The sequence below is a fragment of the Myxine glutinosa genome, chromosome 12, assembly GCF_964187855.1.
Source record: "Myxine glutinosa chromosome 12, kmMyxGlut1.1, whole genome shotgun sequence".
In the NCBI taxonomy this organism is placed as follows: Eukaryota; Metazoa; Chordata; class Myxini; order Myxiniformes; family Myxinidae; genus Myxine; species Myxine glutinosa.
The window spans coordinates 32,749,294-32,995,542 of NC_136272.1; the positions used below are offsets into that span (position 1 = coordinate 32,749,294).

General features: G+C 44.8%; 2 protein-coding genes across 8 annotated transcripts; both read left to right on the forward strand.

Moving 5' to 3' along the window:
• The first annotated feature begins 33,657 nt into the window (after positions 1-33,657).
• Positions 33,658-141,053, forward strand: LOC137437989 (leucine-rich repeat flightless-interacting protein 2). 6 transcript variants are annotated; one of them, XM_068132813.2, is made up of 19 exons: positions 33,658-34,036; positions 61,425-61,511; positions 63,694-63,771; positions 79,530-79,559; positions 81,612-81,671; positions 81,902-81,973; positions 85,801-85,842; positions 86,223-86,363; positions 88,306-88,395; positions 90,559-90,639; positions 90,741-90,833; positions 96,453-96,545; positions 125,906-125,971; positions 126,126-126,249; positions 126,527-126,576; positions 128,899-129,001; positions 132,490-132,569; positions 132,854-132,958; positions 138,278-141,053. In XM_068132813.2, the coding sequence occupies exons 1-19, from the start codon at positions 33,977-33,979 to the stop codon at positions 138,386-138,388; spliced, it is 1,566 nt and encodes a 521-aa protein (XP_067988914.1). In that variant the 5' UTR covers positions 33,658-33,976; the 3' UTR covers positions 138,389-141,053. The 6 variants fall into 6 exon arrangements, with proteins under 6 accessions (XP_067988914.1, XP_067988916.1, XP_067988915.1 ...); XM_068132815.2 differs by lacking the exon at positions 81,902-81,973; XM_068132814.2 differs by lacking the exon at positions 79,530-79,559.
• A 13,040-nt stretch (positions 141,054-154,093) lies between these two features.
• On the forward strand, positions 154,094-243,268 carry LOC137437995 (integrin alpha-9). 2 transcript variants are annotated; one of them, XM_068132834.2, is made up of 28 exons: positions 154,094-154,585; positions 173,437-173,555; positions 177,191-177,309; positions 177,467-177,623; positions 189,615-189,682; positions 196,192-196,315; positions 198,724-198,809; positions 199,536-199,598; positions 203,183-203,320; positions 203,731-203,839; positions 205,533-205,627; positions 205,730-205,820; positions 217,740-217,785; positions 217,939-218,126; positions 218,264-218,421; positions 218,585-218,743; positions 221,816-221,892; positions 222,203-222,359; positions 222,553-222,639; positions 225,218-225,297; positions 225,381-225,470; positions 231,459-231,567; positions 233,388-233,495; positions 235,946-236,071; positions 237,188-237,307; positions 237,516-237,617; positions 237,748-237,867; positions 241,994-243,268. In XM_068132834.2, the coding sequence occupies exons 1-28, from the start codon at positions 154,362-154,364 to the stop codon at positions 242,078-242,080; spliced, it is 3,207 nt and encodes a 1,068-aa protein (XP_067988935.2). In that variant the 5' UTR covers positions 154,094-154,361; the 3' UTR covers positions 242,081-243,268. The 2 variants fall into 2 exon arrangements, with proteins under 2 accessions (XP_067988935.2, XP_067988936.2); XM_068132835.2 differs by lacking the exons at positions 154,094-154,585; positions 173,437-173,555; positions 177,191-177,309; positions 177,467-177,623 and adding an exon at positions 185,725-185,834.
• The last annotated feature ends 2,981 nt before the right edge of the window (positions 243,269-246,249 follow it).

The following is a 246,249-nucleotide window of genomic DNA, read 5'->3' on the forward strand; positions in this document are numbered from 1 at the left end:
GCTTTGGATATGTGGATCAATGCTTGGACATCATGGCGACAGGTGGCAGCTCGAATATCTACAATTTATTAATTGTGTGAAAATAACTGTTTTAAACCTCTATTTAGGTGCAGGGTGGTAAAATATGTCATCCGATGAACTTTTGTGGCGATTAACCTTGGGAACTCAGAGGAGTAGGTTCACAAACAAACAAACAAACGGACATTTCGCTTTTATATATAGATACATCAGGTATATATAAATATATTTCTCAGGTGAGGTCAGCCTCTTGACTGCCACTGGTAACATGAAACCCAGTGCTACCTGCCGCATGGTCAGGTATTCACGACTAAACTGACTAGCCTCACTGGCTTGCCCTCAGTGGGGAGGGTTACTGTGACACCCTGCAGGACTAAAAACAATACCTGTTAAAGGGTGGATGAGCCCCCTTCTGGAGCCAACGGCCATCCAGTGTCCATCCAGGATGGTGTCTCTTCAAAACCACCCATCCGGTTGGAATACTTTTTTTAGGTAGTAGGTTGTAGACAGCAACCTCTCAGGATAGTACTACCGTTCGGACTTAGGAGCGTTAAAGTGGTGCTCAAAACAATCTTATACTCTCCATGTCAGGATTGCTGGTCTTACTTTCTGTCTCACTCAAACTAGCTACCGGGCTAGCTTTAATCTTTCTTTCTTGCAAAAAAGTTCATCCCTCATTTGAGCGACGAGTTAGCTCCACTCCGAGAGCTGTTGAAATCGGACGTTGAATATCAATGGCAACCAGCTCATGCGAGAGCATTTGAGAGACTGAAGGAACTTTGCTGTCATCCGCCTGTTCTTGCATACTACGATGTCAACAAACCAGTTGAGATCCACTGTGATGCTAGCAGAAGTGGACTTGGTGCAGTTCTCATCCAGGACAACCGACCCATTGCATATAGTTCCAGGACTCTCACAGAGATGGAGACACGGTATGCACAAATAGAGAAGGAGATGCTATCCATCGTCCATGCCTGCAAGATGTTTCACTGTTATATATTTGGGAAAACGCTCACCGTCTACAATGACCATAAGCCTCTGGAAATGATCACCAGGGAGCCATTGCTGTCTGCTCCGATGAGACTACAGAGCATGCTACTACGATTGCAATGGTATGATCTCAACATTCGGTACAGAAGAGGGGAGGATATGCAGCTTCCAGACACCTTTTCTAGACCCTATCTGCCAGATACTCGTTCGGAACTGGACAACTTGGAGCATATTTCAATGTTGGACTTTCTATATATCTCTGACGAGTGGTATGCAGATCTTCAAAAAGCTACTCAGTCAGAACTCACTCAGTTACAGTGCATGATTCTTGACGGATGGCCAGACACCAGGCAAGGTGTATCACCCTGTCTTTGACCATACTGGGATTCCCGGAGTGAACTTTCAGTTATGGATGGCATCCTATACAAAGGCATGTGAATTGTCGTCCCACCTACTCTGAGACCCCGCATGCTGAGCCTGATTCGTGAATCACATCTCGGGAATAGTCAAGTGTAAGCAACGAGCTCGGGAGGTTCTATACTGGCCCTCCATGAATGCGGACATAGAGCAAACTGTTCAGAACTGTTCCAAGTGTGCAGACTATCAAAATTGCCTGCCTGCTAAGCCCATGAAACCGACTCCTACACCAGATCTACCTTGGAGTGAAATTGGGACAGATCTGTTCCAGTTTGATGCGAAGACATATAATACCTGATAACGGTTGACTATTACTCCAGATTCATTGAGGTGGATGAAGAAGGATTTACACTGTAGTACAACTCTTGAGCGACTGAAAGCACAGTTCAGTCGACATGGTCTACCGGAGACTCTACGGAGTGATAATGGGACTATGTACAACTCACAACTTGTGAGAAAATTCTGCAAAGATCACGGAATCATTCTTAGAACTTCTAGTCCCAGATATCCACGTTCAAATGGAGAAGTCGAGAGGGCTGTACAAACTGTTAAACGACTCAGGCAAAAATCTACAGACAAGCACCTGGCCTTGCTGGATTATCGGACAACACCATTGGAAGGCATTCACCTATCGCCGACTCAACTACTGATGGAAAGACGTCCAAGGAATACCCTTCCCATTGCCCGAGGTCTTCTGGTGCCCACGGCTTACGACCGTGATGCTGTGAAAAGACACTTCGACATAGAAAAAGCGAAACTGAAGTTCTACCATGATCGTCACATGCTCAAAGATCTTCCACCATTACATCCGAATGATGAAGTTAGAATGGAGCCTCCTACGGGTTCCAAACGGTAGATACCAGGTGTGATTGTGAAGCAGCATTCTGAGCCACGTTCGTACATTGTTTGGTTCAGAGAAACGGGTGATGCATATCGCCGTAACCGTCGACATTTACTTAAGAGCACTAGTGTAGCCAATGAGGGTAGTGCCCTCTTTCGGTCTTTCATTGATACTGATAACGCCACCAGTGAGGTCCATGATGGCTCAAGTTGTTCATCAGACTTTACGCCTCCAGCTTGTGATACTGCACCTTCTGTAGATCTGGATGAGCCTGGCAGAGCAGTCTACGGAGTGATAATGGGACTATGTACAACTCGCAACTTGTGAGAAAATTCTGCAAAGATCACGGAATCATTCTTAGAACTTCTAGTCCCAGATATCCCAGCCAGTGTCTACATCTCGCTCAGTTACCCCGTGCGTAACTCGGACACGGAGTGGTCGTATCAGTTGTCGACCAAACAGACTTGACTGGTAGTGAACTGTAAATATTGTCCTTACCAATAATGGATGTTTGCTAACACTGAGTTGGATTTGATTTGTTGCAATGTAATGTGCATTTACGCGTTTGATCTGTTGTTTATGGTTTTGTACTAAGTTGGACTTTGCAAGCGATCTATGCTTCTACTTTTCTTACTGCATTGGTTTGCATCTGTACTATTTGCTTGTGTAACAATAACTTGGTCACTGCACTTTTCCATCTTGAGGGGAAAGATGTAATGTATGTTTGAAGTGCCTGCAATTGAGAAGCAACTACATGGTTGTTGTTGTTGGTTGTCCCGGGGGACCCAGCAAAAATAAACAGACTTCCGGTGCGGACCGGATGGCCTAACATTGGAGTCCTGCTTATGTTACACAAGCCATGGCGTTACAGTAGACAGAGCTGCCTTTTTGTTTTCACGTACCCATTTTTTCATTCTCTAACATTTTTGTGTGATATAGTCACTCTACCCCCCCTTCCCTTCTCTCTCTCCTCCCTCCTCGCTCCCCCACCCCTCCTCGGCCCCCTCTCTCCCCCTTTTCCCCTCCACCCTCCCTTCTTCTCTCCTCCCTTATATCTCTCTCTCCCCTCCACCCTCCCTCCCATCTCTCCCCCTCCCCCTTCTCCCCCCCCCCTCTTCTCACTCCTTCCCTTTTCCTCCCTCTCCCCACCCTTTTCTTTCTCCACCCATCCTCTTCCTCCCCCCCCCCCTTCCCCACCCTTTTCCTCAGCAGCATGGAGGCAAAATCTGGACTCATCGCTGAACAAGACTGCACTCCACTGTTGCTGTGTCCTGCGGCAATGCTGCAGACACCATCTTAGTCTGTTCCACCGATGCACTGCGTTCAACACTGGACCTCTGCAAGGACGTCTTGCCACCAAGCCCCGACTTCTCAAGCACCTTCACACAGTAGAAACACTGATGCGGTTGTTGTGGCGACCTTTTGTCACTGCAGCTGTTTGCGTCGCAGGGCGGAAACGATCACAAAGATGCTGCAGCACAATCCAGCGGTCTTGGTTTGGGGTGGTTACCCGTGGTCTTCCTCTTCGTGGACCATCATTCACAGTTCCAGTTTCACCGTAACGCCTGGCCAGCTTGAAAATTGCAGGCTGTGAGCAACCAAGATGTTGGGCAATTGTTCGCTGGCTTACACCAGCCTCAAGCATCCCAATTAAGCATCCCTTACACCAGCCTCAAGCAGCCCTTAAACGTTGTTCAGATGTCAAGTGTGACATCTGAATTTTCTTGTTTTCCCTGTCAGAAGCCTCTAGTGACTATAGACAGCAGTAAATGAATGTTTAACCACGAGAACTGAAGGATTTCATTATGAGCGTCATTATTTAAAGGGAAAGATCCCTATACAGAACCACTCAAGCATGCCATTGTTGATCAACCAGGTGATTGAAGTGAAGTTCCCGTTACATAATTGGTTCACGAGTTATCAAGTGACCACTATATTCGTCATGTGTGTGCGTCTGTTTGTGTGTGTGTCTGTCTCTGTCCGCAGCATAACTACCCGATGATATCATCTGATCTTGATGAAACTTGGGTGGGAGGTTGATATCATGATCTAGTTGTGTCCTGCCTAGAGTGGGCGTATTGCGCCCATTGTGGACGGAGCCACGCCCAAAAAAGATGTCTTTTTAGGTGGTAATCGAGTTCAAGCTACATCTTCTCCGAGGGAGTTGGTGGAATCTGACAGGGGTTTCGATATTTGGTTAGGCCAATGTCATGTGTCTAGCCCCACGGAGCTCGATTTTTCATTTTCGCCCCAAGGTCAAGGTCACAAGGTCACGAAATTTAGAAAAGTCGATTTTTGATGGTTTTATTACATTGTTCGCTTCCTGATAGGGTGAAATGTCGTACATGATCTTATATTATCACATACATAATGAAATACAAGTTTTCCAACAAATTGCAGAATCCTCGACCTTTGACCTTTGAAGGTCACAAAGGTCAAAGTTTCAAAGTTGTCGGAATCGAACCGAATTTTCGGTATTGTGTAGCTAACTAACCTCATAACTGATTATACATTATTTTCTATCTCATTTCAAGGTCAGTAACCTTCGTTTTGACATTTCAAGGTCACAAAGGTCAAATTTTCAAAGTTGTCGGAATCGAACCGAATTTTCGGTATTGTGTAGCTAACTAGTCTCATAACAGATAATACATTCCTATATATATTTTTTCAATGTCGGTTTTGACCTTTGTCATTGAATACCGCTCGCTCGTGAACCATCGTCGTCTCCTGACTTGTCAGCTATTGCAATTGAAGAAACGTGTTTGTGAAGCTGTACATTTCAAAAAATGAAAGTGATAAGTTTATTTTGATGTTCAGTTTATATATATATTGGAAAAGTGCTTAACAGCCTGAAATTGCTTAACCAGCTTGAAAAGGAACAATTGTGCTTAACCAGCCTGAAATTGCCACTCCATCTAAATACACATTTCGTGCTAGCAACGGCAGGTTATAAAAATTCTCGGCGAGCAGAACCGAGTCAATGAAAACGCACACACACAGCGCATGCCCAATAGGCCTCATTTAGCATTCGTACTTCATATTGAAAGTCCATATTGAAATTCACAGATGACATCGTTTTAATTTCAGATAAATACAGAAGAAGTGAAAATCATGCTAGTCTAGTAGGAAGACTAGGTCCCCCTGCACCCCCCGGAGATATACTTCTAATCAGTGTTTCTAGATTGGAAAAAATGTGTAGAAAATGACTAGCTATGGCCCCAAGCTGAAATAATGTCCCACATACCATTTTTATGCAAATTACTGCTGCCATTATCAAAAAAAGACTAGGTCCCCCTGCACCCCCCGGAGATATACTTCTAATCAGTGTTTCTAGATTGGAAAAAATGTGTAGAAAATGACTATCTATGGCCCCAAGCTGACAAAATGTCCCACATACCATTTTTATGCAAATTACTGCTGCCATTATCAAAAAAAGACTAGGTCCCCCTGCACCCCCCGGAGATATACTTCTAATCAGTGTTTCTAGATTGGAAAAAATGTGTAGAAAATGACTAGCTATGGCCCCAAGCTGAAAAAATGTCCCACATACCATTTTTATGCAAATTACTGCTGCCATTATCAAAAAAAGACTAGGTCCCCCTGCACCCCCCGGAGATATACTGAAACTGGCAGTGACTGGTGATTGAAATGCGGTGCCTTTTTGTGTTTCAGGTCGAGGTACGTGAACTCCCCACGATCTACAGCAACCAGGAAGAGACTGATACCAGGGTGGTTCTGTACCTCCATCATGCTGCTACCATCGGATACAAGAACGCTGTAGTCAGAACACCGGACACAGACATCCTCCTGATCCTGCTCCACCATGCCCACAACATCAAGCTGACGGTGTACCTGGATACAGGGTCAGGGAAGCATCGCCAACTTGTCAACGTCTCTGAGCTGGCAGAATCCCTGGGAGAGGACTACTGTGCCACTCTCCTGGGGTACTATGTGTTCAGCGGAGAAGACTGCACCAGTGCCTTCAAAGGGAAGGGAAAAGTCGGGCCCTTGAAAAAGCTGGAGAAGAATCCCAGGTTTCACAGGGCATTCGGTGAATTTCACAGGGTATTTAGAAAAATAAAACTTTGTGTTAACGTCTGTGTAGACGGACCTTAATATGAGTCTATTATTTCGTAAAACTGTGATTATTTTGTAAATAAAGCACTAATTAGCATACTAGTATACCATAGACACATGTAATCATGTTATGAATAGTTCTATCATGATCTATGCCCTTCAAAACATGGGTCTAGACACCTTCATTTTTCAATTATCTGCAATATTGGCTGAGATATGTCAAAAATCGTTTTTTTGATAATGGCAGCAGTAATTTGCATAAAAATGGTATGTGGGACATTGTTTCAGCTTGGGGCCATAGCTAGTCATTTTCTACACATTTTTTCCAATCTAGAAACACTGATTAGAAGTATATCTCCGGGGGGGTGCAGGGGGACCTAGTCTTTTTTTGATAATGGCAGCAGTAATTTGCATAAAAATGGTATGTGGGACATTTTTTCAGCTTGGGGCCATAGCTAGTCATTTTCTACACATTGTTTCCAATCTAGAAACACTGATTAGAAGTATATCTCCGGGGGGTGCAGGGGGACCTAGTCTTCCTACTAGACTATGCTGGAAGACCTCAATTTGGAGACTCAAAGGAACGGACTAAAAATGAATATGAGAAAGGTTAAAAAAAAGAAAAATATTGAACTGTGATGCACAAGATGAAGATATTCCAATTGATCATTGTGCAATTGAGAAGCCTTTATAATTACTCGTACATTTACTTCGGACGACTCATTCAAATAGATAGGCATCACTTTGCAGAGCAGCATTTGGAAAATTAAACATGTCATGAAAACAAACTGCCCTTGTGTAAGGAAAGGAAAGTTTACATCCGGTGTGTTTTACCAACAACGACAAAGGGCAATGAAACATGGTCTCGAACAAAGAGGATGGAGCAAACATTGATCACCACGTAAAGAGCCGTTGAAGTAGGACAGGAAGTCGGTGGACAACGAGACTTACAAACTGGCAATTTAGAGAAGAACCAGGAAGAAGCAGAGGTAGACCAAATTTCAGATGAAAAGATAAAATTGAAACATTTACTGGAGCACAATGGCCTCAAATCAATCATGAAATCTCCCATCCAAAAGCATGATCTTTTGTACTCCCATTAACTCTCCACAAGTACTTCTCTTTCCAACTTACCTGTTCGAGTAGGGGTAGGTTTGAAAGGGATAGGAATAGGGTAAAGGAAGGAAAAAGAGCGTGTGGGTCCTACTGGGCAGATGGGGTGCATGCAGGGAGGGGGGAGGGGATCAAAAGACCACCATTTTCGTATCTAATATGTGAATGAAACAAATATAACAACACGTCGCTATTGGTACAAAAACAGCAGTGAGGATATAACATCATTATGATAAAGTCGTTTTCTTCAGCTAATTGCAAAATTCCAGCCAAATTGGTGCGCTCTCGTCATGTGTTTTGTGTGACGTCATTCTTTTAATAAACCAACTTAATCATTCGGCAACCTATTCCTATTTACTGCATCGACCACAGTGACAGCTTTATTGTGCTTTGACTGGTCAATTTGCCTTCCGGATTGCAAAACGCACAGTATAGGCTTGGAGAGAGAGAGAGAGAGAGAGAGAGAGAGAGAGAGAGAGAGAGAGAGAGAGAGAGAGAGAGAGAGAGAGACAGAGACAGAGACAGAGACAGAGACAGAGACAGAGAGGTGGGGGAGGGGAGTTGGAGGGAGAGATGAGGGTGAGGTATGGAGGAGAGAGGGGATGGAGGGAGAGAGGGGAGTTGGAGGGAGAGATGGGGGTGAGGTATGAAGAAGAGAGGAGCTGGAGGGAGAGAGGGGTTGGAGGGAGAGATGAGGAAGGCTTAGGCAGTTGGAAGGAGAGGGATCTGGGAGGAAAAATAGCTGGACCTGAATGGGCCGGTGAAACATAAACATCTTAAACCATCAATCCATCTTGTTTTCTGCGTTCCACCCCAATGCTCGTTTTTCTCTCCAACTTCACAGTGCTTTAAGACATGGTGCAAACGAAACACTGGCTTTCATGGCATTTCGCTTAGTGGAATGGGGTGAACGATCCTTAAGCCACGTTTTATTCCATACAGCAGAGCCAATGTTTCCATCTGCTCATCCTCTCACCCAGCCTCCACCCCGCCTTTGTGTCCACATCATTGAACTGTTTACCGATGTGCCTTTTCTGCTGCCTTTTTCACACCTTCCTCCTCGTTCTCATCTCTGTTATCTTATTCCTTGCTCTAAACCGGTTTAATTGTGTCTTTCTGAGGTCAAGACAAATGTACGAGTGAGACAAGGAAGGTGAGAGATCAATACATGAACAATAACAAGGAATAATAACAAGAAAATTAGGCGCAGAAAGCGGCCATTCAGTCCGGCATGCCTGTGCCACACCATTAGCAGATCATCATAGTAAAATGTGCAATTCGGTGTTTGTCTGTCTGTCCGACTATGATACATTTGATCGCTACTTATCCAAGCTCAACCAAACTTGCCAGGAGAACTAAGGGTTAAACATCGGATGTTTCAGCCACTTCATTTGCCCCCTTCTCAAGGGGGGTTTCCGCCTTATAGTCCAGTCAATCTAAATAAAATTTGACAAAACCCACCACAAATTGCAACAGAAATGAAACCTCTTCTATTTGTCTAAGTAAGGTCTACTTGATAACGTATCAAAAGTATAATGACATATTTGCGGTGGAAAATAGTGAATTTTGATAATTAAAATTATCTGTTTTTAACCCATTTTCATTATAAAACGCCGAAATAGCAGAATTTTCAGATAGGCATAACTTTGTCAATTTTCAAGATAAAACAATAAAAACAACACCATACGCATAATTTAATGGTCTATTAATAATATGGATGTGTTTAAAGTATTATATTGGGTAACTAGGGGAGAGTGGGGATAGTTGAGCCGGAGGTAAGTTGAGCCACCCCCTCTAATTCGCGCTGGCATATATTTGGGGCAAATTTGGTGGTCACGGTCACTTTCTTATCGATTCTGTGCTTCATACACTTTTGCTGTGTGATATTTTCCAAACAAAGCTGCCAATATCACCCCAAGACATCAATTCTGAGGAACTTGAAGCAATCGGAAACCTCTACGATGATCTCGTTTCTGGTAAAACCACAGTGGAGGAAGTGAAATCATCTTCAGAGCTGAACTCTCTGCAAAGGAAACTTGAAGCAAGCACAAAAAGTCCACTGGAGGCAAAATACATCACTGCCAAACTGTGGCTGCAGTATATGGAAATGGTTAATATCATGATGACATTTATCAGATCTGAACGAACAGGCGATTAGTCTCTCCACCTAGGGACATTGCAAGCCATGTTACCATACCTTGCAGCATCTGGTCATAACCTCTACACAAAGTCCTTACACTTGTACCTGCAGAAGATGACGCAGTTGGCAACCACACATCCCGATGTTCACAGGCAGTTCACCCAGGGACTACACGTTGTCAGGAGGAGTGATCGTTTTTGGGGAGGGTTGTCCCCGGACCTTGTTATTGAGCAGGTACTAATGAGAAGCCTTAAGACGTGTGGTGGTCTTACGAGAGGGAGGGGCATGACAGAAATCCAACGACTCGTTTGGTGTCTGTCAAGACCTGCTTGCGCAGAAGTGAACATTGCCATGCAGCAGCTGACGTCAGTCACATATGAGACAAGTGAACAACACAAGGACCAATCAAGATCTAGGCAAACAAGGGACACTGCGGATTCAGAAAAGCTCATGTCATTCATTGAATGGAGGTCCCCATTTGAGGCAAAGCTCTCACTTCGGAACGTAGTTAGTGGCATCACAGCTGGACCAAAGGTTAATGTTGATTGTGCAAAACAGATCGGAGAGGCCATTCTAAATTAAATGGATGGAAAAACTGTGCTTCAGTATTCTTTCAAGAGAAAGAACCAAGCTGTAACGTTTGATTCTAAGGCAGCAGTCAAGATAGGTAATGACGTGGTCCAAATAGACCCTCTACTCCTATTCCAAAGGCTAATCATCACCGGATCTCAAGCTAATGATCTTGCGAATGCCCTGACCTATGAACTCTGTAACTACCCCCCTGCATTGTTTGAAGGGAAGGACAGACTCTTAGAAGCCGTGAAAGCGGACTTGCTAAAGCCATCTGGACTGTTGTACCATCACAACCACCACCAAGTCAGAATTTCAAGTATGTTCTTGATGGAGGGGCTCTCCTGCATCGTATTGCTTGGCAAGTGGGTGACACATATGGCAAGATATTGGAGGATTATAGCAAATATGTGACAAAACACTATGGTCAGGCAGTGGTCATATTTGACGGGTATAAGGCAGGGCCTTCAACAAAGGACAGCACACATCAGCGCCGAGGGGGGTTTGAAGGGCAGAAAGTGATGTTCAATCCATCCATGAAGTTGCAGTTAAAAAAGAATGAGTTCCTCTCAAATCAAGAAAACAAGGTACGGTTCCTTGACCTTTTGGGGGAAAGTCTAGTCAGGTGTGGCTGTGAAATAGCATTTGCTGCAGGGGACGCTGACTTACTTATTGTCCAAACAGCAGTGGACATCTCAGAAACATGCGAAGCAGTACTAGTGGGTGATGACACTGACCTGCTTGTTCTGCTAATTCATCTTGCTGGCAGAAACAAGCACAATATCTACTTTCGACCCGAACCAAAGAAAGGAGCAGGTGTCAAATGTATGGGGGTCAATGTCATCAGGGACACACTAGGGCAGAACATCTGTGAGAATATTCTTTTTGTGCATGCTTTCCTGGGGTGTGACACGACATCGAGGATATTCGGGGTTGGAAAAGCAGTTGCTTTGAAACTGGTCAATGACAACACAGAATTCTGTGAACAGGCTGAACTATTCGGAAATAGACAGTCATCAAAGGATCAGGTCATCAAAGCTGGAGAGAAGGCCATGGTCACTTTATACAAAGGGAAGGAGAATGACCACCTTAATGCCATGAGATATCTACGGTTTCAGGAGCTGGTCACTACACGCAAAAAAGCCATCCACCCCAACATGTTGCCGCCAACAGCTGCGGCAACAAAGTATCACAGCCTCCGAGTGTTCCATCAGATCCAACAATGGAAGGGTAACACATTGGATGCTGAAGAGTGGGGATGGAAGGTTTTGGATGGGCGCTTGACACCCGTGACCTCAGACTTGGATCCTGCCCCTCAGTCATTGCTGAGATTGGTCAGTTGCACCTGCACGTCAGGCTGTGGTACACTACGCTGTGGGTGCCGCCGACAGGGACTGGAATGTTCATCGGCTTGTTCGGGATGCAGAGGCATTTGCCAAAACATGTCAAATGATAACGTAGATGATAATGAGGACAGTGACAGTTAAATGTAACTTGCCAAACATGTTGACCATACATGATGTTCCTCATATAATGTTCGACTATATGCTATGTTGACTCGGCGGTTGTTTGCATGTATTCCGTATATAAGAATGAAGCTTGAAACCATATATGGGTACTTAGGGCCACGTTACGGCCTAAATGGTGTTTTCATTTGAAAGATTGACCCTGAAAACATGGGTAAAGACACCAGATTTGTCCATTTCTGATGAATGGTTGAGGAGTTATGTAATTTTGTGAATTTTTTATATAGCGGTCAAGGCTACTGGACGGGTCATATGTTGAACCCTAAAAAAAAACAAGTTCCACTCCAAATAGTTTCTTATACTTTTAGTATGTCATTAAGATACCTTCAAGCAACAAAATACACCAGGTTTCATTTCTGTTGCAATTTGTGGTGGGTGTTTCTGCAGTTTGACTGGACTAACTCCATGTTAAGGTGTATATAAGTAGCTTATTGGGGAATTTCGTGGGGCACACCTACAGGAAGAAAAATTATTTTAGCCACAAACTATTCATTCAATGCTGTCCAACATATGATAACCTTTTTAAACAGTCACGATAGTGTTGTTTAACACTAAACTGAAAGATATTTGGAGGAAACCTGATGTGCCTTGATGCATTCTGTGTTATTCGCCTCCACCACAGACTAGTGATGGGCGATTATGGGAATTTTGGAATCGATTAAATTCCGAGTACTTTTTTTCGAGGAATTGATGGAATCGAGTACTTTTTTCGTTTTCCTTTTTGGGGGGCTTTGAGGTGTGGGAACTATTACATATGGACTGATGCTGAGAAGAAACTGAGGAAGGTGGGTGGTTTTCTTTGAATCATCAATCTTTGTTTTTAATTGGAAAGAGCAGTAAAAAGTCGGGTTTAGGCTCAAGAAGCATCTCTATTTTTACAGAAAACACTAATTCAAAAAATAAAAAACAATGAAAAAAATAATATTGTATCTAAATGACAAATTTAAATTGCAACGAGAATGGTTTGTAAACAATTAATCAATCATTCTTGTTCAAAAATGACATCATGTTCACAGTTTTGTCCACATTTGGATCAAAATGACAAATTTTAATTGCAACGAGAGTGGTTTGCAAACAATTATAAACCATTATTCTTGTTCAAGAACAACATCATGTCCACATGTTTGGGTTTTATCCTGTTCCTTTTCGCTGATGTGAACTCTCCTGCTTTGGAAAACACACACTCAGCAGGAACAGAAGTTGCAGGAGCACAAAGGTATTTTCTGGCCATTTTGTGAAGCTTGGGAAATGATTCATTCTCTCTCCACCAGAGCAGAGGATCTTTAGCCCTCGGGATGTTGTCATCAAAATGGCCCCAAAGGTTCATCCTCACCCGGGCTCGGCTTCTTGTCAGTGGTTGTTGTTGGATCTCTTCAAAGTGAGGTTCTTCACTTATGTGTTTCCTCTGTGCCATTTCATTGATTAGTCTGTCCTTTGTCTTATCAATGGCATCGGCAACTGAGAATCCACCGTGCTTCTTGAATCTGGGGTCAAGCAGTGTAGCTGCGGCAATTATAAAATTGTCCTCCAGTGAAGTGAAACGTCTCCTCATTTTCTTCTGAAGGTCCGCAGCAAACGGATTCTTGTTCGACTGACTGTGGGACATGATTTCGTGAATTGCCTTTGTCAAAGGCATCATCTTTGATAGAGTTTGTGCTTTTCTGTTGACATTTCCACTGTTGCAGCCTCAAATGGCTCCAGAACTTTAATGACATCCTTCAAAATTTCCACATCTTCATCACTCAAGGCCAAATGCGTTTTACCGAGTAGACCAAGTGTTGTTGAAACAGGGACATGTTGTTCGATGATACGTCTGAACATGTAATAGGCCTATGTGGAATTCCATAGAGTTTCAACGTCTTGGATCAGCTTTGTTGAAGCCATCGACTTTTGACTTTGGATCTCAGTCTGTCCATGGTGTTCACGCTGTGGTGGAAGTAGCTTACCAGAATTCTGACTTTTATCTACAGATTTTTGAGAGTTCCGCATCCTTCATTGCATCCTTGGCAATTAAGTTCAGAGTATGAGCATAACAAGGGAAATGATGCCATTTGAGGAGAGCAACAGCAGCTACCATATTTGCAGCATTGTCTGTCACAAAAAAAGATATTCTTCTGGTAATATTTCAATCCTCAGCTACTTTTAAGAGTTCCTTTGCTGTTGTCTGCTGTGTGCTCTTGAGTCATTTGCAATGTGCCAAGAACAACAGCATGCACATTCCAATCACTGTCAAGGAAGTGGGTCGTGATAGTGATAGATGTCTGAGTTTGACAAGATGTCCAGAAGTCTGTTGTGAGGGCAATGGAAGTAGCAGCAATCATCCTGGCAAGCTTTGTCCTGGTTTCTTGATACATTTTAGGAAGCACAGTTCGCATGATTGTGCGGTGACTTGAGAGGTCATAGTTACAGTCCAAAGCCCTCACAAAGTCTTTGAAGCCCAAGTCTTCAACAACAGATACAGGCTACACGTCTCCAACGATCATATCTCTCAGCATCCGGTCAATGTGATTTTATCTTGTGGAATCAGCACCATACTTAGACCTTTTATAAAAAGTGCTTTCAATTGTCGATTGCGAAAGGGAACTTGCTGCTGTTGCAGACTTTGGTTTCTTTGAATCCGCAATCTCGACCGTCACCAATAGATAATCTCTCTGGTGTTTGGTTTTCAAATGTTTTAGCATATTGGACGTATTACAGTGATGAGCAATGTCTATTGAACAATGTGAGCATGTAACCTTTGAACTGTCTTCTTTAACCTTCCCGACATCGTTCCAAACTGCACTTCTGGACCTTTTGAACGCCATGTTATCAAAACTTTAACACGCAAATCGACAAATACTTATCATCAATCGATGTATTCTATTGCCTACCCGTCCATCAGCAAAGAAATCGGCACACTTTACTAGGCCAATTGTAAGTGCCTTGTGGTTCATTGAAAATAAACACGCCCTTGAGGCATATGTAGTGTGCAAGTAACTCGCTTTTGCGCATTATATTTCAAACGGGATGCCCCAAGGGCGTGTTCATTTTCAATTAACTAGTCGGCCCGTTTGTTCATTGGACCAAATTTTCATTGGTCTTTACGGTCTTGTAGCGTACCAGCCGGTTGCAGTGCTTAAAGTATTAGGATGTCTTTCAGTTTCACCAGGCCCAGATGTGCAGGGGGGGGAGGGGAGGAAGGATTATACGATCATTGTTATTTTTGACAAATTACGCAAATATTATTATTGTTGTTAATAGTATTAGTATTAATAAATAGAGTACTGTATATGCTTTGTTACAATGTTATGATTGTTTTTATTATTTATATTGTAAATGGAATGCCACTCCATGGAAGGACATAAAAACTGCCTTATACACCTTAATGTGGCATACGTTTAAAACATGGGAATTATTCCGTATTGTAAGTATTTAATTAGCCTATTCAATTCAGGAGATCATAACGATCATTTCAGTGCATCACATTCCATACGAAAAAAAAATTCCCGCCAAAAAACGCTTATTTCACGGAAGTACTCGGAATCGACATCGATTCTGCTTCACTATTCGATTCCTTTCGATTCCATGGTTGGAATCGAGAATCGAGTATTTTGAAATCGATTCTGCTCACCACTACCACAGATTAACCTAATGGATCTGAGCTGTCTTGACTTTCTAGGCCTTTAGTTAGGCCATTCGATGATCTTTAGTGAACAAAGGTGCTTAAGTGAGTCTTTTCGCATAAATTATGGTATCCCATATAGTGGAGGAAGATTAGCTAGACATTGGCATAATGAGGGAAAATTTGGGGACAGAAATGAAAATTGGCTGAAATGACCTAAATACCCCATAAAAGCTTTGCAGAAAGTTTCCCATAATTCCTGGGGGTGGAAGATACCTAATTTGCATATTTCCAAGATGGCCGATACCGGTGAAGGTAAAATTTATAACTTTTGAACCGAAGAGGATAGAAGCATATTTAACATGTCTAGTTCCACTAATTTTAGGGTGGAGAACTCATTTCAGAGATTTTTGGGTGGCTACAGGGTCATTTAGAGGTCATTTTGGGTGGTAATGGGGTCATTTAGAGGTAATAATATGCAATTTATGGTAAAAAGTGGGTTACGAAGTCACCTCTGGCAATATCATGGTAATGAAGGAGCTGCGCTCCAACGCGAGTCGAAAGAATTGACGCGACCAAAGACGGAATTCGTCCGAGTTGCTTTATTGAAACAAAACAGCTCAGGTATTCTGACCAAAAGCCCGTTTATCGGGCAGCAATATATATACACATTTATGTCGGGAAGTTTGCCCGGCAAAAGCTATACCGGGCATGCCCGGGTGTCAAGGGCGAGCCTTGGAAAGGCGAGTCTGGACCTGCCCGGGCGTGTTTGGCTGCGGCCTGGCAAGTCGAGGCTGAGCGTGCCCGGGCGCTCTGGACGAGCACTGGAAAGGTGAGAGCGGGCATGCCCGGACGCTCTGGGCGAGCCCTGGAAAGGCGATAGCGGGCATGCCCGGACGCTCTGGGCGAGCCCGGGAAAGACGAGACCGGGCGTGCCCGGGAGGTTCGGGCGTGCCCGGGAACAGTGAGTCCGGGCATGCCCGGGAGAGGCGCGTCTGGCCGTGTTCTGGCCGGTGCAAGGCGATTGTGTGCATCCAGCGGTAACCGCTACACACGCCCCTCCAGAATCGACCTGCACCGGCAGGGTCAATTTAAGGGGGGTCCGGATGACCCGGCCGAAGCGACCCCTGGAGGGTCGTGGGGAGGGGTCCGACGTGGTGGTGGGTGGTCGAGCGGGGGGAACTGTGGACGGGGGGCGGCCTCGCCGTGGAGGAAGGGCCAACCGTGGTGGTCGGTCGACGTCCATGTGCGCCGGTTTGAGGCGGTCCACAGAGATCCGGTCCGACCGGCCGCCGACGTCGACGACAAAGGACTTGTCGCCCCGTCGCAGGTCCCGGAAGGGCCCGTCGTACGGCGGCCGGAGTGGCCCCCCGTGCACGTCATGACGCACAAAGACGTACTCCGCTGTGCGAAGCGCCGGGGGGACGTAGGACTGGGGGCCACCGTGGCGGGACGTTGGCACGGGGGCAAATTGGCGGGTGGCCTCCTGGAGGTCCGAGCGCTGGTGTGCGGCGGACCAGGGACTGGTAGCGTCGGGCCCGAACTCGCCCGGGACGCGGAGCGGCTGGCCGTAGACGAGCTCAGCGGCGGACGCCCGGAGGTCCTCCTTGGGGGCCGTGCGGAGGCCCAAAAGGACCCACGGCAGCGGGTCGGTCCAACCGTCGTCCTGAAGGCCGGCCATGAGTGCGGCCTTCATGGAGCGGTGAAACCGCTCGCACAACCCGTTGGCTTGGGGGTGGTAGGCCGTGGTGCGGTGCAGCGTGACCCCCAACGAGCGGGCGACCGCACCCCAAAGTTCGGACGTGAACTGTGGGCCGCAGTCGGACGAGATGTCCGCCGGTGCGCCGAAGCGCGCGACCCAGGTGGCGATGAACGCCTGCGCCACGTCGGCGGTGGTGGTGGAGGTGAGGGGCACGGCCTCCGGCCACCTGGTGGTCCTGTCGACCATGGTGAGCAGGTGGGTGAACCCCCGCGATGGGGGCAGGGGACCCACCAGGTCCACGTGGACGTGGTCGAAACGCCGTGCAGGCACGGTGAAAGGTGCCAGCGGGGCCTGGGTGTGGCGGTGGACCTTGGCCCGCTGGCAGGCCGTGCAGGCGTTGGCCCAGTCGCGGATGTTCCGTCGAAGGCCGTTCCAGACGAAACGCGCCGACACCAGCTTCTGAGAAGCTTTCCGGCCCGGGTGAGAAAGGTCGTGGCTGGAGGCGAAGATGCGGCGCTACCAGGAAACGGGCACGATGGGGCGAGGCTGGCCCTGGGAGACGTCGCAGAGCAGGACGGTGCCCGCGAAGGGGATGTCGGCCAGGCGGAGGCCCGTGTCCGCCGCCCGGAGGGCCTGCACCGAGGTGTCGGTGGTCTGGTCGGCCGCCATGAGCGCGAAGTCCACGCCGAGGTGGACCGCGTTCGCGCTGGCCCGAGAAAGACAGTCGGCCACAGCGTTGTCTTTGCCGGCGACGTGCCGGATGTCCGTGGTGAATTCCGACACGGCGGAGAGGTGGCGCTGCTGGCGGGCCGACCACGGCTCCGTGACTTTGGCCATTGCGTAGACCAATGGCTTGTGGTCGACGAAAGCCGTGAACGGGCGGCCCTCCAGGAGGTGTCGGAAATGGCGAACGGCCAGGAATAGACCGAGCAGCTCGCGGTCGAACATGCTGTATTTTAACTCGTTCGGCCGGAGCTGCCGGCTGAAAAAAGCGAGTGGCTGCCAAATCCTGTCCACCCATTGTTCATGGACGGCGCCCACCGCGTAGTTGGAGGCGTCCGTAGTGAGGGCGATGGGTGTGTTGAGCACCGGGTGAGCCAGCAGCGTTGTGTCGGCGAGGGCCCGTTTTGCGCTCGCGAAGGCCGCGTCCATGGCCGCGGACCAAACGATGTCATGCTTGGCCGGCTTGCCCCGGAGGGCCTCGTAAAGGGGCCGCATGAGCTGAGCAGCGCGGGGCACGAATCGGTGATAAAAATTCACCATGCCGAGGACCTCTTGTAGGGCCTTGATGGAACGGGGACGCGGGAACGTGGTGATGGCCTCGACCTTGGTCGGCAGCGGCACGGCCCCGGTCTTGGTGATGCGGTGGCCCAAAAAGTCAACGGTCGTCGTGCCGAAGTGGCATTTGGCCAGGTTGACAATTAAGCCGTGCTCGCTGAGGCGACCGAACAGTGTTCGGAGGTGGAGGAGGTGCTCGGCGCGGGACGTGCTGGCGACGAGGATGTCGTCCAGATAGACGAAAAGAAATGGCAGGTCGCGCAGCATGCCGTCCATTAAGCGCTGGAACGCCTGGGCCGCGTTCTTGAGGCCAAACGGCATCCTCAAAAATTCGAACAGGCCGAACGGCGTGATGACGGCCGTCTTCGGGACGTCGGCCGCCCGGACAGGTACCTGGTGGTATCCCCGTATCAGGTCAATTTTGGAAAATATGACCCGTCCCGCCAAACGGGTGGAAAAGTCCTGGATGTGCGGGATCGGGTACCTGTCGGGGGTGGTAGCATCGTTGAGGCGGCGGTAGTCGCCACACGGGCGCCATCCGCCCCCCGGCTTTGGCACGATGTGCAGTGGTGAGGCCCACGCGCTATTGGAGCGCCGCACGATGCCGAGGTGCTCCAACGCGTCGAACTCGGCCTTTGCCACGGCGAGCTTGGCCGGGTCGAGGCGGCGGGCCCTGGCGTAGACCGGCGGGCCCGTAGTGGGTATGTGGTGCTCGATCCCATGCCGCACTGCGACGGCCGAAAACGTCGGCCGTGTGAGGGCCGGGAATTCCGCGAGCAGGCGAGCGAACTCGTTCGCCGTCGGGAGGGCGCACGCCAGTTCGGTCGGCGTGGAGCTGCTCATCGTGCACGCCAGGGAGCTGAAGGTCTCGGCGTTGACAAGGCGACGACGTTTGACGTCGACCAGCAGCCCGTGCGCGCAGAGGAAGTCGGCGCCCAGCACAGCCATGGGGACGCAGGCGGTCACAAAGGTCCACTGAAAGCGCTGGCTGCCGAAGCAGAGGGTGACGTTGCGCGGGCCGAAAGTGCGTATGGCCGAGCCATTAGCAGCGACCAAAGAGGGGCCGCAAACGGCGTCACGCCTGTCCTGCTCGGAGGCGGGTATGACGCTCAGTTGGGCGCCGGTGGCACAAAGGAAACGCCGCCCAGACGCTTTGTCCCGAATAAAAAGCAAGTTGCCCGAGTGGCCGGCGCTCATGGCTGGGAATGAACGCCGGCCCGGCCATTTCCCGACTTGCCGAAAGTGCACGGGGGTCGGCACGTCCGAGCCTTGTGTCCGAACCTGGCGTGGTAATAACACCACGCCTGGTCAGGTGGAGGCCCCGGCCGTCGTGTCGGAAGCGGTCGGTGCGGCGTGGCGGCCGCCAGCTTCACCGGCAGTTCGGCCTCCAACCGCGCAGGGCGCTCGGGTGTCGTGGTCGTCGCCTCGGACGGCGGCAGGCTCCAGGTAGCCGCGCCGATGTGTTGGCCCGCCGAGGAGATCTTATCGGCTTCCCTGGCGAGGGCGCGGGGATCGGTGATCGACGTGCCAGCCAGGGCGAGGCGTACCGGGTGAGGCAGCTGGCGAAGGAACAACTTGCGGAAGAGAAAATCCGGAGAGTGCTCACCGAGCAACGAGAGCATATAGTCCATGCGCTCGGACGGGCGCGTGTCGCCGAGCTCGGGCAGGTCGAGCAGGCGCCGTGCGCGTGCCGCCAGTGAGAGGGCGAAAGCGTCGAGGAGGAGTGTCTTCAGCGCGTCATACTTGTCGGCAGCCGGCGGGTGCTCGAGGAGGCTCAGGGCGCGGGCCGCGGTGGCGGAACCGAGCGCTGCCACGACGTGGTGGAAGCGGGTGTCGTCCGCGGTGATGCCTCGCAGGGCGAACTGGAAGTCCGCCTGGGCGAACCAAACAGCCGCGTGAGCCTCCCAGAAGGTAGGCAGTTTAAGAGTCACTGCCGTGTCCATGTCGGTAGGTCACCAGTGAAGGAGCTGCGCTCCAACGCGAGTCGAAAGAATTGACGCGACCAAAGACGGAATTCGTCCGAGTTGCTTTATTGAAACAAAACAGCTCAGGTATTCTGACCAAAAGCCCGTTTATCGGGCAGCAATATATATACACATTTATGTCAGGAAGTTTGCCCGGCAAAAGCTATACCGGGCATGCCCGGGTGTCACGGGCGAGCCTTGGAAAGGCGAGTCTGGACCTGCCCGGGCGTGTTTGGCTGCGGCCTGGCAAGTCGAGGCTGGGCGTGCCCAGGCACTCTGGACGAGCACTGGAAAGGCGAGAGCGGGCATGCCCGGACGCTCTGGGCGAGCCCTGGAAAGGCGATAGCGGGCATGCCCGGACGCTCTGGGCGAGCCCTGGAAAGGCGATAGCGGGCATGCCCGGACGCTCTGGGCGAGCCCTGGAAAGGCGAGAGCGGGCATGCCCGGGAAAGACGAGACCGGGCGTGCCCGGGAGGTTCGGGCGTGCCCGGGAACAGTGAGTCCGGGCATGCCCGGGAGAGGCGCGTCTGGCCGTGTTCTGGCCGGTGCAAGGCGATTGTGTGCATCGAGCGGTAACCGCTACAGTAATATCATTACACTATATCATATTATTAACATTGGGTAATTTGGATTTATTTGGTTATCAGTTCTAACATTATGTTTTCTTATGTTGCAGGTCATGGAGGCATGCTGTCTACTCTGCTCCCAGTCACTGGAGGATGGGCGAAATATCAACCGCGTCGCTGAGCTCGGATGACCTGCAATCATAGCCGCTAGCATTCGCAGAAATGATGGTGTAGCTGCAGCAATTGAACTTACCAATCTATTGGTTGTGCACAGTGACTGCCGTAAAAGCGATACCCGTGAAACTAGTATTAAATCATATCTAAACAAACAGTGTGAAGAGACTGAAACTCCTATAGCAGCAACCCAACATTTACGTTCACAATCTGCTGAGTCCTTTGACTTCAAAAAACATTGTCTGTTCTGTGGTCTCGAGGCTAAGGCTCCTAAGAAGTCATTGGGGCATAAACGTGAACACAATGCCATCTATCACTGTCGGACATTATCATTTGGTGAACGGAATTAAAACCGTGCAAAGGAGCTTGGTGATGGTGATGAAAATGCGAAACAGATTCTGATCAGACTAAAGCCTCAGTCACACTGGATCGTACGTTTTCTGGATCGTGCGATTGGTGGCAATTTGGCCGAGGTACGACCAATCGGTAATGTTTGCTACGATCTCCATTTGCGATCGCATACTGCGATTGCTCTTAAGACTGGTGGTAGGTCATCGTATGATTGGTGGTACGCGTGGTCGTGCAATCACCAACGATTGGAGAAGATCGATCGCATGATCAATCGTAGGTAATCGTGCGACTAGTGGTGGCGATCAGCGACCGATCGTATGATCAATCGTGGCGACCTGCAACCACTCGCACGATCGATCGCAGCCAATTGCAGCCAGTCGCAGCCATGGTGAGATGGGTCGCTCGATCAGATCTAAAGGCTCGCGATTGTGCATCAGTAGTCACCTACCTCTCAAGGAGTACACTTCGTCGAACTTTTCAACTGAAACTATAATTCGCTATGCCTCCCAATAAGGGAGCTGTGGCCTGGCAGCTTAGTTCTGCACATTACTTTATTGTGTTAAAGATTTTACTTTGACAAATAACTTTGTTTGTGTATACATGTATTGATTTAATTTGTATTTAAAATAACGATTTTTCCATTGTAACATAAACCAGTCATTTATTACTCAGACCATACACACACAATAAAGACAACTAATTATTACTTTTTCTCCTGACACACCATGAAATAGCATGTTTATTGTACAAGGTCATTGCAAAATAAATATGCAAAAATAGATCATACACATAGCATATAATATATGATACACATATCTCAAAAAAAATATCAAAATTCCAACATTCACACAACAGTTCCTAGATCATGTTATCCTGCCATGGGACACTGCCGACGTTGTTGTAGTAGTGCTTGAGGTAAACGCGCACAGCCTTGGCAAGCTAAAGACTGCAAGCTGCGAGCTAAAGACTGGTGGTACCACCAATCGTAAGGTCGTGCAACCAGTCGGGACAGGTCGTGACTGGTCGCACTACCGATTGTGAGGTCGTACGACAGGTGGCACCAAAAATCGTCAGGTGGGAGGACCAGTAGCACGACCAATCGTGCGACTACTTGACCCGCGATCATACACGACTGGTGGTGCATCCATGCGCGACTGGTGGTAAGACCATGCAAGACCTGTCTGCGACCTCTTACGATTTGGAATCAAGGGGTCAGAAGTTTTGAACATGAACATCGACCTTGCTGCGACTGATTTTGCTCTGGCGATCACCCACGACCTCTGCGACCAGTCGTGCGCTCTTTCCACGATTTGCCCGCGATTCCAACATTTTTCGGTCGCATCGAGGTCGTAACCTGGTCGCAGGCCCGGTGTGACTGGGGCCTAAAGGAAATGATGTGAGGGTTTCAACTCGTGACATTCGCCGATTCGCCATATGCAGTTTCACCATTGACTGGGTATAGAAACATTCAGCTGCAGAACGGTAAGTTTTTTTTTGCCCAAGTCTTTGACAAACCTGCTGTCCATGCCTGACGTTTGACTGAAGGTGGCACAGAAATGTGGAAATTATTTGTTCATCGTTTAGCTTTCACTGTTTCCACTATGTCTGTTTGAAAGTGGCCTCCCATACGTTCGTAGCACGGATACCTCGCCAGTTGTTGGATACCATATTTTGTACTCGACTGAACACTTATTTCCCCACATATCCTTAACATTACCGAGTGATGTAAAATTTGAGACATGATGTATCTGGCCACATGATGTATCTGGCCAGTCCAAAGGCTGGCTCCTGCTAAAGTTCCATGAGTCATGAGACCATTTTTGTCCACATGATTGGAGAAGTAACATCTGACTTGATGTTCTGTCTCAGTCACATGCTCTTTCGTACAGCACTTTCGTACAGTTACAAAATGACCAAGTAATGGCCGCAAAAATGCAGCAAACAGACGAGTAAACAATACCAGGTGGGAAGGTACTTTAGCATCCACGTGAGTATCATTAAAATTGAAAGGCATTCAATGACGTTTGCAGCTGGATAAATCCCATCCTTCAGCCTTGTCTTCAGTTCAAGGACAATGTTTCCTTCGCTTCGTCTCTCCACTCATCTCTTATATTTCCTTCTCTTCATCTCTCCACTCATCTCTTATGTTTCCTTCGCTTCGTCTCTCCACTCATCTCTTATATTTCCTTCTCTTCGTCTCTCCACTCATCTCTTATATTTCCTTCTCTTCATCTCTCCACTCATCTCTTATATTTCCTTCTCTTAATCTCTCCACTCATCTCTTATATTTCCTTCTCTTCATCTCTCCACTCATCTCTTATATTTCCTTCTCTTCGTCTCTCCACTCATCTCTTATGTTTCCTTCTCTTCATCTCTCCACTCATTTCTTATATTTCCTTCTCTTCATCTCTCCACTAATCTCTCATGTTTCCTTCTCTTCATCTCTCCACTAATCTCTCATGTTTCCTTCTCTTCATCTCTCCACTCATCTCTTATATTTCCTTCTATTCATCTCTCCACTCATCTCTTATGTTTCCTTCTCTTCATCTCTCCACTCATCTCTTATATTTCCTTCTCTTCATCTCTCCACTCATCTCTTATGTTTCCTCCTCTTCATCTCTCCACTCATCTCTTATATTTCCTTCTCTTCATCTCTCCACTCATCTCTTATATTTCCTTCTCTTCATCTCTCCACTCATCTCTTATATTTCCTTCTCTTCATCTCTCCACTCATCTCTTATGTTTCCTTCTCTTCATCTCTCCACTCATCTCTTATGTTTCCTTCTCTTCATCTCTCCACTCATCTCTTATATTTCCTTCTCTTCATCTCTCCACTCATCTCTTATGTTTCCTTCTCTTCATCTCTCCACTCATCTCTTATGTTTCCTTCTCTTCAACTCTCCACTCATCTATTATATTTCCTTCTCTTCGTCTCTCCACTCATCTCTTATATTTCCTTCTCTTCATCTCTCCACTCATCTCTTATATTTCCTTCTCTTCATCTCTCCACTCATCTGTTATATTTCCTTCTCTTCATCTCTCCACTCATCTCTTATGTTTCCTTCTCTTCAACTCTCCACTCATCTATTATATTTCCTTCTCTTCGTCTCTCCACTCATCTCTTATGTTTCCTTCTCTTCATCTCTCCACTCATCTCTTATGTTTCCTTCTCTTCATCTCTCCACTAATCTCTCATGTTTCCTTCTCTTCATCTCTCCACTCATCTCTTATATTTCCTTCTCTTCATCTCTCCACTCATCTCTTATATTTCCTTCTCTTCATCTCTCCACTCATCTCTTATATTTCCTTCTCTTCATCTCTCCACTCATCTCTTATGTTTCCTTCTCTTCATCTCTCCACTCATCTCTTATGTTTCCTTCTCTTCATCTCTCCACTCATCTCTTATATTTCCTTCTCTTCATCTCTCCACTCACCTGTTATATTTCCTTCTCTTCATCTCTCCACTCATCTATTATATTTCCTTCTCTTCGTCTCTCCACTCATCTCTTATGTTTCCTTCTCTTCGTCTCTCCACTCATCTCTTATGTTTCCTTCTCTTCATCTCTCCACTCATCTCTTATGTTTCCTTCTCTTCGTCTCTCCACTCATCTCTTATATTTCCTTCTCTTCATCTCTCCACTCATCTCTTATGTTTCCTTCTCTTCGTCTCTCCACTCATCTCTTATATTTCCTTCTCTTCATCTCTCCACTCATCTCTTATGTTTCCTTCTCTTCGACTCTCCACTCATCTCTTATATTTCCTTCTCTTCATCTCTCCACTCATCTCTTATATTTCCTTCTCTTCATCTCTCCACTCATCTCTTATATTTCCTTCTCTTCATCTCTCCACTCATCTCTTATGTTTCCTTCTCTTCGACTCTCCACTCATCTCTTATATTTCCTTCTCTTCATCTCTCCACTCATCTCTTATATTTCCTTCTCTTCATCTCTCCACTCATCTCTTATATTTCCTTCTCTTCATCTCTCCACTAATCTCTCATGTTTCCTTCTCTTCATCTCTCCACTCATCTCTTATATTTCCTTCTCTTCATCTCTCCACTCATCTCTTATATTTCCTTCTCTTCATCTCTCCACTCATCTCTTATATTTCCTTCTCTTCATCTCTCCACTCATCTCTTATATTTCCTTCTCTTCATCTCTCCACTCATCTCTTATGTTTCCTTCTCTTCGTCTCTCCACTCATCTCTTATGTTTCCTTCTCTTCATCTCTCCACTCATCTCTTATATTTCCTTATCTTCATCTCTCCACTCATCTCTTATGTTTCCTTCTCTTCGACTCTCCACTCATCTCTTATATTTCCTTCTCTTCATCTCTCCACTCATCTCTTATGTTTCCTTCTCTTCATCTCTCCACTCATCTCTTATATTTCCTTCTCTTCATCTCTCCACTCATCTCTTATATTTCCTTCTCTTCATCTCTCCACTCATCTCTTATATTTCCTTCTCTTCGTCTCTCCACTCATCTCTTATATTTCCTTCTCTTCGTCTCTCCACTCATCTCTTCTATTTCCTTCTCTTCATCTCTCCACTCATCTCTTATTTTCCTTCTCTTCGTCTCTCCACTCATCTCTTATATTTCCTTCTCTTCATCTCTCCACTCATCTGTTATGTTTCCTTCTCTTCGTCTCTCCACTCATCTCTTATATTTCCTTCTCTTCATCTCTCCACTCATCTCTTATTTTCCTTCTCTTCGTCTCTCCACTCATCTCTTATATTTCCTTCTCTTCATCTCTCCACTCATCTCTTATATTTCCTTCTCTTCATCTCTCCACTCATCTCTTATATTTCCTTCTCTTCGTCTCTCCACTCATCTCTTATGTTTCCTTCTCTTCGTCTCTCCACTCATCTCTTATATTTCCTTCTCTTCGTCTCTCCACTCATCTCTTATATTTCCTTCTCTTCGTCTCTCCACTCATCTCTTATATTTCCTTCTCTTCATCTCTCCACTCATCTCTTATTTTCCTTCTCTTCGTCTCTCCACTCATCTCTTATATTTCCTTCTCTTCATCTCTCCACTCATCTCTTATATTTCCTTCTCTTCATCTCTCCACTCATCTCTTATATTTCCTTCTCTTCATCTCTCCACTCATCTCTTATGTTTCCTTCTCTTCATCTCTCCACTCATCTCTTATATTTCCTTCTCTTCATCTCTCCACTCATCTCTTATGTTTCCTTCTCTTCGTCTCTCCACTCATCTCTTATATTTCCTTCTCTTCATCTCTCCACTCATCTCTTATTTATTTTCTTCTCTTCATCTCTCCACTCATCTCTTATGTTTCCTTCTCTTCATCTCTCCACTCATCTCTTATATTTCCTTCTCTTCATCTCTCCACTCATCTCTTATATTTCCTTCTCTTCATCTCTCCACTCATCTCTTATATTTCCTTCTCTTCATCTCTCCACTCATCTCTTATATTTCCTTCTCTTCATCTCTCCACTCATCTCTTATGTTTCCTTCTCTTCGTCTCTCCACTCATCTCTTATATTTCCTTCTCTTCATCTCTCCACTCATCTCTTATTTATTTTCTTCTCTTCATCTCTCCACTCATCTCTTATGTTTCCTTCTCTTCATCTCTCCACTCATCTCTTATGTTTCCTTCTCTTCGTCTCTCCACTCATCTCTTATATTTCCTTCTCTTCATCTCTCCACTCATCTCTTATTTATTTTCTTCTCTTCATCTCTCCACTCATCTCTTATGTTTCCTTCTCTTCATCTCTCCACTCATCTCTTATATTTCCTTCTCTTCATCTCTCCACTCATCTCTTATATTTCCTTCTCTTCATCTCTCCACTCATCTCTTATATTTCCTTCTCTTCATCTCTCCACTCATCTCTTATGTTTCCTTCTCTTCGTCTCTCCACTCATCTCTTATATTTCCTTCTCTTCATCTCTCCACTCATCTCTTATTTATTTTCTTCTCTTCATCTCTCCACTCATCTCTTATGTTTCCTTCTCTTCATCTCTCCACTCATCTCTTATGTTTCCTTCTCTTCGTCTCTCCACTCATCTCTTATATTTCCTTCTCTTCATCTCTCCACTCATCTCTTATTTATTTTCTTCTCTTCATCTCTCCACTCATCTCTTATGTTTCCTTCTCTTCATCTCTCCACTCATCTCTTATTTATTTTCTTCATAACTTCCACTTTTTTGAGCTTTACATTTGATTTCGAAATGAACTCAATTGTGGTAGGTTGTGGTAGGTGGGCCCACATTGTGGTAGGTGGGCCCACATTGTGGTAGGTGGGCCCACATTGTGGTAGGTTGTGGTAGGTTGTCTGTTCCAGATCGACCGAGCAAGGAACCTTAGCGTTTTGTGCAAACCTCGTCCACTCATGTTGCTCCTGGCAAAGGCAGGAGTTTATCTATGTAAGCCGCCATTTGGGTCAAGTGGGCGTTTGTGAGTGTGACGTCACTGGCCAAAATCGACACTTGAGGGCTTTCTTTCGGCAATTTGTGATTGGCAAGAGAAAATCAAAAAGTTTTTCAAACCTTCAAATTAGACAGTAATTAATGGTTTTCAATGTTTTTCAAAAAATATATATTTGCGTTTGGGTTCTCTTTTAAGCGCGATTTTACCTTTTTTACCCACCAATCTACGTTCTCCTTTTTTGGGTTATTTTTCTCTTTGGCTTTTGGAAGGAGAAATGGCGATTTATTTTATTTCTCGGCCGATCTTCATCGAGGGAAAAAGACGTCACTTGGAACAAGGGAAAGGTCGGTACGAAGAGGACGGACGGACTCGAGGCCTTGCGGGGAGCTCAATTCTAGTTCCCGCCGAAATTGGAGTTACACCCAGCGAAGTACCACTTTTTCCGAGACGACGTCTCTTACCTGACCTGGTTGTGGATCCTACTTTATCACCATACCTGTGCTCACCAGAAGTGTTCATCTTTTACTCACGGGCATTCCATGTGAATTGCATTTGAATTTATTGTATTGTAGTTAATCAATTGTATCATGGTGAGTAGGGATTGGATTTATCATCTTCATAATTTATACAACACCTGTATTCCTCACTTACCTCGTCTGTGGGCCCACCTACCACAACCTCTTCCATCTCGCTATTCTGTCCCTTTGCTTCAATGCTGGCAGTGAGTGCATCGCCATCTTTTGTCATCCCAAATCGTAACCCATGATCTTTATTCCCCCGATTAACCTTTCCTAAGCCAACCATCTGAATTGCTACTTTCAGTTTACTCCCCTCCTCCTCTCTTCCTGTTCATTCATTCCTATGTTTGTTCCACTGTCAGTTCTACCTTGTGCTACCATAAGCCTCACTCCTGCAAAAAAGGAAATAAATAAACAATGAGGATGTCGTGCATAGCACGATACTTGCAAAATCCAAATAAACAATGGTTGCCATAGAAACATCAATTTGGTAAGTTCAAAAATATGACCGATCAAGAGCTTTACATGATTGAATGTTATGCATAATAAATTTGGTGGATATACTTTTTTATTGAAGACACGAGTGGAAGAAGTCCTCTTGGCCTTTTTTTTTTTTTGTGTACAAGATCGAGGCTCGTGTAAGAGCTAACATTGATCACAAAAAAGACAAACTGACACATAAAACATATGATAAAGGGAGCGCGAGACAAGATGGGGGGAGAGAGGGAGGCACACAAGTACAACATTTGAGAGCAAGGACATCGGGAGATCTGTGGAAGGGAGAGGGCTTGCAGGGAGCAGGCATGGGAAGGGGGGGGGGGGGGGGGGGATTGGGAGAGGTTAAAAAAAAAAAAAAACACATGGACACTGCTAGGACTTCCAGGAAAGAAGTCGGTATTTAAAAAAAGTGGATCTGGGGTGAATTAACGAGGGTAGAAAAGATAAAGGTTTTGGATGGGGGAAGATAAGAGATGTTGGTGAACAGCTGTTTTAAACACATGGAGGAAGGAGTGGGATTGAAGGGAGTGGGGGAGTTTGTTCCAGAGATGGGAGTAAAGAGGAATGAAAGAGTGAAGGTGAATAGAGACTCTTGATTTTGGCAGTTTAACCATAAGAGGGTTGCTGGCAGATCTTGTGCGACCTGTAGGAATATTTGGGGGACAGAGCACAGACAGAGCTGGGGGAGCAAGGCCGGAGAGGAGTCGGTGGAAGACAGAAAGACCACCAACCTGCCTGTGGTGAGTGAGTGAACGGCCCTCAGAGTTAACTTCCTCACGGGAGATTCCAATTGTTCTGAATGCTTTGGTTTCAACAGCGTGAAGACGAGCTAGGTGTGAGGAAGGAGCACCGGCCCAGAGTGGAGAACAGTATTCCATTGAGCTGCCGATGAAAGCCTTGTATGTGGTGAGGAGCTCAGGTGTGCCGAGGAAGGACTTCGCATGACGGAGGATGCCCAGTCAGCAACGCTTTGGAGGCCAGCTTGGAAATGTGGTTTTCCCAGGAAAGATCATGGCAGATAGTGAGACCCAAAAGCTTGAGTGACAGAACTTCTTGGAGAGGATTGTTGAGAAAGTAGATGGGAGGGTTGTCCAGTCGGTCTTTTCAGAGAGACATCGTAAGAGAGTGAGATTTGTCAGGATTGAAAGACATGTTCCACTTTTTTGACTAGTCTGATTTTGTCTAGGTCTGCAGAGAGTGAGGAGGCTGCAGACTGCCAATCTGAGGGATGAGGTGTGGAGCGGCAGAGAGTGGAGTCATCAGGAGAGAGATAGAGAAGATTTTCCAGAGAGTCAGAGAGATCATTGATGAAGACCAGAAAAAGCACAGGGCCCAGAACACTACCTTTGAGAACTCCAGCCTGAACAGGAAGGGGAGATGAGAGAAAACCATCCAGGGCCACATGTTGACTTGACTATGACCAGAGAGGAAGTCCGCAAGCCATGCGTGGAGATTTCCATGGATACCATAGGAGGAGAGTTTGGTGAGCAGAGCGGGGTGCCAGACTGTATCGAAGGCACGTGATATGTCGAGGGAGACAGCTCTGATTTAGGTCCTCTGCTTTTAGGACCTCTGGATCTTTTGGGTTATCTGGTTCTTTTAGATCATCGGGGTGTTTTGCATCATTGGGGTCTTTTGGTTCCTTGGGGTATTTTGGGTTATTGAGGTATTTTGGGTCATCCGGGTCTTTGGTGTCCCTTGGGTCTTTTGGGTCCTCAGGATCTTTTAGGTCCTTTGGGTCATCTGGGTCTTTTGGGAGGAGAGTTTGGGATACCATAGGAGGAGAGTTTGGTGAGCAGAGCGGGGTGCCAGACTGTATCGAAGGCACGTGATATGTCGAGGGAGACAGCTCTGATTTAGGTCCTCTGCTTTTAGGACCTCTGGATCTTTTGGGTTATCTGGTTCTTTTAGATCATCGGGGTGTTTTGCATCATTGGGGTCTTTTGGTTCCTTGGGGTATTTTGGGTTATTGAGGTATTTTGGGTCATCCGGGTCTTTGGTGTCCCTTGGGTCTTTTGGGTCCTCAGGATCTTTTAGGTCCTTTGGGTCTTTTGGGTCATCTGGGTCTTTTGGATCCTCGGGGTCTTTTGGGTCATTGGGGTCTATAGTCATCAATCGAGTCAAAATTGACGATTTATGTGATCTTTGACCTATTGACCTCAAAAACAATATAATAGGCTTCTTGCTTGTGACTATGTCTACCAGGTGGTTAGGTTTCATGAAGATCAGTGGAAAATGCGATTTTGCGGCGATTGACATACAACCAAACAGACAGATAAACAGAATAACAGAAAAAAACAAGAAAAAAAAACAGACCAGACCAAACAATATATATAGTATATATATATATATACATACAGTGTTGAGGAAGGATGAAAGTGACTGGTTGAGAAGAGTGATGGAAATGAATGTAGAAGGAAGTAGAGGACGGGGAAGACCGAGAAAGACTTGGCTAAAGGTGGTGGAAGAAGAAATGCGGGCAAGGGGGTTAACAAGGGGAGATGCAGAAAATAGGGCAAAATGGAGAAGATTGTCATAGGGTCCGCAAGGCTAACCCCCGCTCTAGCAGGGAACATGGCCTTAAAATGCATGTTGTTGTTGCTGTATATATGTATATACACATACATGGGCTAAGGCTCATCATAGAGCTGACACACACACACACACACACACACACACACACACACACACACACACACACACACACACACACACACACACACACACACACACACACACACACACACTGTCACAAATACTTTTCACAGCCACTGAGCTTGGGGGAAATGCTGTCACTACCATCACTTCCTGGGATACTCTGGGTACCAGCGACGTCATAACAATGGCGCCATCTTTCTCACTGTTCACAGCGGGGCATTTCCTGAAGAGCAATTTCCTCCTCCCCATGGAAGCCAACCAAAGGGGACTGTCCATGCTCTACCCTTTCAAGCAAGGAAGCAGCACGTACCATTTTAAAGTTTTTGGTACGACTTGAACCGGTCCAAACTGGATGGATGTTTTTTAGGAGACACCATCTCCTTATAGGATGGCCGTTGGCTCCCTGTGGGAGATCATCCTCCCTTTGGCAGGTGTTGCTTTTGGTCCTGACAGAGTGTCGCAGTCACCTTCCAGATTAGCAAAGCCAGTGAGGGGTGTCGGTTTTGTTGCCGACTACCCCAGCATGCGACAGGTAGCACTCAGCACAGAGTTACATGTTACCAGTGGCAATCCCAAAAGACTGATCTGACCTGGAATCCTCGATTTCGCAAGTTATAAATAAAAAAAGAAAGAGGAAAGAAATAAAGAGAAAACAAGGATTTCCTTTTGTTAATGTAGAAAAAAAGAACAATCAAATTGATGTTATCAGAAGAGACTCGTGGAATGCACCTGGGTGCTTTCAGAGAAAGGTGTATTGAACACTATGTTGTTAATGGATGTATATTGAGCTGGAATGGATTCTGAACCCAACCTGCTGATTGTATCATTGCCGAGGTGCGGACGGATGTGCCAATGATCCACATTTGAGCAGGAATTATTTGTAATTTGTTCAAGAAGCCTTCGTTAACTCACCAACTCCTCCGCAGAGGTTACCACAGTTTTCACTCGACCATTAACACCACTTTTCCTTTCCTCATTTACACCACACTACCCGGATTACCCCTCATTTACACCACACTACCCAGATTGCCTCTTATTTACAACACTCTACCTGGGTTACTTCTCATTTACACCACACCACCCGCATTACCCCTCATTTACACCACACTACCCAGGTTGCCTCTTATTTACAACACTCTACCCGGGTTACTTCTCATTTACACCACACCACCCGCATTACCCCTCATTTACACCACACTACCCAGATTGCCTCTTATTTACAACACTCTACCTGGGTTACTTCTCATTTACACCACACCACCCGCATTACCCCTCATTTACACCACACTACCCAGATTGCCTCTTATTTACAACACTCTACCTGGGTTACCCCTCATTTACACCACACCACCCGCATTACCCCTCATTTACACCACACTACCCAGGTTGCCTCTTATTTACAACACTCTACCCGGGTTACTTCTCATTTACACCACCCTACCTGGGTTACCTCTCATTTAAACCATGCTACCCGGGTTACCCCTCATTTACACCACACTACCTGGGTTACCTTTCATTTAAACCATGCTACCAATACTTCCTTATTTACACCACACTACCTGGGTTACCCCTCATTTTAACCACACTGCCCGCATTACCCCTCATTTACACCACACTACCCAGGTTGCCTCTCATTTACACCACACTACCTGGGTTACCCCTCATTTACACCACGCTACCCCTCATTTACACCACACTACCCAGGTTACCCCTCATTTACACCACACTACCTGGGTTACCCCTCATTTACACCACGCTACCCCTCATTTACACCACACTACCCGGGTTACCTCATTGACCCCACATTACCCGGGTTACCTCATTTACACCACATTACCATGGTTCCTTCATTTAATTACACGACACTACCCGGGTTACCTCATTTGCACCACCCTACCTCCGGGTTACCCAATTTCACCAAACTACCCGTGTTACCTCAAACAATATCAATAAATATCTCAACCTCTTTTCACTTCTTCGCCCTCATCGACGCGCAAGATGCGGAACTGACACGACGATGGTTGATTTCTCCTCATCGCAATCCATCTCACATCTTCCCGATCGACCCCCTCAGATCCCACAACCAAGCCGAATCTCACAGGTTCTCCCACGGGAGTTTCCCCCAAATCCCTCTATCTTCTAATCTTGCTGCACATATCACATACTTTCCCTCACACACAGCCGGTTCGACCCGGTTCTGGGAGGGATTTTACTCTTCCATGGGATTTTTCCCCATGGCAGGGTAAACGAAGAGAACGATTCCCCAACGGGCCGGACCGGCCATCGAACCGGAATCGTCCGCGTTCTCAACACAAAGACCGTTTTTGTGATTTCGAGGCCACGGACGGACATGTAAAGCTTCAGCTGAGGAGCGAACGGCGCCAATCTGTGCGGACAAACCCCCGGCACGCGGAATGGCCACCCCGATCACCCACTCCACTTAAATCTGCGTCGCTCCTTCCACCATCACCCGGAGATCTCGGAACGTTTAATATACCGGTACCTCTTCTTCTTCTTCACAAACGCCTCCACCCCTTTCTCGCCGCCGTGCATCGCACACCCCCGGGTCTCGCGCGCGCGCCATGAGGCGAAGGGAGCGCGCGCTGCACGAGGATGCCGCGCTCAGTCACATCGCACGTGAGGCGAGTCCTCGAGTCCGAGCCGTCGGGTGTCTGTGACGCGAGTCAGCGTGTGTTTGGGTCTGTCTGTGCCCTGGGTGGTTGGCCAACCCAGTGCTGTCAAACGTATTCCGGTGATTTTCTTGTCTATAGCGAGCGGTGCGTCGGTCTGTCGCGTCCTTTCACCTTGTCTATCACGTCTTTTCACCTTTATCGCGTCTTTTCACCTTGTCTATCGCGTCTTTTCACCTTGTCTATCGCGTCTTTTCACTTTGTCTGTCGATCGTCACAACGTTGTCTCCTCAAATGTATCTCTCCTTCCTCTATTTGCTCTCCCTCCCATGCACGTCGTGGCTCGATCTGCACATTACAGATCAGAGAGTCGTTGTGAGCGATGATGGATATTTTCGGGCGGTGTATGTTCAAGGGACGTTTGCTCGACTAGCACTAATATTGCGACAGTTGTGAACGCCATCGTTTCACTGTACAGATCGCTCGATGTTGCCTGGTTACCCCTGCAAGGAAATATTCTCAATCCATTATTCAATTCGGTCTCTTTCTTATTCATTTTATTCAAGAGATTTTGAGGTGGAAATAAATAATTTTGTTTGTTTGCGTGTTTTATATCTGAATGGGGTAACGGCGGCAGGACATTTGGACCACCCTGTGTGCGTGGCCACGTCATGTATTCCAGCATTGAAATAGATCCTGGATTTCTCAACTGTGCTCTGTGCTTCTATTCATGTCGACGTCATACAAACAATATTGTCATTGTGTAAGCAAGAAACCTTATGTGCAGGCACTGATGCAGAGTTTCTCTCACAACACACAAACACGCACACTGACACTCACACAGACACACACTAACATACACACACACACTGACACTCACACAAACACACACTAACATACACACACACACACACACACACTAACATACACACACACAGTGACACACACAGACACACACTCACACAAACACACACAGTGACACTCACACAAACACACACTAACATACACACACACACACACACACACACACACACACACACACACACACACACACACACACACACACACACACACACACACACACACACACATAAACACACATATAAACACATATATACATACACACACACACACACACACACACACACACACACAGTGACACTCACACAGACACACACACAGTGACACTCACACAGACACACACACTAACACATATAAACACACATATAAACACACATATAAACACATATATATATACATACATACACACACACACACACACACACACACACACACACACACACACACACACACAGTGACACACACACAGTGACACACACAAACACACACATACCCTGATGACACACACACAGGGACACACAAACACTAACACACACTAACACACATATATACACACACATAAACATACATATATATAAACACACACACACACACACACACACACACACACATATATATATATATATATATATATATATATATATATATATATATATATATATAGATATATATATAGATATAACACACATATGCACACATATAAACACACTAACACATATTTATTTTATTTTATTTTATTTTATTTTTTTTTGTATACAATATCGAGGCTCGTGAAAGAGCGAACATTAATCACACAGAAAGACAAACCGACACATAAAACATATAACATAGGGAGCGGTAGACAAGATGGGGAGAGAGGGGGAAGGACACAAACACAACATTTGAGAGCAGGGACCGAGAGACATGGAGACATCGAGAGATCTGAGAGAGGGCGAGGGCTTTGGGGGGGGGGGCGTGGGAAGGGGGCAGTGGGAGAGGTATAAAACATATGGACACTGCCAGGACTTCCAGGAAAGAAGTTGGAATTTCAAACAAGGTGGATCTGGGGTGAATTAGCGGGGGTAGAAAAGATCAAGGTTTTGGATGGGGGAAGATAAGAGATGGTGGTGAACAGCTGTTTTAAAGACCTGGAGGGAGGAGTGGGATTGAAGGGAGTGAGGGAGTTTGTTCCAGAGGCGGGAGAAAAGAGGAATGAAAGAGTGAAGGTGAGCGGAGAGCCGAGATTTCGGCAGTTTAACCATCAGAGGGTTGCTGGCAGATCTTGTGCGACCTGTAGGAATATTTGGGGGACAGAGCACAGAGAGAGCTGGGGGTGCAAGGCCGGAGAGGAGTCGGTAGAAGACAGAAAGACCACCTACCTGCCTGCGGTGAGTGAGTGAAAGGCCCTCAGAGATAGCTTCATCGCGGGAGATTCCAATAATTCTGAAAGCTTTGGTTTCAACAGCGTGAAGCCGAGCTAGGTGTGAGGCAGGAGCACCGGCCCATAGGGGAGAACAGTATTCCATTGAGCTGCGGATGAAAGCCTTGTATGTGGTGAGGAGCTCAGGTGTGCCGAGGAAGGACTTCGCACGACGGAGGATGCCCAGTCGGCGACTGGCTTTGGAGGCCAGCTTGGAAATGTGGTTTTCCCAAGAAAGATCATGGCAGATAGTGAGACCCAAAATCTTGAGCGACAGAACTTCTTGGAGAGGATTGTTGAGAAAGTAGATGGGAGGGTTGTCCAGTCGATCTTTTCGGAGAGACATAGTAAGAGTGTGAGATTTGTCAGGATTGAAAGACATGTTCCACTTGTTTGACCAGTCTGTGATTTTGTCCAGGTCTTCAGAGAGTGAGGAGGCAGCAGACTGCCGATCTGAGGGAAGAGGAATGGAGCGGCAGAGAGTGGAGTCATCAGCAAAGAGATAGAGAGGATTTTCGAGAGAGTCAGAGAGATCATTGATGAAGACCAGAAAAAGCACGGGGCCCAGAACACTGCCTTGGGGAACTCCAGCCTGAACAGGAAGAGGAGATGAGAGAAACCCATTCAGGGCCACACGTTGACGACGACTAGAGAGGAAGTCCGCCAGCCATGCGTGGAGATTTCCATGGATACCAAAAGAGGAGAGTTTGGTGAGCAGAGCGGGGTGCCAGACCGTGTCGAAGGCACGTGATATGTCGAGGGAGACAGCTCTAATTTCCTGTTTGGCATTGAGGACCTCCATCCATTGTTGAGACAGCAGAAGCAGCATGTCCAGAGTAGAGTGACCTGGTCTGAAACCAAATTGATGATCAGAGATCAAGCCATTGGAGAAGAGGAAAGATTTCATATCAGAAGCAATGATGGATTCCATGACTTTGCTGATAATTGGGAGAAGGCTGATTGGTCTGTAGTTGCTAGGATCTGTTTTTGCACCTTTTTTGTGCAAAGCGGTGATGTTGGCTGATTTCCAAGCAGATGGCAGTTGACCTTGAGCAAAAGAGAGGGTGAAGAGAACAGAGAGAGGGTGAGATAGAGCAGCAGAGCAGGATTTTAGGACCCGTGGGCTGATGCCGTCGGGTCCAGTTGCAGAATCAGAGTCGAGGGTTGACAGAAACTTTTCCACCTTGTCAGGAGGAAAGGACACGGAGTCCAGGAGCAGCAGGGTACGACTGGGTATGGTGGGTACAGAGAGGGATGGGTTTGGGACACAAGATTTAGAGGCAAACACAGAGTTGAGGCATTCAGCTTTTTCACGTGCGGAGTCAGCTGTGTAGCCGTTTGAGGTAAGGGAGGGGATGGAGGGGGAACAAACACCAGAAACGGATTTGACCAGACGCCACCAGGATTTGGAAGAGGGAGACAGATAAGAGAGTTCGGTCTTGAGAACGGAGAGATATTGTTTCCTGGCTCTCCTGAGGGTGGACACACACTTGTTTCGGGCTTTGTGAAAGGAAATGAGATTTCCTTCCGTTGGATTTGCTTTCCAGGAGACGAAGGCAAGTTGTTTCTGGGCAACAGCCTCACCACAAGATTCCGTGTACCATGGACGGGAGGAAGGGTATGACAACTGAAGACGAGATGGGATAAATCTGTGCATGAGAGAGAGCAATTTACTTTGGAAGAATTCCCAGGATGAGTTGATGTCAGAGGTGGTAGAGATGGGAGACCAGTCCAGATGATTGATGGCTGCTTGAAGACCGTGCCAGTTGGCCTGAGTGAAATGCCAGACTCGTCGACGCTGAGCAGGCTCCCTGAGGATGGTCAGAGAGATGTCCACTTTAACAAGGACATGATCAGATGTTCCGATCGGAGCAGAAGAAGAGCAGCAGACATTTTCAGGGAAGTTAGTCAAAACCAAGTCCAGAAGAGAAGATGTTCCGTTGACTGAGATCCGGGTCGGGAAATTGACAGATTGTGTCAGTCCCAGTGAGTCGCAGAAGTCCTTTGCTGAGGAGCCATGGCTGGTGAGAGAGGTACCCACACCCAGCCAACTGGCATGATGACAGTTGAAATCACCACATATGAGGAAGAGAGAGTTGGGATGAGTAGATAGAAGTTGGTCCATATCATCAGACAGCGAGATGTAGATGGAGTCATCATTGTTTGGTGGACGGTACAACACACATATGAACAAGAGGTGGGAGCGAAGGGGAAGCCGTAGCCAGAGGTATTCCTGGGGGTGAGGTGGAGAGAGTGCAGTGCAGGGCGAGTGAGGAAGAGAGTTTTTGATAAAGATAGCAACCCCGCCTCCAGGACGAGGCTCAGGTCTATCATACCGGAGGAGGGAGTAGCCCGGGAGAGATACTATGGAATCAGAGACATCATAAAGGAGGAAAGTTTCTGTTAAGCAGATCACGTCTGGTTTGACAGAAGCAACCTGTATGGAGAGATCGGTTAAGTTTGAACGAAGGCCCCGGATGTTTGAGGTCCATACCGTTAATGAAGAGGAAGGGGGAGCATCAGATACAGAACAGGGGGGAGGAGGGTAGGGTAAGATGTGGAAGAGGTGGAAGAGGTAGGGAGAGCTGTTGAAGGTGTGTCAGAGATTTCAGAATAGCTCGGAGAAAGGGAAGGATGGGGCGGACAAAAGGTTTGATGGTGATTGGGTGAGCCACAATGAGGTGTTATTTGAGGAGGGGGAAGAGCGAGGCAGAAGGTTGGGGGAGATGGAGGTGAGAGTTTGAAGGGGGAAGAAGCGGGGAGGACGCTTTGAGGAGGGGGAGTGAGCGGGGGGAAATTGAGAAGCAATGAGGGTGGGGAGATTTGAAGGGGAGGGGTGAGGGGGGAGTTTGGGAGGGAAGGGACAAGGGGAGGGATTTGAAAGGGATGGGATATGGGGGAGATTTGGAGGGGAGGGGTGAGGCAGGATTCTAGGAGGGGAGGGGCGAGGGGGCGTCTTGGCGGGGAGGGGTGAGGGGGTAGTTTAGGAGGGAGGGGGCAAGGGGGGAGATTTGAAAGGGATGGGTGATGGGGAAGATTTGGAGGGGAGGGGTGATGGGGAAGATTTGGAGGGGAGGGGTTATGGGGAAGATTTGGAGGGGAGGGGTGAGATTGGATTTTTGAAAGTGTACGATTTATGGGAAACGAACATTTATTGCAAAATGAGTTTCTTGTGACCTTCGAGTTAAAAATACGTTTAAGGACGCTGGATGGAGGATGGAGTGCAGGAGAGTTTAGGGAATGTAGAACAAAAATTCTAGTCAAAAAGGTAGAGTCAAAGGTAAAAGGTAGAGTCAAAGCCCGAATTCTTCATATACACACTAACACACACACAAACATTAACACATTAAAACACACATATAAACACACATATACACACGAACACAGACACATATACACACACTAACACACATATACACATATATATATATACAGTCACGTGAAAAAGTAAGTACACACCATGTAAAGTTTTGACTTTTTCAACATATTTCAACATACAGCTATTTGATCTTCATTTCAACAATATTGATAGATAAAGGTGATATAATATAACAAATATCATGAAACATTTACATTTTAGTCCATTGTATAATTTAAATAAACATAAATGCAAATTTCGGATGTGGAAAAAGTAAGTACACCCCTACATTTATCACGACTTCAAATACCGAAAATTAGAATCAGGTGCACCAGCTCAGGTGCAAATGATTAGAACATCGTTAGAGAGGATCTTGGAGGAACCTGTCTTATTTAAACCTCAGACATTTAGTTTGGTTTGCTCTTTGTTGTTTGTTGTTGAAGTGTGCGGCGTCACCATGCCTAGATCAAAAGAGCTCTCTGAGGCCTTCAGAAAAAAGGTTATAGATGACAACGATTCTGCGAACTGATTTAAAAAGATCTCCAAACAATTTGAAATCAATCATTCGACTGTCCAGAAGATCATCTACAAGTGGAGAAGATTCCAAACAACTGCCAACTTGTTCAGGCCAGGCCGCCCCAGCAAGGTCAGCCCGAGAGCAGACCGCAAGATGCTGAAAGAAGTCTCTAAGAACCCCAGAATGTCATCATGGGACCTACAGGTAGCTCTTGCCACTTTTGATGTCAAAGTGCACGAGTCTACCATTAGAAAAAGGATGCACAAATTTGATCTACATGGGAGGTGTGCCAGGAGGAAACCTTTGCTGTCCAGAAAGAACATCAGGGCAAGACTAAAGTTTGCCAATGAACACCTGGGCAAAGACCAGCACTTCTGGAACAATGTGCTCTGGACAGATGAGTCAAAGGTAGAGCTATTTGGCCACAGTACCAGAAGACATGTTTGGCGAAAACCAAAGACAGCATTTGACCACAAGAACCTGATACCAACTGTAAAGCATGGTGGTGGAAATATTATGGTTTGGGGCAGCTTTGCTGCATCAGGGCCTGGGCAGCTCACCATCATAGAATCCACTATGAATTCTTCATTGTACCAGAGGGTGCTTGAGGATAATGTGAGGCCATCTGTCGGAAAGTTGAAGCTCAACCGAAGGTGGACCTTGCAACATGACAATGACCCTAAACATACCAGTAAATCCACCAAGGAATGGCTGAAAAGAAAGAAATGGAGGGTTCTGGAAAGGCCAAGTCAAAGCCCGGATCTAAATCCCATCGAGATGTTGTGGGGGGATTTGAAACGAGCTGTGCATGCAAGAAACCCCTCAAACATCGCACAGCTGAAAGAATTCTGCATGGAGGAGTGGGCAAAAATTTCTCCCAGTCGATGTCAGAGACTGGTAGACAATTATAAGAAACGCCTACATCAGGTTGTTTCTGCCAAAGGGGGCAATACCACCTATTAGAGCCAAGGGTGTACTTACTTTTTCCACATGCAAAATTTGCATTTATGTTTATTTAAATTATACAATGGACTACAAAATGGAAATGTTTCATGATATTTGTTATATTATATCACCTTTATCTATCAATATTGTTGAAATGAAGATAAAATAGCTGTATGTTGAAATATGTTGAAAAAGTCAAAACTTTATATGGGGTGTACTTACTTTTTCACGTGACTGTATATATGTATATATATATATATATATATATATATATATATATATATATATATATATATATATATATATATATATATATATATATATATATATATATATATATATTGATTGATTGTTACGGATACGGGGGACGGCTCTCCCGTTAGCAAGGGGTGATTAGCCCCTTGTCCTGTTAAGCTGGCCGTCTCCCCGGTCCTGGTACTTGTAACGCTCTCCCGTGGGATGGAACGGATCAGGGTTATGGGTCCAGGGTTTATCCCGAATACCTTTATCCGTCCCTCCGCAGACCAGGGAGACAAGTACCGCTCGAACCCCGGTTTTAGATGGACTAGTTGCCGAGCGGTTTTAGCAACCCGAAGTTCGAGCCATTAACAGTACTAAACCCGATCCTAAACGTTGGCCGAATCGTGCCACAGGTATTCAATGAAGGAAACCACTAAAGCGACCGAATGTGAAGAAGAGAAGAAGAAGAAGTAGGAAGAACAAATATGATTTATTGCGAACTATTAACAAGACCAAAAATAACCAAGGAGAATGGGAAGGATAAGAAAATAACAACAGAAAGGAGCAAGGAGACACAGTGCAATATTATTAGCTTATCTATGAACAGTCTTACTTGTAACCCCAAGACAACATGAAAGACGGACAAACGGGCACACTTACACGGGGGAAATGGCCGATTGGATTGAATGCCAGCAGGACGGGGCACGGTCCAGGGAGGTCGCTTTGAGAAGGTGTCGGGGCCGGTGGCGTGATGCTGGTTTTTCTCGTGTCGAATCCGCAGTCAGCAGGGCCCAAGAAGACACGAGGCGGCGCAAGCTTCAGCGCAAGGGGGCAGCAAGTTGAGGCAGTCCGCGCACGTAACCATTCGTGTCCGCTTCTGTCCTATAAAACCCCGCGCTTGCCCTTTTATGACGTGCTTTTAGGATCAACCCGCGTGCGTTGGATCCGCCACTCAGTGAGCTCGCCTCGGCCTTGATTGGTGCGAGAGCTCACCGATCCCGCCCCTCTTGATGAGGCGTTGGCAAAGCCACGCCTTGTTCCTCGCGCTTGGCTGACTCCTCCCCCCAGATGACGAGGTGGAGACACGCCTTTCTTCTCCGAGGTTACCTCGTGCGTAATGGAGTCAAATGCAGCAAAGTGGACGGGAGGTGAAAATGCAGCAAAGTGGACGGGAGATGAAAATGCAGCAAAGTGGCTAAAGGAGTCAATTGCAGCAAACCTGGCAAACCTGGCACTTGGAAGATGCCATGGGGCGTCGGAGGGACCTGTCTTATTTAATTGATGCAACGTAATGAACTAGTGGATCACAGAACCTTCAACTACATTTACTAAGGACATAACTAATGAGGGAAATCATAGATTTGCTACGTGTGTGCGATGGCCTAACTACAGACGACATTTTATCTTTGACACTACAATTGGAGGGTGATATTTACAGGGAATATTTACAGGGAATATTTACAGCATACAAAGGGGAAAATTTACATCAAATTACACACACAATTCCCAAATCCCCAACAATATATATATATATATATACACACAGTATGCACACGAGCACACATATATATACACACTATCACACACATATATACACACACACTAACACACACATATATACACACACACTAACACACACATATATACACACACACTAACACACACACTAACACACACAAATATACACACTAACACACACTAACACACCCCCACACCCACTGAATGGAACCTTCATTTTATATTTGTATATTTGGTACAAATCTCTGCAAGGCTCCTTGGAGATGGTGAATGGTAGTGGAAAGTTGGCGGCCCATGAGCGAGGCTTTGGGAATGTGCAGAAGGGGTTATTGCTGTGTGCTTTCGCTCATAAGATAAATGATCGTGGATGGGAGAGAAGAAACCACTCTTATTCATTCTCTAAACTCCAGAGAAACCTTGCTGGTTGGAAGGGCGTGTCTATAGTCTATAATGTTCGTGCAATCCCATGTGGACCCTCAGATCATGTTTAGCTTTCCACCACCACCGGTTCCCTCAGATTTCCTGGGATTTCCTGGGAGTCTGTTGGTGTTATGTTTGAGCAACGTATCTAATAATTATTTACACAGTTACAATTGGATGGAGAATTTGAATTGGTGACAAAGTTATAGTCACTTAGAGTTCTGATTAGTTGGTTATTTTTTGTATAGTACTCATCACGTTGTGAAAGTTGCCAATTTGTGGTTGTGAGTGGGCTGTGAAAGTTGCCTGTTTGTGGTTGTAAGTTGGCTGTGAAAGTTGCCTGTTTGCGGTTGTGAAAGTTTCCTCTTTTGGTTGTGAGTTGGCTGTGAAAGTTGCTTGTTTGGTTGTGAGTTGGCTGTGAAAGTTACCTGTTTGCGGTTGTGAAAGTTTCCTCTTTTGGTTCTGAGTGGGCTGTGAAAGTTTCCTCTTTTGGTTGTGAGTGAGCTGTGAAAGTTTCCTCTTTTGGTTGTGAGTGAGCTGTGAAAGTTTCCTCTTTTGGTTCTGAGTGAGCTGTGAAAGTTTCCTCTTTTGGTTGTGAGTGAGCTGTGAAAGTTTCCTCTTTTGGTTCTGAGTGAGCTGTGAAAGTTTCCTCTTTTGGTTGTGAGTGAGCTGTGAAAGTTTCCTCTTTTGGTTCTGAGTGAGCTGTGAAAGTTTCCTCTTTTGGTTGTGAGTGAGCTGTGAAAGTTTCCTCTTTTGGTTGTGAGTGAGCTGTGAAAGTTTCCTCTTTTGGTTGTGAGTGAGCTGTGAAAGTTTCCTCTTTTGGTTGTGAGTGAGCTGTGAAAGTTTCCTCTTTTGGTTGTGTGAGCTGTGAAAGTTTCCTCTTTTGGTTCTGAGTGAGCTGTGAAAGTTTCCTCTTTTGGTTGTGAGTGAGCTGTGAAAGTTTCCTCTTTTGGTTCTGAGTGGGCTGTGAAAGTTTCCTCTTTTGGTTCTGAGTGAGCTGTGAAAGTTTCCTCTTTTGGTTCTGAGTGAGCTGTGAAAGTTTCCTCTTTTGGTTGTGAGTGAGCTGTGAAAGTTTCCTCTTTTGGTTCTGAGTGAGCTGTGAAAGTTTCCTCTTTTCGTTGTGAGTGAGCTGTGAAAGTTTCCTCTTTTGGTTCTGAGTGGGCTGTGAAAGTTTCCTCTTTTGGTTGTGAGTGGGCTGTGAAAGTTGCTTGTTTATGGTTGTGAGTTGGCTGTGAAATTTGCCTATTTGTGGTTGTGAGTTGGCTGTGAAAGTTGCATGTTTGTGGTTGTGAAAGTTTCTCTTTTGGTTGTGAGATGGCTGTGAAAGTTGCCTGTTTGTGGTTGTGAAAGTTTCCTCTTTTGGTTGTGAGTGAGCTTTGAAAGTTTCCTCTTTTGGTTGTGAGTGGGCTGTGAAAATTTCCTCTTTTGGTTGTGAGTTGGCTGTGAAAGTTGCCTGTTTGTGGTTGTGAAAGTTTCCTCATTTGGTTGTGAGTTGGCTGTGAAAGTTGCCTGTTTATGGTTGTGAGTTGGCTGTGAAATTTGCCTATTTGTGGTTGTGAGTTGGCTGTGAAATTTGCCTATTTGTGGTTGTGAGTTGGCTGTGAAAGTTGCCTGTTTGTGGTTGTGAAAGTTTCCTCATTTGGTTGTGAGTGGGCTGTGAAAGTTGCCTGTTTGTGGTTGTGAGTTGACTGTGAAAGTTGCCTGTTTGTGGTTGTGAAAGTTTCTCTTTTGGTTGTGAGAGGGCTGTGAAAGTTTCCTCGTTTGGTTGTGAGATGACTTTGAAAGTTGCCTGTTTGTGGTTGTCAGTTGTCTGTGAAGTGAAATTTGCCTATTTGTGGTTGTTGGCTGTGAAAGTTGTCTGTTTGTGGTTATGAAAGTTTCCTCGTTTGGTTGTGAGTGGGCTGTGAAAGTTTCCTCGTTTGGTTGTGAGATGGCTGTGAAAATTGCCTGTTTGTGGTTGTGAAAGTTTCCTCTTTTGGTTGTGAGTGGGCTGTGAAAGTTTCCTCGTTTGGTTGTGAGATGGCTGTGAAAATTGCCTGTTTGTGGTTGTGAAAGTTTCCTCTTTTGGTTCTGAGTGGGCTGTGAAAGTTGCCTGATTGTGGTTGTGAGTTGGCTGTGAAAGGTGCCAGTTTGTGGTTGTGAGTGGGCTGTGAAAGTTGCCTGTTTGTGGTTGTGAAAGTTTCCTCATTTGGTTGTGAGTTGGCTGTGAAAGTTGCCTGTTTATGGTTGTGAGTTGGCTGTGAAATTTGCCTATTTGTGGTTGTGAGTTGGCTGTGAAAGTTGCCTGTTTGTAGTTGTGAAAGTTTCCTCATTTGGTTGTGAGTGGGCTGTGAAAGTTGCCTGTTTGTGGTTGTGAGTTGACTGTGAAAGTTGCCTGTTTGTGGTTGTGAAAGTTTCTCTTTTGGTTGTGAGAGGGCTGTGAAAGTTTCCTCGTTTGGTTGTGAGTTGTCTGTGAAATTTGCCTATTTGTGGTTGTGAGTTGGCTGTGAAAGTTGCCTGTTTGTGGTTGTGAAAGTTTCCTCTTTTGGTTGTGAGTGGGCTGTGAAAGTTGCCTGTTTGTGGTTGTGAAAGTTTCCTCTTTTGGTTGTGTGTGGGCTGTGAAAGTTTCCTCTTTTGGTTCTGAGTGGGCTGTGAAAGTTTCCTCTTTGTGGTTGTGAATGGTTGTGAAAGTTGCTTGTTTAGGGTTGTGAAAGCTGCCTCTTTGTGGTTGTGGTTGGTTGCTGTTTAAATTTGAATCGATTCATTTATGGAGTGTTCTGCACTGTGTGGAAGTGAAGACAAAGTTTTCTCTCTTTGAAGTGAATGTGATAACTTGTTAACAATACCATTGTATCTACAGATATACAATTCTTGTAGTGTTGTGTGCTACACGCTCTCAGGATGACCTTTACAGCTGCAGTCGTGTTGAGCTATGACATCACTCTTACCCGATGCATCGTGCTGAAATGCAAGTCGTTTTCTTCAGCCATGATGTCAGCCTTGTTTGCCTTTTCTTAATAACGGTTGCACCGGATTGCAAAACGCATCACACATTTACAAGTGCTCTCTGATGACATCGCAGCAAACCCGCCAATAGGCCGAGCGGTTTTAAAAGTGGTCACTGGAATGGCATTTTTATTTTCAAGGTGTGTGGTGCGGCTTATTAGTTTTTACATAGTGTATTCTCCTCCATAAGGCAAACCCACTGGCATTGTTCATGTCGCAAGGATTCTTCAGCAACATCATCTTAATATCATGAAATCTTTGAAGAATATGGCGAGAATAGAAGATGTCACATATGAAAGTGAAACAGCAACTAATGCAGCCACAGTGATTGCAAAAAGGGTATGCGGGTGTCTTCTGATACCTCAGGGAGATGGAGGCCCCTGCCTTGCATAATCCCAGGTCACCTATGGGCAAGGTGTAGTACCGCATCCTCCTTACCAGGGTAACGGTCCGCAGCCATGCGGTTTAAATGGCAAATGGCTCTGCACATCTGGTGGATGAGAGTCCAGTCGACTCCAACAGCATGGGCGGAAGAGGGTAAATTCCTCAATGGCCAGTAGAGAGATGGAGAGGAGTTGAGACCCCCCCGTATATGCCACACACTTACTCGTGTGTACCAGCCATAGAAAGGCAATATGATGGCAAACACGCCATCATTGCCCGAGGAGACTCCACATCATCATCTTCATCATGCCCGAGGAGACTCGAATGCAAAAAAGACAAAATAAAAAACATAAAGCAAAATATCGAGAGATGTACTCCGACAACTTGGAGAATGATAAAAGAGCAGGGAGATATAAACAAAGAAAGCACATTGGAATGGCTAAGAAGAAGTCAGCTCAACTGGGATGGAGAATTAATCATAACTAGCCGAAACCCGTGGAACATCCACGGAAGGGAGGATGTGGTGTATGGATAGAGTGTACCATTATGGATGGCATAGGGGAGCGCTCATGGGATCTTCTTCTTCCGTTAAGCTCCAATTTTTTCTCTTTAAGTTAAGTCCAATCAGTCCTCTCTGCTCGAAGTGCTCAGGCCATGCCTTCCCGCTCTCATACTTTTATTTCCGTTCGGTGTAGAAAGAGATTGACATATCGTTCGTCTGTTTCAGCTCGTTATCTTTAAGCTTCCTTACGTCTCGCCACCTGCTACACCTCTCTGAGTTACGAGGATTTATGCAACGCACCCCGAGTATCGCAACGTCACGCCATTTAACTTTATTAAAATGACGATAAAGACGTTTCCTTATATATCCTAATTTAAAATGTTCAAGGGAATAAAAAGACCATTTGGTTCACACCACCCATGTTCACACCACTCGACTGTCCAATCAGCGGACGGCTCGCTTCGCCTTCGCCCAGCAGACGCCAATACGATGGCGTCGTAAGATGGAGTCGTATCGGCAGTTAATCGGATGCTTTTGGGCCCCAACGTCGGCTAATTCAGATTTTTCGAGTATGTCTGTACGTGATAAACAAAGAGCGCGGTTCGTAGATCGTAAATCCATTAGTGCCGTGGGCATCGGGTCACTGGGTGCGGCGTAAAAGGGATAACCAAGTCGAGTCCTTACGCTATTATTATATAGATAAATATCAAAGGCCAAGGATACTATGCCAACGGCTTCAAGAAGATGGCAGCACTGAGTCAATTTGACAAGTGTAGATTCTTCAAGGTTGAAATGGAATGCACGAGTCATCTCCTATCCCTATCAGGATGTAACCAACTCATATCAGAACAGCTGCACACACAAAGGTGTAACAAAGTATTGTTGCGGATCTCAATGTCGGCCTTTCCCCTTACCAAGGGGGGATTAGTCCCCTTGTATTTTTGCTAGCCGACGCGATCCGGGGCTATGACGTTCCTTCCGGTCAGCGTTGAATAGGGTGGTAGGCCGAATTATTCCTATTACCTAATTACCAACGCCTCCCAGGAAGCAAGGAAATAACCCCGCCCGAACCACAGTTTTAGTGGAAACGCCGAGCGATAGCGAGTTAACAAGAACTAACCCGATTTGAGCGGTTCCGAATCGTGCCACGCTTACCCAATGGAGGAAAAGACTGATACGGTCGAATTAGGAAGAAACAGGGAGAACAGATTGGTTTATTACAATTTGTACAGGAAGGAGGAGTAGTACACACAGTGAAGCTTATACAGTCTTAACTTATCCCTGGACAAACGGGCCCGTCACACACAGACACACTCACACGGGGATGTAGGTGGTCGGGTTGATGGTCCCGGGTTGATGGCGTCCAGGCAGCTCACTCCGGTCCCCGACTCGTACAGCGAAGCAGATGGTCAGGCGGCAGCGGCCAGGAACTCTCCTCGTGTCGTTTACGTGGAGCGGACAATTACAGGGCGGAATGCGGGCGAAAGGTAGGCTGGCTTGGCGGTTACACTCGCGGCTCAACCGCGTACGTAATAATCGGCAGCTCGAACGCGCTTCTTAATGCGTTTCCCTCACGAGGCCTCTTTGCACAATCCAGTCCTCTTTACCAAGCGCGATTCCTTCAATCCTCTTCACAATGCGCAAGCCCAAACATGTGAGTCCTCTCCGCACAGTCCTCAATAAACCAACCTTTCAACGAGTCCTCATATATTCCTTCTGGCCAGTCCTCTCGAAGGGCTTTGTGTGCGCGTTTTTATAGCGCCGCCCAGCGAACCCTCTGGAATTTGCCAGCCGCGCTCTTACCACGCCCCTTAAGCCATGCCCACCGAGCCCTGGTTGGTTGTTGGCTCTTACCGGCTCCGCCTTTGATGTGCTGCTTGACGTGGCCACACCCCGACCTCGCGCTCCTTCCCCTTTCCAGGCCTACCTCGTGGCATTTGGCTGGTTTCGAGCAAAAACCCAAGAGCAGCGAATGCTGCTGGCAAAGGAGGTGGATTAGCCGAATCAGGGCGCGGGATGGATGCCGCCCAACGAGGTCGGTTTGGAGGGTGGGCCGCAAAATGAACGGGACCTACTCTTATTTATTTTACACAACGCAGGTATCACTATTGGAAATGGCCTTATTCTCACATATACTATGACATAACTAATGTTCTAAGGTGGCCTACGTGTTGCCTGTGGACTAACTATGGGGGCAAACCTTTAACCTTTAATGATCATATATGTACATTCTCAGAACCGCAACAGTATGTTTAGTAATCCACTGGCACATCTGCAAAAAAATTCAATACCTAGTACCAAAAACCCCAGAGAAAAATGAACCAAAAGCAATCACTGAAAACAAGGAAGTAACACTCACGTATGACCTAAAGATCCCATTGAGCGTGAACATAGAAAAAAAGCATTGCAACCGGATATAGTACTTACGTACATATAATAAAATCCAACATTGTTAATTGAGGTTTCAGTACCCACCAATTTTAGCCTAAACAACACAGAAATCAAGAATATGACCAAATACCAGGATCTTAAAAATGAAGTGAAAAGATCCTGGAAGCTGAAGAACGCCAAAATTGTACTAGTGATAACAGAAGCAATGGGAACGATAAAGAAGTACCATATAGAGATATTAAAACCATCCTTGGGAATATTACAACAAATGGAAGCTGTCCAGGGCTCAGTGACGATCCTGAAAAGAGCCCTCGGAACAAAACTTTGAGACCAAGAAAACTTCACAACCCGGTCCCTGAATCGTGACCCCTTAAGCGAAATGGAGGTGGACTTCTAGACCTGGGAGGATTCCATTGCACCTTCTGAAACCCGTCCATGGAGATACAATCAACGACACACACACACACACACACACACACACACACACACACACACACACACACACACACACACACACACACACACACACACACACACACGGACGGACGCTTCTCCTTTTAGCAAGAGATGCAAAATATAGTATAATTTCTCTTGGACTGGCCCCAGAACTTGCTTAAACTTGGTTAAAGTTCCTTCTAACTTGGTTAAATATGGTAGTTTTGGGTGGACTGTTATGATGTGCATTGACATCTCGTTGTATGGCTTTTGTGTGAAAGTTATTTGTTTGTACGAATGAACACAATTTAGAAACCCCCCAATTGTATTGTCCACCGCTCCTTCGCTCCTTTCTTATCCCATCTCCAGGCGCTGCATGACATCATTTCTGGGCACCGAAGGGGGCAGAAAAAGTACGGGGGCAGAAAAAGCAGAGCATGAAAGTTATAAGGCAGCCAAAAAGGCTGCAAAGAAAGAGGTAGCAAAGGCGCAGGAGGCATGTAGGAAAATGTTTGGAGAACGCTTGGATTTGGAAGAGAGTCAGAGAGCGGTATTCAGGATTGCAAAGCAGATAGCGAAAGAGAGGTGTGATGTGATGGGGGTGAGTTGCTTGAAGGATGAAGTGGGACAAATCGTTGTGGACCCAGATGGAATTAAAGGAAGATGGAAGAGATATATGGAAATGCTGTTGAATGCAGAGAATGAATGGGATGGCAACATAGAGAGTAACCCAGTTTTAGGACCGGCAGAGAAGATAACTGAGAAGGAAGTTGAGGAAGCGATAAAAGCAATGAAGAGTAGAAAAGCGGGAGGGCCGACGGGAGTTGTGGGAGATATGTTGAAGGCAGCAGGAAGTTGGGGTGTGAAGAGAATGACAGAGATCTGTAATCTGGTGGTGAAAGAAGGCCGCATTCCAGTGGATTGGGAACTGAGTACCCTCGTCCCTCTATACAACAGGAAAGGTGACCCTCTGGACTGTGGCTCGTATCGAGCGATAAAGTTATTGGAGCATGGAATTGAAGGTATTGGAAAGGGTGTTGGAGAGGAGGATAAGGAAGAAAGTGAAGATTGATGAAATGCAGTTTGGGTTTATGCCAGGAAGAGGAACGACAGACGCGCTTTTTATTGTAAGGCAGTTGCAGGAGAAGTACATGGAGAAGAGGAAGAAGTTGTTTCTTGGGTTTGTTGATCTGGAGAAAGCATTCGATAGGGTTCCACGCGAAGTAGTGACATGGGCATTGAGGAAGTTAGGAGTGGAGGAATGGTTGATCAGAGTAGTGATGGCAATGTACAAAAGAGCGTGCACAGCTGTAAGGACGAAGGACGGGAACAGTGGTGAGTTTGAGGTGAAGGTGGGAGTGCATCAGGGGTCGGTGCTAAGTCCACTACTATTTGTAGCTGTGATGGAGGTGCTGGCTCAGAATCTAAAGGAGCGTTTACCGTGGGAGTTGTATGCAGATGATCTGGTGTTGATTGCGGAAAATATGGATGGACTGAAGGAAAAGATGAACAAGTGGAAGGAATGTATGGAGACAAAAGGTCTGAAGGTGAATATCGGAAAGACGAAGGTGATGACAAGTGGCAAAGCATGTGGTGAGGTGGAAAGAACTGGGAAGTGGCCGTGTGCTGCGTGCAGGAAGGGTGTCGGAGTGAACTCCATTCAATGTACAATGTGCGCTGAGTGGGTTAATCAAAAATGTAGTGGTCTGAGAGGGTCATTAACCAGTATGGCAGCTACATTCAAATGTAAGTTGTGCACAGAGGGAGCTGCAGATGGAGGAAATGTTGAGTTGGATCTTGGAGACGGCTTGAAGCTGGAAGGTGTGAAAACATTTTGCTACCTCGGAGACGTGCTGAATGGAGAAGGTGGATCAGACTCGGCAACGATTGCTCGAGTGAGATGTACATGGAAGAAGTTTCGGGAACTGAGTGGCGCGCTGATGAGGAGGGGAGTGTCGTTGAAGCTGAAGGGAAAGGTGTATGCTGCATGTGTGAGAAGTGTTATGATTTATGGGAGCGAGACATGGGTAATGAACGTAGAGCAGCAACGAAGGCTGGAAAGGGTGGAAATGCGAATGGTTCGGTGGATGTGTGGAGTATCGTTGAGAGAGAGGAAGATAAATGATGAATTGCAAAAGATGATGGGAATAGAGCCTGTGATGGATGCTGTGAAGAGAATCAGTTTGAGATGGTTTGCTCATGTGTTGAGGAAGGATGGAAGTGACTGGTTGAGAAGAGTGATGGGAATGAATGTAGAAGGATGTAGAGGATGGGGAAGACCGAGAAAGACTTGGCTAAAGATGGTGGAAGAAGAAATGCGGGCAAGGGTTTAACAAGGGGATATGTAGAAAATAGGGCAAAATGTAGAAGATTGTCATGGGGACCGCAAGGCGAGAAAAATGGCCTTAAAACAACCATTCTCCCCTGAACAACTATTTTCTCTCATATATTATAACACCCTTTTCTTCTTTTCCTACAAAAGGATGCTTTCGTCTTGCTCACCAAATCTATTCATTCCAAAATATATATATAATACCATCTCTTACAGTTCCTCCTTTCTACATTCCCTAAACTATCCAGAACTCAACCCCTCCTTCAGTGTCCTCAAATGTATTTTTGACTCGAAGGTCTCAAACTCATTTTGCAAAAAATGTTCGTTTCCCATGAATCGTACATTTTTCAAAATCCAATCTCACCCCTCCCCTCCAAATCCTCCCCATCACCCATCCCTTTCAAATCTCCCCCCTTGCCCCTTCCCTCCCCTCCCTCCTAAACTCCCCCCACACCCCTCCCCTCCGAGACTCTCCCTCGCTCCTCCCCTCCTCGACTCCCCTCTCACCCCTCCTCCTCAAAGCATCCTCCCTGCTTCTTCCCCCTTCCAACTTTCACCTTCATCTCCCCCAACCTTCTGCCTCGCTCTTCCCCCTCCTCAAATAACACCTCACTGTGCCTCACCCAATCTCCAGCAAACCTTTTGTCCGCCCCATTCTTCCCTTTCTCCAAGCTATTCTGAAATCTCTGAAATCTCTGACGCACCTTCAACAGCTCTCCCTACCTCTTCCTCCTCTTCCACATCTTACCCTACCCCTCCCCCCCCATGTTCTGGACCCGATGCTCCCCCTTCCTCTTCATTAACGGTATGGACCTCAAACATCCGGGGCCTTCGCTCAAACTTGACTCATCTCTCCATACAGGTTGCTTCTGACAAACCAGATGTGATCTGCTTAACAGAAACTTTCCTCCTTCATGATGTCTCTGATGCCTTGGTATCTCTCCCAGGTTACTCTCTCCTCCGGTATGATAGACCTGAGCCTCGTCCTGGAGGTGGGGTTGCTATCTTTATAAAAAACTCTCTTCCTCACTCGCCCTCCACTGCCCTCTCTCCACCTCACCCCCAGGAATACCTTTGGCTACGGCTTCCCCTTCGCTCCCACCTTTTGTTCATATGTGTGTCGTACCGTCCACCAAACAGCGATGACTCCATCTACATCTCGCTGTCTGATAATATGGACCAACTTCTATCTACCCATCCCAACTCTCTCTTCCTCATATGTGGTGATTTCAATTGTCACCATGCCAGTTGGCTGGGTGTGGGTACCCCTCTCACCAGCCATGGCTCTTCAGCAAAGGACTTCTGCGACTCACTGGGACTGACACAATCTGTCAATTTCCCGACCCGGATCTCAGTCAACGGAGCATCTTCTCTTCTGGATTTGGTTATGACAAACTTCCCTGAAAATGTCTGCTGCTCTTCTTCTGCTCCAATCGGCTCATCTGATCATGTGCTTGTCAAAGTGGACATCTCTCTGACCATTCTCAGAGAGCCTCCTCAGCGTCGACGAGTCTGGCATTTCACTCAGGCCAACTGGCACGGTCTTCAAGCAGCCATCAATCATCTGGACTGGTCTCCCATCTCTACCGCCTCTGACATCAACTCATCCTGGGAATTCTTTCAAAGTAAATTGCTCTCTCTCATGCACAGATTTATCCCATCTCGTCTTCAGTTGTCATACCCTTCCTCCCGTCCATGGTACACGGAATCTTGTGGTGAGGCTGTTGTCCTGAAACAACTTGCTTTCGTCTCCTGGAAAGCAAATCCAATGGAAGGAAATCTCATTTCCTTTCACAAAGCCCGAAACAAGTGTGTGTCCACCCTCAGGAGAGCCAGGAAACAATATCTCACCGTTCTCAAGACCGAACTCTCTTATCTGTCTCCCTCTTCCAAATCCTGGTGGCGTCTGGTCAAATCTGTTTCTGGTGTTTGTTACCCCTCCATCCCCTCCCTCACCTCAAACGGCTTAACGGCTGACTCCGCACGTGAAAAAGCTGAATGTCTCAACTCTATGTTTGCCTCCAAATCTTGTGTCCCAAACCCATCCCTCTCTGTACCCACCGTACCCAGTCGTACCCAGCTGCTCCTGGACTCTGTGTCCTTTCCTCCTGACAAGGTGGAAAAGTTTCTGTCAACCCTCGACTCTGATTCTGCAACTGGTCCTGACGGCATCAGCCCACGGGTCCTAAAATCATGTTCTTCCGCTCTTTCACTCCCTCTTTCTGTTCTCTTCACCCTCTCTTTTGCTCAAGGTCATCTGCCATCTGCTTGGAAATCAGCCAACATCACCGCTTTGCACAAAAAAGGTGCAAAAACAGATCCCAGCAACTACAGACCAATCAGCCTTCTCCCAATTATCAGCAAAGTCATGGAATCCATCATTGCTTCAGATATGAAATCTTTCCTCTTCTCCAATGGCTTGATCTCTGATCATCAATTTGGTTTCAGACCTGGTCACTCTACTCTGGACATGCTGCTTCTGCTTTCTCAACAATGGATGGAGGTCCTCAACGCCAAACAGGAAATTAGAGCTGTCTCCCTTGACATTTCACGTGCCTTCAATACGGTCTGGCACCCTGCTCTTCTCACAAAACTCTCCTCCTTTGGTATCCATGGAAATCTCCATGCATGGCTGGCGGACTTCCTCTCTGGTCGTAGTCAACGTGTGGCCCTGAATGGGTTTCTCTCATCTCCTCTTCCTGTTCAGGCTGGAGTTCCCCAAGGTAGTGTTCTGGGCCCTGTGCTTTTTCTGGTCTTCATCAATGATCTCTCTGACTCTCTTGAAAATCCTCTCTATCTCTTTGCTGACGACTCTACTCTCTGTCGCTCCATTCCTCATCCCTCAGATCGGCAGTCTGCAGCCTCCTCACTCTTTGCAGACCTGGACAAAATCACAGACTGGGCAAACAAATGGAACATGTCTTTCAATCCTGATAAATCTCTCACTCTTACGATGTCTCTCCAAAAAGACCGACTGGAAAACCCTCCCACCCACTTTCTGAATAATCTTCTCCAAGAAGTTCTGTCACTCAAGCTTTTGGGTCTCACTATTTGCCATGATCTTTCCTGGGAAAACCACTTTTCAAATCTGGCCTCCAAAGCCAGTCGCCGACTGGGCATCCTCCGTCGTGCGAAGTCCTTCCTTGGCACACCTGAGCTCCTCACCACATACAAGGCTTTCATCCGCAGCTCTATGGAATACTGCTCTCCCCTCTGGTCTGGTGCTCCTGCCTCACACCTAGCCCGTCTTCACGCTGTTGAAACCAAAGCGTTCAGAATCATTGGAATCTCCCACGACGAAGCTAACTCCAAGGGCCTTTCACTCACTCACCGCAGGCAGGTTGGTGGTCTTTCCGTCTTCTACCGACTCCTCTCTGGCCTTGCCCCCCCAGCCCTCTCTGGGCTCTGTCCCCCAAATATTCCTACAGGTCGCACAAGATCTGCCTGCAACCCTCTTATGGTTAAACTTGCAAAATCAAGACTTTCTGCTCACCTTCACTCCTTCATTCCTCTTTTCTCCCGCCTCTGGAACAAACTCCCTCACTCTCTTCAATCCCACTCCACCCTCCAGGTCTTTAAAACAGCTGTTCACCACCATCTCTTATCCTCCCCCATCCAAAACCTTGATCTTTTCTACCCCCGCTAATTTCGGTCCCCTTGTGTTTTATACCTCTCCCCCCCCCCCCTACCCTTCCCACGCCTCCTGCCCCCAAGCCCTCTCCCTCCCACACTTCTCCCTGATCTCAAATGTTGTAGTTGTGTGCTTCCCCTTCTCTCCCTATCTTGTCTTCCGCTCCCTCTTTTTGTATATTTTGTTTGTCTGGTTGATTTGTTTGTGAAATAAATGTTAGCTCTTTCACGAGCCTCGATTCAGTATCCAAAAAAAAAAAAAAATTCATATTTCATATATTCATCACCATTGAATAATATGGCTAAAACCTATATTGTATATAGCACGATATCTCAAAAAGTTATGGATGGATTTGGAAGAAACTTGGTTGGCAGGTTGGGTGTGTGGCAAGGATGAATCAATTCGATTTTGGTGAAGATCTGAATATGGATCCGGATACGAGAGTTTTTTTTATTTTCTAAGTAATTCTTCACCATTGAGTTATCGGGCCAAAAACAATATGTAGCATGATATTTCAAAAAGTTGTGGGTGACTTATTCCAAAACTAGGAGGATGATTTGGTTAGGCGACAAGAAATGCCGATTAGATTTTGGTTCAGGTCTGCATCCTGATCTGGCCTATCAGTACAAAACGTAAACTGTTCAGCCTGGCAGAGGTATGCACTATACCGAGTGCCATTCTAGTTGCCTCTGTTTTCTCCACTCCTTTTCCTCCCTGTTCTCCTTCCTCCTTATTTTCCCATATAATTTGACATTTGTTTTATTATCATTTTTGCCTCGGCATTTTTGTATCGTCAGCAGAGCAGAGGCTGTGTGCATGCACTTCCACAACTGCTGATTCCATTTATTTGTTTTGGATACGACGTCGAGGATTGTGGACGAACTAGAACATAGAACGGATGAGGATGTAACAGAATAAAAGGAACAGTGGAAAAAGAGAGGGGAAACACACCAACAGCATGGTTGTGGGACAAATTATAGGAAGACTTTGGGAAATAATAATAAGAAGCACTCCTTTCACATCTTCAGGCGCATAAGGCTGCCGAGACTGTTTTCCATGGCTAGGGGGCACAATCCTGGACGGGTCGCCACTCCGACGCAGGATACTCGCATGGCTCATTTGGTGTTATGGTCAATCCACTTGGTGTTAGGTTAACAGCACAACAGGGCTCAAACTCAGGACCCTAAAATCTTAAGCCAGCCACCTTAACCATTAAGCCATCACAAGGCTGGAGAAATAAGGGATGCGGAGAAAACCGAGGGCTAGGAGAGGACTCGTGGGATGTGGACGAGATGGATTACAGCCACAAACTCTCAGGAAGGAAAAACTGGAAACGTAAATTTGCTCGTTTCTTTCTTCTTTTTTCTCGTTCATTCCTCCAGGAGCCTCGTTCTTCCAATAAAAGTGGGCTAATTTCAGAATTGGTTTTAGCTGAAGAGGTGTGCCTGCATGAGTCGTTGTTTATGAAATGTTTTCTCATAATAACCAGATTCCATGAAATCTGTGGATTTTAGACCTGACTCCTGAGCGATTGAGGTTTTCTTTATTCAGTGTTTTGCTTTGTTCTGCTCTGACCTCAAGCCCAATGGAGGAACTTGTATCACATGCAGTGAAAATATGTCAAGTGAGATGGAGGGGCTTTTTGCAGGCAATGGACAAATGAACACTGTATCTGAGAACCTGGAATCCCAGCACAACCCAGGATGATGAGCTAATATTCAGATGGGAATGCTAGTCTCAGGCTTTTATTTATTTATCCTTGTGTAGGTCACTATTGGTTAGGGCTGTTTGTGCTCTTAAGTCATGTCCTTTTAGCAGACATTTTATGTAATGGCTTCAAAATTATGTAATGGTTTCAAAATATTTTTTCCGTGTCACATGTGTGTGTACCTGTATAATTAATTAATAAATCATCCAGCCCCCTCCCACCCTTCCCCTCTTCCTTCAACTTTCCACCCTACTAGCTTGACTCGAAAGCCTGTTAAGAAAAGCAGAATGAATTCTTTTAGCGTAACCGCATTTGTTGTTTTTTATTTTATATATATATTTTTTGTATTTTTATGTTGGATCTCCACTGCAGTTATCAGTTATCATTCTGTTGAAGATATTGAGTTGAGTTGAGTACCAGTTCACTGGTAATTCCCTGTTTGTCGTTAAAGGCGGCAAAAAGGGTTGGCGTCAGGAAGGGCATCCGGCCGTAAAACATTGCTTCAAATAGGGGACCGAAAAACAACAACAACCACGGTTCCCGAAAAAGGCCAACCCCCGCTTTGCGGGGAAAAATGGCCTCTAAAGGTGGTTTTTTTATTTTATTTATTCTGTTGAAGCTTTTTATTCACCTTTCACAACTATTTATGCACCTGGTACCTGTCTTGTGAATGTAGTTCCTTTTTTGAATGGTTTGTTTTACCACGTGTACTAATGTTTACTTAGCCGTTGTGATATAATAAGATGAAATAATTTGTGTTTTGACTTTTGAAATCAAGGAAGTCCCTAATGAAGGGAACCCCATGTGGGTTGAAAATCTTTCCGCCCGAAGATTTATCATTTGATTTTATTAACTGAGACATTTCTGTGGCAAAGTTTTTGTAAGTACAGTAGAAATACGAACACCTCCCACTCATCCCACCTCCTTCCAAATTTCCAGATTTTCCTTTCTAAGACTGTTTCTGTGTCCTGCCATACCCCTCATTTCCTATGGGTCCTCCCATACCCCTCATTTCTCCCCACACCCATTGTTTGTCCAAGTGTCCCTCTGTTTCGTCCTTCAACCCTGCTGTTGGTGTTCCCCCCTCTCTCGAATGTTGCTTTTGTTCTGTTGTGTCCTGACCCATTCAATGCTCCAGCTTTTCCACGAGCCTTGACCTTGTATACAAAATATGCCTTTAAGGAAAGAACACAAAGCTGGCCCATTGTTGAGGACCCTGGATTGGATTCTCTCTGAGGAGGATGGGTTGGAGGGGAGGGGAAGGTTGTGTGTTCAGATCGAGCTGAACAGCCGCAATATTAAGGATTTGGATTTGAAGCTTCTCAAAGGAATTACCATGTCACTATTGGATTATCGATTAAACCCAGCTGGCTCAATGCCCTTCAGGAAGTGGGTGGGGAGGCGTGAGTGATGTGCCTGCCCCACCTGATCCGATCTGCACGTGATGTAATTTAACACACTGCGGTTAATTCAAATACTTCCTTTTGCCATTTTGAGGTCCGAATAACTGAATAATGTAAAAGCAAATTAATGCATTGCTCAGAGGTGTGAAGCGATGCTCTGGCAATGTCACAAGTCTTCTGTCCGCACATCATCTGCGTTAATGAGGAGTTATCATGAGTCAGCAGGAGTGTTTATCCAATAATTTAAAACAGTTGGTTTTGTGAATTGTATAAAAATGTATAACATAGGCAGGTGCAGTGCCCTCCATAAGTATTGGAACAGTGAAATTGAAATTGTTATTATTGCTATATATATATATATATATATTATACTCAAGAAATTTGGATTTGAAATTAAAAGATGAATATGAGACAAGAGTACAGAAGGTCAGCTTTTATTTCTTGGTATTTCGATGTATATATGTTTTACCATCGTAGAACAATATCACTCTTGCTATTGTATGAACAGTAAGTTCAGTTCCCCCCCCCCCCCCCCCCCCATTTTAGGTCAGCATAAGTATTGGAACAGATTAACTTAAAGTAAATTTAAGTAGTATAATAGTTAGTATTTGGTTGCACATCACTTGCATGTAGTAACTGCATTGAGCATGTGACCCAATTATATCACCAAACTCTTGGTATCTCCCTTTGAGATGTTTTGCCAAGTCTTCACTGCAGCCTTGTTCAGTTGTTGTTTGTTTTGGGGGTTTCTGACTTTAGTCTCCTCTTCATCAAGTGAAATGCTGCTCCATTGGATTTCAATCAGGAGATTGACTTTGCCAATCTAAATCCTTCCACTTTTCCCCTCAAATGAACTCCTTGGTTGTATTGGTAGTGTGTTTTGGGTCATTGTCTTGCTGCATGGTGAAGTGCCACCCAATGAGTTTGCAGGCAGCTTCTTGTACATAGGCAGACAAAATGTTTCTGTACACTTCGAAATTCATTCTGCTCCTGCCATCATTAGTTACATCATCAATAAAGATGAGTGAGCCAGTTCCAGAGGCAGCCATGCAAGCCCAAGCCATGACACTACCTCCACCATGCTTCACAGATGAGGTGGTATGCTTTGGATCATATGCAATTCCTTCCTTTCTCCACACTTTCACCTTTACATATCTTTGGTAAAGGTTTATCTTGGTCTCATCTCTCCAGAAAACTTTGTTCCAGAACTCAACGGCTCACCTAGCTGTACTTCTTGGCAAATTATAATCTGGCCTTTCTATTTTTGGTGCTGACGTGAGGTTTAATTGTGCGGTGTAGCCTTTGTAATTCTGCTGTGAAAGTCTTCTGCGAAAGGTAAATTGTGAGACTTTCACCCCTATACTCTGGAGGTTGGTGGTGATGTCACTGACAGTTGTTTTAGGGTTTTCTTCACAGCTCTGATGGTTTTTCTGTCATCAACTGCAGTTATTTTCCTTGGCCGACCTAGCCATTGTCTGTTAATAAGTACACTAGTGGTTTCCTTTTTTGTTTTTTCAAGATATTCAAAATTGTTGGATTTGGTATTCCCAATTTTTGTGCTATGGTTCTAATTGAATTCATCTGTTTGTTCAGCTTTTCCAAATTGCTTGCTTTTCTTCTATAGACATTTCTCTGTTCTTCATGTTGGTTTATGCCTACTGACTCCAAAGGCAGACTCTTAGGGAAAAATCAAAGGCTTAAACCAAGACTAGACATTCACAGCTCTTATGTGTGAACAATCAATGCAAGAAGAAACACCTGAGCAATAAGAAACACCTGTCAGTCATCTATCTGTTCCAATACTAATGCTTACCTAAAATGGGGGGACAGAACATAAAAAGTGTTATTGTTATACAATGGTAAAACGTATATGTAGAGAAATATCAATAAACAAGCATTCTGAGTATTGCACTGCAATACATGTCCCCTACCGGCAGTCTGTCACCCGGAAAACTGTTGGGGAAATTACCAAAGTTCAAAGTGCCATAACTTTGTCAAAAATGATCGAAACGTCGTGAAGTTCGAACTTGATCTGTAACTTATCATGAGGAAACCATGTACCAAGTTTGAAAGCATTAGCATTAAGAGTTTAGAAAAAAAGTCCGGAAAACTGTTCTTTGTGGGACGGACTGACAGACGGAGGGACGGAGTGCAAACCTATAGTCCCCTCCGGTGTGCACCGGTAGGGGACTAATAAAAGCTGACCTTCTTTACTCTTGCCTCGTATTCATATTTTGATCTCAAATCCAAATTTATTCAGTGCATAGCAACAACAACAAATTTGATTTCACTGTTCCAATACTTATGGAGGGGACTGTATGTCATGACATAGCATGGTTGTTGATCTCATCATTCTGACTGTGCACAATAGGCCGAGGCACGTTTGGCAGCAAGGAGGGCGGCCCGAGCTGAGGCTAGAGAGATCCGCCTGCGGGAGCTGGAGAGACAGCAGCGCGAGGTGAAAAATCAACAATCATCTTGCTTCGAGCTTCACAAATGAGATCTTCTCTTCTGTATCTTGCATCCTTAATCACTCTTGTTCTTTTATTTATTTCTACTGAGGAGCTTTTCACCTCTTCAGAGATTACTAAGAGAAGAGCCCAGTATCGGTGAAGTAATTGTTGCTGACTGAATGTACTGTAGTCATGTTTATGCAATCCCATGCACATATTACCCTGAATAGCTTTTCCTTCCACTCTTCATTCATTAGCACATACCCTGCATGGCGGGAGACAGGGTTTTGCAAACGTGTGTGTGTATGTGTTAGTTATGTATTATAAATGACAGTTTAGTATTTGAATAACAGTTTGACCCATATGTGAAGGATGTGTATGTGCTGTTTGGTGGACATGTTATATTGAATGTAAAATGTGCATTATTAAATGTATTGTATCATACAGGGTGCTTCAAAAAGATGGACCCGATTTGAAATCGCTATATCTCTGCAACCACGAACCGCCCATAAATGAACCTCTTACCACTTGAAAGGGCGGGGCATAGAGTTTCAAATGACCACCACTAGATGGCTCTCCCAGCGCATCAACAGCCTCTAGCCTCAGTCGTTCGCAAGATGGCGACCCCGCAACACAAGGCGTTTTGCATTCTGCATTTCAGCAAGACTGAATCCGTAATTGCGGTGCAGCGTGCGTTTCAACGGCGTTTTGGCATTGATCCGCCATTGGAAAAGAGCATTCGTCGTTGGTACCGATAATTTGAGAAAACAGGCTGTTTATGTAAGGGGAAGAGCCCAGGGCGACCATGCACTTCAGAGGAAAACGTGAGAAGAATTCAAGAGAGTTTTCTGCGTAGCCCGTGCAAGTCCACTCGTCGTGCCAGCCGAGAAATTGCGATCCCTCATACGACTGTCTGGCGTATGTTAAGGCGACGTTTAATCCTGAGGCCATACCGGTTGCAACTGGTACAGGCTCTTCGTACAGGTGACAAAGGAAAGCGTGTAGAATTTAGTGATGCGATGTTACAGAACATGGAAGACGACAGCTTCTTACCACGTTTGATTTTTAGTGATGAAGCAACGTTTCATCTAAGCGGTAAAGTTAACCATCACAATGTGCGCATATGGGGACTAGAGAATCCACACGAAACTGTAGAGCATGAGCATGATTCCCTGAAAGTGAACGTATTTTGTGCCGTTTCTCAAATAAAGGTTTATGGCCCTTTCTTTTTCGAGGGAAAACAGTTACGGGGCAAACCTATCTCGAAATGCTGCAGAACTGGCTCTTTCCACAACTTAATGAAGATTCCGATGACTTCATTTTTCTGCAAGATGGAGCACCGCCACATTGGCACCTGCAGGTTCGACGTTTTCTAAATGACACACTGCCTCAACGTTGGTAGGTCGCACGGGACCCCAAGACTTGGCGCTACACTCTTGGCCCCCAAGATCCCCAGACATTACACCCTGCGACTTTTTCTTGTGGGGATACGTCAAAGACCATGTTTTTGTGCCACCATTAGCGACTAATCTGGATGACCTCAAAAACAGAATCACGGCAGCGGTGACTTCAGTGAAAGAAGACACTCTGAGAGACGTTTGGGATGAATTCAACTATCGTCTCGATGTTGTCCTTGCAGCAGGTGGAGGGCACATAGAGCATTTATATAATGGTTAGTAAAACTTGATAACTCATTAAACCGTTTGTAACTTTCTGTGTAATTGTAACATGTTGCCATCGTGAAATATACTGCTTTGAAATTGGGTCCAACTTTTTGAAACACCCTGTATAATGGAATGTGTGATGGGAGTTGTAACTATACAATAACACATTAAATCCTCTAGCGAGTAGAGTTTGAATAGCGATGTTGCATTGATGGGTTGACTGACTGCCTAGACGCAACTGGGGTTGTGGATCTATTGATGTCGGTAATCTACTGATATTGGTCCATGACCGAGGTTGTTGATGTGCCGTTTGGAGAGGTTCTGGGCTGAATGGATCCAATTATCTCGAGGAAGAATGGTGTTCAGCTGATGATCCATGCGGTCGGGAAACCAGTCAATTTCTTACAGTGTGTATATATGTATATATGTGTATATATGTGTATATACAACTTATAATACAAATATTATGTTTTAGAAAATTGTGCAGAACGGACATTACAAAAACGAGGTGTGTGTGTTTCAGGCTGCGATTGATGACCGGACAGATTCTGGTTCGTACACATCATTGTCAAAACCTGTCTCGCCTCTGTCAACACCACGGGTCTGTCAATACAAGCCTTCTACTTATTTCTTTATACTGTACCTTGCTGTGCTGTGTGCTTTTATCTTCTTTATCCTCTTATTATTCCTTTCCTTGATTTCCTGATTGGGCCAACTACTAATATAATTTTCACTAATTTATAATCCTGTGTTTTCTTTTGTTGTGCCTTTCCTGACTCTTAACCTCCTAATTCGTAGCCATCTGCCTTTTATCCTGAACTTTTCTCCTCTTCCCGCACTGCGCGGGTGAGTCTCTGTCTGTTTGACCACAATCTCTTTTTATAATGCTAACATCCCACTTGCAAGTTGTGCCACCAGAAGCTGCTTTTCACATCCACGACATATTTTGCTGCCGAAAGGGGGCCTATCCACTTAAGGCAATTGATAAAGGTCGTGAGATGATACTGATGTCCATCTATTGTTTTAACAAGCTCATGTCAAATCTGTGAGGGTGGCATAAGGCTTTCAAGGCCACTGTTTCACCTTCTTGGGCAAGGCGGGGCAGAGTTTGGGGCATGCTCGATAAGTTAACCCACTAATCTGTAAGCTTTCAAAGAGCTCTTAGCAATCCTTTCAGGTGGGCATGTAGCATAATATACCCATCAACATACGAATTCATTTCTCGAAAAGGGGGCCATCTGCATAATGCTTATGCAAAGTTGCGGAAAGGGAGTTGAGAAATTGAAAATTGAGAGAAGAATAGGTAAGGAGGAGGGTCTGGGAGAAAAATAAGTTTTATTGGGGAGAAGAGGAAACTTGGGAAAGCTGGTTGGGAAGAGATACATACATAAATACTGAGGTTAATTTTTCAAATTCATCAAAATTGTGTTAAATAAAGAACTATCAGTTGCATTTTGTATACGAACCTAGAAAACGATGCCAACTCATCCACCTCCGGTGACTTTACATCAGACAGATGGCCAAATATTCTGCTATTTGTGTATGTAATATGTAGATGGCCCCTAAATCATGCATCTTAAACTGGATAAAAAAAAAAATCTGTTAGAATGCATACTTGCAGATGGCAAACAAGATTGAGACCAAGCTGGGGAAAGAGGTTATACGGGCGGTTCCCAAAGCACGGTGTGCGTACGAGTGGTACACAAGCAGTCTGCCATGGCAATTTTTTGTGTTTGCCAATCTGTGCATGCATATTCTTCCTTGTAGTTTTTGGCACCATCTAGCGGCCATCTTAAAAGACCGACATGTAAAAGCATTTTAACACAAGAATGCATCCTGGACTTACAAGTTGATTTTTTAAACATATTTTCTATCTACTATGGATTACAAAAGGTCTATTGATGAATCAATCGGGTGATGAAGTCGATCTCGATGAAGAGGCTATGGATTTATCAGGTCCTAGTGATTAAAGCCAAGATGCTTCACAAAGATTTTGTAAGCATTCCACAACTAGAACAGCACTGTAGAGTGCATACCTCTGCCAGGCTGAACAGTTTACGTTTTGTATCCCACTGATAGGCCTGATCTGGATCTGATTCAAAATCGAATCGGCTTTCTCTTGTCGCCTAACAAACTCATCCACCAAATTTTGTCATAAGTCGTCCACCAATTTTTGAAATATCTTGCTATATATCGTTTTGAGCCCCAACTCTCAATGGTGAAGAATCACTTTAAATCACTTTATCTCACTTTAAAAATTAAAAGCTACTCATATCAGGATCTGGATTCAGATCTTCAACAAAATCGAATCAATTCATCCTTGTCACACACACAATCTGTCCACTAAGTTTCGTCTAAATCCGTCCACAAGTTTTTGAGACTTCATGCTTCACAGAATATTGTTTTTGGCCCCATCTCTCAATGGTGAAGAACCACTTTTTCTTTTCTTTTTTTCGTGTACAACATCGAGGCTTGTGTAAGAGCTAACATTAATCACATAACAAACAAACTGACACATAAAACATAAGATAAAGGGAGCGGGAGACAAGATGGGGAGAGAGAGGGAAGCACACAAGTACAATAGCAGAGAACAGGGACATCAGGAGATCTGTGGGAGAGAGAGGGCTTGGGGGGGAGGGGGCATGGGAAGGGGTGGTTAGGGATAGGAGAGGTATAAAACACATGGACACTGCTAGGATTTCCAGGAAAGAAGTCTGTATTTCCAAAAAGTGGATCTGGGGTGAATTAACGGGGGTAGAAAAGATCAACATTTTGGATTTTTTTTTTTTTTTTTTTTTTTTGTATACAAGATCGAGGCTCGTGAAAGAGCGAACATTAATCACACAGAAAGACAAACAGACACATAAAACATATAACATCGGGAGCGGTAGACAAGATGGGGAGAGAGGGGGAAGGACACAAACACAACATTTGAGAGCAGGGACCGAGAGACATGGAGACATCGAGAGAACTGTGGGAGGGAGAGGGCTTTGGGGGGGAGGCATGGGAAGGGGAGGGGGGGTGGGAGAGGTATAAAATATATGGACACTGCCAGGACTTCCAGGAAAGAAGTTGGAATTTCAAACAAGGTGTATCTGGGGTGAATTAGTGGGGGTAGAAAAGATCAAGGTTTTGGATGGGGGAAGATAAGAGATGGTGGTGAACAGCTGTTTTAAAGACCTGGATGGAGGAGTGGGATTGAAGTGAGTGTGGGAGTTTGTTCCAGAGGCGGGAGAAAAGAGGAATGAAAGAGTGAAGGTGAGCAGAGAGCCGAGATTTCGGCAGTTTAACCATCAGAGGGTGGCTGGCAGATCTTGTGCGACCTGTAGGAATATTTGGGGGACAGAGCACAGAGAGAGCTGGGGGAGCAAGGCCGGAGAGGAGTCGGTAGAAGACAGAAAGACCACCTACCTGCCTGCGGTGAGTGAGTGAAAGGCCCTCAGAGATAGCTTCATCGTGGGAGATTCCAATGATTTTGAAAGCTTTGGATTCAACAGCGTGAAGCCGAGCCAGGTGTGAGGCAGGAGCACCAGCCCATAGGGGAGAACAGTTTCCATTGAGCTGCGGATGAAAGCCTTGTATGTGGTGAGGAGCTCAGGTGTGCCTAGGAAGGACTTCGCACGACGGAGGATGCCCAGTCGGCGACTGGCTTTGGAGGCCAGCTTGGAAATGTGGTTTTCCCAAGAAAGATCATGGCAGATAGTGAGACCCAAAAGCTTGAGCGACAGAACTTCTTGGAGAGGATTGTTGAGAAAGTAGATGGGAGGGATGTCCAGTCGATCTTTTCGGAGAGACATAGTAAGAGTGTGAGATTTGTCAGGATTGAAAGACATGTTCCACTTGTTTGACCAGTCTGTGATTTTGTCCAGGTCTTCAGAGAGTGAGGAGGCTGCAGACTGCCGATCTGAGGGAAGAGGAATGGAGTGGTAGAGAGTGGAGTCATCAGCAAAGAGATAGAGAGGATTTTCCAGAGAGTCGGAGAGATCATTGATAAAGACAAGAAAAAGCACAGGGCCCAGCACACTGCCTTGGGGAACTCCAGCCTGAACAGGAAGGGAAGATGAGAGAAATCCATTCAGGGCCACACGTTGACTATGACCAGAGAGGAAGTCCGCAAGCCATGCATGGAGATTTCCATGGATACCATAGGAGGAGAGTTTGGTGAGGAGAGCTGGGTGCCAGACCGTATCGAAGGCACGTGATATGTCAAGGGAGACAGCTCTGATTTCCTGTTTGGCATTGAGGACCTCCATCCATTGTTGAGACAGCAGAAGCAGCATGTCCAGAGTAGAGTGACCTGGTCTGAAACCAAATTGATGATCAGAGATCAAGCCATTGGAGAAGAGGAAAGATTTCATATCCGAAGCAATGATGGATGCCATGACTTTGCTGATAATTGGGAGCAGGCTGATTGGTCTGTAGTTGCAAGGATCTGTTTTTGCACCTTTTTTGTGTAAAGCGGTAATGTTTGCTGATTTCCAGGATGCTGTCAGATGACCTTGAGCAAAAGATAGTGTGAAAAGAACAGAGAGAGGGTGAGATAGAGCGGCAGAGCAGGATTTTAGGACCCGTGGGCTGATGCCGTCTGGTCCAGTTGCAGAATCAGAGTCGAGGTTTGACAAAAACTCCTCCACCTTGTCAGGAGAGAAGGACACAGAGTCCAGGAGCAGTTGGGTTCGACTGGGAAAGGTGGGAACAGAGAGAGATGGGTTTGGGACTAAGGATTTTGAGGCAAACACAGAGTTGAGGCATTCGGCTTTGTCACGTGTGATGTCAACTGTGTGGCCATTTGAGGTAAGGGAGGGGATGGAGGGGGAACAAACACCAGAAACGGATTTGACCAGACGCCACCAGGATTTGGAGGAAGGAGACAGGTTTGAGAGTTAATTCTTGAGTGAGGAGAGATAGTGCTTCCTGGCACTCCTGAGGGTAGACACACACTTGTGCCGAGCTTGGTGGAAGGAACTGAGATTGCCTTCAGTTGGATTAGCCTTCCAAGAGGCAAAGGCAAGTTGTTTCAGGGCAACTGCTCACCACAAGATTCAGTGTACCATGGACGGGAGGAAGGGTAAGACAACTGAAGGCGAGATGGGATAAATCTGTGCATGAGAGAGATCAGTTTGCTTTGGAAGAATTCCCAGGAAGAATTGATGTCAGAGGCAGTGGAGATGGGAGACCAATCCAGACGATTGATGGCTGCTTGAAGGCCGTCCCAGTCGGCCTGAGTGAAATGCCAGACTCGTCGACGCTGAGGAGGCTCTCTGAGAATGGCCAGAGAGATGTCCACTTTGACAAGCACATGATCAGAAGAACCGATTGGAGCAGAAGAAGAGCAGCAGACATTAGCAGGGAAGTTTGTCATAACCAAGTCTAGAAGAGAAGATACTCCATTGGCTGAGATCCGGGTCGGGAAATTGACAGATTGTGTCAATCCCAGTGAGTCACAGAAGTCCTTTGCTGAGGTGCCATGACTGGTGAGAGAGGAACCCACACCCAACCAGGTGGCATGATGACAGTTGAAGTCACCACATATGAGGAAGAGAGAGTTGGGATGAGTGGATAGAAGTTGGTCCATGTTGTCAGACAGTGAAATGTAGATGGAGTCATCACTGTTTGGGGGACGGTACAGAACACATATGAACAAAAGGTGGGAGCGGAGAGGAAGCCGTAGCCAGAGGTACTCCTGGGGGTGAGGAGGAGAGAGGGCAGTGCAAGGAGAGTGAGAAAGAGAGTTTTTGATAAAGATAGCCACCCCACCACCAGGCCGAGGCTCAGGTCTATCATACCGGAGGAGGGAGTAACCAGGAAGAGATATTAAGGAATCAGAGACATCTTGAAGGAGGAAAGTCTCTGTTAAGCAGATCAAGTCTGGATTGTCAGAAGCAACCTGTATGGAGAGATCAGTCATGTTTGAGCGAAGGCCCCGGATGTTTGAGGTCCATACCGTTAATGAAGAGGGAGGGGGAGCATCGGGTACAGGACAGGGGAGGGGAGGAGTAGGGTAAGATGAAGGATGAGAGGGGGAGGTAGGGAGAGCAGTTGATAGTGTGTCAGAGATTGCAGAAGAGTTCCAAGAAAGGGAAGGATGAGGAGGATGAAAGGTTTGATGGTTAAGGGATGAGGCACAGTGAGGGGTTGTTTGAGGGGGGGCAGAGGAAAGTAGAACGTTGGGGGGGGGGTGGAGATATGAGATAGAAGGGAGACGAAGTGGGGAGGAGGCAGCTTTGAGGAGGAGGGGGGAGGAGGGAGAATTGGAGAGGAATGGTATGGGGGGAGATTTGAATGGGAGGGGTTGGGGGGGAGTTTTGAAGGGGAGGAGTGAGGGGGGAGTTTAGGAGGGGAGGGGCAAGGGGGGAGTTTAGGAGGGAAGGGGCAAGGGGGAAGTTTAGAAGTGGAGGGGCAAGGGTGGAGTTTAGGAGTGTAGGGGCGAGGTGGGGGATTTGGAGGGGAGGGGCAAGGGGGGAGTTTAGGAGGGGAAGGGCAAGGGGGGAGGGGAGTTCAGGAGTGGAGGGGCAAGGGGGGAGTTTAAGAGTGCAGGGGCAAGGGGGGAGTTTAAGAGTGGAGGGGCAAGGGGGGAGTTTAGGAGTGTAGGTGCAAGGGGGGGGATTTGGATGGGAGGGGCAAGAGGGGAGTTTAGAAAGTGGATGATTCATGAAAGACGAACATTGAAAACAAATTGGGTTTGTTGTGATTTTCAAGTTAGCAATCCGATTCAGAACGATGGAGGAGGGATGGAATGAATGTGAATTTAGACCATGTAGTGAGGGAGACGTATAAGATATTGAATTTCTTTTTTTTGAAGTGGAATGAGTTGGAGAGGAAATTGAGAAAAGCCTTTTAAATAGGAAGAAAAACAGCGTGTTGTAAAATACCACTGAGTAAAACACTGAAGGGGAAAGGTTAAACATATTGTTACTGATCGCGGTTTAGATGTTACTTTGCCGAGCGAAGGCTCCGCGACCGAACAGTTATTCCCCGATTAGAACCCGATTCCACCCAAACGTTGGCCAGATCGCACCGCAGCTATTCAATAGGGAAAAGACAAAGGCGACACGGATGTGAAGAAGAAGAAGAAGAAGACAAAAAGGTTGGAAATACTACTAAATTTATTCCTACTATTTACATGCTCAAAGTAACCAAGGAGAAGGAAAGATAATAAAATAATATACAGAAGAATCAGAGACACAGTGCAATTATTAACTTATACAAGCTTAATTAATACCCAGGGACAAGACACACAGAACAAACTCACGTACACAAGAAGGGTGGAGGAAAGGAATGAATGCTGGAAGGAGGAATGGGAAGGTTCAGCTGGGGCAGATGGTTCGGGCTTGATCCCGCACGGGACGTCGGCTGGACCTCGACGGCCACCGATGCCACCGCTATCTGGTCCCCGCGGGGTAATGGGTTGAAGCTGCCTGGTGGAGTCAACGCTGCTTGTGGAGCCAAAGCTGCTTCTCTGGCTCACCTCAGGGCGCGTCTGCCGTCTCTGGCGCAACTGCTGGTAATTGACCTGGAACCTTCTCTCTCTTGGCCCTGGTGTCTCCTCACCATCGACAACTCAACGTCAACCAACGCAACCACTGACCACTCGACGCCACCACTTCTCACCACCGACTTCTTACCACCGCAACCAATGCAACCCCTGACCCTCCTCTGACGACCAACTCACGACTCACTCTGGTTGACTCTACTGACTCCCTCTTACTCCTTCAACGCTTCTTGCGCGCGCGCCTTTATAGCGCCTCCAGCGATCAAGCCGCCGGCCTTCAGGACACGCCCATCGGTGTGCTCACCTCGGCCCTGATTGGTCGGCACAGCCCTCTAGCTCCGCCCTTGATGACGATGGGCGGGCACGCCTTTCTTCCCCGACCCGAGCCTCGTGGCCAATGGTGGTTTTGGAGGGGAGGTAATTGGCAATCGAGGCTCGGCAATGACGAAAGGGGATGTGAAGGAAATGGGGATTTTGGGGATGGGAATGAAAGGGGATCTATTCTCTTTCACTGGTGCAATGGAGTACTTCAATTAATGGGAGACACAGCCTTACTCTAAAACACAGAATAAGATATAACTATCAAACAGGGGTATTCTATTATTTGGCTGACGTGTATGCTTGTGGACTAATTATGGGATGCCCTTTCACCTTTACACAGCTCTGGAGGCAGGGGGGCGCAGAATAAACAATAATAACAATTCACACAATCAAAAAAATATACAGTTCTCATATCCGCAACAATATTTAAATAATATTTAAACAGAACCGTGAACAATCTTATATGCACAAAATACCAACGGGGGGAGAGCCGAGAGGGACCACCACGAGTCACGTGAACAGGGCAAACGGTGGATGGCAAGGAGATAATGGGGGCGGGGCGAACAGCACACCTGGACAGAAAATACAGGATGAGACAACAGTACACGTGGAGAAAGGAAAATAAATGTTTTTTTTGTTTGTTTTTTTTTTTGGGGGGGGGGGGGTGGGGGGGGTGGGGATTTAGAACGTTAGACAGAGTATTATGTTTGGGGTAGAAGGGAAAAAAACTAAGAGCCAAGCAAAACACGCTTAAGTTAACAAACACCGACGGGGGTACAACTACAAGGCCGCACACTAGGAGCAGAACACGATTAATTAATTATGAGTTACAGGAAATTCAAACCAAAACTAACTATAATCAAACAAAAACGCATGGACGATAAAATAACGAGTTGAAATTTGACAATCTATCTGGGGAAATGGGGGAGAAACACGTGGTCGAAGAACGAACGAACGAATAAGAATGAATAAACGAATGAGAACAGAGAAGGAAATATTTTTTTGTTTGTTTGTTGTTGAGTTGAGATTTACATAAGGAAGTAGGCTATGGGGTGAAAAGACTGGGAAAACAGAGAACTAAAGAAATTGGATCACAAACGACGGACCGCTGAGAGAAAAACAAAGCCTCAAGGTTGGACAGTGTACACTGTACAAGGCCTCAAGACACGACACGAATTAACACGATTTTCAATCCAGGTATGAAAGATTTGCACCAAAAATCTTCGTCGGGAGACAATATATATACCATAAAATAAATACAGTTATAACGAAAATACAAATGGGAACAATTACTTAACTTCGATTTCGATGGATAGCGTGGAGAGCTGAGAATAAACGAACCCTCGCCAGCAAGACTGGAAACGGAAGTCCGAGATGGGGGAAGATAAGAGATAGTGGTGAACAGCTGTTTTAAAGACCTGGAGGGAGGAGTGGGATTGAAGAGAGTGCAGGAGTTTGTTCCAGAGGTGGGAGAAAAGAGGAATGAAAGAGTGAAGGTGAGCAGAGAGTCTTGATTTTGGCAGTTTCACCATAAGAGGGTTGCTGGCAGATATTGTGCGACCTGTAGGAATATTTGGGGGACACAGCACAGACAGAGCTGGGGGAGCTAGGCTGGAGAGGAGTCGGTAGAAGACAGAAAGACCACCAACCTGCCTGCGGTGAGTGAGTGAAAGGCCCTCGGAGTTGGCTTAATCGCGGGAGATTCCAATGATTCTGAAAGCTTTGGTTTCAACAGCGTGAAGCCGAGCTAGGTGTGAGGCAGGAGCACCAGCCCAGAGGGGAGAACAGTATTCTATTGAGCTGCGGATGAAAGCCTTGTATGTGGTGAGGAGCTCAGGTGTGCCAAGGAAGGACTTCGCACGATGGAGGATGCCCAGATGGCGACTGGCTTTGGAGGCCAGCTTGGAAATGTGGTTTTCCCAGGAAAGATCATGGCAGATAGTGAGACCCAAAAGCTTGAGTGACAGAACTTCTTGGAGAGGATTGTTCAGAAAGTATATGGGAGGGTTGTCCAGTCGGTCTTTTTGGAGAGACATAGTGAGAGTGTGAGATTTGTGAGGATTGAAAGACATGTTTCACTTTTTTGACCAGTCTGTGATTTTGTCCAGGTCTGCAGAGAGTGACGAGGCTGCTGCCTGCCGATCTGAGGGATGAGGTATGGAGCGGCAGAGAGTGGAATCATCAGCAAAGAAATCATCATCAGCAAAGAGATAGAGAGGATTTTCCAGAGAGTCGGAGAGATCATTGATGAAGACCAGAAAAAGAACAGGGCCCAGAACACTGCCTTGGGGAACTCCAGCCTGAACCTGAAGGGGAAATGAGAGAAACCCATTCAGGACCACACGTTGACTACGACCAGAAAGGAAGTCCGGAAGCCATGCATGGAGATTTCCATGGATACCATAGGAGGAGAGTTTGGTGAGCAGATCGGGGTGCCAGACCATATCGAAGGGACGTGATATGTCAAGGGAGACAGCTCTAACTTTCTGTTTGACATTGAGGACCTCCATCCATTGTTGAGACAGCAGAAGCAGCATGTCCAGAGTAGAGTGACCTGGTCTGAAACCAAATTGATGATCAGAGATCAAGCCAATTGAGAAGAGGAAGGATTTGATATCCGAAGCAATGATGGATTCCATGACTTTGCTGATAATTGGGAGCAGGCTGATTGGTCTGTAGTTGCAACGATCTGTTCTGCACCTTTTTTGTGTAAAGCAGTAATGTTGGCTGATTTCCAAGCTGATGGCAGATGACCTTGAGCAAAAGAGAGGGTGAAGAGAACAGAGAGAGGGTGAGAAAGAGCGGCAGAGCAGGATTTTAGGACCCGTGGGCTGATGCCATCTGGTCCAGTTGCAGAATCAGAGGCGAGGATTGACAAAAACTTCTCCACCTTGTCAGGAGAGAAGGACATAGAGTCCAGGATTAGACAGAGATTAGATTAGACATTTAACCTTTCGATTAGACAGAGACAGAGTCCACTTACCAAATTCTAGCATCTGGATCCAGATCGTCACCAAAATCTACTCAATTCGTCATTGTCACACACTCACCCTGTCCAACAAATTTCATCCAAATCCGTCCACAACTTTTTGAGATCTCCTCTTCGCAAACAGACAACAGACAGGGGTGAAAAATAACCTCCGTCCTTCTGAGGTGGCAGAGGTAACAACCAGTGATAAATGCAGGATCACAAGAAGATATGATCCCAGCTACCTGGCATTTGGATTTACTGTACTCGGAGTGGTGAAGAAAGTGAACCATTTCCTCAGTTTGTTATTTGCTGTGATTTCTCAACGAAATCATTCATTATATGAACGTTCCCCTCTTTACCATCATCTAACTCCAAAATACAGTTCTTTAAAAGATGAGCCTCTTGTGTTATTTGAGGAAAAGTGAAGTCTGTTGCAAGACTAAAGAAACAAGAAGCACTCTTGGTGGTATTAATGCTACTGCTCTGGAAGAGTCCTCCAAGGTAAGTTAAAGGATTGCTTCGACTGGGAAGTCACACACAACAGGTGAGACTCCTTTTTCTGTTATCTGCAGAAAAAGGACACGTTATCCACTCTTGGGGAATAAAGCTGGAAAATCAGCTTGATGTTCCTTCATCTGACAATACAGTATCAGGAAGCATTGATGAAATGTCTTGTGAAATACAAGAACAGCTCATTAGAAGCATCAAGAAGAGCAAGTTATTTTCATTCATATTCGACAAGTCCATCGACATAGTGAATTATGCTCAGTTTCTTGCTTCGCCAGGTTTGAATCAGAGAGCAATCCGGCATGAGGAAGTTATTTTTTGGTCTCACTCAAGACTTATATCAGCAGAAGAGGTGTTATTGAAATGTGAGTTGTTTTTTTTAAATGACACCTATTTGTACACTGTTGTGGTTCAAGCGATGATTGATAGTTCCAGCGGTGTTCTGGCAAAATTAATGAAGTTGTCTCTGTTGCTAAATGCGTGCACTACCGTGTATACACTACAAGGCTCTGGCAGGCAAAGAAATACCTCCCAATCATAAAGTTTGTTTCGATGATGCTGTGAAGTTGGCACGATAACTGAATTCACATTTGCGTACTCAATGTTGTATAATGAAATGGGAGCGTTTAGGAAGAGCTCCTTTTCCTCACATAAGAAATGAGATGGATTCCTTGTGTAAAGGTGTGTTGACCCATCTGTTTGAACTCTATTCAGAAGTGGTTTGAGTTTTTCTGGACTTTCACGAATTATCTGTGGTTGCCGAGACTGGTCTGTTTGGAAGACATGTCTGCTTATCGCTCCAACTTTGGATGGTTTCTTCCCTGAAAACTGATTGAAACTTCTTCCAAACCTAATTGCTGATCCTAGAACACTGCGTTGGTCAGATCTCAAATTTCAGTGAATATTTCCTCAAAGCTATTGCCAATGACAAGTGGATCAGACCCATTTTCAGTTTAAGATGACACCCTGCCGAGAGGAGTTCTTGGCTAATGAAAGGAAATAGCTTACATGTGATGTTTGGCTTCAGCTGGAATTCAAGAAAGTGTTTCTCATTCATTTTTGGGTTAGGTGAACAGAGAAGTATACCCAGGGTTCCAACTGACCTTCAGGTGAAATTAACCAATATTTCACCTGACATCCATCAGCTTTACCAGGCTATATGGTGTAGTGGTTGGAGCATCCGCTCTGAGGTTGGGGGTTCGAACCCTGACCAAATCATACCCAAGCCTTTTAAAATGGTACGTGCTGGCATGCTGCTTCCTTGCTTGATGCTCAACATTTAAAACTATAGAGCATGGACAAACAACCATAGGTTGGTAATAATAGCACTCGTTTTGATGAGCCTCAAGGCCTCACCCTGTGTCGAAGTTCCTTGATATTATTGATATTATTAATTTATTATTATATATTTATCAACTTTGTTCCATCAAGCAAGCACAACCCTTGCATTAGACATGCCTGAAAACTCATATATATATATATATATATATATATATATATATATATATATATATATATATATATATATATATATATATATATATATATACAGACTTGGCATTTAATATGGAATATTTTTTTTTTCTTGACTTGGGTTTACTTTCTTAACTCAGTATATCAATCTGGTGAGTTTCTTTTACACTTTGGTGATTTATTTGTTAAAAGAACCATGTCACTGATTGTCTGTCGCAGCAAGAAGTCAACAACAGGATTATATCACAGGTGGCGTGGCAAAATGTACGGACAGGTGCATTTGACGATTGGTTTCACAGTCGGGTATACAAGGGTTGTTGCGTTCTGTATTAGTGGAAAACAACTGCTGCACGTCTCCAAAAGTTATTGCCGCTTCCTCTGGAGATGGTCCGTCAACTCGATAATGCTGTTTGTCATGGAGTGGTGGCTTTACGAAATTACGGCATGAAAGAGCGTGCTATTGCTCAGCAGTATGGCATCACTCAAGGTCAGGTGTCAAAGATCCTGAAACGAAATGCTCAGAGGGGTGTCTCTACTCCAATACCGAGGCCAGGACATCCCCGCAGAACCACAAGGAGGGATGATCGCCAGCTGCACCGGTTAGTCCGCAATGGCCGTACCAAGTCAGCTAATCGGCTTAGGGCTGAGTGGCAGCAACTGACAAATGTGCCTGTATCCAGAAGCCTCGTCAACCAACGACTGGTTCAAGCAGGCTATCGTGCCAGGCGTCCCCTGAGAAAGCCACGCCTGACCAGACAACACCGCCAGCGCCGATTGCAGTGGGCCAGAGAGCACCGTCAATGGCAGCCAGGACACTGGAATCACGTGATCTTCAGCGACGAGTCTAGATTTCTGGTCTATCGTCGAGATGGCCTCGTCCGAGTGCGCAGACAAGTGCATGAAGCCTACAACAAAGATTGTATAGTGCCAAGAGTCCAAGCTGGAGGTGGTGGGGTGACCGTTTGGGCTGCTTTTCATGCAGGGGGCAAAACTGACCTGGTTGTTCTGAATGGAAACCTGAACCAGTTCAAGTACAGGGCCATTTTGGAAGAAACATTGCTTCCATTTGCTCTGCAGCCTTTCGAGGAAACTTTGTCTTCCAAGATGACAATGCACGGCCTCATCGTGCTCGCATGATCCAACACTTTCTTGCTGACCATGGTGTAGAGCATATGGAGTGGCCTGCCATGTCCCCGGATATGAATCCGATAGAGAACTTGTGGGCAGAATTAACGTGTCAAATCGACAACTTGGACCAGCAGCCTGCCTCTGTGCGTGAATTGCAGCAGGCTATTGTCACTGCATGGCAAGCGATTCCTGTCCAAACCTTGGCAAATCTCGTGAACAGCATGCCTCAACGTGTACGTGCTCTCCTGAATGCTCGCGGGGGTTACACGAAGTACTGAACTGTAATTTTACTGTCCGTAATCCCAGTCGTAATTTAACTTTTGTTTTTGTTAAAAAAATTTTTGGCTGATGTGCAAAATAAAGAGATACTTCTGGAAAACGTACAGAAGTTTAACACAGTACTGTCCATGAGTTGAGTTCGATATCACTTTACATCACTTTCAAGGATCAATTTATTTGTTTCGAAATGTCAAATGTGGTTTTTGTTTCTTTTAAAGGTCACATTAACAAAATCTAGAATAATTTCAACATAATTCCAATGAACTTTTGGTTCTAAGACATCTTGAAAAGTAAGTTCACCCCCACAAAAAAAATATTCCATATTAAATGCCAAGTCTGTATCTACATACATACATATATTTAATAGTTTTTAATGATACATCTTGTAACTTTGTTACTATTGGCTTCATGAATGTGAGAATTCTTGATATGGTTCAATACAAGTTATAGTTGGTGGGAGGTAGGGGTTGTATGAAAATTTTGTTGGTGGTTCAATCCATCATATATTTTTTCAATGGTGGGGCATGAGTGAGCAAACCTTGGGAACCGATGGTCTATTCCATTCCACGGTGGTCTGCTGTTGTACAAAATACCATATGCCTTCATCCTTCATATTCAAAATCATCCTTCATCCTTCAAAATACCTTCATATTTGTCTCAACAATGGATGGAGGTCCTCAATGCCAAACAGGAAATTAGAGCTGTCTCCCTCGATATATCACGTGCCTTCGATACGGTCTGGCACCCCGCTCTGCTCACCAAACTCTCCTCCTTTGGTATCCATGGAAATCTCCACGCATGGCTGGCGGATTTCCTCTCTAGTCATAGTCAACGTGTGGCCCTGAATGGGTTTCTCTCATCTCCTCTTCCTGTTCAGGCTGGAGTTCCCCAAGGCAGTGTTCTGGGCCCTGTGCTTTTTCTGGTCTTCATCAATGATCTCTCCGACTCTCTTGAAAATCCTCTCTATCTCTTTGCTGATGACTCCACTCTCTGCCGCTCCATTCCTCATCCCTCAGATCGGCAGTCTGCAGCCTCCTCACTCTCTGCAGACCTGGACAAAATCACTGACTGGGCAAACAAGTGGAACATGTCTTTCAATCCTGACAAATCTCACTCTCTTACGATGTCTCTCCGAAAAGATCGACTGGACAACCCTCCCATCCACTTTCTGAATAATCCCCTCCAAGAAGTTCTGTCACTCAAGCTTTTGGGTCTCACTATCTGCCATGATCTTTCCTGGGAAAACCACATTTCAAATCTGGCCTCCAAAGCCAGTCGCCGACTGGGCATCCTCCGTCGTGCGAAGTCCTTCCTTGGCACACCTGAGCTCCTCACCACATACAAGGCTTTCATCCGCAGCTCAATGGAATACTGCTCTCCCCTCTGGGCTGGTGCTCCTGCCTCACACCTAGCTCGTCTTCACGCTGTTGAAACCAAAGCGTTCAGAATCATTGGAATCTCCCGCGATTAAGCCAACTCCAAGGGCCTTTCACTTACTCACCGCAGGCAGGTCGGTGGTCTTTCTGTCTTCTACCGACTCCTCTCCGGCCTTGCTCCTCCAGCTCTCTCTGGGCTCTGTCCCCCAAATATTCCTAAAGGTCGCACAAGATCTGCCTGCAACCCTCTTATGGTTAAACTGCCAAAATCAAGACTCTCTGCTCACCTTCACTCCTTCATTCCTCTTTTCTCCCGCCTCTGGAACAAACTCCCCCACTCCCTTCAATCCCACTCCTCCCTCCGGGTCTTTAAAACAGCTGTTCACCACCATCTCTTATCTTCCCCCATCCAAAACCTTGATCTGTTCTACCCCTGCTAATTTCACCCCAAATCCTCTTTTTTGAAATACCAACTTCTTTCCTGGAAGTCCTTGGTGTCCTTGTGTTTATACTTCTCCCATTCCCCCCCCCCCCCCACCCTTCCCACGCCGCCTCCCCCCAAGCTCTCTCCCTCCCACACATTCCCGATGTCCCTCACGAATGTTGTGTTTATGTGCTTCCCCTTCTCTCCCTATCTTGTCTACCGCTTCCCTTTTTATACACTTTGTTTGTTTGTCTGTTTGATTTGTTTGTGTGATAAATGTTAGCTCTTTCACGAGCCTCGATTATGTATGCAAAAAAAATAAATCCTTGGAGCCCAATCTAAATGCATTCGAATCTGTGCCCTTGTCTCCTTTTCACCAAAAATCCAGAGCTCGACTTTCCTAAGGACAAGCAGTTCAGTGAGTCTCAAGTATTTCGCACCTCAGAGCTCTCACCTCTTCACACACCACCACCTATTGTATACTTTGCACCTGTACAACTTTGTGTTGGCCTGTTGGTGTTCTCATTGGAGGAGATATAGCTTATAGTGTTGGAGTTCCCAAATATAGTTTTCATTTGTTTATTTTCTGCTCTTCTTGTAACTTGTATAAAAATACACTGATGTGTCCTGATGCCCGACAAGCTGTTCCATGAGCCTCACCTTTTCCCCCCATTTTATTATTTAATTAATTTTCTTTTTGGCAGGTGTAGAGCTGTATAGACTAGGAGCAGAATGGCAATCTTGATGAATAGGTAGGAAGCTGAGAACACTCTTTACTATCGCGCTCCTCAAAGTCTATGCTATGGGAGCTTTTCAATGCAAAGGACAGAGCACTTAAGAAAATAAAAGAATAATCGCAGGTAGGAACTCACCATGCCAAATCCGCAGACGTCCATAAGCTATATCTAAACAGCATGTCTGCGATTTTTCTTTTTTTGCGGATGTTTCTTTTATTTAATTGTAATTTTAATCAGAAAGCAGTACATTCAATTGTCTTTGTGACCTGGTCTTCTTCTTCGGTTTTCACCAAGGTCGTTCCACTAGAACAGTCGCCAGGAACCCCTACCCCCTTCACATTTCTGACTACTACTCCTACTTCAACGGCCCTGATTATTCCCACCTTCTTGTGGGTCGGCCAAGGAATATTGTTGGCCCGGGTCGTTCGCAAACAGGATTGCCTGGTCTACTGTTCGACTGAAGGTGACTTGGGCATGAAGTAATTGTTTGTTCAGGGAGCTGTTGATAACTCTCATACTCTTCACTGAAGATACCGTGGGATCTTTCATGACCTGTACTGGCAGGTCCTCCGGCTTAACATCCTTCCGATGGACGGCACACTCGTTGATGCCTTGACCTGCGTGTGAAACACAGTTTATGGATGGGTCGAGATTCAAGCACAGGTGAGACAGCTGAAAGGCCGGTGTGCGTACATCCAGGCTACCGCGCCAGCCCTTGGGAAATCCTTCACATGTTGCCATCAAATTGCATTGACCTCGCGGAGCCCTGATCATCAATTGATGAACGAATGGCAGATGTATCAAAATTACTTACTATCTTTCCAAGTAGTAACAAGACCCACTATCATTGGCATATTAAACACAAGATTCTCATTGTCTGAAAAACTAAAATCTCATGCTGGTTCAAAATATATTATCGAAGAGTGCTGCCAGCAGGTATAGCCCAACACACCATCATCGAGCTGCCATTGTCACAATGATCGATTATTGTAAGCATGATTCAAAAGCATTCTTCCAATAATCTATCAATGTGACAATGGCAGCTCAATGATTGACCAGACTCGGTGGCATAATGGTTAGAACGTCTGCTTGGAGTCTAGCTTGGCCGTTTGAACCCCGGCCGAGTCATACCAAAGAGTTAAAAATGGTACGTACGTGCTGCTTCCTTGCTTGATGCTCAGTATCTAAAAAGGATCAAGTACAGACTAACAACCATAGGTTAACAACCATAGCGCAGGGTTTTATGGGCCTTAGTGGCCTCCTCCTGCCTTGGAGCTCCTCTAATGGAACTAATCTATATAAAATTGTATAATAATGACATCAAGTTGACCATCCTGCCCCCAGGTCTACACCCACCTTTAGAAGCTGCCTCCCTGGACTACCAGGTGTAGTCTATATCCGCACTTGTAGATGGAAGCAACTCGAGATGTTGGTCATTTACTTTCAAAGTACGAGTTTGGATAATGATATATTGGTTACCTTAGCAGTAATAAGTATAACGCTGGTGTCAGAGGTCTTCACTTCAGATGCTGATTGTCTCTGCATATCATGTGACTGTAATCCCTTGAGCATGCATTGCCATGAATTTTTTCTTCTTTCTTAAGAATAACCAGAGCAAGTTTTGGTCAGGTATTATTTTTAGGACAAACATAACTGTCTTCTTCATCTCAAGAATATTTGCCTACTGCCACGTCTATGTACGATTTGGTTTAAACAGTACTTTGTCTCACCAGGGCTCTCTCTTTGAAGATGGTTCATACTCCGGCCTCTTACGACATCATTCTTCACGGCCTGTAAGCTTTGTTCTGTCATTGTCCTAACTTCACTGACACCTACCGAATGTTCTTAACAATCTGGGAATTGTGTCCCCTGCTCTCAGTAATATTTGATGTCGGTTTGCACTTTGCACATTAACTGTAAATGTATACCCCAGCTCCCAGATGCAGCTATAATGCCACATGGCACTAACACCAAAGCTAACCACAATCCCTGCCGCCTCCACTTACCCTATCGCTGCTGCCAGCCTTCTGAGCCCAGCTTCTACCTGGGTTCCCGTGCTTCCTCCCGTACCAGCTCATCCAGAGCCAGTCCAGTGGTAAGACAGGACGGGGAAGTAAGGGGCATGGATTGAAATATTCACGTTTTACCTTGTGTGGTATGTATTTTATAAGAACAACAGACATTTTGTTACTCACAATGAAATCCACACCAAAATATAATGCAATTTGCCACTGGTGTGGAAGATCCCATATCCGCTCAGCTCATTGAACCCGCGTTTGTGCAACCAACAGCGGCTTTCTGAGAGTGACCTCTCATCCTCGCGAAAGTTACCGTGTGCACAATGGCCACGAAACAGCTCTTTCATAAGGTAGAACAGGCATCACTGGGTGAAAAATATCTGGTGGAATGTGTTGTGTTTGGGAATAAATTGGCATTCCCATTTGCACATTTAGCTCCTGATGCTAGAATCCCAGGTTAAAATCCCACATACTGTGTCAATCGGTCCATTGTTTACTAACGCTTCCAACAACCTTATCTTTCTTGTAATATACAGTTGTGGCCAAAAATATTGGCACTCTTGTACTTTTTTCAAATAATGCACCATTTCTTCCAGAAAATTGTTGAAATTAAAAAATCCTTTGGTATCCACAAATGTATTTCTTTAGTTTGCAGTGGAACAAAAGAAAAAAAGCTGAAAAAATTACTAAATCTTAGCTTATTCGACACAGAAATCTTAAAATGGCCTGGACAATATTATTGGCAGCTTTTGGAAGTTGTTAGAAATAATTAGATTTCAAGCAGGTGATTCTCCTTTACTTTGGAATTGAACTCACTTGTGGTGAGTTGCAGCTGCCTGCAATATAAAAATAACTCATTCAACCAGTTTGAATAGAGAAAAGGAGTCATTCTGCTGTTCTGTATCACTGTGTACACTGCATTGAGCATGGAGAAAAGAAAGAAAACCAGAGAATTGTCTCAGGATGTCAGACACAAGATTGTAGCCAAGCATGGACAATCTCAAGGCTCCAAGTCCATCTCAAGAGACCTTGATGGTCCTGTGTCCACCTTACGCAATGTTATCAGGAAGTTTAAGGCCCATGGCACTATAGCCAGCCTCCCTGGATGTGACCGCAAGAGAAAACTTGGTCAAAGATTGCAGTGAAGGATTGCTCAAATGGTGGAGAACTGCCAAACTCGATCAACTGCCAAACAGATTCAAGCTGACCTTCAGACACAAGGTACGACAGTTTTAACTCACAACATCCGTCATCAACTCAATGAAAGGGGGTTTTATGGTAGGAGACCCAGGAGGACCCCACTGCTGAGAGAGAGACAGAAGAAAGCCTGACTATAATTTTCCAAAACACACCTGAACAAGCCAAAATCCTTCTGGGAGAATGTCCTGTGGAAATACGAGACCAAATTAGAATTTTTTTAGTAAAGCACATCATCTCTATGTTTACACAAAACAAAATAAAGCCTTCAAAGGTAAGAACACCTTCCCTATGGTCAAACATGGAGGAGGTTCAGTGATGTTTTGGGATTGCTGTGCTGCCTCTAACACTGGGTGCCTTGAATGTGTGCACAGCATCATGAAATCAGGAGATTACCAAGGCATTTTGGAGCGCAATGTTGAACCCAGTGTCAGAAAGCTGGGTCTCGGTCGAAGGTCATGGGTCTTGCAGCAGGACAATGACCCCAAACACACTTCAAAAAGCACCCAGGAATGGTTCAAGACAAAACACTGGACTGTTCTGAAGTGGCCAGCAATGAGTCCAGATCTAAATCCCATTGAACACCTGTGGGGAGATGTGAAAACAGCAGTTGGGAGAAGGCACCCTTCAAATCTGGGAGAACTAAAGCAGTTTGCACAAGAGTGGGTCAAACTGCCAGTCGGGAGGTGTAGGAAGCTCATTCATGGCTATAGGAAACGCTTGACTGCAGTTATTTTGTCCAAAGGCTGTGCTACCAAATATTAAGTCTAGGGTGTCAATTATTTTGTCATGGCCATTTCTTTTTATTTTCTGATTTAACAGGATATATTAAGTTCTGAATCAAAAACAAAGGTTCTAAAATATTAACAGTAAAATAAAGAATTGTGGAGACCAAATACTTTTGTCAATTTCAACTTATTTTTAGAGGAAATTATGAGTTATTTGAAAAAAGTGCAAGGGTGCCAATATTTTTGGCCACGACTGTATGTACAAGCTCCAGCATGAGCCTTAGATACTGTAGAAAGAAATATTCCAAATTACTTTAGCGGTAGGTTCCTCACACAGCCATTGTTTGGACAAGCATCGCCAACTTTCAAATGGGCAATCAGTCTAGCTCTATTTTATTTTCCTTTTCCATTCAATGGCTTCATGCAGCTTCTCCAACTCTCACATTAGCCTCAATCTTATGAATATAACCTCTAGAAAACATTTCCTGCATGGGTGCTGTATTTCAGAACATGCCAACTTGCAGAATATATATAATCGAGGGAAAGTATGTTTGTATGTTGTATGTTTCTTCAACTCCTCCGAGAGGATTTCACTTAGGAAGTTGAAATTTTCAGGTTGGTAAACTGCGGAATTGCTGATGGACCACATGTGGTTGGTAAATTATGGAGTTGTTGGTGGACTGGGGGCAGTTGGTAAATTGTGGAGTTGTTGGTTGACTGTGTGCGGTTGGTAAATTGTGGAGTTGTTGGTGGACTGCATGCGGTTGGTAAATTGTGTTGTTGGTGGACCGCATGTGGTTGGTAAATTGTAGAGTTGTTGGTGGACTGCGTGTGGTTGGTAAACTGCGGAGTTGCTGATGGACCGACCGCATGTGGTTGGTAAATTTCGGAGTTGCTGGTGGACCGCGTGTGGTTGGTAAACTGCGGAGTTGCTGATGGACCACGGGTGGTAAATTTTGGAGTTGTTGGTGGACCGCGTGCGGTTGGTAAATTGCGGAGTTGCTGATGGACCACGTGTGGTTGGTAAATTGTGGAGTTGTTGGTGGATTGCGTGCGGTTGGTAAATTGTGAAATTGTTGGTGGACTGCGGGCGGTTGGTAAATTGTGGAATTGTTGGTGGACCGCGTGTGGTTGGTAAATTGTGGAGTTGCTGTTGGACCATGTGTGGTTGGTAAATTGTGGAGTTGTTGGTGGATTGCATGCGGTTGGCAAATTGTGGAGTTGTTGGTGGACTGCAGGTGGTTGGTACATTGTGGAGTTGTTGGTGGACTGCGTGCGGTTGGTAAATTGTGGAGTTGTTGGTGGACTTCGGGCGGTTGGTAAATTGTGGAATTGTTGGTGGACCGCATGTGGTTGGTAAATTGTGGAGTTGTTGGTGGACTGCGTGTGGTGGGTAAATTGTGGAATTGTTGGTGGACTGCATGTGTTTGGTAAGTTGTGGAGTTGTTGGTGGACTGTGTGTGGTTGCTAAATTTTGGAGTTGCTGGTGGACCACAAGCAGTTGGTAAACCCCTTTTTTCCCTCTTTTTTTTCCTCTTCTTCCTCCCCCATCTACTCGAGTACACCATGTAGATGGCTCATTGGTTTCTTGAATCGGATTTTAATGATGTTTGTCTTGTTTTCTAGTCATAAATACAATCCTTTTTTTGTTTAATCCCAAACATGACCTTTACCAAAATCTCTTATCTAATTCCATCGCATGTCATGACATTTTGATCACATGATCGTAATGCATTATTGGGAAGGGAAAATGTAAACCGACTTCTGTTATTTTACTTGTGAGGTAGTAATGGTTCATCATTTTGCAGGTTTAGTGTGTGAATACGATAAGTTGAGATCATTGTGATGAATATTCTCCATATAAGGATAATGTGCAGGATTGGAGATTTATGATGCTGTCTCGTGAAGAGCCAGTTAAAGGACTCGTGTCGAGATTTATGAAAGTTTACATCTTGAAATATTTGTTTGTTTATCTCCAGATGGATGACAGAAATGAAAGGGATTTTGGAGATATGACAAGGGTAAGATATTGAGCACTTTTTGAACAGCCAATGTATTTCTAATCATGCCACTAAACCTTTTTATATACTTTTGTCCATTACAGTTGATCTCATAACATTTATCTCTCTCTCTCTCTCTCCTCTCTCCTCTCTCCTCTCTCCTCTCTCCTCTCTTCTCTCTCCTCTCTCCTCTCTCCTCTCTCCTCTCTCCTCTCTCCTCTCTCTTCTCTCTTCTCTCTTCTCTCTTCTCTCTTCTCTCTCTCTCTCTTATATATATATATATATATCACCTTATCCTGTATCCCTTGTTCCTAAAATGCTTTTCCTGCTGTAAGGTTTCTCTTCTCTTTAATTCTTATGAGCCCTGACCACACACCCTTCCCTTTGCTTTTCTTCCCCAGTCCGGTTCTTTATATCGCCCCTCCGGACCCGGCTTGTCTGCAGCCACCCTGGCTTCACTGGGAGGTCTGGGCTCCTCTCGTCGTGGAAGCACCGACACCAGCTTTTCCATCGACTCTGAACCCTCAGTGAGGGACTTGCGGGTAAGGAAAAGAGATAGGCTTTCAGGTAGCTCGTGGGTTGTAGTTCACAAACTCGGTTCCTTTACAATTGCAAATATATTAATTTTTATTTATTTCTGTTATTATCATTATTATTGAATTTCAGAGATTTCCACCTGCAAAGTAATTTCCACATTTGACCTTTGTTCGGAAACCAATATTTCCAAGACTTTTAGATGATGTTTTTATGTTTTGCACCTTGTTCATTGGTGGTGGTGGTGGTGGTGGTTTGGGTGCATCCTTTGGCTGCTGATTGCATCATTTTCTGGGGGCGTGGCTGTCGCTGATGCAATGCCTCTCTATAACCAGTCAGCTGGTACTCATTTTTCCGACCTCGGAAGGATGACAGGCTGAGTCAACCCATCTGGTGTTAATTCAATAGCGTGACAGGGGCTCAAACCCAGGACCCTAAAGTCTCAAGCTGGCCACCTTTACCGTTAAGCCAACGCCAGGCTTATATTGGTGGAAAAAGAATAGGTGTTTGCATCATTTGCAAGAAGTACTGAAAGTGGTTGCTCCCAGATACTATTCTGGTTGTTAAGACTGCCGCAATCCTCGTGTTCGACACAAGGTTTCATCCCATGGTCTTTGTCCTTTCCTCTACATATTTTGTGTGAAATAAATATTGAGGATTCCAGGGAAAACCTGTGTCATGTAAGTATTTTGGAAAAGCAAAACAAGTTTTGTCGAACATAGTAGTACTGCTGCGGCAGAACTGAACCTGCCTTCGGGCTAACCACAGCAAGAGGTTTGAAAGGCCAGTGGTGCTGCCTATTGCTGAACAGCATGGCTTTGTGCTTTTGAATCAGATGGTGACACCTATCCTGACAGAGTAGTGATGATTGGAAATGCACAATGTTTATGTCCCTTCCTCCAGTGCTGCCATGAAATATTAAGATCACTATTGTTATCACTGGTTCCACCACCCCCCACCCCTCACCCAATTGTTATTAATATTTCCACTTCCACCCCCTCCCTCCTCATCCCACTCCCTGCACCCCCCTCCCTCCCCACATCACACCCGCTCCCCTGAAAAGCAACAGACAAAGGCTGCACACTTCCTTGGTGTAGCTTAGAAATCATTAGGGGGTTTATAACGAGTGACCGATGTTTTGAGTATTTTATTTGTGTGACTCCGAATGAGAGACAAATGCGGTCAGGTACAAGTACGAATATGTCGAGTGATGGATTTGATCCCTGCTGCAGAACAATGGAAACTTTCAGCAACAAGGTATGAAGTCAAGTAACTGTGCGGTTTTCCAAGAGAATCTGGAGAGTTGCAGCTTGAGCAGTTAAGCACTTTAGTTACTTTGTGGCAAGTGAGTGTGTTTGGCATTGCGATGTAACGTGTTCTTGAATTTTGCAAGATGTATATTATTCCAGAGGCTTCTGGATAGGTCAGAGGTATGCTTGCTCGTCTTCGAGCCATCTAGTCTGGGTCCAGCTCCCAATCAGGCTAGAAACTGTCAGCCTGATTCACAAGCCGAAGGCACCATGGAATGTGTCGTCCTTTGGAGTGACACTAAGCCGAGTGCCCCATCTGCCAGCATTTGCTTATGGACATCAAATATCCCACTGTGCCTTTCGAAAAGAGTAGGCCAGTGTGTGCTGGCTTCCTGGCCAAACTCCAATAACTACAACATCCGGCAACAGAATGATGTCCTGTCCAGAGTTAGTTTTCAGCTACGGAAATTTTCACAACTTTGTTGGGATTTCTGTTACTCCATAATATGAGGATGTTGCTATGTTGATTATGACAATAAGTATACAACAACAACAACAACAACATGCATTTTAAGGCCATTTTCCCTGCTAGAGCGGGGGTTAGCCAATGAGTTCGTATGACAATGAGTATATTAATACAAAATAGTACACAATGAATGCCTGGCATTTTGTAATATAACTTTCCTTGTGTGTATTTGAGGAATCCTTGGCGGAGGTGGAGGAGAAGTACCGTCGCACCATGTTGTCCAATGCTCAGCTAGACAATGAAAAAGCTCACCTGGCTTATCAGGTAACAACGGCTATTGGTTGTTGTAATACATCTAGCACAATACAGATTTACTTGCTTATTATCCCACGTACGCGAAGCGAAAAGCGGGGTTAAGCAATTGGTTCACTTTGTCTGTCTGTCTATCAGTCTGTCTGTCTGCAACCATCAGTTTATGATCGAGGAATAACTTGATTTAAATTGAATGGTGTATTTTGATCACAAATCGGAACATGAATCAGAAAACTAACTTGTAGTTCAGCAGTACATTGGCTCAGAATTCGTACTGATTGCGCATGTGCAGAGAGGAGTGAGGTAGTATTTTTACTCTCTGCCTGTCTGGTAGTCAAACAAAATCGAAAATTATTCCAAACAGGAAACTTACTGTTTTTAAGGACGTCATAAAGGACACAAACAACAGGCACGAATAGCTAATGTAACATGTTAAATAAGGTGGTGTAAAACATTCTGCATCAATGGTGGTAAACTTCAAAATAATTGTTTTTCTATGAACTTTAATTTTTTTTTCAATTAAATTATATATACTTGAATCAATTAATTAAAGTATAATTATATATCATTTAGCAGTAGTTGGACAAAATATTATGGCATTTTACCTCATCACGACCATTCAAATTTGCCGCTCGCAGACTCTACCCATATCCTTGTTTCTCAGGACTGTGCGGTGTAAGGTGTTCTAAGAAATCTCTAGTTTGGAAATGTTTTTGTTTATGAGTGGGAGAGTGGGGGGAGGGGGACGTTTAATGTTCGCAGTATCAAATCATAAATATATTCTAAGCCAGGCATTTATTACATATGCTCCAGTGAGAAAATAAAAATTGAGGAAAGGAAAATAAGGGAGGGGGGGGGGGTTTGATAATAACAAGGAGAGAGAAGCAGGAGATGGTGTTGGAGGAGTGGGGTGAGAAGGAAAAGAAAGTTAGGAAAAAATGGGAATTAGGAGGGAAGGAAAAGGTCAAATATTGACAGCGTAGGGGGAGGGGACTTTGATATATGCGGGAAAAATTCAGAGTTAAGCGGTTCACCAAATCTGCAGTTCATATGTATTTGATGTATGCGGCCATTTTCAGGAACATGACCTCCGCATATGTCGAGAATATACTGTACTGTGCTTTGGTTTTGGGTCTTCTCTTCTTCGAAACCTCGGTCTAAATATATTACAATCATTCACTCTGATGTTTACCATCTTCCATACCTTGTGAGAAATTGATCCATTTCATCCAAATTATTCAAAATAAAATGGGTATGGCATTAAACTACCATTGATATAACTAGGGCATGCCCGTACTATATCTATATCTAAAATTATATCCCCCCCCCTCTATTTACATGAAATGGTTTGGTCCAAAGCGAACGGCTTGCGAGTGGTGACAATCCCCCCCCCTCTATTTACATGCAATGGTTTGGTCCAAAGCGAACGGCTTCCGGAGTTTGGTAAAGAAATCGCCATCGCGTGCACAAACGCGCAGGAAAGCGAATGAATCGCAAATTCGTTTTTATTAGTTTTAAAACATAGTTTAACGCCAACATAGTTTGCAAACGTGAAATAAATGAATACGCTCTCAAATGTGCCATCCGAGGCAGAGTGTGTCCGCCACGTTCGGCACACGCGATCGTTCGCTGCTCTCTGATTGGTTGAATCGTTTTTTGGACATAGCTCGGTAAGTAATTGTCCGATTAATATGAAACCTTGAAAAGGCACATCCTCGGGTCCCCAGCAATATACCTGGCAAGTTTCAAGTATATCGGACCCGTGGTTGTCGAGAAACAGCGGTCACAGACAAACAAACGTACAGACGTACAGACAGAGATTACTGGAATTATAGATAGATAATAATAATAATAATAATAATTAATAATAACAATGTAAAAATTATAAACCACTTAAACAAACATTTCAGTTCACGATTCTCAAGCAGTTAGAATGAAATCAAAACATTTTTTTTTCCAGAGATTCTTAACTTGGCTCATTAAAACTTAGTGTTGGGTGTTACCTACTTGTGATGGAAGACGGCAAAATATGCTTTTTGGTTCGGCCTCACATTATCTTCTTCTATAAAATGCACCTTCTCAGAAAAAGAAATGTGATGGAAATTAGGAAGGACATTTTAAAAAGTTGATCAAAGGTGCAGAGTAAGAGGATTGGACTTTTTTTTTTTTTCATAGGTGGAACTCCTCCGAGACACTTTGGAGGATATGGAGGAACATATGGCAGTAAAGAAAAAAGAGCAGAATATCTTGAACCAGGTGCATAATCGTGAGAGAACTGGACCTTTCATTTATCACAGAATCCATAAATGTTGAGATGAGGGAGTTGTTCAAATGAGCACTTCCGATTTTTGTTTCAGGAGCTTTCCAGGCACCGACAGAGTGAGGCTCTTCTCAAACACAAGAATGCGGAGCTCCAAGAGAACCTGGGACAACAGGATGTGCTGATAAAGGTCAGGTTGATCAAAATGTCACCTTTTACACTGTTTTTGTGATTGATCAATCCAATATCATGTGAATGATGACATCACTGATGAGGTGTTGGGTGATTAATATATGAGGCATCCTATGTTGTTTTGCTTCCTGGTACACTCCGTGTTAATGGGTGTCAAACAGTGTAGATGTTTCCCAAGGCATAAGCAGCAAGCATATCTTGTATGACCATGCATTTTGGCCTTCGGAACAACTCTTCTACGCCTCCGACGAAGTCGCTGGAGGCATTATGTTTTAGAATTGTCCGTACATCCGTCCGTCCATGATAGGTTTTCATTTCTGAGATAACTTAAGAATGGCTGAAGAGAACCAAGTCAAACTTGGTGCAAGTATGTATAATAGTGCAATGATGAATTTATTAGATTTAAGGGATCAATAGGTCATAGGTCAGTGTTAAACATCCCGTTAGTTAAACATTCTGTTAACGAGCTAACTCTTGAACGCAGGCACTGTCCACCCTGTATCCTACTCCCTGCACTGAGGTAAGCTAAGCAAATAGAACAAATTTAGCTAGCCTTGAATCTCCTATGCGTATCACATGGCCAACTCAGTTGAGTTGGGTTTTGATTAGGATGGTCTCCATACTGTGCATGTCTGCATGCTTGAGCACTTGTAATCTTATCTGTTTGTAATCTTATCTTTCCCTGAGATTCCAAGAATGTATTAGAGAAGGCATTGTATTTCATGTGCTAGCTTGAATATGTGACATCTATACAGTATGAATGTCTCTGCTGGGTGTACTGAGGACAACGGCCAATCGACCTTTTTCACACTTTGTAGAAGTGAGAATGGTATGCTCTGACCAGATTATTTAAGGGAGCATTACAAAGGCAGAGGTGGCAGCCTGAATGCAGCTGGACAGTGCTGCATGTTACTATAGTTGTTATCATTTGATACAGTGCTGCCACGATTGGTGAACTTTCTCTACCACCCAGAGAGGTGATCCAGCTATATACACTGTAGGTTCATAAGCACTGGTCATTTGGCCTCAGTTGAAAAAGGATGTCTTTCTTATGTTGATTGCAAGACCAAAGCTTGTGACAACTGTAGTGAAATGGTCAGAGATTTCCTGGATCTCATGCTGGGAATGTGCGTGTAGCACTGAGTCATCTGTTTATAAGCGGTCGCCTGGAAAGATTTCTGGGATCTTACTTTAGTTTTCAGTGGCGCAACATTGAATAACTTCCCATGTCCAAAATCCACAACGTCATAACTCAAGTCCAGTATGGTTCTCCTCCCTGTCTACAGGCATCGTCCCACCTTCCCTCAAAATTGCTGCTGTTACCCCCATTCTAAAAAAACCTGGTCTAAACCCTGACACCCTAAACAACTTCAGACCCATCTCCAACCTACCCTTTCTGTCAAAAGTTTTGGAACGCGCTGTAGCCACTCAACTCAAACATCATCTCTCTGCCAATAACCTGTATGAAACATTCCAATCCGGATTCCGCTCCAACCACAGTACTGAAACTGCTCTCCTCAAAATCACCAACGACCTTCTCCTCTCCTCTGACGCTGGCAACCTCAACATTCTCGTCCTCCTCGACCTCAGCGCTGCCTTTGACACCATCGATCACACTATCCTCCTCACCCGACTCGAATCCACCTTTAACGTTACCGGCACTGCCCTCTCTTGGATTAAATCATACCTCTCTGACAGATGCCAGTTCATCTCCATCAATAACTGCAAATCCCCCACTGCTCCCCTCCCCCAAGGTGTCCCCCAAGGTTCAGTTCTTGGCCCCCTCCTCTTCATCCTTTACCTGTCCCCGCTCGGTCACTTAATCCGCCGTCATGGTCTCCAATTCCACTGCTTCGCCGATGACATCCAGCTTTTCATCTCCACCAAGTCCGTCTCCACCGACACCCACTCTATCCTGACAAACTGCATCACTGAAATAAAATCCTGGCTTCAAATCAACTTCCTCAAGCTTAACTGTGATAAATCTGAAATAATCATCATTGGCCCAAAAACGCTCACAAAATCCACCCATAACTTTGCCCTCAACATCGACGGTATCCCAGTATCCACCTCCCCTCACATCCGGAATCTTGGCGTCATCTTTGACCAAACCCTTTCCTTCGACAAATACACTAAACAGATCACAAAGTCAGCCTTCTTTCACCTGAAAAACATCGCCCGTCTCCGCTCATCCCTATCCTCCACGGCTGCAGAAACCCTCATCCACGCCTTCATCACCTCCCGTCTGGACTACTGCAATAGCCTCCTCTATGGTTCACCCTCAAAAATCACCAATAAACTCCAATACATTCAGAACTCCGCTGCCCGTCTACTCACCCATTCCCGGACCCGTGACCACATCACCCCCGTCCTTTACAAGCTTCACTGGCTCCCCATCCCCCAGAGAATCCAGTACAAAATCCTCCTCTTGACATACAAAGCCCTCCATAACCTGGCCCCATCCTACCTGGCTGACCTCCTCTCCAGACACACTCCCACCCGCAACCTCCGCTCTGCTGGTACCAACCTCCTGACCCCCTCCATCCGGACCAAATTCAGATCCTGGGGGGACAGGGCCTTCTCCATCGCTGCTCCCACCCTCTGGAACTCACTACCTCACACCATCAGAGACTCCTCCTCACTCACCACATTCAAAACATCACTAAAGACCCACCTGTTCAACACTGCATTCAACATTCAACCCACAGCATTTAACCCCTGACTATCTCTTCTCCTTCTCCCTCCTTTTGCTTTAAATATTTCCCTATTGATTCTTGTCTTTTTGCAATTGTTGTTTTCATGTATTGTTATGCATTATGTTTGCCACTCTGTCAAAGCGCCTTTGGGCTTCTGGAAAAGCGCTATACAAAATAAATGAATTATTATTATTATTATTAAAACATTCGACATTCAAGGTTCATTCAATTTCTCCCCTGCACTGGTGATGTTCTATCCCTAATCACTGAACATGTGAATTGGGCTTTGGATCCCCGTGGAGAAGCCAGGGTTGATGCTCTCGACATCTCGATGGCTTTTTTCAAAGTGTGGCACAAGGGCCTCATCCATAAGCTAAAATCATATGGCATTTCTGGAAAATTGCTTGATACAATCTCTGACTTCCTTGCAAATCGTCAAATCTCTGTGGTACATGAGGGACAGTCATTCCCTATCCATAATATGAATGCTGGTGTTCCTCCGGGGTCGATGTTGGGTCCAATATTGTTCTTGTTGTATATCAATGATCTGCCTGATTGTATTGTTTCTCAATTAGGCATTTACGCAGATAACTCAACACTGTATACCACCCACCCAGGAACCTTGTCTCCTCATACCCGTGACCATGCAAGTACCACTCTCAATCAGGACCTAGAGAGTGTGATCAACTGGGGAAAAGACTGCTTTGTTACTTTCAACCAAAAAAACACCACCTTGTTGTCTCTGTCTCGTTCAAGATCACCTTGTTTGCCCACCCTGTCTATGGATTATTCACCTTTGCAGGAACTCCCTGTTATCCGTCTACTTGGATTGGCTATCATCTCAAACCTCAACTGGGAAAAGTGCATCCATGTTAGAGCAAAAAGAGCCTCCCAGCACCTTGTCTGCTTATTTCGTGCTCGGCGATACCTTTCCCAAGCTGCTATGCTCCATCTATAAAACGCCACTACATGTTCTGTCATGAAGTACCATTGCCATATTTGGGCTGGTGCTCTGGCCTGTCACCTATCTCTTCTTGACAGAATCCAGCGATGTGCTGCCATTCTGGTGGGACAGGAGTTGGCATCATCCCTGCAACCTCACTCAGTCCGCTGCTCTGTTGCTTCATTGAGCCTTTTCTGCAGATATTACCATGGAATGTGCTCTGAGGGTCTCACACAGGTTGTTCCACCTGAGCATACTTTCAGTTGCTCTGCACGTTTGGTAGTTTTTTCCCATCCATACACTGTATCTGTCCCCAGGAGTAAGACTATGAGGTATTCTTCTCGTTTTCTCCCCTGCACGGCATCATTCTGGAACAGTTTACCTGCATCCTGCTTTCCACTCTATCCCAACCTCCCTCAATTCAAGAGGAATGTCAAGAGGAATACCACCTTTCTGTCTAATATCTATACTTTCCTTTGTGTAGCCCCCACCTCGAGTGGCCTTAAAGACTTTGTGGCAGGAGATATCTCATTTAAAAAAACAAGACCGAAAGTCTAACATTGGTGTAGCAGGGCTTGTTGGATACTTTAGTTGAAGGGGATAGTTTGACCTCGGTGGAGATACCAGTTAACAAATAATGTAAGTATTAAATTTTTTTTGAAGTACTCTAAGTCTCTAAGCTGTCTGTCACCATGAAAGTGAAGAGATTGCATTGAGACACTGGTTTATTCTATATGTTTCGAGTCAACAATGAACCAACCATACACCACTTCAATCCCTTAACTTTGCAGTCACGACAAAGGGATTGCAGTGTTGCAATTATGTTTACTAAATTATTATTATTATTATTACCTTCGCAAAAGCGGAAGGTTATGTTTTGATCGCTGTGTATTTATTTGTATGTCTGTGTGTGTGTGTGTATGTTATTCGCATAACTCAAAAAGTATTCAACCGAATTGCATGAAATTTGGTGGGATGATTGGTTATTATACGGGACACATTTGATTAGATTTTGGGAGCAATCGGGTCAAAGGTCAAGGTCAAGGTCACGAAAAGGTCAAAATCGTATTTTTGTTGTTCTGTTCCCTACACTCCCATGCCAAGTACAGAACAGTAGCTGCGGCGAAGGTATGCGCTCTACCGAGTGCCCGTTCTAGTTGACGTTATTATTATTACAAAAACGATACAACTGTATTAAGAAACCAGCATTAAAGCAAAATGGTGGTGTGTGGATTCAGTCGTCGTACGTCATAATGACATCATAATCAAAATGGCGGCGTGTGGAGTCAGCCGTCATACACCGTAATGATATCACAGACGTAATCACATCACATCAGCTCTGATTGGTGTACATTTGTGAGGGACATACATACATACGGACAGACAAACACTGTTCCATACGGCTTTGCCCTACGGACTATGCTGTAAAAACCAGTTCTGGACTGCATTTATACACCATTTCCAAGGTTCTTTTAGGCATCCTTAAGCACAGCAGCAAGGAAATAATGTGAAAAAGTAGGTGCGAGTACGCATCTGTGTTTGACTTCATGGTTGACCGGGAATGGGTCTGAAGTCCGGCTTCCAATCGAGACTTGTCCTTTCATTTATTGGTGGAACTGATGTAATATGGTGACAAACCTCTCTAGGCAAGCATATTTGGATAGAAGTGTCCATAAACCAGATCTGTCAATTGAATCAAATGTTTTGAAAAAGTCGATTAAAACGATGTAGAGTGGCATATACTGCTCAATGGCCTTCTCTTGGAGTTGCTTCATTGTGAAAATCGTGTCAATTGTACCGTGATTCAAAGATAATTACCACTAAGGGGAAGCGTGCAATTTAGAGAGGGAAGGGTTGAAATGTAGATACTGGAATAGGGTAATGAGCTTGAGACATAGATATAGAGCTGTTATACCAATGGTTTGAAACTGCCATGTTCTTTACCTCGCCCTTTGTAACCCAACATACATGACAACAGGAGAAAGCACAGCTACAGCAACAACATGCGACGGTGACGCAGGAAGTCCTCGACCTGCGTGAGGTTCTAAACTGGAAGGACAGGCGCATTGAGGTATCCAATCTCTCTCTCCCTCTCTCTGTCTTGTTGTCTTGGTTGAGCCAGTAATATACACCTGTAATCATAACGTTGGAGCAAAACCTAAAATTATCCCAGTTTGTTCATCATTGTGAAATTGTAAAAAAAAGTGTCCGTGTCCAGGGCGTCACACTTTATTTTAAAAGATTCCTAATGTCCTCGGATAATAAAAATGGCACCGTTGGAAAGCTAATGATCGATTTACTTGGGACAAAAGTTTTTGTCCGGTTAATCACAATGTTCCTGTTGTAAAAGCCTGTCTTTCCTGGAGGAAAAGAGGAAAAAGCAGGACCTGGATATTTAATGTAGCGGTTCCGACAGTACGATTGCAGGAACCCTTTAGAATAAAGCGTGACGGTCATGGAAGGAGCACACAAAATTATACATAGTAATCCTTCTCAATGCAATATAAGAATATATAATACTAGCAGAAGTACCCGGCGTTGCCGGGAGGGAGGGAAGGGGAGGGGGTGAGGGGGGAAGGGAGGAGGAGGGAAGGGGATGGGAGGGGAAGGGGGGAGGGGAGGGGGAGAAGGTGAAAGGGAGGGGGGAAGGGGAAGGGAGAGGGGAGAAGGGAGAAGGGGAGGAGAAATGGGGGGAATGGGGAGAGGAGGGAAGGGGGCGGAGGAGGGAAAGGGGGGAGGGGGGAGGCAGGAGAGGAAGGGGAGTGGCTCACGTTTCTGAGTGAATGTGGGTATCCTAGGATGAAATAGCTGATTTGGAGGCAGTGCAGAAATGTCAAATTTGGTCCCCGGAGGGGCGGGGGTGGATGTGGGGGGCGGTGGAATTTTTTGGGTTCATCAGTAATTCTGTGGTGCATAGGGACCCCCGTGCCAAATTTGCTGAAGATCCGTTGAGAAATGGCAAATTTGGTCCCCGGGGCGGGTGTGGGGCGGTGGAATTTTTTGGTTCATCAGTGATTCTGTGGTGCATAGGGACCCCCGTGCCAAATTTGCTGAAGATCCGTTGAGAAATGGCGACGCTGTTTCAGAACAAATAAACAGACAACCTTTCACGCTTATAATATAGATTACATGGAAGGTGCACACAAACAATGACTACCACAGCCATGCCAACAGCAGCAACAACAACTATGTGTTATAAAATATGCTTTTTTGTGTGTTTTACTTCATTTTACATCCTCATTGAGACTCACAGATGGGCATGCAATATGCTTGTGGAACATATTGCTACAGCAACAACATAAGAGGAAGAAATGTGAAACTCGCTTGAAAAGAGAACTTACTAGACTCTGCAGCATTGTGGTTAGAGAGTCTGCTCTGAGTCTGGTAGGTCGGCCGTTCGATTTTGACCTTGGCCGAGTCATATTAAAGACGAAACAAGGCACTGCATCCTCGCTCGGCACTCAGCATTTGGAGGGTAGAGCATGGATGAACCCCGTGGATGGCATCTCATAAGGATCGGGGGGAGCGGGAGATGGGAGATTTCTCTTTAATTGCCCTGCTGACTGCAGAGAGAAAATAAGTGACGTCACAAGATGGTGTTTCCACCACCTAGAGTGCTCTGAGAAGTTGCATCACTTTCCGCAAAGTCACCAGCTGTGCTTGTCTGATGTTTAATTAAGTCAGGTTCTGTGTTGTCTGGTGTCTCTGTCTGAATGTGTGCATGTGATTTGTGTGGCATCTCCTCCATGAGCCTTGGACTCTGTTAAAAAAAAAAAAATTATAGGTGAGGAAAAGGGGGTTAAAGGAGGAGTGGGGAGAGAAGAGAGACATCTTGAGGAGATGGGAATGAGAGCGTAGGGAACGGTCATATGTTATGGAGAAGGGGGCATTGAAGGGTTTGTAAAACTCTCAACGAAATTCTATGTGACACAACACATAAATGGCTCCAAAGAATGCTCGGTTATGGCCTACCAGTTATCAGCCATAGGATGGCAGGATGGCCTGGACCTAAAGGTACGCACACTCATCTTGAAGCTGTCTAACCTGGGTTCAACTCCTGACCTTGCTATAAACTGTCAGTTTGGTGTTTCACAGGCATGGTGATTCATCAATGTGTGTGCCGTCCCTTGGATGGGCGTTAAACTTGCGTCCCATCTCCCAGCATTCGTTGGTGGACGTTAAAGATCAAACGGTGTCCTCCACGAGCTATTGCTGGTACCATGGCCAAATTACAAATTCCTGCCCTGACCTGCAGAGAACATTGCATCAGCGGCACAGCCACACCCTCAGCCATTGATGCTGCCCCAGAACCTTGTGCTTCATATGATCAAAGATGTTATCAGACATGACAAAGATTATGCACACATTTTTCAACTGTGCTGCCTTCTTCGGAAAGATTCATCGTTATGCTTTTTTTTGAATTGTGGACTTTATTTTTCAATGATTCGTTTATTATTTGATAATTAATAAAATGCAAATTGCTGTCCCTCTTAAAAACCATTATTTTATTTTTACTGCGTAGCCCATAGGGCAATACCATCTAGAACGGTGTTTGTCTGTCCGTATGTCCCCACAAGCGTACACCGATCAGGATTTAGTAATTTTAGTAAATTTTAGTAAATTTTTAAGTAAATTTTAAAGTAATTTAAGTAAATTTAAGTAAATTTTTAAGTAAATTTAAGTAAAGTAAATTTTAGTAAAATTTAGTAAAGGGACGCATTTAGTAACCACTACAGTTGTATATCTATCTATAATTCCAGTAATCTCTGTACGTTTGTACGTTTGTACGTCTGTACGTCTGTACGTCTGTACGTTTGTCTGTGACCGCTGTTTCTCGACAACTACCGGTCCGATATACTTGAAACTTGCCAGGTATATTGCTGGGGACCCGAGGATGTGCCTTTTCAAGGTTTGAAATTAATCGGACAAGTACTTACCGAGCTATGGCGATTTAGCCGTTCGCCGTTCGCTTTGCCGTTGCGAATGGACCAAACCATTCATGTAAATAGAGGGGGGGGGGTTCTGTGGTCGTTCGCTTTGGCTTTGCGAATGGACCAAACCATTCATGTAAATAGAGGGGGGGGTTCTGTGGTCGTTCGCTTTGGCTTTGCGAATGGACCAAACCATTCATGTAAATAGAGGGGGGGGGTTCTGTGGTCGTTGCGAATGGACCAAACCATTGTTTTTTTTTTGCAGTTTTTTTTTTTTTTGCAGTTTTTTTTTTTTTGCAAGGAACGGGCACCCACGTACGGGCACGTCCTAGCTTATATATAGTACGGGCATGCCCTAGTTTTATTAAAAGGAAATAAAATAACCTTCTGTGGAACGTTTTGGGGTCCCAGCAGGTGTCGTAAGGTAGGTAGGAGGATTCAGAAATTCTTCAATACAACTGTGATTTTGAAATGCGATCAACATGGACCTTGCTCCATTCCAAGAATCCGGAAGTGAACAGATGATGGTTCGCTGGTTTGATGATATCTCGATACAATCATGATTTAACATTATATTTTGATATATTAATTATGTAGTATTAATTTGTGATTGGAATGATGAACGATGCTGTTTGGAATGAAAATATAGAGAACCTGCTGTCAACAGCTGGCGTTTGACTGAAGTTGGCACAGGAATGTGGAATTTATTGGTTCATCGTTTGCCATTCGCCGTTTTTTTTACCCAAGTCATTCACGAACCGGCCGTCCATGCCTGAAGTCAAAAAAATGTAATACTTAAATTATTTGCTAACTGGTATCCCCACCCAGGTCATACTATACTCATCAAGTAAAGTATCAAACGAGCCCGGCTACTCCGTTGTTAGACTATCGGTCTTGTTAATACCCATTCAGCATTCCACTAGACATCAAACATCCTGTAGGCCTGTAGGAGGCGCCATAGTCTTGGTGTTCTCTCGTGTGGCAATGTAGTACCAAGGGCACCACATGTTGTTTTGATGCTATCTATTTTGGTATGCTATCTTGGTGATGTATTATTTATTGTGGTATGATAGCAACAAAGGCTCCAGATGCAGCCTTGTGCTATCTATTGTGGTATGATAGCACTTCTTCTTTTTAGCAGCCATTATTAACCCACCTATTCTTGTGGGTCGGCCGGGGGAAGATTGGGCCTAGTCTTCACGGACTGGCTGGTTAGGGCAGCTAGTTAGGGCAGGTTAGGGCTGTTCAAGTAGTTAGGGCAGGAATTTGTAATTTGTTCATGGTGCCAGCGATACCTCACCTACTCTTCATGAAGGACAGTGTGAGATCGTTTACGTCCACCAATGAATGCTGGCAGATGGGACGCCTGTTTAACGGCCATCCGAGGGACAGCACACACTTTGATGAATCACCCTGCCTTGAAACACAGGGCTGACCGGGGTTTGCAGTCGTGTGTGTGTGTGTGTGTGTGTGTGTGTGTGTGTGTGTGTGTGTGTGTGTGTGTGTGTGTGTGTGTGCGTGTGTCCCCGTCCGTCCATCCGTCTGTCTACGTCTGTCTGGGCCCTAACTTTTTACCATTTGAGCTTTTGTCATCAAATTTTCAACAAAGCTTTCACATGAAAATATGGAGAAGTCAAATTCATAATTTTGTCAAATGGTCAAAGGTTTGCATCACCTAAAAGCATAAATTTTCATCCAATTGACCTGAAATTTTAATTTACCATTTGAGCTTTGTCATCAAATTTTCATTGTGTCATTGAATTGGTTCACCAACAAAAACTAGAAGCTGATTGTTTTTTTTTTTAGCGCAAAAGGTCAAAGGTCAAGGTTGCATAAAATCATCACTTTTTCATCTGATTGATTTGAAATTTGAACAGGGTTTGCATATTGGGTCACTGAAGCCTATTGCTTTTGAGGTAAAAAGGCCAAGGTCACTTAAAATCGTCTTTTTTGTTTTTTGTAGTTTCACCTCCGCCACCAGCGGTGGATGGGGGTTATGTTTTCACCCCTGTCTGTCTGTTTGTTTCTTGTGAAAATCAAAGATTTTTCAAGTATATTGGTTGTTCTTATGCGTTATTACTTGCCGGAAAAGGTTCCGGCAAGTATGTTGATCGGTTGGTTTGTCTGTTTGTTACTTGCCGGAAAAAAATTCCGGCAAGTATGTTGATCTGTTTGTCTGTTTGTCTGTTTGTCTGTCTGTCTGTCTGTCTGTCTGTCTGTTTGCAGCACTACGTCTACACCGTAGAATCGCCAAACTTTGCACACGTATTGGTCTTGCCCGGGAATAGACTGTGCCCAATTGATGACGTCATCGGTCACGTGGTTCGGCCGCCATCTTGGAAAAACCGAAAAACTTTGCACCTCCATATCTCCGAAAGTGCTGAACCGAAAAAATTGAGACATGGCTCATTGTAAAGAACTCTCCATGGGGAATAAAATATGTTAATGATGACGTCATCGGTCACGTGGTTCGGCCGCCATCTTGGAAAAACCGAAAAACCTTGCACCTCCATATCTCCGAAAGTGCTGAACAGAAAGAATTGAGACATGGCTCATTGCAAAGAACTCTCCATGGGGAATAAAATATGTTCATGATGACGTCATCGGTCACGTGGTTCAGCCGTCATATTTGTCCTAAATGGCCGATATAAAAGTACATTCCGGCAAGTCCTCGGTCTCTGACCGATTTTTCATTTGTCTGTCTGTCTGTCTGTTTGTTACTTGCCGGAAAAGATTCCGGCAAGTATGTTGATCTGTTCGTTTGTTACTTGCCGGAAAAAATTCCGGCAAGTATGTTGATCTGTTCGTTTGTTACTTGCCGGAAAAAATTCCGGCTAGTATGTTGATCTGTTCGTTTGTTTGTCTGTTTGTCTGTCTGTCTGTCTGTTTGTCTGTCTGTTTGCAGCACTGCGTCTACACCGTTGGACGTAGAATCGCCAAACTTTGCACACATATTGGTCTTCCCCTGGAATAGACTGTGCCCAATTGATGAAGTCATCGGTGACGTGGTTCGGCCGCCATCTTGGAAAAACCGAAAAATGTTGCACCTCTATATCTCCGAAAGTACTGAACAGACAAAATTGAGACATGGCTCATTGTAAAGAACTCTCCATGGGGAATAAAATATGTTAATGATGACGTCATATGTCACGTGGTCGGCCGCCATCTTGGAAAAACGGCAAAACGTTGCGCCACTATATCTCCAAAAGTGCTGAACAGAAAAAATTGAGACATGGCCCATTGTAAAGAACTCTCCATGGGGAATAAAATATGTTAATGATGACGTCATATGTCACGTGGTCGGCCGCCATCTTGGAAAAACGGCAAAACTTTGCACCACTATATCTCCAAAAGTGCTGAACAGAAAAAATTGAGACATGGCTCATTGTAAAGAACTCTCCATGGGGAATAAAATATGTTAATGATGACGTCATCAGTCACGTGGTCGGCCGCCATCTTGGAAAAACCGAAAAACCTAGCACCTCCATATCTCCGAAAGTGCTGAATAGAAAAAATTGAGACATGGCTCATTGTAAAGAACTCTCCATGGGGAATAAAATATGTTAATGATGATGTCATCGGTCACGTGGTTCGGCCGCCATCTTGGAAAAACCGAAAAACTCTGCACCTCCACATCTCCAAAAGTCCTGAATAGAAAAAATTGAGGCATGGCTCATTGTAAAGAACTCTCCATCACGCTGGGAACATCTCCATCATCACTCCATGGGGAATAAAATATGTTAATGATGATATCATCGGTCACGTGGTTCGGCCGCCATATTTGTCCTAAATGGCCGATAAAAAAGTACATTCCGGCAAGTCCTCGGTCTCTGACCGATTTTTCATTTGTCTGTTTGTCTGTTTGTCTGTTTGTCTGTTTGTCTGTTTGCAGCACTGTGTCTACACCGTTGCACGTAGAATCGCCAAACTTGGCACACATATTGGTCTTGACCTCTAATATACTGTGCCCAAATGATGACGTCATCGGTCACGTGGTTCGGCCGCCATCTTGGAAAAACCGAAAAAATTTGCACCTCGATATCTCAAAGTGCTGAACAGAAAAAATTGAGACATGGCTCATTGTGAAGAACTCTCCATGGGGAATAAAACATGTTAATGATGACGTCATCAGTCGCGTGGTTCGGCCGCCATCTTGGAAAAACCGAAAAAATTTGCACCTCCATATCTCCAAAAGTACTGAACAGAAAAAATTGAGACATGGCTCATTGTAAAGAACTCTCCATGGGGAATCAAATATGTTAATGATGACGTCATCAGTCACGTGGTTCGGCCGCCATCTTGGAAAAACTTTGCACCTCTATATCTCCGAAAGTGCTGAACAGAAAAAATTGCGACATGGCTCATTGTAAAGAACTCTCCATGGGGAATAAAATATGTAAATGATGATGTCATATGTCACGTGGTCGGCCGCCATCTTGGAAAAACGGCAAAAAATTTGCACCACTATGTCTCCAAAAGTGCTGAACAGAAAAAATTGAGACATGGCTCATTGTAAAGAACTCTCCATGGGGAATAAAATTTGTTAATGATGACGTCATATGTCACGTGGTTCGGCCGCCATCTTGGAAAAACCGAAAAACCTAGCACCTCCATATCTCTGAAAGTGCTGAATAGAAAAAATTGAGACATGACTCATTGTAAAGAACTCTCCATGGGGAATAAAATATGTTAATAATGACGTCATCGGTCACGTGGTTTAGCCGCCATCTTGGAAAAACCTAGCACCTCCATATCTCCGAAAGTGCTGAATAGAAAAAATTGAGACATGACTCATTGTAAAGAACTCTCCATGAGGAATAATATATGTTAATGATGACGTCATCGGTCACATGGTTCGGCCGCCATATTTGTCCTAAATGGCCGATAAAAAAGTACATTCCGGCAAGTCCTCGGTCTCTGACCGATTTTTCATTACTTGCCGGAAAAATTTTCCGGCAAGTATGTTGATCTGTTCGTTACTTGCCGGAAAAATTTTCCGGCAAGTATGTTGATCTGTTCGTTTGTTTGTCTGTCTGTCTGTTTGTCTGTCTGTTTGTCTGTCTGTTTGTCTGTTTGCAGCACTGCGTCTACACCGTTGCACGGAGAATCGCCAAACTTTGCACACATAATGGTCTTGCCCTCTAATATACTGTGCCTCAATGATGACGTCATCAGTGACGTGGTTCGGCCGCCATCTTGGATAAACCGAATAAATTTGCACCTCTATATCTCCGAAAGTACTGAACAGAAAAAATTGAGACATGGCTCATTGTAAAGAACTCTCCATGGGGAATAAAATATGTTAATGATGACGTCATATGTCACGTGGTCGGCCGCCATCTTGGAAAAACGGCAAAAATTTGCACCACTATATCTCCAAAAGTGCTGAACAGAAAAAATTGAGACATGGCTCATTGTAAAGAACTCTCCATGGGGAATAAAATATGTAAATGATGACGTCATCAGTCACGTGGTTCGGTCGCCATCTTGGAAAAACGGCAAATCGTTGCGCCACTATATCTCCAAAAGTGCTGAACAGAAAAAATTGAGACATGGCTCATTGGAAAGAACTCTCCATGGGGAATAAAATATGTTAATGATGACGTCATATGTCACGTGGTCGGCCGCCATCTTGGAAAAACGGCAAAACTTTGCACCACTATATCTCCAAAAGTGCTGAACAGAATAATTGAGACATGGCTCATTGTAAAGAACTCTCCATGGGGAATAAAATATGTTAATGATGACGTCATCAGTCACGTGGTCGGCCGCCATCTTGGAAAAACGGCAAAACTTTGCACCACAAAATCTCCAAAAGTGCTGAACAGAAAAAATTGAGACATGGCTCATTGTAAAGAACTCTCCATGGGGAATAAAATATGTTAATGATGACGCCATCGGTCACGTGGTTCGGCCGCCATCTTGGAAAAATGGGAAAACTTTGCACCACTATATCTCCAAAAGTGCAGAATGGAAAAAATTGAGACATGGCTCATTGTAAAGAACTCTCAATGGGGAATAAAATATGTTAATGATGATGTCATATGTCACGTGGTCGGCCGCCATCTTGGAAAAACGGCAAAACTTTGCACCACTATATTTCCAAAAGTGCTGAACAGAAAAAATTGAGACATGGCTCATTGTAAAGAACTCTCCATGGGGAATAAAATATGTTAATGATGACGTCATCAGTCACGTGGTCGGCCGCCATCTTGGAAAAACCGAAAAACCTAGCACCTCCATATCTCCGAAAGTGCTGAATAGAAAAAATTGTGACATGGCTCATTGTAAAGAACTCTCCATGGGGAATAAAATATGTTAATGATGATGTCATCGGTCACGTGGTTCGGCCGCCATCTTGGAAAAACCGAAAAACTCTGCACCTCCACATCTCCAAAAGTCCTGAATAGAAAAAATTGAGACATGGCTCAATGTAAAGAACTCTCCATGGGGAATAAAATATGTTAATGATGACGTCATCAGTCACGTGGTTCGGCCGCCATATTTGTCCTAAATGGCCAATAAAAAAGTACATTCCGGCAAGTCCTCGGTGTCTGACCGATTTTTCATTTGTTTGTCTGTCTGTCTGTCTGTCTGTTTGTCTGTCTGTCTGTCTGTTTGCAGCACTGCGTCTACACCGTTGCACGTAGAATCGCCAAACTTTGCACACACATTGGTCTTGCCCTGGAATAGACTGTGCCCAATTGATGACGTCATCGGTGACGTGGTTCGGCCGCCATCTTGGAAAAACCAAAAAACGTTGCACCTCTATATCTCCGAAAGTACTGAACAGAAAAAATTGAGACATGGCTCATTGTAAAGAACTCTCCATGCAGAATAAAATATGTAAATGATGACGTCATCAGTCACGTGGTTCGGTCGCCATCTTGGAAAAACGGCAAAACGTTGCACCACTATATCTCCAAAAGTGCTGAACAGAAAAAATTGAGACATGGCTCATTGTAAAGAACTCTCCATGGGGAATAAAATATGTTAATGATGACGTCATATGTCACGTGGTCGGCCGCCATTTTGGAAAAACGGCAAAACTTTGCACCACTATATCTCCAAAAGTGCTGAACAGAAAAAATTGAGACATGGCTCATTGTAAAGAACTCTCCATGGGGAATAAAATATGTTAATGATGACGTCATCAGTCACGTGGTCGGCCACCATCTTGGAAAAACGGCAAAACTTTGCACCACAAAATCTCCAAAAGTGCTGAACAGAAAAAATTGAGACATGGCTCATTGTAAAGAACTCTCCATGGGGAATAAAATATGTTAATGATGACGTCATATGTCACGTGGTCGGCCGCCATTTTGGAAAAACGGCAAAACTTTGCACCACTATATCTCCAAAAGTGCTGAACAGAAAAAATTGAGACATGGCTCATTGTAAAGAACTCTCCATGGGGAATAAAATATGTTAATGATGACGTCATCAGTCACGTGGTCGGCCGCCATCTTGGAAAAACGGCAAAACTTTGCACCACAAAATCTCCAAAAGTGCTGAACAGAAAAAATTGAGACATGGCTCATTGTAAAGAACTCTCCATGGGGAATAAAATATATTAATGATGACGTCATATGTCACGTGGTCGGCCGCCATCTTGGAAAAACGGCAAAAATTTGCACCACTATATCTCCAAAAGTGCTGAATAGAAAAAATTGAGACATGGCTCATTGTAAAGAACTCTCCATGGGGAATAAAATATGTTAATGATGATATCATCGGTCACGTGGTTCGGCCGCCATATTTGTTCTAAATGGCCGATAAAAAGTACATTCCGGCAAGTCCTCGGTCTCTGACCGATTTTTCATTTGTTACTTGCCGGAAAAATATTCCGGCAAGTATGTTGATCTGTTCGTTTGTTAGTCTGTCTGTCTGTCTGTCTGTTTGTCTGTCTGTCTGTTTGCAGCACTGCGTCTACACCGTTGCACGGAGAATCGCCAAACTTTGCACACATATTCGTCTTGCCCTGGAATAGACTGTGCCCAATTTATGACGTCATCGGTCACGTGTTTCGGCCGCCATCTTGGAAAAACCGAATAACCTTGCACCTCCATACCTCCGGAAGTGCTGAATAGAAAAAATTGAGACATGGCTCATTGGAAAGAACTCTCCATGGGGAATAAAATATGTTAAGGATGACGTCATCAGTCACGTGGTTCGGCCGCCATCTTGGAAAAACCGAAAAACTTTGCACCTCCATATCTCCGGAAGTGCTGAATAGAAAAAATTGAGACATGGCTCATTGGAAAGAACTCTCCATGGGGAATAAAATATGTTAATGATGATGTCATCAGTCACGTGGTTCGGCCGCCATCTTGGAAAAAAGAAAAAACTTTGCACCTCCATATCTCTGAAAGTGCTGAATAGAAAAAATTCAGACATGGCTCATTGTAAAGAACTCTCCATGGGGAATAAAATATGTTAATGATGACGTCATCGGTCACGTGGTTCGGCCGCCATCTTGGAAAAACCGAAAACTTTGCACCTCAACATCTCCGAAAGTGCTGAATTGCAAAAATTGAGACATGGCTCATTGTAAAGAACTCTCCATGGGGAATAAAATATGTTAATGATGACGTCATTGGTCACGTGGTTCGGCCGCCATCTTGGAAAAACAAAAAATTTGCACCTCCATATCTCCGAAAGTGCTGAATAGAAAAAATTGAGACATGGCTCATTGTAAAGAACTCTCCATGGGGAATAAAATATGTTAGTGATGACATCATAGGTCACGTGGTTCGGCCGCCATCTTGGAAAAACCGAAAAACTTAGCACCTCTATATCTCCAAAAGTGCTGAATAGAAAAAATTGCGACATGGCTCATTGTAAAGAACTCTCCATGGGGAATAAAATATGTTAATGATGTCATCGGTTACGTGGTTCGGCCGCCATGTTTGTCCTAAATGGCCGATAAAGTAAATTCCGGCAAGTCCTCGGTCTCTGACCGATTTTTCATTTGTCTGTTTGTCTGTTTGTCTGTTTGTCTGTTTGTCTGTTTGCAGCACTACGTCTACACCGTTGCACGTAGAATAGCCAAACTTTGCACACATATTGGTCTTGCCCTCTAATATACTGTGCCCAAATGATGACGTCATGGGTCACGTGGTTCGGCCGCCATCTTGGAAAAACCGAAAAATTTTGCACCTCGATATCTCAGTGCTGAACAGAAAAAATTGAGACATGGCTCATTGTGAAGAACTCTCCATGGGGAATAAAACATGTTCATGATGACGTCATCAGTCACGTGGTTCGGCCGCCATCTTGGAAAAACCGAAAAATTTTGCACCTCCATATCTCCGAAAGTACTGAACAGAAAAAATTGAAACATGGCGCATTGTAAAGAACTCTCCATGGGGAATAAAATATGTTAATGATGACGTCATAGGTCACGTGGTTCGGCCGCCATCTTGGAAAAACGGCAAAACTTTGCACCGCTATGTCTCCAAAAGTACTGAACAGAAAAAATTGAGACATGGCTCATTGTAAAGAACACTCCATGGAGAATAAAATATGTTAATGATGACGTCACAGGTCACGTGGTTCGGCCGCCATCTTGGAAAAACGGCAAAATTTTGCACCGCTATATCTCCAAAAGTACTGAACAGAAAAAATTGAGACATGGCTCATTGTAAAGAACTCTCCATGGGGAATAAAATATGTTAATGATGATGTCATATGTCACGTGGTCGGCCGCCATCTTGGAAAAACGGCAAAACTTTGCACCACTATATCTCCAAAAGTGCTGAACAGAATAAATTGAGACATGGCTCATTGTAAAGAACTCTCCATGGGGAATAAAATTTGTTAATGATGTCATATGTCACGTGGTTCGGTCGCCATCTTGGAAAAACGGCAAAACGTTGCGGCACTATATCTCCAAAAGTGCTGAACAGAAAAAATTGAGACATGGCTCATTGTAAAGAACTCTCCATGGGGAATAAAATATGTTCATGATGACGTCATCGGTCACGTGGTTCAGCCACCATCTTGGAAAAACCAAAAAACCTTGCACCTCGGTATCTCCAAAAGTGCTGAATAGAAAAAATTGAGACATGGCTCATTGTAAAGAACTCTCCATGGGGAATAAAATATGTTAATGATGACGTCATAGGTGCCTCCCTTATGACGTCATAATTGCATTTAACTCTGTCTGCAATATAACAGATGTTCTCAGCTTCATCAGTCGTAATTTCTTTGTAATCGTTGATCCAAACACCACTCATTTTGGTATTTAACTAAAAACAAGTCACATCCAGGAATCAAGATCGACCTGACAAAGAACAATACTAGAGATACTTTCTGACCAGTTTCAGCCATTCTAGAATGTCATTGAACTTTCAACTGAGTCGATTGAATGTTATGAAGGCTGTGTCCACTAGCACTGAGGAGAAAATCAAAGGTTGTGAAGAGTAAGATCACACAAGTGCATTATATGCAAGATGAGATACTATCTTTAATACAGATGCTCAGAACACATGTGCACAACATACTACTCTGTACCAGAACTGTGAACCAAGATATTGAGTGTATGTCAAAACCATATTCTGATTCCCACCGAACTAAAATCACCATGCTGGACGTGTAAAATGTAAATCACATGATGTAAAATCACAAATGATGTAAAATCACAAACTCATTTTCAGGTATTTTAACAAAGGGTAGTCAACATTGTACAACACTAATCAAGTCACATACAGTATAGTATCACACCAGAGGTCATTGGTGTTACAAGATTCAGATGACGAGATCATTCACTGGTCATGATTGACACCATTGGGTTTAGCAGTTCTAGAGAATTTGATATAGCTTCTGATGAAGAAGTGTATCCAATTTGAAGTGTTGCTGTTCATGTATTTTGAACTCATCTTTCCAGAGACAACCATTCAACCTTTATTGGATCACATACAGGTTGATAGACTTGTGACTGTCTCACTGGAGGAAGTTCACATGTATCAATATTTAATTACTGATGTTAATTACAATCAGGTAAATATTTGATAATGTAGCTCTGTCTGGGCTAAGATATGTAATGTACTGTTTAAAATCATAGTATGCTGTCATATATGTCATGCTTGCGGAGAATATCTGCTATAACAACTTACAACGACATCAATTATGTCTCATGAACCATTCATGTACACTCTGTGGTGACAAAAGTCATGTCATGATCAGAATAGTACGTATCATGTACGTCCATGTGAACTTGTTCCGGTTCATTTTTATTGAAATATATGTGATCTATCATTGTACCTCTATCTGTTGTTGCCTGGTTAATACATTGTTTGAATCCATAGCATTGCATGAGCTTTGTCAACTCTGTTTGTCTTTGGTTTGTCAAATCATCATTGAAGTCACCAAGTATGATTGTTGGCACATGTAATGGCATCAAATCAAGAAGACTACTTAGTTGTAGCAAGAAGGTTTTCATTGGGAATGATGGTTTCCTATAAACTACAGTAACAACAAAACGTGATTTCTGCGTTTCTAAAACTATCGCTTTTGACTCCAAGCCTTTCACAGATATCAGTTCTAGTTCTTTAGGTTGCAGATCAGTCAGAGCACATATCATCACTCCGTGTAAATTACCATGATCATGCATGCTTGGAATATTTTGTCTGAAAACTGTATATCCATATTTCTCAGCAAATTCATCAACATTATGATCATCTGTCAGATAGGTTTCAGTGAAACACATAACATCTGTTTCAGCTAAAATTTGATTTTCTCTATGACTCATCAGGTCTGCTAATTTCTCCAGGAAATAATGGATATTTAAGTGACCCACTGTTATCCAGTCAGGTTTGTGCAAGGTCAAAAGATTTAACTCTTCCATTGATAATGTATTAACACGCATTTCATTAATTTCATGTTCCAATTTATCATTAGCTTTTATTCCAGCTGAATCAAAGTCAAGTATATGCAAACCAAGCAGAGTCTTCACTCGACTGAATGCCACATATGCTTGTCCTTTTCCAAATCGTTTTGCACCCTTCATGCTGACAACAATTTCATCCACTGTGAGACCCTGACACTTATGAATTGTTACTGCCCAAGCCAGTGTAAGCGGGAATTGTCTTCTGGAGATTTGCGCTGCCTTCCTGTTTCCTTTTTCAAATTTCCCTTCGTGTCTTTTGATTGGAACTGCATTGGGATATCGGTCTTTCCACTGACTTCCAGAAATAGCACTTGTACCTACATTTTCGTTGTCAAATTTCACCAGAACTATAGCAACTCCTTTGTTTGTATTTTCTATGATACTTTCAACAGTTCCAATTACACCATTAACAAGTCCATCTCCAGTATCCACATTATATGTGAGCATCACTCGTGCACCAATTGCCAAAATGAGAGTCGTATGAAGACCAGCAGTTTCAGAACGTTTATGTGAAGTTGGTATTCTTTCCAAATTTAGTTGTCCTGTGCTGTCCGTTTTGTCATCTGATGCATGAATGTAAATACGCTGTTTAGGACTTGGTGCAAGTTTCTCCAATTTTGCCATATTCCTGTCATCAACATCACAGTTGAATGCAAATACGTGGAGTACATCGTGTGGGTAATTTGGATCATCTAAACTGATTTCTCTAGATTTCAATACATCCAGATCTCTATTTGTACATTTCCCAACTCTAACACGGCAAAGCAATTCTGCAAATGCACAGTCATCTTTCTGACGCATAACTTCATCCAACTCATGTATTTTGAACTCTTCTTTCCAGAGACAACCATTCAACCTTTCGACTGGATCACGTACAGGTTGATATATTTGTGACTGTCTCACTGGAGGAAGTTGATACAAATCTCCAACTGCAAGAATACACACATTACCAAAATATATTGAATCTCCAGTAACTCCTTTAATTTCCTCTAGACGCTTGTGGATGTTCAACAACATATCTGATCCAACCATGGAAATTTCATCAATGATAACCAAGTGCAGATGTTCCAGCTTGGATCGTAGAGAATTCAGTTTCTCAAATGACAGATGGTCACCTTCTTTCCCATACTTAGTTGTTCGGAGAAGCAGCGCTGAGTGAATGGTCATTCCTCCAATATTAAATGCAGCAACTCCTGTAGGAGCAGTCAACAACACCGTGACATCTGTTGGTTTTATCCCACCTGACAGTGCTAACAACTTTCTAGTGTCTGAATGTATCAGTTTTATCACATGACTTTTTCCAACACCACCAGGACCACTCAAGAAAAGTCTGTATGGTTTTACAGTTTTACCCTGTTTCATTGCTATTACGGCAGCTTTGCACCACTGTCTGTGATAAAAAACGATCTCTGCCTGTTTCACATTGAGTCTACGAATCATTTTTCGATATTCTGAGGGTGACATAAGCTCTCGGTCAGCTTCAGCTTGATAACGTGCTACAAGTTCTGATGTCTGGATACATTTTGGCCATTCAATCATGTTGGCATTTGCATCAAGATCTTCCTGGTCAATATCCCTCTCCACATCAATGTCTTCATTTATATCTTGCAAATTGTTATGCTCAGCACCGGGTGCAATGTTTGCCCATGCGTGTTCCGGTGGTCCATATTCTGCATGATCATGCATAGCTTGATCGATTAGTTCCAAATTTTGTGTGAATTTTGCCTCATTTTCACATATGGCATCAGCAACGGCAAAATAATGAGAAGCATAATCAGGAAAGCCTGCAGTCAGATCAAGATCCTCATTTCTCCATGGTAAATATAGCATCAGTTTTGCTCGATAGAAGTTACTGGAGTCTTTTTCAAAACTAAACTTTCTAAATCGAATTACTGCTTCACATCGACGTTTATGCATTGTTCCTTTGCCATCTTTCAACTTGATGTACTTCGGGAGTCTATCTCTGTCAGCTAATCCTGCCTGTTCTTGATCCATTTCTAATACCACAGGAACACTGTCATCTATCTCTTCACCTCTGTCACAATGACTAACCGTATAATTGGCAGCAAAATCAGCAAGGCACAGGTTTTCCAATATGTTAGGCCTTGAAGCATATCTTATGATGATGTTACTTTGGAATATATCCTCATCTCCATCATCCAGATCATCAAGCTCTTTTTGTGGTTTCAGCACAGCTGATCGTTCTGTTTTTGCATCAGTATTGACAAACAACACCTGTCTACTGAATTTCTTCATTGGCATTGACAAAATTCGATACACAGCTTCTTGTGCACTTACTTCACGATGGTTCAAGAATACTGATCCCACACGTCTCAACATTGTTTTGATGTCCTGATCTTTGTATTCTTTGCACACTTGTTTCAATAGCTCTCCTACACCTTTTTCATTCTTGGTCATGTAAGCAGCTACATACATAACACATGCATATGCATCAACAATGAACTGGATATCAATGTTTGCTTGCCATGCTTTCAATACAGTAGGATTGTATGGATTAACATTAACTTCAGAAGGGTTTCTCCTCAGCAGTATATGTTTGCCTTTCTCAGAAACTGGCAACGCATTTGCATAAAGTTCTTCTGGTACATTCGCCATATCCAACAGTTTTGTCATACTAACATTCTTTGGGGTACTTTCATCGGACAATACCTCTTTCACTTTGCTGAGAATACACTTGGCACTTTCCTTGACCAGTTTTGAATTTTGTTCATCTGGTTCTCTGGCAATGATAGTTCTTGAACTCGGTGGTTTTGGGTATTTGAATCGACAACAACCCTTTTTTCTACAGTAAGACGAGTGACTATGGACTTGCAACCTTTCAACTAATGTGTGTAGCACAGGATCATCATCTGGCAGAGCACAAGATACATGTTTGTCCATGAAAGATGCAACAGCTTCATCAGATGCAACATCTAATTTTGGTGCATTTTTTACCCAAAGTAATGTGTGAGCATGAGGAGATCCACGAGCTTGAAATTCTATACGGATCACATAGTCAACAATCTCACCTAGCGGATGAGCATTCGATTTCAGTACATCTCTGAACAAAAGCTCTAATCTGTATTGAAACTGGCGTGCAGCAGTGACAGGGTTTGATCTCAACCACATTGATCTATCTGCAAATGACATAATTTTCACATCATCGTCACTCAGTATTGTACCATACTGTCGAGCTATTGTTTGAATTACATCAGGCCATTGCATGTCGGCAGCAGATACTGTGAAAAACCATGTAGGATTACCTACTTGTCGAACCATGGCGAGTACATCATAAAATACAGTTTGAAAGTAGGCCTGTGTCCCTCTAACATTCTTCAGGATTCTATATGCATGGTCAGATTGTATAAGTCTACTCATGTGTTCAACACTTTTCACCATACCAGCTGTGAGTCTTTTGCCACGAAAGTGTTTGCCACTAGCTCTACGAAACATGAAGTGATTGATATCACTCTGAACTTGTTTGCTTTCAGTAGCATATTGTGCACTAAGGAGATATTCAATTGATTTCGCAAATCGTCCATCTACATCAAGTAGTCTTTGGTTGAAGTATTTTCGTGGAGTTAAATGAATTGGTCGATCAGTTGTCAGTGCATTTGATCCATCTGGATATTTATCTGGATGTGACAATTCCTCAAAATTAGGATCACTCAGAAGTGGCATTGGCTTCTCGTTATCTCCTGGTGCAACACTTATCAATTTGTTTACTAATTCTGGATTTTCATTCATCATGCTGGTTTCATATGGCAAGCCGCAAACTTTAGAAGCTTCTTCAAAAGCATGCTCATCTTCAGCAACTAGTTCCTCATCAGAGTCATCACTTTCTGTGTTTTCCTTAGTCACAGTTGTCTTTCCATCACACGTTTCAGTCTCCAAAGATGATGCCACTCTACTCGTGTCAGACATATTAACATGTTTTTCAAGCACTTCGTCATTTGACAAGGATACACTTGTACCATCGCATACAGAGTATGGCTCAAACACAACATAGTGAGATTGACCAATCAATCCAAGATGAAATTCCTTATCACTGTGATATCTGGAACATACAGTGTGCATGGTAGAGCTTGACGTTGCATGAACATAAACAGTGAATGAAAACATATCTGCCAGTGCCTGTAGTGTTACGTGGTCTCCCCATTGATTTCCATATTGAACTTCATCAATGTACCTTATCCATTGCAACTCTCTTTGTGTTTCGATATCCTGTATTTCCCTGATAGCTCTATCATGTTCCGTTGGTTGCTCAGTATCAGCATTAGACAAATTTTCTGTTGCTATCCTGGCTGATATAAAGTCACGATAATTCTCAGCATTTGTGGTCATGAAATCAGCAACTTGTTCACGCAACAAAACTGGGTTACATGTAGTCACTCCTAGCCTGTCAAGGTGGTAACAAACAGAATAGAACATACAATTGCCATCACGTGGAACGTCAACAATATTCATCCTGTTTTTCCTAGCTAAGACATTCAACTTTGCATAGTCTGTCTGACAATGTTGTGGCAGATCTGACATTGATACATCAATCACAAATGTTGGTTGTTTTTCTTCTGAACAGCCCTGTGCTACACTTTCTGAACTATGGTCAGTAGAGCCAGGTGTTGATTGTGTTTCACACGAACTTTGTTTTCGTTTCTTCAAGCTAGGATCATCACAGCTAATTGCTTGCCAAAGCTCAACGTCATCATGTGCAGCATCACAGGCCCAGTTTTCATTGATTTCAATATTTGTGTAATGAGGGTTGTCTAACTTTAACCTGCGCAAAGCATTCAAAACTCTATCAGCATGTACATAATCATACATATAATGAGAGGAATGTTTCAGACTCCGTTTCAACTTCATGGGCACTATCTGTGATTCAGATGGCAATCGTGGGAACAGTTTACAAACAGCATCTAATTTTGATGGCACGTTAACTGCAGGACCATGTATACCATGTTGTTTTCCTCTTGGTAAACCAACCATTTTCATGAATGGGATTCTTTGCGATATCAATCTTAGTTCCAGCGCATTTAGGTCTTTCAGTTCACGTGGCTGTTGTTGTAGCGACAAGTTATTAGCCTTTGATTGTGCAGGCATTTTTCCTGTCTTCAGAGTCAAATCACATGTTCTACATATCCACTCTTGGCCATCATGCGACTTTAATCTATATGAAAGTACATCATTGAACAAACTGCTGGAACACTTCTTGTATCTATCTTCATTCAAGTGTATAACTGTCATTCTGTACATTAAACGGTGACATGAACAACATATATAATTTGCAGAATCCTTAACATTTTTCAAAAACTCTGAAATCACTGTTTCATTTTCTGGGATTATGTTAAACTTCACTTCTCTAATGATTTATTGTTTGTTTATTGGTTCTCTGTCTCTCATTGATTTTTTCACATTTTCCTGTCTCAGTTTTCTCTTCTCTGGTGTTTCATTCTCACGAATGTGTTGCATTGAACTTTTCACTGTTCTCTGTCTTTTAACTCTCTTCTCTGTTGTTTCGTTTTCCCTTGATTCTGTATGTTTCTCTTGATCTGTGTTCTGCCTCAGTTTTCTCGTCTCTGGTGTTTCATTCTCACGAATGTGTTGCATTGAACTTTTCACTGTTCTCTGTCTTTTAACTCTCTTCTCTGTTGTTTCGTTTTCCCTTGATTCTGTATGTTTCTCTTGATCTGTGTTCTGCCTCAGTTTTGTCTTCTCCGGTGTTTCATTCTCACGAATGTGTTGCATTGAACTTTTCACTGTTCTCTGTCTTTTAACTCTCTTCTCTGTTGTTTCGTTTTCCCTTGATTCTGTATGTTTCTCTTGATCTGTGTTCTGCCTCAGTTTTGTCTTCTCCGGTGTTTCATTCTCACGAATGTGTTGCATTGAACTTTTCACTGTTCTCTGTCTTTTAACTCTCTTCTCTGTTGTTTCGTTTTCCCTTGATTCTGTATGTTTCTCTTGATCTGTGTTCTGCCTCAGTTTTGTCTTCTCCGGTGTTTCATTCTCACGAATGTGTTGCATTGAACTTTTCACTGTTCTCTGTCTTTTAACTCTCTTCTCTGTTGTTTCGTTTTCCCTTGATTCTGTATGTTTCTCTTGATCTGTGTTCTGCCTCAGTTTTCTCTTCTCTGGTGTTTCATTCTCACGTGATTTTCTCATTCTTAACTTAGACTCTGCTCTTCTTTGAGCAGTGCTTTTGCCTTTTGGTTTACCCATGATAAACTTCCGAATTTACAAAAAAATTGGAAGATATTTATATCGATGTGTGCTTAAAATGTAATTTGTGCAGTAAATCAACAAAATCAGACTTTATTTAAAGTCGGTTTTTTTCGTAACTTTTCGTTTTTCTTTAAACCTTTTGTTTAGGACAAAGATGATGTGAAATATGCTATGGATTTTGGTGACTTTTCTCTTTTTGATGAGGTGCGATGGAGTTTGATAATGGCAGGACCACACGTGATAACGATATGAAGAATGATACCAGGAACAGCACCTGAAAAGAGAAAAAAAACACAAATAAGAATATTTGTAAGTTTATATTAATTTCTGAATTGGTATTTATTTTACGACGTTTGGACGAAGGCAATTTTACCCGTCATCTAACGCCCTTGCATCGGGTGACACAATTGTGAATTCAGAATTCAGTAAACATGGTTCAGTAGGGAAAACCTCAATTTTTCAACCAGGATGAAAAACAAAACTTGCTTCATGCCGGGCCTGGGTTTGAACACACGGCCCTCCAGTTAGTCTGCTGTATCCGGTTTATAGGAAAATCAGATATGATTTCTTTCATTGCCCTATACCACAAACATGTTATACCTAATAATGAAGCCTGCAGAAGTAATGGTAACTTCGCCCCCAAAACTGTCATTTTAGATCATATAAACCACCCTAAAATTGGCCCTTTGGATCTGTACGAATGTGTAGCATTCGTACCATGTTCTGTCCCTTTGGATGATTCAACAGCACCCATACTGCTTGGGTACCTAGTAAGGTCCTAAACCTGCTACATGCATGATTAGAAAAGATGATCTTCGAGAAATGATAGAGTTTGAAATTCCAATGATAAAGTCCAATTTGAAGTTTCAGAAAATTCAAAAACAGACAAATTCCAAAAATTATCTACTACTTTGAGGGGAGGAGCCCATACAATCAGTGTAACAAGTATTGAAAGAATCCACAATGAGCTCTTTGAGAAGATACACTTTGAAAAAAGTTGATAAGACACCGGCAGACAGATGACAGACGATGCCGGACGAATGAGTATCGGAAAAGCTCTGCTGACTATCACCACAGCAGATCTAAAAACTCTCACCAAAGTCAGCAGGTGATGTCAAGCGTTCGGCAAACAACTGTTCGGCAAACAAGTACAAAACTGCACCTGCAAAGAAAAAGTGAATATTCTCATCACCAAAAAACAATATTTTCCATTAAGATCAACATTGAAACAATTGAACTAATCATTCAAGCAGTTCCAACCGCTTGAATATTATTTACACAACTGTATTTATTTGCAAATCGCAGATGTAACTTTTGAGATATCAATTAGCTATTTCATAGGTATATTTATACGACAGGGGAACTAAAAATATAACATACAAGCATAGACACATTCAAAGTACATCGCCCCCACTTCAAATAAATAAATATCCTCCAGCGCGGCATTGCCGGGGCACCTTCGGCCTTCGGCGCCCGACAATACCGCCGTGCAGCTCATAGACACTGTATTGGGAGGGGGCGATGGACAACATATCCTTTGGCGTCCGCTGATGCTGCACCGCGTGCATTGTGTACAAATGCACTTCTGAGGTAAATGTGCACAAATAATACTTCGGAGAGTGACATCGGCGGGCAATGAGATATCGTGTTATATATCGATTTTAGCCCGACAACTCAATGGTGAAAAATCACTTTAAAATTATCTGATCCGGATCCGGATTCGAAACGTCATCAAAATTGAATCACTTCTTTCTTGTCAGACACCCAACCAGTCCACCAAGTTTCGTCCAAATCTGTCCACAACATTTTGAGATATCCCGCTATGTATCGTTTTTGGCCCTATCTCCCAATGGTGAAGATTCACTTAAAAAATGATAGCAGCCGGATCCGGATCTTCACCAAAATCGAATCATTTCGTCCTTGTCATATATGACATATGCTACCTCTCCGACAGATTCCGTCCAAATCCGCCCACAACTTTTTGAGATATCTTGTTCACAGACAAACAGACAAACAGACATGGGTAACACAGACACAGATACATAACACATCCTTCACCCACCTTCGATAGCAGGGGTAAATATGATTTATGGGTGAATATAATTTATGGGTAAATATGAATTATGAGTGAATGTTATGCCAGTAAATATGGGTAAATATGGCTAAATATCATGCAAGTGACCAAGCGGCGTGTGGGGGAGGGGGGGAGAGGGTGGAGGGGTTGTGGGGAGGGTGAGGGAAGATTTGTAATCGCATCTTTTTGAACTTCTGAATGAAGTGAATGTGTATAAAAAAAGCTTTTCTAAGGTGAATGTGTATTTAAAAAAAGCTTTTCTAAGGTGAATGTGTATAAAAAAAGCTTTTCTAAGGTGAATGTGTATTAAAAAAAGCTTTTCTAAGGTGAATGTGTATTAAAAAAAAGCTTTTCTAAGGTGAATGTGTATTAAAAAAAGCTTTTCTAAGGTGAATGTGTATTTAAAAAAAGCTTTTCTAAGGTGAATGTGTATATAAAATCTCAGTCTCACAATTTCCTCGCGTGCTTTAGTACGGAGCTCCACCAGGGTTAAGACCGAGTGTCTCAGTAACGTCCTTTCCGGCGTCACCATAGCTACGACTGGGTGGTGTCAGCAACGTCATTTCCGGCGTCACGGTCACGTGCACCAGCGTTTTGCCTCGTCCGGGGCGGGGTGTAATCGATTTGCGTTTCCATGTATAATGCCAGAGCCCGAGGCTGCGTTATCCAAAATATGATGAACGAGAACGGCACTTGGAACAACGCCCCCGCCAGGCTAAGCAGTTTATGTTTGTATGCACTGATAGACCAGATCTGGATTCGGACCTGAACCAAAATCGAATCGGCTTGTTCCTGTTGAGAAAAAATTGAGACATGGCTCATTGTAAAGAACTCTCCATGGGGAATAAAATATGTTAATGATGACGTCATCAGTCACGTGGTCGGCCGCCATCTTGGAAAAACGGCAAAACTTTGCACCTCCATATCTCTGAAAGTACTGAATAGAAAAAATTGAGACATGGCTCATTGTAAAGAACTCTCCATGGGGAATAAAATATGTGAATGCTGACGTCATCAGTCACGTGGTCGGCCGCCATCTTGGAAAAACCGAAAAACGTAGCACCTCCATATCTCCAAAAGTGCTGAATAGAAAAAATTGAGACATGGCTCATTGTAAAGAACTCTCCATGGGGAATAAAATATGTTAATGATGACGTCATCGGCCATGTGGTTCGGCCGCCATATTTGTCCTAAATGGCTGATAAAAAAGTACATTCCGGCAAGTCCTCGGTCTCTGACCGATTTTTCATCTGTTTGTCTGTCTGTCTGTCTGTCTGTTTGCAGCACTACGTCTACACCGTTGCATGTAGAATCGCCAAACTTTGCACACATATTGGTCTTGCCCAGGAATAGACTGCCCAATTGATGACGTCATCGGTCACGTGGTTCGCCCGCCATCTTGGAAAAACCGAAAAACTTTGCACCTCTGTATCTCCGAAAGTACTGAATAGAAAAAATTGACACATGGCTCATTGTAAAGAACTCCATGGGGAATAAAATATGTTAATGTTGACGTCATAGGTCACGTGGTTCGGTCGCCATCTTGGAAAAACGGCAAAACTTTGCACCTCCATATCTCTGAAAGTACTGAATAGAAAAAATTGAGACATGGCTCATTGTAAAGAACTCTGCATGGGGAATAAAATATGTGAATGATGACGTCATGAGTCACGTGGTCGGCCGCCATCTTGGAAAAACGGCAAAACTTTGCACCACTATATCTCCAAAAGTGCTGAACAGAAAAAATTGAGACATGGCTCATTGTAAAGAACTCTCCATGGGGAATAAAATATGTTAATGATGACGTCATATGTCACGTGGTTCGGCCGCCATCTTGGAAAAACCGAAAAATTTTGCACCTCCATATCTCTGAAAGTGCTGAATAGAAAAAATTGAGACATGGCTCATTGTAAAGAACTCTCCATGGGGAATAAAATATGTTAATGATGACGCCATCGGTCACGTGGTTCGGCCGCCATCTTGGAAAAACGGGAAAACTTTGCACCACTATATCTCCAAAAGTGCAGAATGGAAAAAATTGAGACATGGCTCATTGTAAAGAACTCTCCATGGGGAATAAAATATGTTAATGATGACGTCATCTATCACGTGGTTCAGCCGCCATATTTGTTCTAAATGGCCCATAAAAAAAGTACATTCCGGCAAGTCCTCGGTCTCTGACCGATTTTTCATCTGTTTGTCTGTTTGTCTGTTTGCAGCACTGCGTCTACACCGTTGCACGTAGAATCGCCAAACTTTGCACACGTATTTGTCTTGCCCTCTAATATACTGTGCCCAATTGATGACGTCATCGGTCACGTGGTTTGGCCGCGATCTTGGAAAAACCGAAAAACTTTGCACCTCTATATCTCCGAAAGTGCTAAATAGAAAAAATTGAGACATGGCTCATTGTATAGAACTCTCCATGGGGAATAAAATATGTTAATGATGATGTCATAGGTGCCTCCATTATGATATCATAATTCGACAAGTACAAAACTTCATCTGATCAAGATGAAATTTCTTGAGCATAATCTAGGAATAAATTCGTTTAGAAAACAAATAATGATGACGTCATCGGACACGTGGTTCGGCCGCCATATTTGTCCAACATAGCTGATAAAAAAGTACATTCCGGCAAGTCCTCGGTCTCTGACCGATTTTTCATCTGTTTGTCTGTCTGTTTGTCAGTCGCCTACATGTCACAATTTTCACCCGATCTTCACGAAACTACACCAAATAGTAATTGGTTATAAGCAAGAAACCTATTGTTTTGGGGGTCAAAAGGTCAATACGTCAACATAGGCCAAAGGTCACCAACTTTGTCAAATTTCTAAAATGCTCAATTTTCATCTAATTGACTTGAAACTTGAAAAGGATTTGCATATCTTGTCACTGAATTCAACCCCAACTATTTTTGAGGTCAACATACACCAAAAGGTCAACATAGTCCAAAAGGTCAACATAGGCCAAAAGGTCAACATAGGCCAGATTTCTCAAATCCTCAATTTTCATCCGATTGACTTGAAATTTTAAGAGGATTTACATATCTGGTCACTGAATTCAACCCCCAACTATTTTTGAGGTCAGCATCGGCCAAAAAGTCAACATAGGCCAGATTTATAAAATCCTCAATTTTCATCGGATTTACTTGAAATTTTAAGAGTATTTGCATACCAAGTCACTGAATTCAAGCACCAATTGCTTTTGAGGTCATCATAGGCTAACAACTTATTTTTGGGATTTCGCAAGTATCGTGCTATGCATGACATATTTCTTGTTTGTCTGTTTGTGAACAAAATTTAGCAGAGATGTAGTGTATGTGACAAGGATGAAATGATTAGATTTTGGTGAAGATCCGGATTTGTATCCAACTCGTAGAATGTTTTAAGTGATTCTTCGCCATTGGGAGACAGGGCCAAAAACGATACATAGCAGGATATCTCAAAAAGTTGTGGATGGATTTGGACGAAACATGGTGGTCTGGTTGGGCGTCTGACAAGGACGATTCAAATCGATTTTGGTGAAGATCTGAATATGGATTCGGATATGAGAATTATTTGATTTTTAAGTGATTCTTCACCATTGGAAGATAGGGCCAAAAACGATACATACTGTAGCAGGATATCTTAAAAAGTTATGGATGGATTTGGACGAAACTTGTTGGACAGGTTGTGTGTGACAAGGAAGAATCGATTCAATTTTGGTGAAGACCCGGATCCGGATCCAGCTTGTAGAATTTTTCTGTGATTCTTCACCAATTGAGTGATACGGCCAAAAACGAAGGGTATATATATATATATATATATATGTATGTATGTATGTATGTATGTATATACATACATACATACATATATACATATATATATACATACATATATATATATATATACATATATATATATATATACATACATATATATATATATATATATATATATATATATATATATATATATATATACATACATATTATATATATATATATATACAGACTTGGCATTTAATATGGAATTTTTTTTTTGTGGGGGTGAACTTACTTTTCAAGATGTCTTGGAACCAAAAGTTCATTGGAATTATGTTGAAATTATTCTAGATTTTGTTAATGTGACCTTTAAAAGAAACAAAAACCACATTTGTCATTTCGAAGCAAATAAATTGATCCTTGAAAGTGATGTAAACTGATATCGAACTCAATTCATGGACAGTACTGTTAAACTTCTGTACGTTTTCCAGAAGTATCTCTTTATTTTGCACATTAGCCAAATTTTTTTTTCACAAAAACAAAAGTGAAATTACGACTGGGATTACGGACGGTAAAATTACAGTTCAGTACTTTGTATAACCCCCACGAGCATTCAGGAGAGCACGTACACGTTGAGGCATGCTGTTCACGAGATTTGCCAAGGTTTGGACAGGAATCGCTTGCCATGCAGTGACAATAGCCTGCTGCAATTCATGCACAGAGGTCGGCTGCTGGTCCAAGTGATCGATTTGATGCGTTAATTCTGCCCACAAGTTCTCTATCGGATTCATATCCGGGGACATGGCAGGCCACTCCATATGCTCTACACCACGGTCAGCAAGAAAGTGTTGAATCATGCGAGCATGATGAGGCCGTGCATTGTCATCTTGGAAGACAAAGTTTCCTCGAAAGGCTACACGAGCAAATGGAAGCAATGTTTCTTCCAGAATTACCCTGTACTTGAACTGGTTCAGGTTTCCATTCAGAACAACCAGGTCAATTTTGCCCCCTGCATGAAAAGCAGCCCAAACGGTCACCCCACCACCTCCAGCTTGGACTCTTGGCACTATACAATCTTTGTTGTAGGCTTCATGCACTTGTCTGCGCACTCGGACGCAGCCATCTTGACGATAGACCAGAGATCTAGACTCGTCACTGAAGATCACGTGATTCCAGTGTCCTGGCTGCCATTGACGGTGCTCTCTGGCCCACTGCAATCGGCACTGGCGGTGTTGTCTGGTCAGGCGTGGCTTTCTCAGGGGACGCCTGGCACGATAGCCTGCTTGAACCAGTCGTTGGTTGACTAGCCTTCTGGATACAGGCACATTTGTCAGTTGCTGCCACTCAGCCCTAAGCCGATTAGCTGACTTGGTACGGCCATTGCGGAATAACCGGTGCAGCTGGCGATCATCCCTCCTTGTGGTTCTGCGGGGACGTCCTAGCCTCGGTATTGGAGTAGGGACACCCCTCTGAACATTTCGTTTCAGGATCTTTGACACCTGACCTTGAGTGATGCCATACTGCCGAGCAATAGCACGCTGTTTCATGCCAGAATTTCGTAAAGCCACCACTCCATGATAAACAGCATTGTCGAGTTGACGGACCATCTCCAGAGGAAGCGGCAATAACTTTTGGAGACGTGCAGCAGTTGTTTTCCACTAATACAGAACGCAACAACCCTTGTATACCCGACTGTGAAGCCAATCATCAAATGCACCTGTCCGTACATTTTGCCACGCCACCTGTGATATAATCCTGTTGTTGACTTCTTGCTGCGACAGCCTTGGACGACTCCTCGGCACCTTCCTGACACACCACTGTGTGTGTTACGGAATGAGGTGTTTTTACGGCGGCTGGAGTGCAAATCCTGCCACCAAACTCCTTGAGAGAGGACCCAGTACCCTGGTACTCATTTCGCCTACCTCGGAAGAATGAGAGGCTGAGTCAACCCCACCTGGTATTCAGCAGCTGAACGGGATTCAAACTCAGGATCCCAAGCCCGCTGCCCTCACCGTTAAACCAACACCAGGCTATATATAAGGGTATATCAGGGTATGAAAGACTGGACCTATGGTGATCCCTGTGATTGATTTTAATTAAATGTGATTCTGTATTGTGATGTTCTGGTCTACTCCGAGATACAAAATGTAAACTGTTCACCAGGCTGAGGTATGCTATCGACTGAGTGCTGTTCTAGTTTAAGCTGTTTTTATCATGTTTAGCATACAGAAGAAGTCTGTACACAAAGTGGATGTGGAGAGACTTTGTATTTTCAGATGCTTTCTAGTTTTATTTTGCTTTCAAAATGTACTGTGAGATTTCTGTCACACACAAGTAAATACTAGTAGACACGATGGCCGGCTTAACTTACCATCTGTAAGACAGGGTACTTTTTGATGCCGTGCCCTCTTTGTAAAACACCATAATGATAGCCTATAGTGAGGTTGGCAATCTAATTTTAACTAGGCAGTTCAACGGTGTCACTCTCTAAGGTATCATCTAATCCCAGGAAAGACATAATATTGATGAAATATCTGCTTTTGGTTCATTTTCTGCATCCTTTTCTTTGTAGGCTTTGGAGAGGCAGAGAAATTATGGGATTGTAAATATGGAGGAGACTGCACACAGCAATGCCAAGGTACACAGCTTTGGAATTGTCCACACACACACACACACACACACACACACACACACACACACACACACACACACACACACCACCATGCTTGTGTTTGTGTGTGCGTGCGTGACTGTATTTAGTAAATAATGCTATCGTTTTTGTGTATTTGCAGAATACTAGCATGAAACGTCACTCTGAGCTGGAGTGTAATGGGGAGGTGTCTGTAACAAGAGAATCCAGTCCATTTGTGGAAAATCTGTTCCAGGGTTTGGATTCCGGCCCAGAATCTGTCCTCGGTAAGTCAGCAGATGCAAAGTACTGTAAGGTGAAATGACAGGTATGGGAGGGAGTAAGAACAAGGGATCTTACCAGACTATGACCGTAACGATCTTCAATGTATTTTACACTTTGTTTCCTAATTCTTGACAATCGAGCTTAAACTTCAGCCTTTCTATGCTACACCGGATCATGGCCTATATTTTGAGTCTCAGGATTGTGATTAAAGGCTGCGGTCATTCTGATTCACAATGAAGCCTTTCTAAGACGTTTTTAAATACAAATTTCCTTCCGTAGATGTGCGGATAAGAACACTTTTGGAGGAGAAGAAGAGCCTGCAGGAAGAGGTGTGGAGAGAGATCTTCAACTGTTCTTTATACGTCTACTCTCAAACACCAGATCGACACAAACACACTTGCATGCATGTTATTGGTTTTTGAACCTGTCAGATATGTGGAACGACAATTCAGACGTCTTTGAAAGCGAGATAGAGAACACCATGATGCGGCAAATAATATCCTTGTTGCCTTTGATTTATTATTTAGTCTTTAAGATGCAGCAGAACACTCTACTTTATCGTCTGGATGCACGCATTGTGCAGGTTTTAATGCACTACAAAACAACAAAAACAGGCATTTTAAGGCCATTTTCCCTGCTAGAGTGGGGGTTAGCCTTGCGGTCCCCATGACGATCTTCTCCATTTTGCCCTATTTTCTGCATATCCCCTTGTTAACCCCCTTGCCCGCATTTCTTCTTCCACCACCTTTAGCCAAGTCTTTCTCGGTCTTCCCTGTCCTCTACTTCCTTCTACATTCATTTCCATCACTCATCTCAACCAGTCACTTTCATCCTTCCTCAACACATGACCAAACCATCCCAACCTGTTCCTCTTCACAGCATCAATCACAGGCTCTATTCCCATCATCTTTCGCAATTCATCATTTGTCTTCCTCTCTCTCAACAATACTCCGCACATCCACCGAACCATTCGCATTTCCGCCCTTTCCAGCCTTCGTTGCTGCTCTACATTCATTACCCATGTCTCGCTCCCATAAATCATAACACTTCTCACACATGCAGCATACACCTTTCCCTTCAGCTTCAACGACACTCCCCTCCTCGTCAGCACGCCACTCAGTTCCCGAAACTTCTTCCATGCACATCTCACTCTAGCAACCGTTGCCGAGTCTGATCCACCTTCTCCATTCAGCATGTCTCCGAGGTAACAAAATGTTTTCACACCTTCCAGCTTCACGCCATCTCCAAGATCCAACTCAACATTTCCTCCATCTGCAGCTCCCTCTATGCACACCTTACACTTGAATGTAGCTGCTGGACTAATGCACTAAGAGGCACTAGTATATAGCTCGTAAACAGTTTATTCGACGGTGCCGCCTCATGAGCAAGCCAAAGTCTGAAGTCTCGGCCTACTGTCAGGTCTGTTTATATCTTGTTTTTTATTTGACATCGTACAGACATAAATGAACACTCGTTTTACTCTGCATGCATTGCACATCACGTGTAGTGAATTTACCTCCCCACGCCTTGTTTTTATTGTTATCTTTAAAAAACGCTTCTGTACACCGCCCTTGAGGCTCGGTTTGCAAGCCACCGTCTACGATTCCAATGAAAAAGACATAATTATTCTTTTATGGAAAATGTTTTTTGAGTTAGTTTTATCCTCAAAAATAGACCGTCGTGAACACACATTCGTGTTAAAGGATTGGCCTTATGAAAGGGGACAGACATCAGTACAAACACACAAACTGGCATTGTGTTTTATACGGTAGATGGGTGAGCTAGTCGTGATAATCAAGGGGACAGACACAGGTGCCTCGTGGTTGCAGCAGGTTAATCGACATCTCAAGGAGATAGGTATGGGCCAGGCATCAGACTGGGGGATTGTCAGACCCCTGGGGGGCCCCTGGAGTACCGTCGAAAAGTGGATGTGGCGACGCGCTGCTCCAGCGCATGCTCCCATACCTGACCTGACCTTAGTGGGGAGGGTGTGCGATTAGGTAAAGGTGAATAGGAAATGTAATGAGAATCTAAATAAGAGGAAGTGAAGTTGCAAAAACACTGTCTTGTACCATGTCAGCACAATTGTGTCATGGCATAAAAGTAGAACTTCCATGAGAGGTCAAAGAGTAGCTTTTCGGTGCCAACACCTGCGAGAGATGGAAACACCATCCATATTATATACGGACTATGATGAGTGTGTAAAAATGCCATTCGCACCAACTGAGCAGCACGCAGTCACGGATGTGAGAGGAGTTTGTTGAATGGCTCCCTAAGGAGTTTTTATTTTCAACTCGTTTTTTCCTTGATGGAAATTCCCATGGTAGTCCAAGGACGTAAGCGATAAGATGGAAATTCCCATGGTAGTCCAAGGACGTAAGCGATAAGATGGAAATTCCCATGATAGTTCAAGGAGCTATGAGATGGGAATTCCCAGGATAGTCCAATGATGTATAAGCTCCAAGAATCCTGTAAATTACCTTATTCCCCAACATCGAAAGGTTCGAGTATGGAAATCGATGCACATTATCCACACGTGTGTTCCTTTTATCGTTCAGGATCGGTTTGCATTGTTGCTCAGATGTGTTCACAGGGAACAAAAACTCGCTGGGAGTCCATCCTGCCATAGATTATTTGCTGTGGCTGTCCAGGTGTGCAGCTTACGAACAGAGCTTGAGAAGGTCGGGGCACAGGGAGTGATGGAGCGAAGGGAAACTGCAAACGGGCTTGATTTAGCCATTTTGGACAACCAACGTGAGCTTTAAACTTCCTGTTGCCCTTTTGCTTCCTTTCATCCTCAACACTTTGTTGTGATGTCTTTACTGCAAAATGTTCTTTGTATAGCACTGCTTTAATTTTACATCGTGTTCTCTGATTTTACCCAAAAGTCAGCTGGAGCAGTTGTAAACAAGCTGATGACTGTCCACTGCCTAGTTTTGTGTGTAATACAGACTATCCACATATTACATATGCAGAACTGCCAAATTTTAAGCCCGTCGCTTCGCTTCTATTCCAAACCCTATTTTCTCAATCCCAAATGCCCTATTACTTGATACATTGGATATTTCTGATACCTCAATGGTGGTGATTGTCATGGTACAGTTCATAAGGAGCCATTTATTTATTACTTCCACCATTGAAGGTGGACAGAAGTTACGTTTTCACTGCTATTTGTTACTTGCAAAATCTAAGATTTTTCAACTATATTGGTTGGTTTTGTGCGTTATTCTGTCTGTCAATCGCCTACACGTCACAATTTTAAACCGATCTTCACGAAACATCACCAGATGTTAGAGTTTGTCATAAGGAAGAAGCCTATTGATTTTGAGGTCAAAGGTCAATGGTCATCTCGGAGGTCAAATTTCTAAAATTGCCATTTTTCATCCGATTGACTTGAAAATTGAACAGCTTTTCCATATTGAGTCGGTAATTTGGGAAACTGATTATTTTTGAGGTCGAAAGGTCAAAGGTCAACTCGAGGTCAAACTTCTAAAATCATTACTTTCCATCTGAAAAATCAATTTTAATCCGATTGACCTGCGCTTTGATTAAGATCGTCAATTTTAATCTTAATGAAATGGACAATTTGATGTATCCACGGCAACATTTTTTGGGGGGAGGGAGGGATTTCGCAAATATCGTGCTCTGCATGACGTCTTGTTTGTTTGTCGTTTGTCGCAATATCTCAAAAAGCTGCAGGATATCTCAAAAAATTATGGACAGATTCAGACAAAACTTAGTAGACGGGTTGGGTGTGTGAGAGGAACGAATCGATTAAATTTTTGTGGAAATAATTTTTGAAGTGATTCTTCATCACCATTGAGAGGGCCAAAAACGATATATGTATAGCGCAATATCTCAAAAAGCTGTGAATGGGATATGACATAACTTGGTGGATGAGTTGGTTCGGTGACAAAAACAAGCCCTATTAGATTTTGATTCAGGTCCGGATGCAGATCCGACCTATCAGTGGGGTTGGGTGTGGTCACAAATTCCTGTACATTTGTGTATGCAATGGTGAATGCTCGTTAAAGCCACATGTACTTGGAAAGGCTAAGACAAACCATATGGAATCATACAGTGGCATGCTCGTCTTTGTGAAGGCTAGTGTCAACAGACAAGTTTGTCATGAATGGAGTTTGTCATGAAGTTTGTCAACAATGGATTTGTCATGAATCTCCCGCGATGAAGCTAACTCCGAGGGCCTTTCACTCACTCACCGTAGGCAGGTTGGTGGTCTTTCTGTCTTCTACCGACTCCTCTCCGGCCTTGCTCCCCCAGCTCTCTCTGTGCTCTGTCCCCCAAATATTCCTCCAGGTCGCACAAGATCTGCCTGCAACCCTCTTATGGTTAAACTGCCAAAATCAAGACTCTCTGCTCACCTTCACTCCTTCATTCCTCTTTTCTCCCACATCTGGAACAAACTCCCTCACTCTCTTCAATCCCACTCCTCCCTCCAGGTCTTTAAAACAGCTGTTCACCACCATCTCTTGTCTGCCCCCATCCAAAACCTTGATCTCTTCTACCCCCGCTAATTCACCCCAGATCCACTTTTTTAAAATACCGACTTCTTTCCTGGAAGTCATAGCAGTGTCTATGTGTTTTTTGCCTCGCACACTCCCCCCTTCTCCTTCGCATGCCTCCTCCCTCCCCCCCTCCCCAAGCCCTCTCCCTCCAACAGATCTTCCGATGTCCCTGTTCTTTGCTGTTGTACTTGTATGCTTCCCTCTCTCTCGCCATCTTGTCTCCCTCTCCCTTTATTGTATGTTTTGTGTGTCGGTTTTTTTTGTGTGATTGATGTTAGCTCTTACACGAGCCCCGATCTTGTATACAAAAATAATAATAAAAAATGTGAAAGCTGATAACGGTATGTTAACCACCAGGGGAAGTGAGGTGCATCTGCCATTTCGACTGGTAGCTGGGAGCGGTTAACATTTGAAACTTCAACTGCGCCTCATTTCCCATGGCGGTTAACATACCCTTATCAGCTATCAGTTGATAAAAGCTGAATAAATTTTGAGTTGGATTACCAGATGCACCGGTAATCGGTCGGGATATAATGGAATCCTGAATGGGTCCTGATACGGGGGTTTTTAACACATTGCAATGATGCCTCAACAACTTTTGATGTGGAAACAGACCTCTCCAGGACAGCCTGCTGTTCCTCAAACCATTCTTGCAGCATACAGGTCTGGTGGCCTATTCGTATTGCAACACACAATTGTGGAATGGATATATGATTACTATGAATGGATGTGAATAAGGTCGAACATACTCTTTCGATACTCCTCGGATATCACGTTTATTTGGAGATGTCGGACAAAGCGACAGAATATGGGACTTGAACCTGCTGTGACAGCATCATGAGACAAGTACTCAGATGGAACCAACAGACAAATCTTGTCGATCCTTGAACATCTTGTGATTTCCTATTCTGCGACCGATGGATGGATGGATTCTGCGACATGCTGTCAGTCATTGGCATCATCACTGCAGTGAAGTACAAGGACTTCACATTCACTTGTTTCCAAAGTGAATGACAAGTCCTTGTACTTCGCAACTACCTTCACATGGGTATTACATAACAGTGCAGCATATTCTCTTATGTTATTCGCCAAGTCACATATCAGCTTGAATCCCATAAGTTTTCAGAAGGGAAGAAGAACCGAGCCCAGTTTGTACTTGAATGGGAGACATACATGGGAAAGCTGGGACTGTAGGCTTTTTTGTTATGCTGGCCTCTGAGCTCCAAGTCCCGGATTTTTTTTTCCCTGTGGGGTCAAAGCCAACCACAAACAACTGTCCTGGTGCAGTACCTGCAGGGGTGCTGCATCTCCGAGCATGCCATCCTTCGTGTGTGGATGTAAAGTCTGCGGTCCTGTCTGTGTTTGGAATGTGGATGTTTGAATTATCTTTGTCTTTGTCTGGGATATCTAAGTTAATCATAAAAAGGATATGTTTGACTAGTTAGGTTCATCACAGGAATGTGGTTTATACAGAGAATAAAAGTAAATAGGTAGATTTCAGTTTAATTTGAGATAAGGTACAGGCATGACAGGTCAAATGTCCTCCTCCGTTGTACAAGTTTCATCATCGTTCATCCTTGTAAAGTATTATACAACATAACATGCTTAAAGGCAAGTCATACAACAGGAAATGGAAGGGCACAAAATCATAGCTAAGTCAACTAGGCTGAATTGCATCATTCATCATGGTGATTTATTGTGGTGATGTCTCTCAAGGTGATGCCAACAAGCAGATAAGTGAGTACAAGATGAAACTATCAAAGGCGGAACAGGAAATCACAACTGTAGGCCAAACGGTAAGAATCCTTTCTTAATATTTTGCTCCTGTTTCTCTTGATATGCTCAACTACACCAACCACCTTGCCATTTACTTGGTCTGTGATATTTGCAAGTTACTTATCTGCTTACAAATGACCCTCCTTGAAGACCTGTAATAGGTAGTCCAATGATGACTGATCTCAGCTGATTAAGAATCTGGGCAGAATTTGTTTAAAGTTTTAAAAAGCGATAAAATGGGAAAACATTGAATATTGAGGTCACGTTGGACAATATCAGAGATGTTGTGGATGTTACGTGGCAGGTCTTAAGACTAGAGGCCCAGTTGAAGCGGCAGAGGGAAGCAGCCGAGACTGCGGAGGCTGTGGAAGACGAGCTCAAGGCCGATAGGAGAAGGCTCCAAAGAGAGGTACAGCACTCGTGTCAAACGTTTGAGCTTCAATCATATTCCATTAAGTCTCTTGACAGTTTTTGCACGAAAGGAATTTGTAATTACAATGATATGATTGCCAACAGGAAGTCATCAGCTTCTGGACACATTATGACAGCACACAAACACATTTTCCTAGCCTTATGTAGAGTTTACAGATTGAGTGACATTGGATTGGTTTTCCTATATGAAGAATAGAAGCTCGTTAGTGCATTCACTCCACTACAAGCTTCATCGAATCAGGTGCTGGAAGAATAGAATGAAACCTGTAATGGAGAAGAAAGAAACTGTTTCATAAGAGACCGAAACAATGACTGAAAGCTGTTGCCAATGACATCCAAATCAGCGGAGCTCCAGTGGAAGACTGATAAAGCCAATTGCTATCCCACCCATTGGAAGTCATAAAGCCAAACCCTCCTTCCTGTTGGAAGCATTTGATCAACATGCTCCTGAAGGAGCTGGGGCTCCTACGTCGATCGGAAGAATGGACGCGACAAAAAGCTGGAATTCATCCGAGTTGCTTTAATCAAACCAAACACTCAGGCACTCTGAAAAGCCCGTTTATCGGGCAGCAATATATATACATATTATCCCGGAGCGTTTGCCCAGGAAAGGCGAGAGGGGGCGTGGCCCAGCGTCCTGGCTGCGGCCTGGCAAGTTGAGGGCGAGCTTGCCCGGGCATGCCCGGGCATGCCCGGGCGTCCCGACCGAGGCCTGGCAAGTTGAGCGCGGGCCTGCCCGGGCGTCCTGGACGAGCCCGGCATGGTGATCGCTCCGCGTCCTTGATAGGTGCAAGGCGATTGTGAAAACCCAGCGGTAGCCGCTACACACGTCCCCCCAGAATCGACTTGCACCGGCAGGGTCAATTTGAGGGGGGTCCTGATGACCCGGCCGAAGCGAACCCCTGGCGGGTCGTGGGAGGGGGTCCGGTGTGGTGGTGGGCGGTCGAGTGGGGGGCACCGTGGACGGGGGGCGGCCTCGCCGCGGCGGAAGGGCCACCCGTGGTGGGTGGTCGACGTCCACGTGCGCCGGCTTGAGGCGGTCCACCGCAATCCGGTCCGACCTGCCGCCGATGTCGATGACGAACGACTTGTCGTCCCGTCGCAGCACCCGGAAGGGCCCGTCGTACGGCAGCCGGAGTGGCCCCCGATGTGCGTCGTGACGCACAAAAACATACTCCGCTGTGCGAAGTGCTGGGGGGACGTAGGACTGGGGGTCACCGTGGTGGGATGTTGGCACGGGGGCAAACCGTCGGGCGGCCTCCTGGAGGTCTGAGCGCTGGTGAGCTGCGGACCAGGGACTGGTAGCGTCGGGCACGAATTCGCCCGGGACGCGTAGCGCCTGGCCATAGACAAGCTCGGCGGTGGATGCCTGGAGGTCCTCCTTGGGGGCCGTGCGGAGGCCCAAAAGGACCCACGGCAGCCGGTCGGCCCAACCGCCGTCTTGAAGGCCGGCCATGAGCACGGCCTTCATGGAGCGGTGGAATCGCTCGCACAACCCGTTTGCTTGGGGGTGGTAGGCCGTAGTACGGTGGAGCTTGACCCCCAGGTTGCGGGCGACCGCGCCCCACAGCTCGGAGGTGAACTGTGGTCCGCGGTCTGACGAGATGTCCGCCGGTGCGCCGAAGCGGGCGACCCAGGTGGCGATGAAAGCCTGCGCCACGTCGGCGGTGGTGGTGGAGACGAGGGGAACGGCCTCCGGCCACCTGGTGGTCCTGTCCACCATGGTGAGCAGGTGTGTGAACCCCCGTGACGGGGGGAGGGGGCCCACCAGATCCACGTTGACGTGGTCGAAACGTCGTTCGGGCACGGTGAAAGGTGCCAGCGGGGCCTGGGTGTGTCGGTGGACCTTGGCCCGTTGGCAGGCCGTGCAGGTGCTGGTCCAATCGCGGACGTCCCAACGAAGGCCGTGCCAGACGAATCGCGCCGACACCAGCTTCTGGGAAGCTTTCCGGCCCGGGTGGGAAAGGCCGTGGAGGGAGGCGAAGATGCGGCGTTGCCAGGTGACGGGCACGATGGGGCGAGGCTGGCCTTGGGAGACGTCGCAGAGCAGGACAGTGTCCGCGAAGGGGATGTCGGCCAGGCGGAGGCCCGTGTCCGCCGCCCGGAGGGCTTGCACCGTGGTGTCGGTGGTTTGGTCCGCCGCCATAAGCGCAAAGTCCACGCCCAGGTGGACCGCGTTTGCGCTGGCCCGGGAAAGACAGTCGGCCACGGCGTTGTTTTTGCCGGCGACGTGCCGGATGTCCGTGGTAAACTCCGACACGGCGGAGAGGTGGCGCTGTTGGCGGGCCGACCACGGCTCCGTGACCTTGGCCATGGCGTAAACCAACGGCTTGTGGTCGACGAACGCCGTGAAAGGTCGGCCCTCCAGGAGGTGGCGGAAATGGCGGACGGCCAGGTGTAGACCGAGGAGCTCCCGGTCAAACGTGCTGTATTTGAGCTCGTTCGGCCGGAGCTGCCGGCTGAAAAAAGCGAGTGGCTGCCAAACCCCGTTCACCCATTGCTCATGTACGGCGCCCACCGCGTAGTCGGAGGCATCCGTGGTGAGGGCGATGGGAGCGTTGAGCACCGGGTGAGCGAGCAGTGTTGCGTCGGCGAGGGCCCGCTTTGAGCTTTGGAAGGCCGCATCCATTGCTGCGGACCAGGCGATGTCGTGCTTGGCCGGCTTGCCCCGGAGGGCTTCGTAGAGGGGCCGCACGAGTTGAGCAGCGCGGGGCACGAAGCGGTGATAAAAATTCACCATTCCCAGGAATTCCTGCAGGGCCTTTATGGTGCGGGGACGCGGGAACGTGGTGATGGCCTCGACCTTGGTTGGCAGTGGCACGGCCCCGTTCTTGGTGATGTGGTGGCCCAAAAAATCAACGGCCGTCGTGCCGAAGTGGCATTTGGCCGGGTTGACGATGAGGCCGTGCTCGCTGAGGCGCCCGAACAGTGTTCGGAGGTGGAGGAGGTGCTCAGCCCGGGACGTGCTGGCGACGAGGATGTCGTCCAGGTAAACGAAAAGGAACGGCAGGTCACGCAGCACGCCGTCCATCAAGCGCTGGAACGCCTGAGCCGCGTTCTTGAGACCAAACGGCATCCGCAAGAATTCGAATAAGCCGAACGGCGTGATGACTGCCGTTTTAGGGACGTCGGCCGCCCTGACAGGTACCTGGTGATATCCCCGTATGAGATCAATTTTCGAAAAAATGACCCATCCCGCCAGACGGGCGGAGAAGTCTTGGATATGCGGGATCGGGTACCTGTCGGGGGTGGTAGCGTCATTGAGACGGCGGTAGTCGCCACACGGGCGCCATCCACCCCCCGGCTTTGGCACGATGTGCAGTGGCGAGGCCCACGCGCTATCGGAGCGCCGCACGATGCTGAGGTGCTCCAACGCGTCGAATTCGGCCTTCGCCACGGCGAGCTTGGCTGGGTCGAGGCGGCGGGCCCTGGCGTAGACCGGCGGGCCTGTGGTTGGTATGTGGTGCTCGATCCCATGCCGTACTGCGACGGCCGAAAACGTCGGCCGCGTGAGGGCCGGGAACTCCGTGAGCAGGCGAGCAAACTCGTTCGCCGCCGGGACGGCGCATGCCAGCTCGGTCGGCGCGGAGCTGCTCAATGTGCATACCAGGGAGCTGAAGGTTTCGGCGTTGATTAAACGACGCCGTTGGACGTCCACCAGCAGTCCGTGTGCACAGAGGAAGTCGGCGCCTAGCAGAGCCATGGGCACGTTTGCGGTTACAAACGTCCAAGCAAAGCGTTGGCCGCCGAAGCAGAGGGTGACGTTGCGCGGGCCGAAGGTGCGGATGGTCGATCCATTGGCCGCAACCAAGGAGGGGCCGCAAACCGCGGATTGCCTGTCCTGGTCAGAGGCGGGTATGACGCTCAGTTGGGCGCCGGTGTCGCACAGGAAGCGCCGTCCGGACGCTTTATCCGTGATGAACAGTAAGTTGCCCGTGTGGCCGGCGCTCATGGCTGGTAATGAACGCCGGCCCGGCCGTTTCCCGGCCTGCCGAAGGTGCACGGGGGTCGGCATGTCCGAGCCTTCTGTCCGAACCTGGCATGATAGTAACACCACACTTGGTCAGTTGGAGGCCCCGGTCGTCGTGCTGGAGGTGGTCGGCTCGGTGTAGCGGCCGCCAATTGCGTCGGCAGTTCGGTCGTCGACCGTGCCGGGTACTCGGGCGCCATGGGTGTTGCGTCGGACGGCGGTGGGTCCCATGTCGCCGCTGCGATGCGCTGTCCTGCGGCGGAGATCTTGTTGGCTTCTCTGGCAAGGGCCCGGGGATCTGTGATCGTCGTGCTTGCCAGGGCGAGGCGTACCGGGTTAGGCAGCTGACGGAGGAACAGCTCCCGGAACAGGAATGCCGGAGAGTGCTCGCCGAGCAGTGAAAGCATGTAGTCCATTCGCTCGGAAGGGCGCGTGTCGCCGAGCTCGGGCAGGTCGAGCAGGCGCCGTGCGCGCTCCGCCGATGGGAGGGCGAAAGCGTCGAGGAGAAGCTTCTTAATCGCGCCGTATTTGTCAGCGGCTGGCGGGCTCTCGAGGAGGCTCAGGGCGCGGGCCGCGGTGGCCGAACCGAGCGCTGCTACCACATGGTGGAAGCGGGTGTCGTCGGCCGTGATGCCTCGCAGGGCGAACAGGGAATCCGCCTGTGCGAACCAAACCGCCGCGTGAGCCTCCCAGAAGGTAGGCAGTTTAAGGGCGACTGCCGTGTCCATGTCGGTAGGTCATCAATGAAGGAGCTGGGGCTCCCACGTCGATCGGAAGAATGGACGCGACAAAAAGCTGGAATTCATCCGAGTTGCTTTAATCAAACCAAACACTCAGGCACTCTGAAAAGCCCGTTTATCGGGCAGCAATATATATACATATTATCCCGGAGCGTTTGCCCAGGAAAGGCGAGAGGGGGCGTGGCCCAGCGTCCTGGCTGCGGCCTGGCAAGTTGAGGGCGAGCCTGCCCGGGCGTCCTGGACGAGCCCGGCATGGTGATCGCTCCGCGTCCTTGATAGGTGCAAGGCGATTGTGAAAACCCAGCGGTAGCCGCTACACTCCCATTATTTTTTTTCATTTTGTGGAAACGCTTTGTTAAAATGTTTTCCATCCATTGTGCTTAATCCAGGGATGGCAGGACATCCTAGAGGTGTGTACACTCACCGCTGAACTGTCTAGCTTGGGTTTGAATACCCACCCAGGTATAAACCATCAACCGCACACGAGGTCTATCAAGAGTATGATCCGTTTGATTGATTTGCTTGTGATTCATTTATCCCTCTCTTTAATCCACGTATCGTGACTCAATCCCTTTGATGTGTTCAGTTGCGCATCATTCAGGAGCACGTTCAAGAGCTGGAATTGACAAACGGACACCTGTCGAGGCGTTTGGAGAAGCTCAAAGCAAGCCGCTCTACTCTCCTCAGTCAGCAGTAGCTGTGGACGCTTCATCTGGCCTCATCCGCAAGGACAACAGAACATTATGGCTAATTAATATTTTACAAAATTAGCTAATGGTGTAGGTTTTGTAGCAGGAGAAAGTGCTTATGTAAACCCTGCTGTGATGATATACAGCTTGGGTTCGATTTTAGAATAACTTTACAAAAAGCTCTAAACGCAAACACTTTAAAACTCTTAATCTTGAATTGATCATGCCGTACAGTCTCCTTGGCTAATATCGTTTATTTCTGACTGACCTAAGATATTTGAAACCTTAAAGTAACCCCTGAACCCCTCTGCCCCCAACTCCTCTTCACCCCCTTTCCACTCCCACAACATGTATTCCACACTTGGAGTAGCTGCGCACCAGAGAGATAACTTGTACCTTTTGCCGTGCGAAATTAAATAGGTCGTCCTTTTCAAGTGGTCAGACAAGGTGAGACGTAAGGTAACGAGATTGTATGGAATCCCAGTGCTGCGTTACCAACTGATTTTAAGCTTGTGAAATTTGACTCTTTGAAAAGGGGCCATCTACATATGATGTACGCAAGTTTAGAGAAGAGAAAGTGCATTGATAAAAGTGAATTCGAGGAGTTAGAGTGGATTGCCAGCAAGTGATGTGAGATGAGGAGAATGTATGGAACATTTTGAGGGAGATGGGGACAGATTGGTGGTCAAAATTGAGTGAATTTAACTCAATTGGAAATTTGTTTAGACTATCGGAGTATGAGCGTGTGATGAACATCTAAGTGGGTGGTGGGGGAGATAGGGGTATGGTTGGAGCTGGGAGATTCCTACGCAGTTTACTTTTGTTGAGCAGTGGAATGGTCCAATGATGTTGCCAAATGTAAGTGTCAAATATAAACATTTTGATGTATGTATATACAGTATATATATATACAGGGTGTTTCAAAAAAGTGGACTATTTGAACGTTTTATTGTAGAAAAATTACAAAAGGTAGCAAGTTCAATGATACATCGATGGAAAGCATGCACCATGCCATTTTCAAATCACTCATACTGCTTGTAATTGACATTTTCGATGTGTGCCCCACCTCTGTTCAAAAAGGCTTTGATCCTGACTCCGAAATTCTCAACAACTCGTCTGCTAGTGGCTGGAGTGGTAGCCTGACGGTAGTCCTCCACCTTCTGCTTCAGGACAGCCAGGGTTCGAGGTTTGTTGGTGTGAACTTGACCTTTGGCAGCACCCTTGCGCAGATTACAGCAAGGTCTTACGCCAGCTCCACACTGATCTCGCTCAACTACTGTCTCCAAACCAACTCGGGTGATGTGAGATGAGGAGAATGTATGGAGCATTTTGAGGGAGGAGGGGCAGATTGGTGGTCAGAATTGAGTGTATTTAACTCGATTGGAGATTTGTTTAGACTATCGGAGTATGAGCGTGCGATGAACATCTAAGTGGGTGGTGGGGTGGGTGGTTTCACCTGCAGTGTGAGGACGGACCCCACCTCACACTGCAGGTGAAATCATCCACTTGCTCCACAAATTGTTTGAAATGGTGTCATCAGCCTGGCACAGCGCATGAGTGGGTGCCCCACAGCCCTGATTTGAATCCATTGGATTTTCTACTTCTTTTGGGTGCTGCCAAAGGTCAAGTTTACACCAACAAACCTCAAACTCAGGCTGTCCTGAAGCAGAAGGTGGAGGACTACCGTCAGGCTACCACTCCAGCCACTAGCAGACGAGTTGTTGAGAATTTCGGAGTCAGGATCAAAGCCTTTTTGAACAGAGGTGGGGCACACATCGAAAATGTCAATTACAAGCAGTATGAGTGATTTGAAAATGGCATGGTGCATGCTTTCCCTCGATGTATCACTGAACTTGACACCTTTTGTAATTTTTCTACAATAAAACGTTCAAGTCGTCCACTTTTTTGAAACACCCTGTATATATATATATATATATACTGTATACAGACTGTAATTTGATCCCACAGTTGGATGCAAACAAAATTGCCAACGTCCTATCTTGGCATTGCTAAGGAGAGTAATGATCATAAAGATGAGTTCTTGTTATTGGTTTGACATATTTACAAACTGTCGGTACGTTTCTGTGTGAAACAAATAATTCGCTTTGCCTAGCTGTATTTATCATGAGGTGGTTGTAACTTTTAATCCCTGAGTATTAACAATGACACTTTAGGCCAGGGTATGCAGAATGTTTGTGCGTGTTTGTGTTGTTTTGTGCGCTCGGTACATCATCGTATGTCTGTAGTCTGTCCGTAGTTTACTCGCAGTCGGACTGCTTGATGGTGATAGGTAGTGCTCGGTTACCGTTCGGCTCTACCCAAAGCCACGTTCCTGGGGACGAACTGGAATCAGTTGAAGATGGAAAAATGTTTCCACACATTATGTTTAACAGCTGAATCTGCTCGCATGATGAATCCTTCAACTCGTCTAATTGTGCGGAGTGCATTCATTTATTTATGGTTCTACGCCCCACGGGATGCGTGCGTCCATTTTGTTCCTTTTGTTTTGCTCCCACCAAAATATTTCCTTCCTCCTTGTTTGAAGTTTACCTGACGTGGCGTTCGTTTCTTTTGGCACTTTGTGTTACCGTTATTGATTGGAGATCGGGAAAACTAATGTTTTGCAATGCCTGTTATGTGCCCCACCTGCGAAATAAACCTTTTCAAAAGTTATCTTGTTCATGAATGGCTAAGGAAGCTCCGCACTACCAAGAGAGAGAGAGAGAGACAGACAGACAGACAGACAGACAGAAAAAAGAAGAAAAAAAAGGTGGTGCAATCTACCCTAGGCCTTTTGGATGGACAAGACCTGAACAATGACAATATCATGTTCTGTAAGTTGGTAATCAGTGGCTAATGGTGGTTGTGACTTCGCCATTGTCCAAAGTTAATTTCTAGCGACATCTAACTCTGTATTTATCCTATCTGCCATGCAGTGGGAGACAGGATTTTGCAATCGGTGGAACGGAGTCCTCCTGGGGCTCGAAATATATCCACCTCCATTCTGGTAGGGGGGGAGGGGGGGGGGGAGATGTCACGGTTCATGGACCAAGTTGTGAAGTTTTCTTGTTCTCAAAGTTTTGTTTTGTTCTGAGGGCTCGTTTCAGGATCGTCACTGAGCTCCAAACAGCTTCCACTTTAGTTTGTTTGTCGTAATATTCTCAGGGATGGTTTGTATGGTCTCTGTAAGGTTCTTTTTATCATTCCCGCTGCTTAAAATTATCCCTGGTGCAATTTCTGCGCTCATCAGACTGATATCAGTGTCACGTGTTTTTATACCTGGTATAACAAGGGTTCTTTCTGGTTTATTCGTTGCCAGGATGATAGTGACCCAAAGCAATTGGTTGATTTTGTTGAAGAGATGTTGATCATTATTACTCCTTTAATACCAGGTGACTTTTATAAGTTTTCAGTTCCTCTTTATAAATTGTCTGACACAGCCCTTATGGTATTCTCATACATTCTGTCCAAGGATGCTCACATGTCCAAGGACATTCGTGGTTACTTCCTTCTTTTTTCGTTTTTACTTGCAAGAAGTGCAATTTATTTCTGTTTCACCAAATCTTTTGTCCATTGCTGATTTTAACTCCCACGGCATTTTTCTAAATTTTCTTTCCAGGAGCGAGGCTCGTGGAAGGGCAAGGTATAACTGTGGGACAAACATCATGGGAATGAACGAACATGAAAAGAAGAGGAGGAGGGGAATAAACTGAAACGATCAGGTAAAATGCGTCCATTCGGAAATGTTAATGGGAGTAGTAAAGATCATGGGTCGGAATTGGGGATGACAAGAGATGGCGGTGCGCTGCTTGCTTGAAGTCCGAGAGGAAGGAGTGTAACAAAACAGCCTCTGGAAAGCGGTTCCATAGACAGGAGAAGTGAGGAATAAAATAACGTAATTTCAGGCCTTGTACTCCAACATAGTCGATATGTACTCATCAGGGATGGGTTGGAATGGAATTTGATAGAAATGGAGGGCAAGAGAAATACAGCCCTGTGGTTCTCTGCCACCAAATTGCTGTTATCTCTCCTTCCTTATCCTCATTCTTGTTGTGTGTCTGCTCGAACTCCTTCACACAATTGGTGCAGTAACTGCGCCCTTGCCACAATCAAGGGAAATTTTCTCCCATCTGGCCGTGCTGATCTTGCACCATTTAAAGTTATCTTTCAGCGAATCTTTGTATCGTGTTTTGAGGGCACCAATTTATCTTTTTCCTTCTGAAAGCTCGCCATAGAACAACGCTTTAGGCAGACGATGGTTCTCCGTCCTCACAAGGTGCCCTGCCCAGTGCAGTTGAGTTCGGATCAGGTAGGATTTGATTCCGTCCAAACCTCATTGGGACAGGACTTCTGTGTTTGGGACTTTGTCTTGCAAGCGAATGTTCAAAATTCTCCACAGGCACTTCATGTGGAGGCTGTTCAAATTCTGCACATTACGACGGTCGAGTGGTGTCCAGGTCTCACAACCGTATAGTAAGGTGGACATTACGACTGGATCATAGACGCTAATCTTTTGTGAACACAGTCATGGGATGAGCCGGCCAAACGCAACACTCACTTTACTGATGCGTGATGTAATTTCGGCATCAATGGTACCATCGTTGCTGATGACGCTGCCCGAGTAGCAAAACTTCTCCGCAACTTTCAATGGCTGGCCGTTGACTGTGACCTGAATTCCACATATCGTGAATCTGGTTTTGGCTGGAGCAATACTTCAGTCTTCTTGATGTTCACAGTCAAGCCGGAGCAGTCAGGAGATCGTATGAAGGCGTCCATCAGGTGTTGCGCATCCTCGTCAGTATATGGGCAACAAGGGCGCAGTCGTCAGCGAACAACAGCTCTTTCATGGGGATCAGTAAGACTTTGGTCTTGGCTTTAGTCAGCATGGATTTACCAATGGGAGATCATGTTTAACAAATTTATTGGAGTTCTATGAAGCAGTTTCTCATTGGATGGATGAGGGAAGGGCAGTGGATGTAGTTTTTCTGGACTTTCAAAAAGTATTTGATCAGGTACCCATAGAAAGATGTTGACTAAGGTGAGGGCTTGTGGAATAGTTGGTATCGTACCTAACACAAGGATATGGAAACTGGATTAGTGATAGGAAGAAAAGAGTGGCTGCGAGGAGGAGGATGCCTGACTGGGAGGATGTAAATAGTGGGGTACCACAGGGACTAGTTATCGGGCCGTTATTATACATAATTAACATCAATGATTTGGACAGTGGGGTTAAGAATTGGCTTTCCAAATTTGCAGATGACACAAACCTTGGACTGCAGAGAGGGGGTATCAGATTCAGGAAAGTTCAATGCCGTACTTTAATGGATGACAAATTATTGGCAGATGGAGGAGAAGGATCTGGGAGTGGTAATATATATGGGTAGAGCACAGTTCCAAGCATATATAGGTAAAGATAACAGGGTTTTAGGTTGTATTGTAGGTGGAAAAATTATAAATCAAAAGAGGTAGTGTTAACACTGTACAGGTTAACACCTCATCTGGAATATTGTGTACAGCTTTGGTCACCACATCTCAGGAAGTCCATAGCTGCCAAAGTGAGGGTTAAGTGTAGGGTGACTAGATTGATCCTGGCCCTAACTAGACTAAGCTATGAGAAACAGCTGAAAGATTCAGGACCTGTTACATTATAAAGGAGACGATTGCGAGGGTAGCTGATACAGATGTTTAAGATAATGAAGGGTATGGACAGAATATTTTTTTGCAGAATGAACACTGACAGGACAAGGGGGCACAGTTTGAGAGTATGTAAGAGGATAGTGAGGATGGTAATAAGGTAGCAGTCTTTCTCTCAGAGTGGTGAATACATGGAATTGTCTCCCTGGATATGTATGGCAGTAGAGAGTGGATTGTGTTCAAATAGATTTGGATAGTTATTTGGAAGTATGTGATAGTGGAGTACTAAGATGCTGGCATGATTGTGCAGGCATGATGGGCCTAGCGGTGTCCTCCTGCTTCGAAGTCCTTGTATTCCCTTGCATACTATTTTGGTTCCCCACACAAGCTGGTACCCTGACGTCATGTAATATCACCAGCAGCCACACCATTAACCTTCCATCAATGAATGTGCAAGTAACACGTTGCCTTTCTCGAGAAGCATTTAATTTATACCCAAATTCACTAAAGCAATGACGAAAGAGCCATTTCGGTAACAACTGAAATTGCTTGGGTTGCTTCATCGTTCAGTGAAAATGTAGAAATCCTTTCAACACTCCCTTCCCTTTTCTCCACCTCCTGCGTTCCATCATTTCCTTACGTGTCCAACCCCTCTGATAATTCCTGGCAACCTCACTCAAGGCACGTGCCAGACTCTTTCATCTCGGGTAACCCAATAGTTTTTGTCTTTCGAATGTTCCCCCTTTTAATTTGATCTGTATCTGCGATCAATCATAATATCAATTTGAACCTGGTCTATATCTTTCTATATGATCCTATGATCCACATTTATATAATCCCCTTTTTTTCCTGTGGAGGAGCTTTAGACATTACATGCGTTATTGGAACATGTTTTTTTTTTGTTTACATGGTCGAGGCTAGTGGAAGAGCTTCAGCAGAATGGGATGGAACAAAAATGGAAAGCTTCCCCACCAACAGCAGAGTATAAGTAAGAGTGAGAGAGAGAGAGAGAGATGTCAAATAGGGTGGGGCAGAGGGGAAAAGTTCACATGGGAGTTAACAAGCCGTGCACAAGCTAAATGAATCACAGGAAGAAGAGGAAAGGGGAAAGCAGATATGAAACAGAAAATGAACAAATCAACTGACAACTAATAAACAAAAAAGGTGAGAGACGGGGGAAAAAAATCACAATGACCTGGAAACTTGGGTCTCATTGATCATTTGGGAATGGGGTCATTTTGGGAAGAAGAGATCATAAGACCAGGAGAAAGAGGCTTTCAGAGAGCAGTTGGAAGATATAGTCAGGAGGGTACCAGCTGGAGAGAAGGTTATAATTGGTGCAGATATAAACGGCCTTGTAGGACAACAAGTGGGTGGATATAATTTGGAACATGGAGGAAATGGATACGGCAGGGGAGATGAAGACGGTGAGTGGATTCTTGAGATTGCCCAGAGCCTTGAGCTATTTCTTGTGAATACCGGGTTCAGAAAGGAGGAACATCCTAACCGAAAAAAGTGGAGGTAATAGAAGCCAGATTGATTACATCTTAGTGAGGCAGAGCGACAAGAAGCAGGTTATGAATTGCAAGGTATTGGGCGAAGTGAGGGTGAACCAACATCGGTGGTTAGTAATGGACATAAGGTGGAGAAATAAAAAACAAAGATGAAGTTCAGAGAAAGCCAGAGAGTTACATGAGGATGGAAGGAGTCGAAGGGATATGGAAGAATATGAAAGAAACCCTGATCAATACCGCAGGGAGAACGAAGGGAGAAAAACCTTGTGGATAAGTGTGGGAGTCTGTGCAGTCGAAGATGATGCTGATCAGATACTACATGGAAAAGAGGAAATTAAGAGAAGGTGGAAAGAATACTTTGAAGGATTACTAAATGTGGACAATGAGAGAGAAATCCTGGAGGAGGTACGAAAATCTGAGGGACCCGTGAAGGAGGTGCAAGAGGAGGAGGTTAGAAAAGCACTTGACAAAATGAAAGTAAGGGAAAGCCTGTGGACCATCTGAAGTTGCGGTTGAGTTAGTGAAGGAGCTCAGAACTGAAGAAGTTAAGCGGATGGTAGAGTTGATTAGGAAAGTGTCGATTGAGGAGAAGATACCGGATGATTGGAGGAAGAGCATAATACCAATTTTCAAATAGAAAGGGGAAATCTTGGATTGTTGAAATTACAAAGGGATCAAATTGATGGAACATGTTATGAAGATACAGGAGAGTGTTGCAACTGTAATTTAAAATGGATTACATTTAATTTTTTTGTGACTGATCTACACATAATATCCCATAATGTCAAAGTGTAAAAAACATTTTTTTTAAAGAAATTTTTACAAAATAATTAAAAATGAAATGCATAAATATACAGTCACGTGAAAAAGTAAGTACACCCCATGTAAAGTTTTGACCTTTTTCAACATATTTCAACATACAGCTATTTGATCTTCATTTCAACAATATTGATAGATAAAGGTGATATAATTTTCTTTTTTTGGAAATTTTTATAATTTTTATAATTTCCAACCCTGGTGTTGGGCTAGCGGCTAGGATGCCGGCTTAGGATCCTAGGATCCTGGGTTCGAATCCCGGTTGATCGCTGAATTAACGCCAGGGGGGTTGACTCAGCCTGTCATCCTTCCGAGGTCGGCTAATTGAGTACCAGTTCACTGGTAATTCCCTGTTTGTCGTTAAAGGCGGCAAAAAGGGTTGGCGTCAGGAAGGGCATCCGGCCGTAAAACATTGCTTCAAAAAGGGGACCAAAAAACAACAACAACCCCAGTGCCCCAAAAAGGCCAACCCCCGCTTTGCGGGGAAAAATGGCCTCTAAAGGTGGTTATATTATAAAGGTGATATAATTTAACAATTATCATGAAACATTTACATTTTGTAGTTCATTGTATAATTTAAGCAAACATAAATGCAAATTTCGCATGTGGAAAAAGTAAGTACACCCTTGGCTCTAAGAGGTGGTATTGCCCCCTTTGGCAGAAACAACCTCAAGTAGGCGTTTCTTATAACTGTCTACCAGTCTCTGACATCGACTGGGAGAAATGTTTGCCCACTCCTCCATGCAGAATTCTTTCAGCTGTGCGATGTTTGAGGGGTTTCTTGCATGCACAGCTCGTTTCAAATCCCCCCACAACATCTCGATGGGATTTAGATCCGGGCTTTGACTTGGCCATTCCAGAACCCTCCATTTCTTTCTTTTCAGCCATTCCTTGGTGGATTTACTGGTATGTTTAGGGTCATTGTAATGTTGCAAGGTCCACCTTCGGTTGAGCCTCAACTTTCCGACAGATGGCCTCACATTATCCTCAAGCACCCTCTGGTACAATGAAGAATTCATAGTGGATTCTATGATGGTGAGCTGCCCTGGCCCTGATGCAGCAAAGCTGCCCCCAAATCAGAATATTTCCACCACCATGCTTTACAGTTGGTATCAGGTTATTGTGGTCAAATGCTGTCTTTGGTTTTCGCCAAACATGTCTTCTGGTACTGTGGCCAAATAGCTCTACCTTTGACTCATCTGTCCAGAGCACATTGTTCCCGAAGTGCTGGTCTTTGCCTAGGTATTCATTGGCAAACTTTAGTCTTGCTCTGATGTTCTTTCTGGACAGCAAATGTTTCCTCCTGGCACACCTCCCGTGTAGATCAAATTTGTGCAGCCTCTTTTTAATGGTAGACTTGTGCACTTTGACATCAACAGTGGCAAGAGCTACCTGTAGGTCCCGTGATGACATTCTGGGGTTCTTAAACACTTATTTTGGCATCTTGCGGTCTGCTCTCGGGCTGAACTTGCTGGGGCGGCCTGGCCTGAACAAGTTGGCAGTAGTTTGGAATCTTCTCCACTTGTAGATGATCTTCCGGACAGTCGAATGATTGATTTCAAATTGCTTGGAGATCTTTTTAAATCCCTTCCCAGACTCGTAGGCATCTATAACCTTCTTTCTGAAGGCCTCAGAGAGCTCTTTTGATCTAGGCATGGTGACGCCGCACACTTCAACAACAAAGAGCAAACCAAACTAAATGTCTGAGGTTTAAATAAGACAGGTTCCTCCAAGTCCTCTCTAACGATGTTCTAATCATTTGCACCTGAGCTGGTGCACCTGATTCTAATTTTAGGTATTTGAAGCAGTGATAAATGTCGGGGTGTACTTACTTTTTCCACATGCGAAATTTGCATTTATGTTTGTTTAAATTATACCATGGACTACAAAATGTAAAAGTTTCATGATATTTGTTATATTATATCACCTTTATCTATCAATATTGTTGAAATGAAGATCAAATAGCTGTATGTTGAAATATGTTGAAAAAGTCAAAACTTTACATGGGGTGTACTTACTTTTTCACGTGACTGTATATAAAGGCTTATTATATTATTCCAATGGAAGTGGTATATTGGTATTTGAGGCAGAAGGGCGTGCTAGAGAAGATTGTTAGGATCGTGATGGAAATGAATGCGGGAGACAATGCCATGGTCAGGACAATGAATGGGGACTCACAATATTTTAGGGTGGTGGTTGTTCTACACCAGGGTTCTGCACCAAATCCCTTCCTTTTTGTACCATTGATGGACATGCTGAGGCCTGAGTGACGACATCAGATATAGAGATCTGTGGGAGTTCCTGTTTGCAGATGATGTAGTCATAACAGCAGAGTCAAAGGAAGAGCTGCAGGGAAGAGTGTTGGAATGCAAAGATAACTTGGAGAGGCAGAATTGAAGGTTAATGCTACAAAGACTGAGGTGATGGTGTTTGGTAAGTCTGGTGTAGAGAGGGTCAAGATTGTAGATAAAAGGGGTGGAAAGCTGGTACAAGTGGCCAAATTCAAATACCTTTGTTCAGCACTGAAGGAAGGAGGTTGAGAAGCAGAAATCCTGGATGGAGTGAAGGTAGCACGGGCAAAATGGAAGGAGGTTAGCGGAGTCATCTGTGACAGAAGGATACAAGAAAATTGAAGGTTAAAATGTACAAGACGGTGATCAGACCAGTTATAGTGTATGGTGCAGAAAAATGGGCTTTTGAGAAAAATGGAAGAATTGCTGGAGAGGACAGAGATGAGTGCTTCGGGGGATTCTCAGAGTATCCCAGTTAAGGAATGAGAAGATACACATGAGAGATGGATTTGCAAGTATCACAGGAAGGATTAAGAGACAAGGTTGTGGTGGCTTGGACACATGATGAGGACAAAGGAAGAAGAACCAATCAGTAAGGCATTGAATGAGACATCTGGAGAGAAAAGATCAAGAGGACAACAGGGATTAAGGTGGAGGGAGGTAGTGCAAAGAGATTTGAAGAGTGTGGGATTGAGAGAGTAAAATGCGGAAGACAGCGGGGAATGGAGAAGGCGGATCTGAGTGATTGACCCCTAACTGTTGGGGTTAAGTGGCAGAGAAGAAGAAGAAGTTCATGAGTATGTGATGATTTACATTGGTAGATATCAGTGTACTTTATAATGAATTACAAGGACATTGTTAGACAATTTATGGAATCTGAAACAGAGATCCCAGAATCGTGAGTCAGGGGTTTAGATGGGCACATTAAACAGGTAAACCCCAATAAGGTAAGGGATCTTGATTGGTGCAAAGAGAAATCACAAACTTTAAATCTCTCTCCTCTCTCTACTTCTCTTTCAGTCTCTAGGATTCGCTATCGAGGATGGGAAGACAAAGCTTTGTGTGTTAACTTTGCAGCTTGTTTCCAGTGTGCACAGCAGCCGCTTGTTCTCTTGACGCAAGGCGTCTGATTTAAACACGATGTAATGCGACACAGACAAAATGATCTCAGTCTCCAAATGTCGAATCCTATTCTGAAAATAGCATTCTCCTAAAATTGGGTGTAATCTAATTTCTCATCGCATTGATAAACATTGCAAAGATGTACAGAATTGTCTTTGTTGTGTTCCCATCTGAACCCCTGGATTGTGATGCGGGAGCCCAGGTTCAAATCCCATCTACCTTATGTTTCTGCATTGTCTACTAAGGTCCTCCTTGTTAACCTCGCCCAAAGGTGAGAGCCCGCTATTGCGCCCGCTATTGCGGTAATCGTGGTCTGTGATGTCCTCAATATAATAGATCATTCATCCTCAGATCTAACATCATCAACATACCCTGCGATACTCTGAAATTAAAAGCTCTTTTTCTTCCAACATCTATTCTAAAAGTGTTCCAACAGAACGGAGTGCTCACGACCGCTTAACAACATGGTCGTCTCCATGTGAACAATGTTATCGTGGTACTCCAAGGAATGCTGTCCTGGTTGTGGATTTCAGTTTTACTCCATCAACTTGTGACAACAACTTCCCCCAAACGAATTGATTGTGTTAGCAGAATGGGGACCGAAGGTAGATTTGGCGACTGAAGCTGTTTACCCATCGATTTGGCGACCGAAGCTGTGTACCCTTCGATTTGGCGACCGAAGCTGTTTACCCATCAATTTGTCAATACATCACAAAACAAATTTGTCAATACATCGCAAAAACAAATTTGTCAATACATCGCAAAAACAAATTTGTCAATACATCACAAAACAAATTTGTCAATACATCACAAAACAAATTTGTCAATACATCGCAAAAAGAAATTTGTCAATACATCGCAAAAACAAATTTGTCAATAACTCACAAAAACAAATTTGTCAATACATCACAAAAACAAATTTGTCAATACATCGCAAAAACAAATTTGTCAATACATCGCAAAAACAAATTTGTCAATAACTCACAAAAACAAATTTGTCAATAACTCACAAAAACAAATTTGTCAATACATCACAAAAACAAACTTGTCAAAACATTGCAAAAACAAATTTGTCAATCCATCGCAAAAACAAATTTGTCAATAAATCACAAAAACAGATTTGTCAATACATCACAAAAACAAATTTGTCAATACATCGCAAAAACAAATTTCTCAATAAATCACAAAAACTAATTTGCCAATTTTTCCAAGATGGCGCCTGTACCACATGACCTATGACGTCATGATTAGCATTAACATATTCTACATGAGGAGGCGCTACTATGGTGAAAATTTCGTGCCCATCAGACCAACAGTTGCTGAGAAATTTTTTTTCACAATGATCAGATACGTGTTGCATTTGTCGAATTATGACGTCATAACGAAGGCACCGATGACATCATCATTAACATATCTTATTCCCCATGGGGAGTACTTGACAATGAGCCAGGTCTCAATTTTTTCCGTGGGATGGTTTCAGAGATATAGAGGTCTCAATTTTTTCCGTGGGATGGTTTCAGAGATATAGAGGTGCAAAGTTTTTCCAAGATGGCGCCTGTCCCACGTGACCTATGACGTCATAATAATCATTAAAATATTATACAGGAGGAGGCGCTCTTATGGTGAAAATTTCGTGCCCATCAGACCAACAGTTGCTGAGAAAAAAAAATTCACAATTATCAGATACGTGTTGCATTTGTCGAATTATGACGCCATAACGAAGGCACAGATGACATCATCATTAACATATCTTATTCCCCAAGGGGAGTACTTGACAATGAGCCATGTTTCAATTTTTCCCATGGAGTGGTTTCGGAGATATAGAGGTGCAACTTTTTTCGATTTTTTCCAAGATGGCGTCTGTACCACGTGACATATGACGTTATAATTATCATTAGAAAATTCTACAGGAGGAGCCGCACATATTTTGAAAATTTCGTGTCCATCGGTCTCAGTTGCAGAGGAATTTTTGTTTTATTCATACTTATCAGATCAAGCCTTGTACTTGTCGAATCATGACGTCATAATTAAGGCACCGATGACATCACCATCAACATATCTTATTCCTCATGGTGAGTACTTGACAATGAGCCATGTTTCAATTTTTTTCCATTGAGTGGTTTGGGAGATATAGAGGTGTAACGTTTTTCCAAGATGGCGTCCGTACCACGTGACCCATGACATCATAATTATGAATTTTAAAAAATCTACAGGCGGAGGCGTTCCTATGGTAAAATTTCGTATCAATCGGACCAACGGTTGCTGAGAAAAATAATTTTTAAAATGCAGACACGTATGGCACACGACACGGCACATGTACCCAAATAAATGCTTAACCGCGCTTTTCGCTTCGCGAGCGCAGGGTAACTAGAACGGCACTCAGTAGAGAGCATACCTCCACCTGGTTGGCCATATCACTCAATGGTGAAGAATCACTTAAAAAATTTATACTAGCTGGATCCGGATCCGGATCTTCACCAAAATTGAATCGATTCTTCCTTGTCACACGCACCACCTGTTCACCAAGTTTCGTCCAAATCCGTCCATAACTTTTTGAGATATCCTGCTATGTATCGTTTCTGGCACGATCTCCCAATGGTGAAGAATCACTTAAAAGATTCTAATAGCCGGATCCGAATCCGGATCTTCACCAAAATCGAATCATTTCGTCCTTGTCACATACGCTACATCTCTGCCAAATTTGGTCCGAATCCGTGCACAACGTTTTGAGATATCTTGTTCACAAACGGAGAGACAGACAGGGGTGAAAACAACCTCCATCCACCTTTGGTTCCGGAGGTAAACATGATTTCTCTAAAAGTTGTGGGCGGATTTGGAAGACATTTGTTGGATGAGTTTGGTCGGTGACAAGAACACGGCGATTAGATTGTGGTTCAGGCCCGGATCCAGATCCGACCTATCAGTGGGATACAAAACGTATACCTTTCATCCTGGCAGAGGTATGCTCCCTACCGAGTGTCTTTCTAGTTAATTCACGTACACCTGCACCCACTGAAGGTCTTCATCACCTGTCAATTGGTCATCGATGTAAACACCTTTAAATGTGACCACCATCGATCGACAACGTTTGCATGGTTGTGGCACAATGAACCTTTGCATTCTTCACGGAAATGGATTATCAAACCACAATGTGGTGCAGATCGATTTCGTGCTGATCGATCAATTACCTGATAGCCTATAAATAGCCTATAACTAATAAATCAAACCCACCAAACATTTCTTTGGCAAACATTTCATTGTTACTGCTTCATTGTTTTCATGAAGACGTGTCAATTGTTCGGTAACACCACGAGATGTTTAATCCCGGGATTATAATGGATTGTGTAAGCCTTGGGAAGGAGAAAATGGAAGGGAAGCAGAACAGACGCGTTTAAATGACCATTAGTCCATCCGGAAAGGAAAACGCCCTGGGAGGCTCCGCTCGTGTCCTCGTGTCGCCTTGAGGAACGAACACGTGATCGATATATTCATCAATGGAGACGTTTCAACCATGGACGACTATTCAGCCGGGACTGCAGGGATCTCGTGCTGAGAGTTGGGTACCATCCCAAGGGGTTGGGGGGGATTGGGGGTCGCTGAGGACGTCACGTGACAGCAATAAGCAGATGCTGAGACCATTTGGCGTTGATGAAAACGACGTTGAGTCACCATGTGCACGTCGTAGTCACGTGATGCCTCCCCCCCCCCCTTTTGGGCACGTGACGTGTGTCCCAGTCTGACGTTTGTTCTGATGTCTGTTCCAGACTCGTTCGGTGGTCGAAACGTCAGAATTGGGCACAAAGTGTTCACATCCATCGTCCTCGTGAATCATTGATCATTTTCCTCGTTTGTAAAAAACCGTTTTTAATACTTTAAATGAAGCGAGCAGTGATTTAGCCTGCTCGGGGGGACGGAAGGACCAACGTGCCGCATGCACACCCAGTCCAAGCAGCCGAAGCAAACAGGAAAGCTGCGCAGGAAGGAAAGGCTGGAAGAAGCTTGGGGGGCACTGGGGGTTCGACTGCGTGGGTTTAAAGTTAAACTTTTGGCAAGTTTGAAGCTTCTTGGCGCTCATAATGTAATTCGAATTCGCACGTAAATGTGAAGATATTACCTGCGACCTGTGCCAAAGTAGGTTTTCTGAGTTTTGGTTGGAATTTCAACTCGAGGGAATTAGTATGGCACTACTAAGGACATCCTATAAGTACAAGCAGTTTCTGTTTTATATCTCTACCTGATGTCTGCAAAGCGCGCCGGGAGTTGCAGCCAATGCACGCCCCGATCGCTGCACAGTCGCCCCGCCCACCACGTAAGCCCCTCCTCCTGCCCCCCTCACATGCAGCGTTGGCTGTCGTTGAGCCTGCAAGACCAAAATTGTGTCTGCGCTGTCCGCATATTCCCTTAGTCCACCGATCCAGTCCGTCTCCGTCAGGTGGCACACTCCTCCACCCGGTGGACTTGTGCGACATACTTCTCAACCCCCCTCCAAGCACGTGCCCCCCCCTCCCCCCGCGCTTTTCTCCTTCTTCTTTCCCAGTCTCCTCTCCGTGCCTCCCGACGCGCGTTAATCTTTCCCCCGGCCGTTATCCCCGCAACTCTCCCCCATGACTCTTCCCAAGTGCCCTCAGGGAACGAAGTCTTCGCCCCCCGGGCGCCACTCGCGGTGCCCGCGCTCGGTTCTCGTTCTGGCTCTGTTCACACTCACACTACCCGCGCCCAGCTCCGCGTTCAGCCTCGCACCGGGAGACGCGTCGGTCCTGCGGGGACGAAACGGCTCCTTCTTCGGATTCTCGCTTCTGCTGCTGCGAGGGACCAGTCGGATGCGATGGTGAGGTTCGATCGGCCTGTCCGGGGGGTATCCACCAATATCATATCGATAACTCTCCATTTGGGATATCGCATCCATATACCGTAGCCTAGAAATCATACCTGTCCATTATTGGGCTTTATATGCGGACTGTCACGTGTTCATCCACCTGAGGTCCGTTCATCGGACGTCTGGATCCAGTCCGGGGTCTCTGCGCAGGGCGTTGTCCATCAGATGCTCCGTGATCACATTGGGAGTTTCATGTCCATTCATCGATCGGTCCAATTAATGATGGAAGGTTTAATTAGTCTCACGATGGTCTTGTTATCGTTGCTTTCCCCATCAGGGTTGTGCTGTAATCGAATCCGCGAGACATGACTCGGTATCCGTTGATGCATCTGGGGTAGTCATCGGTGAGCATCTGGAATACCGCTTCACTAGTACCATGGTATGCATTAATGGAATAATTATTAAAACCGATCCAATGAAAGTATGAAACACTCTTGACCTGAAGGTCTTGGGTTTGGAATCAACTGCCAGAGGGATGCTGTGCACATGAGGGGATCGCATCTTGGAGCATCACCATTTTGCAAGATTTAGCCGGCTGTCTTATCACCTGGTGAACCTTAGGTGTCCTAGATTGCTCTATGCAAGCTTTAAGAGAGGAAGTGAAGGAGGAGAGGGAGGGGAGAGAAGGAAAAGGAGGGGTGGGGAAAGAAATAGGGAGAAGGGGAAAAGACACTTGTGGAAGTGTCAATGTTCCGATTGGTTACTAACTTTGCCATGGGTTACTTGGCCTATTTAATATTTCATTTACCGTAACCCGATAAGTAACTTGGTCATGGGTTACTTTGCCTATTTTATATTTCATTTCCCGTAACACGATTAGTAACTTGGGCATGCGTTAATTGGCCTATTTAATATTGTCGTGTGACTACTCTGTAGTGAACACCGCAGAGTGACATGGATGACCAAATGAGCTTTACTCTAAGGCGTTCAATCGAAGAATGACGGTATGCTTTACACGCGAGGGAAAGGGGGATGACAAACTTACCTGGATGGCTTCCACCTGACTTCTTCGCACCTGGATAAATCGACTCAAACCGACACGGAATTAAAATGTACAAATAAACAGGTTTAATGAAAATATATGCCAGCAAACAAGAAAATGCATGACAAGACTAATATCTTAAATGGGACGTCCCAATACAGACCCGAATACAGACAAAGGGAAATATAAAAGAACGAAAATATATGTGTGTTATTTATTGGGGGCACTTAGCTTCGAGTTGCTCTTGAACCTCATCAGGAATCGTCAAAGATCGTCACAGGCCTCTACGTCCTTGCGCGCGAAATCGCAGGCTGCACGGCCCGTGGGCGCGAACTCGGCCGCACCCCATCTGTCGCTCCAGCTGCGCTTGTCCTCACGATCTCGTTCACAAATACCAACACCAAAGCCAGACGATGCAAGGAAGTCCAGAGCCTCCACCGCTCGTTGTCAAAACCAGGACTCGAGAGACAAAGAAGAAGAGCGGAAATCAAGAGGGAGAGTGAGGGAAAGCCAAGAGGAGAAAATGTCGGCAGAGCATTCTTTTATACTCAAGGCTCTGACGTTATCCGTGCCTGCTCCACCAATCCCATAGTCCCATCTTAGCCGTCCTTGCGCCAATCAATCCCGGACCAATCACTGCTCTTCGGGGTGTAGCCCCACGGTCCTGCCTGTGCCTGTGTGCTCACCAGGTCGGTGTTATCAGCGGTAGTGCTCAATGTCCTGCTTCCGGTTGTTTTTTACTTAGGGTGGTAAATGCGCGATTTCCTGGCCAGGTGTGTACTGCATGTGTCATAAGGAACAGAGGGAAAATTACAGAGGCCATTACATACAGGGGATTTACCATTAATCCCTAACTAATTAACATAACCCCACCCCTCGTGATGGGAACGAAGATACGCTCTTCCACGACATACGGTCTACCGGATCCCTACTTACATAAGGGTTTCTTCTTCACGACAGTCGGAGCACACTACCTATGCAATTCTACCTGGAATAAGGTATTGCCTACCCCCTACAAAATGTAACACAGCCCCCGTCCCCCCCACCCCCGGAACCGTAGCCCCCGCAAGGTTCACTGCAGGCATTACCGTTCCAGTCTTAACACTTACCGACTCACACTTAATATAGGAAATAAATCAGGAGGGCTGCGGGAAGTGAGCTGTAGCTACTTACCTTTTCTCCTTAACATTCTACACCCCTTAAGCAACAATGCACATTTCAAATATTTACAAAACTTGAAGTCCTTGCTCCTAACTCCTGGGGCAGGAAGCAAAATGTCGAAGCACACAAAAACCTACCTTAACCACAAAATTTATTGCAAAAATGCAAAAAATTCAATCAAACATTTGTACAACCCCATCCTACAGACCATGTCCCCTGGTGGATGCCACAATACCCAACGTTGCCTGCGGAGCCATCCCAATGTGCCCCAATTTTCTGTGGGGCCTGTCCTGGTGTTGCAGGTGAGTGACATGGCTCGGTGAATTTCTCCCACATTCATTCACACAAATCCCATAACTATTCACACACATTTCAAAAATCATCAAAGCATGTATTTCACCCCTCTGCAAGACCATGGTATGGATGTCATTACACATGTGTGTGATCCTCAACTAGGCAGCGGGGAGGTACCGTACAAGCAAGATGGTGGGGGCGCTTCAGGCTGTGGTGCCCGCAGTCCAAAAACAAGTTGCCTGACTTACGACTTCTTCACACCCCCCCCCCCCCCCCCCCTTTAACTCTTGGCCCTGTGACAGCCAAACAGCTCCTTAAGCTGTCGTCCCGCTGGGGAGGTCTCCACACCAGGCTTCATCGCCTCAGGCTTTCACACAGCCTCACTGGTCGCCAAGGGTCTCCATACCCCAAGGCGCCCAACCAGACCCCACCGCCGACGGGCTCCCAATTTCCAGACACCACTGGCTGCAAAGGGGCAATTACCGCAGAGGGGGCCGCAGTCACCGCTCCTCCAGAGCTTGATCCGTACCTGCGGACACACACCTTCCCCAACCACAAAATCCACAAAAACATTTCCTCCCCCGCTGCCATTCAATTCTCAACCACATATTTCCATAAAAAGATGTCACAAAAAGATGGTGTCATGGCTTGCTTACATGTGATTTCCCCATATTCACATTTCAAATCTCCAAACACAATTCCTTTTCCATTCTCCCAACCACACAAAAACCTCGACACATAAACAAATGCCACCCACAAGACACTTTGTGGCACACATTCCAATCCCCTCACTGGTAATGCCATCACTCTCACCCGCTCCCCATTCCAAATTACTCATGTCCCAATTTACATGAGCAAGTACCGAACTCCGGGACAGTACACATCAAAGCGCTTACTTCAAGTGCAGGTAGTTGCAGGTTGGTCGGGTCCAAGAGTGCCATCCACCCTACCGAATCCCAAATTCCCATGGAGCCAATCAATTTTCCCAAAATTTCCTTTTATCCTGGCAAGTACGTGGATCCGCCACCTCTGGTGCTCTTTACTACACTAATAAACTTGGCTACGACAGCTCCGTCACTCTACCGTGCAAGAACCATCGGGATAAGTGGAGCAGCCGAAACACCAGGAGACTCTCATCAAATCTCAGAAGACTCTCATCGGACTCTCATCGGACTCTCATCGGACTCTCAACGGACTCTCAACGGACTCTCATCAGATTCTCATCAGACTCTCATCAAACCTCAAGAGAAAGACAACTGCTTATAGAGTCATCAATTTGCTTGGTGGCCTGGTGTTGTGGGTCAGGCCTTGTTGCATTTCCCATAACTGGTGTGGGTTTTATTCCCCAATGGCTGCCAAACGAATCGTCTTACCAGTCAAAACAATTTTCTCAACAAACTCAGATGATTTAAGCATTTTGTTTCTTAAAACTGGTGTCGAGGCTCAGAGAGTAAAACAATAGAGGGCAAAGGGTCAACTGACAAAGGTGAGCAAAGGTATAACTGCTAGGCCAGAACATGTGGATGCACCAAAAATCAGACTCGGTCGTGTAATGGTTAGAGCGGCTGGGGGTAAGGAGAGATGCAAGAGGGTGGGAGGTGTCGTTGTTTTGTATGCAGCCCGTGGCTGCTGGTTGCATCAATTTTCTGGAAACATGGGTGTGCTGCTGATGCAGTAACCATGATTCCAGTAATCTGGTACTCATTTTGCCGACCTCTGAGGGATGACAGGTTGTGTCAACCCACTTGGAGTTATTTCAACGGAACGACAGGGGCTCAAACTCAAGACCCTAGGATCGTAAGCCAGCCAGCCACCTTAACTGGTAAGCCAACACCAGGATTAGAGTGGGAGTAGGTACACTCGTATAATAGATGGTAAAAGACTACAAGCCTACCTACCTACCTACCTACCTACCTGACTATGATGAGCGATAAGGAAACCGTGAAGAGACTCGGCCTCATTTTCCAATTTCCCAATGGCAGAGGCCCTGAGATTGTATGGCCTCGTGGGAGGCAAGTTAGGAAGCAGCAGGCCCAACCCATAAAGGGAATGGAACGGCACTCCATGATACTTCATAGGAAGGTTTTGTGCACCATTATAAATTGAGGATAGCTCAGGAAGGACTTGGTTCAGTAAATAATTCCAACACGGTGGCGGCTTCTGACGCATGTAAAAAATGATCCGACCAAGATAGATTATGGTGATTGTGAGGTCAAGGCAGCTCCATCAAGTTTAGCGCTCCTATAAGGTAACTAAAGAAATAAATTGGCGATGAGGCGAGCCAGTCATGCAGGAGGGATAAGGTGAGAGTGGGATACCTTCCTAAATTGAAGGACATGTTGCAGGTAAATGAGCAGCTACTTTACTATCAGGATCGATGGAGCGGGCTGCTGTCACAGATTTCCTGAAGGATGGATGAGGAAAAGCATCCACAGAGTGAAGTTAACTGCGAAATGAGAAATTGGATTTTACACTCTCTGCTCTCTCTATGCTTTGCATTGTCCCCCTCACCCCACACAGAAAGGGTCCGCCATCAACCTCCTTCTGGTGAATCTCCCAAAATCCAGAATCACTGCTCACCTCCACTCATTTGTTCCTCTTTTTCCTACCTATGGAACCAACTTCCACATTTTCTTCAATATCATTCTTCCCTCCAGGTCTTCAAGACATCTCAGATCATCTTTCATCCAAAACTATGATCTTTTCTACCTTTGTTAACCCACCCACCCCGAAGACCACCTCATTCCAAATTTCCAGTTTTTCCTTCCTGAGAGTTTGCTTCTGTATCCATCTTGTCCACCTCGTGCATTCTTCCCTACCCCGCTTTCCTCGCCACTTCCCTTATTTGTCCAAGTCTCCCTATATTTTGTCCTTCAACTCTGCTGTTGCTGTTTCGCCCCTCTTTCTACTGTTCCTTTTGTCCTGTTGCTTCCTGATCCATTCAGTATTCTATCTCTTCCATGAGCCTCGAATATGTATACAGTGAAGAAAAGAGGTCATTTATGTCAATCAAGAACAGAAATTATCCCAGAATCTGGGAGTTGAAGTTGTCATCAGGATACCACACACAAACAAGGCATCGCTATGGAGAGGGACACAGATCCATGCATTTTCCATAGGAATTCTGGTGAGGCATGGGGTATGTGGAACACCATAGTACCGCTGGGTCTGTCAAGGTTATGCAAGGAATAACCAGGGAGAGAGAAAAACATATCCAGGACAACAAGGAGTTTAAAGACTTAGAGATCCAAGTTTTTTCCAAGGTACCAGCTCAAAATCCGATGAAAATGACACATTGGGATATTTAATGTCCACATCGCAGACAACAGTCAGATTCATTTTTTCTTCCATACGACAGTGTGCTCTATAATGCTGGCACACCAGACCAAATTATACTCCACCCGGCAGAAAGTGCCGGGATCTTCAAACACATTGGCAGCAATGATGACCTGACTATAGTCAGATATTTGTTAAGGATGCAAAGGTGAAAGTATGAATGTACAAACAATAAAAAAAGAAACAAATGGAAAAATAATAACAAGGGCAAGCCCGATGGGTTATTTCTCGGCAGGAAATGACCACTTGCCCAAATATACAAGATGTCCTTCCTGGGTAACAGGAAGTTACAGACACAAAGCGATTACTTATCTTGTAAAGATGTGGTGTTTACTTCAATGGAATGCCACTCAATTTTCGCCTATTGCTTTCTCAGTTCATTTCCTTGCGAGCTGAGGCCTGCGCCAGAGTTCCAATGGTAGGGGATGAGTTTCGAGACGAGTTTGTTGATGATGGAGCAAAGCTAAGCCTTTCTTGTTTAAGGGTTGCAATGTTAGTACTTAGTGATAAGAAAGAAATGTTTGGTTTCGATAAGTATGGTAAAGTTATCATTTGGATGTAAATGGTACAGAGTGCATGATTTCCATGTTACAAATCGACTGACAATTTACAGGCAATGACCATTGGACAATCACACCTGTGTCCTATCCACTTTCTACTCCCTTGATTCATCCATTGACTCTACTCAACACGTAGCTAGTTTTACTAAGATCTACATTGCATTTACTGATTTGAAATACCGTACTAGTACACCCACTCTTTATGGGAGCGGCATGAAGGGTCATGCTATTATCCTCTCTGGGGTATATGGATTACAGTAGATCTAGGGATGGCGTGTTTGTGGTTTATAATATTTTTTACTTTCGGTATTGCTGCCCACCGTTAATCTCTATTACGTTAAGACCGCGCTTGTCCAAAGAGGAAAATCCCCTTGAGGAGAGCAGACATTATTAGTACTAGTTACTAGTGAGATACCGGTGCTACGCACGGGTGGGAGGCCAGAAACAAACACGCAATGCAGATACGGCGAATGCTAAAGCATGAAACCAATAAATTCCACATTCCTGTAACACCTTCAGTCGCACATCAGACATGGACAGCAAGATCGTGAAGGACTTCCATGAAAAACGTACCGGTGCGCAAACAAACGGGTACGTTCACGTATAGAAACATCGATCGTGGGTCCGTGGCGAATCTGCATATGGCGATCCGTGAAGTTCACGTTTAGAAAGTGGAAACCATCACGGCATTTCGTCATTCACTTGAACTCGATATCTCTTTTTTCATTCCAATCAACAACTCCAATCACAAATTAATCACAAAATAAACTTTTAACAACATTGTTAATGTTTCCTTCATTGTAAAAACTACCAAGTGAACAGTTAAAAGGAGTTTGAGCCGATAGGTGTTACGGCCTCGGCAAGATCGATGGAGACAGCGATCTGTTAGCGTATACACCGCCCAAACAGCTATGTGGAATTCTCTCATGTAGAGATGAAACCCACGTCGTTTGAACTTTGGCCGAGGTCATTATTTACTTTTAATGATGTTTATATACGAATCAAAAAGAAGATAATTGGTTTTGGGTCATCCTTTCCGCATATCTCGTGGGATTGTGAGTTGGAGAGACGGCCGTGATGGCGGGGAGGGGGTTGGCATTCTCTCAAACAGGGATTCAACCCATGTCCTTATAAAAGGTCATTGTCCGAGGTCACCGAGTCCGATCGGTGCAGCTGTGCAGCGATCGATGCAGCCGTTTGTGCGGGCACCCAGGAAAATAACGTTATGCGGGAGTCCAAACCTGAAAATGCTGGAGGCCAAAGCTGAAATTGGAAAAACAATATGGCCTATTTTACTCCAGGAGATCCCAGGATTACCCACCAAAAATATCGTTGCGATCCGTTCAGCCGTTTTTGCGGTACCTTCGAACGGACGGATGGACGGACAGACGGACGGACAGACGGACGGGCAGACAGACGGACGAACATTTGGTGAATTATAGTAAGATTACTGTTTTTTCGACTTGCTCATCAAATCTATCCATCCCAAAAAAAAATTCCATCTCTTTCAGTGCCTCTTTTCTACATTCCCTAAACTCTCCTGCACTCCATCCTCCCTCCAGCATCCTTAAACGTATTTTTGACTCGAAGGTCACAAGAAACTCATTTTGCAATAAATGTTCGTTTCCCATTAATCGTACACTTTCGAAAATCCAATCTCACCCCTCCCCTCCAAATCTTCCCCATAACCCCTCCCATCCAAATCTTCCCCATCACCCCTCCCCTCCAAATCTTCCCCCTTGCCACTCCCCTCCTAATCCTCCCCATCACCTATCCCTTTCAAATCTCCCCCCTTTCCCCTTCTCCCCTAAACTCCCCCCACACCCCTCCCCTCCAAGACTCCCCCCTCACCTCTCCCCTCCAAATCTCCCCCATATCCCATCCCTTTCAAATCCCTCCCCTTGTCCCTTCCCTCCTAAACTCCCTCCTCGCCCCTCCCTTCAAATCTCCCCACCCTCATTTCTTCTCAATTTTCCCCCTCTCACTCCCCCTCCTCAAAGTGTCCTCCCCACTTCTTCCCTCTTCCAACTCTCACTTCCATCTCCCCCAACCTTCTGCATCGCTCTTCCCCCTCCTCAAATAACACCTCATTGTGCCTCACCCAATCACCATCAAACCTTTTGTCCGCCCCATCCTTCCCTTTCTCCGAGCTATTCTGAAATCTCTGACACACCTTCAACAGCTCTCCCTACCTCTTCCACCTCTTCCACATCTTACCCTACCCATCCTCCCCCCTGTTCTGTATCCGATGCTCCCCCTTCCTCTTCATTAACGGTATGGACCTCAAACATCCGGGGCCTTCGTTCAAACTCAACTGATCTCTCCATACAGGTTGCTTCTGTCAAACCAGACGTGATCTGCTTAACAGAAACTTTCCTCCTTCATGATATCTCTGATTCCTTAGTATCTCTCCCGGGTTACTCCCTCCTCCGGTATGATAGACCTGAGCCTCGTCCTGGAGGTGGGGTTGCTATCTTTATCAAAAACTCTCTTCCTCACTCGCCCTGCACTGCACTCTCTCCACCTCACCCCCAGGAATACCTCTGGCTACGGCTTCCCCTTCGCTCCCACCTCTTGTTCATATGTGTGTTGTACCGTCCACCAAACAGTGATGACTCCATCTACATCTCGCTGTCTGATAATATGGACCAACTTCTGTCTACTCATCCTAACTCTCTCTTCCTCATATGTGGTGATTTCAATTGTCACCATGCCAGTTGGCTGGGTGTGGGTACCTCTCTCACCAGCCATGGCTCTTCAGCAAAGGACTTCTGCGACTCACTGGGACTGACACAATCTGTCAATTTCCCGACCCGGATCTCAGTCAACGGAGCATCTTCTCTTCTGGATTTGGTTATGACAGACTTCCCTGAAAATGTCTGCTGCTCTTCTTCTGCTCCAATCGGCTCATCTGATCATGTGCTTGTCAAAGTGGACATCTCTCTGACCATTCTCAGAGAGCCTCCTCAGCGTCGACGAGTCTGGCATTTCACTCAGGCCAACTGGCACGGTCTTCAAGCAGCCATCAATCATCTGGACTGGTCTCCCATCTCTACCACCTCTGACATCAACTCATCCTGGGAATTCTTCCAAAGTAAATTGCTCTCTCTCATGCACAGATTTATCCCATCTCGTCTTCAGTTGTCATACCCTTCCTCCCGTCCATGGTACACGGAATCTTGTGGTGAGGCTGTTGCCCAGAAACAACTTGCCTTCGTCTCCTGGAAAGCAAATCCAACGGAAGGAAATCTCATTTCCTTTCACAAAGCCAGAAACAAGTGTGTGTCTACCCTCAGGAGAGCCAGGAAACAATATCTCTCCGTTCTCAAGACCGAACTCTCTTATCTGTCTCCCTCTTCCAAATCCTGGTGGCGTCTGGTCAAATCTGTTTCTGGTGTTTGTTCCCCCTCCATCCCCTCCCTTACCTCAAATGGCTACACAGCTGACTCCGCACGTGAAAAAGCCGAATGCCTCAACTCTGTGTTTGCCTCTAAATCTTGTGTCCCAAACCCATCCCTCTCTGTACCCACCGTACCCAGTCGTACCCAGCTGCTCCTGGACTCCGTGTCCTTTCCTCCTCACAAGGTGGAAAAGTTTCTGTCAACCCTCGACTCTGATTCTGCAACTGGACCTGGCGGCATCAGCCCACGGGTCCTAAAATCCTGTTCTTCCGCTCTTTCACTCCCTCTCTCTGTTCTCTTCACCCTCTCTTTTGCTCAAGGTCAACTGTCATCTGCTTGGAAATCAGCCAACATCACCGCTTTGCACAAAAAAGGTACAAAAACAGATCCTAGCAACTACAGACCAATCAGCCTTCTCCCAATTATCAGCAAAGTCATGGAATCCATCATTGCTTCGGATATGAAATCTTTCCTCTTCTCCAATGGCTTGATCTCTGATCATCAATTTGGTTTCAGACCAGGTCACTCTACTCTGGACATGCTGCTTCTGCTGTCTCAACAATGGATGGAGGTCCTCAATGCCAAACAGGAAATTAGAGTTGTCTCCCTCGACATATCACGTGCCTTCGATACGGTCTGGCACACCGCTCTGCTCACCAAACTCTCCTCCTTTGGTTAGTGTTAGTTAAATCTCCCGTGATTAAGCCAACTCCAAGGGCCTTTCACTCACTCACCGCAGGCAGGTTGGTGGTCTTTCCGTCTTCTACCGACTCCTCTCCGGCCTTTCTCCCCCAGCTCTCTCTGGGCTCTGTCCCCCAAATATTCCTGCAGGTCGCACAAGATCTGCCTGCAACCCTCTTATGGTTAAACTGCCAAAATCAAGACTCTCTGCTCACCTTCACTCCTTCATTCCTCTTTTCTCCCACCTCTGGAACAAACTCCCTCACTCTCTTCAATCCCACTCCTCCCTCCAGGTCTTTAAAACGGCTGTTCACCACCATCTCTTATCTTCCCCAATCCAAAACCTTGATCTTTTCTACCCCCACTAATTTCACCCCAAATCCACTTTTTTGAGGTGAGTTTTGTCTTCTTTCCTGGAAGTCCTTGGTGTCCTTGCGTTTTATACCTATCCTGCCTCCCCCCAGGCCCTCTGCCTCCCACACATCTCCCGATGTCCCTGCCCTCAAATGTTGTGTTTGTGTGCTTCCTCCCCTTCTCTCCCCATCTTGTCGACCGCTCCCATTTTTATATACTTTGTTTACTTGTTTGTTTGATTTGTTTGTTTGATAAATGTTAGCTCTTTCACAAGCCTCGACTCTGTATACAAAAAAATAAAAATAATAATAATATTGTTTTGTAATAACATTAATATTATGCTATTATCACTAATGTTGTTATTAGCCCATACCCTGTGCAGCGGGTGATGGGGTATTGCAATCACTTATTTGTGTGCGTGCGTGCGTGCGTGCGTGGTGTGCGTGCGTGTGTCTGTCTGTCTGAGCTGTAACTTTTTTTTACCATTTGAGCTTTTCTCATCAAATATTCAACAAAGCTTTATTATGAACATTTGGAGAAGACAAATTAATCATTTTTGTCAAAGGTCAAAAGGTCAAAGGTCAGCATCACCTAAGATCATCAATTTTCATCCAATTGACCTGAAATTTAAATTTACCATTTGAGCTTTGTCATCAAATTTTCAACAAAGCTGTTATTATGAGAATATGGAGAAGAAAAATGAAGAATTTCGTCATAAGGTCAAAGGGCAAGGTTGCATAAAATCATTAATGTTCATCCGATTGACCTGAAATTTTATTAATGTTCATGTTGGGTCACTGAATTGGTTCACCAATCAAATGGTGGTAGCCAATTGCTTTTTTAGATCAAATGGGGGTTAAAGGTGAAGGTTGCATAAAATAGTCAATTTTCATCCGATTGACTTGAAATTTGAGCAGGTGTTGCATACTGGGTCACTGAAGCCTATTGCATTTGAGGTCAAAAGGTCAAGGTCGCCTAAAATTGTCAACGTTTTTGTATTTTCGTCGGCGGAGGCATTATGTTTTCGGCTTGTCCGTCCGTCCGTCCGTCCGTCCGTCCGTACGGTTAAACCTCGTTTTTCTCAGCAACCATATGTCCGATTGAGATGAAACTTTCAGGGTAGGAGTGACACCCATGCAGAATGTTTTATAATAATTGTGATGTCATAGGTCACGTGGTATGGCAGTCATCTTGGATTAAAAGCAAATAATAATTAAAAAAGTTTCTTAGAAACCGCTGAATGGAAAAATTGAAACATGGCACATTGTCAAGTACTCCCAATGGGGAACAAAAGCATGATAATGATGACATCATAGGTTAAGTGGTATACCAGCCAAAAATGTTTTAATCGATTCCTTATCCTAAAAATCTGAAATTGCATGCACATGATCTGTGACCCATTTGTATTGAAATATTAAATTTATGACATCATAGGTCACATGGTTTGGCAGCCATATTGGATTGAAGGAAAAAAAAAATTTATATCTCTGAAACCACTCACCCTATCTATGCGAAATTTTACAAATATCATCTAACAGCACTCTTGCATGTAGTTTGAAAATGATGATGTCGTAGGTCACGTGGTTTGGCAGCCATCTTGGATAGAAAAACTAACCTTATCCGATCAACACAAAACTTCACAAACATGATCCCCTAACCATACATATGCAGAGTGTACATTTTAAAGGTCATATGGCATGTGGTGTGGCAGCCATATTAGCTTGAAAGCCTATATTTTAAAAAATCCCTTCTCTGAAACTGCATCACCGATTGATGTGAAACCTGTCATGTCGGGTAAAAATGTGATGCTTGAGAACAGCTGAAGGGATTTAAATCACACTTGTTTATTTTTAGGACAGTGAACGATGGCATCTACCTGTTGTGGGACTATGCGGAGGCATATTGGCGACACAGTCGCATTGTTCTAGTTTTAGGTGTTTTTGTCATGTTTAGCATACGGAGGAAGAGGTAGGAATACAAGGAGGACATGGACGGGCTTTGCATTTTCAGATGCTTTATAGTTACCTTCGCTACCAAAGGTGGATGGAGGTTGTGTTTTCACCCCTGTCTGTCTGTTTGTCCGTTTGACTATCTGTCCAGTGTGAACAAAATATCTCAAAAGGTTGTGGACGGATTGGGACGAAGTTTGGCAGAGATGTAGCGTATGTGACACCGACGAAATGATTAGATTTTGGTGAACATCCGGATTCGGATCCAGCTACTAGAATTTTAAAAAGTGATTCTTCACCATTGGGTGATAAGGCCAAAAACGATACATAGCAGGATATCTCAAAAAGTTGTAGACAGATTTGGACGAAACTTGGTGGACCAGATGGTTGTCTGACACGGACGATTCGATTCGAATTTGGTGAAGATCTGAATATGGATTCGGATATGAGAATAATTTAATTCTCAAGTGATTCTTCACCATTGGGAGATCGGGCCAAAAACGATACATAGCAGGATATCTCAAAAAGTTATGGATGGATTTGGACGAAACTCGTTGGACAGGTTGTGTGTGTGACAAGGAAGAATCGATTCAATTTTGGTTAAGATCCGGATCCGGATCGAGCTAGTATAATTTTTTTAAGTGATTCTTCATCATTGAATGATATGGCCAACCAGGCGGAGGTATGCTCTCTACTGAGTGCCATTCTAGTTAGTTTTGTTATTAGAAGTGGCCTTGGAAAAAACCCATGATTAGCTATGTTAACACAGATATACACCTTAACACGGATTTTGCCCAATGAGGAAAACTCCCTTGGGAAGGAGGGCAAATGAAGTCGCTGCAATCTCCATCGTGTGACCCTTAGACCTTCTGTCATGTTTGGTTAAGATTGGATATATTGAAGGAGCTGGGGCTCCCACGTCGATCGGAAGAATGGACGCGACAAAAAGCTGGAATTCATCCGAGTTGCTTTATTCAAACCAAACACTCAGGCACTCTGAAAAGCCCGTTTACCAGGCAGCAATATATATACATATTATCCCGGAGCGTTTGCCCAGGAAAGGCGAGAGGGGGCGTGGCCCAGCGTCCTGGCTGCGGCCTGGCAAGTTGAGGGCGAGCCTGCCCGGGCATGCCCGGGCGTCCCGACCGAGGCCTGGCAAGTTGAGCGCGGGCCTGCCCGGGCGTCCTGGACGAGCCCGGCATGGTGATCGCTCCGCGTCCTTGATAGGTGCAAGGCGATTGTGAAAACCCAGCGGTAGCCGCTACACACGTCCCCCCAGAATCGACTTGCACTGGCAGGGTCAATTTGAGGGGGGTCCTGATGACCCGGCCGAAGTGACCCCTGGCGGGTCGTGGGAGGGGGTCCGGTGTGGTGGTGGGCGGTCGAGTGGGGGGCACCGTGGACGGGGGGTGGCCTCGCCGCGGCGGAAGGGCCACCCATGGTGGGTGGTCGACGTCCACGTGCGCCGGCTTGAGGCGGTCCACCACAATCCGGTCCGACCTGCCGCCGATGTCGATGACGAACGACTTGTCGTCCCGTCGCAGCACCCGGAAGGGCCCGTCGTACGGCGGCCGGAGTGGCCCCCGATGTGCGTCGTGACGCACAAAAACATACTCCGCTGTGCGAAGTGCTGGGGGGACGTAGGACTGGGGGTCACCGTGGTGGGATGTTGGCACGGGGGCAAACCGTCGGGCGGCCTCCTGGAGGTCCGAGCGCTGGTGAGCTGCGGACCAGGGACTGGTAGCGTCGGGCACGAATTCGCCCGGGACGCGTAGCGCCTGGCCAAAGACAAGCTCGGCGGTGGATGCCTGGAGGTCCTCCTTGGGGGCCGTGCGGAGGCCCAAAAGGACCCACGGCAGCCGGTCGGCCCAACCGCCGTCTTGAAGGCCGGCCATGAGCGCGGCCTTCATGGAGCAGTGGAATCGCTCGCACAACCCGTTTGCTTGGGGGTGGTAGGCCGTAGTACGGTGGAGCTTGACCCCCAGGTTGCGGGCGACCGTGCCCCACAGCCCGGAGGTGAACTGTGGTCCGCGGTCTGACGAGATGTCCGCCGGTGCGCCGAAGCGGGCGACCCAGGTGGCGATGAAAGCCTGCGCCACGTCGGCGGTGGTGGTGGAGACGAGGGGAACGGCCTCCGGCCACCTGGTGGTCCTGTCCACCATGGTGAGCAGGTGTGTGAACCCCCGTGACGGGGGGAGGGGGCCCACCAGATCCACGTTGACGTGGTCGAAACGTCGTTCGGGCACGGTGAAAGGTGCCAGCGGGGCCTGGGTGTGTCGGTGGACCTTGGCCCGTTGGCAGGCCGTGCAGGTGCTGGTCCAATCGCGGACGTCCCGACGAAGGCCGTGCCAGACGAATCGCGCCGACACCAGCTTCTGGGAAGCTTTCCGGCCCGGGTGGGAAAGGCCGTGGAGGGAGGCGAAGATGCGGCGTTGCCAGGTGACGGGCACGATGGGGCGAGGCTGGCCTTGGGAGACGTCGCAGAGCAGGACAGTGTCCGCGAAGGGGATGTCGGCCAGGCGGAGGCCCATGTCCGCCGCCCGGAGGGCTTGCACCGTGGTGTCGGTGGTTTGGTCCGCCGCCATAAGCGCAAAGTCCACGCCCAGGTGGACCGCGTTCGCGCTGGCCCGGGAAAGACAGTCGGCCATGGCGTTGTTTTTGCTGGCGACGTGCCGGATGTCCATGGTAAACTCCGACACGGCGGAGAGGTGGCGCTGTTGGCGGGCCGACCACGGCTCCGTGACCTTGGCCATGGCGTAAACCAACGGCTTGTGGTCGACGAACGCCGTGAAAGGTCGGCCCTCCAGGAGGTGGCGGAAATGGCGGACGGCCAGGTGTAGACCGAGGAGCTCCCGGTCAAACGTGCTGTATTTGAGCTCGTTCGGCCGGAGCTGCCGGCTGAAAAAAGCGAGTGGCTGCCAAACCCCATTCACCCATTGCTCATGTACGGCGCCCACCGCGTAGTCGGAGGCATCCGTGGTGAGGGCGATGGGAGCGTTGAGCACCGGGTGAGCGAGCAGTGTTGCGTCGGCGAGGGCCCGCTTTGAGCTTTGGAAGGCCGCATCCATTGCTGCGGACCAGGCGATGTCGTGCTTGGCCGGCTTGCCCCGGAGGGCTTCGTAGAGGGGCCGCATGAGTTGAGCAGCGCGGGGCACGAAGCGGTGATAAAAATTCACCATTCCCAGGAATTCCTGCAGGGCCTTTATGGTGCGGGGACGCGGGAACGTGGTGATGGCCTCGACCTTGGTTGGCAGCGGCACGGCCCCGTTCTTGGTGATGTGGTGGCCCAAAAAATCAACGGCCATCGTGCCGAAGTGGCATTTGGCCGGGATGACGATGAGGCCGTGCTCGCTGAGGCGCCCGAACAGTGTTCGGAGGTGGAGGAGGTGCTCGGCCCGGGACGTGCTGGCGACGAGGATGTCGTCCAGGTAAACGAAAAGGAATGGCAGGTCACGCAGCACGCCGTCCATCAAGCGCTGGAACGCCTGAGCCGCGTTCTTGAGACCAAACGGCATCCGCAAGAATTCGAATAAGCCGAACGGCGTGATGACTGCCGTTTTAGGGACGTCGGCCGCCCTGACAGGTACCTGGTGATATCCCCGTATGAGATCAATTTTCGAAAAAATGACCCGTCCCGCCAGACGGGCGGAGAAGTCTTGGATATGCGGGATCGGGTACCTGCCGGGGGTGGTAGCGTCATTGAGACGGCGGTAGTCGCCACACGGGCGCCATCCACCCCCCGGCTTTGGCACGATGTGCAGTGACGAGGCCCACGCGCTATCGGAGCGCCGCACGATGCCGAGGTGCTCCAACGCGTCGAATTCGGCCTTTGCCACGGCGAGCTTGGCTGGGTCGAGGCGGCGGGCCCTGGCGTAGACCGGGGGGCCCGTGGTTGGTATGTGGTGCTCGATCCCATGCCGTACTGCGACGGCCGAAAACGTCGGCCGCGTGAGGGCCGGGAACTCCGTGAGCAGGCGAGCAAACTCGTTCGCCGCCGGGACGGCGCATGCCAGCTCGGTTGGCGCGGAGCTGCTCAATGTGCATACCAGGGAGCTGAAGGTTTCGGCGTTGATTAAACGACGCCGTTGGACGTCCACCAGCAGTCCGTGTGTGCAGAGGAAGTCGGCGCCTAGCAGAGCCATGGGCACGTTTGCGGTTACAAACGTCCAAGCAAAGCGTTGGCCGCCGAAGCAGAGGGTGACGTTGCGCGGGCCGAAGGTGCGGATGGTCGATCCGTTGGCCGCAACCAAGGAGAGGCTGCAACCCGCTGCCTGCCTGTCCTGGTCGGAGGCGGGTATGACGCTCAGTTGGGCGCCGGTGTCGCACAGGAAGCGCCGTCCGGACGCTTTATCCGTGATGAACAGTAAGTTGCCCGTGTGGCCGGCGCTCATGGCTGGTAATGAACGCCGGCCCGGCCGTTTCCCGGCCTGCCGAAGGTGCACGGGGGTCGGCATGTCCGGGCCTTCTGTCCGAACCTGGCATGATAGTAACACCACGCTTGGTCAGGTGGAGGCCCCGGTCATCGTGCTGGAGGTGGTCGGCTCAGTGTAGCGGCCGCCAATTGCGTCGGCAGTTCGGTCATCGACCGTGCCGGGTGCTCGGGCGCCATGGGTGTTGCGTCGGACGGCGGTGGGTCCCATGTCGCCGCTGCGATGCGCTGGCCTGCGGCGGAGATCTTGTCGGCTTCTCTGGCAAGGGCTCGGGGATCTGTGATCGTCGTGCTTGCCAGGGCGAGGCGTACCGGGTTAGGCAGCTGACGGAGGAATAGCTCCCGGAACAGGAATGCCGGAGAGTGCTCGCCGAGCAGTGAAAGCATGTAGTCCATTCGCTCGGAAGGGCGCGTGTCGCCGAGCTCGGGCAGGTCGAGCAGGCGCCGTGCGCGTTCCGCCGATGGGAGGGCGAAAGCGTCGAGGAGAAGCTTCTTAATCGCGCCGTATTTGTCAGCGGCTGGCGGGCTCTCGAGGAGGCTCAGGGCGCGGGCCGCGGTGGCCGAACTGAGCGCTGCTACCACATGGTGGAAGCGGGTGTCGTCGGCCGTGATGCCTCGCAGGGCGAACAGGGAATCCGCCTGTGCGAACCAAACCGCCGCGTGAGCCTCCCAGAAGGTAGGCAGTTTAAGGGCGACTGCCGTGTCCATGTCGGTAGGTCACCAATGAAGGAGCTGGGGCTCCCACGTCGATCGGAAGAATGGACGCGACAAAAAGCTGGAATTCATCCGAGTTGCTTTATTCAAACCAAACACTCAGGCACTCTGAAAAGCCCGTTTATCGGGCAGCAATATATATACATATTATCCCGGAGCGTTTGCCCAGGAAAGGCGAGAGGGGGCGTGGCCCAGCGTCCTGGCTGCGGCCTGGCAAGTTGAGGGCGAGCCTGCCCGGGCATGCCCGGGCGTCCCGACCGAGGCCTGGCAAGTTGAGCGCGGGCCTGCCCGGGCGTCCTGGACGAGCCCGGCATGGTGATCGCTCTGCGTCCTTGATAGGTGCAAGGCGATTGTGAAAACCCAGCGGTAGCCGCTACAATATAATGACCGAATGTATCATTGTGAAAAAGACAGGCAGACACCACATTGTGTATTTTAGTATGATACTTTACAAATAATCGATTATATACTTTACAAGGCCCTTCCAATGAATTGACAAGGTCTATTTGGCTAATAGTACTGGTCTAAATACCTACAGAGATGAAGATTTTTTTTGTTTTATTGACGTTCACCCTGAACAAGGCTAAAAGTTACTAATTTGTGAAGGTCTGCAATGAAAAAGAAGAAGAGGAAAAACTGGTAAAACCTTCACCTAGTCCTGAAACAAGGAAACCTCTTCACAGGACCACTGTGCAGGAGGGGCTAACTAGGCCAGGTGGAAATGTAAATTTTCCTACCCCGATTAGGGTTACGGTAGTTAGGGTACCATTGCAGTGTTTATGGTGAAGTTATTAGAGGTAGTACTTGGAGAGTACAGTTACCTATAAGGTGTGATGTGTCCATACTGGCACTGCACTGTAATATCCATTTTTCAAGTGATCAACTGGGTGACGAAGAAAACCCGGGACAATTGCTGACCTTTAAGCACGATGTCGAATGCAGGCTTTTGGTGGGAGCTCCACAGTCTGACTCGGAGTACTCACCTCAAATATCCCAACCAGGAGCTGTGTTCCGCTGCTCCTTACGATATGGCAACTGCTCCGAGATTGACCTGAGGCTTGGTGAGACATTCACTCGCACACCACCATGTTGCTTTCTCCACATATCCGATACAGATGTTCCCTGACAATAAAACATTGTTTCTATCTTTAAGAAGAAAAGGAGTGGGAGGGAATTTATGAAATATACAGAGGGGCTAAAAAGGGGAAATGTAGATTCAGAAAATGAAGAGGAGGGGAGCATGATGAGTGAGGGGGTAGAGAGGGGAAAAGAGGTTGATCTACTGATCCACTTCTCTGGGAAGACATCATTCAAGAACCTTCGCACATTCGAAGAGTTGTGGCAGGGATCATCGTCTTGTTGGTACAAAGTGATATGTGTAAGATTTAATCATTGTAGTTCAGGAAGCAAATGCGGTACTTGTGGTGGTTGACTTTACCACTAATTTGGAAGTTGCTTTGTCAAAAAATGTAAACTCTTCAAGAATGCCAGGGGAAATGTGGATTTAACAACAGCAATAACAACAACATTCGTAACAATGGTAACGTTAACAAAACTTGAATTATTATTTTGTATGCAATTTACATTTTGTTTCTATCATGTGTACGAATACATCAAAAGGGTACAAAGTGTCACAAGGACTTTAAGGACACCAATGTACATATATTTATACACTGATTTCCATAAGTATTGGAACAGTGAAGTCAAATTTGTTATTATTGCTATATGCCCCAAAAATTTGGATTTGAGATGAAAAATTATTATGAGGCAAGAGTAGATATAGAAGGCCAGCTTTTATTTCTTGGTATTTATGTACATATACACTACATGACCAAAAGTATGCGGACACCCCTTCTAATTAGTAGATTTCGCTGTTTATGCCATACCCATTACTGACAGGTATATATATATAATCAAGCACACAGCCATGCAATCTCCATAGACAAACATTGGCAGTAGAATGGGCCATACTGAAGAGCTCAGTGACTTTCAACGTGGCACCGTCATAGGATGCCACCTTTCCACAAGTCAATTCGTCAAATTTCTGCCCTACTAGAGCTGCCCCTGTCAACTGTAAGTGCTGTTATTGTGAAGTGGAAACGTTTGGAGCAACAACAGCTCAGCCGCGAAGTGTTAGGCCACACAGGCTCACAGAATGGGACCGCCGAGTGCTGAAGCGCATAGTGTGTAAAACTCGTCTGTCCTCGGTTGCAACACTCACTACCGAGTTCCAATTTGCCTCTGGAAGCAACGTCAGCACAACAACTGTTTTCGTCAGGAACTTCAGGAAATGGGTTTCCATGGCCAAGCAGCTGCACACAAGCCTAAGATCACCATGTGCAATGCCAAGTGTCGGCTGGAGTGGTGTAAAGCTTGCCGTCATTGGACTCTGGAGCAGTGGAAATGCGTTCTCTGCAGTGATGAATCACGCTTCACCATCTGGCAGTCCGACGGACTAATCTGGGTTTGGCGGATGCCAGGAGAACGCTACCTACCCGAATGCATAGTGCCAACTGTAAAGTTTGGTGGAGGAGGAATAATGGTCCGGAGCTGTTTTTCATCGTTCGGACTAGGCCCCTCAGTTCGAGTGAAAGGAAATCTTAAAGCAAAAGCATACAATGACATTCTAGACGATTGTGTGCTTCCAACTTTGTGGCCACCGTTTGGGGGAGGCCCTTTCTTGTTTCAGCATGACAATGCCCCCGTGCACAAAGCGAGGTCAATACAGAAATGGTTTGTCGAGATCGGTGTGGAAGAACTTGACTGGCATCCCATCAGACACCTTTGGGATGAATTGGAACGCCGACTGTGAGCCAGGCCTAATCGCCCAACATCAGTGCCCGACCTCACCAATGCTCTTGTGGCTGAATGGAAGCAAATCTCCACAGCAACGTTCCAACATCTAGTGGAAAGCCTTCCCAGAAGAATGGAGGCTGTTACAGCAGCAAAGGGGGGGGGGGGGGGGGACCAGCGCCATATTATTGCCCATGATTTTGAAATGAGATGTTTGATGTTCAGGTGTCCACATACTATTGGTCATGTAGTTTATGTTTATGCTTGTAGAACAATATAACTTTTTATGTTCAGTTCCCCCATTTTAGGTTGTTCCACAGATCTACCATTTTAGGTTCAGTTCCCTTGCATGTGTGGCTCTGAATGGAATTCTCTCATCTCCCCTTCCTGTTAAAGCTGGAGTTCCTCAAGGCAGTGTTCTGGGCCCTGTGTTTTTTCTGGTCTTCATTAATGATCTCTCCGTCTCTCTCGAAAATCCTCTCTATCTCTTTGCTGATGACTCCACTCTCTGCCGCTCCGTATCTCAACCCTCAGATCGGCAGTCTGCAGCCTCCTCACTCTCTGCAGACCTGGACAATATCAAAAACTGGTCAAACAAGTGGAACATGTCTTTCAATCCTGACAAATCTCACACTCTCACTTTGTCTCTCTGTAAAGACCGTCTGGAAACCCCTCCCATATTCTTTCTCAACAATCCTCTCGAAGAAGTTCTGTCACTCAAGCTTTTGGGTCTCACTATCTGCCATGATCTTTCCTGGGAAAACCACATTTCCAAGCTGGCCTCCAAAGCCAGTCGCCGACTGGGCATCCTCCATCGTGCGAAGTCCTTTCTGGGCACACCTGAGCTCCTCACCACATACATGGCTTTCATCCGCAGCTTGATGGACTACTACTCTCCCCTCTGTGCTGGTGCTCCTGCCTCACACCTAGCGCGGCTTCCGGCTGTTGAAACCAAAGCTTTCAGAATCATTGGTATCTCCCGCGATGAAGCTGATTCTGAGGGCCTATCACCCACTCACCGCAGGCAGGTTGGTGGTTTTTCTGTCTTCTACCCACTCCTCTCCGGCATTGCTCCCACTGCTCTGTCGGTGTTCTCTCGCTCAAATATTCCTGCAGGATGCACAAGATCTGCCAGCAACCCTCTTCTGGTGAAACTGCCAAAATCAAGACTCTCTGTTCACCTTCTCTTTTTCATTCCTCTTTTTTCCCGCCTTTTTCCCCCCCACAAAGCCCTCTCCCTCCCACAGATCTCTCGATGTCCCTGCTCTCAGATGTTGTGTTTGTGTTCCTCCCCCTCTTGCCCCATCTTGTCTACCGCTCCCCATGTTATATGTTTTATGTGTCGGTTTGTCTTTCTGTGTGATTAATGTTAGCTCTTTCACGAGCCTCGATCTTGTATACAAAAAAAAAACAAAAAAAAAACTCCGACACTCTGTTCAATCCCACTCCTCCCTCCAGGTCTTTAAAACAGCTGTTCACCACCATCTCTTATCTTCCCCCATCCAAAACTTAAATCTTTTCTACCCCCGCTAAAACACCCCAAATCCAGCTCTTTCAATCTCCAACTTCTTTCCTGAAAGTCCTAGTAGTGTCCATTTGTTTATCCCGTGTACCCCTGCCTTCCCCCCAAACCCTCCTCCCAGCCCACTGCCGATGTCCCTGTTCACTACTGTTGTTGTGCTTGTGTGCTTCCCTCTCTCTTCCTCTCTTGTCTCCCGCTCCCTTTATTATATGTTTTATGTGTGTTTCTGTTTATGGTTTTATGTGTCAGCTCTTACATGAGCCTCGACCTTGTATACAAAAAAAAATGTTGAGTGAAAATTCTTGTCACATTCATCCAAAGACAAAAAACAGAAGTTTTTGGAATAACCAGGACAAGTGGTGCCGCATATTTTTGTCCTAGATTCCCTTCATAATGAGAAGTGTGATGAGAAGAAGCAAAAGTTCTGTTTGGCCAACCTCAGCGGGCAATGGCTGGGAGTGAGCCTTGCCCAGGAGCCAAAACGACGTGGATTTGTATTGGTACGTATGGGTTAGTCCAGTTGGATTCGTCCTTAATCAAGGGAATGTTGTATCGATTCATTCATATGAGGTTAAAGTGCATTTAAAAAATGCTACTGATGGCTTTTGTGTTTCAAGCATGAAAGTGTCACTAAATTTAGGGGTTCTTGTTTTATAGGCCTGTGGACATCGCTGGACAAATACTTTCTACCACGATAGACTTCTTCCCTATGGTGTTTGCTTCGTTATCTCTGACAAAGCGTATCTCAAGTCAAAGCCGGCCAAGTATCAAATGAGACCGGATGTGCCGGAGGTTCTCCTGCCTTGCTATAGCGGTGAGTGATTAAAAAAATATATATATATATATATATATTGTTGCGGTTTTGAGTTTTGTACAATAAAGGTTAAATTTCCCCCTCATAGTTAGTCACACAACAACATGTAGCCTCATTTGTAGTGCAGTTATTTCTTAGTATGTGTGAGCATAGTCCTTTTCCTGTGTTAGTTTGCGTTGAGTAGAATAATGAGAGTTAGGTTTCCCTTGGTAAATGATGCCTTGATTGCTTTGGCTTTTTGGCGCGAAATAACACGAGGCAGGCCTGGCAAATCGAGCAGGGACCGAATGAGGGCGGCAGAGAAGCTGACGGTAAGCGCGAGCCGCCAATCAGGGCTCGAAGGGAGTGGCTAAGGCACTGCGTCACAGGGTGTGGTTGGAAAATTCGAGGACGCTAGGGGGCTTGGCCATAAAACCCCTTTGCGAACAGCCCCCACCCCAGTTATGGGAGAGGCGCTTGACGAGTGAACAAGTTATGGGAGAGGCGCTTGACGAATGAGGCAGTTCTTATGGGAGAAGCGCTTGAGTATTGATGAGAGTTACGAGACCGGAGAAAAGATGTGCATGAACCAAGTATAAGCGCTTGTACTAAAGTGACACTCGGTTGAGCTTAAAGCCGAGTCGCTATTGCATTGGGTTACGTGAGTGATAGCGTGCTGGTGACTCGACGCGCTGTGGAAAGCCGCGAGAGACGAGTACATTCCCTCCCACCTTTCTGCCTCATCTGCTGCCTTTTGTTCGAGAGACGCGCTACGAGGATCCTTCCACCGCCTGCTTGCCATCATCGTGGGACGTGCTGTGATCGAGGAGAGCCAGACGGGGCCGTTCCTGGACGACCAAGTCGGCGCGTTTGGCCTGAACATCACCCTGCCTTCATTTTCCCCTTTGTGAGTGTGACGGGCCCGAGTCTGGTGTTAATATAAAACTGCTTAAGTTCTGCTCTGTGTCTGCTTTCTACCGACTTGTACATACTTGTGTGGGAATAATAATGAAACCTGTGTTCTTCCTTTATTCGATCGTCCTTGTGTTTTCCACCATTGACTGAGCGTGGTACGAATAGAACCGCTCGTATCAGGTTCCACTACTAGAAAACTGCACGGACCACGTGGTACTCAATCCGTTCGGTGTACCCAAATTACACGTGGCTCGTGCGAGGCTTGCTTCCGCGGCGGCGCAGGTATTTAGGTACGAGCGAGACTTGGTCCCGAAACCCTACCTTGCATTTAGCCCGGGAGGGGCATTTGAAGTCTCTCGGTTCCGCCGACCCAGAAAGAACAAGGGGCTTAATCTCCCCTTCGTAAGGGTAGGAAGGGCGGCGGAAAACAGTAACATTTGGTAGTCAGGAGTGGGGATTTGGAACCCTGGACAAAATTTTTGGACACCAAAATTTTGGACACCAAATTTACAAATTGGCTGTAACATTTGGTGTCCGGGAGTGATATTGGACCTGGAGTGCGCTTCACGCACTCGAAAATTACGAGTGGACGAAATTTAGTTATTAAACCCAAAATTTTGTATTCGTACCATAGCTAGCCAAGGCGGTCGAATGCCGGTGGGGGTAGATGATGAGGAGGAATTAATGACCCAGGACCCACAGGAAGAGCTGGTAGACGAAGGGAGAATTGATGAGGGGGCGGTAGCAGGGGAAGAAAATGGCGGCGCCTCACATGTGGCAGCGAGGACCGGGCCCGCTGCTCAAGTGTGGGTTATGGACATGCAATTCTTCATGACGCAATTCATGGCAGAAATGAAAGAAACAATGGACGCCCAAAGTGCCAAAGCCACCACGGAAATGAAAGAAACAATGGACGCCCAAAGTGCCAAAGCCACCAAGGAAATGAAAGAAATGAAGAGTGATTTGAAAGAAACCATTGGTGCTCAAAAGGACGAAATTCAGGGAATAAATAGTAGCATGAATAAAATATATGAAAGAATAGACATCCGAGGGGAGACATTAAAAAAGATGGAGGAGGAATCCAGGTGCGATATGGAAAAATTAGGGGAGGACATTGGGCGCAGGTTGAGTGAGGAGGTCGCATTGGTACGCGATGAGGTGACGCGATGTGAGGAACGCGTGGGGAGCGAGCGTGAGCGAGGCACAGCCAAGTTGACCGGGGATAATGAAATAGCGACACGGGGTGTAAAAAAACCGACGGTCGCCGAATTGGAAAATAAAATTTTATTGGCGCCGGCCATCGTCGAAGAAAAAGAAATAATTCAAATTGAAGAAATGATTGAAACCGAAGAGACAGTAAAATCGGGAGATGAATCGCGGGAGAAAGTAATGGGATGCGCACAAAGTTTGTATTTGCATCGTGATGTCGGGCTTGCTAACCAAATTGAAAGTTTGCAGGAAAAGCCAGAGAAGGAGGTCCCCAAGGTGAGTAGAATTTATGGCGGGAATGTGTTTGGCGCGAAAGGGTTTTTGGCACGCTTGGAAGAGCGACAAAACCCGGGCGGTCGTGGAAGATCCATTGTGCGGTGTACGAGGGCGACTGGCGCGCGTGTGAGAGAAAAGTGTGCGCCAGGGTGTGCGATGATGAAGTGTGTGGAAGGTGCGAGTGCGCTTGGGTGGTGTGCACCAGAGAGTACAGAGTGTGAGGGAGAAGGCACACCAGACTGTGTGCGAGAGAAGTGTGCGATGATTGGGTGTGTGCAGGAGTGCACACCCGTGGGTGTTACAGACTGTGTGCGGGAAGAGTGTGTATCGGATTGCGTGGAAGGTATGAGTGCGCCTAGGTGTGCAGGTGCGAGTACGGTGTGTGAGGAAGAAAGCACACATGAGTGCGTAGAAGAAGAGTGTGTAACGGAATGTATGGGAGGCGCGGGGACGCCTGGTTGTGCGAGTGCTGAGTGGGTCGCGAGGTGTGAGAACGCGGCTCAAGCATCGACACCGACTGGGGTAGCGTTTAGCGCGTCGGATAGCCGACGTGAGCCCCCGGTGAGTTGTGTGCTGCAGCGACCAGAGGGAATCCGTGCTGTGTCGGTCTCACAAGGACCGGCGAGCACGATTCGTGCCGGCCCCCGCACTGTATGTTTGGTGCCGTACCGTGGCGGCAAAGGCAATCGGCAAGGTTCAAGGGGAGGTAGGAGATTTCGGAGCCGCGCACTTTTGCGGGTGCGGTGCTCTGACCGTGGGCGTTTGGGCCATCGTGCGTGGGACCGCGAGGCCCTGCGCAGGGATGGAGCCTTGCAGCTTGGCCCATCCATCCCTCCTCCCTTGGATCAAAAATGCCGGACGGACACCCCATACAGGCGACCAACCACCTGCATGGATCACTCTATCCGCAGAGGCCGAGGCATGACGACAAAGAACATCCACATGGAGAGGCTCAGGTGTAGCGGACGGATGAGAATAGTGTGGAGAAATGGTACCCCACGTGGGGGAATGGTGGTGCCACCATTCCTCACTCAGGGCCCATGAGCATTAGATTAGGGGGATGGCAGTGGAAGCTAGCCGAGGGAGGGCTAGGATAATGGTAGGGATCTAGAAGACCTTAGGGACATGAGAATTAAGTAGTGACACTGTACCTATAGTGGGGACGTAGGTAGCTTAACTGGTTGATAATGACGAAGGGAGTGCATAGTGTAACGGGATGACGGGGAAGCACAAGTTTTAGGGGAAAAGCAGCGAGATAGATGATGCTGTGTGTGTGAGGAATTGTGTGAGAATAAATGGATTTGTGTGTTGAGACAAATGGAGTTGTGTTGAGGTGTATGGAAAGAGGTGTGTGAGCACAAAAGGTGTGCGAGAAAAGTGGTGTGTGAGATAAATGGTGTGGAATGAGTAGTGTGGAATGCTTGGTGTGGAATAAAAGGTGTGGAATGCATGGTGCGAAGGAGTGAATGGGGGAAGATGGACCCATTCACGAATGCCAGGGGTGGGTAGAGTAAAGTCAGGTAGTGGGCTTAGGTAAATTGTAAGGATATTGACACCTGTGGTGCAGGTAGTGGCAAGTAGTGCTTTGGAGGGTGCGTGAGACTGTGGAATGGCTGGGCGTGTGGTTTAATTGGTGCGTATGGTTATTGGGGCACTCCGCCACTGGTAGTTTGTCGGCCAGGTGAGGCCGCAGGTAGGCTCTGGGAGCCAGTTAGGGTAGTTGTGAGTAGTTGTTGAGTGGGGCCCGAGGATCCAAAGGAAGGACCCGGGTAGCCCAATGTCAAGGTGGGCATCAGGGGGTAAAGAGCCAGGAGGGGCCTTCCCCAGTTTAGGTAGTCGCAGGAGCAGGTAAGCTCAGGTGGCGACTTCAGTGGCGGAGGTGCGCAGGTAAGTAGACCTGCTAGTGGAGCCACATGACCCAGCCCCGAAATTGTGCAAGGGCACAGAGTGAAAAATTGGGGAGTGAGACCCAAATTCGGATGGCACCACAGAGTGCACAATGGGAATTCGGTTTTTAGAACCACATAGTTTAAAGATGGCCGATTGGCAGGGCACGACCCCGGGTAGTTTAAATGAGTTAATGTCATTAGTGTAGTTAGGATGAGAAATCCCCTTCGCATCATCCACAGCCATTCACCAAGGAGACGAAGCTCCACACCAGGACTCTGTGAAACTGATTTGAGTAAGTGAGACGCATCATGACGTAAGAGGACATTGTGTTTGTTCCATTCCTTCCTTCAGGGGAGGGATTGGGAGACGAATTTGGAATTAGAGGGGTATATGGGAGACAGGACGTAGGGATGAATTTGTAAATACAAGGAAGGACTAGGGTAGTGTAAGCCGACGTTGGGGGGTACGGACGGCTAGGGACGAGTTTGCTCTGCTCGCTCCTCTGCGCCCCTCGTGTTGCATCACCTTGTATTTTTGTGTACCTTTGCGACCTTTCCGCTTTGCTGGTTGTGCTTTGTCTCTCCCCCCACCCCAGGACCATTTTGGAGGTGGAACTGTGCAGCACCATCGACCTGTGCAGCATCCTTGCTGCACCTTGTTACATCTGTGCAGCCGAACTGCATGGCACTTTGCTGCCGTATCCTTTGTTGTAACTTTGCTGCACCTGTGCAGCACTTTGCTGCCACAAACACTTTGCTGCACATTATACACTTATGGACCACAAGTCTTGTGGCCTTACACCTCTGCTGTGCAGCACCTTGCTGCAAATTCACCTTGCATCTTCGGACCACTTGTTTTGAGTGGCGTCAATGTCACGCAGTCGGACCACCTAAGATTGGCCCTGCTTGGCAAAGAAAAACAATAAACGCATTTGTTGTACATTTTTATTATGGTGTGCTAGGGACGAGAAGATTTGTAAGTTTATGCACACAGAAGATGCAAGAAGCAAGATGCAAGAAGCAAGCAGCAAGTGTTCTGAATTTTTGAGTGTTTTTGTGTTTGCTGTGCTTTCTCTTCGCTCCAATCTTCTTTCCAAAAAGGACAGGTCCTGGGTCATAGAACTGGAAATAAGGTTAAGTTATTTGTGCTTGTTTATAAAATGCTGCTCACCGGCTATATGTTTACAGACTTGGCATTTAATATGGAATATTTTTTTGTGGGGGTGAACTTACTTTTCAAGATGACTTAGAACCAAAAGTTCATTGGAATTATGTTGAAATTATTCTAGATTTTGTTAGTGTGACCTTTAAAAGAAACAAAAACCACATTTGACATTTCTAAGCAAATAAATTGATCCTTGAAAGTGATGTAAACTGATATCGAACTCAATTCACGGACAGTACTGTGTTAAACTTCTGTACGTTTTCCAGAAGTATCTCTTTATTTTGCACATGACTGGGATTACGGACAGTAAAATTACAGTTCAGTACTTCGTGTAACCCCCACGAGCATTCAGGAGAGCACGTACACGTCGAGGCATGCTGTTCACGAGATTTGCCAAGGTTTGGACAGGAATCGCTTGCCATGCAGTGACAATAGTCTGCTGCAATTCACGCACAGACGTAGGCTGCTGGTCCAAGTTGTCGATTTTACGCGTTAATTCTGCCCACAAGTTCTCTATCGGATTCATATCCGGGGACATGGCAGGCCACTCCATATGCTCTACACCATGGTCAGCAAGAAAGTGTTGGATCATGTGAGCACGATGAGGCTGTGCATTGTCATCTTGGAAGACAAAGTTTCCTCGAAAGGCTGCACGAGCAAATGGAAGCAATGTTTCTTCCAGAATGACCCTGTACTTGAACTGGTTCAGGTTTCCATTCAGAACAACCAGGTCAGTTTTGCCCCCTGCATGAAAAGCAGCCCAAACGGTCACCCCACCACCTCCAGCTTGGACTCTTGGCACTATACAATCTTCGTTGTGGGCTTCATGCACTTGTCTGCGCACTCGGACGTGGCCATCTTGACGATAGACCAGAAATCTAGACTCGTCACTGAAGGTCACGTGATTCCAGTGTCCTGGCTGCCATTGACGGTGCTCTCTGGCCCACTGCAATCGGCGCTGGCTGTGTTGTCTGATCAGGCGTGGCTTTCTCAGGGGACGCCTGGCACGATAGCCTGCTTGAACCAGTCGTTGGTAGACTAGCCTTCTGGATACAGGCACATTTGTCAGTTGCTGCCACTCAGCCCTAAGCCGATTAGCTGACTTGGTACGGCCATTGCAGACTAACCGGTGCAGCTGGCGATCATCTCTCCTTGTGGTTCTGCGTGGACGTCCTGGCCTCGGTATTGGAGTAGGGACACCCCTCTGAGCATTTCGTTTCAGGATCTTTGACACCTGACCTTGAGTGATGCCATACTGCCGAGCAATAACACGCTGTTTCATGCCAGAATTTCGTAAAGCCACCACTCCATGACAAACAGCATTGTCAAGTTGACGGACCATCTCCAGAGGAAGCGGCAATAACTTTTGTAGACGTGCAGCAGTTGTTTTCCACTAATACAGAACGCAACAACCCTTATATACCCGATTGTGAAGCCAGTCGTCAAATGTACCTGTCCTTACATTTTGTCACGCCACCTGTGATATAATCCTGTTATTGACTTCTTGCTGCGAAAGACAATCAGTGACATGGTTCTTTCAACAAAGACATCACTGAAGGGTAAAAGAAACTCACCAGATTGATATACTGAGTTCAGAAAGTAAACCCAAGTCAAGAAAAAAAAAATTCCATATTAAATGCCAAGTCTGTAGTTTGACAAATTCCGGATTCGGTTAATTGTGGGCATGATTATGTTAGATTAGCTACTCAACGCAATAGGAGGGACATATTTAGTGTTTTAAAACTGTCGCACACAAGGGTTAGAGGAAATGTTAGGGGGAACCACATCTCTATGTCACATGTAAAAGTAAAAGTAATTTTCCAGATCTTTCTCAAAACCGGTCGTTCCATTTTTGTTAGGTTCGACTCGGGGACGAGTCTGACGAGGGAGAGGGGTAGTGTTGTGGTTTTGAGTTTTGTACAATAAAGGTTAAATTTCCCCCTCATAGTTAGTCACACAACAACATGTAGCCTCATTTGTAGTGCAGTTATTTCTTAGTATGTGTGAGCATAGTCCTTTTCCTGTGTTAGTTTGCGTTGAGTAGAATCATGAGAGTTAGGTTTCCCTTGGTAAATGATGCCTTGATTGCTTTGGCTTTTTGGCGCGAAATAACACGAGGCAGGCCTGGCAAATCGAGCAGGGACCGAATGAGGGCGGCAGAGAAGCTGACGGTAAGCGCGAGCCGCCAATCAGGACTCGAAGGGAGTGGCTAAGGCACTGCGTCACAGGGTGTGGTTGGAACATTCGAGGATGCTAGGGGGCTTGGCCATAAAACCCCTTTGCGAACAGCCCCCACCCCAGTTATGGGAGAGGCGCTTAACGAGTGAACAAGTTATGGGAGAGGCGCTTGACGAGTGAACAAGTTATGGGAGAGGCGCTTGACGAATGAGGCAGTTCTTATGAGAGAAGCGCTTGAGTATTGATGAGAGTTACGAGACCGGAGAAAAGACGCGCATGAACCAAGTATAAGCGCTTGTACTAAAGTGACGCTCTGTTGAGCTTGAAGCCGAGCCGCTATTGCATTGGGTTATGTGAGTGATAGCGCGCTGGTGACTCGACGCGCTGTGGAAAGCCGCGAGAGGCAAGTGCATTTCCTCCCACCTTTCTGCCTCATCTGCTGCCTTTTGCTCGAGAGTCGCGCTACGAGGAACCATTCCACCGCCTGCTTGCCAACATCGCGGGACGTGCTGTGACCGAGGAGAGCCGGACGGGGCCGTTCCTGGACGATCAAGTCGGCGCGTTTGGCCTGAACATCACCCTGCCTTCATTTTCCCCTTTGTGAGTGTGACGGGCCCGAGTCTGGGATTAATATAAGACTGCTTAAGTTCTTCTCTGTGTCTGCTTTCTACCGACTTGTACATACTTGTGTGGGAATAATAAAATTAAACCTGTGTTCTTCCTTTATTCGATCGTCCTTGTGTTTTCCACCATTGACTAAGCGTGGTACGAATAGAACCGCTCGAATCGGGTTCCACTACTAGAAAACTGCACGGACCACGTGGTACTCAATCCGCTCGGTGTACCCAAATTACACGTGGCTCGTGCAAGGCTTGCTTCCCCGCTTCCGCGGCGGTGCAGGTATTTAGGTACGAGCGAGACTTGGTCCCGAAACCCTACCTTGCGTTTAGCCCGGGAGGGGCGTTTCAAGTCTCTCGGTTCCGCCGACCCAGAAAGAACAAGGGGCTTAATCTCCCCTTGCTAAGGGTCGGAAGGGTGGCGGAAAACAGTAACAATATATGTGTATATATATATACAGTGGTACCTCGGCTTACGAGTGCCCCAACGTACGAGTTTTTCGGGATACGAGCCGTCGCTCGGGCGGTTTGTTGCTTTGGGATACGAGCCGAGATCCGATGTACGAGCTCAAAAAATTTATTTTTTTGAATTTTCCGGTTGTGGCTTCCGGTTCCGGTCACGTGGTTATCTTGCCGTGAAAGCATCTCTGCTTGGATATAAAACACGCAATCGTCGAAATACATGAGCGAGGAATCTCCTTGCTCCAGCCGGTGACGTCATCGGCGGGGATCCCCGCCTCCAGAGTGGCTGGTCACGTGACCGCCAAAGCGTGTCGCGCGTGCGGGTATAATGAGCTACACCTGTGGATCACGTGACCACGGAAGCACGCCTCGCTTGAGAGGCATGGCTTTCGGTTTGCGTTTTGCTTTATAAGGCGCGATAAATGGGCTTTTGAGTGTTAGCGGTTCATGGCGTTGACGGTTCATGACGGTTCATGACGGTTCATGGCGTTGACGGTCAAAAACCCATTACATCAATTTTACCAGGCACTGTACAGTAAGTACAGTGGACACCAAATGCACGGTGGAAGGCTAGAAGTAGAAGATCGTCCAAGACAAGTGAGAATAAGCCATACTTTGGAGATGACGTCATTCGCTGGTCCGATAACCAAAGATGTGGTATAAAAAACCAGGTGAGCTAACAATGCAGCAATGAAGGAATTCGGCCAAGGCACCGGCACACAACGACCTACCTACATCGAAAGACTCAATGCCAATGGTGACAGAAGCCAAGACGGCCGGCTTAAACACCGCCGAAAGACCACGGTGTACCAACTTACGATGCAGAACATCTTGCACTTAATATGATGACAACAGGTGCCATCCTCTGACGTACCATTACAGGTACAGGTACAGTACACGTGAGCACAGAGCAAAAGTTCACTGAAACCGAGATTAAGAAAAAAGAAAAAACACCTCGTGGTCCGTGCTCGATATCCGAGTTTCAATCTTTTCAAACACATGATGCTCTCGGTCACGGTATCTCCTGCGAGCTGCTTCTCCTTCAACCACACAAACAACAACTTCTCCATATCTTCATGGATAGAGGTCCGGAGCTTTGAAATAATCGTAACGCCCTTGGCTGGCGTTATAGCCTTTATGGACTCCTTCTGCTTCAAAATCGTACATATCGTAGAAGGAGTACGATCGTACTGCCTCGCCAAGTCGACAACACGCACACCTCACCTGGCATGCTCTTCTCCTCTGCTTAATAAAACCAGTTTATTTCTTTACATTCTCTTGTATTATGTACAGTATATACGAGGTCGTGCTTGTTTATACATTATTTGTTATTTATAAAGTACATTTTTGTTATTTAAAAGCACCTAACAAAAAAAATTGGTGTTTTTTTTTTGAGGCTGGAACGGATTAATAGCATTTCAATGCATTTGAATGGGAAAATTTGCTTTGACTTACGAGCGATTTGGCTTACGAGCTCCGTCACGGAACGGATTAAACTCGTAAGCCGAGGTACCACTGTATATATATATATATATATATATATATATATAATATATATACATATATATATATATATATACATACATATATACATATATATATAGATATATATATTGTTGTGGATATGAGAATTGTGTTTTTTTATTGTGTAATAAATTGTAAAATATCACCCTCCTTCCTCCAGTTGTTGTGTATAAAGGTCAAAGGGCGTCCCTTAGTTAGGTCATATACCATCACGTTAGCCAATCATAGATTTCCTCCTTGTTGGTAGTTATTTCCTTATTCTGTGTATTAGGTTAAGGCTTTGTCTTCCATTAATTAATACTCCATTGCACCGAATTCAAATAGAGTAGATTCCCTTTCAATCCCATTCCCAAAGCCTCGATTGCCAACTGCATTCGCCGCCATTGCCATGTGCTCCAGCTCGGAGAAGAAAGGCGTGTCTCCACCTCGTCATAGAAAGGAGGAGTGAGTCGGCCCCGCTCGACCAACCCAGCCAAAGGGGTTTGGCTTGAGCGGGCGGAGAAAGAACGATCGGGGAGGTTCGCAAAGGTTGAAGGGCGGGGCCTATATAACCTGCAACGAGACGCGCAAGAGATGAGTTCTGAGTTCTGCAAAGAGACGAGCTTCAGAGATTAGGAGAGACGCGCAAGAGATGAGTTCTGAGTTCTGCAAAGAGACGAGCTTCAGAGAGAGACGGGAGATGCGTAAGAGAGGAGCCCTGAGAGCAAGCATTGAGAGAGAGTCCTGAGAGCAAGCATTGAGAGAGAGAGTCCTGAGAGCAAGTAAGAGCAGTACCACGCAGCTTTGACTCCACCAGGCAGCGTTGGCTCCACCAGGCAGCTCCGACCCGTTACCCCGCGGGAGCCAGATTGCGGTGGCATCGGTGGCCGTCGAGGTCCAGCCCGACGTCCCGTGCAGGGTCAAGCTCCAGCCAGCTCCGTGCCTTCCTCTCCCTCCAGCCATACACCACCTGCCGTTCCTGTCATCATCCCCCGTGTAAGTGTGCTTGTAGTCTGTCTTTGTCTTGTCCTGGGGTATTAATTAAGACTGTAGGTAAGCTAGCATTGCACTGTATCTCCTTGATTCCTTCTGTCTTTATTTTATTATCTTTCCTTCTTCCTTGGTTATTTTGGTCCTGTAAATAATAGTAATAAATATAGTAGCATTTTCCAACCCTTGTGCCTTCGTCTTCCTCTTCTTCACATCCTTGTCGTTTTGGTGATTTCCCAATTGAATACCGGTGGCACGATTTGGCCAACGTTTAAGGAATCGGGTCTAGTCTTGGTAAACGGCTCACGCCGCAGTTCGCTTCGCTCGGCGCAACATCCATTACGCTGCGGCCGTGAGTGGGGGGTGTTCCTTCACGTACCGGGAAGCGCTGGTATTTAGGTCATAGGACTTGTGGGCCTAAAACCCTACCCAGCGCCGACCGGGCATGGCGTCATACCCCCGGGACCACGTCGGTCAGTAACAGACGAGGGGCTTAATCCCCCCTCGATAACGGGAACCGAGGCCGACGTCGGGTTCCGTAACAATATATATACTGTATGTATATATATATATATATATATATGTATATATATATATATATATATATATATATATATATATATATATATATGGTCAGTATACTTCACTTCACAAACATTGCTATGATTTGAATTCCCCCAGGAAGTTATAAAATAACATCTCTTTTGATTTCCATCTTTGTTTTTGTCATTTTTTTGGTTTATTTCTTTCACAGTTGTTCTTCCTCATGTTTATCTACCATTGTTGCTCTTTTCCTCCTACCTTCAAGATAAATCCTTCAATGATGGTGAAGAACATGCATCATGCCAGGCCGGAATTAGTATCGCCATCTCTGAGGTATGAAGCATGTTACTGGGTTTGTGTAATTTCTGTTATTGAAAAAGAGACCAACTTCCATCAAGTTGAGGAGAAGGGAAACTTCTGTCTAAAGTGTGCTTTCTCTTTGATGTACTTTCTACTTGATGGAAAATGTGATACAATGTTACAAGTTCTCTTTGTAGAAGTAGCTTTATCTTGTCATTGGGAATGACTTCCTGTAACAAGGGGAAGGAATAAACATGAACCACAATGAGTGGACTAGCATTGACCAAGACCATGTGGGGCAGGCCCATTATCTCTGAAGGTCATTAATGACCGAGATAGGTTTTTATTGACAATCCAATTGTGAAGTGACATTTCTCATGAAATTAACCCATCTCACTGAAGCTGAGAATCCAAATCCCGACTACTGCTACATATCATTGGACAATTTATTGCTACATATCGTTGGACAATTACAATTGAAGAAACGTGTTTGTAAAGCTGCACATTTAAAAAAATGAAAGTGATAAGTTTATTTTGATGTTCAGTTTAAGCAGTAAATAAGGTTTTGCTTCCGACAATTCCATTACGGTTCATCTGGTTTCATATTGTAATTTTTGAGCAAATAATCATTTTCATCTCTGAGTCAGATCGTCATGAAAAGTTCATAAGGCCACAAATTAAAGACCACAACATGAGTCACTCTTCTTTCTCCTTAAGTGTTGATTATTAGACGAAGGAACGCTCATCTTCCTCTTTTACCTCTTCACCTTTTCCCAGATAAAACTGGGATGAATGGTTATTTTAGTCTGTTCTCAGTTGTTGGAGCCACATTCTGCTCTATTTCTATCTCAACAAACACTGTCCTACTAAAAGACACGGGACAGGCACGATTTTGTTGACAATTCAAAAATGAGCCGCAGCGTGTAGTGTTGCTTACTTCTTCTTCATTTTTACCGGATCTGATTATTTCGATCTCATTGTGGGTTTGGCCGGAGGAGAGCTGAGGGGGAGGCAGGTTCTGGCTCCCAACTTTTATCCGGAAGCAGCTGTTAGACTCTCGTAGGAATTTGTAATTTCTTCATGGTGCTGGCGATAGCTCGCCTACTCTTCGTGGAGGACACAATGGGATTTTTAACATCCACCAACTAACGCAGGCAGAAAAGACACCCAGTTTCATGTCTATCCGAGGGACTGCACACACGTTGATGCCTCACCCTGCCTGTGAAGCACCAAACTGACAGTGTATAGCCTGGTTGGTGTTCAAACCCAGGCTGGACAGCTCAGACATGCACATACATCTAAGCTATCCTGCCAAACCCTGGTGTTTTCTTAATACAGTAATTAATTAATTAACTATTTAGCCCGATATATCTTGTGAGAATATAATTCCTGCAAATAACAATTGATTGTCCAAATCCAATTGCTTGGTACAAAAACCGGGTCCATTAATATTGTGAAAATGACAATAGATTATGATAAATATATAAAAAGCTCTGACTTCGTTTTACAATGTATGTTACTTTGGGTTTTGAAATGTTTTATCGGAATTAAATTGCTGCCGCTCATGGAGACGTCATTTTTGGAATACCAGGAGGGTGTAAAAAAATTTGTACTACTTTCATTCCCATATAATGCATATGAATGAAGTACTGTATATTTTTGCAAATGAATCAAGTAACTTATTTCTAATTTGAAATAATTCTTGTTTTCAAGTTTGATATTACTTTAATCGTTTTTATCTATCTATAATTCCACTAATCTCTGTGTGTATGTTTGTTTGTACGTTTGTTTGTTTGTTTGTATGTCTGTGACCGCTGTTTCTCGACAACTACCGGTCCGATATACTTGAAACTTGCCAGGTATATTGCTGGGGACCCGAGGATGTGCCTTTTCAAGGTTTCATATTAATCGGACAATTACTTACCGAGCTATGTCCAAAAAACGATTCAACCAATCAAAGAGCAGCGAGCTATCGCGTGTGCCGAACGTGGCGGACACACTCTGCCTCGGATGGCACATTTGAGAGCGTATTCATTTATTTCACGTTTGCAAACTATGTTGCCGTTAAACTATGTTTTAAAACTAATAAAAACTAATTTGCGATTCATCGTAACTGCGATATACGACCTTCCGGACAGTGAGGACTGCACTTCCGGCATCCAATCACAGAACGCGTTATTGCGTAGGCGTGGCCGATGTGAGAGCGAGCTGATGCTGAGCCCAGCGCGTGCGCCATTACGGTACGTAATTCGATTTCTTCCGGAGAAAATAATAATTTCTCGATGTCTTATGCGCATTATTTCTCCCAATTCAGTCAGAGCGAAGGGCGGAAGCGAAGAGCGTTGTTTTTTTTGTTTACGGGCGTACGGGCGGGGTAGAGCGTACGGGTAGCGTTTTTTTTTTTTTTTGGCACATCTATCTATAATTCCACTAATCTCTGTGTGTATGTTTGTTTGTACGTTTGTTTGTTTGTTTGTATGTCTGTGACCGCTGTTTCTCGACAACTACCGGTCCGATATACTTGAAACTTGCCAGGTATATTGCTGGGGACCCGAGGATGTGCCTTTTCAAGGTTTCATATTAATCGGACAATTACTTACCGAGCTATGTCCAAAAAACGATTCAACCAATCAGAGAGCAGCGAGCTATTGCGTGTGCCGAACGTGGCGGACACACTCTGCCTCGGATGGCACATTTGAGAGCGTATTCATTTATTTCACGTTTGCAAACTATGTTGCCGTTAAACTATGTTTTAAAACTAATAAAAACTAATTTGCGATTCATCGTAACTGCGATATACGACCTTCCGGACAGTGAGGACTGCACTTCCGGCATCCAATCACAGAACGCGTTATTGCGTAGGCGTGGCCGATGTGAGAGCGAGCTGATGCTGAGCCCAGCGCGTGCGCCATTACGGTACGTAATTCGATTTCTTCCGGAGAAAATAATAATTTCTCGATTTCTTATGCGCATTATTTCTCCCAATTCAGTCAGAGCGAAGGGCGGAAGCGAAGAGCGTTGTTTTTTTTGTTTACGGGCGTACGGGCGGGGTAGAGCGTACGGGTAGCGTTTATTTTTTTTTTTGGCACATTTGAGAGCGTATTCATTTATTTCACGTTGGCAAACTATGTTGCCGCTATGTTGGCGTTAAACTATGTTTTAAAACTAATTAAAACTAATTTGCGATTCTTTCGCTTTCCTGCGCATTTGTGCACGCTATGGCGATTTCTTTACCAAACTCCGCTAGCCGTTAGCTTTGGACCAAACCATTTCATGTAAATAGAGGGGGGGGATTGTCACCGTACTCGCAAGCCGTTAGCTTTGGACCAAACCATTGCATGTAAATAGAGGGGGGGGGGGATATACTTTTAGATATATATATAGTACGGGCATGCCCTAGTGTTCTTAAATACAAAAACAATTCATTTTTAACATGGACTAAAAGCTCAAGAGACACCAAAGGCAGAATGTCCAACCCACCCTACTCTGTCTTCCTCTTACACCCAGCGTCTGCTAGACTTTGTCTCCTCACCTGAGAAGGTAGAGAAAGTTCTGTCCAGCATCGACTCTGCTTTATCAATGGGCCCAGGTGTCCCTGTTATCGAATCCTGCTCTGCTGTTCTTGCTTCCCATCCGTCTCCTCTATTAAGTATGTCTTTCTCCTTTGGCTGCCTCAAGTCTGCAGGGAAGTCAGCAATATCATTACCATTCATAAAGATGCAAAAACCGATCCCTAAAACTATAAACCAATGGGCTTCCTTCCAAAAACCAAGCAAAGTCAAACATTCTATCAATGTTGCTGACGTCAAGTGTTTCCTCCTTTCAAACAGCCTGATCTATGACCATCGGTTTGGATTCCATCCCGGTCGCACAACTATGAGAATGCTGCTGCTCCTATCTCAGTAATGCTGGAAGGCCTTTAATGTCAAACAAAAAGTCAGAAGCATCCCCTTGGATATGTCTGTGGCATCCTGTCCGGCATGCCAAGCTCCGCCTGTGGCATACAAGGATGCCTTCATTCCTGGGTTTCTGACTTCCTCCAGTTGTGCAGTCAATGTGTCGCTATCAATGGAAGGAAGCCTTTCATCTCCTCTCATAATGGAGGTTGGAGTGTCCCAAGGCAGTCTTGGGCCAAGTCTTGTTCCTCATCGACATAAACCTTATCTCCCATGCTCTTGAACACCCTCTCTTCCTTTTATCAATGACTCCACATTGTGTCGTTCAACTACCCCCTCCAACAGCTAGGTAGACATCAACTGTGTGTCACTCTCTGCTGATCTGGAATAATTTATATGCTGTTCCGGTAAATGCAACATGTCTTTAAATCCTGGAAAATCTCCCCGTCTCACCCTATCACTCCGGAAGGAATCAAATCCCAAATTGTCTCTTCCACTTCCGGCTCCTCATCTGCGAATGCACGTGGTGCTGCTCTGCAAGCCAAAAATTAGGATACCATCCCGAATTGTCTTGTCCTTTCATTTTCGTGCTGCTTGTACATTTAATGAGCTTTAGATTTTTTTCTGTGTTTTGTGTAAACATAGATTTTTTCTGTTTCTCTTTGTTCTCATCCGTATAAACCACACTCTGCCACGTGCTATACCCTTCCTCCATTCTTTACTTCCTCTCTTCTGTTGCTTTCTTTTACTTACTAATGCTCATCCCTCCTAACGCTCAAAAGCTCCATGTTCCACCCTTCTCTCTTTAACAAGTAAAGCAAAAAATATGCATAAACACTTCTGCTGCTGTTTCCTCTCTCCTTCTCTCCAAGCTCTTCCCATCCTTTAGCACATAATTACTGTATTTGTGGTGTCCTCTTTTCCATTCACCTCCTCTAACACTTGGACACTCCTTGCTCCCGGCTTAATAGCAGAGTCACATCACACCTCACAACTCAAACATACAGTCCTCGCTCACTCCACACACGCAACAAGTCCTCGCTCACTCCACACACGCAACAAGTCCTCGCTCACACTTGGACAGGATCTCTATTTTTTCTGCCTCTCCTACACTCAGGCTCCCTCTGCTCTTTCAGTTCTCCATTCCTCCCCAGCTTCCCCAGAATGCATATGTTCTTCCAGTAACCTCCTCCGAGTTAAATTAAGAAATTATGAAAACCATCATACATCCACTCTTTTGTTCCTCCTTCCTTCCTTCCATGTGTGAAACAGCCTTCCTGAGGCTATTTCGTTTTAATCCCTTCAGCACTCCAAGCAGGTAGTGCACCACCATGTCATGTCACCACTCTTCGGGCGTTTCACCCGGCATGGATCATTTGCACAGTGTGACCCTGCGGTGCTTTGCACCCTAACCCCTTCTGGGACTGTGCAGATTCCAATATTGTTATTTTAATTTTTCCCCGATTGGGAGGCTCAATCCTCCCGTCAATCTAACTAACCGCTACACCCGTCTGGCTGCTACACCCATCTACCAGCTACCGTCTACCCTACCACTACCGTCTACCCTACTACCCTACACCCGTCTACCCGTCTACCCGCTACTACACCCGTCTACACCCATCACCCCCTACGTCTGTCTCATGCTCTCTCGCTCGTTCATCCTTTCCATCCTGCACGCTCCAGTACACACTGCATCACACTCGCTCTCGGCACACACTCCCTGCCTTTCATCACTCCAAGAAACTCCAGGTTCTTTATTCCCCCCAACCCCCAAACCCAACATGCACCCGTTCGCACCATGCACTCGCTCCGGCTCACACCGTCTCACCTTTGCTGGACTCACCTCTTCTCATATCGCCTCGAGGGCTCGTATCATCTCCTTCCGTATCTGCAATGTGCTGTCCCGATCTTTGCACATCATTTTAACACATTCTACGATCTCCTCCTTAATTTTTTTTACCCTCTCCACTGTCTTTACTCACTTTCCTCCCAACATATATTTCCTCCTCCCAACATACTCTCCTCCCAACAACATAATCCAGTTAATGAAGCAAAAAGAAAATCACATTTCAAAAATGTTGAATTACAAAAACTGATGATTGAGATCTCCCCTTTTTTCAGTGCACTAAGACTCATGGTGGAGCTTGAACATACTTCACATACAAGGCAAAGAAATGAGATGACAATTTCACATCTATTATAAGGACATCAGACAATGGACCAGTGGACATAATATATGGGAATTTAACGTGGGATTCCATCAACTTGAGCTATCATCTTAGATGGGAATCCCACCAAACAGGCTGACCTGCAAAGTGATCAGCTCGTCACGAAGTCACTTTGTTTTACGGACACTTTTAGTGCATTGGTCGCTGATTGGCTGTGCAAAGCATGTGACATTTCAAAACCAACCAGGCACCCACAAAATCAAGACATGGCTGCTTCAACAGAAATTCCTGGGAAATTTACTGAAGTTGTGTTTTTATATAAAAGGAGCAATTTAAATATAAAATACATTTTACATAATAAAGAGAACATTTGTTCATCATTAGATGTAGTTGTTTTCAGTTTTTGAAATATTAATTGTTTTCCCTTATATTATGATGAGGAATGAGCTTATGAGAGGCAATCTGCATTTCTCTTTAGAATTTCATGGTGTTTGGAGCTCCTGGCTCTTTCTACTGGAGGGGGACGGTCATTGTGTCCAACATGACTTCTAACAGAATGTCCTACTACCGTGACACCTGGGTCCGCACTGAGAGCTACCTAGGTAGGGTTTAAGCGGACCAGGTAAAACTGTGGTTTATTGTGGGTACTATTGACAGACAGGTGTCCATGATGTTGGTTTAAATCGTTAATACCTTTTACAACTATAGAAGTTCTTCAATGCAAGATGAAGCTTATAATTATGTTAGACTTTGTTAGCCCATCCCTTGCACCGCAGGAGACGGGGTTTTGTAATCACGTGTGTGTGTGTGTGTGTGTGTGTGTGTGTGTGTGTGTGTGTGTGTGTGTGTGTGTGTGTGTGTGTGTGTGTGTGTGTGTGTGTGTGTGTGTGTGTGTGTGTGTCCGTCCGTCCGTCCGTGTCCATGCTGTAACTTTTTTACCATTTGAGTTTTATCATCAAATTTTCACCAAAACTTCATCTATCTATAATTCCAGTAATCTCTGTCTGTCTGTCTGTACGTCTGTACGTTTGTTTGTTTGTCTGTGACCGCTGTTTCTCGACAACTACCGGTCCGATATACTTGAAACTTGCCAGGTATATTGCTGGGGACCCGAGGATGTGCCTTTTCAAGGTTTCATATTAATCGGACAATTACTTACCGAGCTATGTCCAAAAAACGATTCAACCAATCAGAGAGCAGCGAACGATCGCGTGTGCCGAACGTGGCGGGCACACTCTGCCTCGGATGGCACATTTGAGAGCGTATTCATTTATTTCACGTTTGCAAACTATGTTGGCGTTAAACTATGTTTTACAACTAATAAAAACGAATTTGCGATTCATTCGCTTTCCTGCGCGTTTGTGCACGCGATGGCGATTTCTTTACCAAACTCCGGAAGCCGTTCGCTTTGGACCAAACCATTGCATGTAAATAGAGGGGGGGGATTGTCACCACTCGCAAGCCGTTCGCTTTGGACCAAACCATTTCATGTAAATAGAGGGGGGGGATATAATTTTAGATATAGATATAGTACGGGCATGCCCTAGTTATGATAATACAGAGAAGGCAAATTTATAATAAGGTCAAAAGGTTAAAGGTCAGTGACACCTAAAATCATCAGTTTTCATCCAATTGACCTTAAATTTGAATGTACCATTTGAGTTTTGTCATGAAATTTTCAATAAAGGTTTATTATGAGAATACAGAGAAGTTAAATTAATAATTTGATCACAAGGTCAAAGGTCAGCGTCACGCAATATCGCCAATTTTCACCCAATTGACCTGAAAATTAAAGAATTTGCATATTAGGTCACTGAATTGGTTCACCAATCAAAAGCTACAAGCTAATTGGTTTTTTTTTCAGATCAAAAGGTCAAAGGCCAAGGTTACGTAAAATTACCCATTTTCACCCGATTGACCTGAAATTTAAAGAATTTGCATATTGGGTCACTGAAGTGGTTCACTAATCAAAAGGTAGGAGTTGATTGTTTTTTTTTTAGATCAAATGGTCAAAGGTCAAGATTGCATGAAGTCATACATTTTCTTCTTTTTTGAAACTTTTAATTTGTGCATACGGAAGAAGAAGAAGAAGTCTGGATACAAACGGATGCGGGTGGGCTTTGTGTTTTCAGATGCTTTCTAGCTACCTACGCCACCAAAGGTGGATGGAGGTTATGTTTTCACCCCTGTCTGTCCGTTTGTCTGTTTGTCCGTTTGTGAACAAAATATCTGAAAAAGTTGTGGATGGATTCGAACGAAATTTGGCAGAGATGTGTAGCGTATGTGACAAGGACGAAATGACTAGATTTTGGTGAAGATCCGGATTCGGATCCGGCTACTATAATTTTAAAAGTGATTCTTCACCATTGGGAGATACGGCCAAAAACGATACATAGCAGGCTATCTCAAAAAGTTGTGGACGGATTTGGACGAAACTTGGTGGACAGGTTGTGTGTCTGACAAGGACGAATCGATTCGATTTTGGTGAAGATCTGAATATGGATTCGGATATGAGAATTATTTGATTTTCTAAGTGATTCTTCACCATTGGGAGATAGGTGAAGATCCGGATCCGGATCCAGCTAGTATAATTTTTTAAGTGATTCTTCACCATTGAGTGTTATGGCCAACCAGGTGGAGGTATGCTCTGTAATGAGTGCCATTCTATTTCGTACAATATTTGTTGTTGTATGAAACTCATGCTGCTATTACATTTATTGGTCATTGTTCAACATCTATTTCATTAATCCAAAGTGGCCGTAACTTAACCTGTTGAATTACGTAACCATAAAAGGCAATGCTTCACATTGAGGATTACTGAAGTGGTAATGTCTCATGGTGTATACTCTCTATATTTCGATAATGTAATTTCCTTAAGCATTTTCGTATATACATGTTTCCATCGGCTTTGCTAGAGGTATTAGTTTTGGAGTAACTCGTATGTAAGAATAATATTTGCTTCTGCCCCTTCTGAATCACCATGCACTAAAGTCTCCCATCTCATGCCAAGGTTACTCTGTGACCATCGGTCACTTTCTGGACCAGAATAGTACGGAGGTGGTTGGTGGAGCACCACAGGAGCAGAGCTATGGGAAGGTGAGCGATTTCCCCCTTGTGTAGCTTATTTCTGTTAAGTGGAGTTCAACAGCATGTGTTCAACATTGATGAAGAGGCATGGTCTGCAAACTATTTAGATCAAGAATCTTCAGCAGAACATCTGGCCTGCTATTACTTGGGGCTTATAGTTAGCAAGTCACGTGATACACTGTAACTGTAGATGCCCCCTTAATGGATTATGGGTGAGAGCGAGCAGATGCTCCTATCGTGGAGCAAGATGGTCGAAGCAGCTTGAGTTTGTGGTTGGAATATGGTAGCTCTAGAATTTTTTTCCTTTTGAGTATAGGTATATTTGTGTATAGGTAATTTTGAGAATATTTTTGAGTATAACACACTATATTGTGTTCGAGTTAGACAATTGGGCCTTCATGACGGTTGCAACGGCAGCTTTCTTATGGAACTGTATGTATTTGTATTTAAATTTGGACAGGGTATCTAGGAATCAATTTGTACCACTCTTGCGATGTGGAAAGAGCTAATAGGACACATATGTCATTGTCAAAATCATCTTTACATGCATGGAACATCTGTGGAGTTCAGGTGCAAATGTTCAATTCGATTTTTCTCTTTGGGGATATTTTGAGGAGTCCTTGCATTCAGACATCACACAATAATGTAGCGGTGAAGTGTAGTAAATTGTGATGTAAAGTAAAACAGAGTTGGGTCCAGTGCCAGCTGGAGCAATGTTGTGCTTTTTTTGCGTAGGTCTTCCTGTTCCAGGTCAAAGGACCCGGGCTCGTTCCATTCTTCGAGGTGTTAGGGAAGCAGGTGAGAGATTTTAACTGTTGTAATGTTTAGAAAGTTACTCCTCAACTCGTGCAGTCGAATTTGAAGTTTATTTTGTGGTTGGATATGTCGGAGAGCCCACACTGTTTTGTACATTAGATAATTATGAATTGTGATTGATTGATTAACTGAAGCAATTTTCTAAAAATCTGTTTAGCAAGTGAAATGTACTTTTGTCCATGATTTCGAAAAACGTAGAAATCGAATGATATATTAATGAATTATATAATTGATCGATAACAGTGAATTAGAAAGCATCTGAAAATGCAGAGCCTGCCCGCGTCCATTTGTATTCACACATCTTCTTCTTCCATATGCTAAAAATAACGAAAACGGTTTTTAAAAAAATACAAAATGAAAATTGATGATTTTATGCAGCTTTGACCTTTGAGCTTTAGTTCTAAAAAAATAATCAGCTTCTAGCTTTTGATTGGTGAACCAATTCTGTGACCCGATATGCAAATTCTTAAAATTTCAGGTCAATCGATTGAAAATTGGAGATTTTCTGCAACCTTGGTCTTTTGATGTAAAAACCGCAACAATTGACTCCTACCTTTTGATTAGTGAACCAATTCAGTGACCCGATATGCGAATTAATTAAACTTCAGATCAATCGGGTAGAAATTGGTGATTTTACGCAACCTTGAACTTTGACTTTTTGATCTTAAAAAAAAAAAATCAGCTCCTATAGCTTTTGATTGGTGAACCAATTCAGTGACCCAATATGCAAATTCTTTAAAATTTCAGGTCAAACAGATGAAAATTGATGATTTTATGTGATGCTGACCTTTGACCTTTTCAAGGAGTTATTAATTTACCTTCTCCATTTCCTCATAATAAACCGTTGTTGAAAATTTGATGATAAAAAGCAATTGTAAATTGAAATTTCAGGTCAATCGGATGAAAATTGATGATTTTAGGTATCGCTGACCTTTAACCTTTTGACAAAATTATTAATTTGCCTTCTCCGTATTATCATAATAAAACTTTGTTAAACATTTGATGACAAAACTCAAATAGTAAACTAGAACGCCACTCAGTAGAGCGCATACTCTCGCCGTGGGTCAAGTTGGAATAGTACGATTTCACAAAAGTTTGAGGGAGTAGTTCAGTGACAACACAACACAAGACAACACAAGACAGACACGGCACAGATATATATATTTAGAATACTAGGACGTGCCCGTACGTGGGTGCCCGTTCCTTGCCAAAAAAAATAAAAAAAATGTCTGGGCGTGCCCATGGGCCCATGGGCGTGCCCGTAAGTGCGTGATGTGACCATACAATGAATGTATCGTCCCGACGCCGCAGCTCGGATGGCGCTGCAGTTAATCGGGCCTGTATCGGCAGAGTTATTATAAACGTGTACTACAATCGATCGTACCTTACAACAATCAACACAGATTGCAACGTCAAATAAATGAATACGCTCTCAAATGTGCCGTCCGAGGCAGCGTCTGCTCGCCACGTTCAGCATCAGTACGTCGTCACTATGACTATCCGTAAGTCCGGAAGTGACGTCCTCATTTGACTGTCCGGAAGGTCGCATATCGCAGTTACGATGAATCGCAAATTAGTTTTAATTAGTTTTAAAACATAGTTTAACGCTAACATAGCGGCAACATAGTTTGCCAACGTGAAATAAATGAATACGCTCTCAAATGTGCCGTCCGAGGCAGAGTCTGTTCGCCACGTTCGGCACACGTGATAGCTCGCTGCTCTCTGATTGGTTGAATCGTTTTTTGGACATAGCTCGGTAACTACTTCTCCAATTAATATGAAACCTTGAAAAGGCACATCCTCGGGTCCCCAGCAATATACCTGGCAAGTTTCAAGTATATCGGACCCGTGGTTGTCGAGAAACAGCGGTCACAGACAAACAAACAAACACACAGACACACAGACACACAGAGATTACTGGAATTATAGATAGATATAGAACATAATGTTTAAAAAAAACAAGGCAATTTCACTTACATTTTCAGATTCAGCGTTCAATTATATATAAGTGAGTGTATTTAGAGGCATGTGTGACTTCAAATAAAATTGAAAGCCAAAAAAAACGTTCGTTTCATTCCTTAGGGATACAACAGGTAAAACTGGCCCAAACGTCAAAACTTAACTCGCTCATTTTGAGGCATACAAGCTAATGCGACCACTCATTCTTCTGGGAGGAATCCAGTGCACATGCTTGTCACACTTATAAGTCACCTAAGTCTTTATAAGTTCATCAAATACTGACACCGCGATTGACATTCGCTGAGGTAAATGTTGATATCTCTTCTGAGGTAAACAAAAACAAAAAAAAAACAGTTTTAAAGCATTATACGTATCAAACGATACATTTTATGAAACGGGGAAACCGAATACACACTTTGGTGGTTTTAAAATGACAGAATATGTCTTTATTAGAAGAAAGAAAAAAAAAGAACCTTGAAGACGACGCTGCTAACAAAATACACCGCTCTAACGCATAACCACGAGTTTAAACTACATTTACAACAAATATGAAAACTATTTTCATATCACAATGTTAAATATAGAATATATATAAGATAATGTTAAAACAAAATGAGCCCTATCTACCAATGGTAAACAATCCTTCAAAAAATTCCTGGATTCGGAATAATATCCTGAGCTTCACCAAAAGCTAATCAATTCTTCCTTATCCCAAGGGCAATCATCCCACCAACTTTCATCCAAATCCGTTCAGAACTTTTCCAGTTATCTTGTTCACAAACACACGAACACACACACGCACACACACACACGGACACGATCGAATGCATTACTCCCGAGTGGGAGTAATTAAAATTTCAGGTCAATTGGATGGAAATTGATGATTTTATGTCACACTGACCTTTGATCTTTTGACCTTTTAACCTTTTGACAAAATTATTAATTTGCCTTCTCCATATCATCAAAATAAAACTTTGGTGAACATTTGATAACAAAACTCAAATGGTAAAAAAGTTATGGTCTGGACAAACAAACAGACAGACAGAAAGGGGTGAAAATTTAACCTCGTCCACCTTCGGAGATGGAAGTATCTACAATGACGATTATAACTTGTTATATATTGAGGGTGGTAATCACTAATCACCACATAGATTATGGTATAAAGATGTATCTGATAGACAATGAAAGACAGTGCATATGGGATGTAGAGCCGACAGAGCAACATAAATGCAAATTGCACGTAATGTGGAAATTGGCTTTAACATTAACATTGTGAACATGTTTTACAGAGATTGTGGTTCTTAAGAAGCCGATAAGTGGAAGCATTGATGGATAAATGTTGTGAGGTATTTGGGTGAATAATAATACTCTATTGTTGATGGAGTCTTTCCTTTATCGGGTATCTCAAAAGGAAGTGACAATGGGTGAATTTTAATTATCGTTTTTCTTTCAACATTAACTCCAGGTTAAACATTAGGAACGGCTTGGCTGTCGGGAGAGGTCACGTGAGTGATTCTGTCAGTTTTGACATTTGTTGTTTATTTTTACCCCCTCCAATCTCCTCACTCCCACCTCCACACCCCTTCCTTCTGCACATTTCCCCCTAGTTGGGTTCTTATTTTGGGGCCATTGTGTTTGCACTCGACCTTACGGGGAATGGACTTTCAGATCTCCTCGTGGGCGCGCCACAGCACTCCAGTTTTCGGGATGAAGGAAGAGTCTTTGTTTACATTAATCACGGAAAGGTGATCTCACGGTCGGTATTGTTCCATCATCATGGTTGGTATTGTTGGTGCTTTTTGTCTTCCACAACTGACCACCGTCTTGTGCAATGCCAAGGTGTTGTCCTTTTTTTCTATCTCAGGCCTTCAACAGGTTTAACTCTCCAGTGTCCTAGTTACCCTCTACTTCATGTAATGTTGGTGCGACACAGTTTGGAAGCCTTACTGATGAAACTTTAAGGCATAAACACATGTCCAAGACTGATAGATGCTTAATATGTAGGCTTGTTGGTTGTGGTCCTCTTATTGGTTGTGGTCTTTGGTAATCTCAAGAAGAGATCTTTCTCTCAATATGGTTAAAATTACCAACAGTATAAAATGAAGCGGCAATATTACAATATGTCCCCACTAAATTAATCTCTCCTCCCTTTTAGGGGAAGTTGATTGAGCAGGTGCGGCCTTTGTCCGGACAAGATGCTTATAATGCGCATTTTGGACAAGCCATCGCCTGGGTGGGAGACCTGGACCTCGATGGTCACCCAGGTGAGGCCAATAAGAGTGAATCCTCCGATTGTTCAGCTCATCATCTCCCTGCTCTCTTTTACAAACTATATTGATCTCAGAAATATAATTCCACGAAACAGATATGGTTTTCATGAAGCTTTAGAATTTTTCCCCTCGCCAGAGGAAAGGGTATTGCATTTGAGTTGGTTTGTCTGTCTGTCTGTCTGTTTGTTTGTCTGTTTGTCCGCACAGAATAAATATGATTTTCTCTGCAACCGATTGACAGGAAATTTTCACCACAGGTGCAACTACACCTGTATAATTCTGTAATACTTATGACTTCATAGTTCACGTGGTACGGGCACCAATTGGAAAAACCGAAAAACTTTGCACCTCTATATCTCGGAAAGCGCCGCATAGAAAAAATTGAGACGTGGCTCATTGTAAAGAACTCTCCATGGGGAATAACATATGTTAATAACATGGGTAGACCAGCATGCACACGATATTTTTTTTAATGTCCCATCTTTTCTATTGGTTGGCATTTTCTACAAGGTATGGAACGGGGCCTTTTGGCCACATGGCACATACCAATATAAAGGGGCTTTTTCTATGCCTCTGGCATTTTACCAAGAATAACGGAGTCTTTTGACCTAAACTTTTTTGATCCTTGATCGTTTCCAAAACTCTGTTAGCTACTAAGGGTTTGTTTTTATTTATTTATTGTTTTTTATTTATTTATTTATTTTTATGACCTGCACAAAGTTGCACAGAAATGAAATAGCAATAATTGCATTCATGACCTGTTATATTCTCGCTGACCCTTTTTCACCCCACTTCCTGCTCTATCCATCTCATCCAACTGTCAGCTTCTAAATACTTTCATTATATTTATCTGCTTGTCCTGCCTTGTTTCTGCCTTTTTGGAGCTTTTCTGTTCATTGCTTGTGTGCTCATTTTCCTTTCCCACCATTAGTACGTTGATCTCTCGATTTCCGTTGTCCAAGTCTCCCATAAGCCTCAAGAATGAAAAAATAACAAAAGTACACTTCCACCAATTGTTTTATGTTGGATCCTCATCTAGGTATCCCTGATCACATGCCTGTTACTTTGGTTATGTTATGCACTGGTGGTCCCTTGATGTCAATTTTCTCCCCTATAAACCCACAAATTTTAAAAAGGTTTAAGACCGTGACTCTCAAGGTACGATGTCTATGGGATTGCTCTGCAAATTCTTCGGATCTGCTGCTGCGTAGTGTGTTATTGCGTCATAATTTATCACCCACGAAGAGGTCGTGCCTCTTATAGCGAGGCCCAAGAGCTGCATGTTAAATCATTGTAAGGTGTTCATCGGTATTTGGCCTCCCTGTAATGATGAAGGTCTAGTTAGTAGTCGTACTACTGCCCTACATCATCCCAACACTGAATACCGTCTCAGCTTTTGGAGTCGTCTTTCATGGAAATCCAGCACGAGGAAGTTCAGCTATGGAGTTTGTTCCTCGATGTTTGCAGCAAGCCAAAGTATTTGAAAGGGATTGCACCATAGTACATTCCAATGCTCTGCCATATTGCGGTGTTGTGAAGTCACCATTTTGAAAATATGTAACTTTTATTCGGGTATATGCATAAATTAATAAGTATTCTACTTCCTGTTGAAAATACTGTTCAGCATAATCTTTGGTTGAATTATATCGATTATATCTAGCTATGTTTTTGTTTCCCGATCCTGTAGAAGTTGCAATTGGTGCTCCAGGAGAGGACGATGGGGGAGGTGCGATCTATATTTACCATGGGAGTTCAACCGGAATCGAACCCGAGCCATCTCAGGTAAAGAGCCTTTATCTGCAATGGCTTGGCAGAAGTGCAGGTCAATAATTATAAGTTGCCAGTTGAAGTCCGGTACACAATAACATTGCTGTTTTGTCGCAGAGGATATCTGGGATGGAAGTCGACCCTGGACTTCGCTTCTTTGGCCAATCAATTGCTAATGGAGCTGACATTGATAAAAACGGATATCCTGGTACGTCTTCAATATTTATTTCCGTGGTTGTTTGTGAGATTTTATGAGGTTATTATTATTGCTGTTTCTCCATAATGAATCCACAGAAGGCCTATATTTTGATGTATTTTATCTTTTGCTCTAATGCACGTAGGACATTCAGAACAACAAGATACAAGTCCAAGAAACAGCAAAAAAATGTATTTTTCATTATGTATGTGCAGAGGATTTCGAAAGACGAAAAATGATTTCCTCAGTAAATGTATGCTTTTAAATTATTTTTTCCAGTTAAAGCAGGTACTTCCAATTTAGGCTATAGTCTGCAGTGGGAGGAGCTGTGAAAGACAGAGGCCTGTGTCTCCCAAAGATGAAACATGGATGGGAGATGGGAGATGGGAAAGAGACAGACACAAGGGTAACGGGACACAGGGAATCTACAGTAACTATACATACAATTCTGGTCAATACTAATTGGGATTTTAAAAAGTCCTATTCTGACACTCACTACGATATTACTATTGAATATTTAAACCCTCATTAACCCTGTCATTTTTGTAACTACAGGGTGTCCACAAATTCACGCATCATAGGAAATTATTTAATTTATCTGATGTATTTACTTTTTAATTTCGGCACACATCTTTTCTGTGGTTGTTTGGTTTTTTTAATTTATTTGGTTTTGGTTTTTGGTTTTTTGGTTTAAATTTTAATGTTTTTTTTCAGATTTTATAACTTTATTCATAATAATTTTAGATTAATGAACAGGATTAAATAATTAAATTGATATATGTGGGAAAATTACATGCCAGACTAGGAATCGAACCTAGGTCATCTGGAAAACCCCACCAGTGCTCTGCCATCTGAGCTATCTGTGCGACCCTGACTGAGCATGCAATTTTCCCACACATATGATATAATAATTTTCCACACATATAATAATTGCTTCACTATGCCCCCAGTGTTGTTTATTATAATAGTGGACATGGATTTGTCCCCCCCCCCCATTGGAGGAAGACCCTGTCATGTTCAGGCCGTTTGTGCTCCTATGGTTGGCAGCGAGTGCCCCAGAAGCATTGACAGAAAGGGAGTGGCAATCATATTTGTGGGAAAATTGCATGCTCAGTCAGGGTCTCCCAGATAGCTCAGATGGCAGAACACTGGTACGGTTTTCCAGAGGACCTGAGTTTGATTCCTGGTCTGGGCATGTAATTTTCCCACATATATCAATTTACTTAATAATTTTATTTACTTTATTCAATATTAATAGTTTTGAGATTGGTGGGACACATTTCAAACAACTGATGTAGCCACCCTTACAAATAAATGTTTTTGCCTATGATGCGTGACTTTGTGGACACCCTGTATATGTTGCCACGGTGGACCATGGGGTGGACACGAGGTCAAATCTTCCACCCGGATGATCACCAATTTAGCAATGGATGGTCCTTAAATGCCTACGTTGTTTGCTGGAAAAAAACGGAATGGATCTTTTCCTTGGTTTCCAACGTACAGAAACTCTAACGAGATCTGTCACCTACAGCCGGCTTCTCCGTCTGAAAAGATGTGTGCCGAGATAGCTTATTGTCACGCCCAAGGTTGCAAGCAGTTTGAAGCGGATCTGGGTTGTTGTTGTTGTATAGCCCCAGACAAAGCATATCAAACAAGATCGCGGCACGGAGACAGCTGATCGATCTCTCAGGAACAGCCCCCGAGATACCCCGCATCCAGGATGGTGTACCCCCGCCTTCACAAAGTCAGGACCACGACAGAGTTAGGGAGAGAAAGACAGACAAAAAGATAGAGGGAGAGAGAGAAAAGAGACAGGTGAGAGGGAAAGGGCCGGTCCATTGGGACCGATCCGCAATCTGACTGTGACCGCACTGCCGTGACGAATACGGGCAGCAGGGAAGAATGGGGAAGATTTGGCTACAGACTTGCATTGGGGGGTAAAGCCACAGCGAAGAGGCATCCCCAAAAGTTGTGCATCTACAGTCACGTGAAAAACTAAGGACACCCCATGTAAAGTTTTGACTTTTTCAACATATTTCAACATACAGCTATTTGATCTTCATTTCAACAATATTGAAAGATAAAGGTGATATAATATAACAAATATCATGAAACATTTACATTTTGTAGTCCATTGTATAATTTAAATAAACATAAATGCAAATTTCGCATGTGGAAAAAGTAAGTACACCCCTACATTTATCACTACTTCAAATACCTAAAATTAGAATCAGGTGCACCAGCTCAGGTGCAAATGATTAGAACATCGTCAGAGAGGATCTTGGAGGAACCTGTCTTATTTAAACCTCAGATATTTAGTTTGGTTTGCTCTTTGTTGTTGAAGTGTGCGGCATCACCATGCCTAGATCAAAAGAGCTCTCTAAGGCCTTCAGAAAGAAGGTTATAGATGCCTACGAGTCTGGGAAGGGATTTAAAAAGATCTCCAAACAATTTGAAATCAATCATTCGACTGCCCGAAAGATCATCTACAAGTGGAGAAGATTCCAAACAACTGCCAACTTGTTCAGGCCAGGCCGCCGCAGCAAGTTCAGCCCGAGAGCAGACCGCAAGATGCTGAAAGAAGTCTCTAAGAACCCCAGAATGTCATCACGGGACCTACAGGTAGCTCTTGCCACTGTTGATATCAAAGTGCATGAGTTTACCATTAGAAAGAGGCTGCACAAATTTGATCTACATGGGAGGTGTGCCAGGAGGAAACCTTTGCTCTCCAGAAAGAACATCAGGGCAAGACTAAAGTTTGCCAATGAACACCTAGGCAAAGACCAACACTTCTGGAACAATGTGCTCTGGACAGATGAGTCAAAGGTAGAGCTATTTGGCCACAGTACCAGAAGACATGTTTGGCGAATACAAAAGACAGCATTTGACCACAAGAACCTGATACCAACTGAAAATCATGGTGGGGTAAATATTATGGTTTGGGGCAGCTTTGCTGCATCAGGTCCTGGGCAGCTGGCCATCATAGAATCCACTATGAATTCTTCATTGTACCAGAGGGTGCTTGAGGATAATGTGAGGCCATCTGTCGGAAAGTTGAAGCTCAACCGAAGGTGGACCTTGCAACATGACAATGACCCGAAGCATACCAGTTAATCCACCAAGGAATGGCTGAAAATAAAGAAATGGAGGGTTCTGGAATGGCCAAGTCAAAGCCCGGATCTAAATCCCATGGAGATGTTGTGGGGGGATTTGAAACGAGCTGTGCATGCAAGAAACCCCTCAAATATTGCACATCTGAAAGAATTCTGCATTGAGGAGTGGGGGAAAATTTCTCCCAGTCGATGTCAGAGACTGGTCGACAGTTATAAGAAACGCCTACTTGAGGTTGTTTCTGCCAAAGAGGGCAATACCACCTATTAGAGCCAAGGGTGTCCCTACTTTTTCCACATGCGAAATTTGCATTTATGTTTATTTAAATTATACAATGGACTACAAAATGTAAATGTTTCATGATATTTGTTATATTATATCACCTTTATCTATCAATATTGTTGAAATGAAGATCAAATAGCTGTATGTTGAAATATGTTGAAAAAGTCAAAACTTTACATGGGGTGTACTTACTTTTTCACGTGACTGTATGTGGTTGTCAGATAGGTGCAGCTCTTACTTTGGCGCATGGTCGCTAGGCCTTGCTTTCGTCATCCACGGGGGAGGAGGATTTGCTGAGCCCTGTGGAGCTGTTTAAAAAGATTCCTTTAAAGCAACACACAGACAGATTATGGAGGGATTGATTTAAAGGCTCAATGAGGGTGGAAGGATGGGACGCGCTTAGACATATTATGGTGGGGCGTGGGGGCGAAGGTGTGTAGTATGCAGTCGTAGTCAAAAATATTGGCACCCTTGCACTTTTTTCAAATAATGCACCATTTCTACCAGAAAATTGTTGAAATTAAAAATATATTTTGGTATCCACAAATGTATTTCTTAAGTTTGCAGTGGAACAAAACAAAAAAAAGGTGAAAAAATTACTAAATCTTAGCTTATTCCACACAGAAATCCTAAAATGTCCCAGACAATATTATTGGCACCTTTTAGAAGTTGTTAGAAATAATTGCATTTCAAGCAGGTGATTCTCCCTTACTTTGGAATTGAACTCACTTATGGTGAGTTGCAGGTGCCTGCAATATAAAATTACTCATTTAACCAGTTTGAATAGAGAAAAGGAGTCATTCTGCTGTTTTGTGTGAATGTGTACCGCAATGAGCATGAAGAGAGGAAATAAAACCAGAGAATTGTCTGAGGAGGTCAGACACAAGATTGTAGCCAAGCATGGACAATCTCAAGGCTACTAGTCCATCTCCAGAGACCTTGATGTTCCTGTGTCCACCGTACGCAATGTTATCAGGAAGTTTAAGACCCAGGGCACTGTAGCCAATCTCCCTGGACGTGGCCGCAAGAGAAAACTTGATCGAAGATTGCGGCGAATGATTGTTCGAATGGTGGAGAAAGCACCTCAATCAACTGCCAAATAGATTCAAGCTGACCTTCAGACACAATGTACGACAGTTTCAACTCGCAACATCCGTCGCCAACTCAATGAAAGGGGGTTCTATGGTAGAAGACCCAGGAGGACCCCACTGCTGAGAGAGAGACATAAGAAAGCCCGACTGGAATTTTCCAAAACACACCTGAACAAGCCAAAATCCTTCTGGGAGAATGTCCTGTGGACAGATGAGACCAAATTCGAGCTATTTGGTTAAGCACATCATCTCTATGTTTACAGAAAATAAAATGAAGCCTTCAAAGAAAAGAACACCTTCCCTACAGTCAAACATAGAGGAGGTTCAGTGATGTTTTGCGGTTGATGTGCTGCCTCTGGCACTGGGTGCCTTGAATGTGTGCATGGCATCATGAAATCAGGAGATTACCAAGACATTTTGGAGCGAAATGTTCAACCTAGTGTCAAAAACCTGGTTCTCGGTCAAAAGTCATGGGTCCTGCAGCAGGACAATGACCCCAAACACACTTCAAAAAGCACCCAGGAATGGTTCAAGACCATACGCTGGACTGTTCTGAAGTGGCCAGCAATGATTCCAGACATAAATCCCATTGAACACCTGTGGGAAGATATGAAAACAGCAGTTGGGAGAAGGCATCCTTCAAATCTCGGTGGGGCGTGGGGTTGAAGGTGTGTAGTATACATATATATATATATTTACAGTCGTGGCCAAAAATATTGGCACCCTTGCACTTTTATATACATATATATATATATATATATATATATATATATATATATATATATATATATATATATATCGCTGAATCGCTTCCGGTCCCTCGAGCGACGGGGCTTGCTTCGATCTCTCCACGGCATCAAAGTTTGAGTGTTTTCCCGTTCGTTTCTTTGTCAAATTTCCGCTGCGTATTTTGTTGTGTATGTGTTATTGTGTGTTTCTATTTGGATTTGGTTTTGTAGTTGTTGCAAATTTGTGTGTAATTAGTCGTTTCTTTGTTCGCGCCTTGTGCGGCCTGGTGTCTCGTGCGGCATCCTCATCTCGACTTGTGCCCCGCCCCCTATATCTCGTTTGTTCTTTCACCTCTGCTCCTGCTTTCTCAAATCCACGTTCTCACTTAGAGACTTTTCCCAGATTGTTTTCATGGTTTTGTTTAAATATCTATTTAAATATGTTTAAACCGCAGCCGTGATCCCCCTCCCCCCCCCCCCCCCCCAGGATTTCCATGTTTTAAACGTTTCCCAGTGTGTACCCTGGATAAGAATAGGTACGCCGTATCCCAGCGTGTCGTAAGAGGCGACTAAGAGGGTTGGCGTCAGGAAGGGCATCCGGCCATAAAAAAAAACAAAAAAAAACATTGCCTCAAAAAGAGAACCATGACAATTACAACTACATATGGGCAGGGTACAGCCCGAAGTGGAGATTGGTTTTTGAGGTTTGGGACATGGAATGTAGGGACAATGACAGGGAGATCAGGAGAAGTGGTGGAAGTATTGGTCAGAAGAAGAGTGGACATATGTTGTGTGCAAGAGACGAGATGGAAGGGAAGTGGTGTGAGAATGGTGAAGGGTAGGCAGGGACAGAAATACAAGTTTGTGTGGCAAGGGTGCCCGGAGGGTGGAGATGGTGTTGGTGTCCTGTTTTCTGAGGAGTTTGTAGACAGTGTGGTGAGTGTGACTAGAGTGAGTGATAGGTTGATGATGGTGAAAATGATGATTGGAAAGCTCTTGGTGAACGTCATCTCGGGATATGCTCTGCAGGTTGGTCGAAGCGATGAAGAGAAGGACAAGTTCTGGTGTGCGATAGAGAAGCTGATGGAAAACGTGAAAGATGAGGAAGTTGTTGTGGTAGGAGGAGACCTAAATGGACATGTGGGAAGGAGTATGGATGGTTTTGACGGAGTTCATGGGGGTTACGGATATGGTGTGAGAAATGGAGAAGGTGAAAGGATTTTGGAGTTTGCTGATGGAGCTGATTTGTTGATTTGTAATACTCAGTTCCAGAAAGAGGATAATAAGCTTGTTACATACACGTCAGGTGGGTCGACGACAACCGTTGACTACCTGATGGTGCGCAGGCGAGATAGGGGGCACCTCCGAGACACAAAGGTGATCCCGGGGGAGGAGGCTGTTTCACAGCACCACTTGGTTGTCTGCGACGTAAGGGTGAAAGGTGCGAGGAGAGCTCGGCGGGTGAAGTACCAACCGAGAATGAAGGTGTGGAGGTTGAAAGAGGTGACAGTAAGGGAGGCATTAAAAGAGAGGCTGAGTAGGGTCGAGAATGATGTGGTTGAGCTTGAAAGTGGTTGGATGTCAATGAAAGCTAGTCTGTTGGGAGCCGTTGGTGAGGTATGTGGATGGACAAAAGGACCACCGAGGCACTCGGAAACATGGTGGTGGGATGATGAAGTTGTAAAGAGGATTGACGAGAAGAGGAAGAAGTTCAAGGAGTGGCAGAAGGCGAAGGGTACAGGAGCAGAAACAGCAGAGCATGAAAGTTATAAGGCAACCAGGAAGGCTGCAAAGCAAGAGGTAGCAAAGGCGCAGGAGGCATGTAGGAAAATGTTCGGAGAACGCTTGGATTCGGAAGAGGGTCAGAAAGCAGTATTCAGGATTGCAAAGCAGATAGCGAAAGAGAGGTGTGATGTGATGGGGGTGAGCTGCTTGAAGGATGAAGTGGGACAAATCGTTGTCGACCCAGATGGAATTAAAGGAAGATGGAAAAGATATATGGAAATGCTGTTGAATACAGAGAATGAATGGGATGGCAACATGGAGAGTAACCCAGTTTTAGGACCGGCAGAGAAGATAACTGAGAAGGAAGTTGAGGAAGCGATAAAAGCAATGAAGGGTAGAAAAGCGGGAGGGCCGACGGGAGTTGTGGGAGATATGTTAAAGGCAGCAGGAAGTTGGGGTGTGAAGAGAATGACAGAGATCTGTAATCTGGTGGTGAAAGAAGGCCGCATTCCAGTGGCTTGGGAACTGAGTACCCTCGTCCCTCTATACAAGGGGAAAGGTGACCCTCTGGAGTGTGGCTCGCACCGAGCGATAAAGTTATTGGAGCATGGAATGAAGGTATTGGAAAGGGTGTTGGAGAGGAGGATAAGGAAGAAAGTGAAGATCGACGAAATGCAGTTTGGATTTATGCCAGGAAGAGGAACGACAGACGCGCTTTTCATTGTGAGGCAGTTGCAGGAGAAGTACATGGAGAAGAGGAAGAAGTTGTTTCTTGGGTTTGTTGATCTGGAGAAAGCATTCGATCGGGTTCCACGCAAAGTATTAACATGGGCATTGAGGAAGTTAGGAGTGGAGGAATGGTTGATCAGAGTAGTGATGGCAATGTACAAAAGAGCGCGCACAGCTGTAAGGACGAAGGACGGGAACAGTGGTGAGTTTGAGGTGAAGGTGGGAGTGCATCAGGGGTCGGTACTAAGTCCACTACTATTTGTAGCTGTGATGGAGGTGCTGGCTCAGAACGTAAAGGAGGGTTTACCATGGGAGTTGTTGTATGCAGATGATCTGGTGTTGATTGCGGAAAGTATGGATGGACTGAAGGAAAAGATGAACACGTGGAAGGAATGTATGGAGACAAAAGGTCTGAAGGTGAATATCAGAAAGACGAAGGTGATGGCAAGTGGTAAAGCATGTGGTGAGGTGGAAAGAACTGGGAAGTGGCCCTGTGCTGTGTGCAGGAAGGGTGTCGGAGTGAACTCCATTCAATGTACAATGTGCGCTGAGTGGGTTCATCAAAAATGTAGTGGTCTGAGAAGGTCATTAACCAGTGTGGCAGCTACATTCAAATGTAAGGTGTGCACAGAGGGAGCTGCAGATGGAGGAAATGTTGAGTTGGATCTTGGAGACGGCGTGAAGCTGGAAGGTGTGAAAACATTTTGCTACCTCGGAGACATGGAGAAGGTGGATCAGACTCGGCAACGGTTGCTCGAGTGAGATGTGCATGGAAGAAGTTTCGGGAATTGAGTGGCGTGCTGATGATGAGGGGAGTGTCGTTGAAGCTGAAGGGAAAGGTGTATGCTGCATGTGTGAGAAGTGTTATGATTTATGGGAGCGAGACATGGGTAATGAACGTAGAGCAGCAACGAAGGTTGGAAAGGGTGGAAATGCGAATGGTTCGACGGATGTGCGGAGTATCGTTGAGAGAGAGGAAAACAAATGATGAATTGCGAAAGATGATGGGAATAGAGCCTGTGATTGATGCTGTGAAGAGGAACAGGTTGAGATGGTTTGGTCATGTGTTGAGGAAGGATGAAAGTGACTGGTTGAGAAGAGTGATGGAAATGAATGTAGAAGGAAGTAGAAGACGGGGAAGACCGAGAAAGACTTGGCTAAAGATGGTGGAAGAAGAAATGCGGGCAAGGGGGTTAACAAGGAGAGATGCAGAAAATAGGGCAAAATGGAGAAGATTGTCATGGGGACCGCAAGGCTAACCCCCGCTCTAGCAGGGAAAATGGCCTTTTAAAATGCATGTTGTTGTTGTTGTTGTATATATATGTATACGAACCACCTTTAGAGGCCATTTCTCCCCGCAGAGCAGGGGTTGGCCTTTTTCGGGCACCGTGGTCCCCTTTTTGAAGTAATGTTTTATGGCTAGATGCCCTTCCTGCCGCAAACCCTGTTAGTCGCCTCTTGCGACACACAGGGAATTACCAGTGAACTGGTACTCAATTTGCCGACCTCGGAGGGATGACAGGCTGAGTCAACCCCCCTGGCGTTAATTCAGCGATCGACCGGGATTCAAACCCAGGATCCGAGGATCCCAAGCCGGCACCTTAACCGCTAAGCCAACACCAGGCTATGTATGTATATTTATACATATACATATTGTTACGTGCTCCTCCCCAAACCACGGTCACGGTGTACCTCCGAGCCCCGAGAGGAGTCACGGCAGAAAGATGTGTTATTCTGTATGCCAAGGATCAATGGTGAAACCACACCAATTGTCACCAACAAACAAGTATTGTATTAAGGTCACACAAGAATACCGGCACAGTAACAATATTAATCAAAAGTACAATCAATATATATCATTCCTATGATGGTACCATCAGTTTCGTAATATATAACTCACTGTGCTCCAAGTGAGCGAAAAGAACATCCCCAATGTCTCTTTCCCGGCTTCAAGCCAAAGTTGTTTCCGGCTTCAAGCCAAAGTCGATCCACTCCAGTGATCGTCCGTACGATGTCGTATCGAGACCTGCCAAAGTTACACTGCCAAAGATGGGTGAAGGTGTCCTCGAGAAGCGACGGGGAAAATCACACCTTCAGTTATGGACGTTTGACGGCTCTCAATCGGCGAACCGCAGATTTCCCACTCAAAAGTCACGTTACACACACACACCAAATTAACGTCTGGATGCGGTGAGAATGGTTGAAGCGAAGTGAAAAACCTTGAGCGATGCGCATAGTGCGCGAGTCAAAATGGCCGACGGCCCGTTCTCGTGGCGTAACGGCACTCCGATGATTCTCGTCGGAATCAACCGCAAAAACCTGTCACGCAGGTTTATCTGTCACAGCTATAACAACTCTGTCACAGGAATCCCTTTCCCGGGAAACCCAAAGTTAACTCGTGACCCTCGTTCGCCAATCGTTCGCTCCAGACCTCGAAGCAGCTCGGCTTCTTGACCGACTCTCTCGCTCCGCCTTCTCCTCCTCCTCTTCCTCTTCGTCGTCGTCCGGTTCCGGTTTCATTTAAAACATTAACTTTTTTACCTTTTGAAAATAGTAATCTCTATCTCCCTTAAACGACAACAATAATTGTACATGGAATAAAAAATGTTTACAGTGGATGAAAACTACAACAACGGAAGTGACGAATCCGTAACAATATGCATAATGTGTTAGATATTGCTGGGGCATTAATCATGGGCATCACGGAGCTATTTGTGAGCCAGCTGGATTTTCAATCGATAATGTATATATATATATGTATGTATGTATGTATGTATATATATATATATATATATATATATATATATTGTTACAGACGCGGCTTTAGATGTTATATTGACCGAGCGGTGGTGTATTTAACCGCGTCCGAACAGTTACTCCCCGATTAAAACCCGATTCCACCCGACGTTGACCAGATCGCCCCACAGATATTCAATCGGGAAATCTCTAAAGCGACCGAAAGAGAAGGAAAAAGAAGAAGAAGAAGAATACGGAGGAAGAACAGATTTTATTATACACACACAAGCAATGGATGGAAGAAGCAGTAACACAGCGAATCGTTAACTTACACTATTCATTTTTACTTAGCCCCAAGACAACGAGTAGGACAGGACGTTCACACTTACACAGGGGATATTGCAGGCAGGTAGGGCTTGAGATGGATTGCTTGAGAGGGAGGCAAGGTCGGGAGGCCGCAGTTCGCAATTCCTCGCGGTTTTGGCGGGAAACCCTCCGTCGTGTATCCGCTGCGGTAGACGTCACGCGCTGGTTCGGCACACCTGCTCCTCTTCTTGGGGTGGAGCCGTCTCCCTCCTTTCAGCGCGTCTCTCCAAAGCTGGTTTCCTTGCCGAGTACCTCTCCTCTTTGGCTTGGAGCGTTTCGCATCTCACCGCTTCTCTTTTGGTGCAGCCTCTTTGCTCATCTCCCAGGGTCATCTCCTAAAGCAGTCCCTTCCAGTCGCTTTTATCACCTCGGGCGAAATTAAGCCGCCGGCTCCGAGGGCACGCCTACCGGGTCGCTCACCGCGGTGTTGATTGGCTGTTAGGGCTGGTTCACTCCTTCCCTCTTATGACGAGGTGGAGACACGCCTTTCTTCCCCAACCCTACCTCGTGGCCAATGGTGGTTTGAAGAAAACCGCCCAAAATGCGGAAGGCAATTGGAAGGGAGGTTTTGGGGAAATTGGAAGGGCCTACGCTTATTTTGTTTGATACAATGCAAAGTCAATCTAGTGGGAAACACATATTTAGCCTACATGGAATAAGGAAATACACTATTTAAAAGATATATCGTGACCTGCGTGTAAGTTTCATGGAATTAACTAGGACGGCTGCGACCATTATTTACATTACGAGGATGTTAGCATACTTTTGTAACGTTCACATTGTAACGTTTCCACATTCGTTACAATATATATATATATATATATATATATATATATATATATATATATATATATATATATATATTTGAACATACATATATATTTGAACATTTGAACAACTTTATATATTTATTATATACAAAGGCTATCCCCCGCTCTAGCGGGGAAAATGGCCTTAAAACGATCATTCATTCATTCATTCATTTGAACAATCAAACACCTTACTGTTTCTTGGACTATTGTAATTGTGAGCACCTCTTAATGAGAACGTTTTTGAAGTGGCCATGTACCTCTCTGCATGTTTATGGCATGATCTCTTAACCTATTTCATGGGGTGCAATATGTGCTTGGTTTCCATTTCACCTGGTCTGCTTTTCCCACCAGATGTGGCTGTGGGAGCGTACGCCTCTGACGCAGCAGTCCTGCTCAGGTCAGAGGCTGCAATCTGTGCTGTTAACATGGAATGCTTTTTGTTTTTAATACTGAGTACGTATTTTTGTTCCATTTAAAATAAGCCCAATAGTCATGCCAACCTTCCTGTATATTCTCCCCAACTCTTCATCATTAATTTTCATCTCCCTAGGGCTCGACCAGTCATATCTGTGTCTGCTCGTCTCATTGTTCCACGGGGCATCAACCTTACAGCTCCACCATGTAAGGCATTAATTAATGCGTCAGAGGCCTCGGAGCCTGGAAATGCAGTGCCGATTATCTGCTTCAACATCTCCATCTGCCTTGCATTTACTGGCCACAAGGTGTCAAAGAAAGTCGGTGAGACGATCTTTTCTGATCCTTAATCCTCCCAAACACGATGATAAACAACTTTGGCTGTCATGTGACATGTCATGTAGGTCATGTGTCCCAGTCTCAGAAGGGGCCTTCTCTATTCACGTGATACCTTTGTGCAGTTTTGAGTTGGAAACTTGAGGCAGAGAAGGAACGGATCAGAGCAGGGCTCCATTCCCGAATTGATCTGGGTTCACCCATGGGCGGAAGCAGCTTTCAAAGCAGTACCACGGTGATACGAGGAAAGGATCACTGCACTTCGCATCGTGTTTATGTCAGGGTAAGGAGAAATCGCCATCTAATGCTCACACATTTGGTCTCTTGTGTTTGCTCACTCACTCTCCTTTTATATCTCAAAAACGAAGCCGCCACCATGACACCACCTTAAGCGTCTTGGCACACAGCATCCTCCTCTGACGTATGACCTTTTCTGTGTTGTGCAGAATCAGGTGAAGGATGTAACTTCTCCCGTGAAGTTATCCTTGTCATACGAAATCCAGCAGAAACCACAACGTCGAACGCGACATACCTTCTTAGACCTTGGTCCACTCACCCCCGTGCTGCAGAGAGACCCTCAACACAACCACACTGTACAGCAAGAGGTTTGGGACGCAACTTCAATTCCAGTGCCATGAAAAATGCTCAGACTTTCACCCGGATGTAACAAGTAAAGTAAATGTTTGAGTTCTTCTCAATGCACGAATGAAGTGGTGATTTGCTTCCATCATTTCAATTTTTGCCACAAGCTTCCTGGGCGATCACAGCTTGCTTTTGGTGACTGAGCGATGACATCCATTGGCCAAACAGTCACCAATTCCTCATAATTCTTAAATGACCATGAATTTGAATTACTCTTACCTTTCAGTTTACTGTTTTTTACCCCGTGCACGTGAAGCGAAAAGCAGGGTTAAGCAATTGGGTCATGGATGTCCAGTGTCCATCTCTCCGTCCGTGTTGTTAGGGTCAGCTTATGATCGAAGAACAACCTATTTTAATTGAATGTTGTATTTCAAACATGAATCGGAAAACAAACTTGCAGTTTAGCAGCGCTCTGGATTCATCCCAATCGCACATGTGCAGAGAGGAGTGAGATGATTTTAAAAATCTGTCTGCTTGGAAGTCAAACGAAAATGGAAAATTATTCCAAACGGGGAACCTACTGTTTTAAGGACGTCATAAAGGTTACATACAACAGGCACAAATAACTAATGTAGCGTGGTAGATATGGTGGTGTAATACACATTGCATCAACGGCGCCAAACTTACGGAATTTATTTACACGACTTTTACAATCGTTATTTTATTTAAATTTAATTATATACTTGAACACTGTAGAACACAAATCACCTTCTTGTCACTTCCAAGAACCTCCAGTTTTGCAGTACTTGGACATGTGAAATAAGGTGGTGTAAATGACGACTTCAATAGTGCTAAACGTCCGGAATTTTTCAAAAACGACCTTTAAAATAATTTATTTAAGTTGAAGTATATATTTGAACACTGTGTGAGATAATGTATCATATGAACTCTCTAGTTACCTCTGCCACCAAAGGTGGATGGAGGTTATGTTTTCATCCCTGTCTGTCTGTCTGTTTGTCTGTGAACAAAATATCTCAAAACGTTGTGGACAGATTCGGACGAAATTTGGTGGAAAGGTTGGGTGTGTGACAAGGACAAATCGATTCGATTTTGGTGAAGATCCGAATACCGATCAGAATACGAGAGTTATTTAATTTTTTAAGCAATTCTTCACCATTGAGTGATCGGGCGAAAACGATACATAGCACGATATCTCAAAAAGTTATGGAGTGATTCAGATGAAACTTGGTGGACCGGTTGGGTGTGTGACAAGGAAAAATCGATTACATTTTGGTGAAGATCCGAATACGGATCAGGATACGAGAATTATTTAATTTTTAAGTCATTCTTCACCATTGAGTGATGGAGGGCTAAAATGATATGTAACATAATACACTACATGACCAAATGTATGTGGACACCTGAACATCACACATCTCATGCCATAATCATGGGCATTAATATGGAGTTGCCCCCCCCCCCCCCCCCATTGCTGCTATAACAACCTCCACTCTTCTGGGAAGGCTTTCCACTACATGTTGGAACATTGCTGCTGGGATTTGCTTCCATTCAGCCACAAGAGCATTAGTGAGGTTGGGCACTGATGTTGGGCGATTAGGCCTGGCTCGCAGTCGGTGTTCCAATTCATCCCAAAGGTGTTTGATGGGGTTGAGGTCAGGGATCTGTGCAAGCCAGTCAAGTTCTTCCACCCAGATTCGTCCATTGGACTGCAGATGATGAAGCGTGATTCATCACTCCAGAGAATGCGTTTCCACTGCTCCAGAGTCCAATGGCGGCGAGCTTTACACCACTCCAGCCGATGCCTGGCATTGCGCATGGTGATCCTAGGCTTGTGTGTGGCTGCTCAGCCATAGAAACCCATTTCATTAAGTTCCCGACGAACAGTTGTTGTGCTGACGTTGCTTCCAGAGACAGTTTGGAACTTGGGAGTGAGTGTTGCAACCGAGGACAGACGGTTTTTACGTGCTCCGCGCTTCAGCACTCGGCGGTCCCATTTTGTGAGCTTGTGTGGCCCACCACTTTGCGGTTGAGCTGTTGTTGCTCCTAGACGTTTCCACTTCACAATAGCAGCACTTACAGTTGACCGGGGCAGCTCTAGCATGGCAGAAATTTGACGAACTGACTTGTTGGGAAGGTGGCATCCTATGATGGTGCCACGTTGAAAGTCATTGAGCTATTCAGTACGGCCAATTCTCCTGCCAATGTTTGTCTATGGAGATTGCATGGCTGTGTGCTTGATTATAAATACCTGTCAGCAATGGGTATGGGTGTGGCTGAAATAGCCAAATCCATGAATTATAAGGGGTGTCCGCATACCTTTGGTCATGTAGTGTATTTCAAAAAGTTGTGGATGACATACTGGATGACAAAACTTGATGGATGAGTTGGTTAGGGGACAAGAACAAACCGATTCGATTTTGGTTCATGTCGGATCCAGATCCCGTCCTATCAGTGGGATACAAACCGTAAACTGCCTGGCGGACGTATGCTCTCGACCAAGTGCCGTTCTAGTTATGGATCTGAATTTGTTGCATTGTTGTTACAAAGATGGCAATTGGTTCATGGTATTACTGAACACTGAATATTTCATTTACCAGAATAGTGTAGTGTAGTCTTGAGGGGAATGTGACCAGCACTGTATTTTAATAAAATGTGCATTGATATCACATTAAGCCAGGCTCAGCAAAGCATGAAAATTAGCCCCTCCCTGAACTCTATTTGTGAGCCAGCTGGATTTTTAATCGATAATCCTGTAATGATGTGATAATTCGGGTTTAACAGAAGTTTAGGAACTGAATCTTTAATATTCTCTCTACAGTTGAACTTCAACCAAAAACCTTGAGGATGTGAAGCCAGCATCTATACCCTTGATGGCGGACATTGGGTCATTAAATTTTTGGCATACGTAATGATATATACCAGTCAATTTCACTGAGCAAGCAAAAAATGGTAAAATGTAGGGAAAAAGATAGGGAGGTGTTGTGGTGAGGGTGAACATGATAGTTGTGGAAATGGAATTATGTAAGTTGTTTGTGAGTCAAAACTAAGCCCCAATGTGCCCGCCGTGTCTACAGAGTCGCTTTGAGTGGGACTGCTGGGGCTCCGACTGCGCTGCAGACCTCCAGCTACACGGGCGCCTCTCCTTGCCGAGGTATTGGCAATTCACACTTCATCCCACATGCAACAATGTGTTTCATATTCCCATTGATTGGTGTGTTGGCCCAACTTTGGAACAACGTGCCCGACTCGCATATACTTATTTAGAACTTTTCCATCCTTAGCCCGATGCGGGCTGATTAATACAGCCGAGCATCAGGGTAACGTGACTTCTTGTTGTTAATCCTCGTTGTAACGGTCAAATATACCGTGATAACGGGATCTGAGAAAGTACCACGAGCTTTGAAAACGGATTTCACTTGTAGTATCAAGAATGTTGTGTTGGGTATTGTGTGATGTGCCAGTCCCCCAGAGGCTCAGCAACGGGAGTTTGTTGTGGTGGGAATTCCGGGCTCTGTGGCCCTGGATCTGTCTGTTTACAATGCAGGTGATGGAGCCTACAGGCCATATGTTTTAGTGTCCTTCCCACCGACACTCTTCTTCATCAATGTTTGGGAAAAGGTGAGGAGGAAGGTGCATATATATATATATATACTCCCTCTATATAAACGCTGAATCATTGCAGCATTGTACCGCTAGCATCAACATTAGCTGGAATACGCCATTTGTGACACAACAGGCCAATGTTATGACTTCTGAGCAGTAAGCAAGCCTCAACTTCAAAATTATAAAGATTCTCATGTGTTAATTTTAGGAGGACAAGTCGACCAGCTGTCACGTGATTAAGACCGGCCTGCTTGACTGCTCAATCGCCAACCCCTTCCTCAATTCTCACAATGGGGTACAGTTGCGCATCTCACCTGCAGTTATTTCTTTCCCTTCCTTGCTTATTTAATCAAATTGACAAAGGGATATAATAGAACAACTATAAACTTAATTACTATCTCTATGCTGGATGGGTTAACAATACCAACCGTCTCTGCAGTCTCTTTGCATTGTTTTTGTTTGAATGTGCATATGTCTCTCTGCAGAAAGCTGTTGATTACCCCCAGGAAGTCCTAATGGTTGGGCAGCCGTGGGATCACAAATGATTTATGTTGGTTCAGCTTCAGTAAAATATAAAACAAATCAAGACTGTCCCCTCATGGCATCATGGCATCATGGCATCATGAGGATACGAGTTCCCGCGTTAGCGTGCTTACAGGATGGCATCGTAACCCACAGAAACTTCACCGGACTCGGTTAGATGGAAGTTTCTAGTAATTTTTACATCAACCCAGAACCTTCTTATCATGCACATGTAAAGAAGCTTCAGTGAATTTTTCGAATTTATCATATCAAGCAATGCCGACATCTGGTGCTTTTCAACGGTACCATAGTAGGTTAATTACATCAAGAAACTAAAACTGAGAACAGTTGCTCGAATTTCAGAAGAATAAGAAATCAAAGGTAACCATTCAAAAATGCAGACATCCTTTCCAGTTGGGAACCCAGCAGGTAAAAAGTCTGGGGAGTTTTATCTCCTGGCACATCATGGCTTCTTGTACACAGCATATGGAGCCAGTCCACCAAACTGGTAGAGCAGGACAGCTGCTTAACCGCTTTGTGGTGGCAAATGGCTTGGCTAGACACAGTACCGCAAAAAGGTGGCAAGACGGTGGGGTTAGCAGCTGTGGGGAGCGTGGAGTGGGCGGCCGGCAAATTGATGAAGCAGCTGGAATAACACTGTGGTCAAGGCCGGTGCCCGGTGGTTTGCTCCTCGGAGGTTTGATAGATATTCGCTGCGAAGGCCTGTTCCCGTGAGCGAGGAATGTTTGGGAGATTTAAAGGGTTCGTGTTTACAAAGTGTTTGCACTCATTTTACCTACTTGAGGCGGGAGATAAAAATCGCCAACTGTGACGGAATGTTTACCAACAACCGTGATTGTTAAATTAATCGCGAGTGCATTTTCGAACGTCGAGCGCAAACGGAGCTATGTCTCTGTATAACCTAATGGCAAGTGTCCTTGACATCTTTGTACTTTCTACGTGACCTTCTTTTCCCACTTGTAATCAAATCCATCCACATGTGCCTCGTGTATTTAAATCTTCATTGACCTGTGACCTCCTCCACCCAAACTGTCATTTGGTAATCCTCAGCTTACAGGTTTCATCTCCAATAGCGGAGGTGACAGGATCGCTCAGAGGAAGAATAGTTGCCTTTGATCAGTCTTGTCTGGGTTATATTACCGACCGGGCCACAGGCTTTCACCCTGGTGCTTTGCGGCCTTGCGTTGACGAGTATGCCACCCTTTGGAGGTGTTACTCAAGTTGTCCTGTTTTTTGGGCAAAACAAAAAGGAAGATCTAACATTACCTTTAGTGTGTGTCGGTACCACGGCCCAATTTTAAATATCTACTAATATTACCTTTAGTGTGTGTCGGTACCACGGCCCAATTTTAAATATCTATAGGGGGGAATACGTGGCTACATCCACAGAAAAGATGCAACGCACGGATGAATAAAAAAAAAACACCTTTAGAGGCCATTTTTCCCCGCAAGCGGGGGTTGGCCTTTTTCGGGAACCGTGGTTGTTGTTGTTTTTCGGTCCCCTTTTTGAAGCAATGTTTTACGGCCAGATGCCCTTCCTGCCGCCAACCCTTTTTTGCCGCCTTTAACGACAAACAGGGAATTACCAGTGAACTGGTCCTCAATTAGCCGACCTCGGAAGGAATGACAGGCTGAGTCAACCCCCCTGGCGTTAATTCAGCGATCGACCAGGATTCGAACCCAGGATCCTAGGATCCTAAGCCGGCACCCTAGCCGCTAGCCCAACACCAGGCTAGCCGGCACGGATGAATGAAGCCACAAAAGTAAAATAACCCCACGTGGACCAACATCTCGCTGTTAATCCTCAAACAGGAAAGGGGGACGTGGCAGGGAAACATTTGAGGGAAACATTTGAGGGAAACATTTGAAAACTCCTGGCAGGGAAACGTTTGACACGAATGAACGAAACAAAGTTGCTCCACGTCGGGCCATTTCTACAACGAATGGAATAATAATCTGATCAAATGACAAACATGTTGGTGCGATCGGATAGAGTCAACAAAGTGCTTTTGGCCTATGTTTATTTTGATGGATTGTTGTTGTTTGTGAGCCCTGCGTACACCTTCAGGCAGGTATTTGTCCGGGCTTTAATGCTGGAAGTGAGTCCTTCATGCAATTGAAAGCAGCTGCACTCACGTCGTCGATTTTCCGAGGAAATTAGCTTCTCCCGCCCATCAAGCCGAGCTCTCAGTTTCATTAGGGACACGGTTTCCGATGCCACTCACTCTGTTACCCATCCAGAAGGGATCAAAATAATATAAATCCTAGAGCACATCCCTATTGCAGTGCTTGTGGTTACACGGAATGTCTTCCTCTTGGTCACCCCTCAGCAAGACTTCCGGCTGCTGTTTGACACCAGCCGCTTATCCGGTTACCGGAACAGCCTGGGGTTTGAAGTGCAAGCGAGAAGGTGATGAAACACCACAATCACGATCAAGTATTAAATTAATAATAATAATATGAGTAATAATAAATGATGTTACTTTTCTACAGCCACAACATTGAATATAATGAGACTATGAGTGACAACCTCCTTCACCTGTCCACACCTGTATTCTTTTCGGTGGACATGACCATCCAAGGGTGAGTTCTCAGCTTGTCCACTTACTCTATGACTCGTTAGCTTACCACTAAAACATCGCATGCACACACACACACACACACACACACACACACCAAATCCATCTGTTTCCACTCATCCATTGCTTCTTCTTCTTCATACCGAGATGCTTTCCCCCACTTTCTGGTATTTAAACTATTTGCTCACTTCTCTATTCATTCCCCCCAATGCCCTTCCCATTGTGCTTCATTCCCTTCAATCTACCCAATCCTCAGCTCTTCCATCACCACTTGGCCCTGCCCTCACCTCCAGCCACTTCTTTCAGTTTTCCATCATTCTGAACGTTTTTGCATTTATTGTGGCGCAAAAGTTTCCCAATGCAGCTTATTATCCGAGATGAAATGCAAGGTCGAACCTTGGAAATCCCAAATGCAAATTGCACAAACTATTTATCTCTGAGTGCTTGAGAAAGAATAGAATTATTTTGCCGCAGTCCCAACGTTATGGTAGTATTTACAAGAAAACTGTACTGATCACATGTAGGTATTCCCTCACATGGAGAGCCAAATCGTCTGTGTCCAAGAGCATCCATGCCGGCCATTCTCAGCCGCACACTCAGCGCAGGCCTGCACAGTTGAATGCCAGTGCTAGGGATTTTTTTTTATTTTTATTTTTATTTTTTTTGTATACTGAATCGAGGCTTGTGAAAGAGCAAACATTTATTTCACAAACAAATCAACCAGACAAACAAAAGACACAAAAAGAGGGAGCGGAAGACAAGATGGGGAGAGAAGGGGAAGCACACAACCACAACATTTGAGAGCAGGGAGAAGTGTGGGAGGGAGAGGGCTTGGGGGCAGGAGGCGTGGGAAGGGGGGGGGGGGGGGGGGGGAGAGGTATAAAACACAAGGGGACCGAAATTAGCAGGGGTAGAAAAGATCAAGGTTTTGGATGGGGGAGGATAAGAGATGGTGGTGAACATCTGTTTTAAAGACCTGGAGGGTGGAGTGGGATTGAAGAGAGTGAGGGAGTTTATTCCAGAGGCGGGAGAAAAGAGGAATGAAGGGGTGAAGGTGAGCAGAAAGTCTTGATTTTGGCAGTTTAACCATAAGAGGGTTGCAGGCAGATCTTGTGCAACCTGTAGGAATATTTGGGGGACAGAGCCCAGAGAGAGCTGGGGGGGCAAGGCCAGAGAGGAGTCGGTAGAAGACGGAAAGACCACCAACCTGCCTGCGGTGAGTGAGTGAAAGGCCCTTGGAGTTAGCTTCATCGCGGGAGATTCCAATGATTCTGAACGCTTTGGTTTCAACAGCGTGAAGACGAGCTAGGTGTGAGGCAGGAGCACCAGACCAGAGGGGAGAGCAGTATTCCATAGAGCTGCGGATGAAAGCCTTGTATGTGGTGAGGAGCTCAGGTGTGCCAAGGAAGGACTTCACACGACGGAGGATGCCCAGTCGGCGACTGGCTTTGGAGGCCAGATTTGAAATGTGGTTTTCCCAGGAAAGATCATGGCAAATAGTGAGACCCAAAAGCTTGAGTGACAGAACTTCTTGGAGAGGATTATTCAGAAAGTGGATGGGAGGGTTTTCCAGTCGGTCTTTTCGGAGAGACATCGTAAGAGTGTGAGATTTATCAGGATTGAAAGACATGTTCCATTTGTTTGCCCAGTCTGTGATTTTGTCCAGGTCTGCAGAGAGTGAGGAGGCTGCAGACTGCCGATCTGAGGGATGAGGAATGGAGCGACAGAGAGTAGAGTCGTCAGCAAAGAGATAACCGCAAAGGGATAAAATATAACCACAGAAAGGAAGTTATAGCGAATTTTTTACATTTTAAATATATAGTATATATACTGTATATATATATATATTTTTTGTTTATATATTAATTTTTTACATTATATATACTAGGACGTGCCCGTACGTGGGTGCCCGTTCCTTGGTGCGGCCCAGCATCTAGTCGAGACCCAGTCACCCAGGCCGATCACCCATTCCGACCCCAAATTCCTCATCGACGAAAACTAAACAATATATTATATGAATCGCACCGTACATACCTCCTTCTAGATCTTGTTCTTGTCTTGATATACTCACTCAGGCTCACTCTATCCCGACTGAGTCCTCCCAGCTCCTCCAAATGGCGCCCGCTACGCCTCGAATTCACATCGGCCACGCCTACGCAACAACGTGTTCTGTGATTGGCTGGCCTACCCCGCAACCTGTTCTGTGATTAGTTTGGTAAATAAATCGCCATAGCTCGGTAACTACTTCTCCGATTAATATGAAACCTTGAAAAGGCACATCCTCAGGTCCCCAGCAATATACCTGGCAAGTTTCAAGTATATCGGACCCGTGGTTGTCGAGAAACAGCGGTCACAGACAAACACACAGACAAACACACAGACACACACACAGAGATTACTGGAATTATAGATAGATGGCGGCCGAACCACGTGACCGATGACATCATCATTATTTGTTTTCTAAACTAATTTATTCCTAGATTATGCTCAAGAAACTTCATCTTGATCGAATGAAGTTTTGCACCAACCGAATTATGATGTCATAATGGAGGCACCTATGACATCATCATTAACATATTTTATTCCCCATGGAGAGTTCTTTACAATGAGCCATGTCTCAATTTTTTCTATTCAGCACTTTCGGAGATATAGAGGTGCAAATCTTTTCGGTTTTTCCAAGATGGCGGCCCAACCACGTGACCGATGACGTCATCATTTTTTTTTTTTCTCCATCAGTTTATGCCGACTTGGCACTCAGGAAATTGCATCTTGATTGGATGAAGTTTTGTACTTGTCGAATTATCGAATTATGACGTCATAATGGAGGCCTTGGGTCTAGAGAGTTAAAAATTGGGCACTGTCTATTCCAGGGCAAGACAAATATGTGTGTAAAGTATGGCGATTCTATGTGCAATGATGTAGACGTAGTACTGCACACAAACAGACAAACAGACAGACAGACAGACAAACCAACCAACCAACATACTTGCTGGAATCTTTTCCGGCAAGTAAAAAACCAACTAACCAACATACTGGTCGGAATATTTTCCGGCAAGTAACAAGAAGACGTCATTCAGAGTACGATACTTGCAAAATCCGGCCCCCCACCCCCAAAAAAGGTTGCCATTGATCCATCAAATTGTCCATTTCATCAAGATTGAAATTGACGATCTTGATCAAAGCTCAGGTCAATTGGAAGAAAAGTGACTATTTTTCAGATGAAAATGGAGGATTTTAGATGTTTGACCTTTAGTTGACCTTTGACCTTTTAACTTCAAACATTTGGTTTCCCAATTCAGTGAGGCATTATACAAAAGCTGTTAAATTATCAAGTCAATCGGATGAAAATTAACGATTTTTCAGATGAAAATTGATTTTGGAAGTTTGACCTTGAGTTGACCTCTGACCTTTTGGCCTCAAAAATAGTTGGTTTCCCTATTTAGTGACTCGATATGCAAATGTTGTTCAATGTTGAAGTCAATCGGATTAAAAATGGCGATTTTAGAATTTACCTCCAGATGACCTTTCACCTCAAAATCAATAGGCTTCTCAATTGTGACGACCTCTACAACTTGGTGAAGCTTCATGACGATCGGTTTATAATTGTGACCTGTAGGCAAGCGACAAACAAACAGACAGACAGACAAACATACAGACAGACAAACATACGGACAGACAGAATAACAAACGCAATCGACCAATATACTTGAAAAATCTTTGTTTTTGCAAGTAACAAGCTGTAACCAAATATTTTCGGTCACTAATTATATAAACGCACATTGAAAACAACGTTAGTGTTTCATGGATGGTTTGAGTATCTTGTTCATATAACTTTTTGAACGACACTTGTATTTGTTTTGAAAGTGCTTTGATCATCATGAATATCTCATATTCATCATGAACATCTGAAATCAAATTCATATGAATATTTCATCCAAAATTCATTTCACCGATTTGTCTTTGTTAAATGAACAAAAATCACACTGGAATAAAGAACTATTGATATGGGCAACTGAGGCTGAGAACGAGAGTGCCTCCCAAACATAGATATTGTCATGTGTCTACCCTGTAGTGAACACCGCAGGGCGATGGATGACCAAACGAGCTTTAACTCCAAGGCGTTCAGTCAATGGCAGACCTTCTTTATACGTGTGAGGGGAGAAGTGGGGGAAGGGCAACGAGTGCTTACCTGCACGGGTCCACCGGACGTCTTCGAACCTGCGATAATTAATTCCAAGCCAACACAGATTTAGAATGTACAAAAATACTTGCTTTATTGAACAAAATAATAACAAAACAAACCGGTAACAAAATAATGCACAAACAACAACAACAACAACAGGCATTTTAAGGCCATTTTCCCTGCAAGAGCGGGGGTTAGCCTTGCGGTCCCCATGGCAATCTTCTCCATTTTGCCCTATTTTCTGCATCTCCCCTTGTTGACCCCCTTGCCCGCATTTCTTCTTCGGCTAAATTTAGCCAAGTCTTTCTCGGTCTTCCCCGTCCTCTACTTCCTTCTACATTCATTTCCATCACTCTTCTCAACCAGTCACTTTCATCCTCCCTCAACACGTGACCAAACCATCTCAACCTGTTCCTCTTCACAGCATCAATCACAGGCTCTATTCCCATCATCTTTCGCAATTCATCATTTGTCTTCCTCTCTCTCAACGATACTCCACACATCCACCGAACCATTCGCATTTCCACCATTTCCAGCCTTCGTTGCTGCTCTACGTTCATTACCCATGTCTCGCACTTCTCACATATAAATGTGAGATTATAAATCATGTTATAAATCATAACACTTCTCACACATGCAACAAAATAATGCACAATAAAACTAAAATTCCTAAATGGAAGTCTCCCCATAGACTCGTATACAACATATGGGGAAATATAAAAGAACGAAAGTAAAAATGTGTGTGTGTGGGCACTTAGCACTGAGCGGCTCCTGAACCCCGTCGGGAATCGTCCAGGCCCCAAGCGTGTAATCCGGGCGTGGCCCTGGCCCAGGCGGGAAGTAGGCCTCAGCGCGCCCTCGTTCACTCAGCCGTGCTCGTCCTCATCGTCCGCCTCACCAGCACCCACGTCTCCCAGCGCAAGAGCGCGATGAACTGTGGCGGCATGGCACCAATGTTCCAACGCAAGAGCTTATCGACGACCGTTCACCTCTGGCCGGGAGAAAGCCAAGAGCGCTCGTGAACTTCGACCGTTCATTGTGAAATCCCGAAGCAGAGAGATATATAAAATTGTGACCAATCTCAATGAATGTCCCCCACTCAAGAGCGCACCGTATGTGTGACCATTCGCTATGGAGGCCAGCCCAGAGAGAGCGATTGAACCAAAGAGACAAAATGTCGGGAACATGACCGTTCGCCACCAAACCCAGCAAATCAGAGAGAAAAATGTCGGCCCTCCAACTCCTTTGTACTCAAGGCTCTGACGTCATCTAACGATATCTGCGTCCCCACTCATATCAGCTCGTGCCATCTCATTGCTCTTAGTGTCCTGACCAATCACTGCTCTTCAGGGGCGTGGCCTCCCGGACCTGCCTGCTCTTGTGACCACCCGTCAGTGGTATCATCGGTGATTGAATGTCCTGTTTCCGGTTAGCTTTTGTTTAGTGTTATAAATGCGTGATTTCTTGCTATGTGTGTGTGTGCTGCATTGTCATAAGGAACAGAGGAAAAATAACCTAGGCCATTACATACAGGGGATTAATTACCCATAATCCCTAACTAATTAACATAAACCCACCCCTCATGATGGAGATGAAGATGCGCTTACATGACATCCGGTCTAAACGAATTTACTACTTATGATACATGGGGTTTCTTCTTCTTCATGACACTCAGAGCACACTACCTATACAATTCTACCTGGCGTAAGGTAATGCATTGCCTACACCCCACAAACATAACAATATTATAAATATTTGTGCTATACTATGGGTTTCTGGACATTTATCTTCTCATTTCTACCCACACAGAACTGCTGATCCTCCATCATTCTCCTATGGAGATGAAAATGTTGAGAATGGTCCAGAAGAACACCCTGACTTTGATTGTCCCATCCAGACAGTGCATTTCATTTTCAAGGTGTGGCATTGTGGCCTGGCTAGATTGGGATAAGGATTTATTGTGATGAACACCGCAAAGGCCCCATTCTGAGACGTGGATGCGTCGATATTGATTTGCTCTAAATTACCTAGTAAATGAAGCCACTCAGAATCAGGATAAGGATATTGTGCAAAACGATAGCCTACGCTCTTCTTAAGACAGATTTGCAGGTTCAACCTGCCTATAAGAAGGCAAACCGAGGCCCTGTTCAGCCACAGATTTTGTGGGATACACTATTCTGGAATAATTTACATTTGTCTCGATTTTGTAGCACTGATAGTAGGCCAATGAAGGAGCTGTACATGCATCACAACTAGAATAAGGACATTAGGAGCATCAGTATACTTTTATATGAATCACAAGGACATAAAGATACAATTGATGACAGTATATGGATTTACAAATGGATGAAATCAACAGTACGCTGATTAAGGTATGCTAACCACTGTGGGAAGCAAGAAGAAGCTGACGTTTCACGTGTTAACCCTTCATCGGAGTAAAAAGAGTACCCTTTGTTTCTCCCTCTTTTTCGCCGATGAAGGTTAACACCCGAAACGTTACCTTCTAGATACACATGGCGGTTAGCATACCTCAATCAGCATCCTGTTGATTCCATCCATCATTCTACCTGTCCACTGATGTAGATCGACACTATCACTTCACCAGCAAATGTCTACATTCTATGTGGGATTTAAGCTTGGGGATACCAGCATCATGATGCAAGTACTTAGGTGGGAATGTCCAACAGATTGAATTGTTATTGGTTCACGAGTTATCAAGTGACCACTATATTCGTCATGTGTGTGCGTCTGTCTGTGTGTGTGTCTGTCTGTCCGCAGCATAACTACCCGATGATATCATCCGATCTTGATGAAACTTGGGTGGCAGGTTGATATCATGATCTAGTTGTGTCCTGCCTAGAGTGGGCGTATTGCGCCCATTGTGGACGGAGCCACACCTGAAAAAGATGTCTTTTTAGGGGGTAATCGATTTCAAGCTACATCTTCTCCGAGGGGTTTGGTGGAATCTGACAGGGGTTTAGATATTTGGTTAGGCCAATGTCATGTGTCTAGCCCCACGGAGCTCGATTTTTCATTTTCGCCCCAAGGTCAAGGTCACAAGGTCACGCAATTTAGAAAAGTCGATTTTTGATGGTTTTATTACATTGTTCGCTTCTTTGATAGGGTGAAATATCGTACATGATCTTATATTATCACATACATCATGAAATACAAGTTTTCCAACAAATTTCAGAATCCTCAACCTTTGACCTTTGAAGGTCACAAAGGTCAAATTTTCAAAGTTGTTGGAATCGAACCGAATTTTCGGTATTGTGTAGCTAACTAGTCTCATAACAGATTATACATTTCTATTTATATATTTTCAATGTCGCTTTTGACCTTTGTCATTGAATACCGCTCGCTCGTGAACCATCGTCGTCTCCTGACTTGTCAATTGTTTAAAATGCCTCCAGGGTGTGACTGACTTGTTAACTATGGTGCAGCAGTATCTCTGGGGAAAAAAATAAAAAACCCTGAAAAGGAGAACGATTGAAAAATTAAGGTGGAGGTGCTTCATCTTTGGCGAGAAAAGTGCTAAGCAAAGGATTTTATTTTCTGGGCTAGAGGTTGGATTTGCCAATTTGCAACTATGTGGTTTTGGGATTATCACAGAATCCAGAGGACATGTCTTCCATTTTATATCATTTATGCCATGATCCAAGGTTCGTTCTTTTTTTTCCCTCTTATTTTAAATATAAGCCTCTGAACTCACTACTCTGTTATTTCATTCCTGCTCAGGTGATCAATCTCGGTAAAAGTTTGGCTCCCAGGTCTCGACTAGAGTTGCAGCTGCCGTATCGACTCAGGTCTGACGGGCCCAATGCCCTGTCAGTTGGGCAAGCAGAGGTATTGTATACATATACATAGACCGAAGACATGGATTTATTCGTATCTGTAAGCGTGTTCTGCCCAATGCATGAAAATGGCACCACTGGAAAAGTATTTTGTGTTCACAATTCACAACTCTTAGTGGTATTGTGTGGGTTTTGGGTGACCCTGAATCAGTTCCTTGAGGAAAGTCCATTGGGAATTCCATATCATTTTTGGCCCCATCTCAAAATGGTGACAAATCACTTCAAAAACAAGAACGGCACTCGGTAGAGCGCATACCTTCAGCCTGCTGAACAGTTTACGTTTTGTATACCACTGATAGGCCGGATCTGGATTGTGATCTGAACCAAAATCGAATCGGCTTGTTCTCGTCACCGAAGCAACTCATACACCAAGCTTTGTCATTGCTTGCCCTCAATTTTTTAGATATCATGTTATATATCGTTTTTGGCCCTATCCCTCAATGGTGAAGAATCACTTAAAAAATTCTCATATCCGATCCGGATTGGGATCTTCAACAAAATCAAAACAATTAGTTCTTATCACACCCACAACCTATCCACCAAGTTTTGTCCAAATCCATCCACAATGTTTTGAGATATCCTGATCACAATCAAACATACAAACAGACAGACAGACAGACAAGCAGACAGACGGGTGAAAACATAACCTTTTTCCACCTTCGTTGGTGGAGGTAAAAATTTAAAATAAAAAAAACCGGATCCGAATTCTGATATTCACCAAATTCAAATAGATTCGTCCTTGTCACACCCCCAACCTGTCCCCCGAGTTTCGTCCGAATCCACCCATAACCTTTTAAAATAACCTGCTCACAGTGAAACAGAAAGACAAACAGACATGGGTGAAAACATGACCTCTGTCCACCTTTGGTGGCGAAGGTAATAAGAGGAAACACCACAGGTTGTGAGATCTGGAGCATTCAGAATGTAAGAAGAGGAAAAGCCTGCAGGGAGAGATAGAGTGCAGAGATCTGAAGGCAGAGTTGAGTATGTTGAGACGGAGTGTTTTGAGGAGAGAAAATACGAGACTTTCTGTTTGCTATCGAGTGCTGGAGAGCCTGCCGACACTCCTCGTCAGCCTGCCCACGCCTGTCGTTGATGTTCTGGCAGCGAAGCCATCCCCTCCATTATTTATTATCTGCCCCACTTGTCTTTCTTTTCTAACGTGTAAGTCCTGCGTTTTCTATCCCGACCCATCCTACGTTTTCCCCAGGCTTTGGCATTAGTAAGTCAAGATACATGTTCATGGTTTCTCTTGTCGGGGCTCTATACAGTATTTGTGCCGCTTGTTTAAAAATTTATTCATATTGCTGTGCCATGTTGTTTTATTGTCACCATTGACTTATTATTAAACTATTTACAATATTTGTAGTGGATTTCCCTTCCCGCCATCAGGCTCGTATGTACAGCAGGTGGCCATTGGAAATCGCAGGGTTCCGTTACTTGCTCGAGGCTTTCAATTTGGCCAATCAACGGTCGGTATATCTGGGGCTATGGCCCTTGTCTACAGGGCTAGTGTCAGAGGGTGCACACACCCTGTGCACGTGGCAAAATAATATCTTAGTATAATTCACCAAATGTCCGTCCGTCTGGCTGTCTGTCTGTCTGTCTGTTCGAAGGTACCGTAAAAACCGCTGAACCGATCGTAAAGATATTTTGGGTGGATAATCCTGGGATCCCCAGGAGTAAAATAGGGTATTTAGTTTTCCCAATTTCAGCTTTAGTCTCCAGCATTCTCAGGTTTGTACTCCCGCATAACATTCGCTTTTCGCATAACGTTCATTGTGACGATGTTTTCATTGTGACGATGTTATTTTCCCGGGTGCCGCACCAACGGCTGCACCGATCGCTGCATAGCTGCACTGATCGAAATCAGTGACCTCGGACAAAGACCTTTTATAAGGACACGGGTTGAATCCCTGCTTGAGAGAATTCTAACCCATTTCAACTGAAGGAAACACGTATCGGGAGTACATACGACATAGCGATTGTGAACACGATTATCGATCACGATTCACGATCACGATCATCACAATCATAGTGTATCGATCACTGTGAGACATTTGGTGAATTATAGTAAGATACTGTTTAGATTTTGATGATTTGCGTGTGATATGATTTAACGGATGTTTATATGAATCGTTTAAAATAAAAAAGCCTTCAATTTCTGATATTTTACCTTTTCATTTGGGCCTCCCAATTGAAGCCCCGCCTTTAGGGCGGGTACCGTTGCTAGTTGATATAATTTAGTTTTTATAAAGATGACATTCGACGTTAATATGTATAAACATCTCTTAATTGGCAGATTGTCATACAGCAGTGTGCGAGTGAGAGCATTCAGGAATTTCAGGGTACCTTCTGTAAGGAACAAGAATCCAAAAGTACTTTCTTAATTATCCACTTCTACTTATTCTCACCAATCTTTTCCAACTCGGATCCTGCCAGGTGGAGGGAGGGCGTGGTCGGTGCAGGCTTCCCAACGTCAGTGCAGAGTGTCCGGTGGACACCAGAAGTGCCAGCACCATACATCAACTCTTCACGCTCATCTCCAAGTCTGGCCGCAGCATCCTGGTATTATTGCACTTTACCGCTCATAATTGCCAGTGAAACCAATTACGGCATAACGCTCTTTTTTCTTAACCTCTGTCCAAGGCTGGTGTAGATGTAAACTTCTGGAATTGCACTTTCACCTTCATCGAGATGTTTGTGGTATCGTTTTTTTCAAATTCATCGCACTTTTCCACTCTTTGTGGTAATCATCTCAAACAAGATAAACTTTTATTTATTAGTCCCTTACCTGGAGGTGACTATGGGTTTGCTCTCCGTCTGTCCGTCCTGTGGTTTTCTGCACTTTTTTCTCATACCCTTTAACATATTCAACTGAAACTTGGTACATGGTTTTATTATGATAAGTTACAGAACACGTTTGAGATTTGTGGCGTTTCATCAATTTTTCACAGTTATGGCCTTTTTGGACTTAGAAAATGTCACCTATTATGCATGGGTCAGTTTTCCAGATTTTTCCCCCTCACCCTTTAACATATGGAATTGAACCTTGGCTGGGGACATGTATTGCATCCCAGGATCCTGGGTTCGAATCCCGGTCGATCGCTGAATTAACGCCAGGGGGGTTGACTCAGCCTGTCATCCTTCCGAGGTCGGCAAATTGAGTACCAGCTTGCTGGGATGAATGATCCCGGTGTGTACCCCGATTAAGAATAGGTACACCGTATCCCTGCGCATCGTAAGAGGAGGCGACTAAGGGTTGGCGTCAGGAAGGGCATCCGGCCATAAAAACATTGCCTGAAACAGGGAACCATGAAGATTGTCACGGGGCCTGCAAGGCTAACCCCCGCTCTAGCGGGGAAAAATGGCCTTAAAACGATCATTCATTCATTCATATTCATGCTTTAGACCTCTCATTCATTCCTTCAAATTGATTTTCTCCACCTTTCCCATCTTTCCTCTTTTTTGGAACACTTTCCATGGCTCATAGAAATGTAAACAGGAAGCACTTGCAGCAAGACACACATTTAAAAAAAATCCCTGATGCCTCATGCCATTCACTCCACTCCACTTATATCTCCATCACTCCCTATTACCTTCCTTCTCCTCCTCAAGCTTTCCTGGGTTGCATAAAAGGTGATTCTAAAATTCAAAGTTTCTCACACCTACCATCTTCCACAGGAATGTGGACCTGGCAGTGACCCCTGCCTATTGTTACACTGTGATCTAGAATCAATCGGACCTCAAGAGGCTCTAGAAGTTTCTGTGGAGGCCCTTGTCAGCATCAACACTCTTCACCAGGCAACAACCAGCATTTACTTATTATTATTTTTAATTATGATGCAGGCAATCTATTTGGCTGGATCAAAAAGAGTCACTATGCCTTGCAAGTAAAGTACCACGATATTGTTATTGTCAGTGTCTATAAGACATTTTATTGACCATTTTAGTTTATAGATGCCTAGTTTTTCCTGAATGTTGACTATGTCCTCCTTTCCATTTCTGATAGGATTCAGCTTCAGTGCTACAGTTTTCCTTCAGTGCTTCCGTGCATGTGGATCGAGATCTGGGCATTATTGAAACACCTCATGGAGAAACAGAACACATTCAGGTTGGTTGTTTCGATGTCCGATTATGCTGGTGTCTCTCCTTCGAAATCATCTTTGTTCTTCAATACCTAACTGTCTCTATATATTTATTTAGCCTACTGATCATCTGATATTGTCCCCTCTTGTATGCAGGTGATGGTTGAAGCTCTTTATGTGATGAGACCAAGAGGCCTGGTTGTCTTGTGGATAATTCTTTTGAGTCTCTTCATTGGTGGCATACTTTTTCTGCTTGTTGTTGCCCTTCTATACAAGGTTGGTTTGCATTCCATCATAAACCTCAGTCATTCATCCATAACTGTCAATTCTGTGTTTGCTTACAAATTTTGTATCCCCAACACCTCCCTCTCTATACCCACCCAACCCAGTCACACCCAACTACTCCTGGTCTCTGTATCCTTTGCACAACTCATGTGTCCTAAATACCTGCTGCTGCTCTTGCACATCCTCTTTCTGCTCCTTTCACCCTATTATTTACCCCCGGTCATCTTCCATCTGCTCGGAAGTCAGCCAACATCACTGCATTGAATTAACAAGGTGCAAAGACCAACCTCCTTAACAAAGAACTTATCGGCTTACTTCCAATCATCATCAAGATCATGGAAACCATCATTGCAGTTGATATGAAATCATTCCTTTTCTCCAACAGACTAATGCCTGACCATTAGTTCGGATTCAGACCACATCACTCGACCTTGAATATGCTGCTTTTGCTCTCTCAACAATGGATGGAGGCCCTCAATGTCAGATATGTGATCAGGGCCAGTCTCTATAAACATATCTTGAGCATTCAATACAGTCTGGCACCTAACCTTGCTCTCCAAACTCTCTGCCTATGGCATCCAAGGCCAACTCTACACTTGGCTTACTGACTTCCTCGATTCTTGTAGCCAACATGTGGTTCTCAACAGAATCCTTTCATCTCTTCTCTCTCTCTCAAGGCTGGAGTGGCCCAAAGCAGTTTTCTGGACCCAAGACCTATTCCTAAGCTTCATCAATGGTCTCTCTGACCATCTGCAAATCCTCTTTATCTATTTGCTGATGACGCCACCCTCTACCGTGACATCCCCCATCCTTCTGAAAGGCAGGCAGCAGCCTCTTCCCTCTCAGCAGACCGTGATAGCATCACGAGCTGGTTAAACACTTGGAATATGTCTTTCAATCGTGAGAAATCCCACATACTCGCTGTCTCTCTCGATCCGAAAGGAACATATGGCAAACCTTCCCATCCAAATTTCTTAACAATCCTCTTGAAGAAGTGCAGTCACTCAAAATTTTGGGCCTCACAATAAGCCATTATCGTTCTTGGTCAAACCACACCTCGAAGTTGACCTCTAAAGCCAGTCGCCTACTAGGTATCCTCCAACGTGCAAAGTCCTTCCTTGGCATACTTGAATTGTTATCAACCTACAAGGCTTGAATCTATCTGCAGCATGATGAAGTACTGCTCCCCTGTCTTGGACCTAGCTCAGTGTGACATCATGGAAACCAAGGTCTTCAAGATCATTAGAATCCCTTGTGATGAAGCTGAGTCTATTGGCGTATCATTTTCACATCTCAGACAGGTCGGTGGTGTCTCTGTCTTCTACCGCCTCCGTTCTGGTCTTGCATCATCTACTCTTTCCATGCTCTGTCACCCAGCCCAGCTTTCTGCAGGACGATAATAGAACAACATAGATTGTTCATTCTCAGATCTAATTTAATCGATATACACCAACAGCACTTTGCACTTGAAGCGTCTTTCTATTGTTCAGTTAGATTTCGACAAAGTTGTTTAGTTTACACCTGATTATACAGTCACGTGAAAAAGTAAGTCCACCCCATGTAAAGTTTTGACTTTTTCAACATATTTCAACATACAGCTATTTGATCTTCATTTCAACAATATTGATAGATAAAGGTGATATAATATAACAAATATCATGAAACATTTACATTTTGTAGTCTATTGTATAATTTAAATAAACATAAATGCAAATTTCGCATGTGGAAAAAGTAAGTACACCCCTACATTTATCACTACTTCAAATACCTAAAATTAGAATCAGGTGCACCAGCTCAGGTGCAAATGATTAGAACATCGTTAGAGAGGATCTTGGAGGAACCTGTCTTATTTAAACCTCAGACATTTAGTTTGGTTTGCCCTTTGTTGTTGAAGTGTGCGGCGTCACCATGCCTAGATCAAAAGAGCTCTCTGAGGCCTTCAGAAAGAAGGTAAAAGATGCCTACGAGTCTGGGAAGGGATTTAAAAAGATCTCCAAACAATTTGAAATAAATCATTCGACTGTCCGGAAGATCATCTACAAGTGGAGAAGATTCCAAACAACTGCCAACTTGTTCAGGCCAGGCCGTCCCAGCAAGTTCAGCCCGAGAGCAGACCACAAGATGCTGAAAGAAGTCTCTAAGAACCCCAGAATGTCATCACGGGACCTAAAGGTAGCTCTTGCTACTGTTGATGTCAAAGTGCATGAGTCTACCATAAGAAAGAGTCTGCACAAATTTGATCTACGTGGGAGGTGTGCCAAGAGGAAACCTTTGCTGTCCAGAAAGAACATCAGGGCAAGACTAAAGTTTGCCAATGAACACCAAGGCAAAGACCAGCATTTCTGGAACAATGTGCTCTGGACAGATGAGTCAAAGGTAGAGCTATTTGGCCACAGTACCAGAAGACATGTTTGGCATAAACCAAAGACAGCATTTGACCACAAGAACCTGATACCAACTGAAAAGCATGGTGGTGGAAATATTATGGTTTGGCGCAGCTTTGCTGCATCAGGGCCTGGGCAGCTCACCATCATAGAATCCACTATGAATTCTTCATTGTACCAGAGGGTGCTTGAGGATAATGTGAGGCCATCTGTCGGAGAGTTTAACCTCAACCGTAGCTGGACCTTGCAACATGACAATGACCCTAAACATACCAGTAAATCCACCAAGGAATGGCTGAAAAGAAAGAAATGGAGGGTTCCGGAATGGCCAAGTCAAAGGCCGGATCTAATTCCCATCAAGATGTTGTGGGGGGATTTGAAACGAGCTGTGCATGCAAGAAACCCCTCAAAAAATCGCACAGCTGAAAGAATTCTGCATGGTGGAGTGGGCAAAAATTTCTCCCAGTCGATGTCAGAGACTGGTAGACAGTTATAAGAAACACCTTCTTGAGGTTGTTTCTGCCAAAGGGGGCAATACCACCTATTAGAGCCAAGGGTGTACTTACTTTTTCCACATGCGAAATTTGCATTTATGTTTATTTAAATTATACAATGGACTACAAAATGTAAATGTTTCATGATATTTGTTATATTATATCACCTTTATCTTTCAATATTGTTGAAATGAAGAACAAATAGCTGTATGTTGAAATATGTTGAAAAAGTCAAAACTTTACATGGGGTGTACTTACTTTTTCACATGACTGTATGTTCATTTGAACGAAAAGGCGATCTTTCTACCTTGAATGAATGTGGATTTTCTCAAATTAGCTGTACCCGTTCCTCAGGGTGTGATTGTCCTAATCCAGATATACTATCATATATATATCATTAATTCGAAGGATTTTGAGCTTTCTTTGGCTGGGGTTGGGGGAGGGGGGGCAGGCCTCCTATCCCTGCCGCTCAGGTGCTGTAGGGTAAAAATATAATCTATATATAAAGCTGATGAGGCTCTGCATTAAACCTCTATCTTGTTGCATTTGTAATCACTGCATCCATCATGTACAAAGCATCTTTCACAATTACCATTCATTTTGTGCACCTGGAATACTTTATGACTCATGTGTTAAAGGTTAGAGTTTTGCCTCCCCCTCTTATGGTTAAACTGCCAAAATCAAGACCCTCTGCTCACCTTCACTCCTTCATTCCCCTTTTCTCCCACCTCTGGAACAAACTCCCTCACTCTCTTCAATCCCACTCCTCCCTCCAGGTCTTTAAAACAGCTGTTCACCACCATCTCTTATCTTCCCCCTTCCAAAACCTTGATCTTTTCTACCCCCGCTATTTCACCCCAGATCCACTTTTTTGAAATACCAACTTCTTTCCTGGAAGTCCTTGCAGTGTCCTTATGTTTTATCCTTCCCCCCCCCCCCCCATCCTCCTTCCCACGCCTCCTCCCCCCAAGCCCTCTCCTTCCCACAGTTCTCTCGATGTCCCGGCTCTCAAATATTGTGTTTGTGTCCTTCCCCCTCTCTCCCCATCTTGTCTACCGCTCCCCTTATTCAATGTTTTATGTGTCTGTTTGATTTTTTTTGTGTGATTAATGTTAGCTCTTTCACGAGCCTCGATCCTGTATACAAAAAAAAAGAAAAAAAAAGCTCATGTTGGGATCACAGTTGGGTTAGCAAAGCTGTCTTTTGAACAAATTATCCTGCTTGACCTTCAACCCCCAGATGGGCTTCTTCAAGCGGAAATTAAAGAGGGAGATGCAAGCGATACACCGGCGGAGGACCAGCTGGGAATGGCAGAAGATCCAATGAAGAAGAGAGGGCAATATGAATCAGATTCTGAAGGAAGATCTGAGCTTCCTTTTTCTTGCCTCCGCCACTCCCTTCACTTAACCCACAAGCCGCCATTGACACGCCGATCATCTTCTTGTACCGCATTCCCATCACGTGCACGTATTTTTTCAGGATACAGGCTCAGGCAGAAGTCATGTGACGTGGATTCGACTCTGGATGACGAATACCCGAAGGATGAGCAGGTGCGACCTAGAAAGGCTAATAAAGCGACAACAAAAAACTGCAAACGATGAACAATATTTATCAATGGAAATGAAAAGCAAATGTATTTTTGGGTTAAAGAAAAAGAATGCAATTTTGTTATACAGAAGACGAGGAAGGAAGTAGAGGAGGGGTTGGGTGGTTAAGAGAGAAGGGCAGAACAAAGGGAAAGTGAGCATGGATGCAAACAATGAACATATGTCCACTGTACACCTTCCTGGATTGGCTTGGCGGATGTACGGATGATCTACACATGTCGACGGTTTCTGGGGAGTCTGGCAATGGACCAGTCAGAGCCAGTTAAATTATTTCATCAATTTCCCAAGCGTCCTTTCACCTTTGACCGGGTACCTCTGCTCTATCCTTCTCTGCGCTGGATCCAATGAAGTGGTCACACATGGAAGGCACACACCAGGGGTCTTGAGTCTCCTTTGGCTTTTCGACCTCTCACCGACAATCCAAGCCCTCAACACATCCCAACAGTGCCTTTTGGAGATTGCATCGAGATTATAACTTGCTCAAACCGAACTGAAGCTAGAAACAACACATTGTGTGATTGTTATCAACAACGGTAAACTTGCATGTTGTTGATAACAGAGGGATCCCTTGCGAAATGCAACTTCGCGTTGTATTTTATATTTTTCCTCATCTGGATCTGCCAAGTTGTTTATCTTCATTGTGGTTTTGCACCTGCGGTTTCAAACTCGGGAAAAACATTCCTACCTCCCTCCCTTCGCAATCCCCCATGTCCCGGTACAGACCTAGTGCCAGAGAACCAGAAATGTGTTGGACCGGCACACCGACTCTCTGCGTGTTGCTTGTTGTGTCACGGGTTTAAACACTGTTTTGTGTCTTTACGTGAATGTTTGTCCATGAATTGTGAAAAGTCATTTGTATATATTGCTCAATCAAGTGTTTTGTTCGAAGAAAAAGTGATTCCCTTAACTTGACGAGTCTCTATTCTATTTCTTGATGCTTGCGGGTTGTCCGAAGGAAGCACTCACAACATCCATCAAAACCTTTCCCAGTAATTGGTTCACTGAGTAATTACAGTACTCCTCACGATGTGCTTGAGGTCCCCAGACCCGCCGTACAATTGCAAATGCTTATCGATTATAACTATTATATACAGCGTAAAGTCTCACGTCATGTCCATGCCTGTGGAAATGACCATAAGGGCCCACCCCCATTATATGAGCAATAACCAAATAATATGAGCATTATTCGAACCACCTATGCCTCTGGTAATGATTATCCAAATGGCACACTTCTAGTACTACTAATCCGCATGCCCAGCTAAAGGCGTGGGATTGACCCTTTTGCCCTTCGTTCCCTTGGGACACAGGGGGAATGCGAGGGATAGCCTTCCAAAACCCCTTCCAAAACATGACTTCCATGAAGTATGATGCACGACCTTGTTTGGGTATGACTTCCAAAACATTTTACCTGAGATATCCCCAACCATCCCATGATGATGTAATCATACAACCTTCATATCAACATAAGCGTGTTATATTTTATTTATTTATTTATTCATAATTCTCAAAAAAACAAAAAAACAATTTGGGTTACAAAAATGGAAAACAAAGTCCTGGGGCACTTCTTTTGCCTTTCATAGCCACACCCAGGTGATATAAATCATAATCATATAGTCTTCATAATGACGTAACCATATGGTCATTTGAAATAAGTCAGCTCTTTTTACAGATATAAAAAGGAAACGAAGCTTACTTCATCATAAAACATCTTAAACATTCCCCCAAATATCTAAACATAAAACCATGTAATAAATGTGCAACTTTCTTTACTTTAAATAATTACAAAAATGGCTACTAAATATTCCTTTAGAAGTTCTTTAAAATAATATTCCTTGAAAATTCTTTCGAAGTAATCTTCTAAAGAATTTTAAACATAAAAAAAAAAAAAAAAAATTTTTTTTAAACTTTTACATTTTTATTACATTTTTAAATTTAAAAATTTTAAAATTAAAATTTAATTTTTTTTTTTTAAATTTTTAATAAAATTTAAAATAAAAATAAAATAAATAAAAAATTTAAAATAAAAAATTTAAAATTTTAAATTTTAAATTTAAAACTTTTAAATTTTTTAAATTTTTAAATTTAAATTTAATTTTAAATTTTTTCAAAAATTTAAAAAAAGAATTTTAAACATGTTGAAGCTAAAATTAATATTGGGGTAAATAAAAAGATGAAGTGATGATTCTTTGTCCAGTTGTTTTTCTTACGTTGTAAGAAGACATCGCAGAGAGGATTTTAAAAATCCTAAAAACAAAACATAAATTGTGCTGATATAAACATTGAAAGTCAGTTTTTTTTTTCTTCCTTAAAATATATATTTAAAAGAAAAATATTTTATGATCACGAAATGTTTTTAAAATTAAGTTAAAAAAATTAATGTTAAACACAAAATCCTGGAATAAAAACAATGAATAAACAGATGAATTGTATTTATTATAGGAGTTGTTTAGGGGAATTGAAAAAGTTTTGTGTGGAAGGACATCAGGCCATGCGTGCATCATCTGGGGATAGAAACCATATGCGAATGTTCATCTGAGAGGTGAACAAAGATCCAGGCAGGTATAGGTTGGTCAAATGGGGTGGCAGGGCTATTAAAGGTCTTTTTATACTCGGAGCATTCCACTTTTACAGCCAAAAGGTCAAGTGCCCCAGAACTTTTTTTTAACCCGTTTTTTTTTTGTAACCATTAATAAATAATAAAAGACCATATATGGTTAAGTAGTTATGAAGGTTACATGATTACATCATCATAGGAGGTTACAAACTGTCATCATGGTGTCTCACAGGCAAGATGTCCCTTCGGATGGACGTTAAATGGGACATCCCGTCTGCCAGGATTAAGTTGGTGGACGTTACCAAGATCCCACAGTGTCCGTGAAGTGTAGGCAAGCTATTGCCGGCATGCTGGCCAAGTTCCAGATTCCGGCCCCAACCTAGAGGGCACTGCATCAGCGGCGCAACTGCGCTCTCAGCCAATGATGATTCTCGCAGCCTTGTGCTGGATAACAAAGAAGAAGAAATTTTTTAGTTTGTAATCCTTTCTTGTTCATAGACATCAAGATTTTCCATTATGTACATGATGTACACTTGCATTCCCCTTGTTCCTGATAATATGCACAGTAAAACTCCAACTGGGACGTTAAATTTCAAATGAATTAGTGAGGACTAGAGGCCCAACACTACTTCGGTGGTGTATTGAATAGAGCTTCCCCAGCTAAAACAACAACGTCGGGCCAACGTCAGAAAATAACGTCGGGCCGACGTTGGAAAATATACGTCGCGTTAGCAACCAATAAACAACGTCATCCTGACGTCAACAATTCGTTTGTGACCAATCCATCAAATGCCAACGTTGGACCAAAGTTGTGTTAGTTGGGCCTGCTCTGAGTCTGGTAGGACTATCAGGTTATCTATGCAAGTACACCTTTTATCCAAGTCTGGACCCAACATGGTAATATACCCACATAGTGCATATTTCTCTGCTTCGACTCGCAATACAGTATTAAACGAGAAAGCATCTGAAAATGCAAAGCCCGTCCGCATCCATTTGTATTCAGACATCTTCTTCCATACGCTCAAATAACAAAAACAGTTGAAAAAAATACAAAATGAAAATTGATGATTTTATGCAGCCTTGGCCTTTGAACTTTAGATCAAAAAAATAATCAGCTTCTAGCTTTCGATTAGTGAACCAATTCTGTGATCCAATATTCCAATTGTTAAAATTCCAGGCCAATTGGACAAAAATTGACGATTTTATGCAACCTTCTCTTCTACCTCATCATTAGTGAACCAATTCTGTGATCCAATATTCAAATTGTTAAAATTCCAGGCCAAATGGACAAAAATTGACGATTTTATGCAACCTTGTCTTCTACCTCATCATTA

Coding starts and splice junctions, on each gene's coding strand:
- LOC137437989 (XM_068132813.2), top strand. CDS start 33,977: ATGAGGCGAAGGGAGCGCGCGCTGCACGAGGATGCCGCGCTCAGTCAC. Junction 79,560..81,611: donor TCCTAAGGACAAGCAGTTCA/GTGAGTCTCAAG, acceptor TTGTCTCACCAG/GGCTCTCTCTTTGAAGATGG. Junction 85,843..86,222: donor ATTTTGGAGATATGACAAGG/GTAAGATATTGA, acceptor TTTCTTCCCCAG/TCCGGTTCTTTATATCGCCC.
- LOC137437995 (XM_068132834.2), top strand. CDS start 154,362: ATGACTCTTCCCAAGTGCCCTCAGGGAACGAAGTCTTCGCCCCCCGGG. Junction 177,310..177,466: donor AACGACGTGGATTTGTATTG/GTACGTATGGGT, acceptor CTTGTTTTATAG/GCCTGTGGACATCGCTGGAC. Junction 218,744..221,815: donor ACCACACTGTACAGCAAGAG/GTTTGGGACGCA, acceptor CCGTGTCTACAG/AGTCGCTTTGAGTGGGACTG.